General features: G+C 41.8%; 1 protein-coding gene, 1 long non-coding RNA gene and 1 pseudogene across 5 annotated transcripts, besides 8 other annotated features; 1 reads left to right on the forward strand and 2 right to left on the reverse strand.

Moving 5' to 3' along the window:
- RPL21P70 (ribosomal protein L21 pseudogene 70) lies at window positions 6,299-6,751 on the forward strand (annotated as a pseudogene).
- On the reverse strand, window positions 14,051-20,519 carry LOC124907751 (uncharacterized). 2 transcript variants are annotated; one of them, XR_007086272.1, is made up of 2 exons: window positions 17,717-20,519; window positions 14,051-14,935 (listed from the first exon to the last, which is right to left on the reverse strand). It is a non-coding gene; the product is annotated as an uncharacterized LOC124907751 (long non-coding RNA). The 2 variants fall into 2 exon arrangements; XR_007086271.1 differs by having other exon boundaries at window positions 17,672-20,519.
- Window positions 33,903-33,972: a silencer, noted in NCBI's record as "silent region_11330". NCBI's record gives its function as "represses an Ori minimal core promoter by ATAC-STARR-seq in GM12878 lymphoblastoid cells {active_cell/tissue: GM12878}" and the evidence as "EXISTENCE:reporter gene assay evidence [ECO:0000049][PMID:35858748]".
- On the reverse strand, window positions 49,438-129,859 carry XDH (xanthine dehydrogenase). Of its 3 annotated transcripts, none has more exons than XM_011533095.3 (36): window positions 129,742-129,859; window positions 121,024-121,081; window positions 118,165-118,261; window positions 116,337-116,445; window positions 113,690-113,816; window positions 112,785-112,846; window positions 103,344-103,412; window positions 102,928-103,014; window positions 101,531-101,672; window positions 98,872-98,964; window positions 98,118-98,269; window positions 96,750-96,843; window positions 94,984-95,093; window positions 92,170-92,354; window positions 90,497-90,671; window positions 88,990-89,070; window positions 87,345-87,514; window positions 85,472-85,595; window positions 83,658-83,777; window positions 83,078-83,174; window positions 81,987-82,111; window positions 81,093-81,226; window positions 80,574-80,661; window positions 79,275-79,361; window positions 65,149-65,340; window positions 64,803-64,948; window positions 64,016-64,097; window positions 63,385-63,480; window positions 62,639-62,767; window positions 61,886-61,960; window positions 59,801-59,853; window positions 57,300-57,414; window positions 56,446-56,511; window positions 54,606-54,794; window positions 52,758-52,934; window positions 49,438-51,125 (listed from the first exon to the last, which is right to left on the reverse strand). In XM_011533095.3, the coding sequence occupies exons 1-36, from the start codon at window positions 129,781-129,783 to the stop codon at window positions 51,075-51,077; spliced, it is 3,999 nt and encodes a 1,332-aa protein (XP_011531397.1). In that variant the 5' UTR covers window positions 129,784-129,859; the 3' UTR covers window positions 49,438-51,074. The 3 variants fall into 3 exon arrangements, with proteins under 3 accessions (XP_011531397.1, NP_000370.2, XP_011531398.1); NM_000379.4 differs by having other exon boundaries at window positions 88,990-89,073; XM_011533096.3 differs by lacking the exons at window positions 49,438-51,125; window positions 52,758-52,934; window positions 54,606-54,794; ... (3 more) ...; window positions 61,886-61,960; window positions 62,639-62,767 and adding an exon at window positions 62,790-63,200 and having other exon boundaries at window positions 88,990-89,073.
- Window positions 98,144-98,685: an enhancer, noted in NCBI's record as "H3K27ac-H3K4me1 hESC enhancer chr2:31605893-31606434 (GRCh37/hg19 assembly coordinates)". NCBI's record gives its function as "activates a minimal SCP1, AML or CMV promoter by ChIP-STARR-seq in naive H9 embryonic stem cells {active_cell/tissue: H9 hESC(naive)}" and the evidence as "EXISTENCE:reporter gene assay evidence [ECO:0000049][PMID:30033119]".
- Window positions 115,432-115,632: a silencer, noted in NCBI's record as "fragment chr2:31623181-31623381 (GRCh37/hg19 assembly coordinates)". NCBI's record gives its function as "represses an EF-1alpha promoter that drives an FKBP-Casp9 reporter gene in an ReSE screen in K562 erythroleukemia cells {active_cell/tissue: K562}" and the evidence as "EXISTENCE:reporter gene assay evidence [ECO:0000049][PMID:32094911]".
- Window positions 131,598-131,647: an enhancer, noted in NCBI's record as "active region_15553". NCBI's record gives its function as "activates an Ori minimal core promoter by ATAC-STARR-seq in GM12878 lymphoblastoid cells {active_cell/tissue: GM12878}" and the evidence as "EXISTENCE:reporter gene assay evidence [ECO:0000049][PMID:35858748]".
- Window positions 144,753-145,952: an enhancer, noted in NCBI's record as "CDK7 strongly-dependent group 2 enhancer chr2:31652502-31653701 (GRCh37/hg19 assembly coordinates)". NCBI's record gives its function as "activates an origin of replication core promoter dependent on BRD2, BRD4, P300/CBP, MED14 and CDK7 cofactors, with strong dependence on CDK7, by STARR-seq in HCT116 cells {active_cell/tissue: HCT116}" and the evidence as "EXISTENCE:reporter gene assay evidence [ECO:0000049][PMID:35650434]".
- Window positions 204,437-204,938: an enhancer, noted in NCBI's record as "NANOG hESC enhancer chr2:31712186-31712687 (GRCh37/hg19 assembly coordinates)". NCBI's record gives its function as "activates a minimal SCP1, AML or CMV promoter by ChIP-STARR-seq in primed H9 embryonic stem cells {active_cell/tissue: H9 hESC(primed)}" and the evidence as "EXISTENCE:reporter gene assay evidence [ECO:0000049][PMID:30033119]".
- Window positions 211,199-211,815: an enhancer, noted in NCBI's record as "NANOG-H3K27ac-H3K4me1 hESC enhancer chr2:31718948-31719564 (GRCh37/hg19 assembly coordinates)". NCBI's record gives its function as "activates a minimal SCP1, AML or CMV promoter by ChIP-STARR-seq in naive and primed H9 embryonic stem cells {active_cell/tissue: H9 hESC(naive and primed)}" and the evidence as "EXISTENCE:reporter gene assay evidence [ECO:0000049][PMID:30033119]".
- Window positions 211,816-212,431: an enhancer, noted in NCBI's record as "NANOG-H3K27ac-H3K4me1 hESC enhancer chr2:31719565-31720180 (GRCh37/hg19 assembly coordinates)". NCBI's record gives its function as "activates a minimal SCP1, AML or CMV promoter by ChIP-STARR-seq in naive H9 embryonic stem cells {active_cell/tissue: H9 hESC(naive)}" and the evidence as "EXISTENCE:reporter gene assay evidence [ECO:0000049][PMID:30033119]".

Genomic DNA, 226,859 nt, shown 5'->3' on the forward strand with positions numbered 1-226,859 from the left:
TAAAGAAATAGTCAACCATCTATCACCTGAGAGCACAGGGGGAGGGACAATGATCAGGATATAAACCCAGGCATTCGAACCAGCGGTGGCAACCCCCTTTGGGTCCCCTCCCGTTGTATGGGAGCTCTGTTTTCACTCTATTAAATCTTGCAGCTGCACACTCTTCTGGTCCGTGTTTGTTCTGGCTCAAGCTGAGCTTTTGCTCACCGTCCACCACTGCTGATTGCCGCTGTCGCAGACCCGCCGCTAACTTCCACCCCTCCGGATCCAGCAGGGTGTACGCTGCGCTTCTGATCAGCAAGGCGCCCATCCATTGCCGTTCCCTATCGGGCTAGAGGTTCGCTATTGTTCCTGCATGGCTAAGTGCCCGGGTTTGTCCTAATCAAGCTGAACACTAGTCACTGGGTTCCACGGTTCTCTTCCCTGACCCACGGCTTCTAATAGAGCTGTAATACTCACCGCATGGGCCAAGGTTCCATTCCTTGGAATCCGTGAGGCCAAGAACCCCAGGTCAGAGAGCAAAAGGCTTGCCGCCATCTTGGGAGCTCTAAGAACAAAGACCCACTGGTAACACTATGACAGGTATATAACAGGTATATATAAGTGTTAGCCTACTTATCAAATTAGAAGGGATAAATAAAAACAGATTGTCAATTCTCAGGCCCATTCTAAGAATTCTTATGTCCATTCTATAAGTAAGTTAGCAGCACCAAAAGTAACAATGAGGTGGGGTGCAGTGGCTCACAACTAGCACTTTGGGAGGCCAAGGTGGGAGGACAGCTTGAGGCCAAGAGTTTGAGACTAGCCTGGACAACATAGCAAGATCCCGTCTCTATGAAATTTTTAAAAATAGCCAGGCATGGTGGTGCACACCTGCATTTCCAGCTACACGGGAGGATGAAGTGAGAGGATTGTTTGAGCCCAGAAGTCTGAGGTTACAGTATGCTGTGGTCATGCCATTGCACTCCAGCCTGGGCAGCAGAGTGAGGCCCTGCAAGTTAACAATGAGTTAACATAAATATTTCTTGGATGGATGAATAAATGAATGAATGAATATGGGATTGCTCAGGTCAGTCAGACCTGTGGAGAACCTTAATATCAGTCAGGGCTAACAATGTGGGTATAAAAATCAGGCCAAGAAGTCACAAGTTCAAGAGCCCATGGTGGTGGAAATTTGAAGTGACTCAGTCAGCAGGCATGAAGAGAGGCAAAGTGTCGGGGTACCAGGTATGAAGCACCAGCCATAGAGGAGGCTTGACAATGGAGAAAACACCATCGCCAGTGACAAACCTCTTGAATAGGAAGGAAAGGCCAGGGTGAAGGGGCATGGTAAGCATCCTAGAATCACATACACAGGGGTTGTTGGCACCAGAAGAGGATACATGAACCATTTTGTCTGAAGATTCAAACTCAAATGGAAACAAGTGAAGTAGATGGCTCTAAGCCAACAAGCCACGCTGGACTGGTAGAACAGGAGATCGCATGCCCTGGTAGATAAAGGCATTCAAAAATCAGCTACAGACAAAATCTTTTGCCAGCCAAATAAAATAAAGATGAAGAAACCGGTTCAGAAGTACAAGTGCCTGCCAGTTAATGACAGCCCTGTTATTGGAAGCTAGGTCTTCTGACTCCTAAGCAAGACATTGTCAAGACAATGAGGGAGGAAGCAGGGTTTGTGGAGGAGCCAGCTCCAACACAGATCGGCCCTTGAGCCTCAGAGGTGGGCCTCTGAGCACTTTCAGAACCAGCTTTGTTCTAATGCAGATTCCAAAGAAAGGAATCTTTTTTTTTTTTTTTTTTTTTTTGAGACAGAGTTTCACTCTTGTTGCCCAGGCTGGAGTGCAATGGCGCTACCTCGGCTCACTGCAACCTCCACCTCTGGGGTTCAAGTGATTTCCTGCCTCAGCCTCCCTAGTACTTGGGATTACAGCTTTTTTTTTTTTTTTTTTTTTTGTATTTTTAGTAGAGACGGGGTTTCACTACATTGATCAGGCTGGTCTCGAACCCCTGACTTCAGGCAATCCACATGCCTCGGCCTCCCAAAGGGCTGAGATTACAGACGTGAGCCACCGCGCCTGGCTAGGAATCTTATAAAAAGGAATGGGAGATGAAAGCCCAAAGTCGTGGAACCAACAGAAGGATGTAACTCCCAATAGGTAATTAGAAAGAGAGAGACAGAGAGAAAGAGAGAGACTAGCTCTCAGTGACACCCAACAATCAGTCCCTCAGCATTTTTGTGAAATTTGTCATCTCCGGTGTGGTGAACACTAGAAATAATCAGAAGACCACATGGGAACAGGAACAAGGAGGCCTAGCCACAGGACACTGCAGCCAACAGATCCCACACCTTCATCCTTTCATCCAGAATCTGTTTCTCAAGTGCCTGCTGTATTCCACGCACTCTGCCTGGTGTTGGGGACACAAAGGGGAGCAAAGCTGGCCTGGCCTGGGCCTCAGGGTCACTCAGAGTCTAACGAAAACACATTTCCTCTGGGCTCCACCCTTTAGTCCTTATGTGACTTTGACCGGGTTGCTTAACTTCAGTGAGCTTCAGTTTCCACATCTGTGAGATGGAGAAAATAATACCTGTAGGGAGAGAACATAACATGACCTACATAAAGTGTCTATCACAACAGCTTCTCCTCTATGTTCTATTACCTAGGATTTCACATAAAGTAACACATTCTAAAGAATGAAGCTTTTCAAACCTGAAATGGAACATCTTAACTTCGCCTGAATTTGCTACTCCTTATTCCAGGACAAGACAAAAACAGGACCATAACTTATGAGTGGAGACAATGAATATGTTATCAATAGAAATGTACATTTCAAGATAATGCAAATCCTGCTTCCCAGGGTCCAGCATATGCCTCCCTCTCTCACCCCGTGGGCCAAGGAAGGGCTGGCGCCATCTTGGACCATAAATCATTGCAGAACAGTTCCTGGAGGGCACAAACCCCCAGGGCAGAACCTTCCACACAGCTAAAGAATTTCCTGCCAAAACAGATAAGAATTTCCTGTTTTGCTTTTCATTATTACTTTAAATAATCCCATTCAGAGTCTTGAAGGAGGATGGTGAGCAGCAGGGGCTGGAAGGAATGTCAACATCTTTTCTAGATTAACTCAGGATGATAGTAGTGGCTTTGGAAATGGCTAGTTGAGATCTGGTCAGAATACACAAAATGACTGTTGGAAACTGAGTCCTCTCCAGAAGGAACAGTTGATGCCAGCCTAGTTATTCTACAGACCCTAAGCCTCAGGGGAGGGGGATTCCCATACCCGTCCAGTGGAGACAGGTCCTTCAGTCACCCACAGCAGGGACTTGGAGTCAGAGCTGACTCCTCCTTTTGGCTCTTCTCCCTGTCTCTCAGAAGCCATCAGCCTCAGCATGGAGAATAGGAGACCCAAAAATGACCCTTTAGAGAGATGAACAGCTGATGAGCCCGGTCTCCTTTGTTTGGCACTGTACTTTACCCATGCCTTTGACCATGATTCTAGCCCAGAGTGTCCTCTTGCCATGGCCTTAGAGTTCAGGAGGGAGCACCACAGGCTCTCCATCTACTAGAGGGGCAGAGATACCCTTTCCTTTCCCAAGAAGTCTCCCTTAGAAAAACGCATGCCAAGGCAGTTCCAGGCAACTCCCAAACAAATCACCCCTGCTCCTTTGGGATGCTAAGACCACTGTGTGTATCTTTGCATGCTCAGAAAACACAGGCTGGACAACTCAAAGATCCTCTCATAGTCTTGTTCCTGAACTAAACTGAGGGTCAGGCTGCTTATTCTAATAAGCTGCTTATTCATTATTTTTCTAATACTAACGAGATACACATGAACTGGGAGAAAAGGGAGTTTTTATTTCTGTAACTGGTTGTAGGAAGAAGGCCCAGAAATTCTCCCCAGACTAACTCAAAATTATAAAGTTTTCCAGAGCTTATATACCTTCTAAGTTATATGTCTAGGTGTAAGTGCGCATTCATCTAAAGACATAAGTGATTAAATTCTTTTAATATGTAACTGAGGTCTGAGTCTCGAAGACCTTTCTCTGGAGCCTCAGTAAATATACTTAATCTAAATAGGTCCAGGACTTGTCTCCTGCTAAATCATGGAGGTTTGGGGAGTTCCTTCAGACCCCCATAAATTTGTTTGTGGAGGCCTGGGGAGTTTCTTCAGACCCCCCAAAAAACTTGTCTAATTCTAAGAGGGCTCTGTTAAGAACTCCTTCATTATCTTGTCATCCTTCAAGGCCCAGGAAAGGCCTAGGCAAAATTCTTGGTGGGCTTTTGTTACATTCTAGCCTTTGTAATAGGGCACTGGCGCTTTCAGATTTTAATATTTAACTTAACCACTCAGTCAGTGCTGAAACAGTTGTTATGGAGGCCTGCCTTAGTGAGACCTGGCCTACCACAGTCTCCCTAGTGGTTTTGGGGACGCTGGCTTGAATTTCATATCCAGAAGGACTGCTTCAACCCAACTACACACTCCAGCAATCCATTCTCCTCTTCTCCACCCTCCCATGAAGAGAGGAGGGAATGAAGAAACTCAATGGTCACCTTTAGAACTCAGCACTCCTCCCCACACCCCTCATCTCAAACCAGCTCCCCATCCTGACTCCCTGCTTTCTGCAGATAGCACCCCTTTTTTCCAGGCATGCGGACTCAAATCTTCCAGCTTGTCTTCATTCTTCCCTCCTCCTCTTTAGATACCATCAACTGGTCACCAAATTCAGGCCACATGTCAAAGGCACCAAGACCTGTGCTAGGTTCTTTCCCATGTAGTTACTCTTGCATTTGTTCTATTTCCCCTGCTGCACCTGCCCTAAAATAAAGCATCAGGCCTTGAAGCCTTGTCACCTCTCCCCAAAGGATAGCAGTGGCCTCCTGGTCTGCATACTCCTTTGTACTCTCCTCACCTCATCTCTACAGCTGCTGGTGCCATCCCACACACTGCTTGATAAGCTCACAAACCAGCTCAGAAATTTCAGGGCCTGGTCAGGTGCGGTGGCTCAGGCTTGTAATCCCAATGCTTTTGGAGGCTGAGGCAGGCGGACAACTTGAGCTCAGAAATTTGAGTCAAGCCTGGGCGACATTGTGAAACCCCGTCTCTACTAAAAGTACAAAAATTAGCCGGGCATGGTGGTGCACACCTGTAGTTCCAGCTACTTGGGAGGCTGAGGCAGGAGAATCACTTGAACCTGGCGGGCAGAGGTTACAGTGAGCCGAGATCAGTTACTGGACTCCAGCCTGGATGACAGAGGGAGACTCCGTCTCAAAAAAAAAAAAAAAAAAAAAAATTCAGGGCCTAGCAAATGCAAATAAGCTAAACACCCCTTCAAGGCCTTTGATTGCCTTTAAGGCCCTGCATGACCTGGTGTCAGATGTCTCGCTTCTTATTCTCCCCTAGTGCACTTGTACTTCAGCGCATCTAGGCACTAGGCAGTTCCCCATTAAGTTTGCATTCTTGACGTTTGTGGCACTTCTGCTTCTGCTCCTGCCACCCCTTCTAGATTCAGTGTTTTCTGATCTCCACCTCTCAGAGTGGAGCCTTTATGAAGTCTTTCCATGAAGTTCACTGGGGCAAGTGTCTCCCACCACCCCCACCCCCACCCTCACTGATCCACATAGCTCTTTGCACCATATGGGAGGCAGGATTGTTGTCAATTATTTCTAGGGTCTTCTGGGTGCATGGTAGATGACCTCGTGACTTGCTTTGGTCAACAAAATATATGTGGAAGTGACACATGTCATTTCTGGCCAAAAGCTTTAAAGGCCAGTATACACTTTATTATATTTTCTTCCGCATGAAATACATGATGGAAGCTGAGCTTCCATCAGCCTGGGTCCTGCCAACCCACAGGATCATAGGATGTGAATGAAAAAGAGGCCTTTGCCCTGTTGGCTGGAACTGCCATCTTCCAGTAATTTGCCAAAATAATGAACACAAAGGGAAAGAAGAGAGGCACCCGACACATGTTCTCTAGGTCTTTTAGAAAACAGAGCTGTTGGCTGGGTGTGGTAGCTCATGCCTGCAATTCCAGCACTTTGGGAGGCCTAGGTGGGCGAATCACCTGAGGTGGAGAGTTTGAGGCTAGCCTGACCAACATGGAGAAACCCCGTCTCTACTAAAAATACAAAATTAGCTGGGCGTGGTGGCGCATGCCTGCATGCCTGTAATCCCAGCTACTCGGGAGGCTGAGGCAGGAAAATCACTTGAACCCGGTAGATGGAGGTTGCGGTGAGCCAAGATCACACCATTGCACTCCAGCCTGGGCAACAAGAGTGAAACTCCATCTCAGAAAAAGAGAAAACAGAGTTGTTCCTTTGGCCACATACAAGCAAATCTATAAGAAAGGCCATATTATAGACATCAAGGAAATGGGTACTGTTCAGAAAGGAAGGCCCTACAAGTGTTACCATGGCAATACTGGAAGAACCTACAATGCCACCCAGCGTGTTGTTGGCATTATTATAAATAAACAAGTTAAGGCCAAGATTCTTGCCAAGAGAACCAATGTGCATATTGAGCACATTAAGCACTCTGAGAGCCAAGATAGCTTCTTGAAGCATGTGAAGAAAAATGGTCAGAAAAACAAGGAAGCCAAAGAGAAAGTTACCTGGATTCAGCTGAAGTGCCAGCCTGCTCCACTAGAGAAGCACACTTTGTGAGAACCAATGAGAAGGAGCCTGAGCTGCTAGAACCTCTTTCTTATGGATTCATGGCATAATAGGTGCAAAAAATTAAACCCCTCTGGACTGTAAAAATGTTTCTCTTCATTGAGTAGAAGCGTTGGTGTCCCCTCCCCCAAAGAAATGTTTAAAGCAAATTTTTATCGTGTCCTAATTCATTGTGTAATGTCTTTTTTTTTTTTTTTTTTTTTTTTTTTGAGTCAAGGTCTTGCTCTGTGACTCTGGCTGGGGTACAGTGGTGTGATCACGGCTTACTGCAGCCTCGACCTCCCATGTTCAAGTGATCCTCCTACTCAGCCTCCCTAGTTACTGGGACTGCAGGTGTGCACCATCATGCCTGGCTAAATTTTTATTTTTCTGTAGAGATGGGATCTCTCCACGTTGCCCAGGCTGAACTCCTGAGCTCAAGTGATCTGCCAGCTTTGGCCTCCCAAAGTGTTGGCATTACAGGCATGAGCCATCGCATCTGGCCTTATAATGTCTTTACTATTCAGATTTAATGCTTTTCTTGCTGAAAGATGTAAGGTGGCTTATTATGCAACAAATTCCTCAATTGGTTAGAAAATGGCCAGATATTATTTATGAAATATTTCTACTGATTTGAAGATAATCCTTCTAAATCATAAATAATTTACAAAAATAAAAAAAAAGATTTGCTTCTTAAGCCACTGAGATTTGGGGGTTCTTTGTTATCACAGCAAAATCTAGCCTATCCTGACTATTGAAACATGAGACCAAAGAGACCATCTAGTCCCATCCCCTGTTTTACAGATGGGAAAACTGAGGCTTAAAGGAGGTGAAATGAAGTCCCCAAGGTCACATGGTAAGTAGCTGACCTAATTCTAGAATCAGGTTCTCCTAATATTCAGGCCCACACCTCTTTTATGACACCATTGTAACTGCCCAATGGGTTCACCTTGCCCGCTGCCTAGATAGAGCTGATGTATCAAGAGAGGGGAATTACAATGGCAAAAGAGTAATTCATGCAGAGCCAGCTGGGCAGGAGACTGGATTTTTATTATTACTCAAATCAGTCTCCCTGAGTATTCGGGGATCAGAATTTTTAAAGATTATTTGGCTGGTATGGGCTCGGAAAGTGTGGAGTGCTGATTGGTCAGGCTTACGATAACATCATAGGGGGTCGAAGTGAGTTCTTCTTGCTGATTTCTGAATGGGATCACAGAGCTGGTTGAGCCAGATTACTGGTCTGGGTGGTGTCAGCTGATCCATCAAGTGCAGGATCTGCAAAATATCTCAAGCACTGATCTTAGGTTGTGATGTTTACCCCCAGAAGCAAGTTGGAGAGGTTCAGACTCCTGGAGCCAGAGGCTGCATGACCCCTAAATTGTAATTTCTAATCTTGTAGCTAATTTGTTAGTCCAGCAAAGACAAGAAGGGGGCCATTCTTGGGCCCGAGACAAGAAGGGGGTCTTTTTGGGAAAGGGCTGTTATCAATTTTGTTTCAGAGTCAAACTAATAACTGAATTCCTTCCCAAAGTTAGTTCGGCCTACATCCAGGAATGAACAAGGACAGCTTAAGGATGAGAAGCAAGATAGAGTCAGTTAGTTCTGATTTCTTTCACTGTCTTGATTTCCTCAGTTATAATTTTGCAAAGGGAGTTTCACCATTCTGTAGGATTGTTGAGGCAAGAACCTAACTACAAGAGCCCCGGATCCTGGCCCTGCTTACCACTGCCGAGCTATGTGATCCTGAGTAAGTCACTCCTGCTCTCAGGTCTCAGTTTCCTCACTTCTATAAAACGAGAATGTGGGACAAAAATCTCTTCTAGGCTGTCTTGCTATGTACCCTTCTCTATGCATGATCTTCCCCCAGTACTCATTATGGTACCTTGCATACCAGGCACTCATGGTGTAGAGATGATCAACTAGCAGTCTGATAGGCACACTGTAACCACCTGGTGGGTTCTTCCTTCCTGCTGCACACAATAGACCATGGCATTGCAGTAGAGAAAGAGCTTAATTGATGCAAGGCCAGCCACGCTATGCAGAAGATGGAGTTATTATTCAAATCAATCTCATCGAAGGCTCCTAGGTTAGGGGTTTTTCAAAGACAGTTTGGGGGAAGGGCTGGGGGTGGTTAGGGAATGGTGTTTGCTGCTGATCGGTTGGGGTGCAATCATAGGGGTGTGGAAAATTGTCCTTCTGTGTGCTGATTCACTTCTACATGATGCCACAGGAGCCATTGATCAGTGGGTCCAAGTGGAGCTATGGATGTGAGACATGCAAAACACCTGAAAACGTATCTTGAAAGGCCAATCTTAGGTTCCACAAAGGAGATGTCATCTGTAGGAGTAATTTGGAAAGTGGCATATCTTGTAACTTGTTAAATAATGGCTGGCAATTGTTTATGTCTATACCTTAGCAAAATTCAGGCTCCTCTCTTCCTCTTAGCCTAGTGGTCTCTCATTAGCTTTACTAAGGCAGTTGAGGTTTGTGGAAGGGCTATTATCATTAAAACTACAACCTACATGTCTCCCAAAGCTAGCTTGGCAGCTGGAAGGCTAAAGGCAAGAAGAGGATTGGCTAGATCAGATCTCCCCCACAATGCCAGAATTTTCTGTTATAATTTTTGCAAAGGAGGTTTCAATATGCCATCTTTCTCATGGGATATTATACTGCCTTCTACAGGGGAGGCAAAGGCCAGATTGAGTACAGTGACCCACTCTTGAACCAACTTTCATACCTCCAAGTTCCTCCTTCTGTTGCTCTCAGGCATCTGAGTTCATACTTGACTCATCTATCCAGGCCCTGGCTTTAGCTGTTATCCATGCAATTAGCATTCAGAGTCCTTAACTGGCTCCACAAGTACCTTGCCTTTGGCAATACAGTGTACCCTTACAATGAGAGGTGTGAGCTTGTTTGAGAGTGTGTTAGCTTTTTGGTTTTTATCTGGCCCCAATTCTTGAGTATTCTGAGAGCTGTCAGCCTTTCGACCTGAGTCACTGGGTTTCTGTCTATGACATGCTCCAATTCCTTTTTTTGTCTTTTGATCTCCTTTCCTTATACTGCTTCTGCATGAATAGACCAATTCTTTGGAAGTTAACAAATACATCAAAGTTTTAAAATGTGACAGGCCATCTCTCACTCCTGGACATGGTGCCAAAAGTTGAAGCTGCCTCTCAGCCATTAGCCAAATACCTGGCTTCCTTAAAGGGATGATCAACCCCACAGCAGGAAGGATCTCAGAAGGTGGGCACCCTCTTCCTTTTATTGGTGGCAGAGAGGTCAGGGGTCTGTGGCATTTATAATAGGTGCTGTTATGGACTAAATGTGTCTCCCAAAAAATCTTCTGTTGAAATGCTAATCCCCAATATGGTAGTATTTGGAGGTAGGGCCTTTGGGAGGTAATTAGGTCATGAGGGCAGAGCCCTCATGAACGAGATTAATGCCCTTATAAAAGGGGACCCAGAGAGATCTCTAGCCCCACTTTTTGCCATATGAGGACTCAGCTTGTTATTAGTACAGATGAGAAAACTGAGGCCCTGAGATGAGAAGTTAATTTCATAAAGTCTCAGCTTCAGAGCCAGGGTTAAAGCCCAGATATCCTGCAATACTCTTTTAGTTGCACCATTAAAAGAAAATAAACAATACAAAACACTCAGTAAGTAAATAAGGTGCTGGTGATATGGACAGGAGACAGGGAAATACTGAGTAGAAGAGCGTCAAAATCCTCAGCCTCAAGCCTGGATACCCATGGCCCTAAATGGGAACAGGCATTCCTGGTTTTGCACCCAAAAACTTGCCTTTTCACCTGCCAAGCCCCCTATCCTGTACTCATATAAACCCCAGACCCCAGGCTCCAGAAGCAGACGAGCAGACAAGCAGATGAACAGAAGAGCAGAAGAGCAGCAGAGAAGGACAGAAGAGAAGGAACGTCAGGAGGAGTTCCACTAAGGATGGTCAGAGTATCAGCCGCTGGATGGCCAAACTCCAGGGGAAGATCATCTTCCCACTCCATCCCCTTTTCAGCTCTGCATCCATCCTGCTGAGATCCACCTCCACCACCCACCAAAACCCCTGCGTTCACTATCCTTCAAGTCCGTGTGTAACCCGATTCTTCCAGGATGCTGGACAAGAGCTTGGGATACAGAAAGCTGTCACACTGGCCCTCTGCCCTTGCAAAAAAAACCAGAGGGTCCAGTGAGCTTGTTAACACTTAAGCAATCCACAGATGGGAAGGCTAAAAGAGCACACTGTAACACATGCCCACTTGGGCTCTAGGAGTCACAGGCTCCCACCCCTGGACACTGCCATGGGGCCAGAGCCTAGCACCCTGGCTCCTGCACCTGTCCATCTGTGTGCTCCCCTTCCCATAAGGGGTTTGAGCAGAGGTGGTGACAGATGAGCCAAACCCCTGTCACATATCCTGCAAGGGAGGTCAGATAACTCTCCTATTTAACTGGTTTACACACATCTCAGACAAGAAGCTAAGGATATATTAGCAGGGTTACAAGAAAGAGTCATACAACTTGCAAGTTAAGCAAACTGGGCATTGAGGAATTTCTTGTAGTTCTCTAAGTAGGGTAGTTATTTGTGCTATGATTACAACTCTGTGAAATCAGCTGCCCTTCTGGATAGATGCTTCTTACAGGAGAAAGGAGTCCTGGAGGCTGCCAGTCATCCAGCTGGTAGTGCCTACACTAGCAGCTGCTGGATTCATTAGCTTAGCTTCTGACCTGCCTCAAGATGTTGAAAAAAATACTGATGGTAAAGAGAAAAGAGCATGAGCTCTGGAATCAAGTTGACCCAGTTCTAATTCTAATCCCAGAAACCTTCTTCAGCCTGTGCTTTCTCCTCTGTAAACTGGAAAGATGCAGCAGCTGCTGCTGTTACTTCTATTTGGGGGCTGCTGGAAAGATTGAATGGCCTGACCCATGCTAGTAAGTACCTAACACACAGTCTGGCATCAGTAAACTTTGCTTCACTCTTCTTGCTTGCTTTTGAAAATGGAGTCACTCAACTTAGGCACCACTTTTAGCCAGGGCTCTTAGTGAGTGTTACAGTGCTTCTAACCTGAGCTGTCTCTGCTTCTTAGTGAATGCCTCTGGAGCCACTGTCTAGGCTCAACTGTGACTTGCCGTGAAGCATTCTACAAGTTCCCTAGGTGGTCTCCACAGCAATACTGTGACCTGGGGTTAGAAAGAAAACCAAGTTGGCGTGTCAAAGATCTTTGTCTCTCTTGCCATCTGGGGCCAGTCTCGGAGGGAGAGAACCCTGGGAGCAACTATTTGGAAGGAGAGCTCCTCAGTTGGGGGATAAATTTAGTGCAAGGCTTGGATACGAGAGGTCTCTCTCTCTCCCTGTGATATTTTTAATTCTAACATCAAGTAAAAATAGAATTTCCTGTTGATCTGATAAGAAATTCCTGTTTTCCAGGGAGCAGGGCAGCCTACACCCAGGGGGCATGGGCAGTGGGGGTTACCAACTATTTCCGAGATGGATAGTTAAAGAAAGGAGGGGTTGGATGGGCCTCGGTTCATATTTATTTATTTTTAAAGTGTGAAGCCAGCTCATACCAAGAAGAATCACAGGGCATGATTAATAATTTCCTACATACATCGAAGGCCTCAGCTGGCTTTGGAAAAGTTCTCTCTGCTGCCTCCCTGGAGCCTGGATATTTTTAGTAGCCAGATGCAGTTTGGTTCAGATTTCTCAAGCCTGAGATCTTGGATCACACACATTGTGCATGGTGTTTAACGGAAGCACCTTGCACCGGCATGCAGGTAGCAGGCTCCAAACTGCACCCCAAATCCCTAGTCATTCCAAGTTGCGCTCAGCTTGAGGGTAGCCCCAGAGCCATTGGCTCGGGAGTCCCAATCTGTGCTTGCTTCTGCATGAGCAGCTCAAAGAGTACATTTTTGGTGGACAGTTTGGGGGCCTCCCAGAATCTATTCCCCCTTTCTCCTATTAATAGCTCCCTGATTTTTATTTGGAGAATCACCTCTTCCCCTGTGGTGCAACCTGGTGGAATTGTCAGTCAAGGACTTTGTCCTCCCCTAGGCAAGCAGTCCATCAATCAGACCCTTTCCTGGGATTTTGAACATTGAGTGCAGCAAAGCAAAGACAGAAAAATGGCCACCTCTCATTCACCCCAACAGTCAGCCCCTGCTCCCCGAAGCCCCAGACCTTGTCTGGTTCCTGCCCTTTGGGGCCTGATTATTCATTTCTCCTTCAATTCTATGGGTGACACAGTAGCCTTCTGATAGGTCTCCATTTTTTTAATACTTGCAAGTAATGCACTGTGACTAACACAAAGTCTACTGATGGTGAGTCACAATTGTCACCCTGCATGTCTCCTAACAGGGGAGTAATAGTCATAGCACAAATGTGTGATCCTTGACTGTTTAAGATTCACTCCCACATATGACAACTCCTTCAGCCTTTTAACAACTCAGTGAGAAAGGCAAGCAGCAATCACAGCACCTCTTGAAAAATGAGGAAGCTGGGGTTCAGAGCTACTCAGCTGCTACACAGCCTGGGAGTGGCAGAGCCATCTCTTAAACATCCGTCTGTCTTCTGACTCCAATCAGGGATGTTTTCCACCAGACCACACTGCCTCTCACAGGCCACATGAGCTGAATTAGAGCTACTTTCCCAGAAGGAAGGTAATCCAATCTTTATCCTCTTGCCTATGGATGTCTATGGCTCACCAGGAACAAAAATTGGGACTCTAACTTTTTAAGTGTTATGTGAGAAAGTTTGGTTGGCCCTGGCATCCAAGCAAAGGATGCATAAAGACATTTAAAGCCACTTAAAGTCATCTTTAAGAGGTCATCAGGACCTTCAGCTGGATACTGGCAGCCTCCAGGAGTTCTTTCCCCTGGAAGAAGCATCTGTCTGTTTAGGAGGGCAGTTGCTTTTACAGGGTGTAATCATAGCAAAAATAACCATCCCACTCAGAGAGCCATAAGAAATTCCTCCATGATGTACACACATGTTCATACTGACTATTGGCAATAGCCATAATGTGAAAACAGTTCAAATATCCACCAACAAATAAACAAAAAGTGGTACATCCACACAATGGAACATTATTCAGCCATAAAAAGTAATGAAGTAATGATGCCTGCTACAAGGTGGATGGACCTCAAAAACATCATACTAAGTGAAAGAAGCCAGATACAAAAGGTCACATATCATATGATTCCCTTTGTATGCAATATCCAGAATAGATAAGTCCATACAGACAGAAGACAAATTGGATGGTGTCTCGGGGGCTGGAGGGAGATGGGATGGTGGGGAGGGGACTGCTTAGTGAGTAGAGGTTTTACTGACTGATGACAATGTTTTGAACTAGATAGAGGTGGTAGTCGAACAACATTATGAATGTATTAAAGGCCACTGAATTGTGAATGTCATCTCAAATTTTATAAGAAACTGCCATTGATAAGTAATAAAAGCAATTTGAACAAAACAAAACAAAGTTGTCATCAGGACGTAGCACTTCATTTTTTTTTCCGATTAGTCTTCTTGACCCCTCCCCTTCTTCATTTAAACACTCACAATCGTCTATCACTACAGGGCTCCCTTTGTGTCATTTTTAATCACAATGTTTGTTCTCTCAACAATGCCCAATGTCACCCCAGTGACTGTAGATGAAGGCTCAGTTTGATGTTCAAATTCTTCCAACCTCCACATGGAAACTGCCAGGCCTGGCCTCTGCTGTGGCCAGGCTCCTCTCTCACTGTCACTGGAGCAGATAGGCTCTTCCTGACCCCAGCCTTCAGAGAAGAGATGATCTTCATGAACTCTTGTCCTCTGTGATGGGGGATGATGATGATGATGACGATGTTACCAAACCCCTGCTCCTACTACAAGTAACATCTATTTGTCAAGAACCTTATTTGTCCCAGCTCTATTAGGTGTTTTATATTGAGGTAAGGATGTTTCCCATCAGAATTTAGATGGCTTTCCTGAGCTCTCTGCTTAGAGAGTGGGCTCTGGTGTTAACTCTGCTCCGGTGACTATTTCTTCCACTTTTCCTTTGCATTAAATAGCATGCAGCCTTCTCTCACTCTGTGTTTCTACCAGTGATAACCTCTGCTCCCTTTTGTTTTACAATTTCCCCTTCGCCTCTCCCCTCATTGACATGTAGGATTTGCATGGTTTTAGTATCTGTGTGACCTGCTGAGGCTGCACAATGCCATCGGAGCCAAGATATCAGGACAATCATCATCCATCAGGAAGTCATCCATGGGGTGGTTCTGTGTGCTATAACAGGCCAAGAGGTCCTAAGAAGAAGATAAAATGAGATCTCCTAAGAACAAACATCTCTGACTTAGGGGTAAAGGTCCCACGGGCAGGCTGGCTTTCTCTCTCTGCAGCTGGATGGAGGATCAGCTTAATTAGAATAACGAAAGTGGCTGAATGTAATGTAAAGAGTTGTCAAGTGTTGCTGTGGGTGAAGGGGGTTATTTGTTTGGGGTTCTGGCTAGTTGAATAATTATTTGTTTTTCCTCCTGATTTCTATGCCTTTGTCAAACATACACCTTTGAGCTTGGCTGTAAACTACCCAGTTCAAGGTCAACAGGCATCATGGAATCAACAAAAACTCAGTTTCTGAGAGTCAAATTGCAGGGGCTATGGCTACCAAAAAAGAATGAATGTTCTGGTAACACTTTACATTTTAAAAAATATTTATAATGATCATAGCTAGAGAGAGCTATAACTGTCTCCATGTTTGAAATGGGAAAACTGAGGCTCAGAAGGGTTATCCAAATTGCCCATACCTTATGTGGAGTTTAGACCACAAAGTCCCTATTTCTCCTTCCACTCCATCCTCAATTCCCTCTCTCCTCTCCTTCCTTATCCATTCCTTGGGTTCTTCTCTGTAAGAATTAGCTGGCCTTAGACTAGCTCCCTGACATTTGGTATCCCTTTTCTGAACTCCTATGGTGCATACCAGCTTTGTTACTCACTTGAACATTAATTTCATAATCTTCTAATATATTCTAATTAACCTGATCTAATCTTCTAACATATCACTACTTGTTTCAGGCATGCATATCTTGTATCCTTAATGAAAGTCCATATTCCTTGAGGGAGGACAACTGCTCTGCTCCCTTTTCCCTGGCCCAGCCTAGCAACATGCTGATCAAGCAGGAAGTAAGAGGATCACCACCTTTCCTGAGATCTTGAAATTGAGATGGTCCTTAAAGATTTTTCTCACCCAGGTTCAGACCCCCTACAGAAATCCCTCAGTGATCATATGAGCAAGTGAACAAGGAGATATATTTTTCCAGCTGACTTCATTACCTCTCGTTCTTTCTGCCCTTAAGCAGCAGCCTGCAGTTTCTTATAGGAGAGAAGGGAGTTAATCCTATTCCTTCCAGGGTTTTGGCTCTCGCAGTTCCAGAGTTGACAGTCAATGCTACTGTAACTCCATCAGGGGACTTACTGGCTCTACTCTCAAAAGTAATACAGGTTCACAATCTCTTACTGGGCATTCACTCTTGGAATCAGGAGTGTTTTGGCATTCAGAGTTCTTCAGATTTCAGAAAGGCCATATGGTACACATACAGTATGTCATGTAACAACCCTAGTAGGGTCCAGAGTGGCACCTTATTAGTATTTCTGCAGTGAAGCATATGCATATTTATACTAAGTGGGATAAATAAAACCTAGATATAGTTGTATGACACTTCGGGACAGGTTTTACTTCCAACTGCACAATTTTCAGAGCTTTTTTTGACTTCAGCATTATAGGTAATGGACTATGGGCCTATAATAGCTAATAGTTATTGAGTGTTTATTTTGTGTCAGACATTCTCATAAATGCCCACTGTGAGTTACCTTATATAATTCACTAACAGCTCTCTAACGAAGGTTCTCATTTTACCTATATTTCGCAGATAAGGAACTGAGGCTTAAGGAGGCTAATAAGTTGCTCAAGGTCACACAGAGGGTGAGCAATAGAGCAAGATTCTATGGGCATTTATAGCATCACCTCCTCTTTCATCTCTACGGTCCCCTCTGGGGGCATATAGCATGGTGGACCTGGGAGAGGCTAGTGACTCCCCACTGACTCCAATGGGACCTCTGAGCTATAGGACTAGGCAGATCCTACCCTTGGACATGGGGAAGCCAAGCCTTGGGTCTTGAAAACAAGAGACAAGAGAAAATCACCATCCTGAATTAATTGATGACTGGTTCAAGGACTAACTTCACCCTTGACCAGGAATGAGACAAGTGTGATGTGGAATCACCTGGCCTCAAAGGTTGATGCATAGTGCATTGGTTAAGAGCAGTAGCACTGACCATGAGGGGTCAAATCTTGTAACTAGCTGGGGATGCTGGGCAAACTTCCTCCTTGCCAGGCTTCATTCCCCTCTTCTGTAAAATGTGATTGCCTGATGCTTCTTCACAAGACTATTTGAAAATTAAATAAAACAATTCACATAAACACAGTGCCTGATGGAGTGAGCCCTCGATATTAGCTTTCAATAAAAGCACGTCATGAAAGAAAACAGGATAGTAAACTGAGATAACCAAAGAGGAAAGGAATGGAAAGTCTGATCCTTCAGTGTTCAAGTGCCCAGTCTGGATCCTTTTGCTGTAAAAAGCACCATCTTTTCAGTCTGGTCTAGTCTAGCCTCAGCCAAACTAAACTAATGGCTTTAGGAGCTCCTCTGTGAGGAAAGAGAAGCAGCACCATGGCCGTGAAGGATGTTGGGTGGGACTGCGCGCATTGGCTGGGTGGAAGGTGGGGGTGGGAGAGCGCTGTGTAGCTGGAGCATGGTGGGCTAGGCGAGCCTCTGCAAATAACTTGGACTTGGTCTGCAGACTCAACAGCTCACATCCACATAGAGAGGTTGCTACTCTTGTTAGCTCATTCTCACCAAACTCTCTGGGAAATGACCCCATGCTTTTCCTCCCATGCCCCTGAGAGAGTCTGAAGTCATGGACAGTCCTTACAGATGCATGGTCTGCCTTTCCACCGCTAAACACAGGACATCAGAAAATCCCACCTGGGGCAACCAAGATTGCCCGAGAGGATGCTCACAGGACCACACCTCTTCACTGGGGTCTTCCAGGGCCATCTCTGGAGGCACCTCGGGCCTGGGTTCAAATTCTACACAATGCTCAAGTAGACACGGTGGCCATAAAGTCTTCTTCTGCGCGATAATCTCATGGGCAGGCACAAGCCCCTGCTGAAGGGTAACAGAGAACAAAAGTTCTGGGAAGTTCTGTGGGCGTTTGACCAATTCACCTTGTGTCCCCAGGGGAGACACAATAGGCAAACAATAAGTGCTTAATAAATGTTTGTGGAGTGAATTAATGATAAATGTTTGTTGCATGAATAAATAAAAAGGACACACACTTTTTGGCCATTGCGACGCACAGCTCAGCTTCCCCTGAAGGGATGCCCAGCTGTGTCCTACTCCGATTCTGGCTTCAGGCTCCTCAGGGCCAGCAGTGGAGTTCTTCTGAGTTCTACCCCCCACCCCTGTGGAAAGAAAGAAAAGGAAGCCAAACCCAGTGGATTCTGTCCCGACTGGCTGGTTCCTGTCAGTCTCAGCCTGTCAGCCTCCTTTGTAAAGCTCACAGCGTCTGCCCTTGTTCCAGGGACAGGCCTGCCATTAGGAGCTTTCCAGATCCAATCCTGGCTGCTCTGAGAGCAAAAATTAAATCAGCAGACAGTGATGTCTGCTTTCTGTTCTTTTCACACCTGTGTGCCAACAGCAGGATTACTGGCACAGCTCTAGGCTGTGCCCAGACTGGTAAGCACCCTGCAAAAACATCCCGAAGGCCTGGGGCGGGAGGAGGTCAGTCAAGTGCAGGCCAGCTTCTAAGGCCCACACAGCAGCTCACTGACATTTCTTTGGGGGCCACTGGGCTGTAGGTGGGGCTGGAATGAAAAGAAGCACACATACAGAGTCAGCCACAGGTCATCCACATCAGCCAGGAGTATCGTTTACTTGATGAGTATTTGTTGGGTGATCCCACGTGGCCGGGACTGTGGTGGCGTCTCTGTCTCTCAGATCCTTCCTTCTGTAGCCCCGGGCTTAGCAGTTTCCCAGGTTGAGGAAGGCATAGATGTGCCACAAGAGACATTTTGGGCATACTTGCAGGAGTGGGGTGACCCCCCCAGGTTAGAAGCCAGTGCTTGAGAGGCTCTGCCACCACGTCCCCCTCTTCTTTGCACAGCTCAGTGATTCCCTCTGGAAGGTGTCCCGGGTACAGGGCAACAGTCTGGGAAGAGCAGAAAAGCCTCTAGGCCCCCAAGGAAGATCAGTGTGTCACTGTCCTCTCCGAATCCACTAGGGTCTCCCATAAATATACAGCCTGGAACTCCTGCCCAGCAGATGATGCAGGAAAAGAAAAGAAAAATCACCACAGAGCCCCGTGCCCTGTTCCCATAAACACACAGTGATTAAAAATACCTGGAGCCTTAAAAGTGCACCTTCCCCACCAGAGCCCAGTGCAGGGGGCCACAGCTCAGAGACAGGAGGAGCAGCCTCTCAGAAGAGAAAGCTGAGGCTGAGGTCATCTCCTGCTGGGGCCTGGGAGGCCTCTGCTCCGTGGGGCTTTGGCAAAAAAGAAGCTGGAAGCAGAGAAGTAGAGGCATTGCTGGAGCCTGTAAGGCCCTGGAAGAAAATTACACAGGAGGCCTCTTAATTCTACTCTGAATGAGACTCAACTAAGGCCTGTTGTGTTTTTCCTTGTAGCTGAGACATCTAATAAAATAGAAAGCAGAAAATCTTGTCACCAAGTGGGAAAGTTGTGTTTTCTTCTCCAATGGCTTTCTCAAGACTCTAACAGCCAGCCCCTTCCTTGCTTTCTCGACACCCTAAGGAATGGCCTGGGTTTGCTCAGGGTAGAGCAACCCCCGGAGAGGGGCTGGGGCTCAAACGGAAGTCTCAACCCTAGGTAGCAGGCTGGGGTCAAACTCTACTCCATTGCTAGTGTGTGTTTGTGAGCGTGTGCGTGTGTGTGTGTGTGTGCGTGTGTGAAAGAGAGAGAGGGAATGAGTGTGTACAATAGGAAGCCATAGAAGTATGTAGAAAAAGGTATAAACCATGGAGAAGCTTGCAGCTCAATGTCACCTGAGCAGGGAGCACACCTGCACCTTTTCAGAATACAAGATGACTTCAGAGTCCTACTTAGGACAGTGTATTGTGCTCCCAGAGGAACCTTTCCCAAAAATGTTGTGATACACATTAAATGATGTTAGTTAAACTATTGCTGCTCCAGTCTTGAGTTGTGTGTGCAGAATCTCATCTGTGCATCCCAGGTTCCCCTTTGAAGGGGTTGCATCCCCTGTGGGTAGAATACGTGGGTCTAGAAAGCTCCACATACCATCACTCTGTGACCTTCTTGGGGAGTTCTTGCTTCCATTTCTGAAGCACTGAGCTCTGTGTGTTTAGAAGTCCTAGTTCTCTAAAGGGGAAGTCCTCCCAGAGATCACAGGGAGTCCCATTGAATTCTAAGCTGCAGCTGCCACCAGGGCACTTTGGGTTTTTTGTGCCAAGGGGCCAGAAATCAAGAAGTGGCTCACTACCCTGGCAGGGGTAAGTGACCCTAATCAGCAGGGAGGAGGTACGGCTGCTGTCAGTCAGGGGCAGGGAGGAGTGCCTTTGGCACCAGGTAATTTACTTGGGTGTCCCTTGGTACCCATTTAGTCAATTTTGACAGTAAATGGAAAATGAAGCAGTCATGGGGAGGAGCTGCTTCCAGAACCTATAAGAAGTGGATTTGAGTGGCACAAAAGATGGACCATTGTAGATTCTGTGATGAGCTGCCCAGATGCTCCTTCAGGACTGAAGGACTTATCCCCCAGCTACTGCAAGTGCTGCCAACTGATAGCCCTCTTGTTGTTGTTTTTAATCTTTTAATCTTATTTCCATAGGTTTTTGGGGACAGGTGGTATTTGGTTACATGAGTAAGTTCTTTAGTAGTAATTTGTGAGGTTTTGGTGCACCCATCACCCAAGCAGTATATATTGAAACCAGTTTGTAGTGTTTTATCCCTCACCGCCTTTCTACCTTTCCCCCCTGAGTCCCCAAAGTCCACTGTGTCATTCTTATGCCTTCACATCCTCATAGCTTAGCTCCCACCACTATGAGTGAAAACATATGATGTTCGGTTTTCTGTTCCTGAGTTACTTCACTTAGAACAATATTCTCCAATCCCATCTAGATTGCTGCACATGCCATTATTTCATTCCTTTTTATCGCTGAGTAGTTTTCCATCACATACATACACATATATGTATGTATACATATATGTATATATGTGTGTGTATATATATGTGTGTGTGTGTGTATATATATATATGTATATATATATACACCGCAGTTTCTTTATCCACTCATTGATTGATGTGATACATATATACCATAGTTTCTTTAACCACTCATCGATTGATGGGAATTTGGGTTAGTTCCACATTTTTGCAATTGTGGAACTATAAACATGCTTGTGCAAATATCTTTTTCATGTAATGACTTCTTTTCCTCTGGGTAGATACCCAGTAGTGGGAGTGCTGGATCAAATGGTAGTTCTACTTTTAGTTCTTTAAGGAATCTCCACTGTTTTCTATAGTGTTTGTATAGTTTACATTCCCACCAGCAGTGTAGAAGTGTTCCCTTTTCACCACATCCACGCCAAAATCTATTATTTTTTTATTTTTTGATTATGGCCATTCTTGCAGGAGCGAGATGGTATCACATTGTGGTTTTGATTTGCATTTCCCTGATCATTAGTGATGTTGAGTATTTTTTCTTATGCTTGTTGACCATTTGCATATCTTCTTTTGAGAATTGTCCATTCATGTCCTTAGCCCAATTTTGATTGGATTTTTTGTTTGTTTTCTTGCTAATTTGTTGAGTTCATTGTAGATTCTGGATATTAGTCCTTTGTCAGATGTATAGATTGTGGAGATTTTCTCCCACTCTGTGGGTTGTCTGTTTACTCTGCTGACTGTTCCTTTTGCCATGCAAAAGCTCTTTAGTTTAATTAAATTCTGCCTATTTATCTTTGTTTTTATTGCATTTGCTTTTGGACTCTTCGTCATGAAATCCTTGCCTAAGCCAATGTCTAGAAGGGTTTTTCCAATGTTATCTTCTAGAATTTATAAAACTATAAAGTTTCAGGTCTTAGATTTAAGCCTCATTCCATCTTGAGTTGATTTTTGTATAAAGTGAGAGATGAGGATCTAGTTTCATTCTCCTACATGTGGCTAGCCAATTATTCCAGCACCATTTGTTGAATAGGGTGCCCTTTCCCCACTTTAAGTTTTTTGTTTGCTTTGTTGAAGATCAGTTGGCTGTAAGTGTTTGGGTTTGTTTCTGTGTTCTCAATTCTGTTCCATTGGGCTATGTGCCTATTTTCATACCAGTACCTTACTGTTTTGGTGACTGTAGCCTTATAGTATACTTTGAAATCAGGTAATGTGATGCCTCCAGATGTGTTCTTTTTGCTTAGTCTTGCTGTGGCTATGCACACTCTTTTTTGGTTTCATATGAATTTTAGGATTGTTCTTTCTAGTTCTGTGAAGAACGATGGTGGCATTTTGTTGGGAATTGCATTGAATTTGTAGATTGCTTTTGGCAGTATGGTCATTTTCACAATATTGATTCTACCCATTCATGAGCATTGGATGCGTTTCCATTTGTTTGTGTCATCTATGATTTCTTTCAGCAGTGTTTTGTAGTTTTTCTTGTAGAGGTCTTTCATATCCTTGGTTAGGTATATTCCTATTTTTTTTTTCGCAGCTATTGTAAAAGGGGTTCAGTTCTTGATTTGATCCTCAGCTTGGTTTCTGTTGGTGTATAGAAGAGCTACTGATTCGGGTACATTAATTTTGTATCCTGAAACTTTGCTGAATTCACTTATCAGTTCTAGGAGCTCTTTGGAGGGGTCTTTAGGGTTTTCTAGGTATACATTCATATTATCAGCAAACAGCAACAGTTTGACTTCCTCCTTCCTGATTTGGATGCCTTTTATTTCTTTCTCTTGTCTAACTGCTCTGGCTAGGACTTCCAGTACTATGTTCAATAAAAGTGGTGAGAGTGGGCATCCTTGTCATGTTCCAGTTCTCAGACGGAATGCTTTCAACTTTTACCCATTTAGTATTATGTTGTCTGTTGGTTTGTCATATATGGCTTTTATTACATTAAGGTATGTCCCTTGTATGCCAATTTTGCTGAGAGTTTCAATCTTAAAGCGATGCTGGATTTTGTCAAATGCTTTTTATGTGGCTGTTGAGATAATCATGAGATTTTTGTTTTTAATTCTGTTTATGTGATGTATCACATTTATTGACTTGTGTATGTTAAAGCATCCCTGTATCCCTGGTATGAAACCCACTTGATCATGGTGGATTATCTTTTTGATATGTTGATGGATTCAGTTAGCTAATATTTTGTTAAGGATTTTTGCATCTATGTTCCTCAGGGATATTGGTCTGTAGTTTTCTTTTTTTGTTATGTCCTTTCCTGGTTTTGGTATTAGGGTGATACATGCTTCATAGAATGCTTTAGGGAGGATTCCCTCTTTATCTTGTGGAATACCATCAATAGGATTTGTACCAATTCTTCTTTGAATGTCTGGTAGAATTCAACTGAGAATCAGTCTGGTCCTAGACTTTTTTGTTGGTAATTTTTTTATTACCATTTCAATCTTGCTGCTTTTTATTGTTCTGTTCAGGATATCTAATTCTTACTGATTTAAGGTAGGAAGGTTGTATCGTTCCAGGAATTTATCCATCTCCTCTAGGTTTTCTAGTTTTTGCACGTAAAGGTGTTCATAGTAGCCTAGAATGATCTTTTGTATTTCTGTGGTATCAGTTATAATAGCTCCCCTTTTGAGCTTATTTGGATTTTCTCTCTTCTTTTCTTGGTTAATCTTGCTAATGGTATGTCAATTTTATTTATCTTTCAAAGAATCAGCTTTTTGTTCCATTTATCTTTTGTATTGTTTTTTGTTTGTTTGTTTCAATTTCATTTAGTTTTGCTCTGACCTTGGTTATTTTCTTTCTTCTTTTGGGTTTGGGTTTGGTTTGTTCTTGTTTCTCTAGTTCCTTGAGGTGTGACCTCAGGTTGTCTATTTGTGCTCTTTCAGACTTTTTGAGGTAGGCATTTAGGGCTATGAACTTTTCTCTTAGCACTGCCTTTGCTATACCCCAGAGGTTTTGATAAGTTGTGTCACTATTATCGTTCAGTTTGAAGAATTTTTAAATTTCCATCTTGATTTCATTGTTGACCCAATGATCATTCAGGAGCAGGTTATTTAATTTCCATGTATTTGCATGGTTTTGAATGTTCCTTTAGAGTTGATTTCCAGTTTTATTCCACTGTGGTCTAAGAGAGTACTTGACATAATTTCTATTTTCTTAAACTTATCAAGACTTGTTTTGTGGCCTATCATATGGTCTATCTTGGAGAAAGTTCCATGAGCTGGTGAATAGAATGTGTAATCAGCAGTTGTTCAGTAGAATATTCTATAAATGTCTGTTAGGTCCATTTGTTCGAGGGTATAGTTTAAATCCATCGTGTTTTTGTTGACTTTCTGTCTTGATGACCTGTCTAGTGCTGTCAGTGGAGTATTGCAGTCCCTCACTATTATTATGTTGCTGTCTATCTCATCTCTTAGATCTAGTAGTAATTTCATAAATCTGGGTGCTCCAGTGTTAGGTGCATATATATTTAGGGTTGGGATATTTCCCTGTTGGACAAGGCCTTTTATCATTATATAATGTCCTACTTTGTCTTTTTTAACTACTGTTACTTTAAAGTTTGTTTTGTCTGATGTAAGAATAGCTATTCCTGCTCACTTTTGGTGTCCATTTGCATGGGATGTCTTTTTCCATCCTTTTATCTTAAGTTTATATGAGTCCATATGTGTTAGGTGAGTCTCTTGAAGGCAGCAGAGAGTTGGTTGGGAATTCTTATCCACTCTGCAATTCGTATCTTTTAAGTGGAGCATTTAGGCCATTTACATTCAGTGCTAGAATTGAGATGCGAGGTACTATTCCATTCATCATGCTATTTGTTGCCTGTATACCTTGTCTTTTTAATTGTTCTTTTTTTTGTATTTTTATTTTATAGGTCCTGTGTGATTTATGCTTTAAAGAGGTTCTGTTTTGATGTGTTTCCAGGATTTGTTTCAAGATTTGTAACTCCTTTTAACAGTTCTTGTAGTCCTGGCTTGGTAGTGGTGAATTCTCTCAGCATTTGTTTGTCTGAAAAAGATTGTATCTTTCCTTCATCTATGAAGCTCAGTTTTGCTGGATACACAATTCTTGGCTGCTAATTGTTTCGTTTAACGAGGCTGAAGATAGGGCCCCAATACCTTCTAGCTTGTAGGGTTTCTAGTGAGAAATCTGCTGTTGATCTGACAGGTTTTCCTGTATAGGTTACCTGGTGCTTTTGCCTCACAGCTTCTAAGATTCTTTCCCTTTGTCTTGACTTTAGGTAACGTGATGACCATGTCCCTAGGTGATAATCTTGTTGTAATGAATTTCCCAGGTGTTATATGAGCTTCTTGTATTTGGATGTCTAGGTCTCTAGCAAGGCCAAATAAATTTTTCTCAATTATTTCCCCAAATATGTTTTCCAAACTTTTAGATTTCTCTTCTTCCTCAGGAATCTCAGTTATTCCTAGGTTTGGTTGCTTAACATAATCCCAAACTTCTTAGAGGGTTTGTTCATTTTTTCTTATTCTTTTTTCTTTGTCTGTGTTGGATTGGGTTAATTTGAAAACATTGTCTTCAAGCTCTGAAGTTCTTTCTTCTTGTTTGATTCCATTGCTGAGGCTTTTCAGGACATTTTGCATTTCACTAAGTGCGTCCTTTATTTCCTGAAGTTGTGATTGTTTTTTATTTATGCTAGTTATTTCACTGAAGATTTCTCCCCTTATTTCTTGTATCATTTTTTTTTATTTCCTTAAATTGGACTTCAGCTTTCTCTGGTGCATTTTTGATTAGCTTAAGACTGAACTTCTAAATTCTCTTTCAGGTAAATCAGGGATTTTTTCTTGGTTTGGATCTATTGCTGGTGAGCTAGTGTGATTTTGGCAGGGGTTGGGGGGTGGCTGTTAAAGAACCTTGTTTTGTCATATTACCAGAATTGTTTTTCTGGTTCCTTCTCATTTGGTATGCTATGTCAGAGGGAAGATTTAGGGCTCAAGGCTGCTGTTCAGATTATTTTGTCCCACAGGGTGTTCCCTTGATGTAGTACTCTCCCCCTTTTCCTAGGGATGTGGCTTTCTGGGAGCCGAGCTGTAGCGATTGTTATCTCTCTTCTGGATCTATCCACCCAGCAAGTCTACCAGGCTTCAGGCTGGTACTACAGGTTGTCTGCACTGAGTCCTGTGATGTGAACTGTCTTTCGGTCTCTCAGCTGTGGGTACCAACACCTGCTCCAGTGGAGGTGGCAGGGGGTGAATTGGACTCTGAGAGGGTCCGTAGTTTGGGTTGTTTAATGCACTGTTTTTGTGCTGGTTGGCCTCCTGCCAGGGGGTGGTGCTTTCAAGAGAGCATCAGCTGTGGTAGTATAGGGAGGATCAGGCGGTGGGTTGGGGGTCCTATAACACCCAAGAGTATATGCCTTTTGTCTTCAGCTACCAGGGTGGATAGGGAAGGACCATCAGGTGGGGGTGGGGCTCGACGTGTCTGAGCCTTGGGTGGGTCTTGCTGCAGCTGCTGTGGGGGTTGGGGCTGTGGTTCCCAGGTCATTGGAGTTATGTTCCTAGGAGGATTATGGCTGCCTCTGCTATGTCATGCAGGTGGTCAAGGAAGTGGGAGAAATCCAGAAGTCACACTCTTCAACCAGCTTCCACATGACCCAAAAAGTGGGTCTCACTCCCACTGTGTCCCACCCAGCCCCATCAACAGCAACAGTCTGTTTCCAGCCAGCAGGTGAACAGGGCTGAGAACTTGCCCCAGGCTACAAGCCTCCCAGCTGCAAAAGCAAGTAGGGCTTTTGTGCTTCCCCACCTGTGGATTCTGCACAACAGATTCATGCCCTCCCCTGAGTTCTGGCCAGGAAACTTTGCGTTTGGTTGGAATTTTTACAAAGTTCAGCTGGAGATTTCCTTCTCCCTGTGGTCTTTTCTTAGTTCCTCCCCTCCCCAAGGACCCCTGTCAGACAAGTCTGAAATAGCTTCCCAGGAGACTCAGAGCCCACAGGGTTTTTGCCACTGCTTCCTCTACCACTGTATTTTGCTCAGCTTTCTAAATTGACTTAGCTCCAGGTAAGGTCAGAATCTTCTCCCATAATTTAGACCCTCAGGTTCCCCAGTGAGGGTATGTGTTTGGGGGCAGACGATCCCCCTTTCCCACCTCCACAGCTTAGGCACTCACAGTATTTGGGCTGTCTCCCGGGTTTTGCAGGGGCAATCCACTTCCTTCAGAGGGTCTGTGGGTTCTCTTGGCTTTCCTGGTTTATTCCTGCAGTATTCTGGAGTGGTTAGTTAACACTGAGGTTTAAAACCCTACACTCTTGCCAAAACTCAAGGAAAACATGGGCAGCTCCCTCCATCTCCTCCCTTCCTAGGAGAGAATAAGGAAAGGCATGTGGCCTAGAAGCAAGGGGAAGAAAGAGGGCCAGAAGGAGAGAGGAGACCAGCATGTGCCCAGGATTAAAATCAGGCAAGTTCTCCACTTACGAGGGAAAGAAGGACATTGTCAAACTGCCTTTAGAGAAAGGACAGAGACAGAAGGGAGTTTTGTTCTTGTTGTTGTTGTTGTTGTTGTTGTGTTTGTTTGTTTGTTTTTTGAGATGGAGTCTCGCTCTCTCTCCAGGCTGGAGTGTAGTGGCACTATCTCAGCTCACTGCAACCTCCACCTCCCAGGTTCAAGCGATTCTCCTGCCTCAGCCTCCTGAGTAGCTGGGACTACAGGCACGTGCCACCATGCCCAGTTCATTTTTGTATTTTTAGTAGAGATGGGGTTTCACCATGTTGGCCAGGATGGTCTCGATCTCTTGACCGTGTGATCTGCCTGCCTCGGCCTCCCAAAGTGCTGGGATTACAGGCGTGAGCCACCATGCCCAGCCGAGAGAAGGGAGTTTTAAATGTTCTTCAGTGTTTCCAAAGGGCCTTCTCCATGACCATTGCTGCTGTAAGCTTTCCCCTATAACCAGGAGGTCTGGCTACCCATGGCCCCACATCCGAAGGCTCAGTGGGTAGAAGAGCTGAGCCTTCTCTGGTGAGAAGTGAGGTGCTGGGCTTGGATATCGGTTTTTCAGCACACTAACCCAGTTACCACCCTCTTTCCTTCTCTCTCCACTAGTCACACACCCCTGTTTTCTAGGTGTGAACCACTGACAAAGCATTTTTCATGCACCTTGCTTTGGTGGTGATGTGGCCCACATCTACATAGGCTCCAACTACTGCCAGCAGCTGGTGGAATGACTTAAGGTCTAGCAGAAGTCATATGGATAGGTCATATTGATAGAGTCATATCGCTATCCCTGGCGATTACTGCAGGTGCAGTAATCAGCTCAGACAGCACTGTGTGTCTGCTTAATCAGATGAGTGTCTGGATGATGTGTGTTATTTGAGAAGAGCACAGAGATTTGAGTAGTTCAGCCCAGATTCAAGCTCTGACTCAGCTACTTACCCACCCAGTACATGACGTGAGTGAATTAGTTAACTTCTCTGAGCCTATTTCCTTATCTGGAAAATAGAATTAATGCTGACATCATAGGATCACTGTGAACTAAAGTGGTTAATTAAAAACAAAAGTATTTGTGAGGTATGAAAGCCTGCAGTGATATGGGACACCATAAAGGTGGAGAACGTAGTATCTGAAGTTGAAGAGCCCGGCACTTGGGTTCCAGCTACACTGGTCACTAGTGCGGGGACCTTGAACAGATGCTGATGCTTTTATTTTTAATATAGACTTTTTGTTTTTCAGGCAGGGTCTCCTTCTATCACCTACGCTGGAGTGCAGTGGCATAAACATGACTCACTGCAGCCTTGACCTCCTGGGCTCAAGTAGTCCTCCTACCTCAGCCTCCTGAGTAGCTGGGAACACAGGCACATGCCACTATGCCCAGCTAATCTTTCAGTTTTGTAGAGACAGGGTCTTGCTATGTTGCCCAGGCCAGTCTCAAACTCCTGGGCTCAAGCAATCCTCCCGCCTCAGCCTCCCAAAGTGCTGGGGTTACAGGCATGAGCCACTGTGCCCGGCTAGACTTTAATTTTTAGAGCAGTATTAGGTTCCCAAAAAAATTGAGTTGGAAGTACAGAGATTTCCCATATATCACCCCCAACCCCAGCTTCCTCCACTGTCAACATCCCATGCTGAAGCGGTACATTAGTTACAATTGATGAACCTACACAGACCCATCATTATCACCCAAAGTTCATACTTTGCATTAGTGTTCACTCTTGGTGTACATTCTAAGGGTCTGGACGAATGTATAATGACATGCATCCACCATTACAACATCATGCTGAGTAGTTCCACTGCCCTAAAAATCCTCTGTTCTTCACCTGTTCATCCTTTGTTGCCCCCAGACCCCTGATAACCACTGATGCTTCTACTGTCTCCATAGTTTTGCCTTTTTCATAATGCCATGTAGTTGGAATTACACAATATGTAGCCTTTTCAGATTGGCTGTTTCACTTAGTGACATGCATTTAAGCTTCCTCCATGCCTTTTCATGGTTTGATAGCTCATTTTCTTTTAGTAATGAATAATACTCCATTCTCTGGATGTACCAGTTTATTTATCCATTCGCCTACTGAAGGAAATCTTGGTTGCTTCCAAGTTTTGGCAATTACAAATAAAACTGCTGTAAACATCCATGTGCAGGTTTTTTTGTGGATCTAAGTCTTCAACTCAATTGGGCAAATACCCAGGAGAATGATTGCTATATCATATTCACTTTTCTGAGCCTCATTTTCTTCACTGGTAAAGTGGAGATAACAATAGTCCCATAGGGTGATTGTGAAGTTTAATTGAGATAATGCACATGAAGCCCTTAGCAATGCACCCAGCACATAGGCAATACTCAACTAATGGTAGCCCATCCTTGTTATCCTATTCAAGAGTAATGACAATACAAATGTGAGAGATGGAAATTCAAGTATTGACCGAGGGATATGACACATGGAGGTGGCATAGTCATGCGTCATCTGTCCATACTCCAAGAGGGCACAGGGCAACAAGAAATACTAGAAGACAGTCAGGGCACCACTGCTGCCATTGAGGTGGGATCTGGTCATCTCCTAGGGCCTGTGACCCTGAGTCCTGCAGTCCTGAGCTGCCAGGGTAGGGGAGGTGGAGATCAACCCATGGTCCCACAGTGAAGTGTGTCCCAGCTTTAGCAAACCAAGGTATCCTCCCACTGTGCATTCCTCTCCTCCCCAAGCCTGCTCCTCCAGCAGCTCCCCACTCCCCTCCTTTTGACTTATCTGAGCCAAGCCCTGTCCCTAACTAGAAACTCAGAGGTGATGAAAACAAAGTTTTTTCCTCGCTTTACTTACTTCCTGTGAACTCGCTTAATTGTTCCCAGATTACTAGGTCACCAGGAGGATTTGGTACCTTGGATTTTTTTTTCTTCTTCTTCCTTATGCTTTCTGGAGACAACAAGGGTCACTTGGGGTCCTGCCTTGTGTGGCAAGGGTATGCTGATCGGATTTCTCTGGAATCCATTTCTGTGGTGTTTCTTGAGTGAGGGGATGGACTGAGTGGCCTGGGTGGTGTGTGGCTTTCAGAAAGCAATGCATTATTTTCTGCAGAAGTAACTAAAGACACGTTCTCTGAGCCTCCAGTGATAGGCCATGTTAGCTGGAAACAATAATGGTGGTTGTATTTCTGTTGTTTCTATCTCAGCCTTTCTTTTTCAGGCTGCCATAGAATTATTAAATGGTTTGAGTCAAAATCAGGCCTGAGCCTTTCAGAAGCCTTTCCTTAGACAAACACCGCTGGTAACGCTTTAGTTTAGCCTTCTGACAAGTGGGTCTCATTACTCCACCCATGTGCCCTTCCCCTCTGCTCCCATTCCCCTCTCTTGGATAAAAGCCTGGGGAGGAGTGAGAACTGCTTTGCCCTGTGCTCTTGGAGCAGGGCCTTTCTCTCAGGATACAAAGCCCTTGGGGAAGCAGGCAATTCTGCCCATGATGCTTCTGATGCTTTGGGTGGAAAAGGTTGCCACCCGAGAGCCTGGTTTAGGCACCACTCCAGCAACACCCAGGAATCAGCTGAGTGTCCCCCAGCATGTCACCTCCACGGTGAGGGTGTTGGACCTGATGACCTCTTCTAGATCCATTTTTAAACATTTCTCCAAGTGACTTTAGCACTACCCAGTAGAGGTTTCTACAATGACAGGAATGTTCACTAAAGGCTACCCTGTACAATAATGGCAGCCACTGGTCACGTGTTGCCTTTGAGCACTTGAAATGTGAATGGTACAGTGCAGAAAGACTTATTTCATTTAATTTTAATTAATTTAAATTTAAGGAGCCACAAGGGGCTAACGGCTACCATATTAGACAACACAGGCCTAGGCTACTGGATTCTGTATGTTTAAAACTGTGTGTTCCATCCATTCTATCTAGAAATTATACCACATCCACCCATGTCTCTTCATTTCCACAGTATCCACCTTAAGCTGAGCCACCAACATCTCTTTCTTAGGAAATGACAATATTTACTCCTTGGTTTCCTTTCTCTAACTTTAGCTCCCTCTGATCCGTTTGCTACAGTGAAAAGTGATCTTAAAACAAAAATTGACCAAGTTACTCTTCTCCTCAAAATCCTTCAACAACTTCCCCACTGCAGTAAAATTGAAAACCCCTCATGAGGCCTGCAAGTGCCTGCATGCTCTGAGCCCTGCTCCCTTGAGTGTCTGCACAGTCTGAGCCCTGTTCCTTCAAGTGTCTGCACACTCTGAGCCCTGTTCCCTTCAGGCCTCATGCTGTCTCAGTCTCCCCACTGTACCCACCACAAATTAGGCTTCTGGAAGCCATCAAACCCTTTTTCAGTTCAGGTCCTTTGCTTAAACTTCCCATTTGTTCTAGAGCTGTGCTGTCCAATACAGATGCCACTAGCCACATGTGGTTTTTAAGAAATATGTATTTTTTCATTAATTAAAATTAAACAAAACTTAAGATTTATTTCTCAGTCACACTAGACACGTTTTAAGTGCTTGCTAGTCACATGTGGCTGATGGTTACCATATTGGACAGCACAACAGTTCTTTTGGACAGCACAGTTCTGGGACATTTTTCCCCACACTTGAGCTTAGCTAATTCCTACCCATCCTTCAAGTCCAACATTCCATAGAGGCCTTTTCTGACCCTCCACTCTAAATTAAGGGTCCCCGCTTTATTTCTCACAGAACCTGCAATTTTCCTTTTCAGTTCTTCCAACTCTTTGCAAAATTATAGTTACGTGTCTGACTGTTTAATATTCATGTTTCCTATTAAGATCTAAGGCAGTGTCTCTTTTGTCCACCTGTCAATCCTCAGCCCCTGTCTCAGTGCCTGGCACTTAGCAGGAGCTCATTCATGTTGAGTGAATGAATGAAATAATGAATACGTATATAGATGGGTATAGTGGCTAAACATCATTTACTTGCCTAAAGAAACACAAAATCAAGAGTGAGAGCTTAGGAACCACATGGTCCTGAAATAAAACTCTGACTTCCATTCTTATTCTAACCTTTGGGAGCCACTGTCTCCTCATGTAAAAAACGAATGTTATTGCCATCTTAGACTGCTGTGCTGAGGAGTGAATGGGCTGACACAGGCAAAGCCCTCAACATATAATTATAATAGGTGTCATGTGTACATGCGTTTTTTTCTCTTTATCCCCTCTGCTATGTCCTTCTATCCTTCTCCATGGTCCCCTCCCTTCCACGCTGCATCTCTGGACCTGGCCTCTGCGTCTCTCATGCCTCAGGCCCATCCCTCTCTAAGAGATCTTTAGTTCCTGCCAACCTGTCGCAACTCAAGGATTAAACTAAACATTTCTCCAGCATAGAGCACCCCCTATGTTTGGGCATTCTTCACTGTCTTCCCTGTATGTGGCTGTATAAACCAGCCTGAACTACCTTCCCACCCAGAGCTCATAAAGGCAGACTCCAGCCTGCAAATGCTCTCAGAATAGCATTTGCTCAGAATAGCAGGTGCTCTTAACACCTGGCAGAGAGGGGCCCCATTCTCTTTGGGCATTTTCCATCAATTTGTATCTGCAGACCACATGCATCAGAATCACCTCCAGGGCTTGTTTAAAATTCAGATTCTTGGGTCTCACTCTAGATTTATTTAACCAGAATCTCTGCAAGGGGGGCCCTGAACCTGCATTTTCAATAACCAGCTCAGATGATTCAGAGCTCTTGTCAAGCCTTCTCAGGGTATAACATTTAACCCCGGGGAATACTGGGAGGATGGTTCCGATAAGCCACTCACTGATCCTCCTTTAATGTTTATACAATTTCATTTTTACATCAAAAGATCATTTACCAAACACCTACCTAGTGAGTTATTGAGTTTATTACTATTATTTGGAACTCATAAACTCACATGAGGAATTTTGTCAGGCTTAAAGGGGGTGCCAACCCACTCTTCTGCCCAGAGTTACCTGCAGCAGCAAGCCATCCTGCAGACTTCCATGGGGTAAGTGTCCACAAAAGTCACTGGAAGTCCCCATTGGTAGTCATTTAGAAGGACGCAGTGTAATCAAAGGACCATCACTGTTGTCTTGAATGGGTCGTGATTTAAAATTGCTGGTCTTTTTGGTCTTTAATGATAATTTATATTTGTTTCATCACTATCAATTTGTTTTCTATGGGTGATATGGTTCACCCTACAGTATGTAGGCAAGCAGGTTGGCATCAGTATAAACCATGGCCTACACATTCCTAATAACTAGAACTTAAGGCACGCAGCTTGCTGTTCAAATATAAATAACCTCAAAGCCAAAGCAGATGTGTGTATACGTAATCCCTTCAAAATCTGCATGAGATTGATATTTCATCATAGTAAGCGTGTTCATTTCCCACATGAAATTGTAAAGGCAGTGGCTAGGATAGTGGTGCCAGCAGAGACATTTAAGCAGCCCTGAGCCAGGCTCTGAGCAGAGCTCTTGTCATTTTTCCTTTTTTTTTTTGCTTTGGGAAGAAAAAGATATCTTCCCCTGGCACCCTAGGCCCACCTCCTTCAGGCAGAATTGCCAGTTCCTCTGGCCCCTGCCTCACCCCCTTCCAGAGTTCTCTCTACTTAACTCCACCCTCAGGCTCCACCCTTGAAGGGCACAGCCCAGCTGTACTGAGTTGAGGTTTTTCTGACCCTCAGAAATAAGCAGTTAGCAACATCCCCAGCGCCTGTCTTCTTTCTGCTCTTCCCAGGGGGCCCTTGACTCACCACCAACCCACAGGGGAAACCACAGAGCACAGCAGCCCAGCGCCGACTGCACCTCCCCGGAAAAGTTCCTGGAGGTTCAAGAATGGCTCCTCTATGTTGACTCCCTGTCTCATCTCAGGTGCCATGCTGGACTTTTATATACGGGGTCTTAACCCCCCACCACAGCACAAGCCAGCAAGGTGGGGCTTCATGCAAATGAGGCGGCTGAGGGCCAAAGCAGTGTGGTGGCCACCCCTCACCAAACTGAGCCTGTTCCCAGTAACTACTCCCTTTACCGTCCCATGCTGGAGGCCAGCGCCCAGCCAGCTCCTCTCTGTGCCTTTTTTTTTTTTTTTTTGGTTTTTATTACATCCAATCCCATTTATGTGAATGTGCACAAAAACAGCAAGATCTTGCTGGTTTGGAACTAGGACATACTTAATTTTAAAAAATATTGAGGATTATTTACACATAGTGAAATGCATAGCTCTTAAGTGAACCATTCAATGAGCTCTCGGGTGCAGCTGGACCAAGTTAACAACAAAGCAGTACACAGGGGTTTAGCTAAGAGGCCAGGATGAAGAAACTAGGAAAGGAGCCACTCACCCTCACACAGCTGTACCACCCCAAGTTCCCCTTCGCATTCCCACTGAGGGCCTGCTGACATCCTGTTTAACATGACTGTCAAAACAACTCTTGTTATGCTATCTCAGCCATGTTTATGAGAGCAAAACCACTTGGGAGTAAGCCAAATGTCCATTAAATAAACTACAGTGCCATCCATACAATAGAAAATACCATTGAGAAAGAACATTAATAGACACGGAAAGCTGCCTGTTAAAGGCACCTCATAAAACACCAGTGTTAACAGTTGTTCTGAGTGTCCGGATTATGGGCAACTATTATATTCTTCTTCTGATTTGCCAGTACTTTGTGCAACAAATGTAATAGTAAATAAATTTTATTTGTTGAAGGTGCTTGGCTCTACATTGTTACATCTGGAGGAACAGGGTGTACACAGGAAGTGTAGAAACGCTACAACAGCAATCTCCCTGACAGAACTGAGATGAGCAGCGGGGAACGCCTACATGCCCTAGGACAGGAATCTGTGGCTGGCTTTCTCTGGTTCAGAAGGTCTTACTCTGTGCAAGAGCTTGCACACATATCTCATCATTTGGAGGAAACTAACTGGTTAGCACCCCAGGCAAGGCTGGCTGTTCTCACTGCCCCTTCCATGTGGTTTACTGCCTCTATGGTTTTGTTCTTCCCACTCCCTCTTGCTGAAGAGCCCTCTGGCATGGCTCAGCAGATGTAAAGTCTATCCATACTGAGGCAGGATAATGGCCCCTCAAAGATGCCCCAATCCCTGCATCTTGTAAATATATCATGTTGCATTGCAAAAGAGGCTTGGCAGATGTAATTGAGGTTACAGAATTTAAAATAGCCAGAGTACAGCTGGGTACGGTGGCTCACGCCTGTAATCCTAGCACTTTGGGAGGCCGAGGCAGGTGGATCACTTGAGGTCAGGAGTTAGAGACCAGCCTGGACAACATGGCAAAATCCTGTCTCTACTGAAAATACAAAAATTAGCCAGGTGTGATGGTGCATGCCTATAATCCCAGCTACAGGGAGGCTGAGGCAGGAGAATTGCTTGCACCCAGGAGGCGGAGGTTGCAGTGAGCCAAGATTGTGTCACTGCACTCCAGCCTGGGTGGCAGAGCAAGACTCTGTCAAAAAAAAAAAAAAAAAAAAAAGCCAGAGTAGCCCAGATCATCCAGGTGCACCCAATCTAATCACATGAGCCCTTAAAAGCACAGAACTTTCTCCCGCTGGAGTCAGAAGAGAAGTGGCAGAACTCAACAGAAAGATTGGGAGCGTGAGAGGGACTTGACCCCCATTGCTGAAGGCTACGTGGAAAGCATGAGGAGAAGGTGGGCAGCCCCCAGCTAACAGCCAGCAAGGAAGTGAAGACCTTAGTCCTACAACTGTAAGGAACGGCCAACAATGAGCTTAGAAGCAGATTCATCCCCAGAAACTCCCAAAAGGAACACGGCCCTGCCAAAACCTTGATTTTGACCTCGTGAAACTCTAAGCAGAGGACTGAGTAGAGCCACATGTACCCACACTTCTAACCTACAGAACTGTGGAATAATAAAAATAGGTGTGATTTTAATCCATTAAATTTGTGGTCATCTGTTATGGCAGCGATAGAAAACAATACACTATCCTTCAGGATCAATGCAAATGCCACCTCTGTGAAACCTCCTCCAATTCCTCCCTCCATATACGTGAGCGTTCCCGTCTCTGAATTCTCCAAACACTCTTCCCCAGGTCTCTTCAGCCACCACCGTGGTCCACCTGGTCTTAGGGTTATTTGTGCACATGTTGTATTTCTCCTGCTAGATAGACTGCGAGCTACTTGGGGCAGTATCTGAGGCTGATTCATCTTTATTTTCCTTTTAGGGCATTGCAGAACGCTTCATACGTAGTCAGAGCTAAATTTTTGTTGGAAGGATGTCTTCCTACCAGTAGATGGATGTTTATTGTTTAATAAAATGAATCTCTATGGCAATTAGGAATTAAAATATGGACCCCGGAAATATTTGCAAATATAGAAAAAAGTAGCCAGTGATGGATACTGACAGCATAAGAAAAACTAGAATGTGCAAAAGTAGGATATCTAAATCTTTTTGATGCTTGGAATCTGACTGCTGTGGCAGTTGGTCCTAAGATGTACATTAACACAAAAAATAAATAGGATTACAAGTAGGATTCTAAAATATAACCTCTTAAAACTTCTAGCAACATGGAAGTTTAAGGAAATGAATGTTCCTCTGCTGCTTCAAATAGATAGAAATGTTGTAGAAACTGTAATATAATTTTTTAATATCCAGCTGAGCTCAAAATAAAGAAAAGGAAACTCTCAGATTCCAGAGAAGAGAAAACTCCAAGTCAGACTGTCAAGAGCAATGGCTGAGCAGTCCAGTGGGCTTGGGAACAGGACATCGGTCCTCATGGCTTGGCTTAGGGATTTAACATCCACAGGTGAAGATGAGATGTTCTCAGGCTGATGGAGGTAGAAAGCTGAACTTCTATACCAAATAGTACCTATGGCATAATAAGAAACTTCTATTTGGTCTTCATCCCTGGTTCCTGATAGAGAATTCCTAAATTGCTTGGAACTTGCTAGGTGATAGGAGTATCTTTTGTTCCAATGAGGTTACTTTTGGTGGGCTTCTAGACAGCTTCAGAATGGCGACTGGTTACCAAAAGGACCAAGCCTTGATACGAAGCCTAGAATTTTTAGCATCACTCTACCCTCCCACACCACCCCATCCTCCCCAGGAGGGAAGAGGGGCTGGAGATTGAGTTAATAATAGAGTGTGCCTATGTGATCCAACCTCCATAAAAAACCTCTAAACGATGGGGTTCAGGGAGCTTCCGGGTTGAACACATCCATGTGCCAGGAGATGGGGGCACCTCAACTCCATAGAACAGAAGCTCCTGCACTTAGGACCCTTCAGACCTTTTCCTATGTTCCCTATATGCCTGGAACTCATCTGGTTGCTCATTTGCATCCTTTATAATAAGCTGGTCAATGTAAGTAAAGTGCATTCCTGAGTTCTGTGAGCTGTCCTGGCAAACTATCAAACATGAGGAGAGAGGCATGGGAACCCCTATTTATAGCCAGTTGGCCAGAAGTACAGGAGGCCTGGCACTGAAGCAGGGGCAGTCTTATGAGACTGAGCCATTAGGCTGTGAGGTCTGTGATAACTCCAGGTAGTTAGTGTCAGAATTGATCTGAACTGTTGGACACTCTGGTGTCCAGAGAATCAGAGAATCGGTTGTAGTGTTGGAAAGCACCCTATGTAGAGTACCCATGAAGAGGGGAGAGAAAAAACTATTCATTAGCCTGTGGAAGCAGCAAGAAAGCATTGTATCTACTCAGAGTTCTTGGGAAGAAAAGAAAACAAAAAGTTTATATGAAAAATCAAAATTCCAGGTGTGGGGTCTATATTTACCCAGCACACATGGTAGAAGCTCACCTTTGAACTGATAAAAAGGCAATAAAAGCACAGAAGACACATGTGCTCTATAGGGAATCGTTCCCCAACCCACAGAGCACAAGTTCACCACAGGAAACGGAACACTCATTGAGAATAAGCTTATAATGAAAAAAAAATGATCTATGTGAATAAATATTCCACATTGAAGGAAAGAATTAGACTATGAGAACTTGTAAAATCTGTTAAAAATAAATTGTACTTAAAATGTTAGAAAACACTTCTGTGAAGTTCTTACTACATGGTAAGCATTGTTCTAAGCATTTTACTTGTTTTAAAGAGATGAAAGAAGGAGTAGAACACAATGATAAAATACAATAAATGGAAAAGGAAATAGTGTCGATCATCACATACGAAGCACTACCAAAATTCCCCATGCACTGGCACTTGGTAGAGCTACATGACTTGTTCTGGCCAGTGGTCTGTGGCAGGTGGTGCTGCGTGTTAATTCCAATATTGGCCATAGGATAGCTAATGTGACATCCTCCAGATGTCCGTTTCCCTGTTGCAGACACCCAGTAAGCCTCATATTCCAGGTAGTGCAACTGCTAGATGATGGAGCCTCTTTCGTCCTTGGTCTCTGAGTGACCGTGTAGAACAGACCCCACCAAAATCCACTGGGTACAAAGGAGTGAGAAATAAACTATTGCTGTATTCAATCATGGAGATTGGGAAATTTGGGATTATTTTCTTTCTGTAGCATAACCTAGTCTGTACTAACTCAAGTGAATGTGAAAAAAAATCAGAATGTATGAAAATAAAAGTAAAGAAACTAAGACTAAAAACTCGATTTACTTAAACATGAAAATAGACAGAGTTGAAGAGATCATTAAATAATTGAAATGTAGACCTAGGAAATTACCCAGAAAGCACCACAGAGATAGAGATGAGAAATATGAGGCCTAAAGATACATGGAGGATAGAATTAGAAGTTTCAGTACAAATCTATTTAGAAGTTAAGGAAAGAAAGGATAGAGAGAATGGAGGAGAAATAATGTTGCAATAAATAAGGGCTTAGAATTTTCCAGACTTGAAAACAAGTTCTCAGGATAAAGAAGCATGGTGAATTCCAAGAATAATAGGTAAAAAGTTAATCCATGCCTAGACAACAGAACACCTTAAAATAGAATACTTTAACAGAAGAAAAACAGCCAGAGAAGAGATAGTGCCTGCAAAAGAAAGACAATTACGCTGGCATCAGAAAAATACATTCCAAGGGTTTGGGAAATATAACTACTCAGCTAAATCAATAGCAGCTAATTCAGCAAAATCATCATTTATGAATGAGGGCAAAATAAAGCCTTTTTTTTTTTTAACAAAAAGAGACAGAGCTTGCCATTCACAAACTCTGGCTGAAAAACTATGAAAGCGTGTGTTTCTAAAAGAAGGAAATTGAAGCCAGAAGGAGGGAGTGGAATAAGAAAGCAATAACGAGAAAAACAAAGGTAAGCGTATGAGTAAAACTAAATATTTGCCTGTACAAGAATAACAACAATGACTAATCAGAGTGTTAAAGTGAAACTGAAACACTTGATTATAGCCACACGGAGGAAGAGAGGGGAAAATCAATTAATGCATTCTAAGCTTCTCATCCTGTTTGGTGACAACATAGAAATATTAATTAAACATAGGCTTTGCTGAATCAAGTGTGCATGCTAAAAATACAGAGATGACTTCTAAAAGAATAGAAATAGGATGTAGAAGCACGAAACTCATATAAAGAATGAGGTGGGGAGAATGGTGGGGCAGGGGAAGGGTCGGGGGACAGGGATGCTTGATTAAGCCAACAGCAGACAATGAGAAAAAGAGAAAGAACATGGTCAGTAGTGACACACCAAATGAGATGATAGAAATGTCAAAATAGGCTATTAATCACAATTAATGTAAACACATTGTTTTGCCAGTTAAAAGAGAAATATCCTTAGATTGCATTTAAACACACACGTCCATCATGCATGCTATTCATAAGAGGCCAAACCATACACAAACTATGTGTATTATTTATTAGAGACTCAATAAAACGTGACACGAACAGTTGAAAATAAAGAAATGGGGAAGGTATGCTCCAAAATTCCAGTGTGGGCTATGTGCCTTAGAGGAAAGCTCTCATGCATTGCAGAAGGAGGCATGTTCAAAATTGTTCGCTACATTGAAAAGGGAAGATGATAAACAGCATAAACATCCAATGGTATGGGGATAAAAAAATTAATGTTGGCATGTAATAAAGCACCATGTAATGGATAAATGGCTAAACCAGATCAAATGGGCCCAGATGAATAAATATTAGAAGCATAACATTGAGTAGAAACAAGGAATTGCAGAAGGCTATCACAATATGATATCATGAATGTAGATCTTTTCCAAAGGAAACTTTTTATTGAAGAATGATATATATACATACATACTTACCTAAAATGTACAAATCATAATGAACAGTTCAATGAATTATTGAAAAGTGACCTGGCCTGGTAACCTGCACTCACATAAATAGAACATGACCAAGCCCTCCCAGAGGCTCTCCCCGAGTACTACATACCTCCAAAGGTAACCACGATCAAACTTCTAACCCTAGAGGTTGGTTTTGCCTGTTTTTGAAATGTATATATATGTGATCATACAGTGTGAACTCTTTGCGTCTGGGTTTTTGTTTTTGTTTTGAGATGGATCTCCCTCTGTCACCCAGGCCCAGGCTGGAGTGAAGTGGCATGACCATGGCTCACTGCAGCCTCTACGTCCCGGGCTCAAGCAATCCTCCCACTTCAGCCTCCCAAATAATTGTGACCTCAAGTGGGTGACACCATGCCTGGCTAATTAAAACAAATTTTTTTTTTTTCAGCTGGGCATGGTGGCTCACGCCTGTAATCCCAGCACCTTAGGAGGCCAAGGCCAGGAGTTCAAGACCAGCCTGGCAACATGGCAAAACTCTGTCTCTACTAAAAATACAATAATTAGCCAGGCTTGGTGGCACATGGCTGTAATTCCAGCTACTGGGGAGGCTGAGGCATGAGAATTGCTTGAACCCAGGAGGCAGAGGTTGCAGTTAGCTGAGATCATGCCATTGCACTCCAGCCTGGGCAATAGAGGGAGACCCTCTCTCAAAAATAATAATAATAAAAATATAAAAATAATTCTATTTCTAGAAATGGGGTCTCGCCCTGTCGCCCAGGTGGGTCTCAAACTCCTGGGCTTAAGCAATCCTCTTGCCTCAGCCTCCCAAAGTGCTGGGACTGCAGGTGCAAGCCACCATGTCCAGCTGTGTCTGGCTTCTTTAATTCCATATTATGTTTGTGAGATGCATCCTAATGGAAGTATGAAGCTGGATTTTATTTATTTTCTTTGGTATGCTGGTATTCTATTGTATGGATATGCTGCAATTAATTTATGAACTCTGTTGGGGATCTACATTTGGGAATTTTGGGGGACTATTACAAGCAGTGCTTCTATGATCGGTCTTGGACTTTTCTTCTGGTTCATATGTGCAAGCATTTCGCTTGGGTATATGCTCAGCAATTGCTGGGTCAGAGGGTATGCATACTTTCAGCTTTAGTAGAGACTCATAAACAGTTCTCCAAATTGGGTGTACCATTTTACTACCTTAGCAGTGTGTGAGAGTTCCAGTTCCTTCACCTCTTATTCACACTTGATATTTTTAGTCTTTTTAATGTTAGTCATTGTGGTGGTTAATGGGTGTGAATTTTAAAACACATACGCTGTGCACTGCTTAGGATATGTTCACATGCATTAAAATATAAAAACATGGATGGGAATGTTTTACATCAACCTTAGGATGGTAATTACCTCAAGGCAGAGGGCAAAATCTCAGAGTGGGGTGATAAAATGGGAAGCTTCAACTGTACTTGTAACATTAATCTTTTACCATGGGAAACAAATATGGGCAAACAAACATTTTTTTAGAACCAGGTGGGAAGTATATATGTGTATTTTATCGTTCTCTATATTACTTATGTTTGGTTCATACTGTAATTTTCTTTTTATTTAAGAAAAATGTTTTTAAAGGCAAAAATAGACCCTCCACAAGGAAGAAGCAAATTCACAAATGTACCTGGTTGTAAACACATTTGAAACATGACTAACAAACCAGATAGTCCACTCCTGGGTATAATTTCCCCAATACATAGAACGATGTTAAGGAACTATAGTTCAAACAAAACACATAATTATGTGCTCTGATAAGGGATTAGAAGCAAATATCAAAGTTAAATATCATCATTTATGATTCTTTTGCAGGGAGGGTAATTCACTATGCTGGAATGGATACCGTATGAGTGTCCATTTACAAATAAGAATTTCTTGGTACGTTCTTGCGCTAGAAAATTTCTATTTTGTAGAGAGATTGCTATCGCACACTTACTACAAAGGACCGACGTTATCGTAATGAAACAACTAAATCAGTAGAAAGAATAGCTAAGGAGACTTGGCTTTTAATTCTGCCACAGCCACCTCCAGAATCCTCCGTTGCCTCCTCCCCACCATCCAGGTGGTAGGCTAGACTCAGCTTTCTCCACCTCAGTTCTACTGACATTTTGGGCTGAATAATTCTTTGTTGCAGTGGGCTGCCCTGTGCAATATAAGATGTTTAGCGGCATCCCTGCACTCTACCTGCCTGATTCCAGGAGCCACCACCCCTCCCTGAGTTGCAGCAACCAAAGAGATTTCCAGACATTGCCTAATGTTCCCTAAAGGTAAAATCACCCCCAGTTGAGGACCACTGGGGATTGTCCCTTCCAACTCTAAAATGTTATGCAATCCTTTGAGCAATACACATAGTTTTCTCAGAGCTTAGGTAAACAAAGTATGAAGAGCCAACAATGGCCAGGCAGACAGCTCAGGTCATGTGTGTGGCTACTCAATTGCTATCTCAAGAAAAGAGGAGCATTTGATGGAGCAATAGAGGAAACTGATAATGCTTTGACCAGGGATGTTATCTACTGTGAGAATGGGGCAAGTGGCTATGGAAAATGATTGAGGCTCCGGAGAAATTGAACGTATTGTCAAGATCAACCAAGCACACACACTTTACCTCACTACACTGGGTCTCAGCTCCCAATAGATTGGGAATTCCCAGCCACATATTACATTATAGCAGAGTGAGGATTCCCAGCCATACAATACCCAGAGAGTAGGGAGGGAAGAATGTGATTTGTTAGTAAGTTATGCAAGTAGAAAATGGTATATATCCTGTCATAGGGTGGTTCCCAAGAAGCAAAGCCTTAAAAGATGGTATAAACTCCCAGATGAGGGGACTTCTGTTTTAGCTGAGGGCAATTCTCAAGATAATAGGCAGATGTGTACTGTCAGCTGCCAACATTTAGAGGAACTAGTAACTCCCAGCCAAGGAAAAGGATTTGCAATAGTGTCTACTACAAGTGTATAGCATAAACATGTTTGGACACTAAATTTACAAAATTGTTGTACATAGGCTTGGAGAATCTTGGAACAGCAAGGTATTGACATTTATTAAGCACCTAACAACAGGTGTCAGATGCTGTGCTGAGTGTCTTTGTTTTCTTTTATTTTCTTTCTTCCTTTTGAGACAGTCGCTCTCTGTTACCTAGGCTGAAGTGCAGTGGTCTGATTTGAGGTGCACTGCAGCCTCAAACACCTGGGCTCAAGAAATCCTCCCGCCTCAGCATCCCAAGGAGCTAGGACTACAGGTGCACACCACCGAACACGGCTAATTAAAAATTTTTTTAGAGACGAGGTCTCACTATGTTGCCCAGGCTGTGCTGGGTGCCTTTCATTGACTATGTCATTTAACTTCACCACACTGACAACAGGTCTTATTCTCCTCCACTTACAAATGAGGAAACTGAGGCTCAGAGGGTGAGTAATGTTCCCAAGAGAAGAGAACTTATGAAAATACTGGAGCTGAGTAGAGCGTTTGCTGGCAGCCCTTGCTCTTTACACTTGAGCCCCTAGCTTAGCCCAGCATCTGGCCTTTTAAAAGGAACACATGGCATATATAGTTGAGGAAGGAGAAAACCTGATTTTGGGACTTAGGAACATGCATACCGAGTGCCTTGCAAGCCAATCTCCTCATCAGCTGAAGGCCACAAATTACCAACAACTTTACTACAGCCACATCTCCCAGAGGCACAGCACTCCTGGCCCCCAGCAGTGGGGATGGAGAATGGGGGGTGTTTCCAGATTAAAGTAGTGCATAGGAGAGCCCAGAGCTCCACACTACTACAGAACCACCACGGGACCATTGTCACCAATCCACAAAGGCCTATAAAGTACACAGGGTCCTGGCAGGAAGCCCTTGGCCCACTCCAAGAAGACAAAGAATACTTTCACTTGATAAGACTGATGGCTCTCAGGAGGATGGAGAAAGGGTCCAAGACCCCATACATTCTGCCATACATTCTGTACCCTGGGAAAGGCTTATCATTAAGCAACAATCAGGACTCCCTGGGGTGTGGAGGAAATGACCTTTGGGCCATTATCAACAATGCCTCCCAACCCCCTCGCCTTCTGGAGCTGCCTCCCACTCTGAAGTGACTGTTCTGGGTTTGGAAAGAGAAGCAGGGAGTCTGATTCCTAAGGCAGGTGCTTTTCTACTGACAATGAGCCAGGCATGTCCTTTCCCCTGGATTCTGAGACCAAGATGGAGGGATGGAAGAGAGTGAACAGGTAGAGAGATGGTTGTGATGGGTGTGTGAGTGTGTGTGTGTTCTCTCCAGGGCTAGAAGCCAACTGAAGTGTGTAATGCAAAAAATTAAGAGCCAGCACCACCCCATTGAAAGAGCTCAAGCTTTGGCATCTGGAGTCTTAGGTTAAAGTCATTGCTGTCAGAAAGAAAATCCAAATGGAGATGGTTATGTCAGAAGTATCAAAAAAGCCAGGAAGGCATGAGGAGTTGGACCCCAGTCACGTACACACCCAGATGGAATCTGATCTATTAAACTGGGCCAAATTGTAAAACCAGCTGCATTTGATCTCAGCTGTTTCTATTGGACCTGATCATTAACCTCCTGGAGAAACAGCTATGCCAAACTGGATTGATCATCAGACACATCCTAAGCTGTGACCAGCCATCATCAATTAAAGACTCTGCTAGAACCTTCCAGATAGGTAAACTTACAGTAAACCTTTATAAGCCCCTACCCAACCTCACCTGGATGGGACACAATTTAGCTGCTTGCTCATTACAATTCCCAAGACCCCAGTTAAAACATCTTCTCTTTTGTTTGCGGCTGTGCAGTGTTGGTTTTCTTATTAGTTAACACTCCTCAGGTGTACTCTCGCTGTATAAGAGTAGAAGCTTCCTTGCCAGGCACTAGGTTTTGTGCTTTCCCTGCATTTTTGGATGCCATCCTCTCCACAACCCCATGAAAGTACCACCATGATCTCATTCACAGACAAGGAAGTAGAAATGTAAAGATTTCAGCAATTTGCCCGAGATCACACAGCAGCTAAGTGGGAGACAAAGACTGAAACACATCAGTTGATTTCACAGGTAGTGCTCTTGTCTGCACCATCATCTTCTCCCCGAGCCTCAGTTTCTTTGTTTGTAAAGTGGGTATGATTGTAATACACACCTCATAGGTTTATCGCAAGAGTTACAGAAAGCATTGCAACGGGGAGTGCCTTTCAAATTGCTATACAAATGCCAGTTGTTGTCATTGTCAGACAAAACTAAACAGCAAGAATAACAGAAGAGAGTGACTTCTGCACTTCTGATAAAGGCTTGTGAAGATAGCCAGGTGAGGCTGACGAGCTCTTCATTCCATCTCACCTGTGCCACTTAGTCAGCTATAGGGAGCTGAGAGCCGGCCCTCCTACCCAGCCCAACGTGCTGGGAAAATCACATTCACGTGAGAAGCTGAGACATGCTAATCAATCATTTGTGCCAAAAGGAGCAGGTGAGCTTCTCTTACCTGGCCTAAGATCACAGCTAATCCATGTACCCATCACCCTACACCTCATTATGGTCGAGATGCATTCCTGCATCTTCCCTTCCATCCAAGTTTTGGAAAGCTTACTCATGATTTCCCGGTGCTCTTCCCCTTTTAAGGCATGGTCAAAGGCCTGCAAATGACAACAACTCTGTACTCCAAAAAGTGCTTTTAACCCCACTGATTCTTTCAATCTTCACAACAGCCCAGTGAGGTGGATATGATTATCCACACCTATTTTACAGATGAACAGATTGAGGTCAGAGGAGCTAAGCAACCTGCCCAAGAGGGAAGAGGGAAGCAGAGGAGAAGCAGAGGAGCTTGAGCACTCCACACGTGCTTTTATGCTCAGCTCCTAACACCCAAGAGTGGGCAGAGGCATGCTGTGTGTCACCACCCTGGGGCGGGTGCTCAGTCTAGCCTCGGTGGGAAGCAAGGAAAGGTAGTGAGTGTCCCACAAGAACGTCAGCCACCACGAGGACCCCTGGGAATACTCCATCTAGTGAGAGGAAGAACAGAGAGCACATGCATGGACCAGAACGACTTTGTTGTCAGCCCACAGATAAGGGCAATTGGCTGAACAGGGGATCAAATCTGCCAGGATGTGATGGAGACGGAAAGATAGGAGGAGGGGAGCAAATGACATGCCACTCAGACTCTATGCTCCCAGGGCTGATGCACGGGCTCATCAGTGCAATGTTTGCAGCCTGTGTATCCATTCCTAAGCTCCCTCCCACTAACACTCAGGGCTCAAAGAAAAGGGTCTCACTCTTGGGCTCACCTTCTTCCCTACTGAAAGGTGTGGGGAGAGGGGGAAATTTAAACTGGAACAAAGGATCCAGGGCAAGGATGTGTGGGCACTCCTCATGGGCCACACTGGAACAAGCCAGCCCGAGGCTATTTTGATCCTGGGGCATCAGATGGTCCCGTTGTTTGTTGGGGTTCCATGACACCCTTCAGGAAGTCCTCCTGGGTGGTGGATCCCTCCAGTGTGGCCACACTGGTATCCTTGCCCTGTGGCTCTCATCCCCTTCCTCTCACTACCTTAATGCCTCAGTCTAATCCAACCACAGCTTCCCAAGCAGATCTCATTTACCACGAGACCCCCCTTTTCTCACACACACATGCACACACACACTCTCTCCTGTTTGGCAGGGAGAATGCATGGTTTGCTACCTCCAAAGGAAACCTCTCTTCCCAATCTCTCAAATTCTGTACTTCAATCTTTTAAACTCTTGAGGTAGATGAGGAGTTAATGGTGGCAAAATTAGTTTCCAGCCATCTCTCCGCAAGTCTTGCACAGATGATTTAGATTCAGCATCTCTCTTTGAAATGAGGGGATGTTTTTGCACTCATTGTTTTGTTTCCCATCTGTGGGGCTGCGGAAAGAATCCCATTTTAGCATCCTGTGACAGGAGCACAGGCAGATAGGCATATATAGGCATACAGGCATATTACCCTCCTCACCAGTGTTTATCTTGGGCCTCAAGCTTGCTCTGTCTTCTTCCCATTCAGTGTAACTAGATTTCTGTCATATACCCCAGCTCCCTGACCCACAGGTTTCCTAATAGAAGGCTCAGTTGACTAGTGGTGTATGGTTAAGTTTTAAAAAGCCTGGACCAGGAACCAGGCAGCCTTGCTGTCAGTCTGACTGTGCTACTAAAGGGCCGTAGGACCCTGAGCGAGTCAGTTTCTCTCTGTGGGCTTATGTTTCTCCTCTCTAAAATAGAGAGATTGAACTTGATGGTCTTTCCAGTTCTGGGATGCTGAGGTGGCCTGGGGGGTTGTGCAAGCCAGAGCAGGACAGTTCAAGGACAGAGATGACGCCAGAATCCCTTTGGGCAGTGCCTGACATTTCCACTTCCATCAATAGGTTGATTTGTTTCAGGTGACAAGATTGTCACAGGATCTGTCTCCTGCCTTAGGAACACGTACTCCCCCAGTTCAGGATAGAAACAAAACAAAAGGGCAGGCTCCTGGGCCTGGGGGGCACCAGGGTGACCTCATGTTTAAGGAAGCTGTATGTCAGGAATCATCTTGTCCCACGATCCAAAATAGGCAGCAAATGGACAGGTTTCCAGGCTCCCCCTCCGCAAAAGATAAAAATACCATGGGTTCGGGGATGTTCTCAGTCATAAATCAATCAGCTAAGACTATTTCTGTCCTTATCCCTTGCCCAGAGTTCCTCCTACAACCTCTGTCCTGCCCTCCTGTCCCAGCCTCCCAGCCACCTAGCTCTGGAGTAAGGGGAGTCTCATCAGCTGCCCTGATGACAACTCAGTACCCTGGCCGTGCCAGCAAGAGAATCCTCAGCCTGCCTATAAATGAAACGGTGGGCATCCTGGTGCCTCCATCCACCTCCGTGAGCCTGGCTAGCAACTGTCCACTCTGACAGGCAGGTGACTCCCAATACACACCAGGTTTCCTGGCCTGTAAGGGAGCTGCCCGCTGGTTGTGGTGGGCACTTAGGAGTAAATGTCTCTGAGTAAGCCCTCAGCATGGTCAGGGGTAGGGCTTCTCCTTCATGTGGTTATAGGGGTTAAAGGACCTACCTCGTAAAACCACTGGGAGGATTAAATGAGACCCTGTAGGTAAAGCATTCACCTTGTCACCTGGCAAGTTGCAGATACTCTGAAAATAAGAATTGCCTTCCCCTTGCTAGCCATTCATCTGGAGCTCAGACTCCCACGGCTGACCCATGTCTTTGGAGAGCTCCTTTGAGACTTTTGTCATTCTAAAACCCTAAGTCAGCTTTGAATTCAGCTCTTGGGGAAGCCTCCGAGGACATCTGGTCTATGCAGAGATCCTACCTAAATCAGTACCTAATGGTTAACAAATGCGATGCTGCTGGGCCACCTGGACAATATTGCCCCTTGTTCAATCTTCTACTGCCCTCTGCAGGTTCCAGGCGATACCGCAGGCAGTGTTGACTGCATTCCTTGTGCAACACCAAAAAAGACCAAGACATCTCACTGTATAGACTGGAAGCACTTTAAGACAACAGGGCAAGGCAAGGTGTCTCAGACGGACGATGCCTCTGAATAGCACAGTGATTTCTAGTTCACAAAGCACTTTCTTGTTGGATTTTCATGACCACTCTACTCTCACCTTGGTACCTAAGCACACAAGGGAATTCTGTGTCACTGCTTCACCCCAAGAGCTTCACTAAAAACAAGTGACAGGTCTCAGGCCCTGTCCCAGAACATCCCAGAAAATCATCTGAAATGGACCTGGATCTCAGTGTAAACACTCGTTTAGTTTTTAAAGCTCTTCTACCTTGACCATGCTGTACAACAGCCAGCATATCTAGGATACTCTGGAGAGGGATTTTTGTAAGAAAGTGTGTGTGTGTGTGTGTGTGTGTGTTTTCAAGAAATGAAGGCTGGCCAAGATACTGAAGATACTAGCATTTGGTGTGATGATAATTAATAAGCATTTTTCACACGCCAACCAGCTGACAGTTTCATTTATTAGTGACATCAAGCACCAGTCCAACTATATCATTTCCACTATCCTCCCTCCATGGCCAGAACCACAGATTCTCTCTGGCAGAAGGTTGGATTTATACAGTGAAGGCATGTGACAGTGACACATTGTCCACCCAGCACCATGTAGGGATTAAATCACCATTTGGAGCAATAAAAGGGATGTTTGTTCTTCCCTTGTTCTCTTTACCAACCGCAGAAACTTGAGGTGATCTCAGCAGAGTTCATTAGACCCAGGTATCATATGACAGTAAGAAAACCAAGCCTTAGATAGCTGCAGATCCTTTATGTAACTGGAGTTTTCAGGTCATATATTTATAGGCTTTTAAAGCAGAAGACGTGAGACAACCCTTTACTGCAACCCTTATGTTTGCAGTAAAATGGATCACAGGAAGGGGAATTGACAGTCCAAGATCACAAAGATAGAGACAGAAGAGACAGAGCTAGGATGAGAACCCAGGCTTCTTGGCTCTTCTACCTCTGGTTGGGCTTGATTTTGATAGCAGCATTTTTATTTCTTTTTTTTTCTTCAGAGACAAGATCTTGCTCAGTCGCTCAGGCAGGAGTGCAGTGGCGCAATCATAGCTCACTGCAGCCTCAACCTCCTGAGCTCAAATGATCTCTCCACCTCAGCCTTTCAAGTAGTTGGGACTACAGGCATGCACTATCAAGACCAACTAATTAAAAAAATTTTTTTTAAAGACAGGAGCTCTCTATGTTGCCCAGGCTGGTCTCAAACTGCTGGGCTCAAGCAATTCTCCTGCCTTAGCCTCCCAAAGTGCTGGGATTATAGGGGTGAGCCACCATGCCAGGACTGATAGCATCATTTCTAGGTGGAAATTACTTTGGCTTCAAATGTAAAGATTAAACATAATCTTTTTTGTAAATACTCAAAGAGTATTTGGAATACAAATATTCTCTTCAAAGAGGAAGGGAAAGAAATCTAGAACATTGTACGTGCTCAATAATTGAGTTGGTTGGATTTTTGTATTATAGAGTAATCTTGCTTTATGCAGCTTCACAAAATCAGATCCAATTAACCTTGAATTTGTTTCATTCTTTATTCTTTCCAATGATTCAAAGATGGTTAGAGGATTTAACCTTACCCCACTGCCTCATTGCAAAATTTGAGTATAGATTCAAGGTTATGCTTTGCTGTTCATTGGTTTGAAGGCCAGGCTTTCACAGGAAGGCACACGATTTAAAGTAACTTCGGTTTAAGCTTCTAGAGGTTTGTGGGAATCCTCTTCAAAGGACAGACACCATCAGAACTTGAGGTTATACAGGCTGTCCAGTAAGTGGGGAATAGCACAAACCCTTCCCGACCCTATTCCAGATACATGATTAAAACAGACAGAAAATGATCCTAATTGCATATTCACCATTTAGGCATAACAGTTTTGAATTTGCTTATCATTGTGTTTACAAATTACATTTTTGATCAAAATCTTCCATTGCATTCACTTGTCTTCCAAATCCCATCTTGACAAATCACAGGTCTGTCATTCTGTGACTTTAATAGATCCATGTTCTGTGGTATGTTCCTCCTGCTCCATGGAAGCCCAAAGGCAGCACAAGAAGACTCTGCTGAGGACTCTCTCTTTAGACCCTCACAGACCAGGGTTTGCAGTTTTCTGGGACACCAGTGACACACTAGGAAGGAATGATAGTGTTCTCATTGCCAGGGTCTGCTGATCATGCTCCTCCCACTCTCTTGCATACCTCACCTCCCACCACTGCCAACCATCATTCCAAGGCCAAGCACCACTCTGCAGGCCTAGCTGTTGAGAATGCCTCAGGGCAGGACTCCTTAATTTCCTAAGCCATTCATTTATTTTCACTGAGCACTTTCCACATGGCAGGCGTTCTATTAGGTTTTGGAGATATGGTGACAAACAATACAGATGTGATCCCTTTTGAAACTCACAGTCCTTAAAAAGTTCATAGAATCAGCTGCTCATGCAAATCCATGGCAAGAATTTTTAAATCGCTGGTATGTTGTAACATAGAAACGGATCTTTGTTTCAGGTCTGGGGCCACAGAGAGCTTACGAAAATGACTGAGTTCTGCATCAGACTGTTGGCAAAGAGCTCGCCTTGCAAACTGTGGCAGCTTATTGGGAGCCATGCCACCCACTCCTCTCAGGGAAATGGGTTTGGGTGATTGTCAGCATTGGGAGCCATAGTGGGAAGGTTCTGGGCTGTGGGTAGGTTGCTGCACAGATGTGGGCATCTTTACTGCCTGGGAGTGCCACACGGTCTGTGTAGTTCTCACTCCATAGCTAAAGCTCTTGGTAGACCCAAGGAAGACCTGAATGGGGACCCATATGCCTCCTTCACCCACTGTGTTGAGGTCTGCGGATGGTGGATTTGTCTGCCCCTGGGGTTCCTCTGTGCCCTCCCCACTTGGGACCACATGTACCCACTTTACCTATAAATCCAAAAAGCATATCGAATTTTAAAAAGAGAAAGCCCCACCTGAGTATCAGGAAGAACCCAGTCCTGCTAACTCCACACAGGTTGCAGTTGCAAAGGCAATTAAAGCCACTGTACAGAGCCCACTTCAGCACCACTCAGAGGCTGGGCTGGTTCTGAGATCCCCAAAGCGGAAGCAACCGTCCTAGCAAAGTCTTCTTTTGTTAGGCATTGCCAACTACAAGTATCACATAGGTGCTTCTTAAAGTGATTCCAATGACTACGGAATTCTTCTACTACTTTCTGCCACATACACCTCCAAGGCAGTAATCAATCACCCTATAATGGAATCATCTGGTTTCCCAAGGTTGCAAAGTCCTCAAGGACATCTATGTGTCCCCAGTATCAGAATGGCACATGATCATCACAGGACAAATGTGGTTGATCTAATTAATTATTTCCTCTTTTTCCCTCCATCCCCCCAATATTCATACAGTGTCCTTAACATAAATTAAAAAAAAAAATGCTAGCGACTGACTCATACTAAAGATTAGGCTCTCTGGAGTTTCATCCATCATCCTTATCTAGATGGAAAATAATAAAATCTGTGAGTTATGACTGTGCACCACACATTCCTCCCATCTCTAAGGAGGCCCAGCTACAAGCTATAGCTTTAAGGAGGTTTCTCATTATTCTCTTGCAAGTTCGAGTGTGTGCTTCATACCATGCACAATGAAGGGTGGCCATTGATGCAAGGCTGCCCGGTTAGGAGAGAGCCCAACACCTCTCCTCTGTGCAGAACCTTCCCTGCAGTTTGCCAGCCTATCCCTGGCCTCCCCTGGACTGAGTGGATGCTTGAGGGGCATCATACCAGGGTGGTGAACTTGTCCACGCAGGCATTGCGGATCTTCTCCGGGGTGGCAGGGCTGTCTAGCCGGAAGAGTTCCTTCACGTTATTACCTGTGTGCTGAGCTCGAGCTGCACGGATGGCATCTTTGATGGCAAAGAAGATAGAAGCAGCCAGGAAGAGGGGCGGCTCTCCAACAGCCTGAACACAGACAGGGCACAGGGCAGGGGCTCAGGCAGGTGGTCCTGCCTCCACATCATCAAGTGGACCTAGGAGGCCAGGCAGCAAACTCTGCACGAGGAGGGCTGGTGGCACCAGGAAAGCACTGATGGGAGCCACACCAAATACAGCAGGAAGGCACAGTCAGAAATGATCAGGGGCTAAGAACAATCAAGCTAGTACATGACTGGACCGCATGGACATATTTCTTTGAACACTCATGTAATTTTCTCTGATGACATCATGCACATATAATGTACCATTTAAAGTTATACTCGGTAATTGTATTTTACAGACCACAAAATCTGACGTGAGTTTTAACCTTTTCCTCAGTCACTAGCCGAGGGGAAGAGTCTACCTGCAACTCTGACACCAACATTTACAGGCACCATAGTCATATTACAGCATCCGCAGGAATTATAGGCATAAGAACAAACAGGAATTAAAACATTTTCTAGCATAGGTTGGTTTTTCTCCCCCTCAAAGTATAGATCAGAGACCACCTATATCAGAATCACTAAAGATACTTGCTGAAAATGCATGTTCCAGGGCCCTAAGCCACACCTATTGGAGCAAAATTTCTAGGCGTGGGCCCCAGAAAGGCACATTTTTATCATGGGCCTCAGTAATTCCCAAGCATGGTAAAGTATGACAGTCAATGGCAAGGGTCACAATATGTCCCAGCTTCCCCACCCACTATGGTAAAGTAAACCACGAGATGAGCAAATGGATGTTTCTTTGGTTACCAAGGATTAGTTGCCTTCCTTCTTCAAACTAGGATTATATGCATCAGCTAAATCAATTTTCAACCATTTTTTCATACTTACTGCAGATAAGGAAGAAATAGAAGACACAATCCTCCAGGCATCTGACCAAGTCTTTTTTTTTTTTTTTTTTTTTTTTTTTGAGACAGAGTCTCGCTCTGTCGCCCAGGCTGGGGTGCAATGGTCCAGTCACGGCTCACTGCAGCCTCTGCCTCCCAGGTTCAAAAGATTCTCGTGCCTAAGCCTCCTGAGTAGCTGGGATTACAGGCATGTCCCACCATGCCCAGCTAATTTTTTTTATTTTTAGTAGAGATGGGGTTTTGCCATGTTGCCCAGGCTGGTCTCGAACTTCTGAGCTCAGGCAATCCACCCACCTAGGCCTCCCAAAGTGCTAGGATTACAGGCATGAGCCACCGCACCCAGCCTGATCAAGTCTTAAGGTCGAGTATTGGCAACTGAAGGAGGTAAAAGGGTGTGTACAAAGGTGCTATCCCATTGGCAGTGAATGTGCTGATTGTCATTGGACCATACTAATGCTGTACCTGTAAAATCATCTCTTAGGATCAAGCACCAGTGACGTACGCCTGAGATATGGGTGTGGGCCAGGATTTAAATGAGAAGATTTGATGAAGGAATCCCTCTAAATTCACCCAAAGAAGTGGGCTTCAGACCATACTAAGGTGCTCTCCTCAACCCAATTTAACTGGTTCTCAAGCAGGACTGCCCAACTATCCCACTGCCCCTACCAAGGTCAGTGTCAAACCATCTTCCCTCCTCAAGATATGCCCTTTGAAGTCCCACCAGGTGGGTCACTGAGGCCTCTCATCACCCGCTGGGGCCTCCCCCAGGGCAGATCAGAAGAGACAGCACAGAGCCAGAGCAATGGTACCTTCGATGCATAGATGGCCTTCTTGTTGGGGCAGTCGCGGAGCAGGGACACCCTGAACTCAATGGGGATGCTGCCAAATGCCGGGATCTTGTAGGTGCTAGGGCCACGGGTGTGCAGGCTCCCCTCGGGGGAATAGTGTAGCTCCTCTAGGGTGAAGAGGCCAAGGCCCTGGACAAATGCCCCTTCCACCTGCAGGATGGATGGAGAGCACAGTTAGCCTGCCACCTTCTTCCCTGAGGACAGATACCACTTGCCACAATGGACACAAAGCGCCAACTGCAGCGCGGCCTGGAATGTAGCTAAAACTGCCCTCTATTGCTTACCTGGCTCCCGCCTCAGCCCTGGGATAACCCATCCGGACTTCTGCCAGGCTTTGGCTCAGGCAGAGCAAAGACATTAACACGGAAGGTCAGTGATTCTAGGTGGGCATGTTTCCCACTACAACCTGCCGCAGTGCAGATGGAGATGTTCCTTCCATGTTGCTACTGGGGAAATGGTGAGCCAAAGCTAAGAAGCAAGCTCACAGGAGGATTTATTCGATAGTAGATTCTTTGAGACTTACCTCCAGCCTTTTTGAACGCCCACCCCTGCCTGTCCTCTGGGAGAAAGTGCCCCCACTGCAGTTCAGCTTACAGGTCTCTCCTAGGGTAACTGCCATGATAGACAGGCCCACACATCTGCTCTCTCAGCCCCCTGCTCAGAAGCGTGACATGGGGCACTACCATACCTCAACGAGCATTCAGAAAAGAAACCGACTGGCAATCATCTTTGGGTCTGCAGTACTGGCTTGGTGCCTGGCCACAGTAGGGGACCATAAATGGTTGTTCAATGAATTAATGAACAGATTGACTAATGGCCAGATTTTCGTATACTCAGTAGTTGTCCATTTTTTAGAAGTACAATTTGTATTTTCTACCAGATGCTCAGTCTTGAATTCTTGATTCCTCCTCTGTTTTTTCCTATCTCACCTATTCTTTATTTTATTTTATTTATTTTTTTGAGACTGAGTCTTGCTCTATCGCCCAGGCTGGAGTACAGTGGTGGGATCTTGGCTCCCTGCAAACTCCACCTCCCAGGTTCAAGCAATTCTCCTACCTCAGCCTCCTGAGTAGCTGGGATTACAGGTGCATGCCACCACACCCAGCTAATTTTTGTATTTTTAATAGAGACGGAGTTTCGCCATGTTGTCCAAGCTGGTCTCGAACTCCTGATCTCAGGTGATCTGCCTGCCTCGGCCTCCCAGAGTGCTGGGATTACAGGTGTGAGCCACAGGTCCCAGCCCTATTTCACCTATTCTTCATAGTAATCCCATATTCTCCTAAAGCGATTTTCTCTGGGACCTCCCTTTACTACTTCTGCTTAAGCCTTTGTGTTTTGCTCCCAGGGCCTTCCACCACTCCATGTTTGGCAGCATCTGCTTCCTGGGGTACAAAAGCTGTCCTAGGTGGAGGAGGAATGAGAAGACAGAAAACTCTTCTGACCTCAGACCCCACTGTCTGGGCATTGATCCCAAACTCAATCCCCATTCTACGTTGTGCTCACACTCAAATTGGGTGTGTGTGCATGTTCACATGTGCATGCCATGTTTCCTCATTTCTCATCTTGTTTTTGAGTTGTGAGTGCCCTTCCCAAGTTGACCCATATTAATTTGCTTTCTGCCTTGAGGGTTGGTTGGACTATCACCAATCTAAATTCTACTTTGGGGGAAACTCCCTAGGTTCCATGTTTCAGCCTGTTTGAAGACAACCTTGGACAACATGTTGTGGCAGGTGGCCCCAGGAGGGGAATGGGGTGCATCGGTGGCCAAGTCTGTCACCACCCTGGTCCCACTGAGCCTCACCTGTCCAATATCAATGGCAGGGTTTAGACTGGAGCCAACATCCATGACAATATCTGTGCGGAGGTTCTAGAGTAGACAGCAAAATTACAAGAAGTTAGAGGAGGAAAAGATGTTTGGAATATGACAGATGACTCATAGTGACCCTCAGACTACAAGTGCCAACCAAAGAGTACGTTCCCAAGCAGAAAGCCCTGGGTGTGCTCAGGCAGAAGTGTTGATGTTCCCACCAAATCTCTGCTGCCACCATCCCCGCTGGAGTCTGAGTTTGTAGCAGCCGGGTAGGAAGTGGGGAGCAGCAATGATCTCTCAGTAACTGGGAATAACACACATTCATACGTGAGTAGTCAGATAGGGTCCCAGAAACCTGGGGCTTTGAATCTGAGTCTGGGTAGATCATGTACAAAAGAGTCAATATACTACGTTCCATGGGCTAAATCCAACTTGCCCCTGTTTTCGTGGGGCCTGTAGGCTAATAATTACATTATTAAATAACTGGAAAAATAAAAAGAAGAATATTTTGTGACAAGTAAAAATTGTATGAGATTCAATTCAAATTCAAATTTCAGTGTCTATAAATCATATTTTATTGGAACAGAGTCACACTTATCTGTTTACAAGCTGTCTATGACTGCTGTCACACTTCAATGGTAGAGTTCAGTAGCTGAGGCAGAGACTGTATGGCCCACGAAGTCTAAAACACTTACTCTGTGGCCCTTTATAGGATGTTTGCCTATCCTTAATGGAAGGCATTATTTTTCCAACCAGAAATCTTGTCTCTATCAGCTCTAGGTATTACAACTCAGTTGTTTCTCTTCTCTTTCCCACTAAGTACTAAAGTTTTGCAAACTTCTTACCTTATGATCTCCTGTTAGGCAGTCGATTTCTACTTCAGAGCAAGCCACCCCATAGCTGAAGTAGTGGAAGGGGTTCCCTGAGTTAGTCTCAAAGCTGTAGCCCAGATTGGGTGTTCTGGGAGAGGAAAGAGAAGGTACTGCACATGTATTAACATGAACACACCCCCTTCCCTATGCACGTACAGCTTGACCCACAACATCTTTAAACCCCACAAGTTTTTGCATTCAGCTGTTCTCCAAAAAAGTCCATGGTTTGAACAATTTGAACCTGTTAACGAAACCCAGATATTCCAGAACATTTTGTCTCTGGGCCCTCCTCTATTTTGCCAGTAGCCCTTCTGTACTCATTCTGTACAGCCTAGCAGTGTTTAGTACCATGCTAGCCTCTGCACAGTAGAAAGAGAGGTAACAGATCCATCTGGGCTCACGAAGGACATGAAAGTCACACTCCAAAGGATGTACTGAATTAGAATCCAAGGTCTTCAGGACTGAAGGTTCTGCCTGTGGTGGCTCTTAGACTGTTCACACAGTTCTCCTGCTTACCTTCTCAAGGTGAGAAAGTTAATAAGATCAGCATCTCATGCTAACCTGGGTGCATCTTTAAGCGGCCACTCCCCACCTGCTGGTCCCTTTGAAAGTTCAACAAATGATTTGAGGGAAATGATACGAATAGAAACAAATGCTCCCTTATACATTTTTAAAATTTTCAATCTGGAGTACCTTATACAATTCCACTTTTGCCTGAGTCATATAAATATATGTGTATATCTATGCATTTGTGCATGTGTATTCACACACCTAGAGTTTACAGTACACTGACTCTGTGTTATTCTATACACTACACAGGAATAACATGAGCTGATATGACCAGATCTGCACAAAAACAAAACCAATATGGGGCTGAGGGAAAAGGCTTCTCCCAGAAAAAACCACCACCAATTCCTTTGACCTCTGCTTTCACCATGCTCCTCTGCTTTGACCTTTATAAAACCTTAGTTTCATGAACTCCAGAAATGTAATAGGAATTTATGAGAAAATGTGTTTATGTATGTGTAGGTCAGATATTAAAAACCTAGAAAGCATTGGCAAAACATTTCTTCACCATATATATATATATATATATATATATATATATATATATATATGCATGTTTATACATATATATGCCTTATACATATATATTCAATGTAATATCTATACATATATATGAGCCACATATATGTTCATATATGGCATAGAAATGTTTTTTTGTGTATATATGTTTATACATATATGCCTTATACATATATGTATAATACATATATATGCCTTATATACTTATATATATGTATATAAAGCATACATATATGTATAAGGCATATATATATGCCTTATATAAGGCATATATATATTCAGTGTAATATCTATACATATATTAGCCATATGTATGTTCATATATATGGCATAGAAATGTTTTGTGTGTGTACATATGTTTATACAGATATATGTCTTATACATATATGTATAAGGCATATATATTCAGTGTAATATCTATACATATATATTAGCCATATATATGTTCATATATAGGGCATATAAATGTTTTTTGTGTGTATATATGTTTATGCCTTATATGTATAAACATATATATGCCTAACATATATATGTTCATATATATATTCATATACATACGGAAAATAAATGTTTCATACAAAGAAATGTTTATACATATATATATTTATGCATCTATATATTCATACATTCAGACATGATATTTTAAAGAAACATTGAATTATTTTCCAAATATATTGAAAGAAAATATTCCAAATATCTGTGAAAGAAAAGGTCCTAGCTAAACTTCCCAGAGACGGCTAAAATATGATGACTGACAGTAAATATGATCATATCTTTTTACAGCTGCTAAGTCAGATGGGCAGGGTCTCTAGCTATTCACGCTGCTACTAAATTTAAAGTTGCAGAAGTCATACGCTCTCTTGAAAATCTCCCTGTATTAATAAGTTTCCACTGTATTCTGCATTTTGTAATAAGACCACGTGCTCTAAATCCTCCTCTCATTCTATAAAAAAGTCCCACACACAGTACAAAGAAGGATGCATAGCTAACAGCAATGCCTAACTCATAACACTACACAGCCTGGTTTCTGCAGGAGAACACTGAGGGAGGAATGGTTAGGTACTGGCCCCAATACGTCACCCATGAGGAAACAGGGGAACAGGTTCAGCAGGACCACTGACTTCCTCTGGTGAAATTGTGCACCCTGAGACCAGAACTAGAAGTCGGGTCTTCTGACACACAGCTGGTGCTTTTACCCCTTGGCACACAGTGTGGCCATTCCACATATTTTAGAGCATCTTTAGACTGAAATTAGCGGAAGTCTGTTGAAGAGATAAGTGGAGCTGCTCTCTCCTGACCACAGCCTGGCAGGATTCGGTGCTGGAGTGGACCAGTGAGGTTAGGACGACATCACACTATGAGCTGGGCAAGGACAACACCATACTTACCTATAAAACCCAGTGGCAGACAAGCTCACTGTGTCCATGTAGGCAGCTGTGACCTGAGGAGAGGAGATGGCCATCAGGCAGGTGAAGTGAGGTTTTCAGGAACCCTGACCTGCCACTAAGCTTTCAGGAGCTCACCTCCTCTGGAAGCCAATCAACTCATTTTACTAGTGACTCCCATTTCCATACCTTACCTTACATTGTCACTGGCACCACCTGCACCAGGTCCTCATTATCTGAAGCCTGGAACACTGTAGTCACCTCTTAACTGGTCTTCCTCCCTTGAGTTGTCTCCCCAGCCCAGCCAGAGTGGCCATCTTAACATACCACACTGTGCATGTCACTACCCTACTCTAGAGCTTTCCACGGCTCCTTATTGCCTGTAGAGCAAATGCCTGATGTTAAGGACCACAGTCTCTCTGGCATTTTGCAGCACACGAGGGCCACCCCAGCCACACTCAAGAGCTAAATCTCTCTCAATTCTTCCATCTCCCACACCTCTGCACCTTTATTTATGTGGTTCCTCTTCTATATATGTGCAAATCCTTTTCTTCCCTCAACAACTACTCAAACTTGCCCTCCATTCTCCCCTCCTTGGTGAACTCTCCCTAACTGGCCATTATAAAAGCAACACGCTATAGCGCTCATGTGGTACTTCACATGTTCACCTTGTGCTTTTACATATGCTTTCCTGTTGATCAAACTATCCCTCCATCCTATCCCTTGGACTATATAATGTGCTTTTTTGGTATCCCCAAACACTAGCACAGACTCAGATTTAAGTTGTACTTGATATAATTTATGCCTTCTTCATTAGCAGCCACCAAACGATTTACTGTGTCACACGCGCTATTTAGCACTTTGCATACATTATCTTACTTATACTCACAACCCCAGAAAACCTATACTATTATTAGCCTCATTTTACAGATGAGGAAACTAAGGCTTGGAAAGACTTGGTCCTAAAACCTGCACTAGTCATTTAACATAATGTGCGTGTGCATGTGTGTGTGTGCACGCATGCTTGTGTGCGTTTGTGTGTGCGTGCACATGCGCATGTGTATGTATGTGTTGGTGACTGTGGTTCATTTATTGGGGTTATCTGTTTCCCAGGCACACTGGTCTACATGGCTGGTGGTTGAAGACAAAGCTCAGATCCACAGGTCAGATGATAGAACATTGTTGTCGGGACTGTTGTTAAAAACATTTAAACTGCCTGATAAATCCATGCTAAAACCCAACTACCAAAATCAGGCTACTTTCATGTGCTATTGGTACACGTGGTATGGAGAGGTCATAGAAGGCATAGTAAGATGAGTGGGTCTGAGAAAAATGGCATGTTTTCTTTAAATCTATTGAGGAAGATTTCTAGTGAGCCGGTTTATGTGCAGTCACATTTGATGTGTTACTCTTCTGCCCAGTTCTACCACTCCAATACTGGGGAAGGATGCAGAGCTGCCATTAATATTTCCACTTGCTGGAGGAGCCACAGCCTCCCGCCTGCAAGAGACTCCCTTGCCCCTTCCCTCTGAGATTTCTGACATTCAGGCCACTGGTCTAGAAGTCAGAGAATTGGGCTCATTCTTATCATAAGTGCTTGTTCTGTCATTCCCCAAATCACAGGAATGATAGAAGTCCTTGGGTGATGTTTTCTCCCCACGCTGTCACAGAGGGAATCTCAGTAGACTCAGACTCAAGAGATGGAGATTTGAGGAAAACCAGGCTCATCTGGGACAAGCGGGGTGTGGGAGCAGACCCACTGAGTCAAGACAATCCGATGAGGCATGTTCAGCAGGCACCCATCCTCTCAGGCTCAGGCAAAGAAAACCCTGATTCCCACAAGGCTGTCAAGATCCTGGATCAAAAACTTCCCTCAAATGACCTCCCTCAATGATGAAAGCTATAGAGAAAGGGACCCAGCCAGAATGAGCATTTATTCATCCTGTAAAATCACACAAACCACCTCAACTTCTCTCTGCTGTTCTGACTAAAATATTGTCTCCTATTACTTGTTCGGATTCGGAACGGAGGCCCTGCTGTCAATTTCCCTCTCCTTTGCAAACGTGACTTGGATCAGCTCAGACTTACCCAGTCTTCCCAGGAGCCACTGGGATTCTTCTTCTTGTAGGGTTCCAGCCTTTTCAAGATGGTCTGACAAGCCGCCTAAAGTAAACACCCCCCACACCCCAGACACATCAGTCCTCTGCATTCTGTAGCCCAGGCAAAACCCGAGGGCCCCAGCAAGGCTACCTCCAAGCAATGCTGTACCCAGGGTGCCACTCAAACAGCCTGGCCACCCACTCCAGAATGATCAAGGCCCAGGGTAGAATCGACAGGACCTGGCCAATAGGGCCACCACTAGTCCCTGCTTGGAGAGCACTTCCTGACTCAATTCTTAGGCTGACAGAGGGCGAAATGTTTGAGGGATCCCCAGAGAGGTGTCTTCTTCCCTCAAACTGCTTGTTTGATTATATCCCCCATATGGCAGAGGAGCCAGTGTGGCCAACCTGCCTCTATAATCAAATTTCAGCTTCAGCCCATTGTCCTATTGCTAGCTCCAGCACCAGGGAGTAATTCCAGAAGCCTCTGCTTTCCCTCGGTATCCTCATCTCCCCATCCTGCACTCATCCTTCCCAGCTTTGAGGGCAGTGATTATGATTCTTGGGCCTCTCTTTTAGCTTGAGGTTTGGAGAAACAGCATCCTCCTGGATAAGGGAGCCAGAGGCCTGGCCAGAGCCAAAGAGCCTGCAAGGAACCCTTCTAGCTCCCACCCAGGGAGACTCTCCAGGCCCACAGCTCTGGGCTGGCCCTCTGCTCTGCGGGATCCCATGGGCTCCTTACATAGACGGCCTGTCCATTGAGGTCAGCGCTGACAGAGGCAGCCGTGGGAGAGGTGTTGGGCACAGTGTTAGTGCTTGTCTCGCTGATATAAATCTTAGAGGTGGGGATTTTCAGAGCTCTACTGGCCACCTGCGAAAAGAGAAGACATTGCCCTCTAGGGAAGGGGTTATCATGGGGCTTGGCTGCCTTCTCCCCAAGACAGGATTCACATTCACTGTTACAGGCAAGAAAACAATTTCGTAAACTCTAATCTCATTGTCTGGGATGTCCTTACATCTGGCTGAATTTGAAGGAGCACTTGGTGGAGTTCGGTTGGATAAAAAATTCATAAACTGACAAACAGTGCCTTTTTACACTAACACTCACTTTTCAAAAGATCCAATCTGGCCAGTCTCCATGCGCCAAGCAGATGTGCTGACTCTAATCCAGCTCATTGTCCTCACTCCACTCCGAGGAGTCTTGGAATGTGGGAAACTCGCGACCTTTACACACAGAGCATGCCCGCCTCACACACTGAGAATGTTGGTAATAGCAATGTCCTCAGAGGTCACCTGGCCAACTCCTTTGCACAGATGAGGAAACTGAGTTCAAGTGGGGGAAAAGACTTGCCCGAGGCTACACGGACATAAGCAACAGGGCCAGGGCCAGACCCCGGGCCTGCTTCTGCTCTGATAGGTCCCACTGCTCAATTTCTTATACCACTTCCTCTAACAACGGACACAACACTGCCAGAGAGGGCTGCTCACCTGGACCATTTTGGTATGAAGGCCTTGGCCCATCTCAGTCCCCCCGTGGGTCAGCAGCACAGAGCCATCTGTGTACACATGAAGTAGGGCTCCTGCCTAGGGAAAGAGAAGGATGCCAGACACAAAATTCAGTAAAATCCAACTCATTAAGGTTTGGGACCAAAGGTATGGAGCCCAGGAACAAGAGAACCAGCAGCATTTTGGATGTAAACCTCAGACAAAAATTATGGCAGTATGAATCTCATGATTTAATTATATAGCACTTCAGTAGTTTGCAGAAGGTTTTCATATGTTTCTCTCTGTTTCTCTTGTTCTCAAAGGGAAATAGGTCAAATATCTGTCCTCACTCTGTAAGTGAAGAAACAGAACAAGAAAAATAGAGTAGCTCTCTCCAGTCCGATAGTTAAGGAAAGGTAAGAACTAGAGGTTGATCCCAGATCTCTGAGTCTCACTGCCCATGACCTACTGGACAAATAGGACTGTGCAAGTTCGACTTTCATTTAAAGAGCAAAGAGTTCCTCCAGTAAGCCCTGTTACCAGTGACAACGAAATTTCCCTTGCAATACTGTAAACAACAGGGAAATGGGGTCCCAGTCCAGCGGAGATGGACACAATTCTATAAAGCAATTACCTGATTCAGAAAAGGAACTGTAAAGCTTATTCCAAACTTGGTGGGAATTATGCACAATCCTCTCTTTTTCCAACAATTCTCCCTAGAGAAAAAGGAATATTCTTATAGAACCTTCGCTATCATATTGAGGACATGAATATCTTTGGATGTTCACATCAAAACAGGACATCCTTGGGGTTGCCCACAAAGATGAGAACAGTCAGCTGGTGCACAGCCCACACCAGGGGGTCTTGTCAACACTCTTCTTCCCTGAGTGCAACCCGTACTGGGTCAGAGTGCCCTGGTAATCTTGGGCTGTCATCATCTCCAGGAGGCACTGTGCCTCACTGACAATAATAAAGCCTTCTCTGTGCTTTATATTTAATTATCTGAGTAACTCTGTGAGGAAGACAGAGCCAGCCCAATTATGCCCACTTTTCACATGATGAAACTGAGGCCCAGGGACTCCCAAATTCATATTTATAGATCAGTGTCAGAGGCAGGTGCATAACTGTGACGTGTTAGTCCTAGGCCAGTGTTCTTTATCATACGGTGTGCCCAAAGGTTTACAAACGCGTAAAGATGAACCACAACTGACAGGCTATGACACCGATTGCAGGCTGTGAGCCCACCTGCCCCGGGCTGAAGATCATTATAAGATCTTAAAGAGATGGCTGTGAATGAGTTGGCAAACTCAGCAGTCTCATAAGTTATCCATTGAATTATTAGCTTCCTATATGGGGTCAGCAGAAAGGCTGTAGGATATGAAACCCAGAAGAGCAACTGGACTTCTACTCCTAGTGCTTACTTGTTGAACTTGTCAACCTCACTCTTCCGAGCATGATACTGAGAGCTTGCTAGGCATTCTTCCCAGCATCTGGGCAAGGTGAAACCCTCAAGCTTCTGGTTGAAGTGTGTCAGGTCCCCTTCTTTGTACAGGTTTTTTCTCCGCACCTTCCCAAGGAGAGAGACACAGAGGCCTTGTTGGCGGCAAGAGACTGTGGGGGCAGGGCACAACCTAAAGTTAAGCTTCCAACCCCCTCAGCAGCCCCTGCCTGTCATCTGCCCCCATGGGAGATGCCCAAGATACAAAGCCGCTGTCCCCCGAAGTAGTCTAAAGCACTCTGACTTGTGCTACCAAATTCTCAGCTTACCTCCTCTGCAGGCATCCCACAGGTCACTGCAACTTCACTCATCCAGCACTCGGCAATGAGCATCCCCTGGGGCCCCCCAAAGCCCCGGAAGGCCGTGTTGGAGGGAAGGTTGGTTTTGCACAGCCGCCCAGTGCCCCGGATGTTGGGGATTTTATAGCAGTTGTCCATGTGGAATAAAGCTCGTTCCATAATCTGAAGCAGAGGAAACAAAAATGGGAGAGAACAGTGTACTGATTGCATTGGTTCCTCAAAGTAGGAACTTTGAGGGCTGTATCCATTGCCTGCCTTTCCCCTCTGCACCCAAGTTATTTCTCCCCCAGGATATTGCAGCAGCATCTTTTTTTTTTTTTTTTTTTTTTTTTTTGAGATGGAGTCTCGCTCTGTCACCAGGCTGGAGTGCAGTGGAGCGATCTTGGCTCACTGCAAACTCCTACTCCCTGGTTCAAGCAATTCTCCTGCCTCAGCCTCCTGAGTAGCTGGGATTACAGGCACGCACCACACGCCCAGCTAATTTTTGTATTTTTAGTAGAGATGGGGTTTCACCATGTTGGCCTGGAAGGTCTCGATCTCCTGACCTCGTGATCCGCCCGCCTTGGCCTCCCAAAGTGCTGGGATTACAGGCATGAGCCCAGCCTGCGGCAGCATCTTTACTGCACCTTATCCACCCACTAGTCCCCTCATTCAGCAACTCTGTGGAGAAATTCATTCCAGAGCCTCTAGTTGGAACTAATCACTTGCCTCTTTTTGAAAACAGTTAACTTTTAAAAATTCATTGTAAATTAGTTAATGAAAACTATGAAACAGCCATGAAAGTTGTACTGCAAATAGTTTGAAGTGTCCCATACTTCTGTAAGTCATGGTATGAAAAACAGTAGCCTCTTCCACTTTCCTTCCTTCTAGTCTCCAGAAGCAACTACTTACAATTCTCATAGCTTATCATCTATCAGCTATTTAGATAAACTTATACGTCTCTAGATAATGTGGCTACATTGCTATGTCTTGACTTTTTCAGTTTTAGACTTTTAGGTTGTCTTTCTTTTATGGAAAAGGAGAATTTAGTTTTGGCTTAGCCCCCTCCCTCCAGCCCTCACCCCTACCAGCTTCCTATTTCCCAGTATAGTTGTATTTTGATCAGATCAACAGTCAATTTAATATTATAACTCTGTAAACATTACTTACAGCTGAACCATGTAGTTACATTACAATTTCTTCTCTCTTGATAATATTTTTTTCACCCTGGAGTTAATAATTGTCTTTATTTTTTCATCTGCTTCATTTTGTATGTACTTATTACTAAGCCAACTTAAAGTTTTCCCCAATTCTAAAAATCTGCTCCTAATATATTTTCTCTTTTCCCTCCTGAGCTCTGCTTCCAACATGTTCAAGCACATCAGATTTTCTATCCTAGAGCCATCTGGCCTACTCCAATTTAAATTCGCTGCCCACTAGATCTGCTATTCAGCTGTTACCTAAGGATTTAAATCTTAAATCCCCCAGTGGGATCCAAAGGGGTAAAGGGATTCATCCCAGGGATTCCCTTCACCTCTCTCCATATTGAATCCCCTGTTCCTAGATTCCATGCCTTTCCCTTTTTAAATTTTACTCCCTCATTTTGTTGGAGTACATCCTTTAATATCTTCATAAGAAAGGGTACACAAAGAGGAACATCTTTGACACCTTGCATGTCTGAAATGTCTTTATTCTACTTTCACCTTTAATTAATGATTCAGCTGTATATAGAATCCTAATTTGGAAGTAGGCTTTCCAGTTTTTCTCAGCAATGTGAAGGCATTTTACTAGTACATTCTAGCTTCCTGCTATTGAGAAGTCCAATCAATGCCTTTCCAATTCTTGGAGAGTTCTGTTTTTTCTTCCTGAAAATTGTGAAATCTTCTCTTTGTCCTCAGGTTTCTAAATTTCATAACATTATAACCTGGCATAGGTCTATTTTCTTTCATTGTGCTGGTTATTATATGGGCTGTTTTAATCCCAAAGTGTATGCCCATCAGTTTTGGAAAATTTTTTGAATTATTGATAGCTTCCCCTTCTCTGTTTTTTCCATTCTTTCTTTCTGAAATGTCTATGATTTGGACCTCTTGAACTGATCCTCAAAATTTTTTTGTATTTTCTCTATTTTTTCACATTGTTTTCCATTTTTGGGAGATTTGTCAAGTTTCTTTGAACCCCTCTGCTTTCATAGTGTCAAGTCATGAGAGCTCATTTTTATTCTTTGACTGCTCCATTTTAGTAACATTCTGTTCCTTCTTTAAGTTGTAATATCTCATCTCTCTGGAAAGATCAATGGCAGCTTTCTTTTTTTGTTGTTTGTTTTATTTTGGTTTTGGTTTATTTCCCTATGGGTACTCTCTCTCTCCCACAAGTTGCTTTATGTGTCTTTGATAATTTCAGTCTTACTCATCCTAAATGATTTTTCTATGTCTCAATTAATTCTACTTTTGCTTTCCCTAGTACTTTATCAACTTGTATTTCTGTTTCTTTTATCATCTACTTCCCCTGCCATATTGTGAATTTCTTGAGGGCAGAAACAATGTCATAGCCTTCCTTATGTAGCCACCCTAGGCACTTAATATATTTGCTGGATTGAATTGAAAATCTTGTAGGATGTCTAGGGACAAAGACTGTATGTTTTTCAACGTGATTTTTTCCCATACCAGAAAGCATGTCTTATACTTGAAGAGAACAAGAAATAAGAATAATTCTTTTTTTGAACAATTTTAACCCTAGATCTGAAGTGTGAAGTTTCCTAACTGAGCCAATTAGGCAGCCCCTAGCAGAGAGGAGTGTGATCCAAAAGGGTAAAGGGGAATGTCGGCTTTTCCTGAAAACTTTAACCTTTTTTTTTTTTTTTCAAAGAGACAGGCTTTTGCCATGTTGGCCAGGCTGGTCTTGAACTCCTGACCTCAAGTGATCTGTCTATCTCGGCCTCCCAAAGTACTGGGATTATAAGCATGAGCCACCGCACCCAGCCACCTCTTTTTTTTTTTTTTTCAAACAAGAATCTATACATACGTAACTACTATGGTTACAAAATTAAGATTTAAAAAACTGTAAAAAGTGGTACCACCAAAATAAATTTGTTAATTCTCACAATTGACTTTATTTCATCCAAGCCCTCTAGTTATTTTTCTAAACAACTCAATATTCCAAGTTCATCTCCCAAAGCTGTGACCACAATAATGAGGAGTACGTAGCTCCCACTTCTGGTCTTACCCTGGTCATTTACAATGTGACTGGAGGAGCATCAACTGAGACTAAATATAAAAGCACACGATAATTACTGACACATTACTCAGGATTCTATCTTGTGAGAAACTCAACATTGAAGTATATACAGAGACTTTCACTTCCATACTTCCATTAAGTACCACTAAAAACTCTGGAATTCTATATATTTATTTAAAATCAACCACAACAACAATGTAAGAATACTCTGAAAAGTGGAGGAAAAAAAAAGGCAGTCCCAGTAGGGACTTTGCAACCCAAGGAATGACATGATGGTGAGTTCCAGGGGTTTCCTTTTTGCCTCATCTATATATCCCAGACTTGGGGCAGGAGCTGGCAATCCAGAAATGCCAATGATGACAGAGACCAAAAAGCTCACTATATATTCCAAATCCTTTTATCTCTAGCCAAAAGACCAAGAAAAGGGCAGTCTAGCAAAACTAAACACTTTTAGACAATAAGTACCCCAGCCAAACATCACAGAAAAAGAAAACGTAGTCTCATTCCTACTCACACCTGCAAAAGCTCAGTAGGAGCCCAGACTTCCACATTCATGAGGCTGTTATGAGATACCCCAACATTCCTGCTGGGATGGTGCCAGAGGAGACCAGATCGGGAGTCAAGACTTTCATTGCTGATGGCCAGTCATAAGGCTGTACCTACACCTTATGATGGAGTCACTGGAGAACACATTGACTTCCCCACCCACATAACAAAGACACACCACTCTTCCCTTCCTTTCTGGTTGTGTCAGAAAAAGTCTAGTGAAGAGTCAAGGCTTTTAGCACAAGCCAGTGGTAAAGAGGCCACCCACACCATGATGTCCATGGACAACACGTGGAATGTAGATCTCCCATCTCTGCCCAGAAGTAAGAAGGAGTTGTTCCTAACCTGGGTATCAACAAAGGCCAAGTGGAAGATCAAGATTTCTACCTCTACCTAGCAGTGATGAGGTGGCATCCACCACTGCTAGAGCAAGGTCAGAAGGAGCCAATTAAAATAGAAGGCTTAAATAGATCCAAGCTCTCAGAACATCGTCATCACCACCATCATCTGTACATTAATGACGGGTTTCTCCAAGTTTCAGTGAAAAATCACTTGTCATACCAAGTGATAGGAAGATCTCAAACTTCCTGAATAATAAAAGATAACCAAGAGATGCCATCACTGAGGTGACAAAGATGTTAAAATTATCTGACTGTAGTTTTAATGCAGCCATGAAAAAAATGCCTCTGAGATCAATTGTGAACACACTTGACAGAAATAAAAAGCTTCTGGAAATAAACAGATAGTCTCACCAAAGACATAGAAGATACAAAGAAGAACCTAATGGGCCTTTCAGAATTGAAAAGGCAACAACCAAAATAAATAGCTTATTGGGTGGATTCAACAGCAGAAGAGAAGGGACATAGAAGAGAATCAGTGAACTGAAGAATAGAATAAGATATATTATCCAGTCTGAACTATATTGAGAATATGGAATGAAAAAAAAATTACAGTTTCAAGGACATTTGGGACTATAACAAAAGACCTAACACTCATGCCATTGGAGATCTGGAAGAAAAGGAGAAAAAGAGAAGAGCATGAAAGTACTCAAAGCAATAATAACTGAAAAGTTCCCAAGGTTTCAAGATATGTAAACCTACAGATTCAAGATGCTTGGTGATCTTAAAACAGGATAAGCCTGAAGAAATCTATGGTAAGTCCTATCATAATTAAACTTCTGAAAACTAAAGACAAAGGAAAAATCTTGAAAGCACCCAGAGAATATGACAACTTACCTATAGGGGGAGCCTAATTAGAATGACAGAGGATTTCTCATCAGAAGCCATAGAGACCAGAACGAAGTGGCAGTTTTTCAGGTGCTGAAAGAAACGAACTGTTAACTCAAAACTTAATGCCCAGTAAAGTGATCCTTCAGGAACAAGGAAAAAAATCAAGACATTCTCAGATGGAAAACTAAGAAAATGTGTCCCCAGCAGACCCACAATAAAATAATGACTAAAGGAAGTTCTAAACAGAAAGAAAATGATAAAAGAAGGAAGCTTGGAAAATTAGAAGGAAGGAAAAACACTATAAGCAAAATCATGGGTACAAGCAGTAAGCTTTTCTTCTCAGTTTTTAAAATTGTCTGATAGTTGAAACAAAAATTAAAACACTGTCTTGATGTGGTTCTAAATGAATGTAAAGAAAATATTTAAAATAAAAATAATATAAATGGGAAAGGGCAGAGTCATAAAGGGAGGTAAGTTTTCTATACTTCACCAAAACTAGTAAAATGAGAACTTCAGTAGGCTGTGATAAGTTGTGTATATATAACATAATACCTTGAACAATGACTAAGAAAGCTATGTAAGAGATACTTTTAATAAAAATGGAATATTAAAAAAAATGTCCAAGTAACCCACCCACAGCAAGGCACACAAAAGAATACAGAGAAATGAAAAGCTGATAGAACAAACAGAAAACAAAAAATAAAGTGGCAGTCTTATGCCTCAACACATCAATCATTATATGATGTATAAATTGTATAAATACAGTTAAAAGAGATTAGCAGAATGGATTTACAAACATGACCCAATTACATACTGTCTTCAAGAAAATCACTTCAAATATAATAATGTAGGCAAGTTGAAAGTAAAAGGATGGAAAAAGATATAACATGCAAACATTAATCAAAAGAAAGCAAGAGTGGCTTTATTAATATGAGATAAAGTAGACTTCAGAGCAAATACAATTACCAGAGACAGAGAGAAGGAGATTACATAATGATAAAAGTGTCAATCCTCCCAAAAGACAGCAATACTAATTGTGTCTGCCCCAAATAAAAGAGCTGAAAAAGATATGAAGTAAAGACTGGTAGAACTAAAAGGAGAAATAGAAAACTCCACAATTACAGTTGGAGATTTCAATGCTCCTCTCTCAAAATTGGTAGCAAAAAATAGACAGAAAATCAGGAAGGGTATAGAAGAACTCAACACCACCATCAGGATCTAGTGGATATTTATAGCACATTATACATGTGGTAGGAAAAAGAAATGCCTCCCCAAAGATATATTCACTTTCTAATCATGGAACCTGTAAATACTACCTTATATGGCAAAATATGTGATAAAGTTAAGGATCTGGAGAGAAGTAGCTTATCCTGAACCATTGGAGTGGATCCTAAATGCAATCACATGTCTCTGTAAGAGAGAAGTATGTCTAGGTAGACAAGAATGGACACACAGGAGAAGGTGATGGGAAGACAAAGACAGAGATTGGACTGATGCAACCACAAGTCAAGGAGTGCCACCAGCCACCAGAAACTACAAAAGGTCAGGAATGGATCCTTCCCTAGAGCTTCCAGAGGATGTGCGGTCCTGCCAACACCTTGATTTCAGACTTCTGGCCTCAGAACTGTGAGAAAATAAATGTTCGTTATTTTAAGCCACCCAATTTGTGGTGATTTGTTATAACAGCCACAGAAAACTAATACACAGCCATCAACAGCAAAATACACATTCTGCTTAGGTGCCCGTGGAACTTGTATCAAAACAGACCATGTCCTGGGCCATGATATGAACCTCAACATACTTCAAAGAATTGAAATCCTATAGACTGTGTTCTTCAACTAAAACGGAATGAAACTAGAAATCAATAGAAAGCCTCAGGATACAAAGATAACTGGAATATCTATAAACACCTGAAAACCAAACAGCATGCTTCTAAATAATTAGGGATCAAAGAGAAGGTGTCAGGGAAATAAACAAGCAGACCAAAAATACAAGAAAAAAATGAAATACAACATACCAAAACTTATGGGACCTGTCTAAAGTAGTGCTGAGGGGAAACTTTACAGCACTAAATTGAATACATTAAAAAAGAGGAAAACATTCTCAGATAGTTAATTTAAGCTTTCAACTCAAGAACCTAGAAAAAGAGAAGCAAAATAAATCCAAAGCAAACAGAGTGAACGAAATAATAAGGATAAGAGCAGAAATCAGTGAAATTGAAAACAAACACAATAGAGAAAATCAATGAAACAAAAACCCGGGTCTTTAAAAAGAGCAATAAAATTGACAAACCTCTGGCAAGACAGAAAAACAAAGTGAAGCCACAAATTACCAAATCAGGATTGAAACACGGGCTATCACTACAGACCCTGAAGACATCAAAAGAGAAATAAGAACACACTATGAACGATTCTACACACATGAATTTTTTAATAACTTAGACAAAATTAAATTGAATTCATGGAGATAAAGAGTAGAATGATGTTTACCAGAGGCTGGGGAGGGTAGGGGGACAGAGGATAAAATGGGGATGGTTAATACATATAAAAATATAGTTAGAATGAGTAACATCTAGCATACAGTAGAACAATATGGTGACTATAATATTTTTAAATATATGATAATTTATCGTATATTTAAAAATAAATAAGAGTAGAATTGAAATGTTCCCTAACACAGAAAAATGATAAATTCTTGAGGTGATAGATATTGACGTTACCCTGATTTGTTTATCCTGATACACTGTATGCCTGTATCAAAACATCATATGTATCCTATAAATATATACAACTACTATGTACCAATAATAATGAAAAACAAAACATTTTTAAATGAATGTCTCAAAATACAAAACTACCACTTCAGTATGAGATAGATAATTTGAATAGTCCTAGAACTATTAAGGAAATTTAATCAATAGTGTTTTTTTGTTTGTTTCTTTTTTTTTCAAGTATTATACTTTTAAGCTCTAGGACAGATCAACGAGACAGAAAGTTAACAAGGATATCCAGGAATTGAACTCAGCTCTGCATCAAGCTGACGTAATAGACATCTACAGAACTCTTCACCCCAAATCAACGGAATGTACATTCTTCTCAGCACCACATCACACTTATTCCAAAATTGACCACATAGTTGGAAGTAAAGCACTCCTCAGCAAATGTAAAAGAACAGAAATTATAACAAACTGTCTATCAGACCACAGTGCAATTTAATCAATAGTTTTAAGGCTATCAGAAAAGAAGTCTCCAGGTCCAAACGATTTCACTGGAAAATTCTACCAAACATTTAAAGAAGAATTAACACCAATTCTACACAATCTGTTCTAGAATTAGAAGAGGAATTCTAACTCATTTTATGAAGCTAGTGTTATCCTGACACCAAACCCTGACCAAGATGGTATAATTTTAAAAGAAAAAACTACAGAGCAATATTTCTCATGAATATGGATCCAAAAATCCTTAACAAATTTTAGCAAATAAAATTTGGCAATATATTAATTATACCATGACCAAGCTGGATTCATTCCAAGGACAGTGGTTGGTTCAGTGTTTAAAAAAATCAATGAATACAATCCACAATATTAACAAGCTAAAGAAGAAAAAATCACATGATCATATCAGTCAGTGCAGAAAAAGCATTTGACAAAATTCAACACCCATTCATTATAAAGATGCTCAGAAAACACTAATGGAAGAAAACTTTCTTAATCTGATCATGAGTATCTACAAAAAACAAACAAACAAACAAAACCCTACCAATAACATATTTAATGGTGAAAGACTGGATGTCTTCCCCTTAAGAATAAAAACAAAGGAAGGATATATGACCTATAGTTCTGCAAGGTCTGGCTAGCCATCTCAGTATGTAAAGAAAAGGAGATGAAAACATGCAGATTGGAAAGGAAGAAAAAAACCATCCCTATTTGCAGATGATAATGATTGTCTGCAGAGAAAATCCCAAGGAATCTACAGAAGAAATCCTAGAACTCATAAATGAGTTCTGCAAGGTCACAGGATATAAGAAACACAAACTGAAATCACAATGAGCTATCACTTCACACCCACTAATTCTAGTGGGTAAAGACAGACAATACCAAGTGTTACTGAGGATGTGGAATCCCTAAAGATTGTTGATTGGAATATAAAATGGTGTAGTCACTCAGGAATATAATTTGATCATTTCTTTTTTAAAAAAAATCAATAGAAATTAGGTAGATCCATTTATTTTTTAAATACAAGAATAGTTTTGGAAGGGCTGTTTGACAAATTCAGCATTAACTGCCAACTCTATAGACATGTTTAACAAAACAAAACAAAAACCAAAAAAAAAAAAACAAGGCATTTACTCTTGGCCCTTTTAGTACAGGCGAAGTGTCCTATTGCATCACAAGCGCCAGTGATGCAGTAACAGGTCCAAGGGCATAATATCAAAGATGTTTTTTTCCAACTGTGATTTAGTTAAAAAATAACATAATACAAACATATATTAATGGCTATCAAGACCACCAGTGATCTGCAGAATACCTAGAGGCCTACCTACTTAGAAGGCTGAAACTAGTAAAGCAGTATTAAAATCAGTGTTTTTATTCTTAGATTCACAATGACAGAGTGAGATTTCTTTGATTCCAATTTTATAAGGTGTGGTGGGGAATTGAGAGGAGATATTGGGGAAGACTGGCAGTGTGCCCTGAGTTAGAGTTGGGAATGTGGCTCAAATTAATCAATATTCGGATTAGGATATTGTTTTAGAAAATTTTAAATGTGTCCTAAATTGTGGCATATTGAAAAGGATATTAAGGAACAATGATTCATTAGCCCTAAACACAATTTAATGAGTGCCATCAATGGGCTTAAGAAATAAGCAGGGATGGGGGATGGTGAGGCAAAATGAGGTGAAAGAGAAAATGGTAAGTGGAAAATATGCTTGAGCATTGGAGAATGTGAAAAGGCCACCAGAGAAACTCCTTTAGTTATCACTCAGATGTGCTCTTCCCATTGGCTACCTGCTCCTGATCACCCAAACACCAGTTTTAGAGCACAGGAGCAGTAACCCCCTTTATCTGCAATTTCACTTTCCGTAGTTTGTTAACCAAGGAAGCCTTGGTCCAAACATATTATGTGGAAAATTCCAGAAATAAACAATTTATGTTTTAAATCACAAGTCGGCCGGGCAAGGTGGCTCATGCCTATAATCCCAGCACTTTGGGAGGATGAGGCGGGTGGATCACCCGAGGTCAGAAGTTCGAGACCAGCCTGGCCAACCTGGTGAAACCCCGTCTCTACTAAAAATGCAAAAATTAGCTGGGCGTGGTGGGGCAGGGCACTTGTAATCCCAGCTACTTGGGAGGCTGAGGCAGGAGAATCACTTGAACCCAGGAGGCGGAGGTTGCAGTGAGCCAAGACTGCACCACTGCACTCCAGCCTGGGTGACAGAGTGAGACTCCATCTCAAAACAAAAAATAAATAAAATAAATCACAAGCTGTCCTGAGTGATGAAATCTGATGATCTCCTGCTCTGTCCTGTGCGGGATGTGAATCTTCCCTTTGTCCTGCTTATCCACACTGTGTACTACCTGCCCCTTAGCCGCTTAGTCCCGCCTTGGTTGTCAGATTGAAAAAACATAGTCTATAAAGGGTTCAGTACTATCTGAGGTTTCAGGCACCCACTAGGGTTCTTGGAATGTATCTCCTCCTGCAGATAAGGGAAGATGACTGTATAACAAGGGGTTCAGTACTATCTGAGGTTTCAGGTGTCCACTAGGGTTCTTGGAATGTATCTCCTGCAGATAAGGGGAGATGACTGTATAACAAGGAGTTCAGTACTATCTGATGTTTCAGGCATCCACTGGGAGTCTTGGAATGTATCTCTTGCAGATAAGGGGAGACTACTGTGTTACATTTCAGCTTCCATAAAACTTTACTAATTTGGATTAAGAACACAAGCCTGATTTAGTAAAAAGTATCCATAAATATTCAGAGGTATAGTTTTGTTTCATCAAGTAAAAAGAGCAACTAATTCCAACTGTTGAAGTAGTAACAAGTAAAGACTTCACCAGGCTTGCCTTGATGAAGAATTAAGACATATTTTTAGGTCAACAGCACAAGATTGCTGAATAACTTGTATGCTACAAACACGCTCCTTCCACTCATCGTAACAGCCCAGCAATCTTTACTATTCCAACTTGCTGAGAACCATGTCAGATGTTGCCTTCAAGAATGAAATGTTTCTCAAAACTGTTCTATCAAATTTAGTAGCTATTGGACATAAAACAGGTAATTATTTCAGACTTTAGCCAGTTTTCATGAAGTATTTATCTCCAGCTTCAGTTTATTCCAACATTAATTTATGAAAGGACAGTTATTAAAATCAGCCATTTCTCAGACTGTAACTTTGAAATCATAAGAAATGGACAATTAAGCTCACTAGTCAAAATCTTGATTCAAGTGATGATCCAATAGCTTATAAATGTCTTCAATAAACTGAGCTTTGAAGCAGAACAAAAAACAGAAAAATCTAAAACCTCTCTATCCCAAGCACCAATAATGGAGGCTAAGCAATTATACCTACAAATCCTTAATGACAGGTCTCTCCTAATGAAAAATCCTGAGATTTAAGCACTATGACTTACAGAAGGCAGGTTGGCTTAATGAGGAAATTTACTTTCAATAAAAAGACAATCAGCAATATTTTATTTTGGACACTTAGCATTTCACAGATCCTCAATATGTTTTGAGGTAGGTCAAATATTAATAGTGTATTTTACAAACAAAACTCAAGCAGATGCTTTGTTACTTGTCCCAGACCACAGAAGCAGTTCTATCATGGTCAGGAATAATACGGTCTCTCTGATCTTTCAGATTAATCTTTCATGTGTGAATTTAATGGTAATTGCTTGCAAATATTCATGAAAGAAACAAAAGGCTAGATATAGAAATTCTACTTTGGGATATTTTAAACTCCTTAAATTTATCCTATAATGAGTATATACTTGCTCTCATTACAAATATATATATATATATAACTGATCTTTACAATTACAAATGAGCACAGGACTGACTATGTTGCTTTTCTGCCTTTTGGGGTGAGTAGAGCAGGAAGATAATCAGCAAGCTTTCCTCAGAGCACTAGGCAGCCTTTAACTGAAGGTGCTATGTTCGAGGCACCATTGACTATGATTTGGGATCACAGGGGAGCAGATGTACTAGTGGAACCAGGATTCAGAAAAGATGTCTGGATCCAAAAAGGGGAGGCTCTCTGCAAGTCATAGATGAAGAGAAAAACCATAACATCTCAAGCTACTGATCCTGAGTGTCACTCTATGGCATTACAACTACTTGTGAGAGGAGCTCCTACAAGAGCAGTAAGCTTGTCCCAGTAAAGCCTATTAAAGTTCTTACTAACTAGATAAGCCACAAGTAAAACTAAATTGGTATTTTATTAAAGTGACATCTATAGAAGCAAATATCTAAACATTTTTAATATGAGTTTTACCTGTCATGTAAATTCCTCATTGTCACAAGCCTAATTCAATTAGCTCGTCATAATTCCTAAAGTAATTTACTAAAATTCAGCTCATCTTGACATAGGTTCTTGAGCCAGTATTCCAAACTGTTTCATTATAAAGTTCCTTTTATTTAAACAATTGTAGAATATTAGTAATAATAAAGCCCAGCTCTCCCAGTGCCTGCCGGGCCGCCTCCGCCCATGAAAATGCGATCATTTCTTAAAATGTTAAGCTCACCACAGATTCAGCAATTCTATTCCTAGGAATTTAGTCAAGAGAAATCAAAATACATGTCTACATAAGGCTAGTATGAGAGTGTTCAGAGCAGTATTATGCATAAAAGCAAAAAACTGGAAACAACACAAATGTCCATCAAGTGGTGAATGGGAAACAACATATGGTATATCCCTATGATGGAATATTATTCATCAATGAACAGGAGTGACGTAGTGATACATGCTATAATATAGATGGGCCGGATGCAGTGGTTCACGCCTGTAATCCCAGCACTTTGGGAGGCTGAGGAGGGCTGATTACTTGAAGTCAGGAGTTCGAGACCAGCCTCATCAACATGGTGAAACCCTGTCTCTACTAAAAATACAAAAATTAGCCAGGCATAGGGGTGCATGCCTGTAATCCCAGCTACTCGGGAGGCTGAGACAGGAGAATCGCTTGAAGCTGGAGGCAGAGGTTGCAGTGAGCCAAGATCGTGCCACTGCACTCCAGCCTGGCGACAGAGTGAGACTCTATCTCAAAAGAAAGAATAATAATAAAAACATAGATGAACCTACAAAACATTATTCTGAGAGAAAGACACCAAACAGAAAAAACTACATAGTGTATGGTTCTATAAAATGACTTGACTACAAGACGGAAAGTAGATTAATGATGACCTGGGCCTATGGAATGGTAATGGGAATGACTACAAATGATGCAAGACATCATTCTGGGGTGATGGGAGTTCAAACACTGGATTGTGACAGTGGTCTAACAACTCTTGAAATTTACTAACAACCATTAAATTATATACTTCAAATGGATTAACTTTATGGTATGTAAATTATACTTCAATGAAACCATTTTTTAAAAAGCAATTCGAATTATTTAAAATTAAAACATCACAGAAATGTGTAACACAGAAAATGACAGTGTGTACGCCTCTCAATACCATTCCAATCGTTGTTAACAATTTGATCATCACTGCTAACAGTTTGGTATATGTTCCTTCAGACACTTTTCCACGCATGCTATATATAGTAATATATATTAGTATTAGTTTATATGTTACTGTATATATATATTACTATTCCATGCATATGTACACACACACAATGCCACCACACTATACATAAAACATTGTAACTAACTTGCTAGCTTGGCAAATTATCTTGAACAGGAAGGATGGGTTTTTAACCAGAGAAATAATACGATCATCATTGTGCTATAGAGATTAATCGAGGATGGGAAACCTGAAGGTGGGGACCCATTAGGAGACTACTGCAACAGTAGCAAGCAGGGACTGGGGAGGCCTGTGCCTGCGTGGGAACAGGCTGACCTCGAAGTCAGCTCTGGGTGCAGGGGCGGCTGCAGGTCCTACTCACACTCTGAGAGAGATCCTGGGTGTTCCCCACATTGCTGAAGTGGTCCACCTCAAGAGCCACAACTGTCCCAGTCTTCATGAAGCCAACCTGATAAAAGGAGAAAGGAGAGGGATTTATCATAAGTCCCGTTTCCCCCACCTCTCTGTCTCCCTCTGATCCTCCCTCCCACTTATGTCACCTGGAGGAAATAAACAGAACACCACATCATCCCGTGAAAAAAAGGTGACCTTCAGAAGTCACCAGAAGGTAACAAGTGAAGAAGAGAGGAACTGACCTCTCCCCAGTGGCACACACTTGGCTCCCCACCCCTGGAAGCCCTTGTCCCCACACCTCTTCCTCCTGCTACCGGCACCTGGCTTCTGGTCTCGGAGGGGAGTAAGGAGGTTGGAAAGAGAAGGCTGGTCACGATAGGGCGGGGGGGAAGCGCAGGGAAGAGAAACTAGGAAAGATACCGGACTGTCTCCTCACAGATTTTGGTCAGAAGACACAAAAAGTTTCATTTCACAGGAGCACGCAAATCCTTGACCTTATGTACACTGTTAAAATACCCTTTACAGGCTGTTTTACACACACGGAAACTGGGACCCCAGAAGATCAAGGAATCCTCTTCAGGCCCACAAGAATTTGGGGCTAAGAGAAATATAATCCCTTGCTGGGAGTTAAATCATGAAACAAACTCAGAATAGGTCAAAGGCCATGTTCAAGGCCAATTCATGGAGAGAGGGCTCTCAGGTTTCTAGAGCTAGGCGGAGCCCCATAAGGCTTTGCTGATGTGTACAGGGAAAGGGTGCATTGGTCATCCACAGAAACCCAGAAGAGGGACTGTCCCAGAGAGAAGTGTGGACCGTGTCCAACCATGGTCTGGAAAAGTACATACCCATCCTAACATCTTGGGCCTGTCCAGGCCCCTGGGAAGTTTTATTTCTCACAGTAAATTACTAAGCTGTCATTCCAATTTTTACATCAGGCCTGTGATCATGTTAATGTTGGGCTACCAAGCGCGATGGTTTACCCTGAGTATGCTGGTGAATCATGTTTCTGAGCCTGACCAGACTCAGAACACAGCAAATCCACAGAAGTCACGAATGCCACCCTTGGGAGATGGGGTGCCAGCCTCCCTCAGCACTACCTTTCTGTGTTGCTGTTAGCCTATTTGAATTTCTCTTCTTGCTATATCTTATTTGAACTTCTACAGATAGGCAAAAAGTAGGAGTGCAGCTCAGGATGCCTGGACATTCGGTCCCAGCTTTCCTCACAAAATGGCTCATCCCGCCCCAGCACAGCCCCAACATCTAGAACCTTGTATCTGGCCAGGAAGGGATGTCTGCCACCAGTTATCAGCATGTCCTCATCACGGTCCAGCATGCATCGCACAGGGCGGCCGGTCCTGGGGGTTACCGACAGTGTTAGAAGCCTGTGAGCCTTCAACAGCAGCTCAGCCCTGCAAGTCTCAGAATAAAAACAGCCGGGAAGCCATCTTTTCCACCTGCACGCTGAGCAGACCTGTACAGGGCTGCTTTGCCATCTAGGCACTGTGATAGACAAGGTGGAGAATATAAGGAAGCGAGGTATGTGCTTTCATTTAGAGAGCTCACAGCCAGTAGGAGAGATCAGAGGTGGATACCTGTGCCAGACCACAACGGAACAGGCGATGTTACCCTCCCACTATGCCCAAGGGTTCTAAAAACAGAGGGCTGTGAGAATTCAAAGCAGGGGGAAACTAATTCTAACAGGGGGAAGTCCTGAAAACCTTCCTGGCACAGACAGCCTTATTCTTCTTCCCAGAGCCAGATGGGAGAAACAGGCTTTGGAACTCACTTATATGCAGCCAGGGCCACTGCCGTGGACACCACAGTGCTCCGGGTCTCCTTGCCTCCAAAGCCTCCTCCCATTCTCTTCACTCGAACCACAATCCGGTTTGCTGGAACCCCCAACATTTTTGCAACAAAGCTCTGTGAGTGAAAGACAGAACATTCGCACTGAATGCATTACCTGAACTTATTTCAGGCCTAAGGCAGAGCCTGTCCAACATGCATGGACCTAATTACTGCTGCGAATTCTGAAATTCCTTGATTGAAAATCCCATGCAGCTTTGTGGTTAGTGATGCTGGGGCCTGCCAGACTGAATTCAGCATTGGTTTTTAACCAGAGGGCAAGCAGTTGGTCACAGAATACTTTTAGAAACTTATTCTGTCTGACCAGGTGACCAGCGACTGGTAGATCATGAGAGTAGGACCAGCTGCCGAAAACACTGGCAACCGCTGTCACATTACAGGCAGTAGAGAAACAAAGAATATTTGAGCTGCTGTAGATAATTTAGTGGTCCCTGTGGCTATGACTTAATCCAACACCTTCATTTTACATATGAGGAAACTGAGGCAGGATATGACTTGACCGAGGCCATAGGCACTGAAATGATAACTGCCAACATGTACCAAACTCTAGTCTAAATATTAAAACTCATCTAATAATTATGACAACCCACCCAGGCCCCATTTTATAAATGAGAAAACTGAGGCTGAGAAAGGTTATGGAACAAGGTCAGTGATACCAGCTTGTTGGTGAAAGAGTCTGGCTCCAGGACTATGACACTCGAGTACCCTCTGGACCAGCCCACATCTCCCTCTTCCTATTTCCCACATGGCCCTCCTGGTCTGCTAGGAGCTCCCCGCTACCCTGACAGCCCCTTGAGCTGACCCAAAAGGCATCTACCTGGGTCTTCATGGTGTTCTGTGTAGACACAAAGAGCTCCATCTCCCCTGCCTCGCCTTTTGGAACAGCAATGGTGCAGTGAGTCTCCAGGTAGAAGTGCTCTTGGCCACCGATGTATATCTCCCCTGGGGAAGCAGTGAGATCCCTCACAGTGAGCCCAATGCTGCAGAAGGGGCCAGCTTGCCTAAGGAGAGAGTATACTCTGCCAAGTGGTCTGGGCAGGAAGCAATGGCTACCTGAGGGGTAACCTCAAGGTTTCCCACTTGGGGTGGAAAAGGATCCCAAAGTCTTAGCTATCTGGGAGCTGAGTGCTCCAGCCTCATCCCCACCCCCACAACAAAGAAAGAACGACACTGAAATGCATCCAGTCCAAAGTTCTCTTCTCACTGCAGCTTATGGAAATCAAGGATTTCAAAAACCATCATTGTAAAATTTTGGAAAAAGTAAAGCAGGGATTAATAGATGTGATTGAAACACTGAAAACCAGCGCATGTTCCCGAACCTAAGCTACCAGGCCTGGTGGAGAGTCGGCTTCATACCAGGCTTGTTGGAGAGTTGGCTTCATAGTGACTTTGCAAAGCACAACAGCCAATGTAAAAAACAGTTCCAAAAGAGGTAGTCAGCTGTGTTGTCCTGGGGTGGGAGCAATGGATTTGATTTCACAGTGTCAGAGACAGAGGTGGAGGGAGAGCAGGGCAAAGGGAAGAGGAGGGAGGATGCTAGTTGAAGATGGGTAAGGACTGCCTTCAGGTAGGGGGAGGATGAGAATTTATGCGGTTAGAGGCCTGGCAGACCTAAGGCTGTCAGGCATATGTGGCTGTTATCATCCCTAGTTGGTCTTCCGGATCAGAATACTCTAGAATCTCTCTAGAATCATTAGGTCCAGCCTAGAGACAGGAGAGTAGAGATTAAGATAACTGAAGCTCTTTCCCATCCAACTGTCTCCTATTTTGCTACAAACGTAAGAGGGAATCTTCTGTCAGGAAATGTCCAGAAATCACTTCCCTGCTTCAGGGTTCAATGCATATCTCTTGAATTTAATTTGCAAACCAGGGCCACCCCATTCCCACTGCGGCATGGAACAGCTCTACCTGACACAACATTATCTGCTTCGGAAAACCCCTTCTTTAGGTCCCCTTTCTCGATCTTCAGCTCAGGTCCATAAAAGGAGTTGTTCTTTATAGCATCCTGAGGATCACAAAGAAGTTTCAGAAATGTGGCTTTTAGCAGGGAGGGAAAGATAGGTTCTGATTAGGGAAAGAGAAGCTCTCTGAATTGTTGACTCTCTCTTTCCATAAATGAATCTCTATATGCTTCACATACAGACTTGAAGTAAGCTCTACTATAGCCCAGAGAATCATATTCCTCCATTTCCTCAGCTGTAGGTGGACAACCCTGGACCTTGAGGAAAAGCAAAGAATACCACAAGGACCAGATGGAGGTAAAATTTTGAGAAGGAGGAACTCAGTTTGGCTGTTGTTAGTGGACTGGGCATAAGATCATAAAGGGGAAGGTTTCATGGGACCCCAAATCCCAGGGTTGAAAGGGATTTAAAAACCCATCTAGTCAAATCCCTACCTGCTGCTCAAATCCCCTCCAGGGGATCCTAATACATGCACATCCAGGGACGGGGAGCTCACTCCTCTACACAGGCAGCCCATTCTCAGTTACCTCAATTGTGATAATGGCTGGTAGTTCTTCATAGGTGATTTTCACCCCTTGGGCAGCTCTCTGTGTGTGTTCCGGGGTGTCAGCAACCACAGCACCAATGATATGCCCAACACAAGTAACCTAGTAGCAGAGACAGACTGTTAAAGAACGCAACCAGGCTCATGGTGAAACAAATTATTTTTGGATTGTTCAAAAAGCCAAAAGAAGTCCCTGCCCTCACAATCAAAGCACACTTTAGGAATGCCCTAGGGCCTCTTAATTTCCTTATCCTACTGATTGAGGATCACTAGGATCAAGATGGCAAACACATTTCATCTCAAGGGCCAATTCTGAGTATTTAGTACTGGCAGACTATTGAGAAGCTGAACCAGATAGAATGTGGCAATTGATTCCTTGTTTGCCATGAGCAGAAAGGGGGATATGGCACCAGGAAGTGCATTTGTCAATTCGGATTCACTCCAACACCATTGGTCTTCCTATGGAGACTCAGAAGGCAAGGCCACATTTGGCTAGTTACTATTGACAGATCATGACTAACCTTAGGCCCTGACCCCCAGTTTTATTTTCTTTTCACCTCACCACTCTCTTTTATGTTCTATTTCCCAGATTTATACCAAAAGCTTCTCAAAGGCTGTAAAGGCTGTAAGCATCAATATAAGGCCTGTAAGACACGTACTTACAAGACATGATACTTTAAGTATCATGTCTTATACTTCAACTAATACCCAAAAGCAGTAGCTCTCAAATACTGGTTCTTAGACTTGATGACCCATAAAAATATTTTTAAAAATTTATATGATAATGATTGTTGTTTTATTTTGTTTAATAATTCAGTTTCATAAAAGCTTAATGGATCTCCTTCAGAGATAATTGTCATCCAACATCCCCGAAAAAGTAAACAACAAAAAATTTTTGTACAACACATCACTTTAGAAGATGAAGTTTCTGACAATAGGAACCAACAATTAGTATGCATGTCTCTGATAATTATCTCTTATGGCCCAAATAAGCTATTGACTCAGTTGGTTAGTGCAATGGTGGTTAAATCTGGCTGTTGGTTATTGCAATGGTGGTTAAATCTGGCTGACTTTCACTAGCCATAATGCTAGCACTGCTCTGAGAAGCTCTTAAAGTATGTAAAGCAATTTGTTCTTCTATGAAATGCTCTCCTCATGGAGTCTTTGTTCTCATATTTTTAGTTTTTTGTTATCTCCTTCACTTTTACATCAATAATAAGATGAATTCACTCTTCAGAAGTACCCACTCATGTCTAATTTGCAACATTGGATGTCTATTGGAATTACAAAATGACTGTCGAGAACTATCCTATGAGTAAAATATAAGGACTTTTGTAGCAGCTGTCTTAAACATTTGAAAAATTTTGTTTGTTGTTGAAGAATTCCACATAGTTGAAATCAATAGATAAACTTTCATGTAAGTGAATTACCAATTCACGTAGTGGTGGTATTGTGATTTCTAGTTAGTGTACTAAATGTATTCTTATTTTATTTTAATTAAAGAGCTTACTGTTGTCCCTTAAGAACCGAATTGTTAGTTCAAATGCAATCACCAGTGTTGTTTTACTGCCACTTTGGCATAGAGACATCCTGCCATGTACAAACAGCAGCCATCAATTAAATAAACAAGTAACATATTCTATCTTTTTGGATTGTCCTGAATATGGGCCAACTGGATGATGGCCATAATCCATGCAAATGTATAACCTTTCCAGATCAGGAGTTTGGAGCAATGTACACAAATTAAAACTTCAATACTTATTCAATTTACTTCATATAAAAAAATCCAAGACTTACCTTATCCTTCGCAAAGACTGTCTCATCATTACAAATTCCAGTTATGTTACTCCCAGGAACATCATCAGCGGAAATGAAACAAACAAACCCTGGAACCTTCTTAGCTTCTGATGTATCTATGGACCTGCAAGAATGAGTGGTGTGAGGGGCCAGGTCAGCAAGCTGGAGCAGGGGACCCATCACCTGGTTGGACAACCCTGTTCTTATTTTGATTGGCTTGGCTCCATCCTAATTCCTCGATTCTCTGCTTCTTTTCTATTAGATTCTAATTCAATTATATCCTATTCTGCAAATGTTGATTAAATCCTCACCATGTTCAGGCCACTATGCTGAATGTTGCTGGGGATATAAAGTGAATAAGCCAGCCAGGCACAGTGGCTCATGCCTATAATCCCAGCACCTTGGCAGGTCAAGGTGGGAGGATCACTTGAGCCCAGGAGTTTAAGACCAGCCTGGGCAACATAGCAAGATCCTGTCTCCATTTAAAAATAAATAAAGTGAAGAAGGCAGGCCAGGCCTCTTTGGATGTTACGTGATGCTCTGTCTGGTCTCCAAGTACAAGCAAGCCATATCAGAACGAACAGCACTTACTCTGGAGCGCTCTGGCTCATGCACACATCACACCTAACTCCCTCCCAAAATCAGCACATGGAGCCCGGCTGTGCCACTGATCCAATGGCCCTGAACAGCTTCATAAAGCTGGATTTGTCTCCCCACATTCATTGTGCTATCCCAGCATGACAGGGCATCCTACCATAATTAGGCAACACGAACCGCAAAGGGAGAATGCCCGACTATATGATCAAGGATAACAGTCTCAACTATGTACTCATCACACTGGCACATGCCCCCATGGGGAAATAGGGCAACACATTTCAGGGAAAGGTATGTAAACTGCCCTGAAGTTCTAACCATCTTCCAAATGCTTAATCCTCACAAGAAACCCTGAAAGTACTTATCCTAATTCCCATTTTATGTTTGGGGAAACTCAGACTCAAGGAAGTTAGGTAGTTTTTCCAAAGTCACTAAGCCAGAAAGCAGTGTGACTGGGATTATTGGAACTGAGGTTAAGTTAGGAGGGTTAAGCTCTGTCCTGCCAAACCCACTTCCAAGTGTGTGCAGCCCAGGAAGGCCCCAACTGTTGCAGTTACAACAATGTCAACCCCCTCATCCTCTTCCATCCATTCACACATTGCTTGGATGGAGGTGGTTTGAGCGTAGACAATGTGGGTTATGGTATTGTCAATATGGGCTCAAGACAAGGAACAAAAGGGAAAGAATGTATCCTATAGCTGCCAACCATGGGAACTTAAACACTTTTTTTTTTGTTTTCAGGGACCTGGACAAGTTTATTTATCTGTTAGATTTCAGCTGTGCCTGGTTCACCATTCCTGGAGGGATCCCGTCTCCAAACTAGGAGCAGCAGCAGAGAAAAGACCAATGACAAGGAAACCTGATTCCTAGTCCACACAGTGGGCCCAAGGAAGGGCTTTTCCTAGCTGATCTGCTCAGCAGGGTATGTGTCTAACGCCCACCAGGAAGTGAAGTTCACACTCTCTGGCTTGAACATCCTGAGGCAGCACAACACAGTTGCTCACGTTGCTTGGCTTCAAATTCCAACTCTGCCACTTACCAACTGTGTGGCCTGGGGCAAGTAACATACCCTGCTTGTGCCTTAGTTTCCTCATCTGGAACAGAGAGATAATAATAGGACCTGCCTATAAGGTCTTCCCCTCTCTCTAGCCTGGGAGGTCCTGGAGGCACCTCATTATCTTTGCATCTCCATGGCCTAGCAGGGTGAGAGAAGTCTCCTGGGTACTCCCAGTGGCCCCCTCACAGCATTCCACCAGCTCCTCCTGGCGGTGTCACTCACTTGATCTTGGCGTGGGCCCGGGTGCTGGTGACCAGCCGGAGAGACAGCTCATTCTCGTAGCGAGGAATGTCGTCACAGTACACGGCCTCACCAGAGGCCTGCATGTCCGCTGCCAGGTGGGGCAGGGGCCGGCCCACCATGTCCTCCTCAGACTGACCCTTGGGCACCTCCTGGAATGACAGGGTCATCAATCAGGGTGAGCTGCCAAGGACACTGCCCCTCTATGGGCCCAGGGGACACTGGTGAGCTTCATGCTACATGGCAAAGGACACCAAGGGGTAAGAATAAAGAATTCAGAGGGGCGTGGGGCAAAGGGAACAGGAAGGTGCATAAGTGATAGCAAGGGTGGTCCTAGTGTTGTTATATAAAAGAACAACAAGAAAAAGAAGAACCTACATTTCCACTAATTGGGGATTGGGTAAATAAATTATGCAGCCCCATATAACACAATAGTATGCAACCATTAAAACATACTTTTGAAGAACTTTAATTAGAAGGATTGTTCATGCAAGCATAAAAACGTGACGCAAAACATTTGTGTTTGTGTTTGACAATAATTCAATTATGTAGGAAAAGATAATATATGCTATAAATATAGTATATACATGTCCATATACACATAGGAAATAATGAAAAGAATTAAACAAAAATATAATAATAATTTGCTCTCGGAGGTGGAATTTTTGGTGATTTTTATTTTCTTCTTTATGCTTTTCTGTATTTTCTAAAATGTTTTAAATTATTGATCTCATAATAAAGTTCTGTTTTTGTTTTACAAAGTAATCATAACAATGGCTAATGTTTATTGAGTGTTTCACCATATCCCAGGGACCATCTAAGCAATTTACTTTTATTAACACATTTAATCCTCAAAACCATCTTATGAAACAGGTATGTGATTATCCACATTTGCAGGTGGGTATAATTAACTTGCTTAAGAGGCACACAAGGGAATAAGTAAGTTGTTCAAGGTTGCACAATTAGGAAATGGCAGAGTGTGGACACAAATTCAGGCAGTCAGGTTCCAGAGTTCATGCCTGGGACGACTACACTCTAGTGTGCAGGGGGCAGTAAATTGTGGCATGGGGGCCAACACAAGCCCACTGCCTGTTTTTGTAAATAAAGTTTTATTGGAAGGCAACACACTCATTCATTCCTGTTTTTCCTGTGGCTGCTTTTGTGCTACAATGACAGAGTTGAGAAGTTGCAATAGAAACCATCTGGCCCACAAAATCTAAAATGTTTTCAGGAAAAGTTTGCTGACCCTTTACGTAGCACCTCTCAAAAAGCTGGAGCAGATAGATGGTTTGTTTGTTTGTTTGTTTGTTTGTTTGTTTGTTTTAGCATACTCAAGAAGACGTCTGGCTTTGTACATTATCCATCACGTAAAAAAAAAAAATCTGTAAGGAAGAGGGGCAGCTAAGAGTTTAATCCCAAAGAGAGAAATTTAGGCAAACAAGGGAGAAATAGTGACATTAACATCTATACGATTCCCATTTTCTTCACTGGGTATTTACGCACAAGAGTAAGGAGTTTTATGGACCTATATACAATTCAAGTTAGTCATTAGCCGATGGTCAGCCACTAGCCAACTCATGTGGCCTGCAAAGTCCCCTGATATTAGCCATACACTGACCGTACTCACTTGGAAGAGCTGGACATCGGCTGGGGGGTCTTTCTGAAACAGTAAAGTTGCACTGGCGAAAGTGGGGTCCAGTTTACCACACTTCTGTGGAGACAAGAAAACAGAGGTGACCAGGATTATATTTCAATCACTGATTCCTTCCTTGCTTGTCCATAAAAATGACCAAACTGATAACTGATCCCCTTGTCTCTTCACTTCATACGCCTTTGAGTGCTGGCTGGATCTCTCAGCATCCAAACACGGGCTCTGAGAGCTCAGAATTTAAGAGCAGCCTCAGCTTCACTGCTAGCCCCCCAGTGGACCCTGTAGACTGAATGGTCTGTACTTTCTCCAACACCCCAAACTCTTTCCCTCCTTCTTGCATTTATGCCTGCTGCTGTCTCTGTTGGGAGTATCCTTCTCCTCCTTCCTTGCCCTCCTCAATTCTGTGGGAAGCATTTAATGATATGGAAAATGTTCACAATATAATCCCAATGGAAGCAAAGGGGGATTTAAAGCGCTATATGCAGTGTGGTCCCAAGTCTATTTAGAAAATAATATATCCACATCAAAAGATAGGAAGATGACAGATATTGATAGATGGATGGAAGGACAGATAGAAACAGAGAGAGAGAGAGATGGGGCAGACAAACAGTATGACAGATAGATGGACAGATAAATGCAGGAAAAAAAATCAGAGGAAATAACCAAAATACTTGGCAGTGGTTTTCTCTGGGATTTGAGAGTAAGAGTAATTTTAGGTTTTCTTTATCCAATCCTGTATTTTTAAAGTTCTTTTCTTAAAGAAGGATTTATCTCTGCTGTCCCTGCATCAGTGACATCCTCTCCACTTTGGGCTCCCTCCACACTCCATCTCTGCAGTTGTCTCCCAAGTGTGGCCTTTATTGTCCATGTTCTCCCCGACACTGAGCTGCCCCCTAGCACCTCATGCAACCTGGCATAGGATAGGTGCAAAATAAATTCTTGGTGAACAAATCTCAGGAGCTGGGCCCACCTCAGCCTGCACTCTCTCTTGAAGACATATCCTATGGATTCCACGGCCTCCTGGCTATTGCAGCCCCACCTGACATTCCCATTCCACCCTACATACTCATCACACTCTGCATTCCCTTTCTTTTTTTCCTTTCTTTCTTTCTTTCTTTCTTTCTTTCTTTTTTTTTTTTTTTTTTTGAGACAGAGTTTCGCTCTTGTAGCCCAGGCTAGAGTGCAATGGCATGATCTTGGCTCACTGCAACCTCCACCTCCCGAGTTCAAGTGATTCTCCTGCCTCAGCTTCCCACGTAGCTGAGATTACAGGGCAAGAACCTCTGTCGCCAAAGCCCAGCCCAGCACTCTGCCTCTAAGCCAGCTGGTCACTCCCATTTCCAAGATTCTTGTGCTGTGACCCTGGTCCCTGCTATTCTGCCCTCAGATGTCCAGAGGAGAGGAGCAAATTTACTACCCAGACCAACTTCTTATATCCCCAAACATGCTACAGAGAGCCTGTGCCTGGCCAGGCCCCACTCACGTCTTCCAGGTTCTCTTGGCCCAGCTTCTGAAGGACTGTCAGGTAGAACTTGAAGAAGAAGCTGAGGGTGAGGGTGCACCGGAAGTCCACCATGCCACCAGGGGCATCGGGAGGCAGATGCAGCTCCTCTGCCAGTCCTGCACACACGTCCTGCAGCAGCTCCTCCTTCCAGAGCCTGCCAGAGAGCAGGGCGTGGGACAGCGCTCCCGCCCAGCCCTCCAGACCCCTTTGTGTAGAGCTGTGTGCCCAGGGCCTCGGAGCTGTACAAAGCTTGGTTCAAAATTTGGCTTGGATACTTAGAGTTGGGTGACTTTAGGCAACTTTAATTAATCTCATTGAGCCTGTTTCCTCATCTTCAAAAATAGATACAATTTTAAAAGACCACCAAAATAATAACAGTTAAAATCTATCAAGTCCTCACAATGTGCCAGGCAACATCTTAAGTGTTTTATATGAATTCTCACTTTTAATTTAAATTTGAAAATGTAGTAAGCAAAATTCCTACACCCATTTACCAATGAGAAAACTGAGGCACACGGAGATTAAGTAACTTGACTTATGTTATCTATTTGGTAAATGACAAAGCCAGGAATTTCGGAACCAAGGAACCAAACTCCAAGTTAAGCTTTATTGATCCTATGTGGGTGCTGTAAGGATTTCCTAGGATAATGTTAGTGAAGTGTTCGGTACAATTTCTGTTATATAATAACCATAGAAATAGTAATAGTAGTAGCAGTAGTACTAATCACAGCCATAGTGGTAGCAATAGTAGCAATAACAGAGCAGTAGTAGTAGCATCAGCATCAATACTACTAGTAATAATACTAGCAACAGCAATAATAGTTGCAGTAGTGGTAACAAGATAGATAGTAGTAGTAGAAGTAGTAATAGTCATAGAAGCAGTTGTCATAGAATCAACAGCAACAGTAGTAATAATAGTAGTAACAGAAGCAATGCCAAAAAGTAGCAGTCATAGCACCAGCAGCATCAATAACAGCAGTAATACTACTGTTAGTAGTAATAGTAGCAGCAGCAATACTAGTAGCAATAGTAATAGTAGTAGTAGTAGCAGTAACAGTAGTAGTAGTAGTAATTTCAGTAGCAATAATATTAGAAGCAGTAATGTTATTAGTAAAATACTAGTATAACAGCAGTAATAGTAGTAGTAGTACTAATAGAGTAAGCGGTAGAAGAGGCAGCAGTAGTATTAGCAATAGTAATAGTAATAACAGCAATAATACTAATCATAATAGTGACAGTAGGAATTGCAGCAGTGATCATAGCTGCAGTGATAGTAGTAGCAACAGTAGTCATAGTAATAGCAATAATGAGTAACAGTAGTAATTTTAGTAGAAGCAGCTGGAGTAGTAGCAATCATAATATTAATTATAGTTGCAATAATAGTAACAATAGTAGTAGCAGCAATGGTAATAGCATAGCAGTGGCAATACTCCTAGTAGTAATACTAGTAGTAGTATCGGTAATAGTAGTAGTAGCAACTGTGGTTATAGTAGAAGTAGAAGTGGTAGCAGTAGTAGCAGCAGTAGCAGTAGTTATGGTAGTAGTAGCAGCAATAGTAATACTACTGGTAGTCATAGTAGCAGCAGCAGTAACAATGATACTATTAGTAGCAGCAACATTAGCAGCAGTTTCATTGTGCTGTTAGCTCTTACTTGGAAAGCTGCCTCTGAGTGGTCTTGAGGGCTGAGATGGTTCTGTTGGCCATTCCACCATAGCAAAGGGCCAGCTCCTGTACCTCTGTGGTTCCTGGCTTGAATAAAACTCTCATGCCACTGGTTACCTTGGCAATGTCATCTTCTCTCCGGGAGGCCTGCTTGAATGCTGAGAAATACTCCCCCTAAAAGAGATCAGGAAGGTGCCTGTTTTCCACCTTGCTCTGTAGGGGCTGCAAATGGCAGACCCAAACCACAGGGCTATGAGGTGAGGTGAGGGGATAACACCATCACACATCAGTGGGTGAACTGGCCCCGGGAATCAAAGATCAAATGTAACTGATTACCACCTGTTTAGGAGAGGTTCCAGATAACATTCCCAGAAGCTGAAAAAAAAAACAGGATTTCTCCCTGCTAGTCAGAAAAGCTGAGGGTCAGGGACAAAGTAGAACTGGGTGGTCTCCATTGAACAACAGCTGCAGGGGAAGAAGGGTGCTTTCACAAAGGCTCCTTAGAGACCCCTCATCCCCCTTACCTTCCCTACCCTGGTGCCCACTATCAGTGCCCACCCAGCCTCTCTGGGGACTGAGGCTGTTTGGCCTTTGGCATCCTCTGTTTGTGGCCTCCACAGTGCCCTCTCTAACCTGCCTCTCCCACCAGTCTGTTGGCATCGTTCAGAAATCTTGGTGAAAGAACCCGGGCACAGTGGCTCACGTCTGTAATCCCAGAGGCCTAGGTGGGAGGAGTACTTAAAACCAAATGTTCAAGACCAGCCTAGGCAACATAGTGAGGCCCTATCTCTACAAAAAAAAAAAAAAATTAGCCAGGTGTGGTGGTGCACACCTGTGGTCTCGGCTACTTGGGAGGGTGAAGTGAGAGGATCACTTGAGCCTGGGACATTGAGGCCACACTGAGCCGTGATCATGCCACCACACTCCAGCCTGGGCCAGCAGGCAGAGTGAGAATCTGTCTCAAAAAAAAAGAGAAGAAAGAGAAAGAAAGGAAGAAAGAAAGAAAGAAAGAAAGAAAGAAAGAAAGAAAGAAAGAAAGAAAGAAAGGAAGGAAGGAAGGAAGGAAGGAAGGAAGGAAGGAAGGAAGGAAGGAAGGAAGGAAGGAAGGAAGGAAGCAAGCAAGCAAGCAAAGCAAGAAAGCAAGCAAGAAAGAAAATATCACTATCACACTATGAAACAATCACTGCCCTTGTGCTTTAAACACATTTTCCTTCCTGGGTTCGAGCCAGGATCTTTCTTTAAGGATAGGAGGAGAGCATGAGCTATTTTCCAGGAAAGAGCCACCTGACTTCAGGCCCTTTCTGTGTCAGGTTCCTTTTGAGGTCTGTACTCACTCTGGCACCACAAATTCTGATGAACACCAAAATTAGCAGGTTTAGGGAGAGGAGATCTATTGGAAAAAGCACAATGAGGCCCACAGTTGAGGCCCCCAAATGGCCACCCACTTTTCCCTGAAGAAGCCATGGAGCCCGCTCCTGATGATAAAGCTAGCTCAGCTTGCATGTCATGTGTGGCTCTGGGGCACTGAGCCCAGAGTTTGACCTTTGTTCTGGAACAGAGGTCCCAGGTGCTCACTCCCAGGACTGTGCCCATCCACGGGGACATTCTCGCTGGGGTACAGTGAACTGTCAGTGTCAGGCTGACAATACCCTTTCTTGAGAGTTTCTAATTCTGGGTATTAAAATCTCCTTTCTTTCATGGAAGGATGTGTTTTGTTAATGACCATACCTGGCAAATAAAAACTGAATAGAGCTACACCTGTTTCCTCCCCACTTTCATCACTCATAATTAAAAAAAAAAAGTTTACTGAACTGTGAAATTCAAAACTCTGGGAATCACTGCTCAAAATGGTCTATACAGACAAGCTAGAAAACCATTAAGAAACCACCTCAGGGATATAAATGCTCTAATTTAATTAGCATTCTCATTAAGGAGGTCAAAATTACCAAGGGCAAAACATGCCTTAGAACACTCACTAAAGCTCCAGCTGTGGGAAACCTTCACACTCTCTCTGACAGTGGCTCCCCAAGCCTCTCCCAGATGCCTTTTCTGACAGGCCCTTTTGGATGTGTTCTGAGCTGGTAGCTGCTAAGGGAGGAAAGACCCACACCAGGTCAAGACATCACAGGGCCCAGGGAACAAAGAGGAAGGCAGCCAGTGGTGCCCAGACCTGCCCCAACAGGCCAGAAGAGCCACTCATGAAGCAGGAATCCATCCGCACCAATCCACAGCGAGGTCAGTGAAGCAACACCTCGTCAAGCCTAAGGTCAGCGTATGAGGGTCTGAGCCACAGGCAGCTTCTTCATGCAGCACATGAACCCCACATTCTTTACCACGGGAAAGCAAATTTCCTCTGACATGGGCAGGAATCCTCGACAGCTAGATGTGTTCTTGGAATTCTGTTCTTAGCTGCTGGTCATCTCCACTGGCTTCTAGGCATCACCAGGAACCTTATGAATTGTTTATTTTCAGTCCTCACAATAACCCGTATAGTAAGTGACATGGTGCCCATTTTACAGATAAGGGAATTGGGGCTCAGAAAGGTGAAATGGCTCACTCAGGACCAAGTTTCTAGCTATCTGGTTCCACAGTCCATGCCATGTGGACTCCTATCCTGCAACTTCTCATTGTCCAGAAAGGAGTATGGTTGGTTCAACAGAGGCAAAGTTCAGAGAGAAAAATCATCAATGTAAAGGTTGAGAGATGCTCAGGTTGGTCCCTGAAGCAGATTCTGATCTCTTTGTCTAGAGCCTGGCAATAGGACTTATTTGAGCAGAGCCTGGAACCACTTCCAACATCTCACCTCCCTGCTGTAGGGGATCTCTATGGAGAGCAGTATCTCCTCCGGGCTCAGCAGGGTCTTTCTGTAGCCAGGGAAGAAGGTGTGGTCCATCTGGACAGTTCTCCTGGTGCCTGTACAGAAGCAAGATGAAGAGGAGCCAAAGTGAGGGAAAGGCTGGGAACCCCCCATGGGGAGAAAGGATAACCATCAGTGGGATTCTTCATGCTGGTCTCCAATGCCCACAGTCAGAGCAAATGACTGGCACAATTGGGGCCAAATCCTCTCTCTGAAATCCTTAAGCATCCTTAAGCAATGGTGTGCTGGTGAATCTTTAACAACCAGTTCCGTGTAGGGGGAAAAGCCCTGGTTTATAGCATTTGCCAATTTCTGTGGTGTAAATACTTCCAGGCCACCAAAGTTGCATCACTGAATGTGAAGCTGGGAAGAAGGCAGGAAAGAGTTAGCACAGCAACCCGGACTGCTGTCCTCTGTAGGGGTTGCTTACAAGGCTGGCCCTTGGGAACTTGTACTTCAGAAGGGTTCCCAGTGCTCCATGATGGAGCAGCTCACTGCGCCTAAATTATCTGTACAATCAATAGTTTATGCTGAACCCCTGCTTTCCTTCTGGGAGTCCAGACTTTAGGCACATGCTAGTAGAGGCTGCCTATGTGATGAGCTCCCAAGAAAACCTCTGTCGCTGAGCCTCTAACAAGCTTTCCTGGTAGGCAAGGCATCACTTGTGTTGTCACAACTTATTGCTGGAGGAATTAAGCATGCACTGTGTGGCTCCACTGGGAGAAGTCTCTGGAAGATTGGACCTGGTTCCTCCAGACTTTGCTCCCATGTATCTTTTCCCTTTGCTGATTTTGCATCCTCCTGCTATAATAAGTCATAGCCAGGAATATGACGGCATGCTGAATCCTCTCAGTGAATATCAGAGCCGGGGTGGTCTTGGGGACCCTCTGACAAGGCAGAGATGCACTGGAGCACATAATTGTAGAGCATTTCCACCGTACAGACAGAACAGATGCAAATAACTCCAGGAGCACTGATAACAGCAAAATGAAGTACTTACGAAGTGATGAATTTTGAGTATTTATTCCTTTTGTTTTGAATATAATTTATTTCATTGTAATTTTATACAATTTTATTTTTATTTTTATTTTTTGAGACAGGGTCTCACTCTGTCACCCAGGCTGGAGTGCAGTGGTGAGATCTCGGCTCACTGCAACCTCCGCTTCCCAGGTTCAAGTGATTCTCTTGACTCAGCCTCTCAAGGAACTGGGACTAAAGGCACACACCACCACACCCAGCTAATTTTAGTGTTTTTAGTAGACATGGGGTTTCACCATGTTGGCCAGGCTGGTCTTGAACTCCTGACCTCAAGTAATCCTCCTGCCTCAGCCTCTCAAAGTGCTGGGATTACAGGCATAAGCCACCGCACTACCGCACTTGGCCTGATTTTTATTAATAACTGTGTTTCACAAATGGTTCACAGAATTCCTGAAGATCCAACAGCAGGCTGTGGTGAGCCAGTGCATCCCAGCCCCAGTACCCCACTAGGTAAGGCATGCAGGTAGCAGTTCCTGCTGTGAATTCTCTACAGAGAAAATATCCAGCTTTCCCGTCCACCAAACCAGGTACATTCTCCATGCTTCCCTGGATCCAAATCACAGGGAAAGCTGGGTCACTGAACTTTGAGCTCTGTTTCTCCAGAAAATGACCTATCTGGTGAGACTTTTCTCCCCCAAGTCCTTCTTCCTGGACCTCTGCTTCAGGCAGCTCACCTCTGGACACAAGTGTCAGCTTGGCCCCACTGGCCATGAACACGGGGTTGAGGTCGGAGATGGGGCTGGCAGTGATGATGTTCCCTCCAACGGACTAAAACAAGCAGAGAGCATGCAGTGAGAGCCCACCCCAGGAAACCCCTGCTCACGTAGCAGGCTCCTGAACATACCAGCCAGGTGACACCTGCTGCAGGCAAACCCCTGAGGTCCTGTGCCTACTGTAGTCACAATACCAGCATAGTGAGAACTTCGGCATTCTGAAAAATGCGCAAAATTTGAAATCAGAATACTTGAGATTGGATCCCCACTCTAAAATTTTAGCAGGCAAGCCCCTTTAAGTGTGTGTGTTTGATTGATGATTTCACCCAACCTTTTCCCGAAAGGATTGAGGTGATTTATCACAGAGGCCATATAGACTTAGTAAAATAGAAGATAAAGATCAAGGAAAGAGAGGAGGAAGACTTAAGGTTGAACAATTTGCTCTATTTGGATCTGAACTTCCTGGTAACTTGGCAAAAAAAATGTAAGAAGAATCAGATACAGGGTTCTCGTTATTAGAAAACAGGAAGAAAATCAGTTGCACGATGAAAATACAATTCTTCCTGGAAATAGATTTTAGCAGAACTAGGGAACTCAGCAGAGTTTTTGAGTTTATGTTTCCTTATCTACAGTTTATGTTTCCTTATCTATAATCAGAAGTGACAGGTACTTGGGGTGGGGGCTGGGAGGAATAGGAGTAGGCTGTTTTGTTTTAATTTAAAAAAACAATTTAAAAATGGAAGAGATAGCTTTTCTTCCGACACCATAAACTGTTGTGAAGAGCTTCCATTGGCATAGGGTGTTCGAATGCCACCATTTGCAAACTGGGAATGTGGGGACTTGTCTGAAGGCTGACTGAATAATCAACAGGTGTATTCCTCCCTCTGTGGGAGGGCTCTGTCTCTGGTTCTCCCTATAGCTCTGAAAGGAAATTCCCCTCTCAATTCTGACTTCTCCCTAGCATATCCATATCTCTTGTTCACCTACTGTTTGGCTCAGCCAAGCTCAGGAAGGGGGAGGGAGGCAGGAAGCCTCATCTCTGCAACCACAGAATGAAGCCTATGAGTCGTGGAGTGCATTTCCCAGGGTGCCCCACAGACCACCTTCATCAGAAGCACCTGAAGAGCTGGGCTACATCCCAGACCCATGTATCAGAATCTCTGAGGGTGGGGCCCAGGAATCTGCACTTTAACAAGCACTGCTCCTCCCAGGCAACTCTAAGCGCTAAAGTTTGAGGCCCACTGCACTGACACAGTGAGAGTCTGGCTGCCCTGCTTTCAGATGAAAGCTCCATCCTACGGGCCTCGCTTGCTTCTGAGAGCGACTCACCGCCACAGACTTGACTTGCTTCCCAGCAAACCAGCGCAGCTGCTCCAGGACCCCTCTGAACACCTCTGTCTTTTGGGCAGGAAGCTTAGCAACAGCATCCACCAGGGTTTTTTCCACAATGCTCAGGGGGCAAGCAGCTCCAAAGGAGATACCTGGGAACGCACGTTCGGAATCACAGCAATTCTTCCCACAGTTCAGAAGAGGCTTTCATGCACAGCTCCTCTGAAGCTTTCCAGCAACTGGAGCAAGGCTGAATCAGGACTCACAGCTTTCCATGGATGAGGAAATGAGGGCCCAGAGTGGTTGAGTGACCTAACCAATGCCACACAGCTAATAAAAGAGCCAGTACTCAAGCTTGGGCCTCTTGATCCTACAACCAATGCTCTTTCCTCTAAACCAGTAGTTCTCAACTCATTAAAATCAGAATCTCTGAAGGTGAAGTCCTAGCATTCTTTTTAAAAGCACTCAGGCACAATCCCCACCTCCCCACCCCCGCATGAGTGATTCTAATGTGTAGCCAGAATTGAGAAAAATGATTGAAGATCCCGCAGCCTCTTGCCCACTGGCACCCTACCATGGATGTTTCAGCAATGAATGGGGTCTCCTCCCGCCTTTCCCTGTGCAAGGTGAGCCCCAGGAGAAGCAGGGGGCAGCCAGAGCCAGTGGGGAGACCACCCTGATACCTGCCACCCACCTTGTAACCTATCCCCAGCCTCACAGCCCCTCCATAAGCTTGGAGTGAACCTCCTCTTACCGTCGGGTCCATGTTCTACCGAATTCAGCTCAGGGATCCAGGCTGGGCAGACAATCATAGGAAACAGCATATTCTTGAACTTCATCTCAATGCCTAGAGAGAAACAAGAAGCTGAAGTTGTAGGCCCATTGTTGTATCACCAGGGCAGGCCTTAGCAGCTTTTCTCACCATTACACACAGGATATATGACATATCCACAATCATAATATGCTCTCTGGTGACTGTAGGTGTCTGGGAATAGGAAACTCAGTAGACCAGGGGTGGGATTAGATGCAGTCTTTGGACTGTCAGCCCAAAACTAGGTCTTTCTTTCCCTCTCAAAAAACCTACCTGAATTCAAATGAAATGAGTTTGAATTCACTCTAGTGTGTGTGTGTGTGTGTGTGTGTGTGTGTGTGTGTTTGTGTACATTAGAAAACACAGGAAATTAAGGTATGTCAGGAACCCTTCTAAGCACTTTCCCTATTTTAACTTAATTAATGCTCACAACAACCCTATGAGGTACTATGATTTTTCTGTTTATAGATGAAGAAGCTGAGGCACAGAAAAGTTAAGTTTCTTGCCCAAATCACACAGCTAAGAATAACCAAATTTCAGTACTGGAATGATTATTCGTGTTGGGGTATAATCGTAATAAAAACATGAAAGTTTAACATTAAAACAAAAAAGGAAAATGGGAGGGAAAACTTCAAATCTGTCCTCCAGTTCCCACTATCTGCCTGAGTTCTTCAAGTTGTCTGGCTTTGCGGGGCCACACATCTGTGTGTGGTTTCTGGCCTTCCTGACTAAATGAGTCAGAAGCCTCTGTTAAACAAGTGTGCCTCTGTTCCTTAGACCCAGTTGGCTCAGCACCTCTCCCAGCCCTGCCAACAGTGTATAGATGGAAAAGGTTAAAAAAGAAATACCTGTGACCTCTTTGCCCCCCCTTCCCCCCAGGTGCTGTTTAGGATTTCTGAAGGGGGCCCTAGGCTTTGTGGATCCCCAGATTCCAGAATCTTCAAAGCTCCCTTCAGAAATCCTAGAAGCACCTGAATACCAGCCCCTTTTGAATATCAGCTTCCAGGACAAAGAACACAGATTGAAGCAGCAAGTTCTACGTTACTAAGGTTTTCTCTTTGTCTGCCTTCCCCCAACACTCTGCGTTGACTGGAGGTGACTATGCTATTGGGGTATGTATAAGAGAGAAGGGAGTGGCGCAGAAGGAAATGGTCTTGAGAAATCATTTCTAATTGTGGAACTTAGGTAATCTTTGTTATTCATTTCTCTTGGAATCCAACTGGGCCCAGGACATTGGATGGCTCATGGCAGGGAGCATGCAAGTGTGAAATGATCCCCTTGAGGCTGGGGTGGGGGACCACATGAGCCCATGAGTTTGAGGTGAGCTATGGTGACATTGCACCACTGTATTTCAGCCTGGGCAACAGAGTGAGACCCTGTCTTTGAGGAAAAAAAAAGAAGGACCTCCTAAGATTCCCCCAGCCACCTTAAATCAAGCTACACCTGAGCTACATGAGCCATGAGTCCTGTTGAGCCATGGCCATCAAGATCACATTTCTTGAGGTGTGTCTCAGCCCACCCTGCTGCCTCAGTGTGTCACAAAACCACAGTTGGGGACTCTATCTTATGTATATGTGCGCACGAGGGAGGCGTCCATTCTGACTCCATCAGCACTGACCCAAGCCAGGCTCTCCTCTCTGTGGCTGAGGAGCCAACCAGAACTCAGGGCTTGGCAGCTCCTTCAGGAACCAGAGCCAGGACCTGACTGCTTAGAAGGAGAGCATGCCCCTCCACAGCAGAGGTCCTCAGCTGTCCCACGGTCTCCTCCTTAGATCCTCACTAGGCTTGGGATCCAGCAAAGTAGAAATAGGCCATGCCAGGTTTAGAAATCGACAGAGATTAGCAGGGACCTGGGAACCTCTCCCCATCTCTTACAGCACTGGGGCTGAGAGGTGCATATTCTGAGTCTCCCAGCCTGTTCAACTATTCCAGGCCTCACGTCCTAGGTGGTAGCACTGACAGGGCAGGTGGCCATGGTCATAGGCAACACAAACACAGTCACACCTGGAGCTCTCCTCTTCTTTACCTTATCACATCCTCCCCCAGAAAAAGTGGGGTGGTGGGGTCAAAAGCGACATTTATGGAACCTCTAGTGTCCATCAGCCACTGGCCTAGACACTTTGCTTAAATTAGTTCCTCCTCCCTTAGACTAGAAGGCCCTTGAAGGCAAGGAACCATGTCCAATTGAGCTTTGTATCCCAAGCCCCTTCCAGAGTACCTGGCTCATGCTCGGTGCTCTGTAAATGTTTGTGGAGAGAAGTCAACTACATGCAAGGATCTCATTTCACACCCAAAACAATCCTTCAAGGAGTTGTTAGTATCCCCATATAAAAAACAGAAAATGAGGGTAGATGAGGACAAGCAACTTTTCTGAGGTCACACATCCAGCAAGGGGCTGAGCCAGGCCTGTGGGACTCCACAGCTAGGGGCCTTTGCAGGAACTGGAGTGTCCAGGGATTTCCAGTGGGCTCCAGGTAGTCAGTGGGGCAGAGGGATAGGGTGCAGAGGCAAGTAAAGTCAGGGGGAGGTGAGGATGGGCAAGAGGACCTAGAAACACCCCCAGACCCCCTGGCAGCCCCAGGGCAGCCTCCCTGGCCCTTACCAATCTCCGTGTTCCCCACGACCAGCTTGGCGTCAGGGTGCTGAGCCTTGAGGTCCAGCAGCTCCTTGAGGGTTGAGGCCTGTATCCACGTCACACGCTCCCCTTCAAATCGCAGCTGCTTCCGAGGAGTGTCTTTCAGCCTCTGGGAAATGCAGTTTTCTTACTACACTGTCTCCCTCTTCCTACTGTCATTCCTCTTATAAATTGCTTTAAGTCCTCAATGGGATGTTTTACTGACATTCAGAATGAAAATATCTAACAGGAAGAAGCAAGGGGAAGTAATATGTTCAGAGGCAGGAACTCCATTGGGACTAGTCTTTACAAGACTTCCATGAAGGAGGCATTATGAGCCTCATTTTCACCAGTGAAAGAAGATCCTGAGGGTCAAGGAGGTTATGGGACCTGCTGAAGGTCACCTGCCATGAGGGGTCCCCAACAGACCTGGCTGAAAGCCAGATTCCTTGCAGTGCCCCATAATATCTCCAGGGGGCACCATGGACAAGGCATGAGAAGGGAGGGAGGGAGGGAGAGAGGGAGGGAGGGAGGGAGAGAGGGAGGGAGGGAGGGAGGGAAGAAAGGAAGGAAGGAAGGAAGGAAGGAAGGAAGGAAGGAAGGAAGGAAGGAAGGAAGGAGTTTGTTATAAGGGGATGCCTAGGAAGGCTGGCTTTAGTGCTTGCAGGAAGACACTGGGCTGAGAACGAAGCCCTCAAATCGAACTGCCAGTATTTTCAAAGTTTCACAGTCCAGAGAAAGATCTGCTGGTGGCCTGCTGCAAAGCCATTCTCTCTGGCCTGTTGAAGCTACAAGGTAGTTTTCATAGCTCAAAACTCTGAGAAGTGTGCACTTCAAAAACTCCGAGTGGCTTGATTCTTTCGTTGCCATAAATATTAGAGTGATGGTGATAAAGTGGGTGTGAGGGGGTTTCCTTAAGACAGAGCTGTGAGCTGCAGATCATGTCCTTTGAAGAGAGCTCTCGTTTTTTGTTTTGTTTTGTTTTGTTTTAAATAAATGGATTGCTTATAGAGGGAATACGTTTCTTGGAGTGCTTATGTATTAGATATAGGCAGGAGATCAACAAATGGTTATAGTGAACCTGCTACACTACACAGTGTGCCTAGAGAGCCAGTCCCTATCCTCATGGGGCTTGTCATTTAGCAAGGAACACAGACATCAAATTAATAACTGTAACTGTGACACACATGAACTGAAGTGCAGGGGCTGTGGGTACACATAGCAGAGACTCAACCTAGGGGAGTGTCAGAAAATGGAAGGGAAATTTAAGCTGAAACATAAAGGACAAGAAAGACACAAAGTTCCCAGTGGGTATGAAAATAAAGCAGGTTTCCAGGGACTCACAGTACAGACCCGGCTGGATCTGTCCCTGAGGCATCACCTACCAGCAACTCTGGGGGAAAAATGGGCTCCTGGGTTGGATCCAGGGGCGTGAACTCCTCTGGTTTGAATAAAGATGGCGAGAGGCTGACCTATGGGGAAAGAGAACAGGTAGGTGATGCAGTATCTCCTCCTTTCAAACACCCAAGAGGACCAATTCAGCCTTTCCTTCCAGCAAGCTCATTCCCAGCCCCCTGCAGGCTGCAAGAGGAGCAGGTAATCCCTGGGAGGCAGGAATGAGAGAGTCTCAGTTACAGGACCCGGGGCTAACGTGCACCATCACCATCCCCACAGTCTGCCATCACCGACTCACCGTAGGTTCCTCTTCCAGCCCCCACCGCCAGGGACATGGAGCTCGTGCACTGACTCCTCTAAGTCTCAGATTACCCCCAGGCTTCCAGGGGGAGAAGAACTCACTTACTGAGTGGTCTTTCTTCTGGTTCATGCAGCAATTTGGATTATTCCCATCTCCTCCACAGCATCCACCATCCTAGAGAGATGATGAACATCTGCACAAGGGTATTTACAAAGAGTATTTGCAGAAGCTAAGGAATCTAGATTACTAATATCCAGAACACTCCAGCTCTGACGCCTGTCCCAGCATCAACAGCAGGGGCATCCTGCCTGCCTGTTGCCCAGAGTGGAGGCCTCCGCTACATTCCCTCTTGCTTGGCTAACGTAGATTAAACAACTCATGGATAAACAAATAGGAGCAACAAGGCCACTGAATTTCAGGAACTTTTCTCCATAAAAGCTAGGTCCTACTTTATCAAAACCTATCCCTTATGCCCATTTCTCTTCTTCAGTGCTGCTTCCTCAGGAAGCGTCTATGAGGGATATTCCCATTGGCTCTCTCAAGACTCAAGAGGCTTGACTTCCAGATCAGCAAGGTTCTAGGGGCGTGGCTGGTGTCTCCCAGGCTGGGCTCTCTGCAGGACCCTGCCAAAGGATGTCCAAGACGGGTGCTGAGCCCAGCACTGTGTCCAGCCAGTGTGCCCAATGGCCTCCCTACTGCTTATTAGGCACTTCTTCCCAGAAAGGTAAACACCCTTCACTCCTCACTGTGGGCCTGTTCTGGAGAAGTATGCAGGTCAGACCACCCAGCATCTCTGGGAAAAGACTTGCTCAGGACCTCTTAGGATACCAGTGGCAGAGCACACACAGAGTCTAGAATCACTACCACCCAGCACCGAGGCACTGCAGGGTGGCAGAGGGGCGCACTCAGCTGACTGATCTGCAGCTCAGGGCTTCAGAAGACAGAGTCCTGGAGTTGTGCTGAGATGAAAAAGTAGGGGAAACTCATAGGTTCTGCCTCAGGCACTTTTATCGGGTAGTCAATTCCTGAAAAAGCAGGCTGGGAGCAGTCCTTCTGCAAGTCAGCCACAGGAGACACCATGCCATGCTGGCATTTTCCAGAGTCTGTTTCACAACTCGTTGTCTTCTGCAAGAAAGCACTCATGGGATGCTGGAGGTGTGACCTTGGAGAAGTTGTAAGCAGGCAGGCAGTGGCATCAGGAGAGAAACACCCCACCCACCCCACCACCTGGACACGCTGCTCCGTGTGCAGACTCTTCCTGCATTCACAGCTCCAGCACTGGACACCAGACCTGCTCCGTCCATTCTGAGCCTCCCCCCAGCCAGCCACCTTGCACTTCCCCTCTATATTTAGAAAGAAAGAAAGGAAGAAAGAGAGGTTTCTTAGTGCCTTTTCTCACCTTTCTTCTTGGAGAAGGAGTGATGTAGGGAAATGCCCTGGCCTACCTGAAGTGAAAGTCCTGCATCCCACTCACCTGGCCCTCTGAGGAAGGACATATTTCACAGAAGCGCCTTTTCCAGACAAAGTGCCAGTGCATTATTACTTAGATCTATTTTCTTGATAATTCATTGGTGTGTTAATGACATAAATTACTGTGATGTACAGTAATGCATCACTGCCCTCAAGGTCTATTGAGGTTGGATAAGACTACATTTTCTCATCCCCACCCTCCTGAGATTCCTACTTTACTAAATAGGCTAAGGCTTCTGCACTGGTGCCTTTAAAAAAAAAAGTTTTTTTTTTAGAGTGGTTTAAGGTTCACAGAAAAAACTGAGTGGAAGATGTAGAGAATTCCCAAATACCCCTATCCCAACATACACGCACAACCTTTCTCACTTCAGTATCCTCAAAAGTGGCATATTTGTTACAACTGATGGACCCACATTGACACATCATTATCACCCAAAGTCCATTAATTTACATGAAGGTTCACTCTTGGTGTTGTACATTCCATTGGTTTTGACAAATGCATGATTACAGGTGTTGACCCTTATGATATCTTACAGAAAGAGTTATACTGCCCTAAAAAACCTCTGTACCCTGACTATTCATCCCTCTGTTTCCCCTAATCACTGGCAACCACTAGTCTTTTTACTGCCTCCATGGTTTTGTCTTTTCTAGAATTTCATAGAATAGATATCATACAATATGTAGCTTCTAAAGATTGATTTCTTTCACTTAGTAGTAGCAATTAAGGTTTGTCTATGTCTTTTCATAGCTTGATAGCTCCTTTCATTTTGGCACTGAATTAACATTCCATTATTTGGATGTTCTACAGTTTATTCACCTACTGAAGGACATCTTGGTTGCATCTAAGTTTTGGCAATTATGAGTAAGGTTGTTGTAAGCATGCCTGTGCAGGTTTTCATGTGGCAATAAGTTTTAAATTCCTTTGAGTCAGTTCCAAGGTGTGTGATCACTGAGGTGCATGATAAGACATGTTCAGTTTTGTAAGAAACTGCCAAATTGTCTTCCACAGTGGTTGTGCAGTTTGCATTCTCACCAGCAATGAATGAGAGTTCCTGTTGCCCCACATCCTCACCAGAATCTGATGTTGTCAGTGTTTTGGATTTGACCATTCTAATAGACCTGTGGTGGTATTTCACTGTTCTTTCAATTTGCAATTCCCTAATGGCATATGATGTCGAACTTATATGCTTACTGGCCATCCATATACCTTCTTTGGTGAGGTAGCTGTGCAGGTCTTTTACCCATTTTTTAATTTAGTTGTTCATTGTCTTATTGCTGAGTTTTATAAGTTCTTTGTATATTTGGATAAGTACTTTACAAGATGTGTCTTTTGCAAATATTTTTCTCCCAGTGTACCGCTTGTCTCCTCATTCATCGTTATTAAATTTTAATGAAGTCCAGCTTATAATTATTTCTTTTATGGATCATGCCTTTGGTGTTGCATCTAAAAAGTCATCATCATTCCAAGGTCATCTAGGTTTTCTCCTATGTCATCTTCTAGGAGTTTTATTGCTTTACACTTAGGTTTATGATTCATTTTGAGTTAATTTTGAGAAGTGTATAAGGTCTGTGTTTAGATTCATTTTTTTTTGTATGTGAATGTCCAACTGTTGCAGCACCATTTATTAAAAAGACAATCTTTGCTCCATCGTATCGCCTTTTCTTCTTTGTGAAACATCAGTTGACTGTATTTATGTTGGTCTATTTCTGGGCTCTCTATTCTGTTCCATTGATCTCTTTGTCCATTCTTTTGTCCATTCTTTTTGTAGTATGGACAGTGTCCATACTACACTGTCTTGATAACTGCAGCTTTGTAGTAAATCTTGAAATTGGGTAGTGTCAGTCCTCTGACTTTGTTCTCTATTCTCCTTCAATATTGAGTTGGCTATTCTGGATCTTGTTCTTCTCCATATAAACCTTAGGATCAATTTGTTGATAGCCACAAAATAATTTACTGGGATTTTGATTGGGATTGCATTGAGTCTACAGTTGGGAACAACTGACATCTTGACATATTCAGTCTCCTTATTCATGAAAAAGAAATATCTCTCCATTTGTTTAGTTCTTTGATTTTGTTCATCAGAGTTTTGTAGTTTTTCTCACATAAATCTTGTACACACTTTTTAGATTCATACCTAAGTATTACATTTGTTGGAGAGTATTAATGTAAAACGTAAATGATAATGTGTTTTGAATTTCAAGTTCCACTTATACATTGCTGTTACATATGAAAGTGATTAACTTTTGTATTGCCTCTGATTCTATCTTCTGGAAGAGATTGTGGAGAATTGACATAATTTCTTTTTTAAATGTTTGATAGGATTTACCAGTGAATCTATCTGGGCCTGGTGCTTTCTGTGTTAAAGGTTATTAATTAATGATTCAATTTCTTCAATAGTTATAGGCCTATTCAGATTATCTACTTTTTGTATGAGTTTTGGTAGCTTACATCTTTCAAGGAATTGTTTTATTTCATCTAGGTTATCAAGTATATGAGCATAGAGTTGTTCTTAATATTCCTTCATTATCCATTTAATGTACATGAGCTCTATAGTGAGATCTTTTTATTTTGATATTAGTAACTTGGATCTTCTCTTTTTTTTCTTAGTTAGCCTGGCCAGAGGCTTATTAATTTCATTGATCTTTTTAAGGACCCAAATTTCAGTTATGTTGATTTTCTCTATTGATTGTCTGTTTTCAATGAAATTGATTTTTGCTCCAAATTTTATTTTTCTTCAGCTTACTTTGAATTTAATTTGCCTTTTTTTTTCTAGTTTTCTAAAGTGGGAGCCCAGATTGCTGATTTTATTTGTATTTTATTTTTATTATTTATTTATTTATTTATTTATTTGAAATGGAGTCTCACTCTGTCACCCAGGCTGGAGTGCAATGGCGCAATCTTGGCTCACTGCAACCTCCACTTCCTGGGTTCAAGTGATTCTCCTGCTTCAGCCTCCTGAGTAGCTGGGATTACAGGTGTGTGCCACCATGCCTGGCTAATTTTTGTATTTTTAGTAGAAACAGGGTTTCACCATGTTGGTCAGGCTGGTCTTGAACTCCTGACCTCGTGATCCGCCCGCCTCATCCTCCCAAAGTGCTGGGATTACAGGCATGAGCCGTCGTGCCTGGTGGATTATTGATTTTTAATCTTCCTTTCTAATATATGCATTCAATACTATAAATTTCCCTCTAAGCATTGTTTTCACTGCATCTTGCAAATTTTGATAAGCTGTATTTTCAATTTCATTTAATTCAAAATATTTTAAAATTTCCCTTGAGATTTTCTTTTTGACCATGTGTTCTTTTGAATTGTGTTGTTTAATCTTCAAGCATTTGGGGGTTTTCCAGCTATCTTTCTGTTATCGATATCTAGTTTAATTTCATTTTGGTTTGAAAGCAGACATTGTATGATCTCTATTCATGCAATTTAAATTTGTAAATGTGTGTTTCATAGCACAGAATGTGGTCCATCTAGGTGAATGCTCCACGTGAGCTTGAGAAAAATGTCTTTTCTGCTGTTGTTGGCTAAAGTAGTCTATAAATGTCAATTATATCCAATTAATTGATGGTGCCGTTGAGTCCAACTATGTCCTTACTGATTTTTGGCCTGGTGCTGTCCATTTCTGATATAAGGGTGTTGAAGTCTTCACATATAATAATGGATTCATCTATTTGTCTCTGCAGTTCCACCAGATTTGCCTCATGTATTTTGAAGCTCTGTTGTTAGGTGCACACACATTAAGGACTGTTATATCTTCTTGGAGTATTGATTCCTTTATTATTTTTAATGCCCCTCTTTTTCTCTGATAACTGTTTGCTCTGTCCAAAATTAATATGCTACTTCCACTTTCTTTCGATTAGTATATCATGGTCCACCTTTCTTTATCTACTTAGTTTTAATCTATCTGTGTCTTTTCATTTAAAGTAGGTTTCTTGTAGACAACATATAGTTGGGTCTTGTTATTTTCATCTACTCTAACAATCTCTGTCTTTTAAATGGTGTATTTAGATCACTGACATTTAAGGTAATCATTGATATAGTTGGATTAGTATCTACCATATTTGTTATTGTTTTCTATTTGTCGTCCTTATTCTTTGTTTCTAGTTTTGTCTTTCACTCATTTTCTGACTTTTGTGGTTTGAACTGAGCATTATATATAATTTCATCTCCTTTCCTTTCATAAAGTATCAATTATACTTCCTTTTTTCTTTTTTTTTTTTTCTGGTAGTTGCCCTAGAGTTTGCAGTATACATTTTTAACTAATCCAAGTCCACTTTTAAATAACACTACACCGCTTTACAGGTAGTGATTGTATCTTATAATAACAAAATATTTCTAATTTTTCCCTCTTGTTTATTTTATCATTGTTGTCATTCATTTTACTTATACACAAGCACATATATATATACATATGCACACATAAACAAATGCATGGTTGCTATGATTGTCTTGAACAAATTGCTATCTGTTAGACCAATTAAGATTAAGAAAAATAAAAATTTTTATTTTACCTTTACTTGTTCATTCTCTCATGCTCTTCCTTTATGTAGATCTGAGTTTCTGGCCTACATCATTTTCCTTCTCTTTAAAGAACTTCTTTTAATATTTCTTACAAGATGGGTCTACTGGCAACAAATTATCTCAAGTTTTGTTTGAGAAAATATTTCTCACTCGCTTTTGAAGGATACTTACGGAGGTTACAGAATTTTAGGTGCTTTGGTTTTTTCTTTCAATACTTTAAGTATTTCTCTCCATGCCTCTTGCTTGCATGGTTTCTGGGAAAAGTCAGATATAATTTTATATTTGCTCTTCTATAGGTGAGGGGTGTTTTCCTTTGGCTTCTTTCAAGTCATTTTTCTTTACCTTTGATTTTTTGAAGTTTGAATATCACATGCCTTGGTATAGTTTTTGTTTGGTTTTGGGTTTTGGTACTTATCCTGGTTTGTGTTCTCTGAATTTCCTGACTCTGTGGTTTAAAATCTGACATTAATTTTGGGAAATTCTCAGTCATTTTTGTTTCAAATATTGCTTCTTTTCCTTTCTCTTTTTCTTCTTTTACTGCTGATATTCTCGTTACACATATGTTACATCTTTTGTAGTTATCACACAGTTCTTATTTGTTTCTGTTTGTTTTCATTCACTTCCTTTTCTCTGTTTTTTGGTTTTGAAAGTTTGCATTGTCATATCCTCAAGCTCAGAGATTCTTTTCTCAGCCATGTCCAGTCTACTAATGAGCCCACCGAAGGTAGTCTTCAATTTGTTATAAGCGTTTTCAATCTCTAGCATTTCTTTTTAATTCTTAGAATTTCCGTTCTCTGCTTACATTATCCATCTGTTTTTGTATGTTATCTATTTTTTCCATTAAATCTCTTAGCATACTAATCATAGCTTTATAAAATTCCTCATTTGTTAATTCCAATATTCCTGTCCTATTTGACTCTGGTTCTGCTGTTTGTTCAGTCTCTTCAAATTGTGTTTGCCTTTGACTATGCCTTATAATTTTTGGTTGAAAGGTGGACATGATGTACTGGCTGAAAAGACCTCATATAAATAGGCCTTTAGTTAATGTATTGGTAAGATATGAAGGAGAAGTATCCTATAGTCCTAGGATTAGTCTCAGTTTTTTGGTGAGCTTGTGCCGCTCACCTGTGAACTTCACAAGCGCTTCTCAGGGTTTTTTTTCTCCGTTTGGTGGGACAGGATGGCTGGAGGGGGCTGGGCTTGTGTATTTCCCTTCCCACAGGTGAAAGACTAAAGGTCCTGGGGTTGCGTATTTCCCCTCCCCAAGGTAGGCGAGGATCTAATATAACCTCAGAAGTTTAGGCTGCGGTAAAATAATTTCTTCTGAGGACAGGCCTTTTTAAGAAGAACAGAATGCTCTGGCATATTCCAAAATGGTTCATTTTTCCCACTCCCTACCAGAAACACAAGGAGATTTTTCTCCAACATTTACTGTGAGGACCTGGTGGAGATCCTGGAGGTAAAACTCACAAAGGTGTAGAGCACCCGCTCCATGACTGCATCCCCCTGGAGTTTATATCCATGTATAAACTCCAGCAATTCATCAGTTAGTCCTTACATCTTCCTATCCTGGCAAAGGTTCCTGCAGAGGTTTCTGCTCTGATATGCCGTGTCTGCCTGTCTGTCTCTCCAATTTTTTGGACAATGAGTTGTCCTGTGACCTCATTCCTCTGATGGATCTAAAAACAACTGTTGATTCTTCAGTTTGTTCAGCCTTTTTCTTCTTGTTTAGATGAAATAAAGACTCCTAAGCTGCTTACATGCCAGACCAGAAACTGGAAGTCTTGCTTGTACCTGTTTAATGGTTCCTCCATTTCTTTCCTTGTCACCAGATAGCTGTGGTCACTTCTCGCCGTGAGCAGTGTGCCCACCTCTAGTTGACCCTCCACACGCTTTCTAGTGTGTGCTGTGGACAGGAAAGCTAGTAACCGAGTTTGTTAGAGCTGTGTGTAAAATAAAAGTAAAAAGGCTCTGAAGAAACATCTCGGAGACCTCCGATGAGTAACATGCATTAGCTTCTGAGCACCTTTTGTGTGTCAGGCATTTTGGCTGCTCAGAGCTCTCAGTCTTGCTCTGCTCTGCACTGCAGGGTAGCTGAATTGAGGGAGGTAAGTTCTGCATGGTGAAATCAAGAGCGATTTCAACTTCCAGGAGGGAAGGCAACTGCTATACTCAAAAATCCTTCTCTTTTGAAAAATTAAGAGGACTGATTACATTATATCACTTTGAGCAGGTTCTTATGAAGTAAATAGAGGCAAGATTAACAATCTCTGGGTCTCAGGAAACAGTGAGTAACTTGGGAAGATTATATAGAGGCTACTGGAAGAAATATACCAGCTTCATAATTTATAGTTCCCATTTATTGAATAACAGAAATGTGCCAGGCATTGTTCTAAAAGCTTTTCAAGAAGTACTTAATTTTTATAAACACAGTAAGGTAGATATTCTAATGAAATCACCTAATAAAATCACCATTTTATTAGGTTGGTGCAAAAATAATTACAGTTTTTCCCATACTTTTAATGGCAAAACCACAGTTACTTTTGCACCAACCTAATAGAAACAAGGAGACTTGCCCAAGGTCGTGCATCAATTAAGTGCCTCAAATTGAACCCAGGTCTGCAGAATCTGAATTTGTGCTTTTAGGCATTTTCATTTAATTCCACACTTGTTAATTCTTCATCAGCAGCAGCATTAATCAGAGTGTGGTGTTTTCCATCCTTATAAGGTCCTGTCTCCTTGTTTACCCACCCCTTCTTGGATTATACGATTATACAGACACAGCACTCTTTTTCATGATGCTCCAACCCTAAAGGTGAGTGGAAAGCACAGGAGTCTGTAACTCCCCTGGACCCAGAATCAAACTGAAATGAGATGGTTTGATTTGGAGTCAGGATTAACGTGGCCCAATTGAGAAGTCAAGTAAAACCTGGGGGGAGATTAAGCCAAGAAAGGAGATGCCAGCTCTCTGCCTTCCTTGCCAGATGGCAGGTGTGTGTATGTGTTTATATAATCAATGCCCACACATCCGGCTGTGACTTCTCACTCAGAGTTATATGAACATTGCAGGGGTTCACAAACTGTCTGGAGATCTAATTACCAGTTTCATAAGCCCAACAGAGTGCCAGCCACAGAAAGCAGCCAGGAGAGGGAAGGAGGAGGGGTGCAAGTGCTGAGCAAGGCCACGTTGTTATTAAATGCTACATTCAGCACCTGTGCCATGGGCTGAGCCTGCCAGTCTCCAAGGGAAAGCTGCCAAGCCCAAAGGCACTGCCAAGCTCAAAGGCACTCTCAGGCGGTGAGCCTCTTCCAGGAAGCCGGTCTCCAGACCATCACTGGCAGAAAGTCCCATGCTATTCATAAGAACCCTTCCCTGAATAAGAATGGCAGACTCTACTCCCCATGCCAGATGTCCCCAGAGGGAAGACTCACTAACTGGTCATCTTATCATCATTGTTTGTAGACCAGAGGCCCTTGGTCTCCCTCCCCACAGTGATTTCTGAGTGTTGCCATTTTAGAAGCAGAGACACTGATGTTCTGGGGTCCCCACTTACCCTGGCAAAGGTCCGGAAGCCCTGGAGGATGGGTCTGTAGCCTGTGCAGCGGCACAGATTTCCTGTGGGCCAAGGAAAAAACTGCAATGTCAGTGCAGGGCCCTGGGATGGGTGAGGAGTTTGTGACTTTGCTTGCAACTAAGTTGGGTGCTCTCTTTACCAGGCTGCATATTCTGTTACCTCTGTCTGGAAGGCCTCTTGGCCTTCTCATATCCTGACTTCAGAAAAGTTATCATGATTTCAGGAAGTCTTTCCTAGAATGGAAGCCTTCCTAGAATGCCCAGACTGAGTCAGGTACCTCTCCTAAGTGCTCCCACAGTGGCTGATCACAGCTTCATCAGTTAGCCTATCAGACTACATTACAAACTCTCCTCTTCAGAGTATGAACTTTTTGAGAGTAGAGGGTGTGTCTTTTATCCCTGTGGCATAGGATGTGACTAAAATAACTGAATAAATGATGGAAATGGTGAATAGATGGGGAGGCTTCTCTATTCAATTCAGAGAAGCAGACACATTGGTGGTCTTGGCCCTGCAGAATCCTGTTCTGGTGAAAACTGAGAGGGAAGGAAATCATATCACTAGCCCCCGTGGAGTTTTCTAAATGACGTCTTCCTGCACCAGCCATGCACTGCCAACCCCACTCCAATACTGGTGGAAGGCAGACAGACACCTCAGAAATATGGACACAAAGGCAGGAGACCCCAGGAGGTCTCCACACCAACCAGGAGTTCTCCCAAGTAAGAGAGGGTTGGCTTTCTAGCAGATCTTAGTCACCACCTTGTTGGGGGGCCTGAGCCCTTCCTCCAAAGGGTAGTCCCTCATGCTTCTCACCCTGGCACTTGCCCTGACCTCTGCAGGGCCTCGTTTGCCATTCCACCTCCTAGGCTGTGCCTGAAGGCCCATACCTTGGAAGGCATTCTCAATCTCCTCCATGGTGGGCTCGGGCTGATTCCGGAGCAGTGTGTACATACTCATGACGATGCCAGGGGTGCAGAACCCGCACTGGGAGCCGTGGCTTTTGGCAATTCTCTCCTAAAAGATACAGATGACATAGACACCTGGGATGGCAGAACCCTCCCAGGCTCCCCAAAGGACTCGACTGGAGCCAGCACATGTTGAGAGATAGTGGGGGTAGTAATCACTGCACAGAGTCAAGCCCCAGTGCCACCATTTACCAACTGTGACCTTGGCCAGTTTCCAAGCCCTCTGAGTCTAGGTTCTTCATCTGTATGATGAGGACCATCCTTGTAGTTACCTCTAGAGCTGCGATGAGGATTAACTGAGATATTCATGTAAAACCCTTAACACTGTACCTGCATATAGCAGGCAGTCAGCCAGTGTTAGCTATGACTAGGAAGGTCCCTTCAAAGAACAGTGACTATCATAACCAGAAGGCAGCTTCTGAATGGATTGGGTGTGGCATATGACAGAAACAGTCAAAGGTGATGTCTAGATTTTTGTCTTGAGCAATTGGGTGGATGGCTTTGCCATTGACTCAGATGGGAGAAGACTGGGGAAGGAAGCCATTAGGAAAAGAGTAGGGTTTTCTTAAGTTTGAGATTAGACATCCGTATTGAGATGTCAAATAGGCAATTGGAAATGTAACTTCTGAGGGGAGGTCAAAGCTGAAGTTGTAAATGAGAGTATAGGGATGAAGAAGGGGAGGGGCCCAGGTCAGGGCTCAGGGCACTGCAGCAATTAGAGACTGAGCAGAGGAGGAGCAAGTGTGGGGAGAGAAGGAAAAGCCAGAACCACAGTGTCACAGAAACCAAGAGAAAACAAATAAATGGACAAGAAGTGGAATCTGGCTCTGAAGCCTATTTGTAGCCAAAATAAGTTGATTAGGAATAAGAACCTGTACCATTGGATAGGGAGGATTTTAGGTTGATTATACAGATACAACCTAATTTGGTTTGGCTGTGTCCTCACCCCAATCTCATCTTGAATTGTAGCCCCCATAATTCCCATGTGTTGCGAGAGGGACCCTGTGGGAGATAACTGAATCATGGGGGTGGTTCCCCCATCCTGTTCTCATGGTAGTGAATAAATCTGACGAAATCTGAAGGGTTTCTGTTTTCACTTAGCTCTCATTTCTCTTGTCTGCCACCATGTAAGATGTGCTTTTCACCTTCTGCCATGATTGTGAGGCCTCCCCAGCCATGTGGAACTGAATCCATTAAACTTCTCTTTCTTTGTAAATTACCCAGTCTTGGTTATGTCTTTATCAGCAGTGTGAGAATAGACTAATACTTGACTCCTATGTTTAAACTGTTTATTCTTTCTTTCATCTGTTTGTTTCAAAGAAAATAACAAGCCTTAATTAACCCTCTCACGTCTCCTTCAGGTTGGACAAGTTTAGTAATTTCCCCTCTTCCTGCCTAAGAAACAAATCTATAGATGGGAAGCAATCCCACCCCGACCTGGCTGGCCTCACATGACTGGCCCAAGATGCCACTCCAAGGAATAGTACCAGCCTCTCCGCAGGAGGCTCCAGCTCCATCGCCTGAATGACATGTCTCCTCAAATAATCAAGGGAGGATTAAGACCTGGGCCAAGCTCTGGTAACTTCTTTTTTTTTTTTTTTTTTTTGAGATGGAGTCTCACTCTGTCGCCCAGGCTGGAGTCCAGTGGCACGATCTCGGCTCACTGCAAGCTCCATCTCCCAGGTTCACGCCATTCTCCTGCCTCAGCCTCCTGAGTATCTGGGACTACAGGCGCCCGCCACTCCGCCTGGCTAATTTTTTGGTATTTTTAGTAGAGATGGGGTTTCACCATGTTAGCCAGGATAGTCTCGATCTCCCAAAGACCCCAAGTTTCCTCAAACAAAATGCTTTGGGGACAATGGCCGTTCCTTCCAACAGGGCTCTACTCCCCTTTCTTTCCACTCAGCCTAACAGCATCCTGATTGTCTCCCCAAACCAGTCTAAGATTATTACTGCCCATTTGCCCCAGAAATGTTTCGGATTTCAATGCATTTTCAGGTGGTCTGATACCATCAAGGAGAAAGCCTTGCTCAGGCACTAAATCTCTGTCATCTTATTTAGCACTTGCTAACCTCCAGTCTAATGAAAGAGGAGGCCTAGCAGTTTACATTTGTACTATCTGCGGGTGGGAGGTAAGGGGTGCAGAATTACCATTGCAGGGAGTAAGTGGGCTTATAAACAAGGGGCACAGATAATTAAAATTCAAATCTGGGAAGGCTGGGAGTTTCCTAAACACACTCCAGAACAAAGTGAGGAAGCTCTTCTGCATCCCTTCCTCCAAGTTCTGGACTGGTCTAGCCACCAGATTCAGTTGGCCTCTTGGGTCCCTTCAGATCATGCAATGTTATAACCAACCAGCTCACAGGAAGGAGCTTCAGGCTTGGGTGTTTCTTCTTTTCACCTCACGGTACCCAGAGGAGATGGGGAGGTGGCCAGGGTGAAATGCCTTCTTAGATTAAGCAGTGAAACTCTTCCCAACAACCCAAAGCAAGTCTGCAACTTTGGCATGAGCCTCCCTGCAGAGGAAAGAGCCTGATCTCAAGAGCACAGCTCCCTTTCCTCTGTTTACCTGCACAGGATGCAGCCTCGTCTTGGTGCTTCCTATTCCTTCCACAGTTGTCACTGCAACATGGTGCAAGGAGCAGATGGGGGCCAGGCAGGCATTGGCAGAAAAGTGGCTAGAACCCCAGATTAAGGTCATTCCATTTATTGTCCACTCAGATCATCAGAATGGGCCTGACTGTGAGCTCTGGAGGACTTTGTGAGGCTTTATGTTACGTCTCTCCGCTCCCATTTATGTTCTTGTCTCTTCTACCAGTGTCCTCACCTCTCCACTGAAGACTCTGGGAAAGGAACAAAGGAAGCTCTCCTTATAGGTAAAGCTGAGCCCCTCCAGAGTACTGTGGGATCAGGCATCAGAGCATCCTCAGCCTCTGAGCAGGAGCAACGGAGCCAGGGTCACTTTCAGTCACCTCTTACTCAGCCTGACCCAGGAGGCTGAGTCAAGAGGAAATTTCTCTGGCAGGCTGCAGCCTTAAAGCATGCTCCTGCCTGCAGGGCTGTTCCTTAGCTTCCAATCACTTTGCTTCCCTGCATTTCCTCGCCTCTATTGCTTTCATTTCTCTGTGGGGAAAGGGGGAGGAAACCCCCAGGCAACATGAGACAGCAAGCCCTTAGCTAGAACTTCCTTGCATTCTTCTGTTATTCATCACTCATTCACTTACATTCAGCATCAGTTATTGAGTGCCAGACATAAGTCAGGCACTCTGCTGAGGGCTGGGAAAATAAAGATGAATAAGATGAAAGCTCTGCCCTTCAACAGACTGCAGTCAACTGAGAAAACCAAAGTCCATATGAAGGTGCAATTTAAATCTTGTTAAAGTAAATTAAAAAGGAGACCAGGCCTGAAGACTCAGCAGAGGAAACCAGTTAGGCCTCACAAGTGACCTAAACTGTGCTTGATTTGCAGCAGAGTCTTAACTTGAGCTACTTCTTACGAATATCTTTATATTAAAAAAAAGCCTTACGATCAACCAATCAGAAGTAGTCAACAAACTTATAACTATAGTACTAGGGACTTTCCAGTGGGATAGACCAAGTAAGGCAATTGTATAATTGTAACCAATCAAATAATTTCTTTGCTTTTTGCCTGTGTCCATCCTACAAAAACCTCCTGCTTGCATTTCCCTGGTGGAGCTCCTGAACTGCTTCTAATGTGGAGCTGCTTGAGCTCATGAACTGTTGTTTTCTCAAATAAACTGTAAAAATTGTATCATGCCTGAGTTTACATTGGGAATGCTGTGCACAGGGCACTATGGGACCAGCACAGTCAAGGGGCACCTAACCCAGTCTTGAGAGATCCAGGATGGCTTCCTGGAGGGGGTGATATTTTTGCCCAGTTGTAAAGAGCTAGTAAGAGTTAGTCAGATAGAGAAATCCTAGGAGAACTTCCCAGCTTAAACAAAGACCAAGCAATTAGTGGGCCTGTGTCATTGGTATTTCACAATTATCTCTGCTTGAATGGAGTGCTGGGCCCATGGTGAGAAAGAAAACTGGAGAAGAAACCTGGGGCATACTGTGCAGGGCCTTGCCCGCTAAGCAAAGAGATTTTGTCCTGGGGGCAATGAAGAGCTATTGAAGGGCTTTATGGAATGTGATATAAATGTGGATTTTAGAAAAGTCATTTTATCAGCAGTTCGGAGCCTGGTCAATATTATAAGCCTAGAAGATACTTGCTAAGAGATCATTCTACAGTTTTCCTGTGCACAGATTCTCCATAAAAACAGGGGCTCACACATGCGCACATGCACATACACACATACACTCATGCACTCCCTCACAAGCTGGTCCTGCATCGCAGCCCCCATGTGGGTGGTCAGCCAGCAGGCAAAGGATACACGATCTTGTTCTGCAGACGATCATACTTGGAGAGCATCACTGTGCAAGCCCCGCAGCCCCCCTCTCCACAGCCGAGCTTGGTTCCACTCAGCCCCACTGGGTGGTCAAGAGTTAAGGAGAATGAACTCAGGGAGAGGAGTCTGCTGGGTTGCTAGGAAATGCCTGGGCAGAGCTGTGGGCAGAGCCATTCATTCCCACACGTGCTCAGGCCCCTCAACCAAGGAAGGCAGCAGGCCCACTGGCCTCCTTATTCAGAGGGGCTGCACTGCACCCTAGGGAGGCAGGGAACACGGCCATCTCCACTGCACAGAAGAGCAAAGGCATCAGAACCCCATGGACAGCACCCAAGTAGCATCTCTTGGGACATGAGTTCTAGGACTGGTCAGTCCTAGAGCCTTCTCTTGGGTTGAGGTCTTCTATGTGTGAGCAGGTAAATCATACACCTGAGCATACGGGGCAGTTCTCACATCACTCCCAGCTGGGCACACCATGAAGCCACTTGGGCCAGAATGAGACATTGATCTGTTCTGGGACCTCTGAGTCCTTGCTTTTCACTCTGAACTTTTTGGGCTGATAAGTCCCCAAGAATCAAAATTAGGGCTAGACCAGAGGCTTTTGAATATTTGGTCCAAAAGATATGTGAATGGAAATTAAAATAGAGTGGTTTTTTTAGGTCTGGGTCCAATATTGGGCCTCACTCTTACATATACTTGCAGAAAGACCATCTGCTACTTTGAGTTTTAAAAGTGCCTAACTGGTAAGCTATTCTAGAGAACAGCTATTGTGGAGGTCACTTTCCCTGAGTCACATGGCTGCTTCTCCCTCAGACCTGCAGGCCTCTAAGCCACCCACTACCTACTGAAGATGGAGGGAACTGAGGATATAATCGCCTGGTCACTTCTCTCATTTTCAAGACAAAATTTAAAAACAATGATATAACATCTTATTTTTGAAAAGCACTTTCACCTAGATACCTGTTTGACCTCCAGAATGATTTGGTTAGCAGGTAGGAAAGAAACTTCCTCACAGATTTAAAAAAAACAACAAACTGAGACCCAAGAGGTAACGTGGGCCACACAAGATGACACAGGAACACGTTACCCTGCCGGTGTGGCCCCATCACAGCCATCGGACTCCAGACTGGGTGAGCTCCCTTCATCACGCTCCTTCCTCCCCAGCACACCTGGGAAGGTTTTCTGTGTCCTAGTCAGGATATATGCAGCTCTCAGCAGGTCAAACAACTTTGGGGGCACCTGAAGACGAATGGTGGCACCTGAAGATGAATGGTGGCAGTACAAAGTCTAGCAAGGTCTTCTTCCAGCCTGGAGACCTTTCTGGAAGCTAGTGTAAAAGTCAAGGCTGGAGTTTTCTCCCCCATCTGGAACTCCCATAAATTGACTCTCAGCACAGATAGCCATAAGCTGCAAGGTCATCCTACTTATGTGCCAACTTTCAGTTTTGCATTTCATTTAAGATGTGACACAGCCAATTGCTGATAAGGAATTTCTGAGGCTTCTGGGCCTTCAAAACTACAATGGAAATGATTAAAAAATTAAAATTTGTTTTATTATTAGAAAGCTAAAATTGATCTCAATAATCTCTGAGAATGAGCTTCTCTTCCCAGACCTCCCAGGTAGATGGGCTGTAAATGGAGTTCCATGCAATCACCTGATCCGATCTAGTGACACTTTCACTCCCCAGCACCACCAGGTTTATCTTCTGTGAACCTCCAGATACACCCACTTAAGGTAAAAAATCCAGAACAAAGTACACCAAAGCCAACCACTGTACTGTCTGATAGGAGGGGAGCAAACCAGAGTGAAAGCATGGGCTCCAGTCTCACTTCTGTGCGTGTTATAATAATCTTTGCTGTCCCCAAATATGTCACTGGAAAGACCCACTAGACACCCCCGCTAGGAGAAGGAGGGTTTTGTTGACAGAGGTCAGGATGAGCACAGTCCTGCTCACAGGCCCCCTGGAGAGTTGCCAGTGCGGGTGAGAGGTTGGGAACACAGCTCTAGGCTTTGGTGCAATCTCCATCACTATTTCCCCAGAACACACTAGCAAAAGGCAGGTCACTTCACATATCAAGGCCTCAGTTCCTCCTCTGTGAAAAGGGAGTGTTACGCTTCCATGGGATTCCTGTGGAGATTGAGGTGAGCTGCACAAATCACTTTGAATCCTGCCTGTATATAGGAAGTGCTCATTAAATATTAACTCCAATTATTATTATCGTTTTAGTTCCAGGGTCCCAGAATACTTCCGATACTCAGAACTAAAGGTAAAGGGGCTTTTCCAGAAGCCCCACCCACACTGAGTGAAGAGCAGCACCCCAGTCTTTCTAAGGAGTCCCCCCACCCTCCAGGGCTCCCTGTTTGCTGTTTCTACAATGAATGCTACCTGTATAGGATTCTTACCTCACGCATCCTTTTCCCAATAGACACATGTTCCCTTGCTTCCCTCCACCTAGGCAGAGCTGGAAACATTCCCCAGGAACTCCATTTATGTATTAAGCAAATGTCACCTAAGGAAGGCCCCCCTCTTCCCACAGAGGAATGACCATGAAGCTCACCAAGGCTAATGAGGACCTTTCTACAGGCCCTGGATTAAACCTTGGCATTACTAGAGTCTTAGCGGGGAGACACCTCGAAGATCACCACAAACAATCCTCTCATTCAGTAGCTGAGAATTTCAGATTACAGGTGCAACTAAAATGCAAGTGTCCCAAGTCCTAATCCAGTGCTCTTTCCTCCACACCTCAAGGCCACCCCACCAGTCACTAGGAAACAATGTAAGGCCTACAGAATCAGTCACCATTGCCCCCCTTCTCCGTCACTCCCACTCCAAAGTCAGGATACACTTTCTTCTCAGGTAGGCCAAAAGGGTTGTCTCTGGATCTGCATTTTTCTCCACCACCTATTAAAATAAATGAAAGAAAAATATATCATAGGTATACTTAGTCATCTTTCTGCAATTAATTTCTTCCTTCAGTGTCTCACTCAATAATTTGTAGAGTTAGTAGGAAGTGTGATATAGTTTGCACTCTGCCCCTCTAAATCTCATGTTTAATTGTAATCCCCAGTGTTGAAGGTGGGGCCTAGTGGGAAGCAATATGATCATGGGGGCAGATTTCTCATGAATGGCTTAGTGCCATCCCCTTAGTTGTGAATTAGTTGTCACGAGATATTTAAAAGTATGTGGCATCACCCCCTTCTCTCTCTCTCTTGCTCTTACTGGCCATGTGATGTGCCTGCTCCCACTTTGCCTTCTGCCATGAGTAAAAACTCCTGGAGGCCTCCCCAGAAGCCAAGCACATGCTGGTGTCATGCTTGTACAGCCTGCAGAACTGTGAGCCAACTAAATCTCTTTTCTTATAATTACCCAGCCTCAGGTGTTTCTTTATAGCAATGCATGAATGGCCTAATACAATGTGCTAAATAGATCATGAAAACTAAGGTATTTTTATGGCAACTCCATAAGAATGAACCTATAAACTACAGCCAGACAATGTATATACTCAAATCCTTAAATTCTAAAATTGTACCTCAATGCTCACCTTGGGACCCACCACAGAACATGCAGGCATTGCACCTTCCACGCTGGCTCGACCAAGGCCAAATCCCCTTCAAATAAAACCTGTCATCTCATTTCAACTGCTAGATCACACCTGTGAATTTCAGGGGCATCTGAGAGCATGGCATGCAGATCTCGGACTTTGCCTCTTTGAGTATACAATCTCAGATCCTGCATGTGACTGTGGAAGGCCATTCTGTTGGCCTGTGCTCAGAGCAGAGTGTTGGCATGTGATGCGTATTAGTCAACACTAATACATGTCAGAAATGAAAGAGAAATCTCAAACCAAAGATCCATCACTAGGTTCAATAAGGTGGAAAAAGTGGTCTAGAAAGTGCGATGTCAGTTCCCACTGTGAATTGTCAAAGGAAATCTACAAAAACCGATTTCAGTACTCTTCACACATTACCAAAGCTTAAAAGGGTGTATATTATTGGGATAATAAAGAGAAAGAATTCATGATAAGGTTTTCGTTGGAGGGAACTATACTACCCACACCTTCCTAAAGGAGAAGGGGAGGAATATTTGCCTCCCACCTCAAACTTAGTGAGGGAGCTTGCTTTGTGCTACATAAAAATCTAACATGCCACCTTTGCAGCATAGGGGAAGAGATAGGCTTAACAAGAAATTAATACCGACAATGACAAGTTTAAACTCCTCATTAAACTTAAGTTGGAGAGGTGGCTGTGCTGGGGTTGGTATACACTCCCGGAGCTTGGTAGAGCAGAGGATGTGGAAGTGTCGCCTATGGATGTAATGCAAGCCATTCATGAGATAAAAAGAGCTGGCTTGGAGGTCTTTAAATCATTTCCCAAAATACAGGATAGAGCATTCAATAAAGAGAGACTGTGTGGAGTGGACTTCCCCAAACTGGAGGCTGATGGAGAACAGCAGCCTGAGAAAAGTGCATCACTCATATCATGAGACATGCATGCAAATATTCCCTGTGGTGGCCCTTGAAGATCCTTGAAAGCCATCACAAGAAGAATGAAAGGTCAGCTCCAAACACCTAAAAGGCTCAGAAAGCCGGAAGCCATCTTACAATAGTACCAATTAAAGGAGAGCTTTCTTGCTATCCTCACCCCGCCGTCCTGAATTGAGACTGTTTGGCAACTTAAAAATAACCATAAGATTTTTTATTGACTAAGAGTAATAAAAAGTTCATGAAACTGCCAGAATTTGTCCTTTGAATAAAGTTTAAAGGAAAGTAGATGAAATTAATTTTCTTATGTGATTACACCCCATGAGTCCAGCTTATTCAATATCCTGGTTACAAATCATAGAAGTAATCATAAATGCACAAAATAGCAATCTTTATCACCTTTCTTGTAGACAACATTAAGAGCCTCTTAGCTTACCACCACATTGTTCATTTCTCCCGTACTGCAGTTCTGCTTTTATCACATCACATCAGTTCCCTGCTCAGTGCTTTTCATGACCACCCACATATTCAAGGTAACATCCAAGTTCCTTAGGCTGTCTTTCAAGGCCCTTTTCAATATATTCCCAATCTTCATTTTCAGCCTTTCTCCCTTCTACTTCCCTGCCAAGCTGGTCATCTTAGTGCACTAAAAATACATTTTATATCTTCTAATTCCTGTGCCTTTGACTATGCCATTCCTCTTCCACCTGCATTTTGACTTATCAGAAGACTTCAAACAATTTCTTCATAAAGGCTTTCCTTATCACTCCAGCCACAAGTGGATTGCTATAGAGAATGACTGTGCCACTCTCAAGGTGTGACAGCAGGATTACCATGGTGCACTCCATTGAACACTCTCAACAGGATACCAATGGGTATCCCAAAGGAAAAACATTTTGTAGGGAAGTGAGTTAAGGAAATGTTGGGTTAAGCAGATTGCTCTGGTAAAACTTGAGCATCAAAAGAAATAACAGCCATAATGGGCTATAATACATTAAATACAATTAAAACCTATGAGTCCAAATAGAGTCAACAAACAAACAAATGGAAGATATGGAAAAGCTCTTCCTGGCAGAAGAATGTCATCTAATAAATATGATTGGCCATCTTGTAATCAACACAATTGATCCAGTTAAGAATCATCAATGGAAATTAGTACAGCCACTATGGAGAACAGTTTGAAGTTTCCCCCAAAAATTAAGAATGGAGCTACCATATGATCCAGCAATCCCACTGCTGGGTATATACACAAAAGAAAGGAAGTCAGTATATAAAACAGATACCTGCACTCCTATGTTTTTTGCAGCATTATTCACAACAGCCAACATTTGGAAGCAACCTAAGCGTCCGTGAACAGATGAATGGATAAAGAAAATGTGGTACACATACACACTGGAGTGCTATTTAGCCATAAAAAAGAACGAGATCCTGTCATTTGCAACAACATGGATGGATGGAGCTGGAGGTCATTACGTTAAGTGAAATAAGTCAGGTACAGAAAGACAAACTTCACATGTTCTCACTGATTTGTGGGAGCTAAAAATCAAAACAATTGAACTCATGGAGATAGAGTAGAAGGATGGTATCAGAGGCTGGAAAGGGTAGTAGGGGGTAAGAGGAAAGTAGGGATGGCTAATAGGTACAAAAAAATAGAAAGAATGAAAAAGACCTAGTGTTGGATAACACAACAGAATAACTACAGTCAATAATAATTTAACTGTACATTTAAAAATAACTAAAAAAGTATAATTAGATCATTTGTAACACAAAGGATAAATGCTTGAGGAGATGAATACCACATTTTCTATCATGTAATTATTACACATTGCATGCCTATATCAAAGTATCTCATGTACCCCATAAATATGTAGATCTACTATGTACCCCCAAAAATTAAAAATTAAAGGTCTTTCCATCTCCCCTTCTTCTCTTTTCTTCTGGTTTTTATGTAAATGTTGCAATGAGCCATCAGTGACTATGAGATCAAGTGTAATACAGAACTCCTAAAACTCAACAACTATAAAACCCAATTCAAAAATGGGCAAAGGACTTGAATAGACATTTCTCCAAAGATCTACAAATGGCCAGCAAATAAATGAAAAGATGCTGAACATCACTAATCAGAACTATAATGAGATTTCACCTCATACCCATTAGGATAGCTATGATCAACGAACAAACAAATAAACAGAAAATAACTGTTTGCAAGGACGTGGAGAAACTGGAACACCTGTCCACTGTTGATGGGAATGCAAAATGATACAGCCACTGTGGAAAAATAAGTAGGACAGTTCCACAAAAAAGTAAAAATAGAACCAGCATATGATCCAGCAATTCCACTTCTGGATTTATACCCAAAATAATTGAAGTCAGGGTCTCAGATATTTATACACCTGAGTTCATGACAACGTTATTCACAGTAGCCAAACTGTGAAAGCAACCAAAATGTCCATCAATAGATGAATGGATAAGCAAAATGTGATACATCCATACAATGGAATATTATTCAACCTGAGAAAGGAAGGAATTTTTGACATATGCTACAACATAGGTGAACATTATGCTAAATGAAATAAGCCAGTCACAAAAAGACATACTGTATGATTCCCCTTAAGTGAGGTAGTTTAGTCAAATTCATAGAGACAGAAAAAATGATGGTTTCCAGGGACTGGGAGAAAGGTAGAATAGGGAGTTATTATTTAGTAAATTTATAGAGTTTGTCTTAAAAGATGAAAGAAGTTATGGAGGTGGACGGTGATGATGGTTGCCCAATATTATGAATGTATGTAATACCACTGAACTGTACACATAAAAATGATTAAGATGGTAAATTTTATGTATTTTACCACAATAAAAATTATTTAAAAAAAGAATATCAATGGATACTCAAATTAGTGGGTGAAAATTTGATGAACAAGAATTTGTATCATTCCAAATTATCTTCTCACATAGCCTCTATTAATTATAAAGGTAAAGAAAAGTTACCTTACAGTGAAGAAACGTGGTGGATAACACCTTAGCCAAGTCACCAAAGTTCGCATCACAAAAAAGACCCAAAAACTGACGTTAAAAAAACAAACATAATGACAGAATGCAGTGAGAAAAACACATTACTTCTGTGGTATTCCTGCCCCCCAAATGCAGACTCTGAATCTAATTACAAGAAAGCATAATACAATTCAATGTGAGGAACATTCTAAAAAAAAACTGGCCTGTTCTTTTCAGAAACACCAATGTCATGAAAGGAAAGCTGAGGAGCTGTTCTAGATTAGAGGAGACTAAAGACATGGCAACCAACTGCAAGGCGTAATCTTGGATTCCGGGCTGGGGTTGGGGAGTTATAAATGCCAGTATTGGGAAAATTGGAATACATTTGCATAAAGTTTATAGTATTACACCAAAGCTAAGTTTCTTGATTTCTATAAATGGACTACAGTTTTGTAAGAATATATTTATTCTGGCCAGGCGCGGTGGCTCACGCCTGTAATACCAGCACTTTGGGAGGCCGAGGTGGGTGGATCACAGGTCAGGAGTTCAACATCAGCCTGGCCAAGATGGTAGAACCCCAACTCTACTAAAAATACAAAAACTTAGCCAGGCACGGTGGTGGGCGCCTGTAATCCCAGCTACTCAGGAGGCTGAGGCAGACAATTGCTTGAACCCAGGCGGCAAGGTTGCAGTGAGCCGAGATCGCGCCACTGCACTCCAGCCTGGGCGACACAGTGAAACCCTGTCTCAGGAAAAAAAAAAAAAAAAAGAATATATTTATTCTTAGGATAAGAGCTAAAGGAACATGATGTCTGAAACTTACTGTCAAAAGGTTCAGAAATCTATCTTATACTATATATTCATTTATATTAATTATGTACATTAATATATAGAATTATTTACGTACTTATAATACATACATGTGTATCTGTGTGTGTGTCCAGAGTGAGAAAGAGAGAATAATAAAGCAAATGTGGCAAAACATTAACAGTTGGTAAAGTACATAAAGGGTATTTAGTATTTCCTTGTATTCTTCTTGCAGTTTTTCTTTAAATATAAAATAATTGTAAAATACAAAGTTAGAGAAGTAATTTATTTACTACAGGATTTCTCAAAGTTTTAAAAATTCATCCACTTATTCCATCCACACTAGTTGGACACCTACTGTATACCATGCACTGTGCTAAGTGGTTTAAGAATATCCAAGAAGAGCATCTCATGCTGCTAGTTTTCTGTGAAATACATTTCAGAAGGTATTACTTTGTCTAATTATAATCCATCTCTCTAACTAGTATATGGGCTCCAGAATGGCAAATGCCTGATCTTGGAGATCTTATTCCCCCAGTGCATATCCTGTTGTCTGAGGCCTCAGAAGGAGCTTGATAAATGTTGACTATATGGGGAGTGAGCAAGTGAATGATGAGTAAGTGAGTGAGTGAGTGAGTGAGTGAGTGAAAGTCACCGTGACGATCTCTGTAGCTGACACTCACTTCTTGTGGGGATCACTCCTGGACACCTTTGGCTGCACCCAACCTGCCAGATCCTCCCAGATTCTTCCAGGTGCCACAGTCTCAGCTAGACAGAGTGACTACTCAGAAAAGCTAGAATGCTGCCTTGCAAAAAGGCTGTCATTACAATAAAAATAAAATACTGGACAGCTCTTTCCCTTTGACTCTGACTCTAGAACAAAAGAAGATGTGAATGAAAACAATAGTCATCAAGGCTCATCACCACCACAGAAGGCCCTAGAGGTATTCGACTTCTTGCATCGAACACCTTCTGCAGGACCCCATTTAGTGAAGCCAGAGTCCTGGACAGTGGTACAAAACAAGGAGAGGAGTAGGCTCACATTTAAAAACCAAACACTGCATGTTCTCACTCATAGGTAGGAATTGAACAATGAGAACACTTGGACACAGGAAGGGGAACATCACACACCGGGGCCTGTCGTGGGGTGGGGGGAGAGGGGAGGGATAGCATTAGGAGATATACCTAATGTAAATGACGAGTTAATGGGTGCAGCAAACCAACATGGCACATGTGTACATATGTAACAAGCCTGCACGTTGTCCACATGTACCCTAGAACTTAAAGTATAATAATAAAAAAAAAGAGTCACTAAGTTCTTACAGCTTCTTTGGTAACTACTTTGCACAATTCCTGTAACAAAAGGTCTAGAATATCTTCTGAATAAAAATGAGGACAACTTTCTCACAGCTGCCATTGTTTACCCAGGAATTCCCTTGCTTGGTCTTGTTTTTACAGCATTGCTTTCACATAATTACTTTCTGCATTGCCCCTCTACCTTTCTTGCAGTTTCTGAAGATGCTACATCATTATAAATTACAAACATGGATATTCATCACAGAAACTGGCAGTAGTAGAAGCTTCTAGAAATAATAGGATTTGATGTGATGGTACCATCGAAAAATTTAAAATTACTCTCCTAAAGTGAAAGTAAAATGCAAGGGAAAATAATTTTCCCCAAGCCAGATTTACCTTGAAATTCTTCTTTCTAGATTTAGTGCATAACAGCAAGCCATCCCTGAAGAAGAGCAGAAACTTATACTTTTACAGGTTAACCAATGGTTTGGTTTAATAAATAATAAAACCTCAGAGTAAGACATGACCTTGGACGTCATTGAATCTAGCTGTTTACCCAATGTAAAAATTACTAATAAAAATTCCAGAGATGGCTTTGTGTAAGTAGCTCTCCTAGAAAGCCAATTGCACAATGGTTTCCTAGATTTCTACAATGTAATTGCTGAAGGAAAGAAGTTGTTTGAAATGCTGGATGCAAAATCTTACACTTGAAAGCTTTGCCCTACTTCTTGGGTTGGTACCAGGTGCCAACCCTGAAAAGGATGCAGCTCAGAGAGGAAACTCTGAACCCAGAAGAACATGGCTGTCCCCATTCCCCAGCACTTCCCAAAGGCACCACTCAAAGAGAGTCCATCAATCTTTGGAGCACTGACGTTGAAACAGTTCATGAAATTTCTTTTACAGTCACCCAAACACATCCTGGAAATTTAAGACCTAGGAGTCCAGTGAAGCACATTATTGTTCTTGAAAATTATACCAAAAGTCACTCAAAATTACATCAAAAGTTTCTCAACTCAATGCAAAAATGCCAATATAGAAAGACAAATAAAATTGCCCTTCTTTGGGGGACACTTTGGGCACATTCATCACGCACAGTCCACACAGTAAGTTACAATGTGCAACTATGGGACTCTTTTACTATCCTTTTCATTCCTAAGTGGGAAGTTGAACAGGTATGAGCATCTCAGCAGTGTTGTAGGAGGGCAAATGGAGGCTAGTGACCATGTAATATGCTTGCCCCCTCTCTCTCTGCACCACATTAAAATTTGCAAAGATTCTCACTCTTGTCCAAGGGCTGGTACCCATGTCACCTTCCCTAAGTCCCTGTGTACCAATAAGGTAAATTCAAGTAGGTAACAGATTTGCAGCTTACATGTAGAACTCACTGTGTGTGGGTGGGGAGTGGGGGGAATGCAGGAGATGCCCTTTATGAAAAAAAAATTGTGGTTTGCCACAAGGTGTCAGTATATGTCACCTCACAGTGAATCAGGACTGGCTGTTAAACCTATATATATAATATATTAGAATCAAAGGCTGCGTACATCTTATATCCTGATAAAAGCAGGAAAACACATTCCTGTTCCTTCTCTCTGTAAAGAGAGCAACGTAAATTTTAGGATATATTTGATTAAAGACAGAAATAGAAGTGTGGTGATGACCTCAAATCTCACCTAGAACTCAACTCCCCTTTCTCATTCTGTGCCAATCTCCACTACTGCAGAGAGTTGGCAGCTAGCTCACAGATGCCTCTCTGCTTGCCTCTCTCTCCCTCATTCTTTGGCCTCTGAGTATCTTGTCTGTGCTCTAGCCCCGAGAAGGTCTTCTTCCCTAATGTTACCAAAATGCAGCGACACCTTTAAAGCGAGAGAGAGAAAGACAGAACAAGTAAGAGGGGACAGGAAAGACAGAGAACAAGATATGGCTCTGCCAGAGGACACATTTCCCCTCCCAGGGAGAAGGGACACAAAACCAAAGGTCAGCTCCTACTTACCTTTCTGCCATTCACAAAGAAAACCAATTTGTCTGCTGTCATTGTCACAGGTTGGGGTCCCCGAACTCCAGGTACCTCACTCCTAAGAGACACTGGCAGGTAGTTATCACTGCTCTGTGACCTGAAAGTTACGCCTCCCAATAAAATGAAATAAGGTCCACCAATGGGAGGGAACCAGCTCAGAGCTTCAGGGCATGAAGAGTTCTTGGCAAAAGCCACTGGTTTACATAATCAAGGAAGTGCAAACAATCACACACAGCAAATTACAATCTCCACACCTGTGTCAAAGAGCACAGGAAACTACATCCAGATATCAGTAAGGTTGTTGACTTGGCACTAGGCGACTGTGGGTCTTGGGCGCTGCTCTTATGAAACCTGCTTCGTCCTCCCACTTGCTGCAAGACAGAGAAGGGGAAGACAGAGGAGGGAAAGGACTATTCTCAGAGTCACTGCTAATAGAGCTGATTCACACCCTCTGTGTCTACATTTGTCATTTTACCATTCAGGTTTACAGCAACACAGACTGACTGCATGAATGCAAGAGTCATTCTTTCACAGCCTGGTGGAGCAGAGAGGTCACAGGACATGGAGCCCCATGAACCTGACTCAAATCCTGGCATTTGACCTCAGCATGTTACTTACTACCTTCAGAACTCAGTTGCTTTCATCCTGTACAGGATCATAGAATGATATCAAGAATAGAAGAATGAGGGACAAATGACATTTTGGGAGTGCCTTGTAAATTTGCAAAGAACCAAAACATGTATCACTGTTGAAAAGACATCTTCAACATCTCAACAAATAAAATCCTAATAGCAAACTATTTTTGAGATTTGTCTTTTATTTGTTTCTCTCAGGAAAATATCCTTGACAAGTTGTCAGAGTAACTCATAAAAGTATTTCAAAACACCAAATAAATTAAAATGCTCATACCACATAGTCATAGGCTACAGTAACACATAGCTGAAAACCTTTCCCCATCCAATATCCATTAACTCTCAGTGGAAACACAGATGTGCACGTCCACTGGAGCAGCACTAAAGGGCTCTCTGCAGTCCAGCACCCTCCCAACTGCCCCTACCAGTTCTTTAGTTCAACACACACACACACGCAAAAAAAAAAAAAAAAAAAAAAAAAAAAACACACAGAGACCAGCATTCACTCTGGTCTTCTTCTGTCCTGTAATGACCCATACAGTGGCTCAGCCAGCCTTCCTTAAGTAAGACACCTCCCCTACAACCCTAGCAGGCTACCTGAGGGGGAAGAAAGGAGTATTAGGCAGATGTACTTGATATAGCAACAGCTTAGAGAAACTGAAGACTGACAGGACAACCACACAATCAACACAATGCCCCCTCTCACCACAGCCTTAATTTAACCAGGAGATGAAACTTTACTTGTTGGTTGACCAAATATCCCAGTTTGCCCTGGACTATCCTAGTTTTAGCCTTGAATCCCTGACAAATGCCTCAGAGATCCTAGTAAATCCTTCAGTCCAGGGCAAACTGGGATGGTTGGTCACTATAAAACTGGTTGTTGGCTGGGCATGGAGGCTCACACCTATAATCCCAGCACTTTCGGAGGCCAAGGTGGGTGGATCACCTGAGGTCAGGAATTCATGACCAGCCTGGCCAACATGGTAAAACCTCATCTCTACTAAAAATACAGAAATTATCTGGGAGCAGTGGGCCACCTGTAATCCCAGCTACTCTGGAGACTGAGGCAGGAGAATCACTTGAACCTAGGAGGCGGAGGTTGCAGTGAGCTGAAATCATGCCACTGCACTCCAGCCTGGGCGACAGAGTGAGACTCCATCTCAAAAACAAAACCGAAACCAAAACCGGTTGTTAAATCTGAGAGATTCCCTACCCCAGAAGCCACTTGGCAATGTCTGGGGATATATTTTATTGTCACAACTGGGGAGGGATGCTACTGGCATTTAATGGATGGAGGCCAGTAATGCCACTAAACATCCTACAAACCACAAGACAGTCCCACCCCAATAAAATGAACAACAATGAATGTCAATAGAGCCAAGCTGGAGAAATTCTGCCCTGAAAGAAAGAAGGAAGGAGCTGGGGAGAGAGAGAGACTGAGCCTAGGGCATGTTTTGTAATTAGTCAATTCTTCCAAACCCTCACACCTCTTTGATTGAGAGGCTTTTCCTCCATGCACTAATCTACCCAATTTAACAAGCCCTCCCCTTCCTCCTAGGCATTCCCCAGCCAATGCTCCAGGAAAAGCTAAAGGGACGGGCTGAGGAAAGAGCTCAGGCTTTGGAGTTCCATAGGCTGGCTTGAATGTTAGCTCCACCACTTCTGTGTGCCGCCTTTGGCAAAAATCTCTCTCTTGGCATCAGTATTCTCATTTACAAAACGGAGGTGGCCATAATTGCTTGGTAAGGACCAACTCTTAGCTGAATGAAATAAAACATAGATTAAATCTGTTGTCCACAGGAGAAACTAATGTTGGTGTGCTTCTCCCCACTCAGCAAATCTTCAACCCCTCTCTTAACTAGAGGTGAAATTCCTCTCTATTACTATGGAGCATTGAAAGATAAAAGTGAAATAAATTTTCAATAAGGGTTTGTGTTGTCATGCAGAATTTTCAGCTCTGTAATAACTAGTTGAAACCCCAAATACTGACATTTGACAAAAACTTGAATTAGTATGATTACTTATTATTTAGCAAAGTATTTGCCACCATTTTCTTTCTCTGTGACTTTATTTCTTTAATTAACATTAAAATCATACACATTTATCATGTATAATATGATGTTTTTAAATATGTATACATTGTTAAATAGCTCCATTGAGCTGAATAACATACATGTTACCTCACATATTTATCATTTCTTCTGGTGAATACACTTAAATTGTCGTAGAGATTTTCAAAATATACATCGTTATTAAGTTACAGTGACCATGTTGCACAACAGATCTCTTGAATTTATTCCTTCTATCTGACTGAAATTCTGTATTATTTGACAAGCCTAGCTCTATCGCCCAGGCTAGAATGTAGTGGCGTGATCTCAGCTCACTGCAACCTCCAACTCCCTGGTTCAAGTAATTCTCCTGCCTCAGCCCCCCGAGTAGCTGGGATTACAGGCATGTGCCACCCTCATGTTTGGTTCCAAAATTCTCTAGACCAGTTAAATGGGGCCTCTGTCTGTTTATAACAAAGGCATGGAGAGGCTGATGAAATTTTTCCTAGGAAGAAGTACTCTCTTTTTCTCATTTGTCTTGAACAAGTTCACAATCTTTGCTCACAGACCCACCATTGAAGCACTCCCATTTAGCCCCAGGTAATTTTTGTATTTTTAGTAGAGACGGGGTTTCACCATGTTGGCCAGGTTGGTCATGAACTCCTGACCTCAGGTGATCTGCCCACCTTGGCCTCCCAAAGTGCTGGGATTAGACCTATATTTAGGTGTCTCAATGTTGGGTGCATATATATTTACAATTGTCATATTCTCTTGAGAAATTGAGCCCCTTTTCACTATATAATAATTTTTTGCCTCATTGTACAGTTTTTGACTTAAAGTTTATTTTATCTGATATATGTATAGCCAACCTGCTCTTTTTTGGTTTTCATTTTCATGGATATTTTTTCCCATCCCTTCGCTTGCAGTCTATGTGTGTCCTAAATGTGAGATGAGTCTCTTGTATGCAGCTTATAGTTGGGTCTTGTTTTATTTATTTATTTTTCCATTCAGCCACTCTATGTCCTTTGATTAAAAAATTTAATCTATTTACTTTTAAGGTAATTATTAATAGGTAAGGACTTACTACTGCCATTTTATTGTTTTCTGGTTGTTTTATAGATCTTTTGTTGCTTTTGGCCTATTTTGTTTTCTTACTTTGTGATTAAGTGATTTTCTCTAGTGTTATGCTGTGATTGCTTACTTTTTATCTTATGTGTATCTACTGTAGGTTTTTCCCTTATGGTTACCACGAAGCTTACATAAAACCTCTTACAGTTATAACAGGCTATTTAAAGCTGATAACAACCTAACTTTCATTGCATAAAAAACCCTAAACTTTTGCTCCATTCTCCCTCACATTTTGTTTTTGAAGCTGCAATTTACATCTTTTTATATTGTGTATCTCTTAACAAATTATTGTAGTCATTATTTTTAATAGTTTTTTCTCTTAACCTTCATACTAAATATATAAGCAATTTACACACCACCATTACAGAATTAGAGTGTTCTGAATTTGACTGTGTATTTACTTTTACCACTGAGTTTTACACTTTCATATGTTTTTGTATTACTAATTAGTGTTCTTTTCTTTCAGCTTGAAGAACTTCCTTTAGCATTTCTTGTAAGACAAGCTTAGCGATGTAAACATTCTTTCCAGTTTTTGTCTGGGAAAGTCTTTATCTCTCCTTCTTCATCGCTCCTTCATTTCTCCTTCATTTCAGCTTTTGAGGTACAATAATTTTGGTTGGCAGAGTTTTTTCTTCAGCATCCTGAATATATCATCCCACTATCCCTGGCCTGTAAGTCTCTGCTGATAAATCTATTGCTAATTTCATTGGAACTCTCTGATATGTTATTTGCTTCTTTTTTCTTGCTACTTTCAGGATCCTCTCTTTGGTTTTTAATGGTTGGATTATAATGTGTCTTGGTATAGTTTTGTTTAATTGAACCTTATTGGAGACATTTGACCCTCTTTACCTGTGTATTTATATCTTTCCCCATATTTGTAAAGTTTTCTGCTATTATTTCTTTAAATAAGCTTTATACCTCCATTGTCTCTCTCTTCTCCATCTTGAGCTTTTATGACTCAAAATTTGTACTTTTGAGGTTGTCCCATAAGACCCATAAGCTTTTTTAAAATTCCTTTTTATCATTTTTTTTCTCCTTTGGCTGTATGTTTTCAAATAACCTGTCTTCTAGTTCACAGATTCTTTCTTCTGCTTAATCAGTATTGCTTTTGATGCTATCTATTGCATTTTTATTTCATTCATTGTATTTTTCAGCTCTATAATTTCTGTCTTTTTAAATAATTTCAATATCACTGTTAAATTTCCCATTTTGGTTGTGCATTGTGTTTCCTGATTTCTTTGAATTTCTTTATATTTTCTTGAAGTTGGCTGAACTTCCTTAAAACAATTATTTTGAAATCCTTGTCAAGCAGTTTTTATATCTCTATTTCCTTGGGGTCAGCTACTGGGAGATTATTCTTTTGGTGGTGTTCTATCAACTTGCTTTTTCATGTTTCTTTCTGCCTTCTGTTGATATCTGAGCATTTAAAGAAGTAGTGACTTATTCCAGTATTTGCAAACTGGCTTTGTCTGGGAAAGTTTTTCACCAGTCAGCCCGTCCAGAGATTTGGGGCAGGTTGTCTGGTATAATCTGAGAGTGGGCTTTCTGCTGGAGCCTTCAGGAAGACTGGCCTGATGCCTAGGTCAGCAGGTGAGTGGGCCTGGGGTCAGGATCCACTGGGGTAGACCTATTGATTGAATCCAAGGGCAGTAGGCCTGGAGCCTGAGTTGGTGAGGGCAAGCCTGGAGCCTATTTCCACTGATGCTTGATGTCTGGGTCTGTAGGCATTGACCTGGTGCTGGGATAAGTTTTGAACCTGAATGTGCAGGGGCTGGCTTAGGGTGCTAGGGTGGAACCTGAAGCTGTGGGGTCACACTTGGCACCAGAGTGGGCTTGGAGGTTTAATCCCCAAGTGGATTGGAGTCTGGGCCCACGGACACCTGCCTGGCTCTGGGTTTTACTCTAGTGGACCCAGTGTTGGGTCCAAGGCAAAGTTTAGTGCTCAATTCCCTGTCCCTGGATATCTCCTTGGAGATCTTGGAGAGATATCCAAGTGAAGGATATCTCTCTCCACTGTGCTGCCTAGGGTTGGGGAAGTGGTAACACAGATAATGTAAAACTATTCTTCCTACCCTCTTCAATGCATCTTTTCTCATTTCTATGCTGTACCCAGGTGCTATAATCTCTCAGCTGGTATTCTTAGCTCTTGTGAAGGCATTTTTTTTTGCATAGATATTTGTTTAAATTGATGTTTCTGCAAAAGGATGAGTGCTGAAAAATCTTATTCCACCATCTTGCTGACATCAGTCTCTTCTTTGGTACTTTTCAAAATAGTATAAATGAAGGGAAAAAAATCTAAAGTCAGAACTTTTTCCATACTGAATATCTACTGTATATGCTTTTCACATTAGGATGAATTCTGAAATTTTGGCTGAAGTAATGGAATTTTACCACCTGGTAATAGACCAACTGTGATGTACATTTTATTACATTAACTTACCTTATTCTCCTAAGAGATATCTTGGCTTTTAATATACACTGCATTGGCATGTGAGGCTTTAAAATTCATAGAAAATCCAGATAAGCCCTGAGGCCTTCTGGACACAGACCTCTTCCCAGTGGGAGCCACACTTTCAGGAAATCATAAAAGATAAGAAAAGTAAAAATGCTGCCAAGAGTCATAACTTATTTTTTGAAGAGTGAGCTCCCTCAGGGCCAAGTACTTCCTGGAAGAAGATGATTCAAGAAAGACTATGGAGTGTTTCCTGAAAGGCTGGTCAGAGCTAGACCAGCATCTGTGGAGACTTTAGTGCTTTTGAATTCATGCCCTGGCCTTCTGTGCCCTGGCTGTGTCTCTAGCTCTCTTTAGAAGTCACTGCTGGCCTTTATCCTGCCTCTGCAGCAGCTTCTTCCCAGTCTGCTCCGTCCTTTTTCTTTTCAACCAGATGTACATTCTTGTCTGTAACCTAAGGGCATTCTTGTTCATTTTCTTTATTTACAACAAAGTTTACTTTAAAAGAAAGAAAATGTTTTTTCAATATATTCCATTGTTCAGATTTTTTTAACCAAGACTGGTTTCACTCCTACATATGCTCCACTCTGGATGAAAGATTTTTGCCATATTCTCAGAGCATTACTACTCAACACCCAATACTCCTTTGTTCTCTCAGACATCTATATTATTAAGTAATCCTAATAATAGTTCTTGACTATGAATAACATTTCTTTCACACATCTTGATTTCATTTGATCCTTATAATAGCCCTGTGAGGTAAGTAAGGAAGTTATTTTTATCTTCCTTTTTCAGACAAAAGCAAGTGAGAGTCAGAGAGGTTGACTTGCCAACTGTCGCACGACAAGCAAATGCCAGTTTCTACATCCGTCACCCATTTCCCAGCAGAAAAGTTATCTCTCTGATGGTTCTTCACTAGTAAAACCAGGATTGTTAGCATAGCATTTATGGCCCTTCTTAGTCTGGCTGAAATCCAGCTTTCTGGTTGGTAAAGTGTCTTTCTCTCTTGCCTAGATAGTGGGCCCCTGAGATTAGGAGCAGAACAGTGTTTACCACTGTTTCACTGGTGCCTAGCATAGAGCCAGATCTATAGAAGCATCAAAAAATGTTTGTTGAATTGTGTCCACAGTGCAAGGGATGAGTTATGTTTTCACAAATATCTAAGCGTCTGCCTTTTACTAAACACAGAAGTTTCTTCCGTCATTTCATAGATTCTCAGCATCATTTAACTTCGTTTACCAGTTCCATTCTAACTAAACTTTTGTTAGTTAACCAGCTAGTATTCCTTAAGATAAAGGTCACATTACTTCATTACTATAGAGGAAATCAATCAATCAAGCAAATACACATCTGGGAGAATCCTCTTAGGAAGATGAGATTATAAAAAAAAATGGACACAGTCAAAACTAAAAGCATGTAAACTTCAGCCTGGGTCTTCACTGCAAATACACAAAGGCCCAGGGAATAGAAAAGGCCCTCGAAGCAAATGTAAACCCACTTCAATCTGTCTGCATCATCCTTATGTTTTTTATAATGTATTTTTCACTCAATAAAGTCTGTCACCACAGAGTCACGTGTGGCAACGACCATGTGGGTTTGGTGGCTAGCTGGACAAAGTAAAGTTTCTCTTTCCACTCTGAGCTGCTCTTGCACAATTCAGGAAAGTAAGTCCTTACCTCTTCACTTATTCAAGGATCAACTCACATGTGATCTGTAGACAATATAGACCAATGAGTAGCCACTGGAGAAAATTATTATTATGACTATTTGCACCCTTAATTCCTTCCCCTGATTTATTTTTACTATTATCATCTGAAATGATACATAGTGCACTCACTTATATGTTTAATGTCTGTCTTCCTGCACCCAGCAGAACGTAAATGTGGCAGGAATGTCAATCTTCCCACCAAATATTCATGCTCTCCTTCTCTAATGAAGAGTTTCTGCTGGGAAGTCACTATCCAGCCAGGAGCTACATTTTGCAGCTCCCTTATATGTGGCTAAAGCCACATGATTGAATATTGATGAATGTAATATGGGTAAAACTGATGTGTACAATGCCCAGGCTCCCATTCTGTCTTTTCTACTGTCTGACAACTGATGTCAATGACCAGGGTGACGTTGGAAGTCACAAATTGAAGACAGCAGAGCTTTCAATAAACTCAAGTGCTTAAATAAATATAATGAGCTGAACATTTCCCCCTACCCTTGTTGCTTATTGACTTTACAGGAACAAAAAATAAATTTCTATTGTGCTTGCTCACTGAGATTTCTGGGTTTATCTATTATTGCCTCTAGTATTACATTCACTAATACAATAAATTCCACAAAGGCAGAGATATTATCTGTTTTATTCAATGCTAAACTCTGCCTGGACATGGTTGGCATACTATTATATTCAAGAAGTATTTGTTGAATAACAAATGAATGAATGAAAACGATATCAGAACCAGGTTTTAGTTAAACGCAAAGGAGCATAGCTCAAATGTCTGGCTTGGCCCTCATGCAAAGCTGTGTGTGCAAATGGTATCACTGGGGTTCATAGGCTCCTCAGGAGAACTTATTTTCTTTTCTTTTCTTTTTTTATAAAGTGTTTCTTTTATTTCTGTTTCTTATTTTCAAGCCATCCCGTTCATGTTGCAAAGGCAGTGTAGTGGAAAGATCACCCAACTAGGAGACTGGAGACCTTCATTTGAATCTTGATCCTGACACTAACTTGCTGGATGACTTTGAACTAGCTACTTAACTATTCAGGGTTTCCTCCTACCTGATGTTGGAGAGTTGAACTTGATGCTGTCTAGAAAGTCCCTCCTAGGTCAAATATTTGGTAGTTCATCTGAGTCTTTTCTGTCTTGTGGCTCTAATCCACACCTGAGTGGAACCATTCATTTGATCACTTCCCTTTTTCATCCATTCATACCACAAACAGGTGTTAGGTCCTTAGGAGAACTTATTTTCATCCCCAGGTCTTCAACCTTAAGTGTCCCCATTCCCATACTATGTTTTAAGGATGGATTCCAGAGCAACTTCTACACTAGGCAATATTTACACATCCATTTACTGATCAACCATAACAAGGCTCCGTCATATGACATATGTCAGGCACTATGCTGGGCACTGAGTAAACTCTAGGGACAAAGAGGCTTAAAGTGTATCCTTACTGTATCTTAGAAATAAACCATGAGCCAACATTATAAAAACTGAACCCAAGCTCTTTACTTACCCTCCTAAACTTCACCACTCCCCAGAGCAAGGATGCTAGTATGATTTAGATAATTGTCCCACCCAAATCTCATGTTGAAATGTAATCTTCGGTGTTGAAGGTGGAGCCTGGTGAGAGGTGTTTAGGTCATGGGGGCAGATCTCTCACGGCTTGGTGCTGTCTTCATGATAGCGAGTGAGTTATGAGATCCAGCTTTTTAAAAGTGTGTGGAGACTCCCTCTCTCTCTGTTGCTCCCACTCTCACCATGTGTCGTGCCTGCTCCCCTTAGCCTTCTGCTATGATTAAAAGCTTCCTGAGGCCTCTCTAGAAGCTGAGCACATGCTGTCACCATGCTTCCTGCAGAGCTGAAACATAAGCCAATTAAGCCTCTTTTCTTTATCAATTACCCAGTCTCAGGTATTTCTTTGTAGCGATGCAAGAATGGCCTAACACAGATGCAAAATGCAGGCTGATATATTGATATATTTGAAATAAGTGTAATATGAAAATTTGAGCACTTCCTCCAGATCGCTTGGGCCAACTTCCTAGTTTTATTACAATGGACTCTAAGAAGTCAATTCAGAGCACAAAAGGCTACAGGAAGATCACCTGCTGTTCCTGTTCTAAATTTGTTCTTGTACTGGAACTCTCCACAGGAACTCAGTATCGTTAATGCTGTTATTTTCTTTGTTTTACTTTTAAAAAGAAAAGAACCTCTTTTCTCCTGCAAAAAGAAGTCCATTAAACTACTGTTTGCATCCCTAGGCATATAACCCCCAAAAGGAGCATATTCCCCAAAGCAATCAGGGACAGAGGGCAAGCTGACAACCTCAGATCTGTTCTCTAGAGTAAGTTTAGTTTTCCCAACACTCAAGGAGAGGAAATGGAAACTGGACTGACTTTCTCCATAGAGTCTTCCCTACTGCAGGAATCACTTACTGGTGGTTTGATCCATGCCTGGCCAATATTGTCTTCTACTGATGGGACATTTCCTTCCACTCTTTTTCACACTTTTGGAAAATGTCTGCCCCTTTCTCCAGAGCTTTGAAAGTAAGTTGATGTTTGGCATTTATGGGTTAATATTTGAGATTTTGGCTATTTGTGAGTAATTCTGAAAGTTCATGACATAATATTTAGCATTTTCTGAAACATAAATTTTATCTCATGAGCTACAATAACACAGTTGCCTCTCAGCACACTGAGCAAGCCTTGTTGAGAATTTTAAGGGGATTTCTTGTATCATTAGCTTTATTTTGGTGCATTTTATGAGGATTGGGTAAATTAAGACATTCATATCTCTTTATTGATCTAGTAAGTAGCTTAAAGCTCTTTTAGGAGACTACAAGTTCTTGCTTTCAATGCTTCCCCAGAAGGCCTCCAGCCTGCTGGCCAAGGCAAAATCACCTCCATAGTGAGAGACAGTTTGAGGAGGACAAAAGTTTATTAAGAGTGTAATATGTGCCAGGCATTCCATATTTATCTCATTTACTTTTCAAAAAATCCCTATGAGAGAGATACATTTTTTAATAAATAAAGAAGCTGGCTGGACTCAGAGAAGTTGTCACAAAAAGTCACATGGCTGGTAAGGTATAATCAAGACTCGAACCCAAGCCCCTGTGATTCTAGAATCTTCTGACAGCAATAGAGAGCAGAGGCTGGGCTTTCCTAGCTGGACACCATCCAGGATGGCCCCTTTACACTGTATAGGCGTGGGGGGCAGAGGAAAAACCATCTCATTGAGTCTCACTAACGCAGGGTTGGCAGCAGCAGTGAGAAAGTTTGGCCTTAGAAGAATCAGAGTGAGGAGAGTAGAAGATGAAACAGCGTGTAGTGTGACACAGCAGGCTCCAAGGCTTTCAGGCCTGTCTTAAAAAAACTCATGGACGTGGTTTGTTTCTCTGTTTTTAATGTTACAATCACAATAAAGTGCTTTGAGGAAGGAAATCGAACAAGAATCTTGTGAAATTCTGCAAACCCAAACTAAAATGCAGAGTGTAAAAATGTCACAGGGAAAGAAAAGAACCAGACGGTGGGAAATCGATAGAATCTTAGCTGTCATTCATTTGATAGTTTGGCTCGGGGAGACCTAGAGAAGGGCCCCAGGTTCCAGGTCCACTCTGCCAGAAGCAGCAGATGGAACGGAACTTGTTAGCCACTGCCAACTCCCCCCGGGTCCCTGAGCCCAGGATATGCAGAGAAGGGTGAAGGCGCGGCACTCTTGCAGGGTCTGCCCAGTGCTTGGATTTGCTCCTCATTCTCTCAGGAGGACCAGGGGCTTCTGGAAATCAGTGGTCCCTGGTGGCTTGGAAGCTCCCTGAAACATGGAAGGAAGATGGATCTCAATGGGGAAGGTTTTGACCCTCCATATGTCACGTCTGTGGATCTGAGCAGAGGAATCGATAGACTTAGCACAATAGCAGAAGAGAGGGAAGGCAGAAGACCTGAAGGAAGAGCAGCAGAGGAGGGGCAGGCATAAAGAATGGTAAACATAGAATGGCAACCATAGTCACCTCAGGGATCAGCTCATGGCCTCCTGGTCAAGCTTCCTCTCCCTGTGATTCTTGGCTGTCTTCCATCTGCAGCTAAGTAGCCAGACCAGAATAGTCAATAATTCTAGTGATCTGGCAACTATAATTTTCTAGTCTTGATGAGTATCGGTATTGTCACTGTATTAAACTTCCCCTATTCGTCATCTCCATCTGATCATCATTATTATTCTAAGAATCCCATGTGGAAGTAGGAACTGGGGTGACAAGAATCTGGGTGCTGGCTGCCCCTTGAATGCATCCCATGGCCCCATAGCCATGACTGCGGTGCCAGTGAAGCAGCAGTTCCCAGGAAATACATGGATTGCCTTGCCTGGGGCTGAATGGGAGTGCTTCAATGGTGGGTCTGTAAGCAAAGATTGTGAACTTGTTCAGGACAAATGAGAAAAAGAGAGTACTTCTTCCTAGGAAAAATTTCATCAGCCTCTCCATGCCTTTGTTATAAACAGACAGAGGCCCCATTTAACTGGTCTAGAGAATTTTGGAACCAAACATGAGGTTGTGATGAAACCATGGAAAGAGTCCCAGTCTAGGAAAAGAGAGACTCAGGTGAAAGCCAAGGATTTGCTCCTCTCTCTGTCACTTTTGGCAAGCCCCTTTCCCATCTATAAAACTTCAAGGACCCTTCCAGCTCTAACATTTATGGATATTATGACATAATACCTGTGTGTGTGTGTGTGTGTGTGTGTGTGTGTGTGTGTGTGTGTGTGTGTGCATGTGTGGTGTGTTTGCATCCTCCTTTCTGGTGGCCTTTTTATTCACACCATCTGATCCTCACCCATTTCTGAGCAAGTTGGGTCCATGCTACAGGATATTCCCACTTGTCCAGCATTGGAATAGCTGGAATGCTAAGGAAAAGAGTATAATACCAGATTATGAAAGTTCTGCAGTCCATTTTGTGGTTTTTTATTTGTTTTTTTTTTGAGATGGAGTCTTGCTGTGTTGCCCAGGCTGAAGTGCAGTGGTGCAATCTTGGCTCACTGCAACCTCTACCTCCTGAGTTCAAGCGTTTATCCTACCTCAGCCTCCCGAGTAGCTGGGATTACAGGCATGCATCACTACACCTGGCTAATTTTTGTATTTTTGGTAGAGCCTGGCCTTCACCATGTTGGCTAGGCTGGTCTTGAACTCCTGGCCTCAAGTGATCCACATGTCTCAGCCTCCCAAAGTGCTGGGCTTATAGGCGTAAACCACCATGCCCAGACTGTGCTTGTCGTTTTCATGTAACTGTTTGAACCAGTATTTCCTAATATAGAATATCCTTGAGTAATCCTCCTTTTCGTAAGCCTCTGAAATTTTCTTGATATTCTTGTAGCATGACAAAATATACTGTCATCCTAAGACTCTTGTCCACCAAGGGATAGAGTGCATTCTCTATCCACTGGGAAATGGAGGTGATAAGAACACTTCCTGCTGACAAAGTCTGATGCTTCTACCAACTCAGCCCAGTAACTCTGAAAGTGGACTCACCAAAGACAGAAGTGGCTCACAGCCCCACCTGGAGGCCCAGACAAGAGGTGGCTCTGCCCTGGGTCTGCTCTTTAGAGGGCTCTACTCTGGCATGCCTGTGGCTATGCCTCTCCCCACTGGGTGAGAAGTTCATTGCGCCTACGGAATGTGACCATTCAGAGCCTATGTCACTTTCTGTTTACAGCACTCCCCGTGGATCAGGGCCCCTGCCCAGTGACCTCCAGCTCACTCCCAAGGCCCAGTCTGGCCATTTCCCTTGGCCTATCACCGCAGAGGGGACCTGTGCTTCTGGTATGTCCACCACTTGGCTCCCAAGATGTATATCTCTAGGTGCCCTGGGGTGACGACTGGGGCAGTGGGCATACCTTAGATATGTGGACCATATTATCCACCCATGTGCTTGAGAGAGGATTGTCACAGAATGGGGCAAAGCTAGGGATGAGAAGTCAAGTTAGGGAGGGGAGACAGTATGGTGAGGACAGGGGAAACCAGTTTTCTGGAGAGTCTGAAAATGATCAATTATAACCTGATCTTCAGGGTTATTATGAAAGTATACTTGTCAAGTGAGGAGCATAGAAATTCTGATTTAACATTTTTTAAAGTTAGTTTACAACTGTTAAGAATGAAAACACCTAGCTGATGAGCTTCCATTTGTACCCTTGCCTTGAGCCCTGCAAATGTGGGAGAGGGCCTGGAAAGTGGTACTGTTCCCACAGCTTGAATAAATACAATCAAGGAGGACGGAAAGATGTTGAGAAGTTGCAAAGATGCACAGTTTAGGGGGAAATCCCTCCTAAAACTCAAAGCAATGCAAACAGAAGGACTCCAAAGGCACTGAGGATTCACAGAGCCCAGCACAACCCGCCCTGGCCTCAGCACACAAGCTTGTGCCATCTGGACCCATGTGGACCCAGCCCACCTTCCAGCCTCATTTCCCACTACCTCACCCACACAAACCATCTTTGGCCACAATAGACTACTCTTTGCTCCCTGAACTTACTGCCAGTTTTACACCTCAATGCTTTTGCCCAGGTCATTTGCTCAGCCTAGAACTCCCTTTCCCCTAATAAAATCATGTAAAGCTCAGCTTAAATGCAACCAGCTCTTAAAAGCCTATGACCTTGGACTCCCCACACAACCACACCTAGGGAAACTCACTGGTCTTTCATTCATGTCCATTGTTATTTTATACCTATGTCTATTATGGCATATCACACAGAAACCAGATCTTACTTGTTTTTGAATCCACATTAACATGTAGTAGTGGTCAGTAAATACTTGCTCAATGACTTCTGCTCAGTAAAGAAAAGCCACTGATTCTTCTCAAACAGTCTACCTAAGGTTGCTTCCCTCTCACCCGGAAGAGAAAGTCGTCTTGTGCTTATTCTCCTCATCACTCTTCTCCTTTTTCTTCCTCTTCGCCATTGTTATGACCATGCACTGTGGTTTAATATGGTTTTCTTGTTTATTTATATACATCAATTCATGGCAGCTTCATATATGTGATATTGTAAGTCTCATTTTCTCCTGAAGAAATAGTTTCTGAGAGTGACGAAGCAGCAGAACTTTCACTTGAAGCCCACTTGTTAGTTCTAGAATCAGCACTCCTTCTACTCCACTAGATCCCTGAGGTTCAGACCTGAGCACTCAGGTGGGTCTCACGACAGAGCAGCTGATGCAGGGCCTGGTGGAGGATCCACACAGAGATTTAATCAGCAGTGGATTGGGGCCAAGAAGGAAGAGTCAGGAAGGAAATCCCCAATGTGTGAAAAACAAAACCACAACAATCAACAATGAAAATCCAGGGACAGGGAAGTGAGTTCCACCTAAATAAACCCCAATCATTGGACATGCTGGCTTAAGTGAACTAGGACTTTCCAGAAAACGGGAGGTCACATGGGAGTGACTCAAGGTTTCAACCTCTGAGGGCAATGATTGCTGGAAACTATCTCACAAGGAACACTTCTGAAGGGATTTGGAAAGAATGCTTGCTAAAGGAAGGAAGCAGTCCAGAAATGGACAAATGAATCCATAAGGAAGGGCTGAGAAAGGGACAGGTGGGAAAAGCGGTCTCGGTGAAGATGAAGGAGGAAGTCAGAAAGTAGTTCAAAAAAACCAATTCTAGCAGACGGAGGATGAGCCAGGCACTCCTGCCCACCTCTGTGGCCTTGTGGTTTCCTGTGGCATGATGCCAACTTAATTCTACACAAGCCAGGTGAGTCAGTGCTGGCAAGAAGTCACTGAGAATGGGCCAGACCATGGACTTGTCTTCCCCAACTCCACCAAAAGCCCTGGAAAGTGAGACACTCTCTCTCATTTCCCGCTGAGAAAGGAGAAGCCCCTCTGCTTGCTGCTTTTCCCCTCTCAAAGCTCTTCCTAGGTTTCCTCTTTGCCCCTTCAGGAAGCAAAGGTCTCACACTCAAGTCCCTTACTGCTTAGCCGTGCAGTGGGGCAGCTATGATTCACTTTTACATTGTGTTGGAAGCATGGCGCTGCATCAGCATTTGTAGAACCAGATAAGGAATACCTACATTAATACCAACTTGTGTCTGTGAAGGCCAGTTTTCCAGAGCTAAAGAATAAGGCGTGAGAGTCAGATATCAACTGCAAAAATCAGTCATTTGTCTGACCTAAATTAAAGACTCATCTTCACGTGCACAGAACCCGCCTTCTCCCTCAATTAGGGCCTGGAGATCCATCCCTTTCCTGTCAGCACCCACTGAAAAGAGAGGAAACAGCAAGGAAAGGGTGGGAAGACACTGCTTCTGTACAAAGCTTAACAGAACTCAGGTGTGCCATTCAAAATTCCACCAGGAGCTTCCTCAAGGCCCAACTATGACAGGCCTTGAAATGTCCAGCAGAACCACAAGCTGACAATTAGTCACCATCAAGAGCCGGTAGATCAGCTTGAGAAAAGACACGGCAGCAGCCAGCAGGCACAGTGGGTGGCACCGTCTAAGATGTGGATGTCTGTGGCAGCCCCAGCATGTCCCCCTAATTATGGTGTGCTCTTTGACTCAGGAGACATCACCTACAATTAGTTCTGGGACACGTTCTGGGGAGAGGGGCCTGCAGCAGGCTTTTTCTCTTCTGCAGCACCTGTGGTACACAGATAGACACTGGGTGATACCTAGGAAGGTCTCGAGCCAGCAGCTCCAACCGAGCCCTGTGCCTCCCTGGTTTCCTATGGGGGCCCGAAGCTTGTTTTTGCTGGCACAACCTATGCCCGAGTAACCGACAGGAATTGGGAAAGAAGGCTCTGCTGTTTTGACTCCAAAACTTGCCTCTCAGAGCTCTTCCATTACACTTGTAAGAACTAATTTTTGTCACAAAGGAACTATTTTCAGGAGACTGAAAAATATCCTTCAATACCAGACCAGAAGGAAGAGCTTTCAAAGAAAAAGATCCTAGGGATGAGATTTAGAGAAGGAGATATTAGAGATTAGTAGTGGTCTGTGCATTTTCAGTAACATACAGAATGGAAGGGATAGAGAGACAGAGGAGAAGAAGAAGAAGCAAGAATTCAAATGTTTGTAGATCTCAGGTTCACAACTCACTAGCTCTGCATCCATTGGCAAGATCTTTATACTCTCTGACCCTATGTCCCCATTATTTAATGGAGACAGTAATAGTTTCCTTACCTGGTGGTTGTAAGAAGACAATGTTTGTTAATGCCAGGATTAGAGCAAGTATCAAGAAGTGTTTCTGAAAGCAGAAGTTGGAGCTTGGCAGTATTTTATACGTATTTTATGCCACTCTCCCAAAGACTTCCTGGCCGTGTGCACCTACCAATAAAGTAATGATGTTCTCTCAGCACCTTCTAGGGAAAAGGTTCTGAATCCCACATTGAGACACAGCAATGACCACCAGCAGGCAGAGAGAGAGAGAGAGAGCACGAACTCCTCCTGTGAGGCCTGTCTTGGGCCAAACTGTGGAAGTAAGTACTCCTTCCTATCACTTGTGGACTAAGTGGTCTCAGAGATTGGACTAAGTGGTCTCAGATATCCAGGGATCTGGCTGGGTGCGGTGGCTCATGCCTGTGAATCCAGCACTTTGGGAGGCCGAGACGGGCGGATCACAAGGTCAGGAGATGGAGACCATCCTGGCTAACACAATAAAACCCAGTCTCTACTAAAAATACAAAAAAATTAGCTGGGCGTGGTGGCGGGTGCCTGTAGTCCCAGCTTCTCGGGAGGCTGAGGCAGGAGAATGGCATGAACCCAGGAAGCAGAGCTTGCAGTGAGCCGAGATTGCGCCACTGCACTCCAGCCTGGGCGACAGAGCAAGACTCCATCTCAAAAAAAAAAAAAAAAAAAAAAAAAGATATCCAGGGATTCAGGACCCTTACAGATCAGGAGATCAGGTCCTATCCAATAAAAATGCTTAGTGGCCCAAAGGCCAGCAGTATGGATTTGGGTTAGAGGATCAAAGTATAACTGTATTCTCATTCTCTCTCTTTACTAAGACATACATATCTAATATGCTTAATGTTTTGTTCCTGATTCTTTACTGTCTTACTGCATTTGGGCCCAGAGGCCCTGACTTCTCAAGCCTGGAGAGATTCAACCAAACTAAACCTGCCTGGAAGTGATACATATGACTTCTCATATTTTGTTGGCAGAACCAGTTGCAGATAACTTTAAGGAGGTATGTCCATCAGTCAGCTTAGATTGTGTTAAACTGTGGGAATGATCACCCAAGTCTCAAGCATTTATAGAAATAGTGATTTTTTTTTTCTCTCTCATACATCCTGTGGTCATCTAATACCCTGGGCTCCAGGCTGAAGGAGCAGCCTCTATGTGAGACAATGTCACTCTCATTATAGATAGAAAAGAAAGTCTGTGGGCTGATGTAATAGCTCTAATGCTTCTGCTCAGGAGTGGCATTCTTCACTTCTACTTGTGGACCAAAATGAGTTTCATGGTCAATATCTGATACCAGAGAAGCATAATCCTCCTATGTGGAGGGGCACCACCTCTCATGTGGCCAAGACTGATGGCAAAGGTAGGGAAGTAGAATAATCTTATCACACAGAGGCAGCAGATACTGGGGGCAAAACTTAATCTAACACAGCAAGAAAGTATAATCCTATCTATAACTCAAAGTGGAGGGGCATGGGATATTTGTGAATATTAGTGACATCTACCATTACTAGCACTGTAAATGTAAACACAGAGGGCTATCGAATAGAACTTCGTCAGAGTAAACCATACACCCTGCCTGGAGGGGATTTGGGACAGTTACACAGAAAAACAGACAATTGATCCAGGCCTGAGGTTGGAGAACTTATCATTATGTACCTCATATTCATTCAACAAATAATTATGAGCATCTACTAGAGGCCAGGAAGTGCACCCACTGATATACAATGGTAAACAAAACAGGCCTTGTGGAGATCAAATATCTCTAGAGAAAGCTAGCATTAAATAAATATATATTTATTGTAATCAACACACAAATAAATATATATTTATTAATACAAACTGGCCTACAGGTTACAGTAGGAAAGACTGGCCTCTCAGAACTCTTTCAGAGACAGAATAAGGCCACTTTGAGGAAGTATTGTTGGAATTGAGAGTTGACTCAGAGTTAGCCAGGCAAAAAGTGGTGGAAAGAATGTTCCAGGCAGAGCGAACAGGTTGTACAGACTCGCTGAGATGACAAGAGTTTGGTATACCTGAGGGACCAATGAGAGGAGGGAAATTACTGTAGCGAGTGAGTAGAAAAGCAATTCAAGGGGAAGTTGGTGAGGAAAGCTAAAGCATGCCTGAGATCATGTTAAGAGTTTTAGATTGTGTTTTACATGACATAAGACGTTGATAGTATTCAGTGGCTGGGGGAGTTTGTGTGTGAGCATGAGACATTGTCCTATATCCATTTGTTTAATTACCTGGCTACCACATGGAGAGTGGATTGAAGAGAGGCAGGAGTTATTCAGGCAACAGTCAGGCAAAAGATGATGTGACTTGGGTTGGACCTGCGGAGATGGACATGGACATGTGCATAATAATTTTAAGACATGTTTTAGGGGCAGAACTGATAGCAATTTGTGATGAATTAGAATATGTTGGGAGGAGCAATGAGTCAGAAAAAGGTAGCAAGAAAGATGGAGTTGGTTCTTCCTAAGTCCAATTCACCCAGAAGAGAAAGAATGATGAAGGGGTGGGAATAAGGGAATCAAATTTTTTCTTGGGACATGTTCATTGTGAGATTTCTGTGAGCCCTCTGAGATAGAAATGTAGAGTAAGTTGTTGAAAGTGAGAGTCTGGGGCCTGGAATAAAGGTCCAGGCTACAAATGTTTGTTTAAGGATCACAGTATATAGTAAAATCCAAAGTCATGGGAATGGGCGGAATGCAAATTTAAAGCAAGAAGAGAAGAGGATTGTGGACTGCTTGCTCCCTAAATAACTCAAATATTAGAGTTCAGTTGGGGTAGTGGGGAGAAAGGGCTGCTGGCAAAAGAGTCTGAGAAGACCAGAAAGCTGGGAGAAAACTTGGGGGTCTGGTGTTAAGGAAGCCAAGAGATGAAGCATGTTTCCGGAAAGAAGTGTTTAACAGCCTAGACTACCGCAGAAAAGTCCAGTGCGATGAGGACACTGGCTTTGGCAGCACAAAGTGCCCTTCGCAAAATCCATTTCTATGAAATGGAAGAGGCAGAAACCAAAACTGAATACAGTGAGGATTAAATGAGAGGTGAGGATGAGACTGCAGACAACTCTTGCAAGAAGTGCAGTTAAGGGAGACAGAGCATGGGGGCAATAGCTGGGGATGATTAGGATAAAGATGGTAATGTACAAATGTCTGAATAATTATTGGATAAATCCAATAGAGAGTAAAGATGGAAATGTTAACGATGGAACAAAACCGGCTGATATGGCAAAAAGGGGGAGGGATCAGAGCACAAATGGGGAGTCTGACTTTGCAGAGGAAATGAAATCTCTTCCCAGAAACAGTAATGAAGGAGAAAAATTGGGTGGTGATGCCACCAGGTGTTTGAATTTGGTAGTGGAGAGAAACAGGTAGAGTTTCTGTATTGTACACTGTGGGATTTGGGGTGAGGGTGGGGTGGTGTTTGTGTGTTTTGTTTTTAATTAATATGAGACAAGGTCGTTAGCTGAGAGGAATACAGGGTAAGATGAATACAGCTGGAAAACTGGAGAATGTACAAATATTCCTTGAGGAGAGTCAAAGAATGGACTTATCTCGGCTGTGTGGTGACTGGCAGTGCCAGTTTCCCATTTGAGGTTGGAAATCATGAGCCTAGAGTAGTACTTGTTATCACAGAAGTGAAAAGTCACATCAATCTACCCAATTGTGGGACTGTTGCACAGTTTCAACTGCATGGAGGCAGGCATGGAAAAGGCAGTGAATAGGTTTATGCAGAATTGAGTTGCAACAGGCACATGTAATAGGAGGAAAGAGGTGAGAGAGTTGAGGGTATCTGCAAGGGAGGGCCTATAGTAATGGTCCATTGACTTGTACCTGAATACAAGGTACTGTGGAGTGCTTCATGAGGCCAAGGAGAATGTAATCGGAGAATAGGATATTTGAGTTTGCTACTTAAGCATTGGTAAAATTATAAATGGCTACCTTTTAATAGAGTTATTTCCTTCTTTTAAATTTATATACCATTAAAGGCACAAATCTTAAGTATACAGTTCAATAATTTTTGGCAAATATGTACACTCGTTTTGCCCCCACAATTTGTGTCATTCCAGAGAGTTCTTTCATCCCTTTTCCAATCAATCCCCACTCCCTGCCCCCAACAGTAGCAGCTACTGTTCTTATTTCTATCACTATGCATTACTTCTGTCTGTTATAGAATTTCATATAAATGGAATCATGGAGTATTTATTCTTTTGTATTTGGCTTCTTTCACTCAGCATGTTTTTGAGATTCATTTATTTAGTAATTCATTTTTTTATTGCTGAATAGTATTGCATTGTAAGAATACACCACAACTTATTTATCCACTCTTCTGTTATGCTGGGTAACAGAATAGGTGTGTGTTTAACTTCGTAAGAAACTTCTAGGTAGTCTTTCAAGGTGGGCATAACATTTTATACTCTCACTGGCAACATATAAGAATTTTAGCTACTCCACATCCTGTCTAATATTTATTGTCATCAATCTCTCCTTTTAACCATTTGAGTAGTTGTCAAGCGGTGTCTTGTGGTTTTCATTACTTCCCTGATTTTGAACATGTTTTCATTGCTTATTAACAATTTCTACATCTTCTTTTGCACAGTGTCTGTTTTACATTGAGATTTTTGTCTTTGCATTATTGAACTGTAAAAATTCTGTATATATTCTGAATTCAAGTACCTGCTTGAGGTATACATTCATCTTAAGCATCTTTTCCCAGTCTGTTGCTTGCCTAGTCACTTGCTTAATGATGTTTCTTGATGAGAAATTTTCAATTTTGTTTTAGCACAACTTATCAATTATTTTATGGTTAATGGTTACTCTATTTAAGAAATTTTTTTCACTCTGATGGTAGTTTCTTTTGGTGTGCAGAAGCTCTTTAGTTTAATTAGATCCCATTTGTCAATTTTGGCTTCTGTTGCCATTGCTTTTGGTGTTTTAGACAGGAAGTCCTTGCCCATGCCTATGTCCTGAATGGTAATGCCTAGGTTTTCTCCTAGGGTTTTTATGGTTTTAGGTCTAACGTTTAAGTCTTTAATCCATCTTGAATTAATTTTTGTATAAGGTGTAAGGAAGGGATCCAGTTTCAGCTTTCTACATATGGCTAGCCAGTTTTCCCAGCACCATTTATTAAATAGGGAATCCTTTCCCCATTGCTTGTTTTTGTCAGGTTTGTCAAAGATCAGATAGTTGTAGATATGCGGCCTCATTTCTGAGGGCTCTGTTCTGTTGCATTGATCTATATCTCTGTTTTGGTACCAGTACCATGCTGTTTTGGTTACTGTAGCCTTGCAGTATAGTTTGAAGTCAGGTAGCGTGATGCCTCCAGCTTTGTTCTTTTGGCTTAGGATTGACTTGGCGATGCGGGCTCTTTTTTGGTTCCATATGAACTTTAAAGTAGTTTTTTCCAATTCTGTGAAGAAAGGCATTGGTAGCTTGATGGGGATGGCATTGAATCTATACATTACCTTGGGCAGTATGGCCATTTTCACGATATTGATTCTTCCTACCCATGAGCATGGAATGTTCTTCCATTTGTTTGTATCCTCTTTTATTTCCTTGAGCAGTGGTTTGTAGTTCTCCTTGAAGAGGTCCTTCACGTCCCTTGTAAGTTGGATTCCTAGGTATTTTATTCTCTTTGAAACAATTGTGAATGGGAGTTCACTCATGATTTGGCTCTCTGTTTGTCTGTTATTGGTGTATAAGAATGCTTGTGATTTTTGTACATTGATTTTGTATCCTGAGACTTTGCTGAAGTTGCTTATCAGCTTAAGGAGATTTTGGGCTGAGACAATGGGGTTTTCTAGATATACAATCATGTCATCTGCAAACAGGGACAATATGACTTCCTTTTTTCCTAATTGAATACCCTTTATTTCCTTCTCCGGCCAAATTGCCCTGGCCAGAACTTCCAACACTATGTTGAATAGGAGTGGTGAGAGAGGGCATCCCTGTCTTGTGCCAGTTTTCAAAGGGAATGCTTCCAGTTTTTGCCCATTCAGTATGATATTGGCTGTGGGTTTGTCATAGATAGCTCTTATTATTTTGAGATACGTCCCATCAATACCTAATTTATTGAGAGTTTTTAGCATGAAGGGTTGTTGAATTTTGTCAAAGGCCTTTTCTGCATCTATTGAGATAATCATGTGGTTTTTGTCTTTGGTTCTGTTTATATGCTGGATTACATTTATTGATTTGCATATATTGAACCAGCCTTGCATCCCAGGGACCATCAGAGTTAACAGGCAACCTACAAAATGGGAGAAAATTTTCGCAACCTACTCATCTGACAAAGGACTAATATCCAGAATCTACAATAAACTTAAACAAATTTACAAGAAAAAATCAAACAACCCCATCAAAAAGTGGGCAAAGGACATGAACAGATGCTTCTCAAAAGAAGACATTTATGCAGCCAAAAGACACATGAAAAAATGCTCACCATCACTGGCCATCAGAGAAATGCAAATCAAAACCACAATGAGATACCATCTCACGCCAGTTAGAATGGCAATCATTAAAAAGTCAGGAAACAACAGGTGCTGGAGAGGATGTGGAGAAATAGGAACACTTTTACACTGTTGGTGGGACTGTAAACTAGTTCAACCATTGTGGAAGTCAGTGCGGCGATTCCTCAGGGATCTAGAACTAGAAATACCATTTGACCCAGCCATCCCATTACTGGCTATATACCCAAAGGACTATAAATCATGCTGCTATAAAGACACATGCACACATATGTTTATTGCGGCACTATTCACAATAGCAAAGACTTGGAACCAACCCAAATGTCCAACAATGATAGACTGGATTAAGAAAATGTGGCACATATACACCATGGAATACTATGCAGCCATAAAAAAGGATGGGTTCATGTCCTTTGTAGGGACATGGATGAAATTGGAAATCATCATTCTCAGTAAACTATCACAAGGACAAAAAACCAAACACCGCATGATCTCACTCATAAGTGTGAATTGAACAATGAGAACACATGGACACAGGAAGGGAAACAACACACTCTGGGGTGTTGTGGGGTGGGGGGAGCGGGGAGGGATAGCATTAGGAGATATACCTAATGCTAAATGACGAGTTAATGGGTGCAGCATACCAGCATGGCACATGTATACATATATAACTAACCTGCACATTGTGCACATGTACCCTAAAACTTACAGTATAATAATAATAAAATAAAAAATAAATAAATAAAAAATAAAAATAAATAAAAAAATAAATAAATAAATTTTTTTCTACTCCAAGATCACAAAAATATTCTGTTTTCTTATAAGTCTTGAAGTTAGAAAACAAAGGTTCTCCAACCCTGTTCTTTTTCAAGATTGTTTTGGATATTCTAGGTCTTTTGAATTTTTATGTCAGTGTTAAAATCAGCTTCTAAATTTCAACTGGGATTTTGTTTGATATTATATTTCTATAGACCAATTTGGGGAGAACTAACATCTTAACAACAGTGAGCCTTCCGGCCGGGCGCAGTGGCTCACGCCTGTAATCCCAGCACTTTGGGAGGCCGAGGTGGGTGGATCACGAGGTCAGGAGATCGAGACCATCCTGGCTAACACGGTGAAACCCCATCTCTACTAAAAATACAAAAAATTAGCCGGGCGAGGTGGCGGGCGCCTGTAGTCCCAGCTAGTTGGGAGGCTGAGGCAGGAGAATGGCGAGAACCCTGAGGGGCGGAGCCTGCAGTGAGCCGAGATCACGCCACTGCACTCCAGCATGGGCAACAGCGAGACTCCGTCTCAAAAAAAAAAAAAACAAAAACAAAAACAAAAAAACAACAGTGAGCCTTCTAATTCATGGACATGGTATATCACTTCATTTACTTAGGTCTTTAATATCTCCACAATGCCATGGAATCTTCAATGTAAAGGACTTGAAGATCTTCAGTTAAATTTATTCCTAAGTACTTTATATTTTTGGTGTTATTATAAGTGGTATTGCTTTGTAAATTTTGTTTCCCAATGCTTCATTGCTAATATATAGAAATACAACTGATTTTTGCATACTGACCTCATACCCTATGACATTGATAAATTCACTTGCCCTAGTTGTTTTTATTAGTCTGAGAATAAAGAGTTTTAACTATTTATTTCCAATATTTATGCCTTCTATTTCTCTGTGATGTCCACCATATTACACTGATTAGAATTTTTGGAACAATGTTGAGAAGAAGTGGTGAGAGTAGACATCCTTGCCTTGTTCTTGCTCTTAGAGGGAGCAGAATTATTTTTTATACCTGCCTGATTCCTCCCCCTAAACAGTAAGATTCTCCAGAGTAGGAATCACAACTTATTCTCCACCATTTCTGAAATAAAAAAGAGTATGACATTTCAGAAGCATTTAGTAAATATTTATTGGTGTATTAAAGGAATTACATACACATGGCAGAAATGCACTAAGGTCTCTGTTTTGATTCCTGGCCATATTTGGTGCTGATCCCTTAAAATGAAGTAGGAGCTCATAACCGGGCAGCCACTGATAAAAGAATGTTTTTTTAAGTTAGTAGTTTCCAATTCTGAGTTTTATGCAAATGTAATGTTAGAACGTCTAGTCATGTGGAGAGGGGTGGGAAGTGGCCATTTTGACCAGGATGCTAAGTAAGACACATGCATAATCTGATTCTTAGGTTCCGAGCACACAAAGAACTGTCAAAAGCAACCACAGGCAGGGCGCGGTGGCTCACACCTGTATTCCTAGCACTTGGGGAGGCTGAGGCGGGTGGATCACTTGAGGTCTGAAGTTCGAAACCAGCCTGGCCAATATGGTGAAACCCCATCTCTACTAAAAATACAAAACAATTAGCTGGGTGCGGTGGCAGGTGCCTATAATCCCAGCTACTCGGGAGGCTGAGGCAGGGGAATCACTTGAACCCGGGAGGTGGAGGTTGCAGTGAGCCGAGATCGTGTCACTGCACACTGCACTCCAGCCTAGGCGACAGAGTAAGATTCCATCTTAAAAAAAAAAAAAAAAAAAAAAAAAAACAGAAAGCAACCATAGCATTCAGTTTCACCAACCACAAGTCCCAAATATGCAAAACTATGAAGCTGGCTAAAAAGAATAAAAAACTGGAAAATTAGGATTTGTGGGAAAATAGATTGACTCATTCAATACTCATCCACAAAATATCATTACTTATGAATCACGGTGTTATTAAAGCTCGACCATCTGGTTCAGCAGCAACTGTTGATTCAAAGATTTAGCAAAATGACAGGTGATGATAAGTGTGACCAACTACTGAGAGTTAATGCCAAGCATTGTGCTAAGAGCTTCAAATACCCTACATAGTATTATTCACCAGCACTTGGAGATAGGCATTGCATCCACTTTATAGATGAGTGGCCAGAGATTAAATGATCATCTCAAACCATGCAATTCCTGTATGCTAGAGACAAGGCCCAACAAGATCTCCATTCAAAGTGTGCAAACTTAACCACTAAGCTATACCTCCAAATTCCATGTCATGGTGAGGGGGTGTTGTGAACATCCTTCTCCATCAGCCCTAGGACCTGGACTGTCAGTCCCATGAGATCAGGGACCATATCTGTATGTCACCACTCTGACCCGAAGTCTGGAATAGTGTCTAGCACTAAATAGGCATTCTATCAAATTAAAAAGCTAAATGACACACATTATCAGTTAATCCTAACCACACCCTAATATTTGTCTGTTTCACCTCTCAATAATTTAACTTTTTAAAATTAAAATCCTCCATTCTGATGCTGAATGTGCTCATTTCTCATGGTAATTCTAGGTACCTTATCAATTTTTGCTTTATATTTTTGAAATATGTTAAGGTAGCTTTTAGGTACTTAAGCTTTTTAAGCATTACTTAGAGACCTATTTACTCCTAAAGATGCTTTATGTCTTAAAGTCTATTTTATCTGAGATTAATATCTTGTTGTCAGCGTTTTTTGTTTAGGATTTAGGTATTTCATCTTTTTTCTAGCCTTTTTACTTTTAACCTTTTCAGGACTTTAAGTTTCAGGCATGTTTTTATAAAAGCACGGGCAGAATTTTGTATTACTGTTTTCAAATCCAGTCTAAGTCTATTTTAACTGGCATGTTTAACTCATTTTCACTTTACTGATTATTAAAATATTTGGGCTTGTTTCTACCATTCTACTCTGTTTTTTTTCTATGACTTTTCTCATTTTTAAAAATATTCCATTCGTGGCATGTTTGGTCTGGAAGTTTTACACTCTACTTCAATTATTTTATTGATTGTCTTTGAATGTTACCACTTATAGGTGTTTTTGAAATTTCACTTTGTTTCATTTAAATGTTCTGTTCACTTCTGAAATAGCTGAGCTTTTAAAATTTTCGCCTTTTCTAAGAACAATTTATCAGAAACCCAGTGACAAAAGTGTGGCAAAAGAACATAACTGTTGCTGTGTTAAGAAAAGTATTCTGTGAGTATGAGAGATATAAACACTGTGTGCAACTATATGATAACAAAAGGGGCAATTCAGCAAGAGCATATAACAACTTTAAATATATATGCAGCCAACACTGGAGTACCCAGATTTATAAAGCAAATATTATTAGAGCTAAAGAGAGAGATAGGCCTTTTTAATACCATAATATAGGTGGAAACCACAACACCCCACTTTAAGCATTGGAAAAAGCTTCCAAGCAGAAAATCGACAAAGAAATACTAGATTTAATTTGCACTACAGATAAAATAGCCCTGTAGATATTTACAGAACATTTCATCCAAAAGCTGCAGAATACGCATTCTGTTCCTCAGCACATGGATAGAACACATGTTAGGTCACAGAACAAGTCTTAAAACATTCAACAAAATTGAAACAATATCAGGCACATTCTCTGACCACAATGGAATAAAACTGGAAATTAGTAATGAGGAATTTTGGAAACTATACAAACACATGGAAATTAAACAATATGCTCCTGAATGACCAGTGGTTCAATGGAGAAATTAAGATGGAAATTGAAAATTTTCTTGAAACAAATGATAATGCAAATACAACATACAAAAGCCTATCAGATATAGCAAAATCAGCACCAAGAGGGAAGTTTATAGCTGTAAGTGCCTAAATCAAAAAAAGAGGAAAAACTTCAAATGAATAATCTAATGATGCATCTTAAAGAACTAGACAAACAAGAGCAACCCAAACTGAAAATTAGAAAAAGAACAATAATAATAAAGATTGGAGCATAAATAAATGAAATTAACATAAAACAAGAATACAAAAGTTCAACAAAACAAAAAGTTGTAGTTTTTTTTAAATAAAGAAAAGAGGTTTAACTGGCTCATGGTCCTGCAGGCTTTACAAGCAGCATGGTGCCAACATATGCTCAGCTTCTAGGGGGGCCTCAGGAAGCTTAAAATCATGGTGGAAGGCAAACAGGGAGTAGGCGTATCATATGGTGAAAGCAGGAGCAAGAGAGAGAAATTGCGCAGGGATTGTTGCCACATACTTTTAAATGACCAGATCTTGTGGGAAGTCACTCACTATTGTGAAGACAATACCAAGTCATGAGAGATCCACCCCCCGACCCAAACACCTCCCATCAGCCCCACCTCTTGCATTGGAGATTACAATTCAACGTGAGATTTGGGTGGGGACAAATATCCAAACTGTATCTCATGGTGCCTGGAATATGATCCAATAACAGAATTAGTTAATCAATAAATATTCAATCTTATCTGGGACTTCCATCTTTAAAAATCTACCTTATCTACTTTATAGTGTCCTTGAGGATGCAACAAAGGAGTTAATGAATTCGAGTATGTTTTATACAATCTACATTCCTCAATAAGGTAGTATGTAAGCTCTTGGAAGAAGTAAATCTTTACTCATTTATTTTATTTTGTTTTTTATTTTTAGTTTTTAAACTTTTATTTTAGGTTTGGAGGTACACATGAAGGTTTGTTACATAGGCAAACTCATGTCACCAGGATCTGTTGTACAGATTATTTAATCACCCATGCATGAAGCCCAGAACCCAATAGTTTTCTTTTCTGCTTGCCTCCCTCCTCCTCCCACCCTCCACCCACAACTAGACCCCAATGTCTGTTGTTCCCTTCTTTGTGTTCATGAGTTCTCATAATTTAGCTATCACTTAAAAGTGAGGGCATGTGGTATTTGGTTTTCTGTTCTTGCATTAGTTTGCTAAGGATAATAGCCTCCAGCTCCATCCATGTTACCACGAAAGACATGATCTCATTCTTTTTTATGCCTGCATAGTATTCCATGGTGTATATGTACCACATTTTCTTTATCCAATCAGTCATTGATGAACATTTAGGTTGATTCCATGTCTTTGTTATTGTGAATAGTGCTGCAGTTAGCATTCACTTTCAAGTGTCTTTATTGTAGAATGATTTATATTCCTAGTAATGGGATTGTTGGATCAAATGGTAGTTCTGCTTTTGGTTCTTTGAGGAATCATGATACTGCTTTCCACAATGATTGAACTAAACTCTCACCAACAGTATCACACCAGTCAGAATGGCTATTGTCAAAAAGTCAAAAAATAACAGATGTTGGCAAGGTTGCAGAGAAAAGGAAACACCCACAACTCTTTGAGTCTGGGTAGATTGAGGCGAGTGTCCTGATATCCTAAAGACAGGCAATAACAAATTCTGGTAAGGAGTGAAGAAAAGGGACCTCTTGTACACTGTTGGTTGGAATGTAAATTATTACAACCACTATGGAGAACAGTTTGGAGGTTTCTAAACTAAAAATTGTGCTACCATATGATCCAGCATCCCATGCAGGGCATAAACCCAAAAGAAAGGAAATCAGTGTATTGAAGAGATATACTGATCTCCTATGTTTGTTGCAGCACTGTTTACAATAGCTAAGATTTGGAAGCAACCTAAGTGTCCATCAACAGATGAATGGATAAATAAAATGTGGTACACATATACAATGGAGTACTATTCAGCCATAAAAAAAGAATGAGAACCTGTCATTTGCAACAACATGGATGGAACTGGAGATCATTATATTAAGTGAAATAAGCCAGACACAGAAAGACAAACATCGCATGTTCTCACTTATTCGTGGGATCTAAAAATCAAAACAATTGAATTCATGAACGTATAGAGTAGAAGGATGGTTACCAGAGGCCAGGAAGGGCAGGGGTGTGGTGGGGGGAGGTAGAGATGGTTAATGGGTACAAAAAAACAGAAAGAATGAATAAGATCTACTATTTGACAGCACAATGGGGTAGCTGTAGTCAATAATAACCTAATTGTGCAATAATAACCTAATTGTAAATACTATTTGCAACTGTAAATTGTATTTATTTTAAAATAACTTAAACAGTGTAATTTGATTGTTTGTAACTCAAAGGATAATGGATATTCCATTCCCCACAATGTGCTTATTCCACACCACGTGCCTGTATCAAAACATATCATGTACCCCATAATACATATACCTACTATGTACTCACAAAAAATTAATTTTTAAAAATTCAGCAAATAAACACAGTATTGTTGTAGACATTAAACAATATTGATTTTTTAAACTTGAAAAAACCCCTGTATTCAAAATGCTAGTTCTTATAAAACAAGAAATATCTAGGCCTGAAATTTTAATAAGATAAAGAAATATTGATTTGCCAAGAAGGAAAATTATGCTTTTATCTGAAAAAAAAGTGATTTTTTTAAAAGGTAATAGGACTTTTGTAATCTAGTCCAAGTTCCTTATTTCCAGAAAGTAAAAATAATTTGCTCAAAATGTTGGCTCATGAGCATGAGATACACTGTGAGAGAATTTCTTTTCTGCAACTATTCATGATTGGAGATGTAGGGAAAATCTAAGCATAAAATAATAACTGTGAGAATGAGACTGTTTCTTACATAAACCTCTCCATCCAAGTGGGACCCGCAGACAACTCACAACAGGCAACTTGAAGGGAAGCCCTGGCAGATAAGGAAAGCCATTTGGGTGATGGTTACTGTCAATTGACTGATTTGTATTTGCAGGTCACATGCCTGCAAACCATGTAGCTACCACTAAGGTAACAGTGGTGGTGCCTCCATTATCAGCAAAATTCAAACAACTATTAATTAATAGTTGAATTTTGAATAGTTGTTTGAATTAACAACTAAAAATTTTCAAGTAGTAGCCAGAGGACCTTTCAACTCCTGGAGAGCTTTTTCTTGTGGTCTCTTTATTGAAACAACAAAACATAACAAAATAATTAATCTCTAATTGCCGTCATAAAGTTCTGAGGTATTTCTATAAAGAACTGCACTTCCAAAGTCCATGAAGAAAATCTTTCATTACTTTCTAGACACAGTTACTATACAGATAGGAGAATAGTTTAAAATGGTGCTTTCCAAACTGATATTTCGCAGAATACCAGTTCTGATGGGTATTTAAGAAATCTTTGGAAAGAAGTGTCCTAGACTCAAAATACACATATGAAATGCTGGGTTAAACAATGTAGTATAATTTCAATGCAGGTCTTCTCAGAGACTTTTCTGTGATTAATGTGCTTTGTGTGAAGGGTTTCCTGGTTGATTCAAACAACAGAACATTTTTCTTGTGAGTGCTTCCCCCACAATGTGATTTTTTAACACGCAAACTTTTACAAAATAACACAATATTATTCCCACTAAGCTTTTTTTTATTGTGGTAAAGTATACATGACATAAAATTTACCATTTTAGCCATTTTTAAGTGGACAGGTGAGTGGCATTGAGTACATTCACATTGTTGTGCAACCATCACTATCATCCGTCTCTAGAACTTGTTTCACCTTTCCAAATTTATACTCTGTACCCATTAAATGATAACTTCCAATTCCCTCCTCCCCCTATCCCCTGGCGACCATCATTCTACTTTCTGTCTCTATGAATTTTACCACTCTATAGAGTCATGCAGTATTTGTCCTTTTTTGTGACTGACTTCTTTCACTTAGCGTAAAGCCCTCAAGGTTCATCCATATTGTAGCACGTGTCAGAACTTTCTTCCTTTTTAAGATTGAATAATCTATCATTGGATAGACCATATTCTGTTCAGCCGTGCATCTGTGATGGGCACATTGGTTGCTTCCACTTTTGGGTATTGTGGAAAATGCTGCCATAAGTCACTAAGTTTTATTTACTATAAATTTGACTCTGGCCCTATTCAAGAAGTTTAAAAAACTTAGTCCAAAACTTTCCTTTTACCCACAAAATCCTTTCTGATGAATAAGAATTTTTGGCTCTGACTAAGGCACTTAAAAGCTTTAGACAGCCTGGTATCATGATTTTTTATAGGCACTCTGTCTCACTCTTTCAAGGGAAGCATTTGGCAGCCTCGTAGAACTTTCCAGAGAGCACACATAGCTGTCTGACTATTTCCACTCCTCATGCTCAGCTTTGTCCTCTTCTGTAACAAGAAATCATTTCTACCACAGGACTTCACTCACATGAGTCCGTAGAAGCTCTCATGTGGGCACCAGGCAAGAAGCTACGTGACTTAACCTTAAGAATCTGTTTGTTTTTTTCTAATTGGAAGAAGATATTCTCCTATCAAAAGAAAGGGCCTTTCATCAAGTATTTAAGACCCTAGTATCTTTACTAGGCTGAAATTTTATTGCTCTCCATCAGAATTCTTTTAAGAATTAAAGAACAAAGAGGAGGTACTGTGCTTTCTTTTAAGTCAGAGAAGCACGAATTGACGTGACCTCGTGTACAGTGAGAAGAGTGTGCAGGGATGCTTTTAGAAATTAAAAGGCAACCACATTGGCCAGTCAGACAACATGGGGTGGATGACAAGAGTCTAAGAAATGCCAGAGGAAAAGCTTTTCCTCTGGCTTCTGGAAAGTCAAGTTATTGACAATTTTCAAGTGGATAAGAAGAATATTAAGAAGGTGAAATATCTGTTCTACATGCAAGACACAAGGCTTTACAATACATTATCTTCTACTTAACCCCTTCCTTCTCTGTTAACTGCATTTATTCTGGCCCAAGTTTTTGACTGCATTGATTCTGGCCCAAGTTTTCCAGGCCATCCCAATTGCCCTATCCTTTGAGATTTAAACAAAAGTGGATTAAATGACTCTGTCATGCATATGACAAGCTCTCTCCACCCTTCTTTCACTATGATTGCTAGGAATTCTTAGAGACTTATGTTAATATTTCTCCTGGTCATCACTTGGTTCAACTTTCTCCTGTCACAGAATTCTTGTTCTCTGCTGTATCTTCCCTCTTGCAGCTCTTTTCTTCTCTACCTTACATAAACCCAAACCTGGAGCACTCAGTCCCTTTTTGAAAACATTTTCCCAAGCATCATTCATACATGGAGATATGAAGAGTAGGGATGTAGTGAAGATCTTGGAATACTAGCAGAGAAGTCACAGTCCTGAGAAACTCCCCAAGATTGAATATAGAACTTCTCATCTGCCTTCTCTTCTCTGTTTTGTGCATCTTGCTAGGACCTCTTCCCAACACACCCTCTATTTTTTCCTTAGGTTATTCCTTGTGTCTTTGGTGAGGGGAGGAAGATGGAAGGAATCATGAGGCAGGGTGGGGTTGGAGAGGTGCTGTCCTCACCTCGTCTGCTTCGAAGTTGCCCTTGAACACTCAAAATTTTGCTTTCGTTATTTGTGAAGAATGATTTAGTCTTCTTTGACTGATGCCAACCAATCTAGGAAATTCTCCGAGGGCTACTCTTTCATGTCAGAAAATAGCACAGCCGGATGCTTTGTTAAATACAGCCTCTTCTTAAAGACGTAGAGTTTATTTCTTGTTTATCAATATTAAGCCTAGTCTTCCTGACTAGAGCTCACCTTAGCTCAGCTGTTGCACACTTTTCTGAAGATAATGAGTGTTAAACAGAAATTAGGCCAAAGTTCTGTTTGAGGAGAAAACTCTTCAGATTGAGTCTCTTGTTGGCAGATTACTTAGGAAGGCGTAATCAGTGTTCACATTGCAATTTACCCCCTTGCCTGCCTGCACCTCCATGTTTAGGATCAGAAGGGAAAATGATCTGCTTTGAAAGCACAGAAAAAGAGGAGCCCAGAGACACCATTTTGGAAAATGCATTCAAGCACTGTCCAGGGGAGAGGGTGCCCAGGACCCTTGGTTAATCTGGTCCAGGGGGCAAGTCCTTCCCTGTGGTGGCTCTTCTTTTGCTTCCGTTGCCTACTGATATGGTTTGGCTGTGTCCCCACCCAAATCTCAATTTGAATTGTATCTCTCAGAATTCCCATGTGTGGTGGGAGGGACCCAGGGAGAGGTAATTGAATCATGGGGGCAGGTCTTTCCCATGCTACTTTCATAATAGTGAATAAGTCTCATGAGATCTGATGGGTTTATCAGAGGTTTCTGCTTTTGCTTCCTCCTCATTTTCTCTTGCTCCCACCATGTTAGAAGTGCCTTTCACCTCCTGCCATGATTTTGAGGCCTTCCCAGCCATGTGGAACTGTAAGTCCAATTAAACCTCTTTTTCTTCCCAGTCTCAGGTATGTCTTTATTAGCATCATGAAAACAGACTAATACACCTACTCAATGAGAATCCTTTGAAAAATTGAGTTCTCATGTGTCTCGATCACAAATCAGCAAAAGTGCTGGTCAGGCCAATATGCTTCTAGTCTTCCTCATAACACATTCCTCATTGTAAATAATTAAAACAGCATTTGGGTTTTATAAATCTTCTTCTTGATAGCTCTGTTAGCATTACTGAGCATCTAACCCCTATCATCTCTAGTATATTGGGTCCTAAGATCGCAAGCCAAGGGCCTTTACTGGAACTCAGTGTATTCACCAAGGTAAATGTCACTTGGCAATGTGAGGCTTCTTCATGATGGGTCAATTGGCCTTTCCCAGGCAACAACTCTTATGTCTTTTTATGGGTTCCATTCTTCGGTTCAGAAAGTAGAAACTACTTTGAGAATTTTAAGCAGGAAGGGACTTAATTCAGAGAATTAGATATTTTCAAAATCATTGTAGGGGCTTAAGGATCAGGTTCTAGACTGGTCCTCCTGGAATAATCCCCAGGAGTATAGAACTCATCCATCATGGAAACGACTCCTTTGAGACTGTCACTGTAGCTATAGATACAAAAAGTCACTGCCTTGCTTGCTGCCTCTCATGCCTAGGAAATTGGACAGTGGACACCCCAGGCTGTAATTAAGATTAGAAGTCACAGAGGAGGTAGCATGGGGCAGGATGTCAAAGTAGAAGGCGCCATCAATCATGCTCCCAGAAGGACACCAATTTAACAACTATCTACACACCAAAGAAGTACGTTCATGAGAATCAAAACACAGGTGAGCACTCATAGTATCTGGTTTTAACTTTGCATCACTGAAAGAGGTATCGAAGAGGTAGGAAAAGCAGTACTGAATCACCAATGCCACCCCTTCCCCATATCCAGCAGTGACAGCATGATGCAGAGAGCGATTCTATGTTGGGAAGAAGGAGAGTGCAGCATTTGTGAGACATTGAACTCAGTTCTGCCCTGTTATAGCAGAAAGCAAAATTGGACCAAACTCAGCTGACACCCACCCATGGAGTGAACATTCCTAGCCAGAGAGGAATCACCAATCTCAGTGGTCAGAACTTGAGTTCCCACAAGCCTTTCCATCATGATCTAAAGTGCTCTGGGGCCCTAAATTAACTTGGATGGCAATCTAGGCCACAAAGTCTGAACCTTCTAGGTGAGTCCTAGTGCTGAACTAGGTCCAGTGCCTGTGTACTGGGTAGGGGAGGAGTGGGAACATGACCTACTGAGACATCAGCTAGAGTGGCTAAGGGAGTGGCATCACCCCTTTCCTAACCCCAGGCTGCACAGCTCATGGCTCCAAAAGAGCTCCCTTCCTTCTGCTTGAGGAGAGGAGAGGTAAGAGTGGGGAGGTCTTTGTTTTGCACATTGGATACCAGCTCAGCCACAGCAGGATTACGGCATTGGTCAGAGGCATGAGACACCCTTTCCAGGTCCTAGCTCTCAGATGATATTTCTACACATACCCTACACCAGAAAGGGACCTACTGCCTTGAAGAGAAGGACCTACTTCTGGCAGGATTCATCACCTGCTAACTGAAGAAGCCTTGGGCCCTGAATAACCACCAGCAATACCCAGGTAGTACATCGTGGGCCTTGGGTGAGACTCTGAGACTAGCTGGATTCAGGTGAGACTCAGCACATTCTGAGCTGTAGTGGCCATGGGGCGAGACTCCTTCTGCTTGAGAAAAGTGGAGGGAAAAATAAAGGGAGCTCTGTCTTTCACCTCAGGTACCAGCTAGGCCATAGGTGCGTAGAGCACCAAGCAGGCTCTTGGAGCCCCCAATTCCAGGACCTAGGACTTGGATGGCATTTCTGGATCTGCTCTGGGGCAGAGTGGAACCCACTGCCCTGAACAGTGAGTCCCAGGCGAGGCATCATTCACCACAAGCTGACTGAAGAGCCATAGGGTCTTTAAGGAACATAGGTGGTAGTCTGGTAGCACTCTCAGTGTGTCTGTGTTGGTGGTGGCCATGGGATGAGGCTCCTCTGCCTTTGGAAAGGGGAGGGAAGAGTGGGAAGAACTATATGTTGTGGTTTGGGGGACAGCTCAATCAGAGTACAACAGAACACTAGATAGACTTCTAAAGTTGTTGACCTGGCTTCCAGATGGCACCTCTGGACTTGCCTGAGGCCTGGGGTAACATGTCATCCTGGAGGGAAGGACACAGGCCTGGATGGCTTTGCCACCTGCTGATCACAGAGCCCTAAGGCATTGAGCAAGCATAGGCAGTAATGAGGTAATGATTACAATAGGCCTTGGGTGAGACCTAATGCTGTATTGGCTTGAGGTCAGAACCAGCACTGTCCTAGTGGTGGTGGCCATAGGGGTGCTTATGTCACCCTGCACCCAGCTTCGGGGTGGGGGGGGGAGAGAGAGAGAGAGAGAGAGAGAGAGAGAGAGACAAAGGAAAGAAAGAAAGAAAAGAAAGAGAGAGAGAGAGAAGAAAGAAAGAAAAGAAAGAAAGAAAGAAAGAAAAAAGAAAGAAAGAAAGAAAAAAGAAAGAAAGAAAGAGAAAGAAAAAAGAAAGAAAGAAAAAGAAAGACTCCATTTGTTTGGGAGAAAGTAAAGGAAGAAAACAAGAGTCTATGTCTGGTAATCCAGGGAATACTTCTGGATCTTTTACAAGACCATCAAGGTAGTACCTCTATGAGTCTGCAAGAACCACAGCATTACTGGGCTTGGGATGTCTCCTAAAGCAGATATAGCTCAGATCACAACACACAAGTCTTTTTGAATATCTGGAAAGCCTTCCCAAGAAGAATGGGTACAAACAAGCCCAGACAGCAAAGACTGCAATGAATACCCAGTAATTCTTCAATACCCAGACACAGATGAACATCTACAAGTCTCAAGACCTTGCAGGAAAACATGATCTCACCAAATGAACTAAATAAGGCACCAGGGACAATCTTGGAGAAACAGAGATAAGTTATCTTTCAGATAGAGAGTTCTAGATAATTGTTTTCAGGAAACTCAAAGAAATTCAAAACAATACAGGGAAATAATTGAGAATTCTATCTGATAAATTTAACAAAATAAAGCAGAAATTCTGGAGTTGAAAAATAAATTGACACATGGAAAAATGCATCAAAGTTTTTAAATAGCAGAACTGATCAAGCAAAAGAAAGAATTAGTGAGCTTGAAGACAGGCTATTTGAAAATATATGGTCAAGGGAGACAAAAGAAAAAAGAATGAAAAACAGTGACACACATCTGCAGCATGTAGAAAATAGCCTCAAAAGGGTAAATCTAAGAATTATTGGCCTTAAAGAGGAGATATAGAAAGAAACAGAGGTATAAAGTTTATTTAAAGGGATAATAATGTAGAATTTCCCAAACCCAGAGAAATACATCAACATTCAAGCAGAAGAAGGTTATAAAATATTAAGCAGATTTAATCCAAAGAAGACTACCTTAAGCCATCTAATAATTAAATTCCCAAAGGTCAAGGATAAAGAAAGGATCCTAAAAGCGCCAAAAGTAAAGAAATACATAACATACAATGGAGCTTGAATACATTCAGAGCAGACTTTTTAGTGGAAACCTTACAGGCCAGGAGAGCATGGCATGACATATTTAAAGGGCTGAAGGAAAAAACTTTTATTCTAGAATAGTACATATAGGGAAAATATCCTTCAAATATAAAGAAGAAATAAAGATATTCCCAGACAAACAAAAGCTGAAGGATTTCATCAACACCAGACACACCCTGTAAGAAATGCTACAGGGAGTACTTCAATTAGGAAGAAAAGGAGATTAATGAGCAATAAAAAATCATTTGAAGATACAAACTCACTGGTAATAGTAAGTACACAGAAAAACACTGAATATTATAACACTGTAACTATAGGTTGTAAACTACTCTTGTCCTAACTAGAAAGACTAATCATGCACCAATCAAAAATCATAACTATAACAACTTTTCAGGACATAGACAATACCTTAAGATATAAACAAAAACAATGGAAACTTGAAAAACAGGGGGACAAAGTTAAGATGTAGAGTTTTTACTAGTTTTCTTTTTACTTGTTTGTTTGCTTATATAAATGGTATTAAGTTGTTACCACCTTGAAGTAATGGGTTATAGGATAGCATTTGCAAGCCTCATGGTAACCTCAAACCAAATGTCATACAATGAATACACAAAGGATTAAAAACCAAGAAACTAAAGCATATCACCACAGATATGATTCACTAAAAAAGAGAGAGGAAGAAAAGAAAGAAGGAAGAGAAGAACGCAAAACAAACAAAAAACGAATAATAAAATGTCTTCAGGTAGTCACAGTCAAAACATAATTGACAAAGAAATTTGGTTATTTCTGTGATTTACAATAACTTAACATAATAACCTTAATTATTATTAATAGCATATACTCAAACATTAGAATTTTTTAGAAACCCCATACCATGTTGGAACATATATTAAAATTTCTTGGTAAAATATAACCTGAAGAAGATTAAACATTATTTTTATCTTGGCATTCCACATAACTAAACATGTCAAATAATCCTATTTACCTCTCTTTTGGATGACCCAGGGGCCCTCTGTAGCATCCAAAAGTTAGAGGTCAAGGAAGACAACCTTGAAACTGAAGTTTGATTTTGGGAAGCCTGTTAAATATGTTAGAGGCTTAAAACATTTGATATTATGAAATAGAATTCCAGATTTCCATAAGTCATTTACTTAGCCAAAATAATGACTCAAAAAAAATTTTAAAGGCAAAAACCTTTACTCATTAGGAGGAAAGATTTAGCTTTCCAAACAATCTGTCTGTTGTCTTTTCCTTATTTTTTTGAGTAGTTGATTCACAAAGCAAACAAAAATTTTTTATTATCCTTTACTATTACATGAAAATCTCATTCAAGGGAGAGAAAGCAAATTTCACCCTTTCATTAGTCTACTATTAATGTCAACCCCAATTTTCTAATGAAATATTATAGATAATTCTATCCAATCTTAACCAGTTTGATCATGAGGTAAGATTCTTGTAAATCTTTTATAACACTTTACAAATTTTTGTTAAAGAGCAGATCAGTGCCCTAAGAAATCCTTGTTTTATTCTTTTATTTTAATGTTCAATTTAGGGAAAAACCATATAATACTCTTTTGAATTTAGTCAATAGGTTCACATACAAAATTTCTTTTGCAAGATTAATTTTTACAAACTTTCCACAACTTGTTTAAACCTTCAGCTTTATCTTTATCCGGTTTAAAACAATCCTTTAACCCTCTGAACTAGGCAAAAATTTACATTCCCATGCTTTCTTATAATCTTGTACTAAAAACACATTTTACTTTCCTTGCACACCTTGCATGTAAATCTATGTTCAGTAGTCTCAATTACATATTATAATGGTAACCCTTAGCAATTTTTAATTTTAATGTAAAGCATGGTAAGTTATTTTAATTATGTACTAGGCACAGACAGGGTCTAACTCTTTCCAGCACAGTTAGGGACATTTTGAATTCCCTATGTCCCCAGGTCTTACCAAACCATAAAGCAAGCAAGTTGAACAACTTTCAAAAGCCAAAGAAGCAGTTTATAACCTTAAAGCATTTAACAAGCCCAGTATCTGACCTACATAATTTAGACCACATATTTACATTTTGAAGACATTTGTATTTTACTAATAATCTTTAAAAGTGTTTTTATTTCTCAAAAATTAAAGTCACATGAACTAAAAGCATTACAGTTTTTCTTTTTTGCATCAAAAAATATTTAATCTAAGCATGTGTTCTTCTCTAAGCCAATTAATTAGAGCTTCTTTTTTATATAAACATCACACACATAACACATATATAACTACACAGACAGACAGAAGATCCAGTAGTTGTAAGATTTTTCACTGGCCAATCTCCTAATTAGATTATTGGCCTCGGGGTGGAGCCCTTCAACAAACAGGGTAAGAAAACATGCAGTTTCTATGGCCTAATAAGCGGATATAGCTAAAAGACAAAAACATATTTTGAGAGGGATTTAGTCACTTTTAATTCTTGGGGATCCGTGAGGAAAGCAGAAGTTTTTTTCCAAAACAGGGTCAATGGTGCCTCCTCTGCTTTTTCCAGGGAGTCCCAGGCCATCAGAAGTTATCTTAGGGCCTCTCATGCGTGCATAAAGAGTAGCAAGACAAAATTGAGAAAAATAATGCAGTTGGCTGAGAAGAACAAAACTCTTTTTCAGTGAAACAAGATCCAAGAAGAGAAAAACATAAAACCCTTTTAAATATACCTATAGCATGGCTATCCACTTTTAATTAAGCTGACTTTTAACCATAGCACTCTTTAAGAAAATCCTTTTAAATCTCTTGTTACCTGACTTTAGCCATACCAAGTGGCCAATATTTCTGGCTTTTGAACTTTACCAAAAGTAACCTCTCAGGTGAAACCAACAAACCTTAACTAAGGTATGATTTAACAGTGAGTGTACAAGGTATTTTCAAAGAGCTGGTAAGCAGTTTTTACAAAATCTAGAATCTTTAAAGGTAGTTCAGAGAAAGGAAGATTTAAGAACGGAAGCTGGAAGCTAAGGGAGGCAAAGAGAATCAGCAAATTGTAAAAGCAACACAGATATCAGCCAGAAAGTACTCATTCCCTAAGCCAGGATTGAACCTGAGCCACAATTGTAAAATGGCAGGCACCAAAAGAAAGTACTGCCACATGGTTACATGGTCAAGCTCCCAAGGACATAAAAAAAGATGGAGACCTCATTCAGTTTTTTTCCCTTCAGAGACCTGTAGCAAAGTTTGTTACTGACCAGCTTGCTGGGATAGTTTCAAAAGTGGGATTATGGGGTCCTAGACCTGCATTCTATCCTAAGGTACCCCTCTTTCTAATAGAAAGACATAGAAAGATAAATTCTTAGCACAAAGTACAACAGATTTGTTACAGGTTAAGTCTAGCCTCACACATCCTTTTTTCCCATTAATCAAAAGTTTACAGAGGATATAAACAGTGATTTTTATCATTCATTCTACCAGTTTGCACAGGGAGAGGAAGGCCAGAAGTCTGGCTAGTTTAAAAAAAAAAAAAAAAACAAAAACCTTTTACCCTTTTGCCAGTATGTCAGGCTTCTGGGCTCCCTTCCCTTAGCTGTGGAGCCCTTTTGTGACTCTGGAGTCTTGTAAAGGGGGAGCAGACAAAGAGGTTATTTGCATACTAAAAAACTTGTCCCTCCTAAATAGATTTGCTCAGTTAGGCCTGTAATTTTTTCCTGGCTCATTTTTAAGCCAAAAAGTTTAAGATATGGGAAAATTAACTTTTCCCAGTTTGGGGGATGCAACCGAGAGGAGTGTCCTGTTGTATGGAGAGTAGCTGAAAATGGTTGGTTACCCATCTGGAAAGAGGGGAAACGGTGTCCTTTAGTGCCTTTTTTCCCCAAGCAAATACCCAGGGCATATGAGGGAGAGAAAGAAAAAGTGTCTTCTTTCTTCTGTCTTTGTATCCCTGAGTCCCAGCAAACTCCACAGGGTGCTACCCATGGGTGCCAATGTGACTTTCACCCATGTGGAATAGGGCGTCCTAGAGAGTAAGAATTATCTGCACTCACCTACACATTTTCTATTCTCCCTGCTGTTGGTAACCTCATCTATGCCATGGATGCTAGCATGACCTCCATCCATGAAATGGTGGGGGGCCTCGTTGGCAGGAATTAGTCATGCTCACCTGTGCTGTGTCCCTTGAATTCCATTGCCATCTGCCTCTGGATCCCTCAGATCCAGTTTTCCTTTCTAGGGCTTTAACCTGAAGCTTGGAATTGAGTTTGGGACAAATAACTGCCTCAGGAGGGTGCATGGACTCACTAAATTAAGTCCCAGGTGGCCCTTGCTAAACTGCAGACAGCAGCCAGTGGGGCTGCTCCTTTGCTGCCTCTTTATCATAAGCTGAATGCTAAGGTAAAGCTGTAGAACTGGGTCCTCCTCAAACAAGGGAGAGAAAGGGGGACCTGGCCCTTCAAAAGGAAAAAAGATGCCTTTCAAAAGGAAAAAAGAAAAACTCTCACATAGAAAAGCTCCCCATATTTGCAGGGCTATGTTAACTTCTGACATGGTAGAGAAAAAGAAAAACACAACCTAAGTGTGGGGGTGGGGTAGGTGCTTGTGGGAAAAAGCCTCTCACTGTATGCAAATGAGTTTCTTCTATAGGAAAAAAAAACTCTTAAACACTGTACCCTTTTTGCCTCTAAGAACAGACAGAAAACACATTGTTCTGAATTACATTTTTGATGACTGGGCCAAGCACCCATTCTAGTCAGTAATATCTCTGTAGTTTGCAACAACACTCTTAACATTGTAAAAGACAAGATAGGTACCATGACAGCCCCCAAAACAAGAAGGAAAATATCACAGAAAGGAGTAAGACTGATATTTCCAGCTCCCAAGAGTGACAGAAGGGTCCCCTCCAGCATCTTGTCCTGTGTAGTTGTACCATTCATTCTTAACTAGCTAATCAGAGGTTCAGTGCTTCATCTGCCTTCAGAAAAAAGTCTGAGGACAAGAAGCCTCAGAAAAAGTGAAGCATCTTGGTTCGCATTCACTCACCCTTCAGGGATCCTGGGCAAGCCTCCAAAATGACACAGGATTTTTCTTGGCCCCTTTGCCAGACTCACAGCAGGGGTGCCTTATCTACTTGGCCTACCATGCTCACCTTCTTGCAGAAGGGAGCACATGAGCGAGCAAGGCAGGATCCGGCCAGCCACTCTGAGCACTGACACAGGAGCAAGCTCCACGTGGGTCCCACAGCCAGACCAGGCATGTCACCTTGAGGGCAATACAGTGGCATCCAGACATGGGTGCTCACGATTTTGAAGCCCCATAGTGGGTGTTAGTGTGCTAATTAGCTCTTTTAGTTCTGCCGTCCACAGCCCAATGGACGGTGACATGTTAGCAGCTCAGTTGGCCCCTGGATCAATTGCATGGAGCAGCTGCCCTCTGGCAAGGGCAAAGGGCCAGTGTGACAGCCTTTCTGGGTACCCACACTAGGTGGGTCTTGAGCTCCTGCCCAGCATCCAAGAATGAAGTCATGCTGATGGGTGAAGAAGAATTTTATTGAGTGATGGAACAGCTCTCAGTGGAGAGGGGATGTTGGGGGAGGTACCCCACCCCTGCAGTCAGGTGGGTTTTTTGCCTCTCAATGTGGCTGGGTCTGGGGCTTTTTATAGACTCACAACAGGGAGTGTATGCTGATTGGTTTGTGAGCATGCAAGAAAATTTAAAGCAAAGACACCACTCAAAGGTGGGCACAACAGTGTAGAAAACCAATTAGGAAAGGGTAGGTATATGTAAAATAGGTGAAGGGTGTGGATCAGAGGAAAGCATGCCAAAAGGAAAGACACGTTCTCAATCAGTCCATGGATTTAACTTGTAGCTTGGCTTTCAGGCTTTAAACTGTCTTCAGCTTGGAGGTGAGGATTCACTGAGGACCTGCTCTTATCTGCCTAGGCATTTGACTGCCTCCTGTCACTATCAATAATAAAGCAGTCAATTCAGCAAGAGGATATAACAATTTTAAATATATGTGCACCCAACACTGGATCACCCAGATACATAAAGCAAATATTATTAGAGCTAGAGAGCAAGACAGGCCTCAATACAATAATAACTAAAGACTGCAACACTCCACTTTCAGCATTGGAAAGCCCTTCCAGACAGAAAACCAACAAAGAAACACTGGACTTAATCTGCACTATAGACCAAATGGACCTAATAGATATTTATGGAACATTTTATCCAATGTCTGAAAAAATACACATTCTTTTCCTCAGCACATGGATCATCCTCAAGGACAAATCCTTGAGAGTGTTGGGTCACAAAACAGGTCAAAACATTCAACAAAATTGAAATAATATCAAGCATTTTCACTGACCACAATGCAACAACAAGAGGAGAAATCAACAACAGGAGGAGTTTTGGAAACTATACAAATACATGGAAATTCAACAATGTGCTCCTGAATGACCAGTGGGGTCAATGAAGAAGTTGAAAAGAAAATTGAAAATTTTCTTGAAACAAATCATAGAGGAAACACAACATACCAAAGCCTGTGAGATACAGCAAAAGCAGTACTAAGAGGGAAGTTTATAGTTATAAGTGCCTACTTCAAAAAAGAAGACAAACTTCAGATAAACAATAGAATGATACACCTTAAAGAGCTAGAAAAGCAAGAGCAAACCAAATCAAAAAATAGAAGAAAATAAATATTAATAATAAAGATTAGAGCAGAAATAAGTGAAATTGAAATGAAGGAAATGATACAAAAGATCAATGAAAAAAAAGTTGATTTTTTTGAAAAGTTAAACAAAATTGACAAACATTTAGCCAGACTAATAAAGAAAAAAAGAGAGAACATCCAAAATCAGAAAAGAAAAAGGAGACATTACAACTGATTTCACAGAAATTCAAAGGACCACTACCGTCTACTATGAGCAATTATATGCCAATAAATTGGAAAGTCCAGAAGAAATGGACAAATTCCTACACAGCTTACACAACCTACCTACCATGGTTGAATTTCTTCATGGCTGAGTTTTTTCAAGCATGAGGAAATCCAAAACCTAAACATACCAATAACAAGTAACAAGATAGAAGCCATAACAAAAAGTCTCCCAGTAAAGAAAAGCCTGGGATCTAATGGCTTCACTGCTGAATTCTACCAAACAATTAAAGAAGAACTAATACCAATTCTACTCAAACTATTTCAAAAAATAGATAAGTAGGGAATACTTCCAAACTTATTATACGAGGGCAGTATTACCCTAATACAAAAACCAGACAAAGATACACCATAAAAAGAAATCTACAGGCCATATCCCCAATGACTATTGATGTAAAAATTCTCAACAAAATACTAGCAAACTGAATTCAAGAATATATTAAAAAGATCATTCATCATGACCAAGTGGCATTTATCCCACAGATGCAAGGATGGTTCAACATATGCAAATTAATCAATGTGATATATCATATCAACAGAATGAAGGACAAAAACCATATGATCATTTCAATTGATGCAGAAAAAGCATTCCATAAAATTCAACATCCCTTCATGATAAATTCACTTGAAAAACTGGGCATAGAAGAAACATACCTCACCGTAATAAAAGCCATCAATGACAGACTTACCACTAGTATCATACTGAATAGGGAAAAACTGAAAGCCTTTCCTCTAAGATCTAGAACACAACAAGAATGCCCACTTTCACCACTGTTATTCAACATACTACTGAAAGTCCTAGCTAGAGCCATTAGAAAAAAAGAAATGTAGGACATCCAAATTGAAAAGGAAGAAGTCAAATTATCCTTGTTTGCAGATGATATAACCTTATATTTGGAAATACCTAAAGACTCCATCGAAAAATTGTTAGAACTGATAAACAAATTCAGTAAAGTTGCAGGATACAAAATCAACATACAAAAATCAGTAGCGTTTCTATATCCCAATAGTGAACAATCTGAAAAATAAATTTTAAAAGTAATCCAATTTGTGATAGCCACACATAAAATTAAATACCTAGAATTAACCAAAGAAGTGAAAGATACCAACAATGAATAAAAAACACAAATGAAATAAATTAAGGAAGACACAAAAAATGGAAAGATATTCCATGTTCACACATTGGAAGAATCAATATTGTTAAAATGTCCACACTACCCAAAGCAATCTACGGATTAAGTGCAAATCCCTTACAAAATACCAATGACGTTCTTCATATAAACACAAACAAACAATTCTAAAATTTACATAGAGCCACAAAAGACCCAGAATAACCAAAAGTATCCTAAACAAAAAGAATAAAACTGGAAAACTTACATTACCTAACTAAAAAATATACTACAGAGCTATAGTAACAAAAAGAGCATGGTACTGGCATAAACACAGACTCATAGATCAATGGAACAGAATAGAGAACACAGAAACAAATTCACACACCTACAGTGAACTTGGTACAAAGGTACCTAGAATACATGCTGGGGAAAAGATAGTCTCTTCAATAAATGGCACTGAGAAAATTGGATATCCATATGCAGAAGAATGAAACTTAGACCCCTATCTCTCACCATATACAAAAATAAAATCAAAATGGACTAAAGACTTAAATCTAAGACCTTAAATGGTGAAACTAGTACAAGAAAACATTGGGGAAAATCTCTAAGACATTAGTCTTGGCAAAAGTATCTTGAGCAATACCTCATGAGTACAGGCAACCAAAGCAAAAATGAACAAATGGAATCACATCAGATTAAAAAGCTTCTGAACAGCAAAGGATACAATCAACAAAGTGAGGAGACAACCCACAGAATGCGAGAAAATATTTGCAAACTACCCATCTGACAAGAGATTAATAACCAGAATATATAAGGAGCTCAAGTAACTCTACAGTAAATAGCCTAATAATCCAATCAAAAGATGGGCAAAAGATTTGAATAGACATTTCTCAAAAGAATACATACAAATGGCAAATAGGCATATGAAAATGTGCTCAACATCACTGATCATCAGAAAAATGGAAATCAAAAATACAGTGAGATATAATCTGTCCCCAGTTGAAATGGCTTATATCCAAAAGACAGGCAATAACAAATGCTGGCAAGGATGTGAAGAAAAGTGAACCCTATACACTGCTGGTGGGAATGTAAATTAGTACAACCACTATGGAGAACAGTTTGGAGGCTCCTCAAAAAGCTAAAAATTGAGCTACCATGTGATTCAGCTATCCCACTGCTGGGTAAAAACTCAAAAGAAAGGAAATCATTCTATCAAACAGATAGCTGCACTCCTATGTTTGTTGCAGCACTGTTTACAATAGCCAAGATTTGGAAGCAACCTAAGTGTGCATCAACAGATGAATGAATAAAGAAAATGTGGTAAATATACACAATGGAGTACTTACTATTCAGCTGTAAGAAGAATGAGATTCTGTCATTTGCCACAACATGGATAGAACAGGAAGCCATTATGTTAAGGGAAATAAGCCATGCATAGAAAGACAAACATCACATGTACTCACTTACTTTTGATATCTAAAAATCAAAACAATTGAACTCATGGAGATAAAGACTAGAAGGATGGTTACCAGAGGCTAGACAAAGTAGTGGGCTGCTGGGCGGGGTGGGGGGAGATAGGGATGTTTAATGGGTATAAAAAATAGAATAAATAAGAACTCGTATTTGATAGCACAACAGGGTGACTATAGTCAATAACAATTTAATTGTACATTTTTAAATAACTAAAAGAGTATAAATGGATTGTTTGTAACACAAAGAATAAATGTGTGAGGGGATGGATACCCTATTTTCCATGATGTGGTTATTAAACATTGTCTGCCTATATCACAACATCACATTTGCTCCATAAGTATATACACCTACTATGTAGCCACAAAAATTAAAAATAAAAAAATTGTAAAAATGAGAAGAAGTAGTGTGGACACTACCACTTCTTCTACCTCCACGAAGCTGGGGACTGGAACTTTAGAGCAATCCGTAGGAGTGTCACAGGTTTCTACAACCTTCTTGCAGGAAAATTTTACTTACATTTCACCTCTAACTTTCTAAATATTATATGTGACAAATTGTATGATTGATATAACTGAATTCACATCCTAAACTCTGCCACAGAGAAATCTGGGAAATGTAGTTTTTAGTTTTTCAACCTCTCCAATGAGAAGACTGCTGAAATGGAGGCTGAGAGGCCCAATCCAGAGCATTCAGCACAGGTATTATTATCCCCATTTTGCAGAAGAATTCTGCAAGATGAGAGTCAAAGAGTGCAGGTAACTTAAACAAGTCCATACTTACTAAGTGGAAGAATTGGGATTTGAAAATAGATGTCTAACTCATATTTATTTTACTCTACCACTCTAATATTCACATACCTGGGCAATTCATTTTTTCAAAAGTCCTTATATTGTGAACCTGGAGTAACTGCTGAAGTCCAGTTACAATCCTCTGTGGAGTCTTACATCTTCCTGGTATCACTACACATGTGCAGGATCCAGGAATGCAGAGGAGGAAAGAGGAATGAATATACTAATACCAGTCGTTATAACAATGCTATGCCTCCTCCATGGATTCACTCATTTATGCTGAACTCCACAGGTGTATCTCTGACTTCTCTATCTGATATCTACTCTTTCCCATCCTTCTGAGTCTCAATCCCTGAGAGTGTTTTCAGTCATTCCATTCCCTGTATATTCCTTCCAGCCTCTGTGAAACTTACATACTGATTTCAGCTTAAGCTTCTGGATGTGTGTTATTCACATACTCCTCCTGTGAATGACTGGCCTCCCATTGTCATGATAACTTTCTTGGCCCTTGTTCTTCTCTGACTGAGAGTCACCTATGACCATAGATGACATCAGTAGTATCTGAACAAATTAGGTCAGAGATAGGCTAGGCCAAATCTACCTACCCTATTAGCCATGGAAGGAGTTTGAATTTTATTCTAAACGTGTTAAGAATTCATTAGAGGGGAGTGTCATGATATGACTATGTGTTAAAAGACCATTCAGGTTGCTGTATACAGAAAAAACCATATGTGGGGTGTGTGTGTGTGTGTGTGTGTGTGTGTGTGTGTGTGTGTGTAAAAATAGAAATACAGAGACCTGTTAAGATGCCACCCTGATAAGAAATGATGATGGTGTATGCAGTGGGTTTAAAGGTGGTCGTCCCAATGATATGTCTACATCCTAACTCCTGGAACTTGTGACTGTGACTTTATTTGGAAATTAAGTCTTTACAGATGTAATCAAGTTAAGGATCTCAAGGTGAGGTAATCCTGGATTATCCTGATGGGCCCTAAATCTAATGACAAGTGTCCTTATAAGAGATGGAAGACAAAGAGATAGTGGAGAAAGCCATGTGAAGGTTGGAGCAGACAATTATGTAATGGAGCTACAACCAAGGGATGTTTAGGCCCACCGAAGCTGGAAGAAGCAGGGAGGAAGTCCTCCCTAGATCTTTCAGAGAGAGAATGTAGCCCTACCAACATCTTTTTTTCAGACATCTATCCTCCAGAACTGTTTGAGAACAAATTTCTGTTGTTTTAACCCACCCAGTTTGTAGTAATTTGTTATGGCAACCCTAGGAAACTAATAAAGTATATTATTTATCTATTGTTAAATAACAAATTATCCCCAAAATTTAAAGCTTAAAATAATAAACATTTATTATCTCACATATTTATATTCCAGAAGTCACTTAGCTGAGTAATTCTGGTTCAGGGTTTCTCATGAAGCTACAGCCAAGGTGTCAGCCAGGGCTGACATTATCTGAAGGCTTGACTTGGGCTGATGGATCCACTTCCAGGATGGGTCACTCACATGGCTGTTGACAGAAAGTCTCAGTTCCTCACCACTTGGATTTCTCCAAAGGGCACCTGCACATCGTTCTGACATGGCAGCTGGTTTTCCCCAGAACAAGCGATTTCACAGCCCTCTCTTCCACCACATTGCATCCATTAGAAATGAATCACTAAGTATAACTCACATTCAAGAGCATGAGAATTAAAATCCAAATTTTGAAGGGAGAGAAGCAAATAATTTTCAAATTTGAAAACAACCACAGTGGCACAGAATAAGATGGTTAACAGTGGAGATTAGGGTGAATAAAAAGATTTGGAATATATTTTGAAGACATAGTTGAATAATTGTAAGTGAGGTATGAAAGAAAGAAGAGTTAAAATGCCTCCAAAAATTTGACCTGAACAACCAGATAAATGGCAATATCATTTAATGGGAGATGAAGGGGTTTGGAAAATGGTGGTTGATCAAGTTCTGCCCTGGACCTGTTAAATTTATGATGTTTATTAAATATTCAAGCTGACCTTTTGAGTAGACAGATTTACAAGTCTGGAAGTAAGGGAAGATGTCAAGACTTGAGATATAAATTTAGGAGTTACCAGCATACAGATGATATTTAAAATCATGCCATTATTTGAGATCACTTGGAAAATGAAAAAAAAAGAAATCTTAAGATTGAATTCTGGGGGACTCCAGGATTTAATAGCAGGAGCATAAAAAGAAACTAACAAGCAGTAGCCAGAGAGGTAAGAGAAAAAACAGAGTGTGGTATTCCAAAATCAAAGTGAAGACATGGTTTTGAGAAAAAAGAAGTGTTGTTGAGAGTTGAGTAAGTTAAGGAAAGAGAATTGACTCTTGATGATAGCAAGATGGAATGGAGGTGGTGGAGGACAGAATGGGAAGTGAAGATGTGGAGAAAAAAAGCATAGACAAGCCTTTCTAGGAGAGTTGCTTTTAAGGAAGCCACAGACATGGAACATAAACTAGAATTGGTGTAGGGGCAAGGAGAGTTTCTAACAGGAGAGATCCTTGTATGGAAGCAGGGGCTGCTCACCCTGGGGCAGAAAGTAGGCTCCTGCAGATTGGTTGGTGGATCTGGTGGTGATAAGATGAGGCAGTTCTCTTTGTATTGCTTCTGTTTTCTCACTCAAATAAGAGGTGATATCATCAGTGGAGAGTAGGCAGAGGGTTAGGGGTAGAGGTTTGCCAAGGGGAGGAGATGAGGACAAGTTGACTCAGAGTAGGAGAGCAATTGATGAGGGAAATGAAATAGAGTGAATGGGGCCCATTTGAAATGTGTGGACATCAATTTAGAGCAAGATCAGTCTGCAGGATAGTGTAAAAACTCGGAGAAAGCCAAATGTCAGATTTACCCAGGGCTGAGGGTTTGCCAGATAAGTGAATGGGGTGAGGGGGACATAGCAAGAGAATTACCAGTGTGAGCAAGGAACTATTATATTTACAGTGTTATTGACAGTTCATGGAACCATGTAAGATAAGGAGGGAAGTGAGCCCATGAGGGGAGATGGGAGGATGAAAAGCAGAAAAGTGGTGGAGTCAGTGGATCTTGATATGGTCAGAGAATTGTGCTAGTGGGTTTTTTGAGGTAGGTCAGAGGTAAGTTTTTGGAAGAAAATTAACTTTTGTGATGATAAATTTTGTTTGATTTAGGATATTCTAGGACAAGGGTCAGAAAACCACAGCCTGCAAACCAAATCTTGACCTCCTTCTGTTTTCGTAAATAAAATTTTATTGGAATATAGAGCCATGCTCATTAATTAATGTATTGTCTATGCATTCTTTAGTGATACAAAGACAGAGTTGAATATCTCCCACTGTATGGGCAGCAAAGTCAAAAAAATTTGCTCTCTGGCCCTTTGCAGAAAATGTTTGCTGACCCAATGGCCCTTCCCACACAAATCCCTATAAATTAAATCAGCCCCCAGCCTTCCTCACCACCCCCATCATACCAGGGGTTTTGGTGTGTCTACTTTGCAGGTGCCTCAAGCATGTGTTTTATCTGCCTGTTGGAGTAATCCATCCAGGTGTTCTGCTAACATCAGCAGGCAAGCCCTCTGCCCCCTCTGATGTAGAACACAGCACTGACTGTAATCCCAGCTACTTTGGGAGGATTGCTTGAGACCAGGAGTTCAAGACCAGCCTGGAAAACAAAGCAAGACCCTGTAACTAAAAATAAAAAATAAAAAGAAGATAGAACAAAAGCACAGCTTTGTCAGTGCCAGGATAAGGATGAGGTAGGAGAAACACTTGCCTTGGGCCTAAAATTTGAGGGAGTGCCCCCAAAATTCAGTAATTAAGACAAAAATTATTTTAATGCAATTTTTTTTGAAAAACAAAATCAATGGAAAAAAATCCAGGATAAACAAAATATCAGAATTTAAAAATAAAGACAGGATCCAACAAGGGCCATGCCAAGCCTTATTTTTTAATGATTGATATTTTTCCGGAAGTAAATTTTAGAGATACTATTGATGTTTTTGCTTCCATCAGAGGTAGGAAAGTCAAATTATAATAAATAGATTCTTTTATGGAATACAAATAAAATATTTAAATTTGCAATAATGTTGTAAGTTGTAATATATTTGCCAATCAATTTTTCAATATTTTTCAACTTCTTTAGTATTCTAAAATATAATATCATTAAAAGACAGATGAGAACATGTTGATAGGGGTGCACATTGTTTCTTTAGCTCCAGGCACCCATAAGTCTCTGCATGGTGCTGGCTTTGGTATATGGGGATTAATGTAACTCAGCTGCAGCAGGGGTGACAGAGATGGAGGGGACAGGTCCAAAGGCCCCAGAAGCCATGGCTGCGGCTCTTTAAAGCCCTTCTTAGGCCAAGGGGGCTCCAGCCACAGAAAGCAGTGAGTGAAATCAGATGAGGAAAAGAAGAAACAGGTAGAAATTAGAGTCACAGAAAGGACAGGCAAGAAACCTGCAGGGCTGGGTGAGTGCTTTTCAGGAGGCTCATGATCCAGTGTTGGGAAGTGAGAACAAAAGCCAGCAAAACAGGTTTCACGTCACTAAGCAATTTGCTGTGGTAAGACAGCAATTAGAACAGCCCACACACACCCAGCCTGGGTCTGATTTCCTGTCAAGGGTAGGTGGTGTGCTTCCTTCAAACCAGTCATTTTCTTCTCTAATGCCCTGCTCTGCAGGTGGAAAAAGATCAGGATGGCTTAAGTTTCAGGAGCTTTTCTCCCTACCCTTTCTCCAACACTTTCCCTTCCTACAAATTCCCACCACTCCAGGATTTCTTCTCTCCTTTCATTGTAACCCTTCTCTGTTCTCCATATCTGCACCCTTTCTTCTGTCTGTGGGAAAAATGGCAATAGAGTGGGGGCCAATGTATGACTTTAACTAACGTACCAATAAATTGGATCCTTACATTTAATTCTTTAACAGATTTTCCATCCTCTAAGCTTTGAAAAGCATTTGGAAATGGGAAGTGGAGGTCATTGTAGAAATTTAAGAATAAGACTCTTATTTACAAAAACTGCTTTAAAGGAAGGAAGATGATACGTGTTTACCAGCTTTGGGCATTGACTACTGATACAGTTTGGCTGTGTCCCCACCCAAATCTCATCTTGAATTGTAGCGCCCCCAATTCCCACGTGTAATGGGAGGGACCTGGTGGGAGGTAATTGAATCATGGGGGTGAGTCTTTCCCATGTTGTTTTCATGATAGTGAATAAGTCTCAAGAAATTTGATGGTTTTATAAAGGGGAGTTTCCCTGCACAAGCTCTCTTCTCTTGTCCGCTGCCATGTGAGATGTGACTTTCACCTTCTTCCATGATTGTGAGGCCTCCCCAGCCACATGAACTGTGAGTCCATTAAACTTCTTTCTTTTGTAAATTGCCCAGTCTCGGGTATGTCTTTATCAGCAGCATGAAAACAGACTAATACAACTACTACACCCTCAGTACATCAACATTTCATTCCTGTACAAATATAATCCAAGAATTCTCTGAGAATTTCCTTGCAGTCATCAAGGGAGGAAGCCCTAGAAGGAGAGATGAAACCTCTTGATACTCAGCAGAATGGTGAGATTAGACTTTGCCACCATAAATATTAGATACTTTCCAAACACGCTATTTGAAATGGGAACTGATAACATACATTCGAAAGAGGTTACATATTTGCCCAACAAATATTAAATATCTATAAAAATTCACAGTATTTGTCCAAGAGAGTAACATATTGAAGCTCTATGAAAGAGTCAGTTGTTTTTTCCAGGGCATCCAATGATGAAGGTCTCTATAAGAGTGAAAGTGTGTGTCCAGAGGAATAAAACATTAAGGCGCTCAGTTGGTTGAGATTTTTCTTTTTTCTTTTTTTTTTTTAGATGGGGTCTCGCTCTGTTGCCCAGACCGGAGTGCAGTGGCGCCATCGTGGCTCACTGCAAGCTCTGCCTCTTGGGTTCACGCCACTCTCCTGCCTCAGCCTCCGGAGTAGCTGGGACTACAGGCGCCTGCCACCACGCCCGGCTAATTTTTTGTATTTTTAGTAGAGACGGGGTTTCACCATATTGGCCAGGTGGATCTCGATCTCCTGACCTCATGATCCGCCCGTCTAGGCCTCCCAAAGTGCTGGCCACCGTGCCCAGCGGAGATTTTTATCTTTTATAATTAACGACTGGCATGGGAAAATTGTTGGGTTATTTTGGGGGATTTTTTTGGCTTTGTTTGTTGTTGTTGTTTTGTTGGCAAATTGAAATGTAAGGTCATGCCCCACATGTACCACATTTAAGTGTGTAACTCTAACTCATTTACCAAGAAACCTGTAAGTCCAGATGTGAATTAGGTTGAAAGCAAGAGAAGACTCTGCAATTAATCCAATTAGTGAAAGCTGTCCAGCCACTTGGATATAATCTGGAAGATTTAGTGATGCATACTGTGTTTGTGGCAGATAAGGACACTGTATGGAATCTCTGGCTAACCCTAGTAGTAGTACAAACCTCTAAGGTTTTAAAGCAAAGCCATGTGATCCTCTTCAAATAATCCTTTGAGAAACAGCTTCTGGCTTACTGCTGAGCTCTAGTTGAGACTGAATGCCTGACCACAGAACCCAATGTCATTCAGTCACTGCTGCTCATTAGTAGCTGGATATTATCTGAAGCCCAGGTTATAGCAGTGGACATCCAGAGCAGCATACCATAAATGAGTAGAAAGCTGGATGAACAGCTGGCTCAGTCTCCAGCAGCACCTGCTCCCACTAGATGGCTGCTGCAATTGTCATCATATCTGATTAAGTTTTTAAAAACGCACAGTCATTCTGCAAGACCCATCTGTCTTCTGGCCAGGTCAATAGGCACAATAAGAGGGGATATGGGAGGAATCACCATCCCTGCATCTTTCAAGTCTTTGGCTGGGGCACTGACTCTTGTAGTTCATCAGGTGTATGACATTCACTTTGGTTTACCATCCCAGGGACTTTTGCTTGAATCTTTCTACCTTAGTAGTCCTCAGTCCATAAATCAGGGACTCAACATAATAATTCTGCCAGTTACCCGTAGATCAATTCCAATCATGCATTCAAAAACGTTGGAAGTAATGCTGAGGAAGACTCGAAGACTTTGTAGACCCACCGTGAGACGGATTTAGACCAAAACTCCGTCTGTCTTCCACCTCCACAAGCCCCCACTCTTGCAGATCATGGATGCATGGATATTATTTCAGGTCACCAGAGATTAACATTAATTCAAATGTATTATCTACAATTACTAAAGATATTGTATTTCCCTTTCTTCAAGTCATTGTCATCCCGATATGTCGATGCAGGTCCTTCGGGGGAATCTTGCAGGAATATTTACACTATAGAACTGTGGTGGTGTCGCGAGCACCTCCTCAAGGAGGTTCCATCTCTCCTTCACTCAAAAGACTTTAAGTTTTTGAATTAGCTTGCCAGAGATTAGGGTGATAGGACACAACTCTACTGTGGTGACAAACTGACAATATCAATTCCTGTTGTCCAGGTCGCAAATATTTCTGATTGTAAGTACTACTCCGACTGGTTGCCCATCTACAAATCCTAAAGACACTGACCAAATAGCCACATTGGGTCACATTGGGTCACAGCATTCTGATTCCTGCTCCACCATTCTAACCATTTCAGTAACTGACCCAGTGTCCCTGGTACTTAAGTGCTGCCACATGGTCTCAGCCACTCTGGGGTGTCCCATAATAGTGGCATCTATCACTTTCACTTGCAGCTGGCAGGAGACAGACACCACAGAGCTTTATGGAATGATTATGCTTCTCTTGTCAATGCATTTCTTTTTCTTTCCTTTTTTTTTTTTTTTTTTGGACAGAGTCTTGCTCTGTTGCCCAGGCTGGAGTGCAGTGGTGCTATCTTGGCTCACTGCAACTTCTGCCTCCTGGGTTCAAATGATTATACTGCCTTAGGCTCCTGAGTAGTGGGGATTACAGGTACACACCACCACACTCAGCTAATTTTTGTATTTTTAGTAGAGATGGAGTTTCTCCATGTTGGCCAGGCTGGTCTCAAACTCCTGGCCTCAGGTGATCCACCTGCCTCGGCCTCCCAAAGTGCTGGGATTACAGGTGTGAGCCACTGCACCCGGCCTGCATTTCTTAATACTCTAGGCCTTCTTGCAGACACAATGAAGGAAATTTCACTTGAGAAATTTATTTCAACATTCTTCTCCCTAAGCCTTTGGATTCTTTCCTTTCCATTGTACCAGAAAAGTTATGGCACCTTAACTTCATGGAATTAGGCTACAGTCAACTCCAGGTTTCAGTCAACTAAACAAACAAACTGACAGTAACCACTTCAGCCACTCAAAATAATGCATAGATTTCAAAAGTTCTAGCAATGGAATCCATTTCAATAAATGCAGTTTGATCCAACATTATGTGCTATCATCCTTGGTAGCTAGTACTGTATCAGTCAGGGTTTAGGCAGGAAAAGAAAACCATCTTAGGTATTTTAAGCACAAAGGAATTTAATACCATGGATATTATTTTAAAGTGTAAAAAAAGACTAGAGAAACAAAATGGAAAGAAGGAAAGAGAAGTACCACCACCCAGAGATCAAGTGCTGCAAGAAGCCACTGCCACCTGTGTTGGTTTTCTAAGGCTGCCATAACAAAGCTCTACAGACTGGGTGGCTTAAACAATAGAAATTTATTTTCTCACAGTCCTGATAGCCAGAAGTCTGAGATCAACGGTTGGTTTCTCCTAAGGTCGGTCTCCTTGACTTGTAGATGGTCTTTGTATCAGTCTGAGTTCTCCAGGGAAACAGAACCAATGGGATGGATGAAAAGTTTAATAGAGAGAGAAAAACAGAGATTACAAAGAATAGGCTCATGTGGCTGTGGAGGCTGAGAAGCCCTAAGATCTTCAGTCAGCAAGCTAGAGACCCAGAAAAGCAGACGGTCTTGTTCCAGTCCAAGTCCAAAGGTCCGAGAACTTATGCAACTGTGTTAGTTCCAGCCCACGTCTATGTCTGAAGGCAGGAGAAGACTGATGTCCCGGCTCAAAGACAGTCAAGCCAAGAGTGGATTCTCCTTTACTCCACCTTTTGCTCTACTCAGGCCTTCAGTGGATTGCATAAGGCCACCTACACTGGGCAGGGAAATCTGCTTTACTCAGTCTACTGATTCAAATGTTAATTTCATCCAGAAACACCTTTGCAGACACACCTAGAATAATATTTAACCAAATATCTGGGCACCCCATGATCCAGTCAAGGTGACACATGAAATTAACCATCAGAGCCATCTTTTCCTTGTATCTTCTCTTGGTCTTCCTTCTGTATACATCTGTGTCCAAATTTTCTCTTCTTATAAAGACATCAGTCATACTGAGGTAGGGCCCACTCTAGTGACCTCGTTTTAACTTAATCACCTCTTTAAAGACTCTGTCTCCAAATACAGTCACATTCTGACATAGCAGGGGTTACACCTCAATATGTGAACTTTGGGGGACACAATTTAGTCTATAACCCCTGAAGGAGGCCACAGAAATCTGCTTCACAACTCACTCTTTCTTACAGGAGACTGTGCTGGTCTGAGTTCCATCTCCACAGGAGTCTGCACAGCCATTCAAAGGCCCCTGGAATCCACACTCACTAGAGTCCAGGCTTCTCTCTCTCTCCATGCTGCTGTGCTCTCTCTACAGGAAACTATTACCTCTATTAATGCCACCAAGGTGCATGGGAGCCAACAGTCAGTGCTATCATAAGTGAGATCACAGCCCATGGCATTCTGGAGCCACCTCCATGGCCACCACGAGTGACTCTGCTGGAGACGCCATCACTGCCAAAAATGGGGTAGCTTCTTTCTCCTTGCTTGTAATCTTGCATGAGTGTCTCCCTTGGCGGAATGTTGCTGCAAGTCTACTGGCAACAGAATCTGACTTGCAGCCCCTGCAACACAGGAGAGAACATAGAAGGGCAGCCATGCATCTGAGCACCAACAGGGAGTGTCTGGCACAGAAGCTTTCCCAAAAACATTACATTTGAGCAGAAACCTGAAGAACAAAGGAGCAAGCTGAGCAAGGCACAAAACTAGAGCATTGCCAGCAGAGGGGCTAGCAGTTGCAAACCACTGAGGTGGAATCAGCCTTATTAGTTTAAGAAATCCAGAAGACTCAAACTAGTGTACCTGGAATGGAATGGATGAGGAATAGTAGTAAGAGATTAAATCAGAGAGATAGTTGGGGGACCAGACCACGAAAGACCTTGTAACTTGAGTGACAATATAACTTGCCATACAAACCAAAACATTTTGAGAAAGAGAATGAAGGAGGTGGTACTACTAATACTTATACTGGGACAACAGGCATAAAACAAATTATCCCAGACCAGTCAAGACATAACCACTCTACTTATAAGCCATTGTAAGGATTTCTTTTCTTTTAAGCTGAGTGACAAGGGAAGACATTGGAGGTTTTAACAACAGTGATGTGATCTGACTTACATTTTTAAAGAACCACTATGGGTTTTATGCTAAGAATGGGCTGTAAAGGGGCCAAGGGTCAGAGCAGTTAGAAGCTTACTGCAATCATCAAGGTAAATGGTCGTGGTGGCTGGAAGCGGGTGATAGCTGAGGAGGTGGTTAGCAGAGGGATTTGTTGATGAATAAGATACAGGGTACAGGAGGAGCAATTCTTAACACAAAAGCTAGAGTGGCCTGGGTCCATGAACCTCTTCTCTTCTCTCTCTACACTCATACCCATAGAGATATCACCCAATTTCATGGATTTCAATGCCATACATTTCTGTATATTTACCTCTGCTCATGATATCCAACTCGTATATAGTATCTCTAAGACTTGTAGATCCAACTGTCTTCCCAAATGTTTTACTCAAATAACTATATCAAAGTTATTCTACTTCAGACTGAACTTGTTTCTCTTCTACTTTTTCAAAAGATTCCCTCCTCTGATATTCCTCCATAACAGTAAATTGATAGTCTTTCAATCAATTGCTCAGGCCAAAAAAAGTCTTGACATAATCTTTGACTTCTCTCTTTTTCTCACATATAACACCCAACCCATCAGCAATAATATTAGCTCTACCTTAAAACATAATCTAAACCTAACCACTTTTTATGCTCTCCATCACTACCACCCTTGTACTTGCCACCACCCTGCCTCAACTACCACAGCCCTAGCTCTCTGGCTGATTTCCTTAGTTTTACATTTGAGCCCTGGTTTTCTATTGTCCACATGACAAGGAAAGGCATTCTTTCAAAACAAAAGTCGGGTCATGTCTGGTATCTTTCCACTCCCCCTCCTTACTGTATAGAACATATTGCCTTCTCCATCACTCACCATTGACATCTGGCTAAAGCAAGGAACAAAAAAACAAGGCTTCTAAACTCTTCAAAATTATCAAAGCATAAGCCTTGGCCTTCAGGAGGTTTGCAGAACTCCTTGGGCCCCAGATTTGATTATCAGACTTTTAAACAGAAATTTCTTAGCCTTTCATCTTCTTAGCCTTTGAACCCCACACCTCCCTTGCACCAGTTTCTCAACAGACCCCTGAATTGGTCATAATTCTCAAACTTTATGGCATGAAATATGATAAGATATACAAATATGTGATTATAGTCAGTTCTCCATAAATACTTTCTTGTTTCCTTCCCTACTCCCTTCCCCTAATATTTATTTACTTTTTCTTTCTTCTTATTTTATTCCCCATTTCTTCAGAGTCAACTTTGTGTACATTCACACAAAGGAGACCTTGTCCAAATAAAGTGAAAATTGAAGTACATGCCCAAGTTGTTTAGAGACTCTCAAACCTTACTTTTAATGATGTGAATGGAGACTCTCAGGTTAAAGCAGCAAACTGTGCTATTTGAGGCCAGCTTGATTCTTTGGCTTCTCTTGAGTTGAGGAGACCTAGTTGGTATTCCCCTACCTGTCCAGCCTAAGTTAATATAAGGTGACCAATTTCTTCTGTTGCTAAAAGAAATGAGATCTCTAAAATCGGTGGCTCAGAGAGGGGAATTCAGTGTGGAGCTGATTTCATTAGATAAGATACTTAAATTTCAGTGCCTGCAGAGAAACTCTATTTTGTTGAAATAGAAATGTATTTGGCTCACACCATATATTTATTTCTGTAATATGGCTTAGTACAGTGGAGAAGAGAAAAAAATACTATATGTGGACCTTTTAAAAGAAATCTATTCTTAAAATGTGCTCCTCATTTTATGATAGGAAACTGGGGAGCAGTAGGTAAACTTTGGTAAGGGAATGAAGACCTGAAGATATTAGGTTCCTGGAGACCTTTGTATCTAGAAAATATGATTGTAACTACAACCAGAAAGTTGCAAGCAGACATGGTTGCTGGGGTGATTTGCATCCTAGTTTTATCAAGGTGGAATCCTGATTACACCTATAAAATGTTATAAGGGAAATGAGAGATTAAACAGATCATCTACCCTTTAATAGCAGTTTTCTTCTTTTATAATCTATTCCTACATGTTATTCATTCCCTGATTTAAAAATATAGTACTTTTTTGTTTGGGGTTTTCAAAAACACAGTTTTCTGTTTTGTTCAGGCTCAGATTGTGTAGCCTTGGGGTCCCTGTTATAGGAAAGGCTGAGACTGCCAAACCATAATCAATGTTTCTAAAGCCTGGCACCATTTCTTCCCTGCAGGCACAGCTCAGGAACGTGATGAATCTCCAAGAAAGATGAATGACTGCTCAGTTTTCTCAGGGCTTGACTGCACTCCCACTAGAATAAGTCTGTAGTGTAGAACAGTGACACATAGTTCCTATCAAAACTAATGACCTGAAGAGCTTTATTCAGCAACAACTCATCTGACTCAAACAAATGAGCTGGACCAAGAGAGCAAAAATCACTGTGCATATGTGGGTGACTCAATAATTGAGCACCCATGGGGTTTTTCCATGGTCCTTGAACTAATATTTTCTAACTAAGCTCTCTTTCTAAACACTGTGTAAGTACAAACTAATCAGACAGCTTATTTTCCACTTTGGTAATTAACAACAGCAGGGGACACAGAGAGCTACCAGAGATACTAAAAGGAACCAGTCTTCAATCACGGGGAACTTGACTTTGTTTTCCTGTACTTAGAGGCTGATTTGGAGAAATGTAAAGTCCACACTTTCTATACTATCACAACATGTATCTATATTTTTGGTATATGTAATGAATAATTCTGCAACATTTAAAAAATCAGCATGTTAACTCTAAGGCACACCTTACTACACAGTCTGTGAGAATAACAAAAAAGCTAAGCATGCCCCTGAGACCCCAAAGTTGGGGAGCAGCTGTGGTCCCATACCAGTCACTGACATGGTCAACACAGGATCACAAAACATCAAAAAGGGAGTATGAATTCGCCTTGGGGCCACCAAGTTTTAGAGAGAAAATGAGTAACTCAAGGACATTTTCCTGGGGGGTCACACCAATATTTGGGAGGGAAATAGGAAGAGAAGTGGAGACTGAGAATTAATAGTCCAAGAAGTAGAAGGCAAACCAAGAGAGAGAAAAATGGGACACCAAAATAGAAGAAGGGGTTAAGGAGGAGTGATCAGGTGAGGGAACATGGTTTTCCAGACGAAGTGGTTCTCTAGCCCCACTTGAACTTTGAGATGGTTGTAGTTCCAACTGGCAGCTTTATTGCAAGCTTGTGAGAAACCCTGAGCCAGCACCACCCAGCTGAGTCTCTCCCAAATTTCTGATCCCCAGAAAATGTTTGTTATTGTAAATTGCTAAGTATTAGAGGTAATTAGTTACATAGCAATAGACACCTAATACAGCAACAGCCATTTCAGTAGAGCAATGGGGTGGAATCCAGGACACATTGGGCTAAATAGTGATTTAGAAAAGAGGAAATTGGAAAAGGAAATGTAGAATTCTTTCATAAATCTTGACTGTGAGGAATTTATGAGTAATGACAAAAATAGCAAGGATTTGGCACCGGGGAAAGAGTTTGATTGTTTTTGTTCTTTAATGGGAACCATATTTTTATTTTGAGAGGAAAAAGCCAATAGATAACAGGGTTTGAAGATAAAGATCCTGTGGGTATCTTGATGCTGATGCCATCACAGTGATGAGGAAGGGGATGGAGTGGTGCAGGTTACTGGAACAGTAGGAGGGGAAGAAGTGAAACCCTAATGGCTCCAGCATTTATAACTCTATCTCTTGCTGGCTCTAGGTCATTCTGTAAGCAAGCTATCTCTAAGTTGCCTAGTCTTTTCAAGTTTGAAGAACTCTTAGGTGCTCCTAACTGTCCAACCAGGGGCCTTGGATATCAAACTGTAAGACAGGAATGAACTCACAATATGGACACTTTGGTTATGTTTTAGGCATTTAATTTCATCTGATCAAAGCTAGAATTTCTTATGGTCTAAGAGCATAAGAGACACGCTGTTCTGGGGTGGTTTGCTACTGAAGGTGGAAGGACCCTATGGGAACTACAATTAAGTCCTTCAGTAAAAGTTATGGGCCCATGATTCCAATGCCATCAATTCGGATTTTAGGATAATTCCCTCCCAGCCTGAGCTTTGAATCTTTTCATGCTTTTGCTTAATGTTTTCCTCCACCTGGTATGCTAGGCTCTGCATGGTCAAATTGTAACCAGTTCAGAGCTCACACACTTCATTCTTTGTTTCCTAATGCTGCCTGCTGGTTTTGACATCTCTTTTCTCTGATTCCTGTAGTGTTTTCTTTGTGCCTCTTATTTTTTGTGTTGTGCCTTTTTTTTTAAGTCACTTATCTTCTTATAATAATGCCCCAGTTGCTCTATCAACACCTCTGACTCAGAGGCCAAGTTACATTGACCTCAGTATTCTTAATACTTGGCATAGCACCTAGCATATAATACTCTGTCTGAGACATCGTATATAAAATGCATTTGATGTAGTACCTGATGGATAGTAGGTTCTCCTTGAACTTCTGCCTTCCCTTTTGATTGGTTGGAAGGACGAATAACTGTTTGTATAGACGGATTTCTGAGCTGATCAATGGAGAAAGACACTCTGGCAGTTTTGCCTGTCCTTGAAGCACTCAAGTAAGTAAAATGCTGTATACCTTAGGAATATGTTACTTCATTTTTTCATATCTGTAGGGAACACTTGGGACTAAACAATTGCACTGAAGATTATTTTCAATAGTATTAAAAATTATTTTCTGACAGTTAGCTGTCATGATTGAGAACTGGTTTAAGGCACTCTAATTATGAAGATCCAGTATGTCTGCAGTTTCAGTTCCCGGTTTCAGAGACCCCTGTGGCTGGGCAAGTGTTCATACCATAACACAAAAAAGCTTTGGTTAAATTTCATCCTGTGAAACATGTATATTCATTATGTTGGTAGCCTTTCACTTTTCTCAGAAACAATTACTTGTGTTTATAATTTTGTTCTTATTCAGACAGATCTCATCTTTTAGCTTTGAAGTAGGGGAGAAAAGCACAGAGTACCTAGAAGTCCTGAGGTATAAAAGGAAGGGAAGGAAAACCTGTACTAATGAACACAAGCCTACTGTTATGAAGTGCCAACTCTACCACACACTTGGCGTCTACAATGTCACTTCGACCCTCATCCCAACACCATAAGGCAAATATTGTGATCCTTATTTTACAAATATAAAATCTAATGATGTTGAGTTATTTGCTCAAAGTTACACAGCTAAAAAGCAGCTCAGTTAGGATTTGAATCTTTGATATCTTACTTCAAAGCTTCAGCCTTTGCCACTATACCAGACTGTATTTGTAGCTCATGGATATGAGTAGAACACCTTCCCGGTACTTTTATTAGATTGCAGTATATTTACGGAGCCTTTGAAACTCAGTCTTTTTAAAAAACTGTCTCATAAATGTAGTTTTCTCATTTACTTTTTATGATGAACTATTTTTAACTTAGAGAAAACTATAGGGAATAACACAAGCTGTGTATCTACATACACATCGACAGCTTTAACAAAGTCTGATGATTTACCATTTTTGCTCCCAAAATGCGTCTCAAAAAAAAACAGCTAGATTGAGCCTTTCATCCCATAATAATTGTACATTCAGTATTCCTATTCCATGAATTGCCTATTCAAGTTCTTTGCCATTTTGGAATTATCATTTTGTAGGAGTTTTGGACATATGTATTGCAAATAGGTCCTTTCAGACTATGGCTTACATTTACCTTCTCTACAGTATTCTTTTTTCAACAGAAGCTTTATTTCTTTAAAGATAGTGTTATCAATGATATCCTTTCTTGTCAATTCTTAGTGATTCTTGAAAGAAATTCTTGCATATCTCTTTATTTAAAAGCCTTTTATTTTAGGTACATGTGAACGTTTGTTATATAGGTAATTTCATGTCATGGGGGTTTGTGGTACAGATTATTTCATCAACCAGGTATTAAGCTCAGTACCCAATAGTTATCTTTTCTACTCATCTTCCTCCTGCCATCCTTCACTCTCAATTAGATCCCAGTGTCTGTTGTTCCCTTCTTTGTGTTCATGGGTCCTCATCATTTAGCTCCCACTTGTAAGTGAAAACATGCAGTATTTGGTTTTCTCTTCCTGCATTAGTTTGCTAAGAATAATGGCCTTTAGCTCCACCCATGTTCCCAGAAAAGACATGATTTCATTTTTTTATGGTGCAGAGTATTCCATGGTGTATATGTACCACATTATCTGTATCCAGTCTGTCATTGGTGGGCATTTAGATGATTCTATGTCTTTGTTACTGTAAATAGTGCTGCAATATACATTCATGTGCATGTAGAATGATTTATTCCTCTGAATATGTACCCAGTAATGGGATTGCTGAGTCGAATACTAGTTCTGCTTTTGGCTCTTTGAGGAATTGCTATACTGCTTTCCACAATGGTTGAACTAATTTACACTCCCAGCAAGTGTATAAGTGTTGCCTTTTCTCTGCAACCTGGCCAGTATATGTTTTGTTTTGTTTTTACTTTTTGGTAATAGCCATTCTGACTGGTGCGAGATGGTATCTCATTGTGGTTTTGATTTGCAAATCTCTAATGACTAGTGATGTTAGTATTTTTTTCATATGCTTGTTGGCTGCATGTTTGTCTTCTTTTGAAAAGTGTCTGCTCATATCCTTTGCCCACTTTTTAATGGGGTTGTTTGTTTTCCTCTTATAAATTTAAGTTCCTTACAGATATTGAATATTGGACCTTTGTCAGATGCATAGTTTGCAAATATTTTATCCCATTCTGTAGGATGTTTGTTTATTCTGCTTATAGTTTCTTTTGCTATGCAGAAGCTCTTTAGTTTAATTAGATCCCACACATCAATCTTTGCTTTTGTTGTGATAGATTTGATGGCTCTGTCATGAGATGTTTACCCATTCTTATGTCCAAGATGGTATTGCCTAGGTTGTCTTCCAGAGTTTTCATAGTTTTGGGTTTTACATTTATATCTTTAATCCATCTTCAGTTGATTTTTGTGTATGATGTAAAAAAGAGGTCCAGCTTCAATCTTCCGCATCTGGCTAGCCACTTATCCCAGCACCATTTATTGAATAGGGAGTCTTTTCCCCATTGCTTGTTTTTGTCAGCTTTGTCGAAGATCAGGTGGTCATAGGTGTCTAGCCTTATTTCTGGTCTCTCTATTCTGTTCCACTGGTCTATGTGCCGTTTTTTGTACCAGTACCACATTGCTTTGGTTATGGGATCCCTGTAGTGTAGTTTGAAGTTGGGTAACATGATGCCTCCAGTTTTGTCCTTTTTGCTTACGATTTCCTTGGCTATTCAGACTCTTTTTTGGTCCCATAAGAATTTTAAAATAGTTTTTTCTAGTTCTGTGAAGAATGTCATTGTAGTTTGATGATAACATTCAATCTGTAAATTGCTTTGGGCAGCATGGCCATTTTCATGATATTAATTATTCCTATTCATGAGCATGGAAAATTTGTCATTTATTTGTGTCTTCTCTGATTTCTTTCAGTGGTGTTTTGTAATTCTCATTGTAGAGCTCTTTCACCTCCCTGGTTAGCTGTATTCCTGGGCATTTTTTGTGTGTGTGGCAATTGTGAATGAGATTTCCTTCCTGATTTGACTCTTGGCTTGACTATTGTTGGTGTATAGGAATGCTAGTAATTTTTGTACATTGATTTTGTGTCCTGAAACTTTGCCGAAGTTGTTTATCAGCTGAAGCAGCTTTTGGGCAGAGACTATGAGATTTTCCAGATATAGAATCATGTCATCTCCAAACAAAGATAGTTTAATTTCCTCTCTTCGTATTTGTATGCCATTTATTTGCTTCTCTTGCCTGATTCCTCTGGCCAGAACTTCCAATACTATGTTGAATAGGAGTGGTGAGAGTTGGCATCCTTGTCTTATGCCAATTTTCATGGGGAATGCTTCCAGCATTTGCCCATTTAGTATGATGTTGGCTATGAGTTTATCATAGATGGCTCTTATTATTTTAAGACATGTTCCTTTAATGCTTCTTTTATTGAGAGTTCTTAACATAAAGGGATGTAGAATTTTATTGAAAGCCTTTTCTGTGTCTATTGAGATAATCAACGTGGTTTTTGTCTTTAGTTCTGTTTATGTCATGAGTCACATTTATTGATTTGCATATGTTGAACCAACCTTGCATCCAGGGGATGAAGCCTACTTGATCATGGTGGATTAGCTTTTTGATGTGCTGCTGGATTCAGTTTCCCAATATTTTGTTGAGAGTTTTTGCATTCATGTTCATCAAGGATATTGGCCTGAATTTTTCTTTTTTTGTTGTGTCCCTGCCAAATTTTAGTACCAGGATGGTGACTGCCTCATAGAATGAGTTGGAGAGAAGGCCCTCCTCCTCTATTTTTTGGTATAGTTTCAGTAGGAATGATAACAGCTCTTCTTTGTACATCTGGTAGAATTCAGCTGTGAATCCACCAGGTCCTGGACTTTTGTTGGTTAGTGGGCTATTTATTACTGATTCAATTCTGAAGCTCATTATTGGTCTCTTCAGGGAATCAATTTCTTCCTGACGCAGTCTTGGGAGGATGTATATGTCCAGGAATTTATCCATCTCTTCTAGGTTTTCTAGTTTGTGTGCAAAGAGGTATTCATAGTGGTTTCTGATGGTTATTTTTATTTCTGTGTGCTTACTGACAACATTCCCTACATTATATTTAATCGTGTTTATTTGGATCATTCTCTCTTTTCTTCTTTATTAGTCTAGCTAGCAGCCTATTTTATTTTTTTTAAAAAAAAAAAAACATACTCCTGGTTTTATTTTAAATGTTTTGAAATTTTTTTATCTGTTTCCTTAGTTTAGCTCTGATTTTGGTTATTTCTTTTCTTCTCCTATCTTTGTGGTTGATTTGTTCTTGCTTCTCTAATTCTTTCAGTTGTGATGTAAGTTGTTAGTTTGAGAACTTCCTAACTTTTTGATATGGGCATTTAGTGTGTATTTTAGTATGAATTTCCCTCTTGACACTGCCTTAACTGTGTCCCCTAGATTCTGGTATGTTGTATCCTTGTTCTCATTAGTTTCTTGGTTTCTGCCTTAATTTTGTCATTTACCCAAAAGTCATTCAGGAGCATGTTGTTTAATTTCTATGTAATTGCATGATTTTGAGCAATTTTTTCAGTCTTGACTTCTGTTTTTATCATGCTATGGTCTGAGAGTATGTNTGGTATGATTTGGTTCTTTTGGATTTGCTGCGGATTGGGTTATGTCCAATTACGTGGTGGATTTTAAAGCATGTGCCATGTGGTGATGAGAAGAATGTATATTCTGTTGTTTTTGGGTGAAGAGTTCTGTAGAGGTCTATCAGATCCATTTGGACCAATGTTGAGTTCAGGTCTTAAATATCTTTATTACTTTTCTGCCTTGATGATTTGTCACATACTGTTGGTGGAGTGTTGAAGTCTCCCACTATTACTGTGTGGGAGACCATGTCTCTTTGTAGGTCTCTAAGAACTTGCTTTATGAATCTGGGTGCTCCTGTTTTGGGTGCATATATACTTAGGATAGCTAGGTCTTCTTGTTGAATTGCACCCTTTACCACTATGTAATGCCTTTCTTTGTCTTTTTTGATCTTTGTTGGTTTGAAGTCTGTTTTGTCTGAAATTAGGATTGTGACCCCTGCTTTTTTTCTGTTTCCCATTTGCTTGGTACATTTTCCTCCATCCCTTTATTGTGGGCCTAGGGGTGTCATTACATATGAGATGGGTCTCTTGAAGACAGGATACCATTGGGTCTTTCTTTTTATTCGGCTTACCACTCCATGCCTTTTAAGTGGGGCATTTAGCCTATTTACATTCAAGATTAGTATAGGTATGTGTTCATTTTATCCTGTAATTGTGTTGTTAGTTGGTTATTATGTTGGTTTGTTTGTGTGGTTGCTTTACAGTGTCACTGGTCTGCATGTTTACATGTGTTCTTTATTAGCTGGTAGCAATAATTCCTTTCTATATTTAGCACTCCTTTCAAAATCTCTTGTAAGGCAGGTCTGGTGGTAACGAACTCCCTCAATATTTGTTTATCTGAAAAGAATCTTATTTGTCCTTTGTTTAGGTAGCTTAGTTAGGCTTCAACCAAATTCTTGGTTGAAGATTTTTTTTCTTTAGGAATGTTGAATATAAGCTTCCAATCTCTTCTGACTTATAGGGTTTCAGCTGAGAGGTCTGCTATTAGCCTGATGGAGTTCCCTTTGCAGGTGACCTGCCCTTTCTCTCTAGCTCCCTTTAATATTCTTTCCCTTATTTCAACCCTGGAAAATCTAACAGTTATGTGTATTGCAGATGATCTTCTTGTATAAAATCTTACAGAAGTTCTCTGTATTTTCTGAATTTGACTGTTAGCCTCTGTGGCAAGGTTGGGGAAGTTTTCATGGATGGTATCCTGAAATATGTTTTTCAAGTTGTTTTCTTTCTCCCCTCACCCTTTCAAGGTTGCCAGTGATTCATAGATTTGGCCTGTTTACCTAATCCATACTTCTCAGAGGTTTTGTTCATTCCTTTTTAATCCTTTTTCTTTATATTTGTGTGGCTGTCTTATTTCAGTAAGCCAGTCTTCAAGTTCTGAGATTCTTTCCTCAACTTGGTTTATTCTACTGTTAGTACTTGTGATTGCATTGAAAAATTCTTGTGTTATTCAGCTCTGTCAGATTAATTAGGGTCTTTTTTATATCGGCTATTTTGTCCTTCAGCTCCTGTATTGTTCTATTGCAATTCTTAGTTTCTTTGAATTGGGTTTTGCCATCTTCCTGAATCTTGATGATCTTCACTCCTATCCATATTCTGAATTCTATTTCTGTCATTTCAGCCAGTTCAGCCTGGGTAAGAACTCTTATTGAAAAACTGGTGCAATCATTTGGAAGATGTATGACACTCTGGCCATTTGAGTTACCAGAGTACTTGCATTGGTTCTTTCTCATCTCTCTGTGTGGATGGTTTTTTAACTGCACGTAGACTGAGTACAGTCAATAGACTTGTTTTCTGGTTATTTTCTCAGGGCCAAGGCTTTGTGCAGGATCTTTATTTGAAGCTGACTTTCTGTCTTCGGTTTTAGACATGAAACCGCAGGGTATGGTAGCAAGGTATTTTTGGTGTTGAAGCTTTGGGATGTGATCCAGTAGGTGGCACTTAGGTGTATTAGTCAGTTGGTGGACTCTTGCTTGGTTGTGTGCCCATCCTTCCACCCGTGTTTTCTCACAGTTGCAGCCATGTTTCCTCTCAATGCTCTGAAAGTGTGGTTTCCTCTCCCCCTTGAGTGCTGGCTGTAGATTGCAGCTTGGTGCTCCTGGGCTGCCCACAGCCACTCTGGAACAAACTCAGTGTTCATGTTCCTTCCCTAACTTGTAGGCAGCAGAGGAAGCGACCTTAGTAATGGTTGTGGCCAAGGGTCATTTGCTTGTCTCCTGGGGGCTCCACCCCAAGGAAATGCAGTTCAGCAATTGCTCAGTGCAATCAGCCAGGATGGAGGGTCTGTGCTGTGGGCCCAAGCTAAGAGTTCCCTGTCTGGAGACAAGCAGTAGGGGTGAGACCCATGGGGCATGGACTTGCCTCCTCTCCTTGGGTTGACTGCAGTTTGTTGGAGGTGTGGATAAGGCACTTAAGGTATTTGCTTCTTCGTTAGTCTGAGGGTAGCAAGGCAGCTACACTGCAGAGGCAGTGGCAAAGAGACTTTCAGATGCCCCCTGGGGGCTGTGTCCAGGGAGTTTCCAAGCTGCTACTGGCTCAATAGCTCTGGTTAGAGGTGGCTAGAGGCCCAGGCCTGGAGGACCTGCTTGGTGAGGAGATATGGGAATGGGCACCCATGTAACAGCCTGGCCACTTTTCCATAGAACTTCTGCAATATGCTGGGGCCCTGCTCCAGTCCCTAGTCACCTTGGACTTTCCAGTACCTGAAGGTAACAACAGTGAAGGCTGCAAAGCAGTAAAAATAGCAGCCTGCCTCTCCGTCTGGGATCTCCCTCCCAGGGAGATATGGACCTTTTACCATCTCAAACACAGGCGTAGGAGGTAGCTGGAGACCCTGGCTGGGAGTTCCTGCCCAGTGAGGAGGAATGGGATTGGGGGCCTGCTTTAAAAAGTCTGGCCACATTTTCATAGAGCAACTGTGCTGTGCGAAGGGACTGCTTCTGCCTGCAGTTGCCTTGGACTCTCTGAGGCCTGAAGTCTGGATGGCTAAGTCGCCCAAACAGCAAGGATGGTGGCCTGTCCCTCCTTCTGAGAGCACTGTCCCAGGAAGGTTCTGAATCTCTGTTGGCCAAAAAACACCGGCAGGGATGGCTGGAGGCCCCAGTGGGAGGTTCTGCCTAGTGAGAAGGAAGGAGATCGAGGACCCGTTTAAACTAAGCAGTCTGACCCGTTTTCGTATAGCAGTTGCACTGTGCTGAGGTACCCGCTTCCGCCCCCTGCTCACCTTGGACTCTCCAAAGCCTGAAGGCTGGAATAGCTCAGTTGCCTAAACAGCAAAGATGGCCTCCTGCCCCTCCCACTGAGAGCGCTGTCTCAGAGAGGTGCAACACTGTTACTCCTGGCTGACAGGAATTACAAGCCAGTGGGTCTTAATCCTGTGAGGTGCCGTGGAAGTGGGGCCTGCAGACTGTCACTGCTCAGCCCCCTGGATTCAGCCCCTTTCCTAGGGGTACATAAGGAGTCTAACCACTCACTTTGCAAGAGTGCATCTGTTTTTGCAGGGAAACCCATAAAGCCCAGGTCTCTAAGGCTCCCAGGTCTCTAAGGCTCCTAGGTCTCTAAGGCTGAGCAGCTGCTCTGCAGAGACTCCATGTAGCTACATGTGTGGGACTGAAGGCCCTGGTGGAGTGGGTTCACGAGGGGATCTCGTGAACCGAGGATTGCAAAAATCCATGGGAGAAGTGTGGGTTCCCAGGGTCGCACATTCACTCACCACTTCCCTAGGTAGGGGAGGTTGCCCTGGCTCCACGCTGCTCCCGGTGGGCCATCATCCTGCCTTGCTTTTCTTCCTTCTCCTTGGGTGAACTTGTTTCCTTGATTAGTTCCAATGCCTGTACCTGGATATTTTAGTTGAGGTTGCTGTATTTCCTCACCCCTTCCGTTCTTCTCCATGAGAGCCCACACACTAGCTGCTCCTAGCAAGCCATCTTCTTCTTTCATATCTCAAAGTCATAAATATATTCTTTTATTTTTGAGACAGAGTCTCACTATGCTGTCCAAGCAGGTCTCAAACTGCTGTGCTCAAGTGATCGTACTGCCTCCACCTCCCAGGTAACTGGGATTATAGGTGTGCACCAGCACAACTGGCAGACTATATTCTATAGTTTCTTCTACAAATCACCTTTCACACATTTAGGAATTTAATCTATCTGTAACTTACTTTTTTGTGGGAAGTGTTACTATTCTAGCTTTTTCCCAAATGGACAATTAGTCAGTTGTCCCAGAAAAATATATTGTAGTACCTATTTTTCTCCCATGTCTTATAAGAGCTGCCATTTTGAAATGAGTTCCTCATCATCATCATGAATTTGTTATTTGTTTCAGTGTCTGTATTCTGTTCCAGCAACATAATTATTTCTCTCTAAGTAAATAGTATGTTTATCTTAAGATCTATACCTTCAAAATAAGTTGTATTTTTGCTTAGAAAATACCTCTAGACTCTTCACAATTATCTTTGCTCTTATTCACCTTTTTTGTTTCATATGAATTTTAGGATCATCTCATAAAGTCACACGAAATATCCTGCTGGGGTTTTTCTCAGAAATGCACTGAATTTATGAAGGGATATGTACAGACTTGACATATTTGTATTATTGAGTCTTATCATCTAAAAACACAGTATGTCTCTCCATTTATTCAGGAATAATTTGGCCCTCAATATGTTTAGTAATGTTCTCTATAAAGGGCTTGTACATTTTTCATCTTTAATAAAATTTATTCCTAAATATCTTTTCAGTTTTCTTGCTACTGTGAATGGCATGTCATTCTACTACACGTTGATTACTGCTAGTGTAAGAAAAGGCTATTAATTTTTGTATGTAAATCTTTTCACCAACAAATTTGCTGGATTCTTTTTTTATTTCCACTTATTTGCTTTCAATATTTTTGAATTTTCTATGTATACAATAATACACCTAAAAATAAAGATCTTTTTGTATTTTTTATTTCAGTTCCTGTACCTTATATTTTCTTGTCCTCCTTAATTTACTATGACTAATACTATACTAAATTGTAAAGACAAGCACACTTTTCTTACTTCTGAGTTTTAGCTATTAAATATGGTGCATGATGTAGTATTTAAAGGACATTATTCATCAAGTTAAGAGAATTCCTTTCATTCCTAGTTTAGTAAGAGCTTCTTTTTAGTCACTAATCTGTATTAAAAATTTTCAAATGCTTTTTACATATGTTTTAACACCATCATATAGCATTTCTATTAATCTGTTAATGTAAAGGATTACATTAATAGATTTTGACTGTATATAGTATTACGCATATATGGTACGCAAACATCTTGAGATTTTTGTCTATACCTATAAGTTGACTATTTACTATTTTAATATCAAGGTTATTCCAGCCTCATAAAATAAGCCATGTAGCATTTCATTTAAAAAAATGTACATAAGATAGAAATCATCTGTCCCTTGGAAGTTCAGTAAAACTTGCCTGTAAATCATTCTGGGTAGGATATCTTTTGGGTGTGGAGATTTTAACTAGCAATTAATTTAAATAATGGTCATTGTTAGTGTTTCAGCTTTGGCCATTATAAACAATGTAACTATATTAATCATTCTGGGCCTCAGTTTCATCATTTATACCTACTCCACACCATTTTTATTTTTTTTCATTTTTATTTTTATTTATTTATTTATTTATTGAGACAGAGTCTTGCTTTGTTGTCCAGGCTGGAGTGCAGTGGCACTATCTCAGCTCACTGCAACCTCTGCCTCCTGAGTTCAAGCAATTCTCCTGCCTCAGCCTCCAAGTAGCTGGGATTACAGGTGCACATCACCATGCCTGACTAATTTGTTTGTATTTTTAGTAGAGATGGGGTTTCACAACGCTGGCCAGGCTGGTTTCAAACTCCTGACCTCAAGTGATCCACCCACCTTGGCCTCCCAAAGTGCTAGGATTACAAGCATGAGCCATCGCTCCCGACCTATTATTCATTTTTTTTTTTTGAGACGTAGTCTCGCTCTGTTGCCCAGGCTGGAGTGCAGTGGCACGATCTCAGCTCACTGCAACCTCCGCCTCCCAGATTCAAACGATTTTTCTGCCTCAGCCTCCCAACTAGCTGCAACTACACCTGCTTGCCATCATGTCTGGCTAATTTTTGTATTTTTAGTAGAGACAGGGTTTCACCATATTGGCCAGGCTGATCTCGAACTCCTGACCTCATGATCTGCCCACGCTGGCCTCCCAAAGTGCTGGGATTACAGGTGCGAGCCACCACACTTGGCCCCTATTATTCATTTTTAAATCTTTCTTTTTGAGACAATTTTGATTTTTTATTTAAAATTTTTCATATTTATTGGCATAAAAGTTTTGTTATTTGTCATATTACTTTTTTATTTGTAACTATGTCTCCTTTATTGTTAAAAAATATACATATTTTTGCAAGATGGCCGAATAGGAACAGCTCCAGTCTGCAGCTCCCAGTGAGATCAACACAGAAGATGGGTGATTTCTGCATTTCCAACTAAGGTACCTGGTTCATCTCACTCAGACTGGTTGGACACTGGGTGCAGCCCATGGAGGGCAAGCTGAAGCAGGGGGGGCATCTCCTCACCCAGGAAGCACAAGGGGTGGAGGGATTTCCCCTTCCTAGCCAAGGGAAGCTGGGACAGACTATAACTGGAGAAACAATACACTCCTGACCAAATACTGTGCTATTCCCACAGTCTTAGCAACCGGCAGACCAGGAGATACCCTCCCATGCCTGGCCGGGCAGGTCCCACACCCACAGAGCTTGCTTACTGCTAATACAGTAGTCTGAGATCAACCTGTGATGCTGCAGCTTGGCAGGGGGAGGGGCATCAGCCATTGCTGAGGCTTGAGTAGCTCACAGTGTAAACAAAGCATCCTGGAAGCTGAAACTGGGAGGAGCTCACTGCAGCACAGCAAGGCCTACTGCCTCTCTAGATTCCACCTCCGGGGGCAGGGCATAGCAGAACAAAAGGCAGCAGACAGCTTCTGCAGACTTAAACATCCCTGTGTGACAGCTCTGAAGACAGCAGTGGTTCTCTCAGCATGGCATTCAAGCTCTGAGAACAGTCAGATTGGCTCCTCAAGCTGGACCATGACCCCCATGTAGCCTGCCTGGGAGATACTTCCCAGTAGGGGCCAACAGACACCTCAAACAGATGGGTGGCCCTCTGGGATGAAGCTTCCAGAGGAAGGATCAAGCAGCAATATTTGCTTTTCTGCAGCCTCCACTGGTGATACCTAGGCAAACAGGTTCTAGAGTGGACCTCCAGCAAACTCCAACAGACCTGCAGCAGAGGGGCCTGACTGTTAGAAGGAAAACTAACAAACAGAAAGGAATAGCATCAACATCAACAGAAAGGACATCCACAGCAAAACCCCATCTGTAGGTCACCAATATCAAAGACCAAAGGTAGATAAAACCACAAAGATGGGGAGAAACCAGAGCAGAAAAGCTGAAAATTCCAAAAACCAGAGAGTCTCTTCTCCTACAAAGGATCGCAGCTCCTTACCAGCAAGGGAACAAAACTGAATGGAGATTGAGTTTGACAAGTTGACAGAAGTAGGTTTCAGAAGGTCAGTAATAACAAACTTCTCCGAGATAAAGGAGCATATTCTAACCCATCGCAAGGAAGCTAAAAACCTTGACAAAAGGTTAGACAAATGGCTAACTAGAATAAACAGTGTAGAGAAGACCTTAAATTACCTGATGGAGCTGAAAACCACAGCACAAGGACTTCGTAACACATACACAAGCTTCAATAGCCGATTTGATCAAGTGGAAGAAAGGATATCAGTGATTGAAGATCAAATTAATGAAATAAAGTGAGAAAACAAGAATAGAAAAAAAAAAGAGTAAAAGAAATGAACAAAGCCTCCAAGAAATATGGGACTATGTGAAAAGACCAAATATATGTTTGATTGGTGTACTGGAAAGTGATGAGGAGAATGGAACCAAGTTAGAAAACACTCTTCAGGATATTATCCAGGAGAACTTCCCTAACATAGCAAGGCAGACCAACATTCAAATTCAGGAAATACATAGAACACCACAAAGATACTCCTCGAGAAGAGCAACCCCAAGACATATAATTGTTAGATTCACCAAGGTTGAAATGAAGGGAAAAAAGTGTTAAGGGCAGCCAGAGAGAAAGCTCAGGTTACCCACAAAGGGAAGCCCATCAGACTAACAGCGGATCCCTCAGCAGAAACCCTACAAGCCAGAAGAGAGTGGGGGCCAATATTCAACATTCTTAAAGAAAAGAATTTTCAACCCAGAATCTCATATCCAGCCAAACTAAGCTTCATAAGTGAAGGAGAAATAAAAATCCTTTACAGACAAGCAAATGCTGAGACATTTTGTCACCACCAGGCCTGCCTTACAAGAGCTCCTGAAGGAGGCACTAAACATGGAAAGGAGCAACCGGTACCAGCCACTTCAAAAACATGCTAAATTGTAAAGACCATCAACGCTATGAAGAAACTGCATCAATTAACAGGCAAAATAACCAGCTAACATCATAATGACAGGATCAAATTCAAACATAAAAATATTAACCTTAAATATAAATGGGCTAAATGCTCCAATTAAAAGACACAGACTGGCAAATTGGATAAGGAGTCAAGAACCATCGATGTGCTGTATTCAGGAGACCCATCTCACATGCAAAGACACACACAGGCTCAAAATAAAGGGATGGAGGAAGATCTACCAAGCAAATGGAAAGCAAAAAAAAAAGTAGGGGTTGCAATCCTAGTCTCTGATAAAACAGACTTCAAACCAACAAAGATCAAAAGAGACAAAGAAGGTCACTACATAATGGTAAAGGGATCAATTCAACAAGAAGAGCTAACTATCCTAAATATATATGCACCCAATATAGGAGCACCCAGATTCATAAAGCAAGTCCTTAGAGACCTACAAAGAGACTTAGACTCCCACACAATAATAATGGGAGACTTTAACACCACACTGTCAATATTAGACAAATCAACGAGACAGAAGGTCAACAAGGATATCCAGGACTTGAACTCAGCTCTGTATCAAGCAGACCTGATAGACATCTACAGAACTCTCCATCCCAAATCAACAGAATATACATTTTTCTCAGCACCACATTGCACTTATTCTAAAATTGACCACATAATTGGAAGTAAAACACTTCTAAACAAATGTAAAAGAACAGAAATCACAACAAACTGTCTCTCAGACCACAGTGCAATCAAATTAGAACTCAGGATTAAGAAACTCACTTAAAACCCCACAACTACATGGAAACTGAACAACCTGCTCCTGAATGACTACTGGGTACATAACGAAATGAAGGCAGAATAAAGATGTCCTTTGAAACCAATGAGAGCAAAGACACAATGGACCAGAATCTCTGGGACACATTTAAAGCAGAGTGTAGAGGGAAATTTATAGCACTAAATGCCCACAAGAGAAAGTAGGAAGATCTAAAATTGACACCCTAACATCACAATTAAAAGAACTAGAGAAGCAAGAGCAAACAAATTCAAAAGCTAGCAGAAGGCAAGAAATAACTAAGATCAGAACAGAACTGAAGGAGATAGAGACTTGAAAAACCCTTTAAAAAATCAATGAATCTTTATAGCACCAGGATTTATAATCCTTTGGGTATATACCCAGTAATGGGAAGGCTGGGTCAAATGGTATTTCTAGTTCTAGATCCTGGAGGAATCACCACACTGTCACATGTATGTTTATTCTGGCACTATTCACAATAGCAAAGACTTGGAACCAACCCAAATGTCCATCAATGATAGACTGGATTAAAAAAATGTGGCACATATACACCATGAAATACTATGCGGCCATAAAAAAGGATGAGTTCATGTCCTTTGTGGGGACATGGGTGAAGCTGGAAACCATCATTCTGAGCAAACTATCACAAGGACAGAAAACCAAACACCACATGTTCCCCCTCATAGTAGGAATTGAACAAAGAGAGCACTTGGACACAGGATGGGGGACATCACATACTGGGGCCTGTCATGGTGTGGAGGGAGCAGGGAGGAATAGCATTAGAAGATATACCTAATGTAAATGATGAGTTAATGTGTGCAGCACACCAACATGACACATGTATACATACATAACAAACCTGCACATTGTGTACATGTACTCTAGAACTTAAAGTATAATAATAATAATAAATCAATGAATCCAGGAGCTGTTTTTTCTAAAAGATCAACAAAATAGATAGATCACTAACAAGACTAATAAAGAAGAGAAGAGAGAAGAATCAAATAGATGCAATAAAAAATGATAAAGGGGATATCACCACCAATCCCACAGAAATAAAACTACTATCAGAGAATACTATAAACAACTCTATGCAAATAAACTAGAAAATCTAGAAGAAATCAATAAATTCCTGGACGCATACTCCCTCCCAAGACTAAACCAGGAAGAAGTTGAATCTCCTAATAGACCAATAACAGGTTCTGAAATTGAGGCAATAATTAAGAGCCTACCAACCAAAAAAAGTCTAGGACCAGACGGATTCACAGCCAAATTCTACCAGAGGTACAAAGAGGAGCTGGTACCATTCCTTCAGAAACTATTCCAACCAATAGAAAAACAGGGAATCCTCCCTGACTCATTTTATGAGGCTGGCATCATCCTGATACCAAAGCCTGGCAGAGACACACACACAAAAAAGAGAATTTTAGGCCAATATCCCTGATGAATATCGATGCAAAAATCCTCAATATAATACTGGCAAACCGAATCCAGAAGCATATCAAACAGCTTATCCACCACAATCAAGTCAGCTTCATCCCTGGGATGCAAGGCTGGTTCAACATATGCAAATCAATAAACATAATCCATCACATAAACAGAACCAATGACAAAAACCACATGATTATCTCAACAGATGCAGAAAAGGCCTTTGACAAAATTCAACAGCGCTTCATGCCAAAAACTCTTAATAAACTAGGTATTGTTGGAACGTATCTCAAACAAGAAAAGGATGCCCTCTCTCACCACTCCTATTCCACATAGTGTTGGAGGTTCAGGCCAGGGCAATCAGACAAGAGAAAGAAATAAAGGGTATTCACTTAGGAAAAGAGGAAATCAAATAGTCTCTGTTTGCAGATGACATGATTGTATATTTAGAAAACCCCATCATCTCAGCCCAAAATCTCCTTAAGCTAATAAGCAACTTCAGCAAAGTCTCAAGATACAAAATCAACTTGCAAAAATCACAAGCATTCCTATACACCAATAACAGACAAACAGAGAGCCAAATCATGAGTGAACTCCCATTCACAATTGCTTCCAAGAGAATAAAATACCTAGGAATCCAACTTACAAGGGATGTGAAGGACCTCTTCAAGGAGAACTACAAACCACTGCTCAACGAAATAATAGAGGACACAAACAAATGAAAGAACATTCCATGTTCATGGGTAGGAAGAATCAATATCATGAAAATGGCCATACTGCCCAAGGTAAGTTATAGATTCAATGCTCTCTGTATCAAGCTGCCACTGACTTCCTTCACAGATTTGGAAAAAACTACTTTAAAGTTCATATGGAACCAAAAAACAGCCTGTGTAGCCAAGACAACCCTAAGCAAAAAGAACAAAGCTGGAGGCATCACGCTATGTGACTTCAAACTGTACTACAAGACTACAATAACCAAAACAGCATGGTACTGGTACCAAAACAGAGATATAGACCAACGGAACAGAACAGAGACCTCAGAAATAATACCACACATCTACAACCATCTGATCTTTGACAAACCTGACAAAAACAAGAAATGGGGAAAGGATTCCCCTATTTAACAAATGGTGCTGGGAAACTGGCTAGCAATGTGGAAAGGATTCCCTATTTAATAAATGGTGCTGGGAAACTGGCTAGCAATATGAGAAAGCTGAAACTGCATCCCTTCCTTACACCATATACAAAAGTTAACTCAAGATTGGTTAAAGACTTAAATGTAAGACCTAAGACCATAAAAACCCTAGAAGAAAACCTAGGCAATATCATTCAGGACATAGGCATGGGCAAAGGCTTCATGACTAAAACACCAAAAGCAATGGCAACAAAAGCTAAAATAGACAAAGGGGATCTAATTAAACTAAAGAGCTTCTACACAGCAAAAGAAACTATCATCAGAGTGAACAGGCAACGTACAGAATGGGAGAAAATTGTTGCAATCTACCCATCTGACAAAGGGCTAATATCCAGAATCTACAAAGAACTTAAACAAATTTACAAGAAAAAATCAAACAACCCCATCAAAAAGTGGGCAAAGGATATGAACAGACACTTCTCAAAAGAAGACATTTATGCAGCCAACAGACACATGAAAAAATGCTCACCATCACTGGCCACCAGAGAAATGTAAATCAAAACCACAATGAGATACCATCTCACACCAGTTAGAATGGCGATCATTAAAAAGTCAGGAAACGACAGGTGCTGGAGAGGATGTGGAGTAATAAGAATGCTTTTACACTGTTGGTGGGAGTGGAAATTAGTTCAACCATTGTGGAAGACAGTGTGGCAATTCCTCAAGGATCTAGAAATAGAAATACCATTTGACCCAGCAATCCCATTACTGGGTATATACCCAAAGGATTATAAATCATGCTACTATAAAGACACATGCACACGTATGTTTATTGTGGCACTATCCACAATAGCAAAGTCTTGGAACCAATCCAAATGTCCATCAATGATAGACTGGATTAAGACAATGTGGCACATATACACCATGGAATACTATGCAGCCATAAAAAAGGATGAGTTCATGTCCTTTGCAGACACATGGATGAAGCTGGAAACCATCATTCTCAGCAAACTAACACAAGAACAGAAACCCAAACACCGCATGTTCTCACTCATAGGTTGGAGTTAAACAATAAGAACACATGGACACAGGACAGGGAACATCACACCCTGGGGCCTGTCGGGGTGGGGAGCAGGGGGAGGGATAGCATTAGGAGAAATAGCTAATGTAAATGACGAGTTGATGGGTGTAGCAAACCAACATGGCACATGTATACCTATGTAACAAACCTGCAAGTTGTGCACAAGTACCCTGGAACTTAAAGTATAAATAATAAAAAAAATATATATATACGTATTTTTTTACTTCCCCCATGGTCAGTCTTGCTTGAGGTTTGTCTAGTTTGTCTCTTCAAATAACTGATTTTTAGTATTGTTAAGTCTAAGTTTTGTTTATTTTCATAATTCATTACTTAATTATTTCCTCTTTTCTGTGTTTACACAGGGTTTCTACATAAATATCAGTAGCAACTTTATTTGTAGCAGACAAAATGTGGAAACAATTCAAACACCCATCAACAAGTGAATGAACAACAGATTGTGGTATCCTAATTTGTCATTGAAATACTACTCATGTAAAAAAACTCTATTAATACACAAAACAGCATAGCCATAACTCAAAAACATTATGCTATTTCCTAAGTGAAAAATAAAGTTTATATTGCATAATCCTATTCATATGAAATTTCAGAAAAGACAAACTAATCAAGAGTGACAAAAACATCAATGATTGATTGAAGTTGAGATGAGTATGGGGTCATTACTGACTGGTAAGGGGTAAGAGAGTGATGAAAATATTCTATATCTGATTTATTAGTCTGTTTTCACATTGCTGATAAAGACATACCTGGAGGAGCCAAGATGGCTGAATAGGAACAGCTCCGGTCTACAGCTCCCAGCATGAGCGACGCAAAAGACAGGTGATTTCTGCATTTCCATCTGAGGTACCGGGTTCATCTCACTAGGGAGTGCCAGACAGTGGGCGCAAGACAGTGGGTGGAGCGCACCGTGTGCGAGCCGAAGCAGGGCGAGGCAAGGGGTGACAGACAGCACCTGGAAAGTCGCGTCACTCCCACCCGCATACTGTGCTTTTCCGACGGGCTTAGGAAATGGCGCACCAGGAGATTATACCCGGCACCTGGCTCGGAGGGTCCTACGCCCACGGAGTCTCGCTGATTGCTAGCACAGCAGTCTGAGATCAAACTGCAAGGCGCAGCGAGGCTGGGGGAGGGGCACCCGCCATTGCCCAGGCTTGCTTAGGTAATCAAAGCAGCTGGGAAGCTGGAACTGGGTGGAGCCCACCACAGCTCAAGGAGGCCTGCCTGCCTCCATAGGCTCCACCTCTAGGGGCAGGGCACAGACAAACAAAAAGACAGCAGTAACCTCTGCAGACTTAAATGTCCCTGTCTGACAGCTTTGAAGAGAGCAGTGGTTCTCCCAGCATGCAGCTGGAGATCTGAGAAGGGGCAGACTGCCTCCTCAAGTGGGTCCCTGACCCCTGACCCCCGAGCAGCCTAACTGGGAGGCACCCCCCGGTAGGGGCAGACTGACACCTCACACGGCCAGGTCCTCCTCTGAGACAAAACTTCCAGAGGAACGATCAGACAGCAGCATTCGCAGTTCACGAAAATCCACTGTTCTGCAGACACGCTGCTGATACCCAGGCAAACAGGGCCTGGAGTGGACCTCTAGCAAACTCCAACAGACCTGCAGCTGAGGGTCCTGTCTGTTAGAAGGAAAACTAACAAACAGAAAGGACATCCACACCAAAAACCCATCTGTACATCACCATCATCAAAGACCAAAAGTAGATAAAACCACAAAAATGAGGAAAAAACAGAGCAGAAAAACTGGAAACTCTAAAAAGCAGAGCACCTCTCCTCCTCCAAAGGAACGCAGTTCCTCACCAGCAATGGAACAAAGCTGGACGGAGAATGACTTTGACGAGTTGAGAGAAGAAGGTTTCAGACGATCAAACTACTCCAAGCTACAGGAGGAAATTGAAACCAAAGGCCAAGAAGTTGAAAACTTGGAAAAAAATTTAGACAAATGTATAACTAGAATAACCAATATAGAGAAGTGCTTAAAGGAGCTGATGGAGCTGAAAGCCAAGGCTCGAGAACTACATGAAGAATGCAGAAGCCTCAGGAGCCGATGCGATCAACTGGAAGAAAGGGTATCAGTAATGGAAGATGAAATGAATGAAATGAAGCAAGAAGGGAAGTTTAGAGAAAAAAGAATAAAAAGAAATGAACAAAGCCTCCAAGAAATATGGGACTATGTGAAAAGACCAAATCTACCTCCGATTGATGTACCTGAAAGTGACAGGGAGAATGGAACCAAGTTGGAAAACACTCTGCAGGATGTTATCCAGGAGAACTTCCCCAACCTAGCAAGGCAGGCCAACATTCAGATTCAGGAAATACAGAGAATGCCACAAAGATACTCCTCGAGAAGAGCAACTCCAAGACACATAATTGTCAGATTCACCAAAGTTGAAATGAAGGAAAAAATGTTGAGGGCAGCCAGAGAGAAAGGTCGGCTTACCCACAAAGGGAAGCCCATCAGAATAACAGCAGATCTCTTGGCAGAAACTCTACAAGCCAGAAGAGAGTGGGGACCAATATTCAACATTCTTAAAGAAAAGAATTTTCAACCCAGAATTTCATATCCAGCCAAACTAAGCTTCATAAGTGAAGGAGAAATAAAATACTTTACAGACAAGCAAATGCTGAGAGATTTTGTCACCACCAGGCCTGCCCTAAAAGAGCTCCTGAAGGAAGCACTAAACATGGAAAGGAACAACCGGTACCAGCCGCTGCAAAATCATGCCAAAATGTAAAGACCATCGAGACTAAGAAGAAACTGCATCAACTAACGAGCAAAATAACCAGCTAACATCATCATGACAGGATCAAATTCAAACATAACAATATTAACTTTAAATGTAAATGTGCTAAATGCCCCAATTAAAAGACACAGACTGGCAAATTGGATAAGGACTCAAGACCCATCAGTGTGCTATATTCAGGAAACCAATCTCACATGCAGAGACACACACAGGCTCAAAATGAAAGGATGGAGGAAGATCTACCAAGCAAATGGAAAACAAAAAAAGGCAGGGGTTGCAATCCTAGTCTCTGACAAAACAGACTTTAAACCAACAAAGATCAAAAGAGACAAAGAAGGCCATTACATAATGGTAAAGGGATCAATTCAGCAAGAAGAGCTAACTATCCTAAATATATATGCACCCAATACAGGAGCACCCAGATTCATAAAGCAAGTCCTGAGTGACCTACAAAGAGACTTAGACTCCCACACAATAATAATGGCAGACTTTAACACCCCACTGTCAACATTAGACAGATTGACGAGACAGAAAGTTAACAAGGATACCCAGGAATTGAACTCAGCTCTGCACTAAGCGGACCTAATAGACATCTACAGAACTCTCCCCCCAAATCAACAGAATATACATTTTTTTCAGCACCACACCTATTCCAAAATTGACCACATAGTTGGAAGTAAAGCTCTCCTCAGCAAATGTAAAAGAACAGAAATTATAACAAACTATCTCTCAGACCACAGTGCAATCAAACTAGAACTCAGGATTAAGAAACTCACTCAAAACCACTCAACTACATGGAAACTGAACAACCTGCTCCTGAATGACTACTGGGTACATAACGAAATGAAGGCAGAAATAAAGATGTTCTTTGAAACCAACGAGAACAAAGACACAACATACCAGCATCTCTGGGACACATGCAAAGCAGTGTGTAGAGGGAAATTTATAGCACTAAATGCCCACAAGAGAAAGCAGGAAAGATCCAAAATTGACACCCTAACATCACAATTAAAAGAACTAGAAAAGCAAGAGCAAACACATTCAAAAGCTAGCAGAAGGCAAGAAATAACTAAAATCAGAGCAGAACTGAAGGAGATAGAGACACAAAAAACTCTTCAAAAAATCAATGAATCCAGGAGCTGTTTTTTGAAAGGATCAACAAAACTGATAGACCGCTAGCAAGACTAATAAAGAAGAAAAGAGAGAAGAATCAAATAAACGCAATAAAAAATGATAAAGGGGATATCACCACCGATCCCACAGAAATACAAACTACCATCAGAGAATACTACAAACACCTCTCCGCAAATAAACTAGAAAATCTAGAAGAAATGGATAAATTCCTCGACACATACACTCTCCCAAGACTAAACCAGAAAGAAGTTGAATCTCTGAATAGACCAATAACAGGAGCTGAAATTGTGCCAATAATCAACAGCTTACCAACCAAAAAGAGTTCAGGACTAGATGGATTCACAGCCGAATTCTACCAGAGGTACAAGGAGGAACTGGTACCATTCCTTCTGAAACTATTCCAATGAATAGAAAAAGAGGGAATCCTCCCTAACTCATTTTATGAGGCCAGCATCATCCTGATACCAAAGCCGGGCAGAGACACAACAAAAAAAGAGAATTTTAGACCAATATCCTTGATGAACATTGATGCAAAAATCCTCAATAAAATACTAGCAAACCAAATCCAGCAGCACATCAAAAAGCTTATCCACCACGATCAAGTGGGCTTCATCCCTGGGATGCAAGGCTGATTCAATATATGCATATCAATAAATGTAATCCAGCATATAAACAGAACCAAAGACAAAAACCACATGATTATCTCAATAGATGCAGAAAAGGCCTTTGACAAAATTCAACAACCCTTCATGCTAAAAACTCTCAATAAATTAGGTATTGATGGGACGTATCTCAAAATAATAAGAGCTATCTATGACAAACCCACAGCCAATATCATACTGAATGGGCAAAAACTGGAAGCATTCCCTTTGAAAACTGGCACAAGACAGGGATGCCCTCTCTCACCACTCCTATTCAACATAGTGTTGGAAGTTCTGGCCAGGGCAATCAGGCAGGAGAAGGAAATAAAGGGTATTCAATTAGGAAAAGAGGAAGTCAAATTGTCCCTGTTTGCAGATGACATGATTGTATATCTAGAAAACCCCATTGTCTCAGCCCAAAATCCCCTTAAGCTGATAAGCAACTTCAGCAAAGTCTCAGGATACAAAATCAATGTACAAAAATCACAAGCATTCTTATACACCAATAACAGACAAACAGAGAGCCAAATCATGAGTGAACTCCCATTCACAATTGCTTCAAAGAGAATAAAATACCTAGGAATCCAACTTACAAGGGACGTGAAGGACCTCTTCAAGGAGAACTACAAACCACTGCTCAATGAAATAAAAGAGGATACAAACAAATGGAAGAACATTCCATGCTCATGGGTAGGAAGAATCAATATCGTGAAAATGGCCATACTGCCCAAGGTAATGTATAGATTCAATGCCATCCCCATCAAGCTACCAATGCCTTTCTTCACAGAATTGGAAAAAACTACTTTAAAGTTCATATGGAACCAAAAAAGAGCCCGCATCATCAAGTCAATCCTAAGCCCAAAGAACAAAGCTGGAGGCATCACGCTACCTGACTTCAAACTATACTGCAAGGCTACAGTAACCAAAACAGCATGGTACTGGTACCAAAACAGAAATATAGATCAATGCAACAGAACAGAGCCCTCAGAAATAATGCCACATATCTACAACTATCTGATCTTTGACAAACCTGACAAAAACAAGCAATGGGGAAAGGATCCCCTATTTAATAAATGGTGCTGGGAAAACTGGCTAGCCATATGTAGAAAGCTGAAACTGGATCCCTTCCTTACACCTTACACAAAAATTAATTCAAGATGGATTAAAGACTTAAACATTAGGCCTAAAACCATAAAAACCCTAGAAGAAAGCCTAGGCATTACCATTCAGGACATAGGCATGGGCAAGGACTTCATGTCTAAAACACCAAAAGCAATGGCAACAAAAGCCAAAATTGACAAATGGGATCTAATTAAACTAAAGAGCTTCTGCACAGCAAAAGAAACTACCATCAGAGTGGACAGGCAACCTACAGAATGGGAGAAAATTTTCACAACCTACTCATCTGACAAAGGGCTAATATCCAGAATCTACAATGAACTCAAACAAATTTACAAGAAAAAATCAAACAACCCCATCAAAAAGTGGGCAAAGCATATGAACAGATGCTTCTCAAAAGAAGACATTTATGCAGCCAAAAGACACGTGAAAAAATGCTCATCATCACTGGCCATCAGAGAAATGCAAATCAAAACCACAATGAGATACCATCTCACGCCAGTTAGAATGGCAATCATTAAAAAGTCAGGAAACAACAGGTGCTGGAGAGGATGTGGAGAAATAAGAACACTTTTACACTGTTGGTGGGGCTGTGAACTAGTTCAACCATTGTGGAAGTCAGTGCGGCGATTCCTCAGGGATCTAGAACTAGAAATACCATTTGACCCAGCCATCCCATTACTGGGTATATAACCAAAGGACTATAAATCGTGCTGCTATAAAGACACATGCACACGTATGTTTATTGTGGCACTATTCACAATAGCAAAGACTTGGAACCAACCCAAATGTCCAACAATGATAGATTGGATTAAGAAAATGTGGCACATATACACCATGGAATACTATGCAGCCATAAAAAAGGATGGGTTCATGTCCTTTGTAGGGACATGGATGAAATTGGAAATCATCATTCTCAGTAAACTATCGCAAGAACAAAAAACCAAACACCACATGTTCTCACTCATAGATGGGAATTGAACAATGAGAACACATGGACACAGGAAGGGGAACATCACACTCTGGGGCCTGTTGTGGGGTGGGGGGAGCGGGGAGGGGGAGCATTACGAAATATACCTAATGCTAAATGACGAGTTAATGGGTGCAGCACACCAGCATGGCACATGTATACATATGTAACTAACCTGCCTGTTGTGCACATGTACCCTAAAACTTAAAGTATAATAATAATAATTTAAAAAAAAAAAGAATTTTTTAATCAAAAGTTAAAAAAAAAAAGACATACCTGAGACTGGGTAATTTACAAGGAAAAAGAGGCTTAATGGATTCACAGTTCCACGTGGCTGGGGAGGCCTAACAATCATGACACAAGGTGAAAGGCATGTCTTACATGGTTGCAGACAAGAGAGAATAACAGAGCTTGTGCAGGGAAACTCCCCTTTATAAAACCATCAGACCTCGTGAGACTTATTCACTATCATGAGAACAGCACAGGAAAGACCTGCCCCCATGATTCAATTACCTCCCACCCACCAAGTCCCTCCCATGACACGGGGGAATTGTGGGAGCTTCCATTCAAGGTGAGATTTGGGTGGGGACACAGCCAAACCATATCATCTGGGTTGTTGTGGTGGTTCCATAGGTACATACATTTTCAAAACTCATCAAACTGTACACTTAAAACTAGTGTATTTTATTATGTGTAAATTATACCTTCATAAGCTTATTTTTAAAAACTACAATGAGATACCTTTTCTCACCCACTGGAATGGTTAATATTAAAAAGACTGACAATACAAATGTCGAGAATGTGGAGCAACATTCTCATACACTGCTGATGAGAGTGTAAAATGGTGCATTCACATTGGAAAACTCATTGGTGATTTCTAGTAAAGATAAACGCATGCCTTCCTTCTTATCTAGAAGTATATATCTAAGAGAAATGCATATATATTTACAAAAAGACTTTTCCAAAAATGTTCATAGCTGCTTTTTCTCACAGTAGTCAAAAATGGAAAACAACTCAAATGTTCAACAAATAAAAGAAGATAAATAAATTGTGGTGTTCCAGACCATGAAATAATATGCATCATTAAAACAATAATGAATTACTTATACACACAAGCCCATGGATGACTCTGTATATAATTCTATACCTGTGTGAATCTGCTTTGGCAGTGTATAACTGGTCACATGTTTAGCAGCTTTGAATACAAGCCCTCCTTTTCTACCATCCTTCTTGGGTTTTGGTATTCATTGTCTTGTGAGTCCATTTTTTTGTATGGCTTATAAGGTCATCCTGGAGTTTCGTCTTGTTTGGAAACCCCATTTCCTATCCCCCAACCAGCTGGAAAGGTTTGGATACCATGATAATAAAGCACATACAAATGGACTTAGGTGACCTCTGAGTCAGATATCAACAAGAAAATCCCTTCATTGCTTAGACTTTGAGGTACTCTTCCTTGATTTTATCTCTCTTCACCTTTCCTCACCTGGGAGGCAGAAGATAGGGAGTCGCCCAAGGCAAGGGGATCAAAAAATCTCCTCTACCTGCTTTTGATGTCAGAATTAGCCCTGTCTGAAGCTGAGCGATCAGCCCAGCTCACCAAGTATTTGAGAGAAAAACTGGAATAGTACATACAATGTGTTTGCCTGGAGTTTTTCTCTGCATAGTTACCTGTGATGGTCAAAGTGACTAACCTTCAGGGATCCTGGGAGCTGGCAAAAGATCATCACAGTCGAACAAATAGCTGACCTATAAATTGATTCTCATTCCCTAGTCTCGTGTTCATTATTACAATACAAACACCATGAAGACAAAAAAGCCGTGCCCCAAGCCCCTTAGAGTTGTCCAGCTCTCTTCCCAAGCACTTTTTTTCCTTGTCTATGCCAGAAGGCACTGGATTCGGCAGTCTCTTGCCCATTCAAAAAGTCCTAAACTGACACTTCTGAAGAGGATCAACTAGCAAACCAGCATTAGACTGTACTCTTTATTTCAGGCTACATCAGAATGAGGCATCCATTGATAAATGGTTATGATCAAAAGAAAGACTTGGAGAATCAGTTGTCCAACTGATTATAATTTTCTTTGCACAAAATATGGATTCAATTTCTGGTATTGAAGACCAACTCAGTAGAAAGAAGCCTTAGAGGGTTATGTCAGATTTCCCTTTATTAGATCCTTTGCTCTCCTTTTGTCTCCACATAAGCTTCAGATATATGCTGGAGAAAACCTTCAGTAAGCCATGAAGTGCCCTTTGAACATCCGTCCCTCCTGGTTGCAGTATTCTGAGCAGATAAGACAGGCAATTAACTTGGTACACAGATAAAGTTGGGGCAGGAAGCCCGGCATGATTTTAGGCTCTTGGTGAAGGAGAAGGTAAAACAACTCACCTTATAGAAGAGAGAAAACATGTTACAAGAACACACATAACCCCACTCACTACCCCATTGGGTATAGTCTTGTTCAGTCCTACATTTCTAGAAGGGAACAGCTCTGCTGTTTATACCTGTGGGAGGCATACTGGGGCCTAGTCTACCACAGGTATTAGATCTACATGTGGTTAGCAGGAAAGTGTCCATAAATTTGCAGATCCTTCAGGAATTCACCCTATGTTTATACCTAGAATTTAGAGTTGAGTTCAAGGCTGATGAGCATAAGTTTAGCCCAAATTCAACTGAACCTGAGATTATGGATCCCGCCCTAATTTAAGGGTAAGAAAAACAGAACAGCAAAGATCAAGAGAACAAGAGTGAGTTCAAGGAATTCTGGAGCAACCTATCAAATTAACAGTATTTACTTAGCCCTGTGTGGCTCCACACAATGCTTTGTGTTAAAGGATTCTTAAGTGTGAGACATGGGCCCTGGACCACAGAGGGGACAAGACATGCACCCATGAGAAGATCAAGAAATCATGCTAGGTAGCGCATAATTCAGGACCAAGTTGTGTGTGATTGTTGGTGAACACATTAACAACAAATCAGCAAATGGAGAGAGTCTGTGGCCTTCCTCCAGAGATCAGGGAAGCTTTAAAGGAGGGACTGAGGCTTAAGCAGCATTCTTAAAAAGGATTTGGATTAGCTGAGAAGAAATGGAGAGAGGGAGACATTCTTGCTTTGGCTGGAAAAGGAACAAAAGCTTGGGAGGGAGGAGTGAGTGCAAAACATTCACGTGACAAGAAGGAAGTAGAGAAAGAGTGAGGCAAGGTTCATAAGATAAGAGCCAAACCATGGAGGGTCTTGTAAGCTGATGAGTTTGTTTGATTTAATGTGTTAAGAAATGCAACACTGTATTAATAAGTCTATCCATTTAGTTGCTGACAGTGCAGGGTCAAGTGAGGCACCTGAGGTAAACAAAGTACTTGCCTGCAGTGCAAAATTTAAGGGGGCACCATAAAACTCAGTAATCAAGATAAACAATATTTTAATGCAGCATTTAAAAGATAAGATTCATGTAGAAAATCCATAATTAATAAAATATCAAGATTTTAAAGAAAGACAGCATCAGTAACAGTGGCATGCTAAGCCATATTAAAGCCTGAGAAAAAAGGAAAACTAAGTAATACTAACTTTGTCCTCTTTTTGGAAACTCAAAACACATATTAGTATATTAGGGGCTTTGAAAAGTACTGCAAAAAGTTCTATTCAACTCTTTAGTACTACATATCCCAAATGCATTTAACCACACATTTTTGCAGGCAAAATCTTTAGAATATTTTTCAGGACAAGCTAATATATTTTACTATTTTTTGACTGATAAAGAAACCAAGGCATTGAGAGTCAGCAAGATCTTTCTAGTTAACTAGGAATAAATAAATGAAAAATGTTGTGAGAGTATCAGTTCTTTTCTTGTATAAATAAGTGTGGTATAATGAATAGCTTTTAACCTTTAATTATTTTTTACAAACCTTAGGTAACTATAATTACAAATTAATTGAGAACTGTCTATAAATATGATTGCATAAATTGTAAGGAATTGTGTTAAATCTGTGCTGACTTCAAGGTAAAAAACAATACCCTTCACTGTATGGGAAATGAGCATCTAAAAAACTGACCTTGCTGCCAACAGGAGTTATAAGATCTGGACAAAATACAAAAACATCTACACGAGACTCTGGAGACTGAACAAAAGCAAGCAGTTTTTGGAGGAGAGCTAAAGCTACAGCAAGGAACACCATGGAACACAATGAGTTTTCACTTCATGTGGCTTTCCTCTGAAGGTAATAACTAGAAGACGAATCAATAAGAAGAATCTGAACAACAGGAAAAAAGTGAACAGAGCCTCACTGATCTATGGAACAACTTCAAAAGATCTAGCATATGTGGAAATGTAGTCAATAAAGGAAAGGAGAAAAATAATAGGACAGTAAACATATTTCAAGAAATCATAGCCAAAAATTTCCGAAATCTGGTTAATGACTTAAATTTACAGATTAAACCAATTCCATGAATCTCAAACAGGATAAATTTGAAAGAATCATACTTAGGCACATCGTGGTCAAACAGCTGAAAACCAAAGATAGAGAGAAAATTATGACATCACCCCAAGAAAATGACCCACTATATTCAACACTATTTGAATAATCATGGCTTCTCATCAGAAACAAAGGAAGCATACAGTAAAATAATATCTTTAAAGCATTAGTAGAAAAAACAAACCTATTAACTAAGAATTTCATGTTCTGCAAAAATGTCTTTTAAGAATGAAGCTGATATAAAGATATTTTCAAATAATGAAAAACTAAGGGTATTCATTGCCACCAGACTTGTACCACAAGAAATGTTATACTGAGTTTTGTAGGCTGAAGGGAAATGATACCACAGGAAAATTCAGAAAAGAATAAACATAACGATATTTATAAAAGACTATTTCTTCTCTCAATTTATTTATAATACAGACGACTGTTTAGAGACAAACTTTTAGCATTGCCTTATAGAATTTACAATGTATATATATCTAATACATATAGTAACCATAATATAGAGAATGGTAGAGGCATAAATGAATAGACCTAAATAATTGCAAGGATTATATATTTTAAATAAAGTGGTATAAGACTAACTTTAAATTACTAACTCTAAGTTAACTTACCCTATGAAAGGCTAACCATAGTACATCAACTAGAAAGATTACACCAAGAAATATTGCTAAAAATCTAATACAGAACATTAAAATTGAATGGTAAAATACATATATAATGCAAAAGAAGGCAGAAAGAGAATAGCAAAAGAAAAATGGGCAAAGAGAACAACCAAATAAATAATAAATTGGTAGGACTAAATCCAATCATGTCAGTAATTTCATTAAATGCTAATGTACTAAGCATGCCAAAGATTATCAGAATGGATTATTTTAAAGGCAAGATTAAATTTATGTTGTCTACAAGAAACATGTTTTAAATATGAAGACATAGACTAAATATAAAGATGGACAGTAAATAGAAGAAAAAAGAAATACCATGTAAATAGCTTAAGAAGATTAAAATTGATATATTAAAATCAGATAAAACAGACTATCAGATAAAGAGTAAAAATTACAGTATTATCAAAGATAAAGAGAGCCCTTCATAATGATAACATTATCTATTGGGGCCTTTTTAGCTCAAGTAATTGGTAAGATTTAATAATCAAAAATGTGTATACACATAATAATAGAGCTTCAAAATACAAGAAGTGAAAATTGATACAACTAAGGCAAAATAAACAATAAAAAAATTATAGTAGGAAAATTTAACACCCTTCTCTCAGGAATTGATAGAACAACTAGACAAAAAAAATCAACAAAATGTGATATCTCATTGTACTTTTGATTTGCAATTTTCTGGTGATTAGTGGTGTTCAGTATCTTTTCAGATATTTTTTGGCCACTTTTATGTCTTCTTTGGAAAAATGTTTAAGTCCTTTGTCCATTATTTAATGGGGTTATTTGTTCTTTTGCTATTGAGTTATATGAGTTCCTTATATATTTTGGATATTAACTCCTTATTAGATAAATAGCTTGTAATTATTTTCTTCCATTATGTCAGTTGTCTTTTCATTTTGCCAAGTCCAAAAAATCATTGCCGAGATGGAAACAGAAAAACAACAGAGAAAAATCAATGAAACAAAAAGCTGGTCTTAGAAGAGATCAATAAAATTGATGACCCTGTAGCAAGATTGACCAAGGGAGAAAAAAAGAAAACACAGACATCAAAAGAAAAATAGGAGGATATAACAGACAATTCTATGTCCAAAAATTTGATAATTTACATAATTATTTCAATGTCTTGAAAGATATAAACTACCAGAACTCACTGAAGAAGAAATAAATAACTCAGATAATACTATATTTATTTTAAATTGGATTTGCAATTAAAAACCTTCCAAAAAAGAAAACTACAGGCCTAGATTGTTTCACTGGTGAATTCTACAAAACATTTAAGGAAGAAATAATATTAATTGTATACCATCTCTTTAAGAAAACAGGAGAGAGACAACTTCTTAACTAATTTTATGTGGCCAGCATTACCTTAATACTCAAACTAGACAAAGACATTACTAGAAAACAAAACTATAGACCAATATCCCTCATGAACATAAATGCAAAAATTCTCAAAAAAAATTAAGAAATCAAATCCAGCAATAACTACATATAATAATATATCATAACCAATAGGGGTTTATACAAGGTTTGGTTCAATATTCCAAAATCAATCAATGTAAGTCACAATATTAACAGACTAAAGAAGAAAAACCATATGATTATGTCAATAGATACACAAAAATATTTGGTAAAATTCAACATCTGTTTATCATAAAAAAAAAAAACTTTCAGGAATCTAAAAAAATAAGGAGACTTCCATACTGATAGATGGCATATCACACACACACACACACACATACACACAACATACAACAAACAACAACTATAGCTATTAACGTTGAAAAGCTAAGTGCTTTTCTCCTAACCTTAGAAACAAGGTAATGATGCCCCCTATCACCACTCCTATTCAATATTTTACAAAAACTCCAGCCAATGTAACAAGATTTTTTTTAAAAGATGATTGAAAATAAATAAAACTCCCTCTGAAACATTATTTTTCCTCTAAAACATTCCAAAAATCAATTTTCAAAAGGTTCATAGAACTAATAAGTGAGTTTGTCAGGGTTGCAGGATACACAATCAAGGTACAAAGATCAATTGCATTTCTATAGGCTAGCACAGAATTCCAAAAATATAGAGTTCAAAATTTACAAAACAGTCCCAATTACAATAACATACAAAAAATGAACTAGTTAGGTGTCAATCCTACAAAATATGTATAGAATTTGTATGCAGAAAACTACAACACATTGATAAAAGAAAACAAGATCTAAATAAATGGAGAGACATATGATGTTCATGGAATGGAAGATTTAATCTTGATAAGATGCCAATTCTCCCCAGATTGAGCAATAGTTACAATGCAATACAAATCAAAATCTCAAAGATCTATTTCATAGATAATAAGGAGCTAAATCTAAAACTTACATGGAAAGACAAAGGAATTAATACAGCCAGAACAGTTTTGAAAAAGAAAAAGTTGGACCACCCACACTACTTAATATCAAAACTCGTAAGTTTAAAGTTATCAATATATTGTGGTATTCGTAAAAAATATACACATACAGATCAGTCATATAAAATAAAAAATGCAGAAATAGATTCTACAAATATAGTCAACAGATTTTTGGCAAATGTGCAAAAGCAAACCAATACAGAAGAGTTCCTCTTTTCAACAAATGATGTTGAAGCAATTGGGTAGTCATCAGGAAAAATACAAGAACAGAAAGTTAACCTCAATCTGTATCTTACATGTTACACAAACATTAACTCAAAATGCGCCATAGAATAAAATTAAAAAGTGTATCTATAAAGCATCTAAAAGAAAACAAATAAGAAAATCTTTATAACCTTGAGTTAAGCAAAGAGTTATTTAGCTATAACACCAGACGTATGATCCATAAAAGAAATAAATTAATAAATTAGACTCCATTTAAATTAAAATTTTTTACCTGTTAAAAACACTCTTACACGAATGAAAAGACAAGGCACAGGCTGGTAGAAAATATTTTCAATAGATACATTTGACTGAACACTTGTATTCAAAATATGTAAATAGCTCTCAAAACTCAACAGTAGATTCAGCTCAGTGGCTCAGGCCCTTAATCTCAGCAGTTTGGGAGGTTGAGATGGGAGGATCTCTTGAGCCCAGTTTAAGACCAGGCTGGGCAACATAGTGAGACCCTTGTCTCTACAAAAATGGTTAAAATTAGCCAGGTGTGGTGGTGAACACCTGTAGTCCCAGCTACTCAAGAGGCTGAGGTGAGAGGATTTCTTGAGCCCAGGAGATTGAGGTTGCAGTAATCCATGATTGTGCCACTGCACTCCAACCTGAGACCCTGTCAAAACAAACAAACAAAAAATCTCAGCAATAAGAAAACGACACAATTTTTTTAAATGAGGAAAGATCTAGACACTTCACTAATGAGGAAATATGGATGGCAAATAAGCATACGAGAAGATGCCCAACATCATTACACATTAAGGAAATGCAAATTTAAGACAAAAAATTACTACTACATACCTATTAGGGTTGCTAAAGAAAAAGGCAATATCAAGTGCTTGTGAATATGCAGAACAATTGGAACTCTCATACATTGTTGACTGAAATGGAAAATTATGCAGGTACTTTGGAAAAACTGGTTGGCAGTTTCTTAGAAACATATGCATACCTAATCCAGCAATCTCACTTCTATGTGTTTACCCAAGAAATTTATTTATTTATCCATGAAATGTATGTTTGCTAAAAATCTATACACAAATATTCATAGAAGCTTTATTTATAATTGTCAAAAACTAGAAACAACTCAAGTATCCGTCAACATGTGAAAGAATAAATAAAATGTGGTACACTTTGAGATACTTAATGCAGTATTACTTAGAAAAACAGGGAATAAACTACTGATACAATCAATTACATGAATTAATCTTATAATTTTTACAGTGAGTGAAGGAATCCACATATAATAGAGTGCATACTTAAGATTCCATTTAGGTAAAATGCAAACTAATACAAGAGGGAGTTGAAAAGTTTGTGAACAGAATTGAATGAAAAGATAAAATAGAAAATGTGAACTTTATTTCTCAACATAAGTTCCATCAAAGTCATGACACATTTTTTTGTGATGGTATCAGACATTTAGTTCATCCCTAAAGAACTGAAAGTCCTGGGAATTTAAACAATGTCAATACTGTGTTTTGTTTTGTTTTAACACTGTTAGCTGAAGAAAAATGGGTATCCTTTACAGACTTTTTTAAGATTAGGAAACAAAAAGAAGTCAGGAGCCAAATCAGGACTGTAAGCCTAACAATTTCCCATCAAAACTCTTGCAAAATTGTCCTTGTTGGATGAGAAGAATGAGCAAGAGCATTGTCATGATGAAGGACTCTCTGGTGAAGCTTTCCTGGGTGTCCTTCTGCCAAAGCTTTGGCTAACTTTCTCAA

Source organism: Homo sapiens, chromosome 2 (assembly GCF_000001405.40).
Source record: "Homo sapiens chromosome 2, GRCh38.p14 Primary Assembly".
Lineage (NCBI taxonomy): Eukaryota > Metazoa > Chordata > Mammalia > Primates > Hominidae > Homo > Homo sapiens.

Bases quoted from the DNA above. Each gene is read 5' to 3' on its own strand.
- XDH (NM_000379.4), bottom strand. From the start codon at position 129,783: ATGACAGCAGACAAATTGGTTTTCTTTGTGAATGGCAGAAAG. The intron at 83,175-83,657 runs GTAACTGAGAAT...TGTGATCCTCAG, and splicing joins CAGCCATTATCACAATTGAG to GATGCTATAAAGAACAACTC. The intron at 64,098-64,802 runs GTAAGCACTAGG...CTTTTTCTCTAG, and splicing joins GAGGTTGACAAGTTCAACAA to GGAGAATTGTTGGAAAAAGA.